A 288,358-nucleotide genomic window follows, 5' to 3' on the forward strand; every position below is an offset into this window, starting at 1 on the left:
ACACACACAGAATGCGCAAGGAGAAGCTCACTCAAGAGACAAGAAGAGAGATGGAGGCCAAAATGTTTTCTTGCTGATTTCTTTTTCTTCTTCCACACTCTTTACAATGTACCCAAAGTATAGATAAGATACAACATAAAAGGAAAGTGGCCTACTAAGTCAAACAATGCATAACCGACTACACTAGTCGACTGGCGCTATAACTATGCCAGCTGTAAATAGGTGTAACAACCTGAATATAATAAGTAATGAGTCAGTGGCCATGTGAGAGTCATAATGACCACTGACGTGCTAAGTGTAGATGTGTGGACCCATCTAACCAGGCGGTCCATCATCAATGTTCGCATGTGTTGAGCTTGTCATCTCAACAATGGCTACCAAAATCAGTAGCACTCCAAATTGGGATTTCAACATAGAATTTCAATGTCTCTATAAGAGCTGGATTTTAGAGCCGATTTCGAGCCATATTTGAAGCATTTGAGGCCACTTTTGGAGCACAAAGTGCTTGGAAAGCACCAAAGACCAAATTTTCATGAAAAATCAAATAGTAGCGAATGGCCGAGTTGGAGTTTTCTTAGATGCATTTTGACATCAGGAATCCAACACAAGTCTTAGTTTGTCGATCGTTGACCCCCCATTTAATCCTCACAAGGTTTGGCATCATAAAGAAACTACTAGATCCGGGAGCTAAAAAGTGTGCAACGGAGGCCAAGATGATGGATTTCGATGCTACGAAGCCGCCTATCTAGACGGATCTTGATTCTGAGTCCATTCACCCACCCAAAATCAAAGTATCCACTTGCGATGTAGTGTGAACATGTCAAGCATGAACCATATATTTTAATGATTTAAGCCTTAAGCTCTATTTAAAAGAGCTTAAGCTAAAAAAATTTGACGAGATAGGGGGCGCAATTTTTTTTGTGCCCTGTCAAATTGGATCATGATACCTCTTTGATGCACAACCCTCTAGAGAAAGAGAGAGAGAGATTGCAGATCTACGTAGAGAGAGGAAGATGATGACTGCGATCTTGTCAAATTTCATGAAGGAATGAGAAATCTGATTTTTAGTCTTTCTATCTCCTCTTTCCTCTTGTTGTTTGTTCGTATGCATGAATTCAAAAGAGAAGGGGGTGGGTGTGATGAAGAATTTGGAGCAAATGATGATGTTGGAGCTGTAGAGATCATAGATCGGGCCAAGAGAATGCGTTAGTAGAGTAAAGAAGAAGAGTCAACAGCTTCCCAACCATGACATACGAGCCTCAAACCTGCGGGTTTCTATGCATAAGTGATCAGTTCTTTTGTTTTATGGAAAATGATTGATGAAAGTGCTTTGTTTACTACAACACCAGCAATAGGAAAAAAGCGGAAAAATAGAAAAATTTGAGAAGCAGGAAAAGGCGTAGGGTAGGCATGGAGAAGGCGGCCAGAAGAATAATAAGTCCGAAAAAAATCCAAAAGCATGGGAACAACCGCCAAAATTCCAAGGCGCAGCCGCTAGAGTTTGGAGGAGTTAAAAGCAAGAAAGCGCACCTTTAAATGCAAAGGCGATCTCAAATCATTGTAAAAGAGTGCTAGGCTCCCTCCTGTGCAAATTGTAAACTTAGAAGGGTGGTAGGACTAGCTAGGAAGTGAAAGAATGGAGAAAAATGGCTTAGGCCATGGCCGGCCATGTAAAAATTGAGGATGACTGCCCGTGGGAAGTAGGGCATGTATATAAACTTGAAAAGTGAATGAGAAGCTCATTCTTGTGGGTGGCAAAAAGCTTATTCTTCTTCTTATGTTCTTCTTGCCTTCTTGCTTGTGCTTGAGAGAGGGAGTGAGTGAGTGTGAGGGAGTGAGTGTGTGAGAGTGAGGGATCGAGTAGAAGAAGCTCCCCATCTCCTCTCTTCATCTTCTTCTCTTCTCTACTCTTCTCTTATCTCTCGTGGCTATGGAGGATGGAGCTTGTTGGAGAGGGATTGAGGTTGCTTGAGCTTGCCTCAAGGATTGCGGAGCTACCGGCGTGCACGGGAGAGGAGGGTACTCAATCGGGCATCAAGGTAAGCTCACTACACCCCATAGGTAGGGAGGGCACGTCGGCTATGTGAGAGGTAGCCATGGCCGCTCGGCTTGAAATGCTTGACCAATAAGTAGTTTGCAGGTCTCAGGGGTTGAGCTTGTAGCTCCCTTCATTTTGGTTCCATTGTCGGGACTGACGGAATCGATCCTTGAGTGCCTCGCGCTTCGAATCGAGCGTAGAGGTAGGGTTTTCAGCCCGAATCGGTGCTTGAGATAGATAGGAGATTTAGATGGTTTGATCTTCCAAACAAGTAAGTATTTTGGTTTGTTGTTGAGTAGACAAGTAGGTAAATCAACCTCAACCAACTGTTTTTGACTTTTGGTGTGCTTGGATAGGATTAGGACCAAGGAAATAGGGAAAACAAAAGGGTTTTTTGCTGCTGAAAATAGGCTAAAAACTGGGAGAAAGGGGCTTTAAATCTAAATCTTGAGTAGATGGATGCAAGTGGGGCAACCATAAGGTTGAAGGAGACTTGAGTAGGGCAATAAGAGGCTCAAAAGGTCAGGGGAGGCCTCATTTTGCAGTCAGACATCGAGAGAGAGAGAGAGAGAGAGCTTGAGAGAGACTGTGTGAGTGCAGGTACATAAGGGGTTTGATTCGGTCGTTTTGTTGTCGCCCATCCATTCCAGGTATTCCTTGACCTTCTCTGAGTTGTGCTTGTTTGATCTGGAAAGTTGGAGCTTGTACCAAGACCCCCACACGTAGCATTCATCACTCGTGTCCTCACAACTACATCGTGGCAAACGCAATCAGACTAGCTGTAGATGTTTGACTCCCAGAATCAGACACTTGGACTGTTTGACTCTCGGAGTCGGATCATCTAACTCTACCAGCCCCACCTATGGTCTGATTGGACCACTCCTTTGATCGGATGCACCACCTTAGACTCAAACCATCTAGTCCGATCAGACCAATTACGTGATCGGACCGTTTGACTTTGCCAGTCGGACCCTACCACGTGGCAGTAGGACCCATTTTTTGACTCGGACCCACTCGTCCGATCGGACCACCGTCCGGATAGTCGGACCAAGACTAGGATCGAACCACCCGATCCGATCGGATAGTTCGACTTGTAGAGTTGAACCACCTAGAATCGGATGGTTCGATTCTAGGAATTGGACCACCAGGGTAGAAAATTTTAAATTGGTAAGTGAGCCACCTCCTCATGCGAAGGCCACTCTGAACACATCCCCAAACATCCCTGAGTACCTGACCTAGCTCTCAGAAGCCAGAAATTGGAGAAACCACACCTAGGCAGCCTAGAGTCAACCTCTAGTAGCAGGCCATAGAACGGACAAGACTTAGAGCCGAAACTGACCCTCAGATTCCAATCCGGCCTTAACGGGGTGTAGAGTGTGTAGCATAGACCCTAGACAATATGAGAGGATAGCCAGGAAATGCACTTAGAGCCATATTAGGCTACAAACAAAAGGGAAAAAAGTGGGAACTGCATTGTTCATTTTGCATTAATACCCCACGTTGATTTCATCATTTAAAGTGTATTAAAAGGGAGAAATCCTGATTTGGCACTATGCACTAGAAAGCACTAAGCACAAGTGTGAATAAAATTGACAGTTGCTTTCAATAACAAGGAACTCACATAGAATCATAATAATTCAAAGAACCCACCAGTAGGAGCAGACCTGAGATGTAGCTGGGTGCCATAGAGCCCTGTTAATAGGACCCTGAAGACCCTGAAGAGTTCGAAGATGACAAGATTGAGGGCAAGTCGCTACCTGAGCTGATTGGACTGATCGACAACTTAGTGGAGCGAGTGGCTGCAGAAATATTAGGAGCATACGCGGATTGAGAGGATGACTAGCTAGACTTGGGCAAGTTCCCAATCGAATTGTAGCGTATGGTCGACCAATACGACCAGCTAACAAGGACCGTGATCCACGGCAGATCAATTGAGGAAGTAGTTATGAGCCTTGAGGAAGAGAGGAAGGCAGCTAGGAAAGCGTTGTAGAACATCACGACGTATAACCGTGAGCAAAGGACAAGGAAATTGCAGCAAGACTTAGAGGTGCATGAGACACAATGCATTCTAGCCTTAGCTTGTAAAAGGCCACGACAGGGCTGAACACAGAGAGGGAGAGGGAGCTAGAGGCAGACCTGACACTGAGTGACCAAGCGGCTCATAGACAATACAGCTGCAGAACAAAGTGCGACTGCGCTAGCCACCTCTTTGCTCACAAGATTAGAAGTCACACAGGGGGCGAAGAGCCACAACAAGATCCTTGTAGTGGCCAAGCAGCTGGACAAGTACCAGCCCAGCAGCGACCCCTATAGCTTCGTGGAGCAGTTCCCTTGTTACAAAGAGGACATTAGAGACTACATCACTCATGCACATAGCCTGTTTAAGAGAATCCCTACCAACGAATGACCAAACAAGAGAGAGGTCTCTACCGTTTTTATAAACGGAATCAGCAGTGAGGAACTTTACAAGGCACTGGCAAGCAACTCGACTTTGCAGAGAGATGTGCTCGCTAGGGTTTTCGATGAGGCAATAAGGGTAGATGACCAGCTTAGGGAGAGAAGCGCTAGCAGCTCGAATTGAGATGGATCTAGCCAAAGAACCAAGAGAAAGCCACAACCTATAGCAAGAGATCAGCCCCTGACATGTAGGATAAGGGCAAGAGCATGGCACAAGACTAAGTGTTAGCCGAAGTCAGGATGGAGCTAGCACAGTTGCAAGAGTTGGTAAAGACTCACTAGACCACATGTCTAGTGTGTGTACTGTGGAGGCAACCACATCCCTGCCGAGTGCCAGGATCCAAGATCTAGGCCTTGTGCAAATTGTGGAAGGTTTGGCCACGACGCAATGCATTGTCGATTGCCAAGAAGGTTTCCTTACGCACAGTAGTACAACTCACCATACTACGGGAATAGGCCACCTAACTTCTTCGGAAGAGGAGACCCATTGGCCCTTCCAGCACCTAATGACGCAAACCCAACCATTCCTAGATTAGAGATCAATCCCACAGGCATACCCAGACTACATAGACCCTTCATGACACATCCACCGAGTGACACTCCCATCCACTACGTGGAAGAGCCCAATGACAAGGAGTCATATGTGAACCCTTACATATCATATGATGAAGAGGGTAATCCGGTCCTCATGGACTATTGACCAGTGTTGGTGATGGCGTTAGGAAGGGGAAGAGGTAGAGGTTTTTCAGGGCCAACCCAAGACCTAGTCATGTGTTGGACTTATCGTCACCCTGGTCACATATCGACATGATATGAGCAAGCTAATAGGGAGAGAGCTGATCTCAGGTATGCCGAGTGTGGCATCACCCATCTCTTTAGGGAATGCCCTAGAAAAAAGGCATCCTCAAGCTTAGGCAATGTACCATCAATACCTTTGGGGCTGTTTGGCGTTGAGACATTCGACAGCCAGGATACACACATCCTGCTGCATGTCATGACACGTGCACAAATGTGGCAGGCTGACATATCACTGCCTGGGCCTAGCAACCTAGATGTTGCCTCAATAGGAAAGAAGAGTAGTAGGTGGAGAAAGAAGAAAATCGACGCTAAGATCACTCTCAAAACTGACAGACAGAGAGACAACGCTAGTGAGTGGCCGGAAGGTAACTGATGCTGAGACTAAAACCACATCTTCTTCGAAAACAACAGACAAAGGGAGTGCTAAGGTAGAGGAGCACCCTCGCCCGAAGCGCCAATTAGAAGCGATTGAAAAGATCAAGGAGTGGGTAAAGGAAGCCCAAGAGAACCTGAAGGATGCTAAGGCCATCATAGAAGATGGAACTGAGGACTTCTCTAGTGTGAGCACCCCAGTCTCACCCTCTTGACCAAGGTCAAGAGATGTGCCTTTGCCACGGACATCACCACCCAGGAGAAGCTTAGGAGCCAGGGGCCAGCAAAACACCCAAGGCCAATGGCCTAGAGGTGTGGGAATGGAGGAGAGACAAATGACGAGTAACCTCCTCACGACATTGGTAACCACCCCAGTAACCGTGAGCCTAGGAGACCTGCTTAGGCAGCATTTGATGCTTTGGTTGGAACTGAAGCACTGGGTGGAGGAACCAACTGAGCAGATTGCTACTGACCTACATGAGCATGATGCAGTCACACAGATACCAAGCTTGATGCTGCACTTAGTGCCTAGATCTCTGCATGTAAATGTTTTTTGGGGGGGCACCGAGATGCATGCTGTGCTACCTATCTTGGCCCTAGGAGACATGACATGGAAAGGAATCATAGACACGGGCACAGGAGTTAGTGTCTTAAGCCACATAGTCTTGCAGGCCTAGGGAAACCCTCCGATCGCGAGATTGCTAGGTTCAATGTCACACTAGGAAATGGAATGAAGGTAAGGCCTTTCGGAGTTTCAAAGAATTGACCAGTGAAGATTGTAGGTGTCTAGTTCTCTGTACACTTCATTGTTATGAAGGGAGTGGACTACGATATCTTTCTAGGCCGACCCTGGATGAGGAATGCACAAGTCATCGAGGACTAGGGCAACGGTCTAATCTTCCTAGGGAATCGGAAGGAAGCAGTAAGGGTGGAGATGGATACCTGGAAGGCAACATTTGTTGATCTAGATGCCATCTCAGCCACATTGAGGGGTGACACGCAAACAACCACATTGTATGGGCTGTTGACCAAGTATATCCCTTGCCTTCAGGATGAGCGTGATTGGATGCAGGTCCTTGCAACCATCGATCTCCCATTCTCAGACGATGAGGAGGAGTATAAGCAAGTTACACAAGCCATGTGCATGCCAGATGAGGAACACTCAGTACCACTCTGCATGACGGCAAGGAGTGCATGTGGTTGGCCCAAACCTGTCACTTTCCATGTCTCAAATAATAAGCTAGAACTCCAAGAGACCCCAGAGTATTTGACAGGCAGCTTGGAGGAAAATCCTTCCGTTAATCTCTTGCCCCTTAGAGACCTCTTGGGTGATCTCAAGTGAAAATGGACCAAAGTTCACGACCTAAACTTGCTATACAATTGGGCTCTAGTCACCAACGAGAAAGAGGCTAGAAAAGGAGGACCCACCATGACTAATAGTCAGGGAGTGATGGTTCTTACAATGAATATGAGGATTGTTCCTCCATCAGCGAGGAGAGCAAGGAGGAAATGGATACCATAGGGTACGATACTGATGGAAGGGTGATAGAGTAGATAAGAGCAGACTCCAAGCCCCAAGAAAGGAATGCATATGAGATCAACAGAGAAGTTATGAGATTGGATTGCGATTGCTCTTGGTTGGAACACATAGGGGCAGTGGATTATGAGCAAGCTGGAATTGCCCAACCACTAGTGGTACCCGTGTTTAGGACAGACGCACCTATTGAACTATGACCACCCGGGGAGACTCCTTCCTCCAGTGAGGGTTGTGAGTTCAACTCAGAGACTGAAGTCAGTATGGAGAGTGACCCTAAAATACCCAGGCCATCCAAAACCAAACGCACCAAGGAGGACTTGCTAGTCCACCTAAGGAAAAATCGGTGAAAGGAGGAAAGAAAGAAACGAAAAAAAGAGTCAGACGACGCAGAATGACAGAAGAAACCGCAGGACCTACCCAAATGCTTCACTAAGTTTAAGAAGGGTGACAGAGTGGTGGTCCTACTAGGAGCAAAGAGGCAGGGCCAGACCAGCGAGCCTATTGAAGGACCCGCCAAGGTCAAGGAAGTCAACCTCGCAGGGGAAGTTGAGAAGCCTCGACCTGTATTCATAGCAAACGATCTGACCAAGGATAGGGAGGCTAGCCTTATTGCTCCCTACGAGAGTATGTGGACGTGTTTGCCTGGTCTCTGGATGAACTTAAGGGAGTCGACCCTAGGGTTGTGACCCACAACATCCCTATGGTCCCTGACGCTGTCCTTGTAAAACAATGCCCTTATCCCATGAATCCAAAGCATGCCCATGCGGTAAAAGAGGAGATTGATAAACTCATGAGAGTAGGATTCATCTACGAAATAGAGCACATGGAATGGGTATCACCAATAGTGATCGTTATGAAGAAAAATGGAAAGATCCGAGTGTGCGTCAACTACAAGAAAGTCAATGCCATTAGGAAGAGAGATAACTATCCATTGCCATACACCAAGCACATGCTTGAGAGGGTGGTAGATAAAGAAGCCTATAGTTTTTTGGATGGCTTCTTGGGTTACAATCAAGTGCGAGTACACCCCGACGACAGGCACAAGACTGCCTTCACTACAGAGTGGGAGGTATTTGCCTACATCGTTATGCCCTTTGGGCTAATGAATATGCCCGCAACCTTCCAATGCCTAATGTGCATGATCTTCAAAGACATGCTCAGACATGAGCTAGAGGTGTTTGTCGATGATCTGTGCTTACACTCTAGCTGGGCGGAACACTTAGAGAAACTATGACAGTCTTTGAGCGATGCCGACTTTATAATCTCTTGTTGAACCCCCTGAAGTGCCAATTTTGGGTGAAACACAGATGCATCCTAGGGTACATGGTGTCCAAGAATGGCATCGCCACTGATTTCTCGAAGATCAAGGTTATTGTCGACTTGCCACAACCCAACAATTATAAGGGTGTTCACTGCTTCTTAGGTCACACAGGGTACTATCAACGTTTTATATTGAATTATGCACTAATCGCAAGACCATTGTACAAGCTGCTAATTGCATTTGAGTGGACCAAAGAATGCCAACATGCTTACAAAGAATTGAAAAATGCTCTTACCACCACACCCATTGTACGAGCCCCAGATTGGACGAGAACATTCCATGTGCATATAGATGCATCTAAGTTTTCCATTGGAACTGTTCTATGCCAACCTGGCAAACACAACCTTGATTACCCAGTGAGCTTTGCTAGTAGGAAGCTCACTGACACGGAGATGAACTACTCTGCTACGAAAAGGGAGGGGCTGGACATGGTGTTTGCCATTAAGAAATTTAGACATTATCTTTTGGCCACACCCTTCACCTTTCTTGTTGACCATCAAGCATTGCTCTATCTTTTGCGCTACAGGACGCATTGCACAATGGTTATTGCTTCTTCTAGAGTTTGACTTCTATGTGGTTGTACGCAAAGGGAAACATCATTACATGGTAGATCACATGTCTCGTATACCCACAGGTGAAGCCGCTGGACAAGGCATAACGGACGAACTTCTAGATGTGCATCTCTTTGGCCTGTCGAGTTTGACAAGGAATTATTCAAGGCTGATTTAATACCATACTAGGCTGATGATATCATCGACGTGCTCAAATACTGTCTACCCAAGAGACCTATCAAGAATGCCAAGCTTAGGAGGCTTATTGTGAAGATACAACCCTATCAGCTGATTGTCGGCCAACTCTATAGGTTAGGGCAAGACAGGTTGCTACGCTGGTGTGTGTGCAAACATGAGATGCACAATACATTGAGAGAGGCACACACCGAAATCGCTGGGGGGCATTTCAATGGAGACATGACAGCCCGCAAGGTGCTGCAGTCTCAACTGTGGTGGCCCACGCTATTCCATGACGCAGTTAGATTTGTCAAGCATTGTGATGAGTGCCAAAGAACCAAGGTCCCCGCATGGAAGGAAAAAATGCAATTGACCCCTATAATAGCACGACAACCTTTTGAGAAATGGGGCATTGACTTCATTGGATCCGTTAGTCATGTCTGTTAGTCACGTGGCCCAGTATTCACATGCTCGATATATCATCATAGCAATTGACTATTTGACAAAATGGGATGAAGCAAGAGCCACAAGGAAGAACAACGCAAGGACCACAATGAAGTTCTTATGGGAGTAGGTCATCTTGAGATTTGGTTGCCCTATTGAGATAGTGAGCAACCATGCCACCCACTTCATCAATGAGGTGATTGCCCACCTACTCTCAACCTTCTTGATCATCCATAGGAAGTCTTCACTGTACTATCCCCAAGCCAATGGCCAAGAAGAATCAACGAATAAGATCCTGGTCAATGTGCTCACAAAGGTGGTTTCCACTTCTCAGAGCGACTGGGATAACAAGCTCATGGCAGCTTTATGGGCCTATCGAACAGCCTATAAAATGGATGTGGGACAAACGCCCTTCAGGCAGACATACAGAACCAAGGCTATCCTGCCTTTAGAAATTTTTGTCCCTATCTTGAGGATAGTGGTGCAGGAGCGTTGGGAAGGGAAAGAGGCTTGGACTAACTGTCTCATCGAGTTGGAATGCCTCACTGAAACTAGACTCATCGCCACCCATGCTCTAATTTGTGAAAAGGTGCAAAGAAAGATGTGGTTTGATAAGCATGTCAAACAACATGATTTTGACCAGGGAGACCTTGTGTTGTTGTACTCTGTGAAGGGCCATAAGCAAAAAATGAAGTTCCGAGGGTTAGGACCTTTTAGAGTGCGTGCCATCAGTAGGACGGGCAATGTCAAACTTGAAACACTAAAAAGCGAGGGCATAGGCTTCTTCAATGGCACTCACATGAAGAAATACTACCCTCCCACAAATCCTTTACATGAGTCCCTATGATAGAGGCCCCTATCAATGTCTGCATCACAACCATCATTGAGATAGAGGATGATGAGGAAGCTGTTGCTCCAGCTTATTTACGAATCACGGCCACAGCCCAAAAGACACATTCTTTTGATGCTTTGATTGATGAGGAAGCTGACATCAATATCCTAACCTATGCTCATTGGACCCTCATTGGTCAACCCCAATTGCAGCCAATTAACACTAAACTTAGCCCATTTGGGGGTAAATCCTATGCACTCCTTGAGAAGTGCAAAGTCGTCGTCTCTATTGAGTCTGAAAGTTTGCTAATCATCTTCTATGTGTTGCCCAACACACGAAGGAGTCAGTCATGGCGTCGCTGCTAGGGCGCACTTTCAAAAAACAAACCCATTGTTACATCGATTAGGACTTGCAGAGTATCCACCTCGCCATATGAAATGTGCGCATTGTGATAACTTTCAACAAGGGTAGTGCGGGTCTCTCCAAGACTGCCACTCCACCAATAGAGAAGACCATGCCTAAGGCCAAGGAGGGGGGTCATGATGTGTCACACCCCACTCAGCCCACAAAACACCACCCCACCAAACCCACTCCTAAGGTTAAGCAACCTACATTTCAATGGGTACCTAAACATCAAGGAAAGCCTTCCCACAATAAGCAAACGTGACCTTGCATACCTAGGAACTCTCATGCAAAGCCTAGAAAGCATCCTAGATGCCAAAGCCGTAAACTCACCCTTAAGCCACGATGGGTCCCCATAACCCTATTACGTGCTCAAGGATACTACGAGGGCAATAACTGGATCTAGGTGCCCAAGACATCAATCCTTAAGAACAAACCCCTTACACAGCTTGCGGCCACACTTGCTTCAAGTAGCATGTTCACTAAACAACCAGCCATACCTAAGACCCAAGCTGTCAAATCTATGACAACCACAAAGGCCGAAGCCCCAAAACCTAAGCCCATCTATCGGCCAAAGCCGCAACCCACTGGCTCTAAACCAACTACTACTGATGCCAGAGCAAAGTCTCTAGAGACTCGACCAATCACTCCCATGCAGCCTGAACCCACTATGTCTCTCGAGATCTCACAAGCCTATCAACTTATGCAGTAGCTAGATGTCCTGCAATCATCTAATGTGACCGACTCTTGCATGCTCAAAGCAGTTCATGATGAAGGTTGCACATCTTCCAAGCCGCAGGACACACAACTAACCTTCCAAGCGAATGCTCATCCCAAGGAGCAATCTAGTGGAACGTCATTGCTAATGCATCCATCTAGTTCTGTTCCACCGTAGCCACTAGCAAGTCTTAGACCTTCATATCAGTGACGCTCATTTCTTGCTATGGCCAAGGACCTTGCTGCCAATTCAGGTGATGACTTGGTTACTTGCATTAAAATGCTGGACATCACATTCACGACCTTCGCTCGAAGTTATGAGCAGCTAGACCTTGGCCTTCTTGATGAGCCACTTGCTTCTGAAGTCCGTGCTTTACCATGCACCTGGGAAGAGTACAAGCTCATGACCATCAAATTCCCCAAGGTTACAACTGAGCTTATCGCTAGCGGTGAAGTCTCAAAGCACCAAGCAATCATTGGAAGGATGCTGACCTCATACCAAAAGCCTACCAACTCTGCACCACTCCAAGAGCTTGAAGAGCTCGTGATTCTTGCAAACTCTACCTCTTCATTCTCACAGCAATGGTATGCATTACGCCTCCAATGGGAGCGAAAAGGTTGCCAAATTATGATGAATGCTGAGCAGAGACACGCAATCAAGGCTGTGAAATATGACCCCACGTATGTAGCTCCTACTTCTTTTAGGGTTATGGCCATCCTGTGTAATAAACAACCATCAATTGACCCATCCTTACATCGACCAAGTCCTTACATAAGAAGAGATACACATTGCTAGCCACCTCAAATCTGACGATGTGCTACACGATGTCCTAATGTATATCACACAAGCATCCATTAGACCGCATGAACTTGATTGTCATGCCCTAGAATACAACCCAAATTTCTACCAGTGGCTATTGTCAAATTAAACACACCATGCTGTGCTTTAATGCCCTTGCCTTGCCCTATTCAATCCTAGGAAGGATTTTCATCTTTCCATGAGGGGGAGGGGTGTAAGGTGGTCAAGAAAACATAACACAAAGGAAACACATAATGAAGAGTTGAACCACGCATAAAAACTTAAGAGCAAAGCGCACTTGGAAAATTCATGTCTTTTCTTTCAGTTTGTTATTTCTCAAATTTCACATTCTCATGCAACTTTTCTAATTGTTCAATTCTTTCATAATGCCATAATTCAGTTTTTCCTACCCCATCAATACTAATTATGGGTACTATGGGGAAATACACACAAGGGTGGAGGCTAAAAACAGTTTTCCTCTTCTTAGTTGTGTAAGCCAAAAGAACTAAAGTACATAGAAATAGAAGAACCCTATATATGGGTCTCAAACCAAACTCAACTAACTAAGGTGGCATACTAACTGAGCCACGAACTAGAGTAGATAAGGATAGCTATCATCTAGCTATTATTCATGGGTGGTGTACCAACCGCATCTGCAACAACTGACAAGTCGGTGACATAAATGTACAATGGTCACCCTGGCATATCACGAGTGGAGCTCGATATCTCAACACATAGCAGCATTCATAGTAGGAATTCTAGCATCCAGAGTAAACATACGTCCAACTCTACTTCCCTTTGCTACAAACCTGCACTTGTCATTGAAGTCTTCTATAAAGCAGCCCTTTGCATTAAATCTGACTTGCAGCCCTTGCTCTACCATTTGACTGACTGACACCAAGTTCTTTGTAATAGATGGCACATGTAATACATCTGAAAGACTCTTTGTCTTACCATCATGCAAGGACAAGGGAACTTTTCCAATGTGTGAAATTGGGTGGGATGAGTCATCATCCGTCTGCACATAACCTGCACTCTGCAAATCCTGCATCTCTCCAAACCATTCTGCATGGCTGGTCATATGATTGGATGCACCTGAATCAACATACCAAACATCTTCATGTGTTCCCTTTCCTGTAACAGCATTCAGCATATGCTGCATAACGAACAAATGTTCATTTTTATCTTCATTCTGTCATGAAGACGATGCATAGTTTCCTTGCTACAACTTACCACTGCGGATATCATCTTTCTTAGCATAACATTAGGCTGCAATATGACTTGTTTTGCCACAATAGTGGCACATAATACCAGAGTTATTAGAACATCTGTTCTGCCATCCACCTCTTCCTCTAAAGCTCCCCCTGCCTCTAAAGTTACCACGACCTCTTGAAACCTGTATATCGCCAAATTGCTGATTCAATCTGTTTTGCTGGTTGTCACTACCACGCCATGTACCATGGCCTCTTGAAGAGAACCTGCCACGTCCCCCTTCCTGAACTGGAGTAGAAAGCCTGGACCTATTCACCACTTCTTTCAGATGTCTCACTCTGCATGTTGATTTCTTCAGTGATCATTAGAGAGACCAACTCATCGAAATCTGGGAATGGCTTTCTAACATATACGGAAGTTACAAAAGACTTCCAAGCCTTTTTCATTGTTAAGTCCACCCAAGGTTGACGACACTAAATCATCATCATCGAGCATTGCATCAATCGCTGCCAATGCATCTGCAATGCTCCTTACCTTCAATGCATACTCATTGATAAACATCTTCCCTTTCTTCAATGTATTCAACTCTTGCTTGAGTTGAATCTTTCGTGCCTTTGTATTTACAGAAAACATACTTTCAAGTATGGTCCAAGCTGCATATGCATTCTTTGCATTTCTAATGTGTCCCAGCATATTATTGTCAATTACTGCAGACAACCAATACATGACCTTCTTGTCTTTTGCATTCCATTCCTTTCGTGCCTTTGTCTCTTCTGCAGTTGGAGGATCACTCACCTCCGACTCCTTTTCTTCACCTGAAACAAACTCGTAGAGGTCTTTTCCAATAAGGAAGTTCGTGACACAAAACTTCCATGATGGGTAGTTGTTCTTGTCGAGCTTCTCAATGATGGGGCTTCCACCGTTCTCTGCCATTATCACAAAATTAATACCAACAGCAAGCAAATCTTCTGCAACTCTCGACCTGTAGTGCACAGCAATACACCAGATAACCTTTTTCATTGTCTGCTCAACAATACATGCAATCTGCAACTTGTTTGCAGATAAACCTTGTGTTTACTCACTGGTAAATACCTTTGAACTTATAGATCTGAAATCTGTAACCTGCGTACCCACGTTCGATCAATACAGTCGACGTCACAGTGTACCCTGAAACTGTTGTCCGCAACCTTGCGGCTCTAAAACGGGCCCTGAAACGGCCTGAGATACCCAAAATAACTGCGGGAAAGCCCTAAAGGGCATATTTGCAGAATACACAACGCTCTTTGCGCACAACAAATCTCACTGCAATCTGAGATTTTTGTTTTGCCCTGCTTCCGATGCCTCCACAGGCACTATCCAAGAGGAGTGGAAGAATGGGAGAGCTTCTTACCCGTGGCTTGCTTTCTCGAACCTTGCTTCTTCTCCTTCACTTCAACCTTCGAAATCAGCCTCTCTCAGTGGCACGGCTCTGATACCATGTCAAGAATCACGTGGTGGGGGGAGTTGCTCAAGATGCTGCCCCGAACACACACAGAATGCACAAGGAGAAGCTCACTCAAGAGACAAGAAGAGAGATGGAGGCCAAAACTTTTTCTTGCTGGTTTCTTCTTCTTCTTTCACACTCTTTATAATATACACAAAGTATAGATAAGATGCAACATAAAGGAAAGTGACCTACTAAGTCAAACAATGCATAATCGACTACATTAGTCAACTGGCACTATAACTATGCCAGCTGTAAATAGGTGTAACAACCTAAATATAATAAGTAATGAGTCAGTGGCCATGTGTGAGTCATAATGACCACCGACGTGCTAAGTGTAGATGTGTGGACCTATCTAACCAGGCGGTCCATCATCAATGTCCGCATATGTTGAGCTTCTCATCTCAACAGTTAAAAGATTTGGTTTTGAAGGTTATGCAACTCACCATTATGCTTATATGGTGAAACTAGTTGAGGATGTTGAGCCCACTTGTTTTGAGGATGCTGTTGGTCATGCTCATTGGGATGTAGCAATGGCTACAATAGAAGCTAATAAGACTTGGGATTTGGTACCCTTACCTAAGGTAAGAAAGCTATTGGTTGTAAGTGGGTTTACAAAGTCAAGCATAATGCAAATGGCTTAGTTAGCAGGTATAAGGCTAGGCTGGTTGTTGCAAAAGGCTATGCTCAAACATATGACATAGATTATGAAGAGACAGTTAGTCCAGTTGCTAGGATGGCAACTGTTAGGTGTGTGATTGCCTTGGCAGTAGCCAAAGGTTGGAGTTTGCAGCAAATGGATGTTAATAATGCCTTCTTGCATGGTGAATTGCAAGAAGAAGTGAATATGGAGCAGCCAGTAGGTTATGAGCATTTAGAGCATCCCACATATGTGTGCAAGTTAAAGAAGACACTCTATGGGCTGAAGCAAGCACCTAGAGCATGGTCAGGCAAGATTGGAGAGTATCTTGTCAATATTGAATTTTGTATTTTTGTGCTGATCACTCACTTTATGTGAGAAAGGGAGATGCATGTTTGGTCATCATAGTCATCTATGTGGATGACTTGATTATTATAGATGACAGTGACGATGGGATTGCTGAAGTTAAGGACTTCTTGAAGAAGAAGTTTGAGATGAAAGATTTGGGTGAGCTGAGATACTTTCTTAGTATTGAGGTGATCAAATGTGATGATGGTATATTGCTATCCCAAAGGCAGTATGGCTTGGATATGTTATCCAAGTATGGTGCGATAGCATTAAGCCTCTTTCAGTACCATTGGAGCAAAATGTGAAGTTGAGTGCTGACATTGGGGATGAGATAGAAGACCCTATTATGTTCAAGAGGATAGTCGGGAGTTTGATTTACATGACTATCACAAGGCCACTTGAGCTATGCTATTGACATTGTCAGTCAGTTTATGCAGATGTCTAGAAAGCCTCATTTGGATGTAGCTAGACGTATATTGAGGTATGTGAAGTCCACTTTACATTATGGATTTTTTTATGAGGCAGGTAAGGACGTACAATTCTTTGGATACACAGATGCAGATTGCGCTGGTAGCATGTCAGACAGAAGATCTACGAGTGGATTCATGTTTTTCCTTGGTAGTGCAGTAGTTACATAGAGCAGTAAAAAACAACATACAATTGCTTTATCGAATATAGAGTCTGAGTATAGAGGTGATGCTATGCCAGCATGTGCGATGGTATGGCTGCAAAATTTATTAGGGGATTTGGACATGCAGGGAGATGGTCCAGTTGTCATTCATTGTGACAACATGAGCAGCATACAGCTAGTTAGGAATCCAGTGTTCCATGCTAGGAAAAAACACATTGAGGTGCACTACCACTTTGTGAGAGAGAAGGTACTTGCAGGAGAGATTGAGTTGGTATATGTCAGCACACAAGATCATATAGCTGATATTTTCACAAAGGCGTTGGGTGTAGAGAAGCTTCAAAAGTTCCGAAGCTTACTTGGAGTTGCAGAGATAGAATTGAGCTTGAGGGGAGTGTTGAGATGGCAAGCTCAATACTTGGAGTTGCAGAGATAGAATTGAGCTTGAGGGGTAGTGTTGAGATGGTAAGCTCAATACTGTGGACATTGATGATGGACCGCCTGGCTAGATGAGTCCGCACGTCTACACTTAGCACATTGGTAGTCATTATGATACTCACATGGCCACTGAATTATCACTTATTATATTTAGTTAGTTACACCTACCTACAGCTAGCAAAGATATAACGCCAGTCGATTATGTATTGTCTGACTCAGAAGGCCACTTTCCTTTATGTTGTATCTTATCTATACTTTGTCTACATTGTATAGTGCGTGGAAGAAGAAGAAACAACTAGAAAGAAAACGTTTTGGCCTCCATCTCTCTTCTTGTGTTCTTGAGTGAGCTTCCTCTTGTGTATACAATGTGTGTTTGGTGTAGCAGCTCAAGTGCATCCCCCCATCACGCGATTCTTGACAAAACCTACTTGCTAAGGAGTTTAAATACCTCTTCAAACTCCCTTGCTTCCTATCTATCTACCTCAAGCATCGGTTCAGGGAAAACCCTACTTCAATACTTGATTCAAAGTGCACAAGTACTCAAGTCTTGAATCCATTGGTCCTAGTAAAGGAACCAAAATGTAGATGCGAGCACAAGCTCAACCGCCAAGACCCACAGAATGCTTATTGTTTCAAGCATTCCAAGCCGAGCACTAATGGCTACCTCTCACATAGTCGACGCACTATCTATCTCTATGAGTGTAGTGAGCTTATCTTCATGCTTGATTGAGTTGCCTCCTCTCCCGAGCATGCCGATAGCTCCACGATCCAAGTGCAAGCTTCAAGCAAGCTCCATCCTCAAGCTCCACACTCCAAGCTCCATTTCCGTGAGCAAGAGAAGAGAAGAGAAGAGAAGAAAATAAAAAAAAAGAAAGAAAAGAAAAGAAAAGAAAAGAAGAGAGGAGAGGATGGAGAGCTTCTCTACCATGGTCCCTCACCCTCACACACTCACTCCCTCACACTCTCACGCTCACTCTCTCAAGAACAAGCTCAAGCAAGCAAGCAAGAAGAAGAAGAAGAGGGTTACTTTTGGCCACACACAAGAATGAGCTTCACATTCACTTTTCAACTTTATATACAAAACCCTAAATCCCTCTTGGGTAGGCATCCCCTTATCCCCTTTTTAACATGGCTGGCCGTGGCCTAGGCCCTTTTTCCCATTGTTCTCCTATCTTCCTAGCTTCCTTCCTACTACCCATCTACCTTTACAATTTGCACGGGTGAGAGCCTGGTGCTCTTAAAATAAATCATGGTGTGTCTCGTGCTCTTTTACAAAATTATTGAATTGTGCTTTTTCTTGTGCACCTTTCTCCTTGATTTAGAACTTTTTTACACTTCTTGTGTTTCCAGATTCTTCTTTGGTGCACCTTCATCTTCCGTTTCACTTTTGCCTTAGCCTTGTCTTCTGCTTTAGATTTTTTGAATTTTCCACCTTGTTCATTTGAGGGTTAACAGCCTTGTAGGGGATATGATTACAAAAGAAGCGCCACATGGCTTAGCCTAGTTATATTCCTCTTTTGATTGCCAAAATACAACGAGGTTTCTCTAGAGTTTACCTTTCATCATTTCTAGAGGCATCATCAATAATAGAGCTTTCCAATGGCTTTGTTGTAGAGATCGACACAGTTACTGGGGAGTCTTTTGAGAAAGCTGAGTGAAATGAATATCCAGCTCAGTGGCTACTTTTGGATTTGACTAATTACACAATGATTGAGAGAAACCTGATCTCTATTGTCATGGTGGGATTAAGTGATCCTCCTCCTGAAGTAATCTTCAGAGTAATCTAGCTGCAAGGAGTTTTACATATTTGGAAAATTGGACCACAAGGAAACAAATATTGAAGATTGAGGCGTGAACCTTTCTTTTTTATAGCTTAAGCTATGTAGGCTAATTGCCTCACAAAGTAATTGGAAACTTTATTGCCTTGTTGGAGCAGAATAGAAACCAAGGAAAATATGTGAAGGGAGGCACTAGCATGCCCACCTTCCCTATGTTAAGAATCGCGTGGTGGGGGGACTTGCTCAAGATGCTGCGCCGAACACATATAGAATGCACAAGGAGAAGCTCACTCCAGAGACAAGAAGAGAGATGGAGGCCAAAACATTTTCTTGCTAGTTTCTTCTTCTTCTTCCATACACTTTTCAATGTACACAAAGTATAGATAGTACAACATAAAGGAAAGTGGCCTACTAAGTCAAACAATGCATAATCGACTACACTAGTCGACTGGTGCTATAACTATGCCAGATGTAAATGCCAATATTGACAAGATACTCTCTGATCTTGTTAGACCAAGCTCTAGGTGCTTGCTTGAGCCCATAGAGCACCTTCTTCAACCTGCACACATACGTGGGATGCTTTAAATCTTCATAACCTGCTGGCTGATTCATATACACTTCTTCCTGCAAATCACCATGCAAGAAGGCATTCTTCACATCCATTTGCTGCAATCTCCAATCTTTGGCTGTTGCCAAAGCAATCACACATCTAACAGTTTCCATCCTAGCAACTGGACTGAAGGTTTTTTCATAATCTATGCCATATGTTTGGGCATAGCCTTTTGTAACCAGCCTAGCTTTGTACCTACTAATAGAACCATCTGCATTGTGCTTAATCTTATAAACCCACTTACATCCAATAGCTTTCTTTCCCTTTGGCAATGATACTAGATCCCAAGTCTGATTGGCCTCTATTGCAGCCATCTCCTCATCCATTGCTGCATCCCAATGAGCATGACCAACAGCATCCTCAAAACATGTGGGCTCAACATCCTCAATCACTTTCACCATATAAGAATAATGGTGAGTTGCATAACCTTCAAAACTAAATCTGTTAACAGGGTATCTCACCCTGCTAGAACTGCGTACCACTGGATCACTCAATGGAGTCTTTGCATTGACGCGTGCTCTCTGCACACCTGGAGTCCTCACTGAAGGAATGCCAAGCTCATCATCCAAGCTCTTTGAGCCACTGGAGTCTCCATCAAGAATTGCATCAATGCCACCTGACACTTTATTCTTTCCTTTGTCTTTACCTGTAGTGCTACTAGATGCACCTGAAGATGTAGAGCTACTCCTTAGTCTCCCAGACCAAGGACTACCAGATGATGTCTTTGGTCCACTAAGAGTTCGTGATTCTTGCTTTTTAGCCTGCACATGAGTGTCATGATCATCATCATCATCCAGTGCATCACCACTAGATGCATACCAACTACTCATTTCATCAAACACGACATCCCTGCTCACTCTAAACTTACATGTGACAGGGTTATAACAACGATACCCTTTCTGCTCTAAAGAGTATCGAATAAAAACACATTTTTTTGCCTTTGGATCAAGCTTCTTCTGTAGCTCATATGGCACATGAACGTATGTAACACAGCCAAATAACTTCAAGTGCGATACATCAGGCTTCTTTCCAGTAAAGCATTCTTCAGGAGTCATACCATGAACTGCAGCTGTGGGAGTTCTGTTCATAATATAAATAGTAGTATGAATAGCCTCAGACCAAAAATGCTTAGGCATATTCTTTTCAGCCCATCAAGGTGCATGCAACTTCTGCAATATGCCTGGTTTTCCTTTCTTCAACCCCATTTTGCTGTGGGGTATACCTGCATGTGAATTGTCTCTTTATCCCATGAGACCTCAGAAAATCATTGAACTCATTCGAGAGGTACTCTCCCCCTCCATCTGACCTCAAGCACTTTACTTTCAAGTCTGTTTCTCTTTTAACTGTAGCCTTGAAAGTTCTAAAGTGCTCAAACGCTTCACTCTTTTCCTTCATAAAATATACCCACAGCTTTCTAGAACAATCATCAATGAATGTGACAAAGTATGAACTGCCTCCAAGAGATACATTTTGTGTAGGCCCCCAAATATCTGTATGCACAACATCAAGGATATTTCTGCTTACATCTCTGTCATGTGAAAAGAGTTGTCTTGCCTGCTTACCAAACTGACATGCTTCGTATACCTTATGAAATTCTACAATTCTAAATGTAGGCAAACCTGTAACCAACCCCCTTTGGACTACATTAATTTCAGCCTTTGTACATTTGCATGTCCAATGCGTTTGTGCCAAATTTCAATATCTGCAACAACACATTTTCCTTTAGCATACATAGCAGCATTCATAGTAGGAATTCCACCATCTAGAGTAAATATACGTCCAACTCTACTTCCCTTTGCAACGAACCTGCACTTGTCATTGAAGTCTTCTACAAAGCAGCCCTTTGCATTAAATCTGACTTGTAGCCCTTGCTCTACCATTTGACCGACTGACACAAAGTTCTTTGTAATAGATGGCACATGTAGTACATCTGAAAGACTCTTTGTATTACCATCATGCAAGGACAAGGAAACTTTTCCAATGTGTGAAATTGGGTGGAGAATCATCACCCGTCTGCACATAACCGTTTTATTTGTAAATCCTGCATTTTTTCAAACCATTCTGCATGGTTGGTCATATGATTGGATGCACCTGAATCAACATACCAAACATCATCATGTGTTCCCTTTCCTGTAACAACATTCAACAATGCTGCATAACAAACATATGTTCATTTTTATTTTCATTCTGTCGTGAAGGCGATGCATAGTTTCCTTGCTGCAACTTACCACTACGAATATCATCTTTCTTAGCATAACATTGGGCTGCAATATGACCTGTTTTGCCACAGTAGTGATACACAATACTAGAGTTGTTAAACCTCTGTTCTGCTATCCACCTCTTCCTCTAAAGCTCCCCCTACCTCTAAAGTTACCACGACCTCCTAAAACTTGCATATCGCCAAGTTGCTGATTCAATTTGTTTTGCTGGTTGTCACTACCACGTCTTGTACCACAGCCTCTTGAAGAGGATCTGCCATGTCCCCTTCCTGAACTTGAGTAAAATGCTTAGACTTGTTTACCATTTCTTTCAGACGAATCACTTTGCATATTGATCTCTTCAGTAATCATGAGAGAGATCAGCTCATCAAAATCTGGAAATGGCTTCCGTACATATACTGAAGTAACAAATGATTTCCATGCTTTGTAATTGTTAAGGCCACTCAGAGTGGATGAAACCAAATCATCATCATCCGGCATTACATTAATCGCTGATAAAGCATTTGCAATGCTCCTCACCTTCAACACATACTCATTGACATACATTTTCCCTTTCTTCAAGGCATTCAACTCTTGCTTGAGTTGAATCTTTCGTGCCTTTGTGTTTACTGAAAACATACTCTCAAAAATTGTCCAAGCTGCATGTGAAGTTTCTGCATTCCTGATATGTCCCAGCATAGTATTATCAATGACTGCAGATAGCAAGTACATCACCTTTTTGTCTTTCGCATTCCACTCTTTCCATGCTTTTAACTCATCTACAGTCGGAGGGATACCCAACTCTGGCTCCTTTTCTTCACCTAAGACAAACTCATAAAGGCCCTTTCCAATGAGGAAGTTCATCACACGGAACTTCCATGAAGGGTAGTTATTCTTGTCGAGCTTCTCAATAATGGGATTTCCACTATTCTTTGCCATTATCACAAACAAGGATATAGCATAGCAAGCTAGTCTTCTACAATCTTCCACAACACGTGCATAGTAATACACCAAGCAACCTTTTTCACTGATTGCTCAACAATACATGTAATTTGCAACCTGTTTACAGATAAACCTTATGTTTGCTTCCTGCAAACACCTCAAAAATTACAAATTCGCAATCTATAACAAATGCACCCACTTTCGGTCAATACAGTCGAAATCACAGTATACCCTGAAATTGCTATTCGCAACCTTGCGACTCTAAATCGGGGCTTGAAATGGCCTCAAATGCCCAAAATCTCACAACAATCTGAGATTTTTTGGTCGACCCTGCTTTTGGTGCCTTCACAGGCACTATCCAAGAGAGAGAGTGGAAGGATGGGAGAGCTTCTTACCCGTGGCTTGCTTGCTCGAACCTTGCTTCTTCTCCTTCACTTCAGCCTTCAAATTCAGCCTCTCTCAGTGGTGCAGCTCTGATACCATGTCAAGAATCGCGTGGTGGGGGGACTTGCTCAAGATGCTGCGCCGAACACACACAGAATGCACAAGGAGAAGCTCACTCAAGAGGCAAGAAGAGAGATGGAGGCCAAAACGTTTTCTTGCTGGTTTCTTCTTCTTCTTCCACACACTTTTCAATATACACAAAGTATAGATAATACAACATAAAGGAAAGTGGCCTACTAAGTCAAACAGTGTATAACCAACTACACTAGTCGACTGGCACTATAACTATGCCAGCTGTAAATAGGTGTAACTACCTGAATATAATAAGTAATGAGTCAGTGGCCATGTGAGAGTCATAATGACCACCGACGTGCTAAGTGTAGACGTGTGAACCCATCTAACCAGGCGGTCCATCATTAATGTCTGCATGTGTTGAGCTTGTCATCTCAACACCCTAGCATAAGCTTGATTCATAGATCAAAGTGCCAACAAGGAAGTAGTGAGAAGCGTGGAGTTGATTTTTGATTTGATTTGCTATCTCGATCAGGCACAGAAGCCCCTGAAACCGCACATGGCTATTCATTTCAATTTTTGTAGAGAGGCTTATGATACTGCAGGTTACATTGGCCTTGCTGCAAGTTTCGGTGCTAATGGCAACATGAGGTTTATTTAAAGAATCCTTGTAATTATACAAGCCATCCTTCAACCTCCATTTGGAGCTGCTAGTAATACCCAATCTTGTGCATTTAGATGCTCCTTGCTCAACAATTTCGGTTGTAATGTGCCTCTTCCTAAGCTCCACATAGCCATCAAATTTCTGGTAGATTGGTTCGCCCTTCACCCCCCGCAGCTAGTCTCTGGCTCTGCTCACATGCCAATTGTAGCAGGCCAAAACTCGGAGGCATGAATTTCAAAGGTGTTCTGCTTGTGGGATTGTAAGGGCTTGATTGGAAAGGGTCCTTCTTTTCTACGATTTCCTCCTGGGGGCCTTTTTGAGCTCCCTCCCTCCAAGTTTATATAGTTATGCAAGCTGCTCAAGAAGTTTTGGATGGCAAGCTTGATGCCTAGTTCCCTTTACTTGTCTGGAAAACTGACATTGTCATATAGGGTCCAATAATGTGGCCATCTCCACAACATTTTCATGCTCCCCACCTACCCCCCTTTTCACCGTGGGACTCTCCCATGATAACCATTGTATCTGACTGGAGCCAACATAAATCTCTTTGAGGATGTCTTCCACATGGATGAACTGAGTCATCTCATGAGGGTGCTTGAATGATAGAGCAAAGCATAATGAAGCTTTCCCTCAAGATTTTGTAGATCTTTTGGAGCAAGGAAGAAGAGATATAATGAAAAGAGAGACCATGGCATCCTAAAGCAAGCTTGAGGGAAGAAGAGGAGAAGGTCTTTCTTGAAAAGTGGTAGTAGTTTTATTATTCTCTAACTCCTTTGAGCCAACTTCAACCAAGAATCCCAAAATTTTTACCTCAAATTTGTGATGAGCTACTAAAGTTTCCTTTTGTGCCTCCAGCTTGGCCAAAGCTTTGTGAGATCTCCAAGAAAGGCTGCCCATCCCATGTGGTACTCCATCACTGCTTCTTATAGCTCCTGTCCCTACTCTCCTTGTTTGACTAGTTTTTGTTGTAAAACATAACTAGATATGAGGAAAGAGAAAGAAGAAAGGACCAAATACCTATGCTCTGATACCAACTATAATGAAGGAGACCTAGGAGAGAGAAGGAGAGAAGGGATAGACTACAAAGAGGGGAGAGAAATAGGAAGAAGATGAGAGAAGAAGAGAGAGAAAGACTAGCATAAAAGAGAGAAAGAGAAGGGAAGCCATGAAACTTGGAAGGAAGGGTACAAGAGACTTGATTATTGATAATTGATGCCCTAATGGGATCTTTCAATACCTTGAATACCCCGTCAGTATAACTAGGTATTCCCGTGCTACTAACCCATGTCCTATGCATCTATCCCCACTCTTTTACAAAGAGCTTGATGTGGATATTCACCCAACTTGGTCTTAACAGAAGGCAAAGAGCATGGATAGAAGAGCTTCGAGACATCTATTTTGAAATGAAATAATTTCTCAAGAAATGATAATGTGATGGGAGATTTGCTAACTTGTAAGAAATTTTTAAATTCCATATTTGCATAGAAACCTTCCAATCAAATTTATATCTATGCTAAGCAATTGTATCCTTGAACTCAAAGACAATCCCTAAGGATTCAATAGATGTGAAATTCAAGCAAGCTATTCAAGGAAATGATAAAAATCCTAAGTTGTAGCTCTGGTATAAGGATTACCATCAAGAAGGTGAGCAATTGTATTTTCACAATAGGTTGTGTATTCTAAAAGATTTGGTACATTGGGAGAAACACCTTTGAGAAGCTCATGACACTACCATAGTTAGGCATCAAGGCTATATGGAAAGACCGTAAATCTAATAAGATGAATTTACTTTTGTCCTAGTACATCATATATGTCAATTAATGCCCAATTGCCAATGGTCCATTAGGGGAAATATGGACTCTAAAAGGGCCGTTTAGATTAGAATTTAAACTCCTAGTAGAAGCATGAAAGATTTGGGATGGAGCAATGAGAGAGCGCAGAAGTCATACGCATTTTATCCATTTCCCTTTCCACTTTGGCTCTCAAGGATGGTTTCTATTAAATTTTGAGTGGTTTTGTAGAATTTCTCTATTGGAAATGTATATTTTCTTCCCAAGGAGGAGGCCTCATGTTTTCAACACCTGTAAAGGGGGATGGAGGGATTTTCAATTCTGATATTCAAATCAATTTCTTTAGCATTTTAAAAATGATTTTTAAAACCTCTCAAAATGTGGCCTAAAATTATGCATGCATCACATGGAAAGAGTCCCCACAACAAGTAATAAAATTTAATGGTTTATGAGAAAGAAGAGGTGGGTGGGCCCACACGACCATTAAAGGCTTCATTGCATAGATCACATGTGGAAATGGAAGCCATGACCTCCCATTTATAGGTCCAATCCTTACCGATCCCACTAGGGTAAACAAAAAATCTAAAATGCATGCTTCTTTTTGATATTGTACATAGAAAAACACCTCTTTTTGTGGAGAAAACCACCTTTACTTTGATCATAGCATCCACACATTGACTAATTAGAAAAACTAATCCTCCCCTAATCTCTTCCTTAGGAGTTCCTTTTGGAGTCCATATTTCCCCTAACGAAAGTAGCAAGTGTTAAAATGCCATGCGAATTACAATCCCTTGATATCCTTCACATGAAATGGAAATTTATGACCATTGATTTTGTAGTAGGACTTTCCATCATTCAAGGGGGCTATTATTCTATTTTTCTCATAGTAGACATGCTCATAAGATTTTCCTACATTTTCTCATTATAAAAAAATTTCAAAGCCTCTAATATTACTAGGCTCTTTGTGAAGAAAACATTTTGTCTTCATGGCCTTCCTAAGAGGATAGTGAGTGACATGAACTATCTATTCACCTCCCCGGGAAGGTTAGTCATAAATATATGTATGTATCACATGGGTTCAACATAATGGATTTTTAAAATACCATTTTCACACATTTTTTACATATAGAAGGAAGGGTCCCATATAAAGGGGTTACTTATAGATTGAATAGAAAAGGGTTATGTTTTATTAAGAAAAAATTCACAGATAAGGATATTTATAAATAGGCCTTAAACGCATGTGATATAGAGGGTATATATATAGTGAATTACCGAGGTTCACCTCAAAGGTTTGGATTGACGCTCTTTCAAGCCTTTGGAACTCAATCATTCTTTAGCATGACATATCATCCTCAAAAAAATGTCAAAAACTAAATGTGTCAATCAAGTGATTGAAGGTATACTTATACCTTACTATAATAGAGAAACAAATAAGTGGATTGAACATCTACCTCTAGTGGAATTTGAATAAAACACCTCCTCCTATCATCAAAGCATTAGGATTATGCCCTTAAAAGAACACTAAGAGTAATATTGCCTACTTCTTAGGTCCTACACTCAAAGTGGAAGCATCCAAAAGCATTCTAGAAGAGATGAGTAGTTTGAGGTAATTAGACATGACATTAAGATCACCTAAGGTTGCCAAAAGACATACAAAAATCCAAAGAGGTCCTAGTATATTTTGAAGGAAGGAAGCATGGTCTTCTTGAAAGTTTAGCCAAACAAGACTTCACTATTACTAGGGAAACTCAAGAAGCTTGACCAAGTTATTATGGCCCATACAAGATCATCAAGTACCTAGACAAACATGCCTACAAGTTGCAACTCCCACCTTAGATCAAAGTTTATAATGATTTTCATGTTGGTCCCTCAAAGCCTAGATTCCAAACCTTGAATGTATTGGAAAATGGTTATAAAGTCATAAAAAGAGAAGGTTGGGATGATTAACCATCACTTGTAAGAGATATAACTAATAAACCTTGGTAACGTAATCGGTGTCCAAGCAAAGCCACCACATAAATAATGAAGATACTCAACGGAGCTAACACAGACAGACACTAATATCACCTTTGACATATAATGCCTAGGTTGGAGAGTGAGACATAATCATTGCATAGAGATCAATCATAAAGTACACTCAAACTCAATCCAAAATGTATTACTAAAGTAGAGACGAGTACATCAATTGAGGACCAAATAGTCGTAACACAATACAAGGGACTAAACAATTGTAGGATACAATGGCTAGGGTAGTACTATTGTCAAACACAAGGACGGGAAATAATACAAAATAAGCCCTACTGTGAGAGCCCCCAAGATGCCAGTCAAAGAAGCCTTGGCAGAAAGACTCAGGTAGGATATGGCTTGGGGCAAGAGGACTCCTTGCTACTTGGCCTCTAAGACTATGAGTATGCTTGAACAACAATTGATTGCCATGATTCACTCCCCACAGTTATAAACACCATATTGGGGAATATGGGAATTTCCCATAAGTTTGGGACATGTGGTCAAATCTTTGGATTTGTCTTAACTTGAATACCATAACTCTGAGTCGAGTGCTCTATAGCTCAATAGATTCCATTTTTCACGCACTTTCCAATGATAGGTCACATCATATGGTTTTGAGAAACTTATGGGCATGTTATCTAGGTGCCACCTTTTTAGTATTCAAAAAATGGGAATTGGGAGATTCCCAAACTCATTAATATTGTGTTTATATAGGCTCTTGCATGCAATGGGAAATTCTCTCTACCCATGTGCCATGTTAGGTAGCATGACATTTTCTCTACCCCTGTGTTGTGTTTAATACCCTTTACTACATTTTCACGTATTGACTCCTTAATGTGCCACTCACAACTCTAGCTTAAATGATTGACTGCCACTGCCTTTAATAGTAAAAAGGGGAGATATTAAGAGAATAAGGAAGAAAAAGGATAAGTGAGACAACAGTAATATATATAATCCATAGATTGCAAATATTTTATAAGAAGCCTTAAGAGTTTGAAAAGTTAATATGAAGAGAAAAAGATGGGAGCACATCATGTTTTTGTTGATGGCACCATCATGAGGAAGCCCCTACACCTCATAAAATTTTTTGGAGCAAAAAGACAAAAGAAAATTGAGTTAAAAAATCCCATAAATAAGGGTCTACTACCACAATATTCCAAAAACAAGAAAGGTAGAAATTACATTTGTTTCAACCCCTAATAGTGTGGATTCACTCTATCCATACTCTATCCAATTTAACTTGCATTGTCCCCATACTTTGAGCTCATTCACCCTTTGTTTTACCCACATTTATAGCCCTCATATTGGCTAGAATCACCCCTATTTCAGCACATAATCATTGAGCTCACCCTACTCAATGTCTTCCAAAATCAGCCCACACTTTCCCCATACTTTCCCTCTATTCACCATAAATTTTACCCACTATTGAGAGGGGAATAATTGTATTTTAAGAAGGATTTAGAGTAAGGAGAAGCCAAAGATTATTCCCTACTCGATCCAAGAAGTTCACAAGAGTGTAAGATACATGTACTCTTGACAAATCATGAGCTTCGAAGATTCTTAAATCTTTGGATGCAAAAGAGTTGATTACAAGGGAGGTTTAGGAGAGATGGCTCAACAAGCCACACAACTAGAGTAGAGTAGGCTATGGTAGCCATGAGCACAACACTATCTTCTCATAAGGATATCTAGGTGTCTCTCTTTTATTTTTGTATCAAGAATAATTTCAAGTATTAAAATTTTTAAATAAGATAATTAAGAATAAATTATAATGTAGAGGATCCCATGCTCATAGGTTCCTTTCTATACAGAGTAATGAGGCCAACATCATTGCAATACACCTATGAAAAATAGTTGCAATCATGAAATCTCTCCATATATACAACCATGGGGCCTCACTAATTAGGAAAGGAATCTATAAAGAATACTATTTACACAATTTAATAGAAGAGGCATAACCTAGAAGTTTAAGTTCCTAAGATAAATGTAGCAAGGAAACACTAATTAAATGTATTTTTTGCCTTAAATAATATCACCTAAGTCAATAAAAAATAAGTAAATTGTTCTAAAATTAAGTGTGCTTACTACAAAATATAGCTTCCCTTTTTCAATAGGCCTAATGACCCCACTTTGTTGGGGGTCCAACCCTTTTACAAATCCCATATTGTTCTCAAGAGGATGTGGATTAGTAGCTTTGTTGAGTCAATTCACTTTCAAGTTCATCTAATAATTGCATTTCCCTCAAGAAACAAACTATTCTTCTTGTAAAAGAAAACTTTCAAATGAATAGTTACGACCCTATGGTTTATAGGACCATAAACCCCTAAAATTAAATTATGATTAACAACTCTAGGAAAGAAGGAAAGAAACCATTCGAAATTGACTTTGGGACTCAAAAAAATTATCTCAAGGTTCCTCATAGACAACTAAAGGGACATCAAGTTGTTTTGACTAAAATCAAAATACTAGTTGATCTAGTTTGTGTAACTATAAACATCAACTACCTTAAGTAATAAATGCTTATTATATGTAGCTTTAGGAAAATAATTTATTGAGAATGAATTATTTTCACATTTCCTTAGATAAAGTATATTTAAGTTAAGTCTTACACTTTGTTTGAATCTTTGTTTCTAGCAAGAGATATGGTGTAGTTAGTTCCATATACATGGTACCAAGGGTGGGAATGGGTATCTACAAGTCTCCCAACAAGTTTCTCCACTAAGAGAACTAGTTGCTATCACGAGTGCTTAGACCGGCCCTGTGATAAGATGTCTCTCCATAGTCGCGAATTTTTTCTTGTAACTTATGGTGACTATCATGACTTTGGGGATAAAAACCATGATATTGAAAAAGGGATAGGCGTCATGTAAGCCCCATAGACTTTGGAAGACCATCAAGCTAGCTAAGGGTAGTGGAAATTTGCTTGGAGTAGGGCATGATCAATCCAATTAAAGGTGGTGACGACCTTAGGGTGAAACTAAATTGTATTATTATTTACTCAAATAAAAGATTAGTTGTAAAATATTGATACGATTATTTTTGTATGTGTACCTAATTTATGTGAATACACATAGTGCTAGCGGATGTAATTAATGAATTTTCTTGTATATGTCTCGACTAATTAGAAGCTAAGGAATACCTCAAGTATGTGTGTAAGAAGCGGGTGGACAACATCCTCAACAAAGCTATCTTATGAAAGGGTGAGCCCAACAAGTTGGGTGCTTCTTAAGTAGGAACCAAGTTAATAAAGACAAGGTATTGATCTACATATGGTTTGTATCTTAGAATCTACATAGCACTATTTTAGGGGGATGAGGAGAGATTATACCTTATGGATAGAGGGGTTGACTCTCTAATTCCCATCATTTCTTACTCTCATTGAACTGCTATGTGGCATGCACAAAGCCCCTCCCACACTCCCCTATCCAAGCTACCATGTAACCAACGATGAATGCATCTTCACCTGCCCTCCTTTGAGTGCATCTCTTGCCATCCCAGGCTCTAGTGTTTACCTACCCATTAGCTCCTGCACATTGACCTATGCATATTTCACTACTTGCCATTCAATTTGTGGCCTTGACTTGTGTGCCCACCCACTACCTCAACCCTTCTAGGTATGCAAACCTATGCACAAGTTTCCTTGATCAGCAACCCTCACGCCATCTCTCAAGTCTTGATCAAACATACATGCACTACCGCCTGCTATATAGGTAGTAAGATCAACATAAAACATTGTTTGTTGCAAGAGCCCTATGAGTACATCTCTTGGTCTCTCTCTCTCTCTCTCTCTCTCTCTCTCTCTCTCTGCATAACATACCATAAGAGTTTCTCTCTCTCTCTCTCTCTCTATGACATTTTGAGTGTGTCTCTCCCCCTCTCTCAATCTTTGTTGTTTTGAGAGTTTCTCTTTTTTTTTTTCATAATGAGAGTCTCTCTCTCTCTCTCTCTCAAAGTATAGGTGGCATTATTAATGTTACATATGAGCTCCTCTACAACTCCAACATGAGAGAGAAAGAGGAGGTGACCTTTGGATATGGAGCTGAAATGAATTGGCTTTCATGTGGGTCTTAGGCAAGGCCATCTCGGTAACACAAGGAGATGGTGTGGGATTACAAACACAAGTCTATTTTGGTGTGAGGAGGTGAGGAAGATAGCAATAGACACGCGCGCGCGCATGCACACACACACACACACACACACACACACACACACACACACACACACACACAAAAATCTCTCTCTCTCTCTCTCTCTCTCTCTCTCTCTCTCTCTCTCTCTCTCAGTGATTGGGAGGAAGTTGTGGCTGAAGGCAGGCAAGGCGAATGGTGTTGTAGCGCGTAGGGTTGAAGGTCACCACAGGGGTTTGACAAGAGAAGAATGTATGGGGGTTCAAGAGCTTAGACTCTAGAGATGGTAGAGATAAGAGAAGGGTTAAAGGTTTCAAGCCAAGTTCTTGAAGATAAGTGACACCAAGGTGAAGGTAGATTCAAGGAGAGGAGTAGACGAAAGAGAAGGGGTTCGAAGAGATTGAGGATGTAGAAGAATACTTCAAAAAATAATTAGAAAATATTAAAGAATACTAACAGAGATGAAGCATGTCAGTTTCTTTCAGCATTATGAGAAAATATAACTCTAATAGACAAAAACGTGTACAAAATAATACCTTCCTCTATGCTGCTCAGATCACCAATTTGATGATCCTTCCAATGGCTCCAAAAGGGGGGGTTAAATACTAGGACACTTGGCCAGAATCCTACCAGATCACTCCTTCTTCATCTCCCACTTTCGAAGTGCTGTTCACTGCCTCAAAACATCAATCACGCACCACACGATTTCTCTAATCTCTCTTTTTACAAAATCCTCTCAAATTAGCTGAAAGCTACATGCTTTCTTTCATATGTCATCCTAATCTAGAAGTTGTCTATAGTTTTGTAGATTTTTTTTACAAGAGATAATATCTGGAATATTAAAATTTGACTAAAATCTAAAATTTTTGAACCATGGACACTAACACTAATGTCCAAAATGGCATTGGATCTCTAAATCTAAAAGGAAGCCACACTCTAGATTTTTTACATGTGTGCGTGTAGCAGCACAACATCCACCCCCTCCTAACCTGCACATCCTTTGGCGCATGTGCCAAAGTCTTACGGATTTGTAGTGTCAGAAGAAGTACCTTTTGCCATGTCAATGTCTTCATCTTCTGCCTCTTCTTCTTCCTCTATGTCTTCATGCTCTTGAATTATATTCAAGTCTTCTAGCTCATATGTTGAATATTCTCTTCATTTGAAGAGCTTGATTCTTTTTCTAGCTATAGGTATCTTCATGCTTGTTCCATCCAATTCAGCCAATGAATATGTGGCATTGTCATGAACGACCTTTACCACATATGGGCCAAACCAACACTTCACCATATTCCTAGAAACATTGTATTGATTGTCTAAGCTACTTTCATAAACAAGCACCCAGTCATTTTCTTGAATTGTTCTTGGACGAAGTCGAAGTCGCTTATCAAATCTTCTTTTGTCCTTTAGTCTTGCTATCTTTAGCTTCTCAATAGTTGCTTGAACATCTTCAAGCCTTCTTTCTAGTTGCCATATGCACAAAGTCAGCAACTCTTCTCTACTGATGCCTTCCTCCCAAGGTAGAAGACTCCATGTGAGAATAGATTTTTCAATTGGCATAATTGGTTGTTATCCATGCATAAGTTCAGCTGGCATATAGCCAGTCCTTGGATTGTGAGTAGTCCGGTCAGCCCATAATGCAAAAGGTAGCATTTTAGGCCATTCTTTAATCTTTTCTCTACAAGACTTTGCTAGAGCTTTGAGAATAGGTTGATGACCTCTCTCACTCTTTCCATTGCCTTCAGGGTTGTAGCCTGATGTTAAAGCCAACTTAATACCCAATTGAGCAAAGAAGTTGCGTGCCTCATCAGCATCCAACTCTCCTCTATTTGTAGTTACTTTACCCACACAACCATATCTACAAAACGCTTATTCAAGCAAAAAATGACAAATAGCTTGAGTGGATTTGGTTGTTAAGGCTTTGCCTTCAACTTGATTGGTTAGATCCTCTCTTGCAAGCACTAAATACCGCATATTCCATATTCCTATAGGTATGGTTACAAGATCAATAACCCATCTATAATGTATAGACAAGGGATAAGTTGATTGTAACCCATCTCGATGCTTAACCATAGAATACATTTGACATACATAACAGGTTTCAACAAAATGTGCTATGTCTCGATACATGTTTTGCCACCAATATTTTTCTTTAACTTTACTAAAGGTTCCCCATATGCCTCTATGGCCAGCCCTGTAAGAAGCTGGGAATAGTTAGAATGCTAATAATATGCCATGTCACATTGACACTGGTATATAAGGAGAGAAGTTGTAAATTTTCACATCTTTTGACAAATCAATACATTTACAATCTTTCTCTCCCTTCTTGCTCTAAGCTTCCATGGCTTCTTCATCTTTCCTGTCTTTCTCTCTCCAATTCTAGTCTTTCTCTCTCCTCATCACTCTATTTCTCTCTCTTCCTGCAGTCTCTCTCTCTCTCCTCTGCAGTCTTTCTCTCTCTTCTTTCTCTCTCCCTAGTTCTCTCTCTGACAAGTGGTATCAGAGCTTCAGTCTTTGATCCATTATCTTCTTCCATTTTCACTCCCATTTTCCTATTTCAAAACCAATTTCAGACAAAAATGGTACAAGACAGTGACTAGTGGAGTGCTGCAGGACAACTACAGTTAGCAATGACTACATCTGGAGATATTCAAGGTCAGATATGGTGGGTAAAGGCTTAAATGGCTGGACGTCATCAAATTTTATGCAAAAATGGAGGTAACTAGGGTAAAGGATGGTTAACCGGGCTTAGTTTGAGAACAAACTGTGGTTACTTTGAAAAGAGGGGTTTCTCTTTCCCCTTTCCTGGAGTTTCCTGCAGGTTTCATGGAAGTTCAGCCCTGAAGATCAGCTCATATCTCTCTTATCCCTGAGTTTCTTGGTCAAGTACCACATGGAATAGTTCCCTTAGATCAAGACCTTCAGAATGAGCACAAGGTTACTCAGTTTTGCATCAGCCATGGAGCAGGAAACAGCCCCGAAAATTGCGGCGCAATTTTTGGGCTGATTCCAGCCCTGCCTTCTGCTCAGCTTGCTTCCCCTCAGCCTTGGCTTTGTTCCTGGTCCATTTCAATCATAATCCTCAGCAAGATTAAGGCTCTCAGCTCTATTCAAGGATTCTTCAGCTCTTCCTAAACCCTACATGAACAGTCCATGGGCAGCCATGAAAGCTTCAGCCCAAGCTTCCATTTCTTGACAATTTCTTGAAGATTCTTCATTCTTTTGGCCCGTGGAATCATTTCAGCAAGGATTCTTCAACAAATTGCAAGGATTAAGCACGGGATGGATAAAGATTGAAGATCAAGAGCTTCTAAGGAGCAAAAATTTGGGAGAAACGGGTTTAATGCTTCAATTTCAAGCATTTGAAGCTTCAAGATTGGTCTCAACCATCAGATAAGCAAGCCTTATGAATTATTTTGCTAACATTGGACAATCGGGAGCCCTATCAAGCATTTGGCAAGTTATTTTCAGCCATGTCAAGGTATTTCTCTTCAATTTTTAATCTCTCTCATTAATCCAATTGCTGAGCTTAAGCCATTTGACTGAGAGATTAAAGAATTGAACATTTTCATCAAATTCTCAGCCAACCTTTGCTTGAATTCATCTATTCATGAATGCAATGCTTGCCTAATGCATATTAGCTTCAATCAGTGAATTAAAGGCCTCAATTTGAGATTTCAGTATAGCATTTGAATCTTATTGACTGAATACATTGATTGATTCCTTTGTTTACTCTAATCCAATTGATTGGTTGATTCTCTTTTGCCTAAATTGAAAAATTGTAAAAGGGTAAGTACTAGCAATCAGTGAGTCACTGAATTGCATAGGTAAAACCCTTCTCCCATCTCAAGTTTTCTTATCTCAATCAATTGCATCTCATGAAAGGCTGAATGGATATTTTTTCAATTGCATATCATGCTGATTGCTTAGCACACTAGCCTCTGCCATGTTGATATTCCCACCGAGGAAAAAGGTGGATGCCGGGGGAGATAGTGGGACAAAAGAGAGGTGACCCTCCCTCACTATCGAAGGGGTGCAACCAACCGACCCGGGGGGAACTTTGCCCACCTCCCGGTGATTCGGAGCCCGTGTAGGGAGCCCTCCTACCGTTTTATCCCTCACACAGGTACAACGAGTGGAGAATTGAAGATTGAAGACTTTCCAACGACTCAAGTACCTACTGGATTATAACAAGGCATTTTCAGGTTACCAACAGGGTATTTACAGGTGGATACAGGTACACCCTTTGATACTGAAGCACAGGTGCAGATACTACAGGGTACCCACAGGTCCTATATACCCCTTTGCAGGGTTTGATAGCCATTTGAGGTTACTTTCTTGCATTACAGGGTCAAAACAGGGCACTTACAGGTCTAAACAGGGTGCAGGACTAGACAGTTCAGACTCTGAAATTTAGTTACAGAATTTTCTGTCCTAAACCTGTTATAGCGTGCTATAGCTCATCTCGAAGAGGGCATTGTTAGCTTCGATTCGCACAAAAAATTTTTGCAATCGGAGTTTTCTAGCCAAAGTTATAGCCGTTTTACTGACAGGGGGTACTACAGGACTGCACTAATATGGCAGGACATAAAGGCAAAAATAAGGTCCAGGAGGATTATGCACAACAAATCAGGGATTCCATGATGGAAAGCACACTTCAAGAGAACCCTGAAGAACCTCAACAAGGAGAGATTAGTATTATCAATGACGCTTTGTGTGCCCATGAACTAAGACATAAGGAACGTCATGAGGCTATTTTGTCAGCAATGGAGCATATGATTTTATCATTTGGTCAAACGAAGTCTACAATGGAGCAAATGATTTTATCTCATGGAAAAACGAAGTCTACCGTTGCTAAGTTGATGGAATCAACTACCCAAACCAAGGCTTCCATTGATAAATTAGTAGAATCCAATGCTCAACTTATGGCAAAATTTTCTCAATTAATGCCGTCGCAAACGGGATCAAAAGAAGCCAATGAGAAGGCTTGTTCAAACAGTGACCCTTCAGTCCCACTTCAGCCATCCAACCAAAATGGTTATGGAGATGGAATCATTGGAAGAAGAGGTATTCCAAATAGTCAGTATGAAGTAGGAGAAGCTTCACAAAGGCATGATGACTATTTGGGCAGTTTGAACGGAGGCAATACTCAAGCTTTTGGACTACATACTCAATATTCTAGGGGTGCCTTACCAACAGGAAGATTACATGGTAATTCTCAGCACTTGTTGGAAGATTTCAGTCTTAATTTGGGGGTTCTGTACTTAGAAATCCTGATTAGCCAGTTTTGGGATAGCAACCCTTTCATGATAGAGAATTCAAGGACAAAATTGTTTTATCCAAATTCAATGGCCAGTCTTCTTCACCATCAGAATTAGAGGAATGGACCTCTAAGATGGAGCCCTATTTTGACATATTTCCTAAAACTGATGATATGAAGATACACTTTGCCTCCTTGCACTTAGAAGGATTTGCCCACACTTGGTGGAGGTATATCAAGAAAGAGAATGTACTTATTGAGAATTGGGAAGCTTTCAAGGCACTTATGGCTGAAGTCTTTGTTTCACCTCTTGAAAAAGAGAAGTTAGAACGAAGATGGTATGGTTTGGAACAAAGGGGCCTAAGTGTAAGAGAATATACAAACCAATTCCTCAACTTGACCATGTATGTGGAAAACATCAGTGATGAGGCCAAGTTACACAAGTTTATGTATGGTTTAGGACCATCCTTGTCAGCTGATGTTATGGCGCAGAATCCTACTTCACTTTTCAAGGCTATTAAGCTTACAGAGCGCTATGGAAGGAAGTATAAGAAAGAGTCTTCATTTCAGCCAAGTTATGGACAGCCAATGACTGTTTTAAAGCAAGGGCAAGTTGGTAACAATTATGGCAGTAATCATATGCCTAGTGGGAGCTTACGGATACCAACTTATCCTCCATTTAATGCTTCTAGGCTTCAAAGCAATTTCAGGACAGCAAACAGTCCAAAGGTTGAATTTAAACAAGGTGACAATAAGCCTAAGTCTACTTCAGCCAATACAAATTCCAGAAATATTCCCATGGATCTTTACTAGGAAAGAAAGGACAGAGGCTTATACTTCAAGTGTGGAGAAAAGTATACTCCTGACATGCTTCAAAGTGTGTATACAAAAATGCCAAGCCAAAAATTCAGAGTATGCTAGTTCTTGAGGACTTTGAAAATAACATAGATGAAGTTAATGCAGTCACAATCAATGCTGAAAATGAAGATTTCGAGGATGATGGTGGACAGGAGTACTTCTATGATCCATCTGACTCTTTTTCTTTTGATCCAGGTGGTGATATCCCATTTGATCCTAGTGGATTTTGTAATGAGTTTCCTGCTGCCACTAATTGTTCTATCTCTATGGATGCTTGGACGGGATCTAAGAGCCCCAATACACTTCGTATGAAGGGAAGAATATGTGAAAAGCCAGTGTTCATCTTGATAGATAGTGGTAGTACTCACAGTTTTGTAAATAAATCTATTATGTACAAGTTGAATTGTGTTCCCACCGACTTACAACAGCCTATTCGAGTACAAGTGGCTAATGGTGAAGAGGAAACCAGTACGCAGATTTGCTCACAGGTTTCTTTGCAGATGGCTGAAAATTTTGAAGTCAAAGTAAACTTGATCACTTTGGAAATGGGGCCCATAGATATTGTACTTGGTTGTGATTGGTTGATGACCTTAGGCAGGATTACTATGGATTTCTCACAGTTATATATGGAGTTTTTCTCCAATGGACAGCTCATTCGTTTACAGGGGATCCCTAGTAGATCTGATTTTCAGCTTATCACCATTCAACAACTAAAGAAAGAGTACAAAAAGCGCTCACAGATATTTGTATTGCATTTGAACAAAGAAACACAGGATCAGCCCAATAATTCAGCAAACCATCCAGCCTTGATAGCTCTTCTTGAGGAGTATAGAGATTTATTTGAAGTACCTACTTCATTGCCTCCTAAGAGAGCGGTGGATCACCCCATTGATTTGGAACCCAACTCAAAGACAATCAATAAGCCACCTTATAGACTATCAAAATGTGAATGAGAGGAAGTAGCCAAGCAAATCAAAGAGCTTCTTGAAATGGGATTTATTGAACCCAGTTCTTCACCGTATGCATCCCCAGTCCTGTTAGTCAAAAAGAAAGATGGATCTTTCAGAATGTGCATTGACTATAGGGATCTCAATAAGATAACAGTGAAGAACATGTATCCTATACCCAGGATAGATGATTTGCTTGATGAGCTTAAGGGGGCTCGATTCTTCACGAAGATTGATTTGAGATCAGGGTATCATCAGATTCGCATGAGAGAGGGTGATGAGGTTAAGACTGCTTTTAGGACTGATCGTGGGCTCTACCATTTCTTGGTGATGCCATTCGGCCTTACAAGCTACCTTTCAAAGCCTGATGAATAAGATTCTCCAACCTTTCCTCTTTCAGTTTGTCTTGGTGTTCTTCGACGACATTTTGATCTACAGCAAGACTTTTCAGGATCATTTGTTGCATATGAGGAAGGTTTTTGATGTGTTGAGACATCATAGGCTTTTTGCTAAGGAGAAGAAGTGTTCTTTCATGCAGACTGAAGTGGAATACTTAGGACATATAGTCAGTGAAAAAGGAATACAGGCTGATCCCAAGAAGGTGCAATGCATAAAAGATTGGCCAACGCCTACTACTACTACCTTTCTTAGAGGATTTCTTAGTCTATCTTCATTCTATCGCAGATTTATAAAGCATTATGCGGCAATTGCAGCCCCTTTAACTGACAGGTTGAAGAAAGAGGCTTTCTTTTGGGATGCTCTTGCAGATAACAGCTTCAACCAGTTAAAGGAATTACTTACCTCTGCTCCTATTCTTGTATGCCCGGATTTCTCTAAAGAGTTTACTATACAGTGTGATGCTAGTGGCCGTGGCATTGGGGCTGTTTTGCTTTAGGAGCATGGAGTAATTGCATTTGAAAGCCGTAAGCTTACTGATAAGGAGATGGCCATGAATGTTTATGACCAGGAAATGTTGGCTATTCTGCATGCAATCAAGAAATGGCACCATTACTTATATGGCAGCCGATTCAGAGTACATAGTGATCATCGGGTACTTAAGTATTTCCTTACTCAGTCAAATCTTACTCCAAAGCAACGACGATGGGTAGTAACATTACAAAATTATGACTTTGACATCACTCATACAAGGGGCAAAGATAACATAGTGGCTGATTCTCTCTCTCGTATGTGGGCCTGCAAAGTATCAGCCATGACAGAATTACATAGTGATTAGATTGAAGAGCTACAAGAGGCATATCTCTTAGATGAGGAATTCAGCCAAATCTTTCAGAAATTACAGCAAGGTCTTATGGAAGAAAACTCACATTACTAGCTTAAAAATGGTCTTATTTGGTGGAAGGGCAAGATTGTTATTCCCTCTACTTCTTCTTTCAAGTGAAAAATTATGGAGGAGTTGCATTCTTCGCCTTTAGCTGGATACTTGGGAGTTTTCAAGACTTATGACAGGATCAGCAAGAGCTTTTATTGGAAAGGAAAGTGGAAAGATGTCAAGGACTTCGTTATGAAGTGTATGCCTTGTCAGCAAAATAAGGATAGCACCCATAAGCCAGCAGGTTTGTTGCAGCCATTGCCTATTCCTACAAGTAAATGGACTCATATTACTATGGACTTTATCACTGGCTTACCTACTACCAAGAAGGGGTGGAATAGTATTTATGTGGTGGTTGACAGACTCACCAAAGCAGCTCATTTTATCCCAACAAAAATTCAGTTTACTGCTTCTCAGGTGGCCAACTAGTTTATGGAGCATATTTTCAGATTACATGGATTACCGCAGGTGATTGTCCATGATAGGGACTCAAAGTTTATGAGTAACTTTTGGCAAGCGGTATTTACATCTATGGGTACCAAGTTGGCTCCATCTACGGCTTATCATCCCCAAACTGATGGACAGACAGAGAGAGTTAATAAATGGTTGGAGACTTATCTTCGCCATTTTTGCTATGATGTCCAAACCTCATCGGATTCTTGGTTACACTTGGCTGAGTTTGATTATAATAATTCCACTCATGCGAGCATAGGAGTTTCACCCTTTGAGGCTTTGTATGGTTACAAGGTGCCCTTATCCACAGTCATTTTTAATGAAAAGATCAACCCTCATGGGAAGGAAGAGTTGGAAAGAATGCAAACCCTTCTTCAGCAATGCAAGGTGAATCTAAGGAAGGCTCAAGATCAGATGAAGATGTATGCTGATGAGAAGAGGAGGCCTTTAGAGTTCGAGGAAGGAGAGCTGGTTTTGTTGAAGGTGCCCAAATCCAAGTGCTCTACATTGAAAGATGGATCCAGTAATAAGCTTGCCCACAGATTTTATGGCCCTTACAGGATCCTTAAGCGGATTGGAGATTTGGCATACAGACTAGAGCTTCCCTCTTCTACAAAGATTCATAACGTCTTCCATGTTAGTCAGCTCAAGCCCTATTATGGTGATCCAGTGGATTTAGTTGATGAGCTGCTACCTATTGATGAAGATGGTATTGTTCAGTACATCCCAGAGGCTGTTATAGGTCAGCATGAAAAGAAGCTTCAATCACGTTCTATTGTGGAATATTTGATTAAATGGAGAGGTTTACCCTCTGAAGAGGCTTCTTGGAGACCTGATTCAATATTGGATGAGTATCCATACTTGAAGGATACATTGGTGGCTGAAGACTATTGCTTATGGAGCTAGTATTGGTGCAGACTGGTTCAGGACAGCACGCTGTTTTAGAACAGTTTTTGTCGTACTTCATTTTCAGAATTGAGCTATCTACATGAGCTTAAAGTACTCTTCAAGAGCTTTATTTTGATATGTGGTACATCTCATTTGGACACTTCTATCAAAAGTTATGGCAGATTTGGTCCAGCAGGGACTGTTATTTCAGCAAGCTGTCTACTTTCTTCTGGAACTATTTGTTGAAGATTCTATGGCTCCAATGGCTTCTAAAGTTCTTCAAATTATGTATATAGCGGGGTCCTCTTTCTGTTCTTCAAATTCAGCCCTTGTAATGATAATTCTTCACTCATTCCCCATTTGTAAAGGTGTAAAACAGAGTAGTACTCTGTTCTATCCATCTCTTCTTTAGTTCTTTTTAGGTTTGTTTTTGAGGACAAAAACTTTTGGGAAGGGATGGATTGTAAGAAGCTGGGAATAGTTAGAATGCTAATAATATGCCATGTCACATTGACACTGGTATATAAGGAGAGAAGTTGTAATTTTTCACATCTTTTGACAAATCAATACATTTACAATCTTTCTCTCCCTTCTTGCTCTAAGCTTCCATGGCTTCTTCATCTTTCCTGTCTTTCTCTCTCCAATTCTAGTCTTTCTCTCTCCTCGTCACTCTATTTCTCTCTCTTTCTGCAGTCTTTCTCTCTCCTCTTTCTCTCTCCCTAGTTCTCTCTCTGACAAGCCCACAGGCTTTCATGAAATTCCTTCATTACATGTTGCAATCTTTTGTTACCTAAAACTTAGATAGACACTCCTTTCTTCTTCTTTGCGTGCTTCCATAGATGTCCTTCTTTAAGAAAAAACCCATAAGCTTTCCTCTTGATATGCTTGAACTCCTCATCAGTCCAAGTCTCCTTCTTCTTCATTGTGCTCAAATATTGGCCGTCTTCTTCAAGGAAATGAACTAGAACTTGAGCAATGCAATGAACATGCTGGCTTCTAGTTGACCATCTTGTTGTTTTCAGCTTTGGACCAGTATATGCAATAACTGAAAATGTATTTTTAGTAGCAATGGAATGAAATTCAGCAAGTATAGATTCTTCAGCTTCATCTTCTTCCATAAGCTCTTCTTCATTGTCATATCTTGCACGTGATAGCATGCCAGCAATTGGATTCACCTTAGCAATTGGATTCACCTTTCCTGTAATATGCTTTGATTTGGGGTTGAGAGATTTAATATATGTAATCCATCTTAGCATAGCAATGTCGGGTGTAGAGCAGTTGGCAATCATGCCCAAGAGTGGAAGAAAATCAGTTTCTACCACTACGGAAGCACCTATAAAGTATTCACGATCACACTTTAATGCTGTTACAACTCCCCACAATTCCCTTTTTACTTGTGCATACCTTCTTTGATGTTCATTGAGAACTTTTGCTCCAAAATGAATTGCATACCTATTACCTTCAAGATCCTCTTGGCCAACAGCCCATCCTATCCCAATGGGATTTGTATCCATAGTAAGGATGATGGGTTGACCATTTGAATAATCAGCCCTTTTGAGAGTGGGGGCTGAAATTAACAGCTTCTTTAATTTATGCATAGTGAGAGTATGCTCATTACCCCAAGAGAATCTTTGGCCTTTTGTTAATAATTGATAAAGATTGACAGCTACATGAGAAAAATGTGGTATCCATATGAGATAAAATACACATGCACCCAGAAAATTTCTCATCTCTGAAACATTTGTACATTTTTCTTGCATTCGGCTGATGGCATCTATCTTGATTGGAGAAGGTTTGCATCCATAGGGACCACATAGATGACATTGATAAAGATTTTCAACTACATGAGAAAAATGTGGTATCCATATGAGATAGAATACACATGCGCCAAGAAAATTTCTCACCTCTAAAACATTTATGCATTTTTCTTGCATTCCGCTGATGGCATCTATCTTGATTGGAGAAGGTTTGCATCCATAGGAGCCACATAGATGACTGACCACTAGGACTTCTTCTACTCCAAAAATTGACTTAGCTCCAAAAAGGGTAGGATGTACCTCTTCTAGCCTTGTCAAAATTCTGTCATAATCATGAATATGGTTAGCTACAAATGTCATGCAACCATCTTCGTCAAGCTCCTCATTCTTTTCATTGACTTCACATCCCTTGATAGGTACATCATCAAGAAATGGAAGAGTAAGTTGTGGAATAAAGTCCCTTAAGACTTTGTGCATGGCATTCATCATATGGGCTATGGAGTTTGTTACACCTTGTGGTAGAGTGCACACGCGGACCAATCCAAGAGGTGTCTTCATTGTGGTAATGTCTTGGCCTTCTAATGAAAGCTGAAACTGGTCATATCCTGAATATAGGTCACCCATAGAATAAATTTCTCTACCTGCAAAACCTTCAGCAAACTCATCAACAATTGGACCCGAATCAACATTTCGGATTATGACACGATTAATAAGTTGTAGATCTTGAATGAATCGTAAAAGATCCATTTTTCTTGGGCACGATAAACCATCAGTTTGAGTAGGGCGCTGAAGAAGGTTCTAAAATCTTCATTCTGATCTTTTCATTTAGAAGTTCTAGTAATTTGGGCAAATGCGCCCTTGGAACATGAATATGCTTGAGGTTCCAAGGCACATGTGGGACCGTAAAAATGACCATAGGAGCCACAATATTTGGATCCACATAGCCTATTTCACTTGGTTGAAATGCAAAAGCTTTTCTATGTTTCATTAGCATTTGCATAAAAGAGTGTTTTTCAGTCCAGCGAAAGGAAATAATTTTCACCTATTTTGAGCTCTTTTATACTTTTAGATGTGAACTTGTGACCAATGTTGAAAGGATCACGAAGACTTGGCTGATTTGCTACCCTATCAGCTAGCTCTTCACTTTCAGGAGGCAGTGGGACTGCCACAGGTTTGACTTTCTTATCCACCGTCTTGTATTTTGTCTCCACTTGCGCTTGAACCTTGTTGAGTGAACCAATGTCTTCCTACTCAACAAATTCTTGAATTGTTTGATAAAAATCCAATGTACATACTTCTATGGACTGATTTTCTACATGAGCAGCTGCATATATTTCAACCAATGTGTCAGTAGTAATCAATCCAAAAAAAATGCCCGAAATATCTTCATTTTCAGCCATCATGTAATAAGTTTTCATCTCCCTTTTACATGAGATATATATTTTCTTTCAGCCTTAGTCATGGCTGGAAGAGACTTATAACAGCCCATACTATTGGCTGTACATACATACAAATTTGCTAGAGACACAGTTTTTGTAACATAAGGAGATTCAATCTTTTTATATGATGCACTACCATGGTCTCCTTTTATAGTAGTGCAGCCCGAAAACCCTTGAAATCTCGAGCATTAGGAGGCACAGCATAATTATGTAGTCGATCTTTGTTTCGATGATGGTTAATACATATAGTAAGAAATTAGATAGCTCGTTCATTATCCTTGCTTCAGATTCGAGCATAGGAAGAACCATCATCAAGAGATTTTGTTTCCAAGCAGGCTTCAGAAATGTAAGGTTGCCCAAGAATGATAGGGTAACTACAAGAGACTTGAACAAAAAAGTGAAAATTATCTTTTATGTCTCCATTGCACATTAGGGCATGCAACATATAACTCTCCAGAAGAGTTGTTTGCAGCTCTCATTCGCCATCTTGGATCAATATCTATGGGCTATCTGCCACTTTCATAGAGACTCCTTGCCATGACGTTGATCTCCAAGCCATGGTCTAAGAGTGCAATACATGGTGTTTCTTTTTCTCCAATTTTGACGACTATCTCCATTGTTGCTCTTGCCCAATGCGTACAGGAGTAGTGACTACTTAGAATGAATTGAGCCTCTTCCTCCTCATGCATGTGCTGTAGATGGCCTTCTTTTTGAGAGGTGGGCTACCCAACTGGTTTGGACCAGCCGATCATTACATTTTCAGCTTTCACTTCTTTACTTTTTGCATTCATGTTTTCTTTATTTTCAGCTTTAATTGCTGCAATTAATTCTTTAACTGCTTCAAGATGAATTCCTTATGAAGTCAGCTTATATTCATCTTGCATAAAGACTCGAAGAGCTTGCAAAAAAGCATGCACTATTTCTTCAAATTCATCACCAACATATTGTCTTTTCCTTTTGATTACATTAATAATTACATCATGGAATTCACATTTGGCAATTCCAAGCTTTTGGAGGGCCAGAAGAGGAAGGCCCTGCTTCATCTTCTCTTCTTCTCTTTTCTTCAATCAAGACTTCTTTATGATTGACGTCAGCCAAATGTGCAAAGGCGAAAAAAGAATCTACCACTTCTTTCCAACCAGTTATTCCTCGAATGCACTGACTGGCATTAGCCAAATCTTCTTTGGCTGCTTTACCATGTTCCATTTGATCTAATACTTGCATCCATACTTTAGATTGCACATTACCTTTACATGCTTTCAAACTTGATTTAGTTGGCTCAATTTGCAGCCCATAGGTAGCTGCATCAATTGCTGCATAGGCATTCTTTACAACTAAATCTTCTAATCTTTTCTTCATTCCACCATTGCCAAATTTTGGCTCCAGTGGAAGACCAGTTTTAGCTACATGGATTTTTCTGTCTTTCCAAAAGACGAGCTTTTGTGCTTCAACCTCACGGAAGGCAGAACACTCCCTCTTGTCATATTGTTAGCTGTCGCACCAAATACAACGCCTCTTAAAGCCTTCTCTCATGGGTCTTTGAGTTGATGATCGTCCTCGTTCTTCAACTTTGACATCCAACTTCTCTACTTTGGAACTAATTTATGTAAGATACAATGCCTCTTAAAGCCTTCTCTCATGGGTCTTTGAGTTGATGATCGTCCTTGTTCTTCAACTTTGACATCCAACTTCTCTTCTTTGGAACTAATTTATGTAAGATTCAAATGAAGGTCACACATGCTTTTAATAAGTTCATCCATGAAATCATTTTTAGAAGGAACAGAAGAAGAAAGAGTTGGTTGATTAGTCAAAGGAATAGGGGATTTTGAAGGTGGAACAAGCTCCATCAATGGAGTTGTTGAAGTTGAAGTAGAGCCCAATCTTAGTCGCATCCGCTCTCTTCGAGCAATCATGTTAACTGCATCAGTAACATCTGTCCATGCAGTCTTGACTCCTAATTCAGAGGTAGCATCTTCTAGGTGATCAATAAGCTTTTCTTGCAGAATGGGATCTGCAACCTTAAGGAATAATTCAATCTTTTGACCTTCCATACTTTGTTGTCTTTAGCATCAAGTTGTCCAAATTTACTTTCAAATTCATGGTATAGAGCTGTTGCAGCTAAACCTTTGTTGGATTTTTCAACCCATTCAGTGAAACTTTTCTTCATCATAAGGCCATAGTATTCTAAGAAGAATTTCGCATAGGGCTTTTTTGAATGCAGCCCAATCTGCATCTTGTTGGAAAAGACCATGGATTCTTTCTTGAAGAGCATGCTTGGCTAGTCTGGCAAAATAACGGCTCCATGCATGTTGCAATACACCAAAGAAGAGCATTTTCTCAACATACAAACGAATGAAAATAGAGACATTTTTACCATTAAATTATTTTAATTCATGCCCAACTTCTTCTAGGGCCTTGATAGCTGTGGAATCAATCTTCTCTTCTTCTTGCCTTTGTTGTTGTTATTGTAAAATTTGGATTTGTTGTTATTGAGTCTGCTGCAGTATGCACACCAATTGTTGTAGAGTATCTCCTGAATAATCCCCCCTTCACGTCGGGTTCACCAATATCGCAGTGTGCAGGGTAATATCGCAATGTGCAGGGTTGAAGGTCACCACAAGGGTTTGGCAAGAGAAGAATGTATAGGGGTTCAAGAGCTTAGACTCCAGAGATGGTAGATATAAGAGAAGGGTTGAAGGTTTCAAGCCAAGTTCTTGAAGATAAGTGACCGCAGAGGGTGAAGGTAGATTTAAGGAGAGGAGTAGACGAAAGAGAAGGGGTTCAAAGAGATTGAAGATGTAGAAGAACACTTCAAAAAATAATTACAAAATATAGAAAAATACTAATAGAGATGAAGCCTGTCAGTTTCTTTCAGCAAAATGAGAAAATATAACTCTAATAGACAAAAACGTGTACATAATAATACCTTCCTCTATGCTACTCAGATCGCCAATCTGATCCTTCCAATGTCTCTAAAAGGGGGGTTAAATGCCAAGACACCTACCAGAATCCTGCGAGATCACTCCTTCTTCATCTCCCACTTTCGGACTGCTGTTCACTGCCTCAAAACAACGATTGTGCATCATGCGATTTCGCTAATCTCTCTTTTTACATAAAATCCTCTCAAATTAGCTGAAAGCTACATGATTTCTTTTACATCTCATATTAATATAGAAGTTGTCTATAGTTTTGTAGATTTTTTTACAAGATATAATATCTAGATTATTAAAAATTGACTAAAATCTAATATTTTTGAACCATGGACACTAACACTAATGTCTAAAATGGCATTGACTCTCTAAATCTAAAAGGAAGGCACACTCTAGATTTCTTTACACGGTGTGTGCATAGCAGCACGACAATGGGAGGCATCACACACACACACACACACACACACACACACACACACACACACACACACACACACACACACACACACACACACACACACACACACACACACAGAGTGATTGGGAGCAAGTTATGACCGAAGGCAAGCGAGGCGAATGAGAGGCATCTCTCTCTCTCTCTCTCTCTCTCTCTCTCTCTCTCTCTCTCTCTCTCTCTCTCTCTCTCTCTCTCTCTCTCTCTCTCTCTCTCTCTCTAGGCAGCCAAGAGGCCTAGAGTAGGGAGGTGGCAGTTGGCTAGAGGCATAGAACAAGGGGTGCTAGGTGAGGGCAGGGCACCAACAAGCAGTCACAAGTAAGCAAGGGTGATAGGGATAGATGGGAGCGAGAAAGAGGGGGAAATAGATATAAGTGGGGCATCATATAGTAAGCAAGGATGGCCGGTGTCAAGCAGAAGTGGGATAAACTTGGTGCTTAGAGGACCTTGGTGGGAGGTGGTAGCTACGGTTGGGTGAGAGTGGAGCCATATAGAATATATGTTTTTAATGCTTTTCTTCAAAGTTTTACTTCAACATATTATTATTAGTAGCAGTAGTATATAATATGTGTATAATATTAATAAACCTTAATGCATAATACATATTCAATGTTGATTATTACTATAATACTAAAATTTAGACACCTAAAGATGAGACAATATTTGTAAAAGTAATAACTATGACAGATACAAAACTAAGTTAGTACTTGAGCCACTTGGTTAAGTTACAAATGAAAAAATGTCGATCTATAGAAATGTTCATTATAACAATAAAGTGTTTACTATTACAATAATACTAAAATATAGTAAGTGAAATTTTCTACGTTAATGTATTAAAATCTCTAAAACATCAATAAAATATTTTATCATAATATTAAATATTTTTTAAATATAGTATTGTCACAACTATACACATGTATGTTTTGAGAAATAAAAAAATTATATTATGCTTATGATAAAATAAGAAAATCTCTCTCCTCTTCAAAGGTGAACTCTCATATCATCTCTCTCTCTCTCTCTCTCTCTCTCTCTCTCTCTCTCTCTCTCTCTCTCTCTCTCTCTCTCTCTCTCTCTCTCTCTCTCTCTCTCTCTCTCTCTCTTATTTTGGATAGCTGGACCTCATCAGTTGTATCACAGTTTGTCTCATAGGCCAGTTTTGGTCTTTAGAAGACGTTAATATAACTTTCTTTCTTTCTTTCTCTCTCAATTTCTTTTCCTAGCTTGAATAAGACCACTCACACTTTCTCCTCCCCTTTGTGCCACTTGTGAATGTTAAAAACCTTTGCAATATTAAAATTTTTGTATTTAAGACTTTTATACTAAAAAAATGTTACACTTTCTCTTTGGCATTGCAAAAAATTGATGCTCAAGATTTTTAGTTAGATAATGTATAGATTGTTAAGATTTTCCTACGTGCACCAGTTTACATGCTTAATCAAAACATTGATAACTTTTAATGTAGTGAAATGCTAATATATATCAAACCATGGTTTTTGGATTTAAAACATGGTTTCGAGAGAGCTCAACTAGGTAACTGAGACTCACTTTTTTTGGGTACGTAGTACTATAACCTTAATTGGTAAATGGTGTGTAGTCTCACCAATTGTGTGGCTTTAATATGTGTTTACATTATTGTGGAAGAGGGATGTTAAAAGATTGTGGAAGTATTTTTTCTATTTTCTTCCAAGATGTTACCTTCTCTTAAATTATAACATTGCACTTTAAATTAGTTGAGATGGAGAAAATTCTAGAAGTTAACAATATTCTCAAATCACATCAATGTTAATGCACACTTTGTTGTGTTGGGATCATTCAATTATGCTATCTAGCATGAAGTCATAAGATTCAAACCAATAGATCCATATTGGTTGTGATTCAAGCTTTTTTATTTCATAATGACTCTGTGTGTGTGTGTGTGTGCGCGCGCGCGCGCGTGCGCGCGTGTGTGTGTGTGCATGTACTTGGGTCTTAAGACAAGCCAACCCTTAGGATATGCTACTATCCTAAGTGGTGAAAAGGCAACATCCAGGTGCTAAATAGTATATTTTTTGTGTTTTCGTTTTGATGAAGCTATTAATGTTAGGGTGATGTCTTAATAAGAAGCAACATATTTAAATGTGACAAGGCTATAAAATAAATATCTATTTTTCCAAGAACAGTTTTTCCTTGGACATTTTGGTCAATGTGTAACCAATACACACATGTTAGTTGGATAGATGAGAATTGTGTGGGCATCCTCTCTCCTTTGAGCTTTAGTGCAAACCACAGAGACAACAATAGGATGAAGCGTTAGGAGGAAACCAGGTGCTTTTCATTGGGTCTAGTTTGAGTGGCTTATCACTTATGTTGTTTCTATTTCTCTTGTAAATTTTATCATGAAGATAGATACTTGAAGTATGTAAAAGGAAAAGGGATCTTATTTTTATTGTCTATTAGAGGATTATAGATACATATTCATTGTGGTCACAATGTTTTAGTGTGACTTTTTGACTTTAATATATGAAGAGAATATAATAACACATAACAAGTTGTGGTAAATGAAGAAAACCTTGAAAAAAATGAAAAGATATTGAAATCTTTTCTATAGATATCACGTTTAAAGATATTTGAACTTTTTTCTATAAATATCACACTATATATGTTTAAAGATACTTCTTGTAAATTTTTAGTAATGTATACAAAAACAGCTCAAGAATTGAGCACCTAAAAAACCTGTTGTGGGTCTTCTATAAATGCTTCCAAGCTTTCACATCACATTTATGGTTACTATTACACTTTTGAAACTTTGCACATATGTACATTTCATTTATACTATATCATATCTATAGTGATGTTGTGTTGACATGAAAGAAAATAAAGTAAAACCAAAGGATTTGCAATGTACAGTATGTATATATAAGTCCAATGCATACTATTGTGAATAAATTCACTTTTAAAAAATTTTGGCATCTAAGGTATGCTAGGTCATGCTTTTGAAAGGAACTTGTGTCCTATCTCAATAACATTATACATGTGATCTCTCAATCCTAGTAAGATTATTCAAGGTTTCAATATCTCATGGATGAAGTAATAAAATTCAATTATTTCTATCAAAGGAAGTGTAGTGCTTTAGCATTCTACGACTATAATTGTGATGCAGCATCACATCATTTTTGATATAGTAGTTTTCCATTTAATCCACTTTGTATCTTGAATCTTTAGTTTTACTTGATGCTTTGGACTTGGTGAAAAGTATTAGTCATTTTTAATTAAAAAACCACTAGTACATATAAATATGCATTCGTTAGTTTAAGTTAAACACTTGGATGAAATTTTTTCTTACCAGTGATAGTATTCACATTTTTTAATAAGAAAAAAAAAAGTAATTCATAATGTCACTCAAAGGTTTAGATCTACACATTTTTTAAATTGACATGAATTGTAAGAGAGCATTATGAAGACATATTCTTGTTTGTTTGGATATTCTATACAGCTTGTTCTTGGCTATGATAATATTGTTGAATAATGTTTTGAATTTACACACACACACACACACAAAATATTTATCTAATGTTTCCTTTTATTAGATGGGCCACATTTGTCTCTTAGAACTAATTGTTTCACAAGGTGCTTTCCTCTTAAGTCTTGATATATGAAAGAGTTTGCCTTCCATGATTTTTACTCTATGGTTTCTTTATGAGTTTGTGCATTAATTGAATGCACATACAATACTTCATAAGTTGCTTTCCCTTTGTCAACTTAAAGACCCTTATGTGTAACCAAATTAAAGAAAGAACCTCCTAGAATGAATTCACAAAAGTTATAAAAGAGAAAAACTATTTTTCATTCTTAGATAGATTATGTAAAGAAGTGGAAAAGACATTGTTATTTTAGGAAATAAGTGGGAAATACTCTAGCCACATTGGCATGAGTATATAAGATGCAAGAGGATTATTTTTTTCACCATTTTGAGCAATAAAGAGTACTCTTTCATCTTCAACCTCCTTCTTCATAGATTTGATGGCTTCCCCTCTTTCTCTCCCTTCTTCTTATCTTTCTCTCACCTGGCCTCAGTCCCACATGACATTGTGCGAGCAAAGCTTGCCACATCGCCCATGCTAGTCGAGGCATTATTTCAGACAGTCTACTTCTTACACAGATTTCAGGATATGGATAGAGATCGCATTGCATACCATTAGGGCCAAAAACGTTTCAAAAATGGCACTTGTAAGAAAATGATTAAGTTACTAATTAGTTGAGGTTTTAAAATAATGAACCCTCCAAATTTGGCCATTCAGAGGTGATTAATGAGAGAATTTATTATTCATTTAAGAGGTTAGCCATTAAATGCCTAAGGACGTTAACTCATGTCAAAGGTCACTTTTCAGCCATTATTCTTTCATTTTGAATATTTTACTATCACGTTTCCCACCAAAATCATGCTTCTTTTTTCACCTGCATTCATTTGAATCATCGTTCTCTCCTCTTCACTTTGTTTCTTAGTTCTTAAAGTAGATTTTACTTTGTCGTAAAATTTCTCACCAAAATCACGTCCGGTTCTTACTAGCAGCGTGCATTGGTCTCCCTTCGTCTCCTTTCACAAAATCTTGAGAAGGTGATCAACAATCAAAAGAGTCTCTACACAGAGGATCAATACCACTTACTTGCCGATTGAGCTATAGAGATATGGTCCTCCATGGACCTGAGACGAGATCATCTTGTTAGTTTTCAACAGACCCAACAAGGTTGGGACATTCAAGCCGCATCTTTACTTCAACCCCTAAGATATCCATTCTGTAAGATTTTGTTTCAACTAAATCCAAGCTTTTTCTTCAATCTCTTCAATTTGATTCATAAGAAAATGGGTAAAAGAGTCCCATGGTGTTGATGCAAATTGGTAGGGATAGATATACTAAGGATAATCCTTAAGCTAATAGAATAGAAAGTGAAAATTTTCACTTTGATCTTGACACTTGAAAATAGAATATCTTCATTATACAGTGTTGTAATATCAACTTTTTAGCAAGGACTAATTGATAAGACAAGGATAATATATTATAATTAGAAGAAAGGAAGTACTTTGATTTCTGGGAGATAAAAATATTTACCTAGTAATAGATTAAAAATATTTATTATTCAATTTTGTCTCTTAAAATATAAAAAATTTAAATAAGTAATAGATAGAAGTATTAGTGATATTGTGTATCATATCAACTTTAGGACTAAGATGATTTTAGGTGTGCAGGATGCTTCGAAGAATATGAAGGATACAACTTCTTACTTAATATTAGCTCTTGGGAGTATTTTTCTCATCATACCCTCAACTATGATTAGCACTATGGGGTTTCAAGTTTCAATATCTTCAATTGTGATTCTTATTAGCACTATCAGATTTCAATACCTAAATGGTAGCTTGATGTCATGGGATGATACTACTCATGATATCATATCCTAGCAAATCTCTTAAGATCTATTCCCTTGATTTGTAAGAAGAAATAGAAAGGACTTGAATCTATTTCTTTCTCTCAGAACTCTGATTCTAAAGCAGACTGATTTTATAATTGAAAGCATCACTATATTATTGATGCTTTATCCTTGTATATCTTTTTTCAAATGTAATATATCTCAATTTCACAAAAAAAAGACCATCAAAATAATCAGTCTCCATTTCACAAAAAAAAAAAACATAACTTTATTAGGCTCTGAAAAAATTTTAGAAAATTTTTAAGCTTTTTTTGAGCTCATTTGCTATTTTAAAAATATTTTTAAGCAAAAAAGGCCTAAAAGAGACCCAAAAAATCACAAAAAAACCACCCAAAAATAGCATTGCCGATACAACGCGAATATGGGTATCCGAGCATATTTGCGTTGTATCGGCAATGCTAGCTTTTCCAAAGAAGCTAACTCGCTACTACTCAAAAAATAAGCTGCCCTTATGCTTAAGTAGTCCCTGTGCTTACATAGTTCATGTTATTTTTGCATATGTAACAACATTTTCTTGTTGATTATTCCTTTTTAAGCTTCCTTAAGCTAAACTTTAATTCACAAAGTACTCCCTTTCATACTTCGCTTCAATGAACTAGATTTATTAAACCCTCTCGCACTTCACAAGTCATTGAACTAGTTGGAAAAATATCCGTTGTTGGAAAAGCAAAAGGCTTGGTCAAGCAATGAAACGGGATGCTTGCTTTAATCTCTAATCGATGAAGAAGAGAGATTGAAATCTTTGTGTAAGAGCTTGAAGTTCTTAATCAAATGAAAGAGCAAAGTACATTTTTCGCTCAATTTAAAGGTATAGCATTGCCGATACAACGCGAATATGGGTATCCGAGACGCTCGGATACCCATATTCGCGTTGTATCGGCAATGCTATTTTTGGGTGGTTTTTTTGTGATTTTTTGGGTCTCTTTTAGGCCTTTTTTGCTTAAAAATATTTTTAAAATAGCAAAATAGCTCAAAAATTTTCAAAATACAACGCGAATATGGGTATCCTTGGATACCCATATCGCGGATACCCATATTTGCATTGTATCGGCAATGCTAGTTTTGGGTGGTTTTTTTGTGATTTTTTGGGTCTTTTTAGGCCTTTTTTGCTTAAAAATATTTTTTAAAATAGCAAATGAGCTTTAAAAAAATCTAAAAAAATTTTCAAAGCCTAATAAACTCATGGAAATTTTTTTGAATTTTTTTGATAGGTTTAAGATCTCACAAAAAATAAGTTATTAGAAGGGGGTGTACTTTGCACGCGCATGTTTACTCCTTCACGATACTGAGGGAGGAGGATCCCTACGGAGATTTTGTTGTGCCATTCTTGCACCATATCAAGTCATCCATGATATGCAATGAAAAGTATAGTACCAAACATTATGCTTTTTGCCACGCTCGCGCCGTATGAACTGCTCCACGATACGGTGCGAATATGACCCTGCGAAAATTTGGCTTTGCTGCTCTCGCATCATATCAACTTATCCTCACATGGTTGACTTTATGAATTTATGAATTATCCTTACATTGTTGCTGCTCATGCTCATAAGATCACCCTAATGAATAAATATTTTAATATGATTAGCAGAATAAGGTACCGAGGATGATGCTTGCAAGAGAAAAATCGATGTACTTGGACCTGTTAATTATAAGAGAATGGGTGAGGTGTATGGGCAAATGGTTATTAATGTTTCTTGCACTTTTGAGGAAGAGGACTATCTTAGCATATCTCATGAGGACAAGTCCATGCTAGTTGTAAAAAGGATATTTAATTGTTAGATTCTGTAGTTTATTATTGCATAAGGTAAGGCATTTTGACTCTTAAAAATTTTAGTATATAGAATAATTGTGCTATTGATTGCAAATAACACTCCTTTATTTTTGCTATTAGCTTTAGGACATTGATTGCATCTCTTAGCCAATAAATCTCTAAAATTATGTGTATTGTTGATCCACTGTTATCAATGGAATTTTTTTTGAGATTTGGTTCAAATATAACAATGTCTTTCAAAGCTTTTGATTCCATCACAACTACCATAAATTTTTTTATTACATCGAATACACTCACCAGAGAAATTATCCTCATGAACTCTCTAAGTGGTATCCATGGCCAAGGAAGAATGTGGGTTGAATGGAATACTACTTGCTTTTTGGTTAATTATTTATTTTATTTGATTATCTATTTTAGTTACATGTTTCCATTTGCAGTGCTGGCAGGCTCCTGACTACCTTCTTGGACACCACATATAAGGATATTGTTGATCCTAGAAAACCATATAACTCTCTCTAACAAGAAGTACCATTGCAAAGTCACAAAGTCATACATATACTTATGGAAAAAGAGTGCTTTTCAAATGTCTGCAGGACAATAGATTCAAAGATACTCAAGATAGATGGAGTGAATGTAAGTCTCTTTCATATCGTTGGTTTTTTTAGGGACCCCTTTTTACCAACTTGTTACATTTTTTCTCGCAGTGCTGGCAGGCTCCTCTTCCGAAAAGTTTCTACTTAGCCAGGATACCTTCGTTCTTTGTAAATTTGCTGTTTTGAAGCAAGCCACGAAGATATGGAGGGGTACAAACCATGATAAACGTATTCTTCTTGAGATCCTTCCAGCTGTCATGGACTTTTTAATATCCTGAGATATTTTGAATTTGAAACTCTGCACCGTTACCTTGTCAGGAATCTCCCAGTTTAGAGATGAAAGACTTGGCAATGGCAAATCTTCGATATTTTCATACCTATCCGCTTTAGAGAGAACCACATACTGTGCATAATATATAAAAACCTTGCATTCACTAAAAAAAGACACAGTTTGATCGGCATAAATAATGTCTGCCAATACCTTATGAATGGCATGGAAAGTCCCACTTAGGCTTTCCACAGGTTGCCATTCAATACTTGTTGACGGAAAGATATCTATAATGATGAACCGTTTGTTAGAACTTGCATAAATGGAAAAGAATTATATACGTTATTTAACTAATAACTTACAATGTGTTTGTTGGGGAACACATTCGTTTGGAGGCAAGTGCATATCCTTGGCCATGTAAACATGTTGCACCTTGACAAACCAACCTTCGGGCATAATTTTGAAGGCAATGATACGCCCCTTCCAGTGATGTTTTATATCATCTCGTTTTCTTCTTTTCACCTTATGAGAGCCCTTGCAAGATGGCAGCATGGTAACCCAATCGTTTACAGCAAAGGTTTTGGGCTCAAAATTTCCATCTGCTCCCTGGCTATAGACTGTGCAAGAGTGTATTAAACAAGAAGGGCGCCTGGAGGAAGCCATGAAAAGAATGAAAGCGCAGAGAAAGAAGCTCAAAGAGGGGTGAATGAACTAAAAAGTAGCGCCAAGAATACAAATGAGTATGTATTGGGCGCCAAAAACAATATTGAAAGATCTCCCGACTTTCAAAAAACTCATTATTAATTTCATCACATCTCTGTCACGTATTTTGTCAGATTTGTAAGTAAATAACGTCTTTGGGACTCCAAAACATGTCAGACTTTAGGGGTTTTGGCTAAAAAAGAACGTGGCGAACTCTCTTTGGCCCTTTCCTTAATCCCATGATTAACAAAAGTGCATTTTTTGAAGCGTTTTTGGCCCTAATGCAGAGCATATATGGCATCTCAGGAGATGGCTCGAGCGGGGGATACCACATCATGGTATGCACAGACTAGAGCTTGGTTTGACAGACATGGGCTGGACATTGATAGACTCCCACCTCTTCTATATGATACTCAGGCTCCTACTTACACCCTCTCTCTCTCTGAGAGGAACAGAGTCATCAGATAGGAGATATGGCATATTTATATACAGAGGACATGGGTCAGCCCTGGACAGCCACTACCATCGAAGATGGCACATTATTATACACAGTTCTTAAGCATATTAAAGCAGGGATTCATAGAGATTCTGAGATATATGCAGATCTATATGCCACATCGATTGAGAGTTCTTATTGGACAGCTCAGGGTATCATCACATCAGCTTATGATTGAGAGTGGCAGAGCCAGTGGCATCCCATGGGAGGAGAGGATATGCCCCCTTTGCAGATCAGAGGTGGAGAGTGAGGAGCATTTTGTTCTCAGATGCCTGGCATACTCAGAGTTGAGATCTAGATACACATTGAGTAGCTCACTTTAGGGATGTATGACTGATATGGATCAGAGATCATTTGGCTGTTTTCTAGGAGAGGCATGGCACATCAGAGAGCAGAGCACACAGCGGGTCCCAGTCAGAGAGGGGCCCACCCAGACGACTATTACACAGTTCTTTCAGACAGACAGAGTGAGAGCTACTGTACCAGCCTCCAGCCAGACCTCTGGGCTCACACTACAGTAGGCTGAGGACCAGCGTACCCGACGCCGCACGAGGATCCGTGGGTTTCGAACCCCACAGCCACAGCGACAGGAGATCCGGAGGATTCTTGATCTACATCGACAGCAGACTGAGATCCGACGACACTCAACACATTGGATCTCAAATCTCCAGTTTGCTCTTTCTCCACCGCCGATGTACCACATCCTGCATCCAGGAGGGATCACCCGCTATTAGCGACTTCGACAACTGCTACTACATCCCAGGATAGTATATCTCCCTGCATCTCTTACATATACATATCGCACCACTTTATCACAGCCGACAGTTGTTCCCCTATCACAGCCGACATTTGTTCCCCTTTTGTAGCCATTATCTGGAGTACCAGAGCTACATACGCACATACACATACACGACACTTATCACACTCACAGCACCGTATTTTCAGTTTCCAGTTTTTAGCTTTTCATTCAGCACTTTTATTTTGGATAGCTAGACCTCATCAGTTGTATCACAGTTTGTCTCATAGGCTAGTTTTGGTCTTTAGAAGACGTTAATATAACTTTCTTTCTTTCTCTCTCTCTCTCTCTCTCTCTCTCTCTCTCTCTCTCTCTCTCTCTCTCTCTCTCTCTCTCTCTCTCTCTCTCTCTCTCTCTCTCTCTCTCTCTCTCTCTCTCTCTCTCCTCCTATTGTACTCTCAGAGCCTCATGGCCCAGTTTCTACTTTTTTGAGAGGAAAGAGGTCTCCATTTAAAGGGGGGGAGCAAAGGGGGAAAGGATGACATGAGAAGGGGGGTGAGGAGGTGGTAGACATGATGGCCTCCAATGATGGGGGGATGCCTTTTTATTTCTCTTCATAATCTTCTTGTTTCTAAGGTTTTCTTTAAATCTTTTTTTTTTCCCTTTCCTTTTTCCTATTCACACATGGCTTTTCAAGCATTACCCCTCATTCTTAATTAGATGCAATGTGTGAAGCCAATGCAAAGCTAAATAAGTTTTGTGCAAAGTTTGAGAAGAGCTTTGATCAGCCTGGAGTATTTTGCATGGCTAGAGGGGGGGAAATTTTTTTGTTAAGTCAAGAGATTACGGGGGTTACATGAAGAAAAAGAAATAGATATATAGGGGTTTAATGGGGATATTACACTTGAAGAAAATAGAATCACATTTTTAAACTATAGTCATCAACAAGTAGCAGAAAATAGAAAGATCCTATGAAATCTTGAGGATTCATCTTATTATAGAGATCAACATGAACCAACTTAAGAGGAGTCTTCACCTAATACCTACTATGTTTTTGAAAGCAACCTCTTTATTGCTTGCCCATCAAACAACTTCACATATTTACTGTACTTTAGCAAAGTCAGGTAAGTGTATAGCCATCCCAATCTTCTACATTTCATTGAGCATAACAAAGCCAACGTGGCAAAATTGCTCATGCCAAAGCTTACTAGTACCTTTTCCAATGGTGGCTATAAGAGTTCTAAATGGCATATAAGTTTTCTCTTCTCATTTCTTTGCCAAGAACATTACCAACACCATCAAGAATCTCCACTCCTATATTATTGAAGACAAATTTGAGGCCGCGATCTAGAATTGAGACTATGAATAGCGAGTTCTTCTTGATTTGAGGCACATAAAATGCATGTAAAAGTTTCCTTGATGCTTCGTTTAATGTTAAAAATGAAGTAGTACACGTTCCTTCAATTGAGCTTTTTGAATAGTTTTCAACTGTTACAATGATGGGTTCTCTTAGACACCTTAGAGAACTATATCTTTATTTATTCCTAGTCATGTAGTGAGATGCTCCACTATCAAGCACCCAATACTCATTTTCCTTTGAAATCTGAGCTAAGGAGCAAACCTCCTCAATCACTATGAGAAAATCCAACTTAGCTTTAGTAGTACTCATAGATTCTTTCCCTTTGGAAGTGTTAAGGGTGGTGATAATAAGCAACGTTTTATTGAGATATGCAAGCTTAGTCAATCTACCTACTACCTATCGACATGAAAACTGGGTGTGTGTAGCCGTCTAACATGTGTGTGCCATCAATAAGTCAATACTTGACTTAACCGTAGTTAATTAGAGATTAGTTCTTTTGGTCACTAAGACCTAGTTTATGTATTGAGTTAGTTAGTTAGTATGTGTCATGAATAATATGAAGAATCTCATTGAGAGTTGTCTACTCTTTGTTGCCCCTATCTCTGTCTCATTCTTCTAACATGGTATTAGAGCCATGAACCCCCATGAAACTATGAAGTGTGTGAAGCCCGAAAGCTTGGCATTAGAGTTGCATGAGTTGGAATGAAGTGACTTGTGAGTGGTCTACAAGAGTAAAGAGCTGTCTTAGAATGTTGGCAGCCGTAGCTCAAGATCTAGATATGTTTTTGTGGTTCACCTACCAAATATGATTAGAGCCTATTGAGGCTTTTTTGCAAGGGTTTATTGATAAGCATTGGAGCTCTTGACAATGAACATTGATCTCAACAAGTGCCGCACATAAAAAAACGTGGGCAAGATAGTTTGCACATGTTTTTGGATAGATAAGAAGAGGATATCATAAATTTAATTGGTTTGTGTCGCTCATTGGGAGCTATATTGAACTCCACTATTGTCTATTGATTCTTGGAAATGTATATGCCTTTACTCTCATGCATTTGGGGATGGCCTTGAAGAGCTTAAAACTCAAATTTTGAAGGCAAGAGTAGGCTAAAATCTATGTGTGAATGTATGATAGATTATGCTCCACAGTTGAAGCACTATCAAACATTTGAAAAAGAAGATCTTTTTGGGGCCTTTGACATGGGCAACTACACCAAAGATGGGTTCTTCAATCACATAGAAGAACTAAATGTATGGATTGTAGGTTACAGTCACAAGCTTTTATTGGGCTATCTTGAAAATTTATGTGGATTTATGATGTTTTAGTTTATCACTTGTTTCTATGGTTAAGGTTGAGATTGAAGCTACACCTAAAGTTGGGAGAACTGTTGATTTCTAGAGACCCTTATCTCCACAATTCTTGATATTTACTTTTCTTGCACAAAGAGTGTGTGGGAGCTCATGCTCAACCGCCAAGACCCACGGACCGCTTATTGTTTCAAGCATTCCAAGTGAGCTCTCATGGCTATCTCTCACCTAGCCAACACGTTGTCGATCCTCTCAGGGTGTAGTGAGCTTACCTTGATGCCGAAATGAGTCACCTCCTCCCTCACACATGCCGACAGCTCCATGATTCTAGATGCTAGTTCAAGCCTCCTCCATCTCCAAGCTCCATCCACCATAGGCGTGCACGCGAGAGAAGAGAAGAGAAGAGAAGAGAGAAGAAGATAGAAGAGGATATGGTGAAGAGCTTCACCCTCTTGATCCCTCACTCCCACACACACACTCACTCCCTCGCACTCTCACACTCCCTCTCTCAAGAGCACACACACAAGCAAGGTGAAGAGAAGAAGAGAGGACTCTTGTTAGCCACACACCAAAGAATGAGCTCTCATTCACTTTTTGAACTTTATATACAAAACCCTAAATTCCCATGGGCGCCCATCCCTTTTTACATGACCGGCCATTGTGGCAAGGTCCCTTTTTCTACTTCCCTATTCTTACTTTCATGCCCTCAACCTATACCTGTCTATTCTTTTACAAATGGCACAGGAGAGAGCCTGGATCTCTTTTACAAGAGTTTTTAGAGTTTTTTGAGGCACCTTTTATTTAAAATTGTGCTTTACCCTAGCTTAGCTTTAGGGGCTGCCTCTATGCCTTGGCTCTTTTTCCATCCTTTTTTTGCTTTTTCCTTCATTTTTTCACCATCTCAAATTGAAAAATTGGGGTTAACATTACCCTCCTCCGAGATGGGTGCCGGTCTCATGGCACTTCTAGTTGTTTGTTGGGGATGGGTAGGCAGTTGGAAAATTGTTGGGCAGGTGATGGTACAACCACATGTAGGCTAAGATGCTTTGGAAGCTTTGGCAATGATGGTTGACGGAGAGCCAATCAGATGTCACATGGATGATGGGGCCTCTGAAGTTGGTAGTTCATTCCATTTTGTAGTATCTAAAAAGAGAAGGTGCAGTGCCCTACCTAGGGGGAGTGTCTACCTTACTGTGTGGTGCATTGTACTCATGCTTGTGGAACAGGGAGCTGGTTTTACCATAGGCAAGCCTGGGCGTTGTTCTACACTTGAGGACCCATTCGTGCAGTAGGGAGGTGCAATGTGTGTAGCGTAGGGTGACCTACAACCTGATTATGCCTCAAGCCCAACCTCACCTTCACCCTTAAAACCTGTAGACATTTCCATGACTCACTTACTGATCCATTTTTCCTCTTGCCCCATCTGAGCCTTCATAACCACCTATAACTACCTTAGGCTTCTTAAACTCTTACTTAAGCAGTACCCTACCCCACAAGAACGTAGCCTCCCACCCCTCTTTTTTCTCCTATGCCATTGATAGTTGCACCATGACATGCTTGATGATGAGAGCTACCTTTTACCTTCATTTTGCCTAGCTCTTCTTGAAGATATGAATGATAGCCAGTTCACCCCATGTAAACCATCCCTTCCTCTCCACCACTTTACTCCATGTTTGCATGTATCCCTTGAGATTCATGCAAACATGGAGTAAAGTGGTGGAGAGGAAGGGATGGTTACATCGGGTGAACTGGCTATCATTCATATCTTCAAGAAGAGCTAGGCAAAATGAAGGTAAAAGGTAGCTCTCATCATCAAGCATGTCATGGTGCAACTATCAATGGCATTAGGATAAAAAAAGAGGGGTGGGAGGCTACGTTCTTGTGGGGTAGGGTACTGCTTAAGTAAGAGTTTAAGAAGCCTAAGGTAGTTATAGGTGGTTATGAAGGCTGGATCGGGGCAAGAGGAAAAATCGATGAGTAAGCGAGTCATGGAAATGTCTAGGTTTTCAAGGGTGAAGGTGAGGGTTGGGCTAAAGTGGTGGTACAGGGGTTATATATTACAGGGAAGTCGTAATGGCCATGGGCGTTTGCATCAAAGTCTACTCCTATTTGTCGAGGGTACGCCATGTAGGTGGTTGTTCCTCTTCAAAGGGAGAGTGTTATAGAAGGCCATCCATGCAAATACGTTATCATCGTAGATGCACCTTCACCACAATGGTTGGCACTTGTACTCGGGCACAGATCGAGGCACTTCAAAAACTTTATTCTGCCAGTATTCTGCATCCTCGGTGCCCTAGAGGGTGGGATTCTTCTCTTTTTCCTTCAGCCTAGCTTAGCCGACTTCCGACATTGATCACTTCGTTCACTATTTTGGTGGGAAGGACTCTGCGCAAGGCATTGGGGATGAGGAAGCTGAAGGTGAAGGGTTGCTTCTCCTTTTCTTGTCTCTCCCAGATCATGAGCTCTGCATGAAAATAGGGAGGCATGTCATTTAGGCATGGCGGGAGGGGTACAGATGGCTCGGCCATGGGTTTTAGCCCTTAATCTTTGTCTGGCTTCTTCTACCAATTTCCTCCTCTTCTCCCTCAAGGTGGCTTTCCTCTCCACGGATGCGTTAGCTGGTTGCCCCTGCCCTTCAAGATGGGGTAAAGGGGGTTGTGGAACCACTTCTTCTTCGAATCCACCTAGGTCAATGTGCAGTTCTACCTCACTCCCTGGGCACTCTTGTTGTTGTACCTCTTCTGCGAACCCCAGAGCATCAATCTCCTAGGGGGTTAGGCCAACTGATAGCAAATACCTATGTTGTTCCTCCGGGCTTAGCCCAACTACAATGGGTTGGGAGGGCAAGTGTAGCCCTACTTATAGGGCTCTGTGCACTATGCTCAGTTTCTTTTTTACCGCCTCCAATAACTCCCCTTCCTCTGCACGAGTGGCGTCCATCAAGGTATTCAAGAAGATTTGTTGTTGAGTACTGAAGGCCACTTGGGCTGCCTCTACTCTGTTTTTTGCTAGAATTTTCTCTTTCTCCACAAGAGCTAGGCAACACGCCAAGGTCTTCACTCTTTGCTCATTTTGGCCTACCCACTCTTCAGCTTGCTTTTTCATTTCCTCCATGCCTTCCCCCTGTCTTTGCACCAAGGCCATGAGCCTCTGCTCCTGATCTTCCAGTTCCCTGCTCATTCTCTCCTGCTCCTCTCTTTCAAGGCTCAAAATTTCAGTCATGGTTTCCATTCCTAGGTGGTGTCGCGCCTCTTCTCGCTTCCTTCCTTCCTCCCTTGCGGTAAACTCCTTCATGCCCTATTCGATCTGACCTATTTTTGTTGCTAGATCCTCGTGTTGCATGATCAGAAGCTTATATTCTCCTTGCATCTTCTCGAGCTCTTGATTTTTAGTTATGAGCTGACGCCGCCAGCTTTGCTCCTTTTCTTCTTTGGTTTTTAGTTCCCGTTTCAGGTCGAGAATTTCCTTTTGTTGTGTAGCCATTTGCCTTGCCTTTTCAAGCTGGAAGGTCGCTATCGCTTTCCTTTCTGCTTCCAACTCGGTCACTGCTATCCTCCTTTCCTCCCTTGTCCTCTCTAACTATGATAGCAATTTATCAGCATACTTGTCATGATTTGTGGGTGGCGTCAGGGTGGTGGGGATTGGGGTGGTCGAGGCTTCCATTCTTTGGCATTTCGGCTCTTGCCTACTAGACTCAGCATCTGTAGTTGGCCTTTTGTGCCCGGTGGCTGTGGTCTCCCTGCTCTCTTTCCTTGTGCTAGTTCCTTATTGATAAAGTATTATATCCATGCCACAAAACTATTCACATCGGTGCTGGCCGGGATGCTTGGGGTGACATTGGTTGCTTTGCTAGCGGGCACCTAGAGGGGCGGGATGGAATGGATAGGGGTCTTACCCTTGCCTTCGATGACCATGGACAGCATGGCTTCAGGTACTTGAGCGCTTGAGTCTGGTCTATCTTCCCTAGGCGTATTTAAACCTCTAGGCCATTGAGTCGGATCTGTTGCTCTATGGACCGGCGAATTGCCTTGGCCATGTCATCCTCCTCTAGTCTCCTCAACTCTAACTCCTCTTCCATAGCTCTTCTTTCTCTCGCTTCTTCTATTTTCCTTGCTTCCTTGGCCAACTTTTTGGCCTCTTCCTTCTCCTTCTTTTTCCACTCTGCCGCCTCTCTCAGAGATTCCTTTTTTGCTCTTTCCAGATCTTCCTCTTCCTTTTTCATTCCTGCCTTCTGTTTCCTTTTCTGAGTTGCCTTCCGAGTGGATTCCTTTGTTTTTCTTCGTCTTCATTGAGCCTCCCACTCCTCCTTCTTTGTCTCGGTTTCTGTCTTGTCACTTGATTGCTCATCCTTTTGATGGGTTAGCGACCTGCCTAGGGTCTCATATGCTCCTTTGTTTCCTTGTTGGGCCTCTTCCACAGCCTCATGGATGATAGCCGTCAGTATGCTTCCATACTCGATGAAGGAGGCTTTCGAGGAAGGTTTCTTCCTCTCTGTATTCTTAGATGCAGGGGATTCTCTACATGCCTGTCTACTGCCCAGTGCTAGCACTTTGGTTGCTTGGTCTATTGTCTTGCACACATTGCCATTCCAATCCACCTCATCTAGGGTGCGAGCTGCCACATTCTCCAGCACAGGCACACTGATATGGTGCATGAGGGAATTGTAGCATTGGCTGGAGAACAATGCGTGCACCAGTTTTGCCTGCATGGGAGCTTCAAAATCAGGGATATCCTGGATACTGATGCCGCCATTGGTCAATACATCTTCCTTCTTCATCTTGAGCATGGCATAGATGTCTCTTTTTTGCTTCTTCTCCACCTTAGCCTCTAACCCCAGTGCCTTCTCCACTAAGGCTGGGTTCAAGGGTACCTGTACCTATTTGGCCTTCTCCCCCCTTCCCACTATTATAGTTCCACATTCCTAGTCCGGGTTGTAAGTTCTGAGAAATTCCACACACTTTGTGTGGTCGGACTTTTGTGCGAATTTCTCGAGGTACTTCACGAGGTTGCATTGCTCTACGACCCTCTTGCTTGCTTCCTCCTTGGCCATTACTTCTTCGATGTTATGGATGGTTCAAAATTTTAGTTGGTTGTAGGCACAACTTTCCAAGGAGATGCCGTATTGGGTCCTCTCCTCTTCCATGAAGGGAAGTCAGTGAGAGCACAGTCTTGTTGCAACATCTTTTGTTCTTTTTATGAACCATAATTCCCATTAGTGCTTTTAAAAATAATAATTTTCCGAAAAGAAAGGCTTTATGTTTGTTGAATGAAAGCATTAAGATCCAACATAGATTATTTGCTTCAGACTTTTTGCCTTTATTTCAAAGCTTTTGTGGCATTCCTCCTAGATTACCAGTTTCTTTTGTGTTTATGCGTTTGCTTGATCTTGAACTTTGATTCACCTTACCCTCACCTTATCCCCTCCCCTTCCAGATTGAGAAGAATCCTTCCCAGGATTGAAGGTTAGGAGGGCAAGGGCATTCAACATGCAGATATAAGGGTTACTTGCTCATGAGCCAAGTTTAGAATTATGGGTTATACTCCAATTGAGCCTTGCGGTCCAGATCGAAGGGTTGGGTACTTACATGTGTGATGTAAGTGAGGACATCCATTAGGAAATCACTAGAATTGACATGGCTAGCGATGTGTAGCTCTTCTTCAGTTAGGAGATGGTCAAGATATGGGTGTCCTTTGACATGCTAGCGACATGAACATGGCATCTAAGTATCTAAGACAAGTAATAACGTCATCCCTTGTGTCTTTGGCTAGGTTTGCGGCCAGAGTTAAGAATGATTTCCGCTCTTAGAAGGGTTTAAGGCCCATAGGTGGTTGGGGTTTGATGGGGCTAGAAGGCTTGGCGACGGATGATGGCAGCTGCCCATGAAGCGGTGGTTGAGCTTGATGGGTGAGCATCAGATTAGCAGCTGCTACTGGTGGGCAGCTATACTCGGATTGGGTTTGGCAAGTCTTATAAGCACTAGGTGGGATTGAAGGGGGTAACGGTATTTGTGGTTTGGGCCGATAGGCTTGCTCAACTCTTCTAGGCTTATGCGTGGGTGAATTGGTAGGAGGTGGGTCTGGGAAGTGCTGCAGCTTCTAGTTTTGAGGTGCTATGGGGCTCAAGGTGATCAAGCTTGAGGGCCGCATGTGAGTAATGCCTTGGGCCATTCGGGCCTTAGAGATCCATATCCAAGCATTTCCCTCATAGTAGCCTTGCACGTGCAAGAGGGCTTTAGGAACCCATCTTGGCTTAATCATGCTTTGATTTCTGTAACTGCATCTCGGCTTCCTACGTTTAGAGTTTCTTGTGTTACGAGGATGCAAGTGTTTGCGGTTGTTTAGGCCTCCATTGAAACTTAGGCTGTTGGGCCTTCACTTTTGCTGCTATGAGTGACGGCTCATGGGATTCGGTGGATGGTGGCCGAGCATTACCCCCCTCCGTAGACTTGGTTGTGAGTATTTCTACTGGTGGCCTTGTGGACTTTGATGAGGTCGTGCAATCCTTGGGTTGTTGAAGGTTGTAGAAATGCGGACGTTGCCTATGGTGAGGTGGATACTCCGCGACTCATAATCGACGTTGCAGTGAGTTTACTTTTTGAAGGTTCTCCCTAGTAGCGACTCCTTGCCTGCGTCTTTAGTGGTTGGCAACACGTAAAAGATCATTGGGACAATCTCAAACAGCAGTGCACTTGCCGAGAAGTATGCATGAGCGACCCCCATATGGGTTTAATTTGGCACTTGCCGGGAAGGATCCTTCGTAAGTGCTTTGGTGAAGATATCTGCTCCATTCTCCTCTGTTGGACAGTAGACCAATTCCACTATCCCATCCTCCATCAAATCACGCACATACTGATACTGGATCTCTATATGTTTGGTGCGTGCATGAAACACTGGATTTTTGGCAATGGCGATGCAACTCTGATTGTCACATCTCAGCACAGTTGGTTCTTCATCCTGCACTCCCATATGCCATAGAATCCTTCTCAACCATACGGCCTCACATGCAGCAAAACAAGCTGCCTTGTACTCTGCTTCGGTAGAAGACAATGCCACTGTTGGTTGCTTCTTACTAATCCAAGAGAAAATTCCTGAACCCAAAGAGAAACAATAACCAAAAACTGACTTCCTGGAATCAATGTCTCCTGCCCAATCTGAGTCACAGTTCCCCACAAGAGAAGTTCCGAAACTGTATGTGATACCATAGTCAAGAGTTTTCTTCAAGTATCTGAGCACCCGCATCCCAGCCTTCCAATGACTCTCATGAGGTTTGTTTGAGAACCTGCTCAAAACACCAACAGCAAAACTGATATCTGGTCTGGTGTTACACAAGTAGATCAGACTGCCGACCAACCTCCTATACCTCCCAATGTCTGTTAATGCTGATGTATCCTCGACGGATAACTTTGCATTCACCTCCATAGGTGTAGCTATCTCCTTGCACTCGGTCATGCCAAATGCCTTCAAGATCTCCCATGCATACTTCTTCTGAGAGATGAAGATCTTTCCTGGCTCTTGCCAGACTTCAATCCCCAAACAATAGTGCAGCAAGCCTAAGTCTGTCATTTCAAACTCAGAGCTCAAAGCCTTTCGAGTTTGGTTGATCATATCTTCATAGTCACCTGTAATAAGAAGGTCGTCCACATATAGGACAATCACTACATACTTTTTACCATCCCTGTAAACATACAAGTTAGCATCTGAGGCACATCTTTTGAAGTTTAGGTTTAAAAAGAACCTATCTATCTGCTAGTACCATGCTCTGGGGGCTTGTTTTAGCCCATACAATGCCTTCTTCAGTTTACACACTTTGTTCTCAGAATGGGGGGCCTCAAACCCTGGTGGCTGAGCCACGTACACCTCCTCCTTGAGGTCACCATTTAAGAACGCTAACTTAACATCCATTTGGTACACTGGCCACTTCTTGTGGGCAGCCACTGCAAGTACCGTGCGAATAGTGGTCATTCCGGCAGTTGGGGCAAATGACTCTTGAAAATCAAACCCTTCAACTTGTGAAAATCCTTGGGCAACCAGTCTAGCTTTGTACTTTTCTAAGGTACCATCAGCCTTGTAATTTACCTTCCAGATCCACTTGGTGCCAATAACCTTCCGCTTTGCTGGTCGATCCACTAGCTCCCAAGTGTCATTCTTCATTATGCTGTCATACTCCGCCTGCATACCATCCTTCCATGATGGATCTGCAAGTGCTTCTTCTAAGTCAGTTGGCTCCTTTACTTCTCTCATAATCTCAACCATCAAGGCCATATTGACTATGTGAGCAGAAGCCCTCCTTTGCTCCTCTATTCTCTGAGACCTCCTTGGTCCGTCTGCCTTCTCCTCAATAGATGCAGGCATAGGATTATTGTGGTCATAGAGCTGCTTCACCCAGCGTGGCAATGGCTTTTCCGGTGGGGTGATGTCAGGTTGGTGAACTTTTTCCTCATCATCTGAAGATGATGCTTCCTCCTCCTTAAGGATAGGGATAGCTCTCGGGACAGGTTCATAGTGGACTACTTCTTCGCTTGATGATAAAGTGGAAGAACTTGCCTTCTCCTCCTCCACTGTATGCGGCTCCTCCTTGAACACCACATCACGGCTCGCGATGATCTTCTTTGCCTCTTGGTCATATAATTTGTAAGCCTTCTGCTCATCACTATAACCCAAGAAGATACATTTTCTGCTTTTTGGTTGTAACTTGTTTCTCTTCTCATCTGGAACATGTGCATAACATTCACATCCAAAAATTTTGAAATGTGAGACAGATGGTTTCTTACCAGTGTAAGCCTCATGAGGTGTTTTTCCCTTGAGAGCCTTTGTATAGCTCCGATTTAGAATGTAGACTGCAGTATTAACAGCTTCAGCCCAAAAATGGTTAGGCAATCCCTTGCCCTTTAGCATGCATCTTGCCATCTCCACAATGGTACGATTCCTGCGTTCCACAACACCATTCTGCTGAGGTGTGTGAGGCGTCATCAATTGACGCTTGATCCCTTTGCTCTTGCAAAAGCCTTCAAACTCCTTTGAGTTGAACTCACCACCACCATCTGTTCTAAATTTCTTCACACTTTTCCCTGTTTCATTCTCAACAAGTATTAGCCATTCTTTAAATTTACCAAAAGCTTGAGCCTTATCACGAAGGAAGTACACCCACATCTTCCTACTGTAGTCGTCGACAATCAACATGAAATAAGAAGATCCCCCCAAGGCCTGTGTAGGCATCTTACCACACAAGTCAGCATGCACCAACTCTAGAGGAGCCTGTGCTCTATTCTTGCTTTCTTGTGGAAATGCCTTTCTCTATTGCTTGCCCATCATACAAGCTTCACATGGTTCCTTCAATTCAGTTATTGTAGGTAGATGAGCAACCATACCTTGCTTTTGCATCTCCTTTAATACTGCAAATCCGATGTGTCCAAACCTTTCATGCCAAAGCTTACTTGTGCCCACTCCAGCGGTGGCTGTAAGAGCACTTAGCTCATACAGGTTGTTCCTTCTTTCTCCTTTGCCAACAATTGTGCCAGCACTATCAATAATTTCTGCACCTGTCTTCTTGAACCTCACTTCATGACCAAGATCAGTTATGGCAGCAACTGATAAGAGATTTCTCCTAATTTCGGGAACATACAACACATTTGAAAGCTTTTTTACTTCACCATTTGCAGCAACAAAAGAAATAGTACTTGTGCCCACAGCAGGGCATTTAGCATCATTTCCAACCGTCACAGTGATGGATTCTTGTAGAGGCTGCATAGAACTGTATAGACCTTTCTTGTTGGTCATGTGACGGGAGGCCCCACTATCCAACACCCAAGAGTCAGTGGTAGATTCTTCTTGCACCGAGGAGCACACTTCCTCAATGGTCGCCATGAATAATTCCAACTCTGCTTCAGCCGTATTGGTTGTCTCTTTCCCTTTACTTTTAAGGGTACCATTCTTTTCATCTGCCTTCTTGACACGACAATCTGCAATTGCATGTCCTTTCTTCTTACAGTAGAAGCACTCTCCTTGAAACTTCTTCTTGCCGCCCTTCTTCTTTTTGTCACCATCATTTTTGGTGGAGGAAACACCTTTGCCTTTTGCATTGGCAGAGAATGCAGCATCTCCATTGTTGCTTCCTTCTCGGGCTTTCAGCCTCAACTCCTCCTCCATTAATAATGCACAAAACTCCTCAAAAGTCAAAGCTTGAGGTCTCACCTGAGTATTAAGGGCAGTTACTAGTCCATCAAACTTTTGTGGACAAATCCGAAGACACCTCCGAGCTAGCTCTTCGCTAGTCTTTTGTATCCCAGCGCCAGCCATCTGGTCGCGCAGATTCTTAATCCGAGTGATGAATGCTTCAACCGTCTCTCCTTCAGCAAACTTCTCCGCTGCTAATTGATTCTCCAAGTTTTGAATCCTTGTTTGGTTTCGCGTTTCGTACTGACTCCTTAGTACATTCCAAGCCTCTGATGCTTTGGTTGTATGCTGAATCAGAGTCAAAACACTGTCAGAACAGCTTGTAACTAAGGCACACAATGCATCTGCATTCCTTCGTTTCCAAGCTCGTAGAAGATTTGCATTCGGAGGAATCATCACACTAGGATTTGATGGGTCGGGGGTAGGCTGTGGTTCTGCGTCAGTCCCCAGCACAGTCTCCAGAAGCTCATAAGAATCAAGGATAGTTGTAATTTTGAACTTCCACAAGGTGTAGTTTGTACCATCTAACTTGCCTTCGCTGAAGGTTGGTGGACGAATCCTCAGTGTTTCAATAGCCGGTACAGCAGCACCACCTCCTGCACCGCTTCCTGATGCGCCAAAACCGCTTCCCAGAGTCGACATCGTTTCTCTTTGCTGTTGAAGCCTTTGCCTCTTGTACGCTCTTTGATCTCTAGAGCCCCCTGGGCTCTGATACCATGTAAAATATTACACAACGCAGCGAACAGAATCTGAGAAAGAGATCGAGAGTACACAACAGATAAGAGGAGAATCAGTAAAATTCTTTAACTCCAAACAACTGATACAAAGATGGCTCTGTCCACCCATGCGCTTCCACTGTATGAAGCTTAGATGGCGATCTAGACAGAAGATAGGTGAAGAGCTTAAGCCTAGCTAGAACAACAACTCTGACTGGGTGAAAGATGAGTGAGAGATGGATGCGAAGGGGTTTAGCTTTTATAGCCCGCGAAGGTCGTTAGGTCGGCCTGCTGACCGACCTACCATATGAGCCTCCACTAGTCGGACAGGGAATATTCCAGGGAATATTCCCTTTACCATCGGGCCGGGGGCGCTGCCCCCGGACCCCCGCCAGGGGGGCCGCTGGCCCCCCTGGGACCCCCCAGCCAGGGGCCGCTTCCACGGTCCCCGGACCCCACAATAAGGGCCCCTTTTAACTCCCTTACCACGCAACTCAATGCAATGTGCCTCGAGTTGCTACCAGCTTAACCACTCCGTCTAACCCAAAGATTAGACCCACAACAGTCACCTTTTTGCCATCCGGTCACATAGACCTCATCTGATATACAAGTCAGGACTCAACCAATGTCCGGGCTCACATTTGGCTTCTCCTCATAATGAGGGCCTTACAACTTTGAGCACCATGGATCATTGGTAGCACCTAATGAGGGTGGGGCATTGATCATATCTAACACGACTGCCATTGAAGAAGCCAATGCCCTCACTGTCTAGAGTCTCGACCTCAATGTTTCCAGTTCGACTGATTGCACGAACTTTGAAAGGCCCAAGACCTCTAAACTTCATTTTTTTATTGTGTCCTTTAACTGACCATAGGAGCAGTAAGTTGCCCTATTCAAAGTCGTGCTACTTGGTGTGCTTGTCAAACCAGCTCTTGCGTCGTGTCTTCTCGCATATGAGCGCATGAGTGGCTAGAAGGCGAGTCTTTGAGAGGCGTTCAAGTTTGACTAGGTGTTGCATCCATGCCTCCTTCCCCTCCCATAATTCTTGAAGAGCTATTCTTAGGCTAGGAACGAAGAACTCTACTCGTAGAATTGCCTCAGTCCCATAGGTCAACCTAAAGGGAGTCTGGTCAACATCTATTTTATAAGCTGTACGGTAAGCCCACAAGGCTGCTATCATCTTGTTATCCCAATCGCTGCACGAAGCAGAGACTACTTTGGTCAGGACATTCACAAGGATCTTATTTGTGGATTCTGCCTTTCCATTTGCTTGAGGGTAGTATGGAGAGGATTTTCAATGGATAATTAGAAAGGTGGACAGAAGATACACTATCACTTCATTAATGAAGTGCGTGCCCTAGTCACTAACCAGTTTGATGGGATAGTCAAATTGTGAGATCACTTGCTCCCATAAGAACTTGGTAGTTGTTCTAGTATCATTCTTTCACATCACTCTCGCTTCTGCCCATTTTCTTAGGTAGTTTGTGGCCACAATGATATATTTGGCCTGCGAATAGTGTGCCGCAGGACTAATGGCTTCCATGAAGTTGATCCCCCATTTTTCGAAGGGTTGTTGTGCAATGATTGGGGTCAACTCCATTTCATCCTTGTGAGTTAGGACCTTGGTCCACTAACACTCGCCACAATGCTTGACGAATCGTATTGCGTCACAAAAAAGCGTGGGCCACCACAATTGAGATTGTAGCACCTTGCGGGCCGTCGTTTCTCCACTAAAGTGCCCTTCAGCAATCTCGTTGTGTGCCTCTGCGAGCACATCATGCATCTCATGCTCACATACACATCTATGCAACAACCCGTCTTGTCCTAATCTATATAGTTGACCAGCTATCAACTGATAGGATTGGATTTTGAGGATAAGTTGCCTAAGTTGGGCTTTTTCTATCGGTTGGTTAGGCAGTTCGTGCTCTAGCACTTGGACAATGTCATCTGCCCAATATGGCATTAGATCATCCTTGAATAAATCTCTCTCACTGGAAATGTTAAATAGATGGGCGTCTAGAAATTCATCAGCCTTGAATAAATATCTCTCGTTGGAAAGGTTAAACAGATGGGCGTCTGGCAATTCATCAACAATGCCTTGTCCAGCGGCCTCTCCCGTGGGGATGCGTGACATGTGATCAGCCATGTAGTGTTGTTTTCCCTTTTGTACAATCATGTAGAAGTCGAACTCTAAAAGAATAAGGAGCCATCGAGCTATGCGTCCTGTAGCACAAGTTTGTTTACTAGATATAGCAAGGCTTGATGGTCCACAAAGAAAGTAAAAGGCGTAGCCAATAGATAATGCCGAAACTTCTTTACAGCAAATACCATGGCTAAACCCTCTCTCTCAATTGTCGAGTAATTCATTTCAGTCTCAATGAGTTTTCTGCTAGCAAAGCTCACTGGATAATCGAGGTTGTGTTCACCAGGTTGGCACAACACTGCCCCCACGGTGAATTTCGAAGCATCAATATATACGTGGCAGGTAATGGTCCAATCTGGGGCTCTTAGAATCAGTGCAATAGTAAGAGCCTTTTTCAATTCCTCATAAGCTTGTTGGCATGCTTCAGTCTACTTGAAGATAATTAGCAACTTTACAAAGGTCTGGCAATCAATGCATAGTTTAGCACAAATCGTTGATAGTATCCCGTATGGCCTAAGAAGCATTGAACTCCCTTATAGTTTATTGGGGGCGGTAGATCTACAATGACCCTAACATTCAAGAAGTCAGTGGTGATGCCATTATTTGACACCATGTGCCTAGGATGCATCCATGTTTCACCTAGAACTGGCACTTTAAGGGGTTCAGGGAGAGACGATACAGACGACACCGCTCAAAGACTACTCGGGCATGTCTAAGTGTTCTCTCTAGGTAGAGTGAACACACAAGTCATCCACGAAGACTTCCAATTCCTTACGAAGCATGTCTTTAAATATGGTGCACATGAGGTGTTGAAAGGTGGATGGGGCATTAGTCAACCCAAAGTGCATGACTATGTAAGCAAAGACACCCCACTCAGTGGCGAAGGCAGTTTTATGCCTGTCGGTAGGATGCAGTCGCACCTGATTGTATCCAAAGAAGCCGTCCAAAAAGTTGTAGGCCTCCTTTCCCACCACTCTTTCAAGCATGTGCTCGGTGTACGGCAATGGGTAGTTGTCTCAATTAGTGGCAGCGTTTACCTTCTTGTAATTGACGCACACTCTAGTCTTTCCATTTTTCTTCATCACTATGACTATTGGCGATACCCAATCTGTGTGCTCAATTTCGTAAATGAATCTTGCTCTCATCAGCTTGTCAATCTCCTGTTTGACTACATGAGTGTGTTTTGAATTCATTGGGTACGGTTGCTACTTGATCGGCGTTGCGTCTAGTGTCATGGGTATGCTATGAGTCACTACACTTGGATCTACCCCTTTAAGCTCTTCTAAGGACCAAGCGAACACATCTATATACTCTCGCAAGAGAGAAACAAGACTCGTCTCCTATTCTTTAGTCAAGTCATTGGCGATAAAGACCATTCGAGGTGTCTCCCCTTCATGTGCTAGGTTTGCCTCCTTGACCTTGGCTGGTCCCTCGATGGGTTCGCTTGTTTGCCCTTGGTGTTTGGCACCCAATAAGATTACTACCATGTCACCCTTCTTGAATTTCGTAAATCTCTTCGGGAGATCCTACGGCTTTCTTTGCTCTTTCATTTGCGCATCTCCAGGCTGTTTTGCCCTTTCTTCCTTCAACCATCTACACCTCAAGTCGACAAGTAGGTCCCCCTTGGTGCGTCTGCTCTTGGATGGTCTAGGTATTTCTGGGTCACTATCTGAGCTTACTTCTGACTCAGAATCAAACTCATTGTTTTTGCTAGAAGAGGTGGTTTCTCCTTGCAGTCGTAGCTCAGAGGGTGACTCTATTCTAAGCACTGGTGTCATACTTGGTTGGGTTAATCCTGCTTGTTCAAAATCTATGGCTCCTGTGTGTTCCAACCAAGCGCAGTCACTATCCATGCGCATGACCCCTCACCCTATCTTAAAGAAACCCTTTTTCTATGGCTTGGAGTCTGCTCATATGTGTTCTATTTCTCATCCCTCAGTGTCGTATTCCACCGTGTCTATCTCACCCTCACTTTCATCACTGAAAGAGTGACAATATTCGTACTCATCATTGGAGTCGTCCTCATCCGACTGCTCATTGTCTCCTAGGCTTTTGTATATCTCTTGTTTTTGAGTGGGGACTAGGGCCCAATTGTACATGAGGTTTAAATCATGCACCTTGGTCTATTGCCACCTTGGTTCATCTAACAGATCTTGGAGTGGCTTGAAGTTTGCCACTGGATTGCCAGCTAGCTTGCCAATCAAGTACTCCAGAATCTCTTGGAGTTCCATCTTGTTATTTGGCACTTGAAATGTGATAGGTTTGTTGAGATATCGAGCTCCACTCGTGATATGCCAGGGTGACTGTTGTGCATTTATGTCACCGACTTGTCAGTTGTAGATGCGGTTGGTACACCGCCCATGAATAATAGCTACATGATAGCTATCCTTATCTACTCTAGTTCGTGGGCTCAGTTAGTATGCCACCTTAGTTAGTTGAGTTTGGTTTGAGACCCATATATAGGGTTCTTCTATTTCTTTGTATGAGACTTCTTTTTGGCTTACACAACTAAGAAGAGGAAAATTGTTTTCAGCCTCCATCTTTGTGTGTATTCCCCCATTATGCAAGCAAGAAAGCTACAAGTGAGTCTCCTTCCTTCTCTCCCACAATCTTGACATGGTATCAGAGCCTTGTTTGTGGTAAGGAGCTCAAGAAAGCAAGCCAAGCTCGCGGTGTTCTGGTAAGAGGAGCAGTGTTGCTTTCATTTTCTGTTTTGGGAGCAGATCTCTGCAGGTAGCACAGCCGAAAATTGCAAGAGTGCACTGTCTCAGGTTGAGACGTCCTTCGTGGTGAAGCAAGAGTGCAGTATATGCTACGGGCAAGGGCTTTAGCCCTTGGCGACCCTGTTTTTTTATTTGAGGCCATTTCGGGGCCTGTTTTGGAGGCGGAAGTTTTCTGCACACACTCAGGAAAAGACCCTATTTTATGCTGTGTGACCACTGTTCTACAGGTCGATGAAAAGTTACTGTAGAAATTGCATCGTATGCTTGTGCGCAGAGACATTGGGAGTTTCAGAATCATCCTTGGTTCTTGTTTATGCAAAATCGTCACTAGGAAGTGACTGTGTGGTCAAATACCACTTTCGCTAGTTTTGCAGATTTGCCCTTGTGAGGGTGAAGCTGTGTTCTTTGCAGTGACATAATTTTTTACAGTGTTCTGTAATGGCGTCTGATTCTCTCTCACAAATTGTCACTGGAAAGCTTGACAAGAACAACTTCCAAGCATGGAAGTTTAGAATGACGAATTTCCTTATGGGAAAAGGATATTGGGAATTTGTTGCAGGAAATGAAGAAGAACCAATTCTTCCTGATGTTCCCAATCAACAGCAAATGCAGACATTTAAAGCATGGCATGAGAGAGCCAGGAAAGTTATGTATTGGCTGTCTATCAGCATTTCAGACTCTATGATTGTGCATATTCAAGATGCAAGTACGCCAAAGGAGGCATGGGATACTTTGTCAAAAATATATAGCACAAATACGCAAGCCAGGAAAATGCAACTCAAGCAAGAGTTGCACAATGTGCAAAGAGAAAGTATGAGCATCAATGACTACCACATGAAGGTGAAGAAGATTGCAGATGCACTTGCTTCCATTGGGTCGCCAGTGGAAGATGATGATTTAGTCTCAGTGACCTTGAATGGTCTAGGAAAGGATTATGCACAGTTCCGAACATCCATTTCCGTCCGTGAAAGATTTCCTGATTTTGAGGAGTTGATTGCTCTTCTAATTTCTGAGAAGCAGAGAAATGGTGGTGCATCTTCGTCAGGAGGAACTTCAAAAGAAGCTGTCTTCTACTCAAATGCTGGAAGAGGTAGAGGCAGAGGTAGAGGAGGCCGATTTGGAGGCTGTGGTAGAAATCAGAATATGCAGCAAACTCAAGAAAACCAGTCCTATGGAGGAGGACGTGGTAACTCTAGAGGCAGGGGGAGCCAAAGAGGTCGTGGTGGATGGCAAAGAGGCCAAAATGCAAACAGCAATGTTGAATGCTACTACTATGGTAAAATGGGTCATATGGCTAAAGACTGCTATAAAAAGCAGAATGACATCATGAATGGGAAATTGCAACAAGGGAATTATGCATCTTCTAGTAGACAGGGTGATGATGACAGAAATGAGCATTTGTTTATGGTGCATCACATGAACAATTCTGTGACAAGTGCAGAAGAAAGCAACAATGTGTGGTATGTTGACTCAGGTGCATCAAACCACATGACAGGTCATGCAAAATGGATGGAGGATGCAAGGAAAATGGAAAAACCAGGATTTGTGGAGACTGGTGATGATACTGCACATCCTATTGTGCAGATTGGAAAATTTCCTTTGTCTATGCAGGATGGAAAAAGAAATACCTGCCCGATGTATTTCATGTCCCGAATATCACCAAGAATCTAGTTTCTGTTGGTCAAATGGTTGAGCAGGGCTTGCAAGTCAGATTTAATCCTCATGGATGCTTTGTTGAGGATATGAAAAATAGAGGTCGCTTGATAGCAAAAGGAAAGAAGAAGGGCAGAATGTTTACGTTGGATGCAAACATGTCTGAATTGAGTGCAGCAATGTTTGCACATGGGACCGGTGTAGTTGCAAATATTGATATCTGGCATAAATGCATTGGTCATGTTAATATACAGTGACTTAAATCAATGCAGGCCCAAAATATTGTTGCAGGATTGCCAAAATTCAAGGTTGCAGAAATGCATAAGGTATGTGAAGCCTGTCAGTTTGAAAATAGGAAAGGAAACCATTTCCTAGACATGTTCAAGAGAGTGAGAAGCCATTGGAATTAATCCACTCTGATGTGTGGACTACTAAAGCTGCATCTCTTGGAGGCTGTCATTATTTTGTCACTTTTATTGATGACTATAGCAGAAAAATTTGGGTGTATTTTATGAAAAAGAAAAGTGAAGTTTTTGGGCATTTCAAAACTCTTAAAGCTATGGTTGAAAAAGAAACAGGCCTGCAAATAAAATGCCTAAGGTCAGATGGAGGGGGAGAGTACCTCTCAAATGAGTTTGCAAGGTTCTTGCAGGAGCATGGCATAAAGCAGCAATATTCATGCAGTCATACCCCACAACAAAATGGAATTGCAGAAAGGAAAAACAGGCATATTGGAGAGGTATCTTGTGCCATGCTCAATGAAAAAGACCTACCAGATTTTTACTGGGCTGAAGCAGTTGCTACAGCAATCTATATAATGAATAGGACTCCCACTGCAGCAATACATGGAATGACTCCAGAGGAGAGGTATACTAGTAGGAAACCAGATATTTCTCATTTGAAAATTTTTTGTTGCATTGCCTATGTACATGTGCCAAATGAGTTGAGATCCAAGTTGGATCCAAAAGCTGAGAAGTGCATCTTTATTGGTTACTCTCTGCAGCAAAAAGGGTATAGATGCTATAATCCTTCTACTCGTAAGTTTATAGTGAGTAGAGATGTTGTTTTTGATGAAATGAGTAGCTAGTATAAACCAGTAAATGTGATTGATGATGTAGATGCACAAAATGGTAATGCTGCACAGAATTCACAGCAGCAGTCACAAAATATTAGTGGACCTGGAGTGTCCTCTAGCAGTGGTTCATATTCTTCACCATGGACAGGCAGATTGAGATCAAGAGAATCTCCTCAAAACAATGCAGATAGTGGTATGCAGGTTTCATGAAAAGGAAAAGAGAAGGTAGATCAGCCCACGTTTGATGTGAATGTAGGTCACTCTTATGTGGATGGTGAATCCAGTGGCTCAGAACAGAGCATTGATGATGAGTTGGGTATTCCTTCTATTGTTACATCTGGAGTAAGGAAGACCAGGGATGTTTTGAGAGCACCTGGGAGTGAACCTACTTTGCGCAGGTCTATGAGAGCTAGGTATCCTGTGGATAGGCTGAAATATGATGGATTTATAGCCATTCACTATGCATATATGGTCAAAGTGATACAGGAACCAGAACCCACTTCTTTTGAGCAAGCCATGGGAAAAGAAAAATGGGAGAAAGCCATGGATGAAGAAATGGATGCCTTGGAAGCAAATGCTACATGGGAATTGGTACCTTTGCCTAAAGGTAAGAATGCAATTGGCTGTAAGTGGGTTTATAAGGTGAAGCACAATGCAGATGGTTCAGTGAACAGATACAAGGCAAGATTAGTAGTCAAGGGGTATGCACAAACATATGGCATTGACTATGAAGAAACATTCAGTCTGGTTGCAAGGATGGCAACTGTAAGAGCAGTCATTGCTATGGCTGCATCAAAGGGATGGTCTTTACATCAGATGGATGTAAAGAATGCTTTCTTGCATGGTGATTTGCAAGAAGAGGTCTATATGGAGCAGCCACCAGGTTATGTGCACGCTGTTCATCCTGAGTTTGTTTGCAGGTTGAAGAAAGCCTTGTATGGCTTGAAGCAAGCACCTAGAGCATGGTCTGACAAGATAGGACAGTATCTTGTCACTATTGGCTTTCAGATTTCCAAGGAAAATTTCACACTTTATGTGAGAAAAACAGAGAAATGTATTATGCTACTTGTCATTTATGTTGATGATTTGATTATGACAGGTGACAGTGATGAAGATATCATTCATGTGAAAATGCTATTGAAGCAAAAGTTTGAGATGAAGGATCTGGGAGAGCTGCGTTATTTCTTGGGCATTGAGGTGATTAGATCACCAAGTGGGATACAGCTCTTGCAGAGACAGTATGGATTGGACATGCTTTCCAAATATGGGATGACAGACTGTAAGCCTATTTCAGTTCCTTTGGAGAAGAATGTGAAGCTGAGCACAGGTGTAGGTGAGCTTCTAGAAGACCCTACTATGTACAGACGCATAGTAGGAAGTTTGATTTATATGACTATTACCAGGCCAAATTTGAGATATGCTGTTGGATTGGTAAGTCAGTTTATGCAAGCTCCAAGGAAACCACATTTGGATGCGGCTAGACACATACTCAGGTATGTGAAGTCCACATTGCAGTATGGACTATTTTATGAGACTGGGGTTCAGATACAGTTGCATGGATATACTGATGCTGATTGGGCTGGTAGCATTTCTGATAGATGATCTACCAGTGGATATGTGTTCTCTTTTGGGAGTGTTGTAGTCACTTGGAGCAGCAAGAAACAGCCTACAGTTGCCTTATCGAGCAGAGAGGCTGAGTACAGGGGCGCAGCAATGGCTGCATGTTAGGTAGCTTGGTTGCATAAGCTACTTTATGATATGCATCAGCCTACAGATGGGCCAGTTGTCATTTATTGTGACAACATGAGTAGTATACACTTGGCAAATAACCCAGTCTACCATGCTAGAACAAAGCACATTGAGGTGCATTATCACTATGTGCGGGAGAGGGTTTTACTAGGTCTTATTGATCTAGTTTATGTCAGCACAGAGGATCAGATAGCTGACATATTCACAAAGGCATTGGGCGCAGAGAAGCTGCACAAGTTCAGAGACCTGCTTGGTGTGCAGGAATTGGGATTGAGCTCGAGGGGGAGTGTTGAGATATCGAGCTCCACTTGTGATATGCCAGGGTGACCGTTGTGCATTTATGTCACTGACTTGTCAGTTGTAGATGCAGTTGGTACACCGCCCATGAATAATAGCTACATGATAGCTATCCTTATCTACTCTAGTTCGTGGCTCAGTTAGTATGCCACCTTAGTTAGTTGAGTTTGGTTTGAGACCCATATATAGGGTTCTTCTATTTCTTTGTATGAGACTTCTTTTTGGCTTACACAACTAAGAAGAGGAAAACTATTTTCAGCCTCCATCTTTGTGTGTATTCTCCCATTGTGCAAGCAAGAAAGCTACAAGTGAGACTCCTTCCTTCTCTCCCACAATCTTGACAAGGTTTAGGTCGCCCCGAGTTCCTGCCATCATGCAAAATGGTACGAAGGGTGTGTCTTTTGACTTTCCAACTATCATGATGGCTTGCTCGTATGCCTCATGATCCGAGAATGGCAAGTCGATCGTAGCAAGGACATGCATCCAGTCTCACTCATCCTCTGGGCATGGGATATACTTGGTTAAGGGCCCATAGGACTTCCTGACTTGAGCGTTAACTTTAAGCATAGTAGAGATGGCATCCAAGTCAACTGGTGAGGTCTCTCACGTGTCCATCTCTACCCTCACAGCTTCCATTCTATTGCCAAGGAAGATTAAGCTGTTACCCCAATCTTCGATGACTCTGGCATTGCGCATCCATGGTCGGCCTAATAGGATGTCATAGTCTACTCCCTTCATGACTATAAAGTCAACCGAGAACTGGACACCTACAATTTTCACTGGCAAGTTTTTAAGTAATCCGAATGGTTTCACTCTCATACCATTTGCTAGTGTGACATTGAACCTAGCAGTCTTGATAGGTGGGTTTTCCCAAGTCTGAAGCACTGTGTGGCTTAGTACACTAACCCTCGCTCCTGTGTCTACAATCCCCTTTCTTGTTGTGTTGCCTAGGGCTAAGACAAGTAAGACCACATGCATCTCAGTGCCTTCCTAGAAAGCATTAACGTGCAAGGAATTAGGTACAGAGTGCACCGTCAGACTCAGTATTTGTGTCTATGTATCATGGTCGTGCAAGTCTGCAGTAGCTTGCTCTCGTGATCCTTCAATGCACTGCTTCAAGTCTTGCCATAGGGTGGGATGCTGCCTAAGCAAGTCTCCCAGGCTCAGCGTCACAGGGGTGGTCACTAGCGTGGTAAGGAGGTTGTTGGCTGCTCATCCATCTCCTATTCTAGATTGTCTTAGCCAATGACCATGACTGATTTGTTGGCCTGTAGTGTCAAGGCTTTGTCTAAGCAGTACCACTTGCGGTGCAGCCACATCTCTCAATTTTGGTCGAGGGGGTGAGACTGGCATGCTCATGCTAGAGATATCTTTAATCTCGTCCTCTAGGATGGACTCAACATCTTTTAGGTGCTCCTGGGCCTCTTTTACCCATTCCTTCACTTTCTCAATAGTCTCTATTTGGCGCTGTGGATGCGGGTATTCCCCTACCTTCTCACTTCCCTTTTTGGCCGTCTTAGGAGCTGAGGTTTCTACCTTTGTGTCAGTGACCTTCTTTCCAGCAAGCAGACTTGTGGCACTCTCAGTCTTCAGCGTGATCTTAGCTTCGGGTTTCTTCTTTCTTCGTCTATAGCTCTTTTTCCCAATTGAGGCTACATCGAGGTTGCTAGGGCCTGGCAATGATATATCGGCCTGCTTCGTCTATGCTCAAGTCATGACACCAATGGGATAGGTGTGGCCTCCCCATCGAGGTTCTCCCAATGGGATGGATGGCACGTTGGCTGAATAATTTGAGGATGGTTTTCACTTGGGACAATCAATCAAGAGATAAGAAATTCCGCACTCAGGGCACCTTAGGTCTGCCTTGTCTCTATTTGATTACTCCCTTTCAGGACAACGTGATGAGACGTGCCTTGGATGACCGCAAGTCCAACACATGATTGGTTCTTGCGTCTGCCCTCCTAGGCCTCTACCTCGGCCTCTTCCTAACACCATCACCAGTACTGGTCAATAGTCCATAAGGACTGTGTTGCCCTTGTCGTCATGCGAGACGTATGGGTACACCTAAGTCTCTTCCTCATTTGGCTCCTCCACATAGTGAACTGGAGTGTCACTCGGTGGATGGGTCATGTAGGGACCAAGTGGTCTAGGTATGCCCATAGAGTTTATGTCCATTCTAGGAACAACTGGCTTAACACCATTAGGTGCATGAAGGGCTAATGGGGCTCCTCTTCCAAAGAATTGTTGGGGTCTATTTGCTAGATATGGCTGGCCATATGGCTGTGCGTAAGGAAGTCTTCTCGGTAATCTGCAATGTGTGATGTCATGACCGAATCTACTGCAATTAGTGCAAGGTTGTGACCTAGGGTCTTGACACTCGGCCAACAAGTGGTTTCTGCCATAGTAATGCATTGGACGTGTGGGCGTGTTGGTCGTCTCAATATATCCTGTAGTTTGGCTATCTCCATTTTTACCTATGCCAAGTCTTGGTTTGCCTCAATGGCTTTCCCTTTGTCTTAGGCCGTTGGACCTGATCATTCACTAGAAACTGGCTCTCTCTCTGAACTCCACGAGTTAGTCTCGTCTGAATTTGAGCTCCTAGAGTTTTGCTCTTTCAGCTGGTCATCTACTTGAATGGCCTCTTCAAACACCCTAGCTAATGAGTCTCACTGCAAGCTCGAGTTGCCTGCCAAGGCCTTATATAGCTCCTCACTCTGTATTCCACTGATAAACACAGTGTACACCGCTCTTTTGGTAGGTTGTTCGCCCATGGGGATTCTCTTGAAGAGGCTCCTCACGCGGATGTCCTCTTTCTCTTTTTGCTTGAAATTCATCAATCTTACTACCATATTTTCAAAGTATCCGAGCTCAGAGAATCTCTTGATAAAGAGGTTTTTGAGGCCGTTAAAGTCTGCTCATTCTCCGGCATCTAGACTCATGTACCAAGTCCTACCCTTGTCACCTAAGTAGAGCTCAAACGCTTGAGAGCATTGAGTCAAGTCGATGAGGCCATTTTCCTGGCAAACTTGCTCGAATTGCTCTACAAAGTTGTATGGATTGTCATGGGTTTGGTACTTGTCGAGTTGCTTTGCAACAAGTGGGATTTTAAACTGGCCCTTAGAGCCTTGATTTGCTCCTAATCCTGCTAGTAATGATATTGCCAGTGCTCCAACACTCTGCTCCGTTGCTGTGTTGTCAAGCAGTCGCTTCATGAGAAGCTCACTCAATGTCAAGTCTCCTTCCAGGGCTCTCTCCTGATTGATTTGATTTCCTCCTGCTAGGTTCAGCACTCATTGTACCTGAGCTCCTAGCACGCTGGTCTTGGTTGTATTTCATTATGCCTTGCAGCACCTTGTGGGATAGCTTCCGTTCCTCCTCCAAGCCTATTATGATGGCCTCTGCCGTTCTGCTGCAGTGCTCATACCGAGTGTGCGCATAAGTCAAGTTCCTTGTTCAGCCTATGGTCTCTGTCCTCTGTCATGACCACATTCTTGTACTCCATTAGGTTGAGCAAGTTGGTCAGACCCACTTCTCTGGTGCCGCTTGCTTGGTCCTACTCTATGCTTTGGTCGTCCATCTATGTCTTGGGATCTTCTCTCCTAGTGGTGGGTTCCTTGACTTATTGCATCCAATCCTCAATTTATCTCTACTCAGTATGTGTGTGTTCCTTCCCATGCACTTATGCTCAATCAGGCTTTCAATTGTCCTTAAGTGTACTTCAAGTGTGGAAATTCAAGGTGAGTGCAGAAAACAAGTACCTAAGTGGCTTACCCACTCTCGCTTTGTTCTAGGCCTGATAGGCTTGTTGACTCACTTCTGGCCGTCTTGTCAGGTTTTAGGGTTTCTCGCTGCATCATCTTACCCGTTTTAGGTTTGCTCAGGGTCTTTGACTCAATTGGCTGTCGCTAGGACTCTGGGTCTCGCAACAGCCTACTAGAGCTGCTAAGTGACTGTGTCTTACGAATTTGTCCAGTCCCTGCACCAAAATTGAGCTTCGTGCATCGGGAAGAATCATGAAGATTTAAGCAGTCGAGCTCAAGCAGGGTCCAATCTAATTTCCTCAAAATTTGAAAAAATCTTGACTCAGCCCAACTTGTCCGAATTGCAAGGGCCAAGTGTGTCACTCGGATGGGGCCGAGTGGCCGAATGGGAAGCTTGGGCAAGGTGACTCAAGCAAGTCGAGGAGAGTTACTCGGACGGGTGGGCTGAGGCACGAGGACTGAGGGCAAAGAGTAAGTGGGCCGAATGTGTCGCTCGGATGGGCTGAGTACACCTGGCCGACGAGTGGTGATTTGGTCGAAGGCCGAATGGTAACTTTTCCGAGTGGGTTGGCCAAGAGCTCACTGTCCGAGTGGGCCGAATGGCCAAGTGTTCCGAAGGCCGATTCTGGGACTCGATCCAAACTCGATCCACTCGGACAAGTCGAGTCGCGCGTGACGACGACCGCGTAAGGGATGATTTCGTTGAACCTAATTGATCCACCCAACCACCATGCACGCCGCCTTCTAGATCACAACAAATACATAGTAGGGAGGTTCTGATGTACCTAGATCGTGTGAAGAACTCCCCAATGGCAAGGTCAAATTGAATCAATGCTAGAACCGCGTTCTCTCTCTCTCTCTCTCAATGTCAGTGTGTGAAATGAGCTCTTCGTTGACCTCTTGGCTCTTAAACCCCTTCCAAGATAAGGTTTTGACATCCCCAATCACTCACTCGTCGACATTAAACATCCCAAGCACTCTTTTTTCTCGTTTTGCATGATTTGTGCCCTGTTTTGCCCTATTTTACAACAGCAAACCCTACGCTTTATCTATCTGATTCCCTAATCCTAACCTACTCTAGATGCAACAAAGATCGAAGGCACAAAAGTGAAATAATTTCTCCATCTTTTCCAATCATCAAACCAACAAAATAACCCAAAATACTTACTTGTTTCAAAGATCAAAAATCCCAAACTTCCTACCTATCTCAAGCTCTGGTTCGAGGATGAATCCCTTACTTCGATGCTCGATATGAGGCATGCAAGTGCTCAAACTTGAATCCATTGGTCCCGGCAAGGGAACCAAAATGTGGGAGCTCACACTCAACTGCCAAGACCCACAGACCACTTATTCTTTCAAGCACTCCAAGCGAGCTCTCATGGTTATCTCTCACCTAGCCGATGTGCCATCGATCCTCTCGGGGTGTAGTGAGCTTACCTTGATGTCGAAATGAGTCGCCTCCTCCCTTGCACACACCAATAGCTCCACGATCCTAGATGCTAGCTCAAACATCCTCAAGCCTCCTCCATCTCCAAGCTCCATCCACCATAGCCGCGCACACAAGAAAAGAGAAGAGAAGAGAAGATAGAAGAAGAGGGAAGAGGAGATGGTGAAGAGCCTCACCCTCTTGATCCCTCACTCCCTCACACTCTCACACACTCTCTCTCAAGAGCACACACACAAGCAAGGTGAAGAGAAGAAGAGAGGACTCTTGTTAGCCACACACCAAAGAATGAGCTCTCATTCACTTTTTGAACTTTATATATAAAACCCTAAATTTCCATGGGCGCCATCCCTTTTTACATGACCAGCCCACTGTGGAAAGGTCCCTTTTTCTACTTCCCTCTTCTTGCTTCATGCCCTCAACCTATACATGTCTATTCTTTTACAAATGGCATAGGAGGGAGCCTAGCACTCTTTTACAAGAGTTTTAGAGTTTTTTTATGCATTTTTATTTAAAATTGTGTTTTTTGCTCTAGCTTAGCTTTAGGGGTCACCTCTATGCCTTAGCTGGCCATCCCTCCACAAAGATACCTATGATTACTATAAGCATTTTGATTCTGCCAACAAATGGGAAAGCCTATAAAAACCAATGCCATGCTGCTAAAGCATGTCCTTTCCTTAAAGCAATTTGAGAAATGAGGCATCAATTTTGTGGAGGCAATTGACCCTCCCACCAAAAGAAAGAAGAACAAATACATACTGGTCTATACAAAATACGTGATGAAGTTGTGTAAAGCCAAAGCTCTCAAGTAAGATGATGGCAATAGCATGGCCCTTCTCCTATACAAGAATATTATCACTTGCTTTAGCAATCCCCTATAAATTGTAAGTAATAGAGGCACTCACTTTCTAAATATGATCATGGAAGAGTTAACGAAGATCTACAAGGTCCACCATCATAAGTCCACTTCCTACTAATCCAGAGACAATGGCCAAGTCAAAGTCACAAATCACATCCTCTATTCAATCGTCACAAGAACAATTGTTGCACATCAATGTGATTGGGATGATCAACTTACAGAAGCCCTCTAGGTATACAGAACTTCCCATAAGGCCACAATAGGACAGACACCTTTCCAATTGGTCTATGGTACAAAAGCCATATTTCCTATTGAGCTAGAATTTTCCTCTTTGAGAATGTCTATCACAAAATTATTAGGAGATGTAGAGTCCCTATAGCGATGTCTTCTACACTTAGAATGATTGGATGAGACTTGAAAGATGGCCATACAGTGCATGGAAGCCTTATAGGCTCAACGCAAAGTTTATCATGATAGCTTCATCAAATAGAAGAAATCCAAAGAAGATAATCTCATCGTAGTATATGATTCTCACGTTAGTAAGTTTCCTACAAAGCTTCAACAGTGTTGGATGGGCCCTTCCAAGGTACTTGTAGTCAACCCTAACGACTCTATACATATACAAGTCATAGATGCCTCTAATGATCCCTTCATGATCAATGGCTACTGCTGCTTGAAGAATATTTCCCTCCTTAGGGATCTTGAAAATCATAACGAATAACTCTTATTCCTCTTTAGCGCCGCTCCTTAATTCTTATCATGCTACTTTTGATAGTCATTATCATGTGGATTTTGGTGATAAAGCGGATGATTTCTATTGTATCCTCTATTCTTGCTTCTACCCATATTATATTCTCCTTCCTTCCAATCCAAAAAATGTGGCATGAATGGTTTTGAATACTAGTATTCTTGCATTTGAGTATATATATATATATATATATATATATATATATATATATATATATATATATATATATATATATATATATATATGCTATGGGAGAAAAGGACTCCACTGGTCCCTACCATTCCAACCTACTCTTCAAGAAAATGTGGAAGCACCCTCGAAAGTAGGGAGAAAAACAAAAAAATATAAAATTAATCAACTGTTATGGGAGAACATGAAAAAATTCATTGTTATAATAGGGCTTGCTCCAAGAAAATGTACCAAACACCCTTGATTGCGAAGCTAGAAATGGAAAAGGTGGTGACACCCTATAATCTGCATACATTACATCTCTTAATGTTCTCTCTAGGATACATTTCCAAAGGCACCTACCTTGGTGCATTGTGTCCTTGTTACTAACTCCTACAATAGACCAAAGATCTTCATTCAACCCATGTTTCTAATTTATTGGCTACATCCCTGGGTATGCCTCTTTTTCAGTAGATGTTTGATATCATCAACAAGGTGAAATTGATCTTCATTGACAACCATTGAGAGTGATGTGAGCTTTCATCCTAACATGATGGGGATGTGAGTATAGGTTACCCTCTATATTTATCCACAAAATATGTGATAGAAAATGGTGTGAGTGACCAGTCTTTTTTCCCTCGATTTAAATAATACGTGAGTTATGTAAATGGATTATTGCATGCACGTGTTGGGCCTCTCAATGCACAAAGCACAATCTGTTTTGTGTATGGCACTATAAGACTCCCTGGCCTTCCTTCTTGCATCGTATATTGGCATAGGGCCAGATCCAGGATTGTATCATCAATTGCACACAAGGCATAAAATCTTTGCACAAGTGATAGTAAGGATTATATTAATGGGTATCAGGAATCAGGTTGCCCTCCTGTATCTATCAACAAAGCATGAGACAGAGGAGGGGCAGAGTGTGACTGACCACCTATTTCCACCAATAGAGAAGTAAAAATTAAGGAACATTACACCAACTAGCAATCAGGTACTTTTTGGTTTTCCTATGCACACCTAGACAAGCCTCTGCAACCACAACATGACACATCACTCTATTCTATGCATTGCACTATAAGTCTCCCTAACCTTCCTTCTCACACCTATGCTAGACAGGGTGGGATACATTGATGCACTATCAATTATGTGCATTGGCATACTCCCTCTAAGCCCCTCAATCTTGTCTATTTCTCAACTGGGTGTATGTTATGGGTTTTTCAACTTCTTTTTGAGTGACGGGAGCCATGGGGTGAGAGACTGATCTATCATTCCAACATGAGTCACTATTGAGCAAAGTGTTATATTCTTCATGCATGACAAGCTGATGGTCTTCATTGACAATGCTACCTTCTTGGGTGTTATTGCATGGTCCTTGTGAGGATTGGAGCCTATGATATAAAAATAATAATCCATTTTTCAAAAAATGATGCTTTCATCTATTTTCGGATGATTTTTATAATTATGTTTGTGTTAACTTGTAGACTAGGTGCATTTCGTTTGATTTGAGTACCCAAATGACCATATTCAAAGTTGTATGATGAAAATTTTACAAAGTAAAGAAGTTGCAACTAGTCTCAAAACAAGACAATTGTCTTGAGGATTTTGATTATATTCCATGGGGATGTCTCCTTATGCATCCATCTTGTATATACCCATGCACACATTCTTTTCTAAACCTTGTTGGGTTCCCTACCCCATCCATCCATGATGCATCCGAGGTTTTTTCCCTTTTTTTGGCCCTTTTCTTATTTTACACATTTCTCATGTGAACATACCCTAGGTTTACCAAAACTGAAGTCTGATATCAGGATCATATTTTTCCCTTCAACTTGACTTGTTTTTATTTTTACAGTCCTCTATTCCGAGCAATGGTTCATAAGTTATTAATTTTTGAAGGATTTTATGCAAATTGGACATAGTTCCATATGAACATGCTCTTTTTGCATCAAAATGGAGATTAACCCAACCTCCCCCTTTCCTTGGACATTTTTCCTTTTAACGGCCTATCATTCAAATGCACAGATTGATCGTTCTTAATTTTTGCATATTTATGAAAATTTTTCTCATGTTTTTTGCTTTTTTCCCATCTGAACTTTCTCTCTTCTCCTCAAAACTGTGTTTTGACTTGATAGCCTTCTATCACTCATGAAACTAGACCTTTTTCATTTTTCCTACCCCTCATTCTAACACACAGATTTCTTGTTCAGATTAATTTTTTATTGTGTTTTCTTACACATTTTTATTATTTTTCCATGTGAATGTGTCCCTCGACCATCTGCCACATTTGGACTCAACAACCTTGTCACCCACTTCCACCCCCAACATTTTCTCTTTTCATTACACTCTATTTCGACTCATGGATTCCCTCGAATTAATTTCAAATTCCTTTTACATGTGTGTTTTTTTATGTTTTTCATGTGAACACACCCTTTTCATTGATCGACCTATGTTTTGACTTGATAGCCCATGTGTGTCTCATTACCTTAGCTATTTTCCCTTTTTCTTACACTTTGTTATGGGTGGACAAATGTTCTTGTATTAATTTTTGTGCACTCATGTATGTGCCTTCTTCGTATATTTTCTATGTGAATGCCCCTTTTTTATGCCAAATACCTCGTTCGGCTCGTCAATCTTGTTCTTACTATCACCTTGTCCACTTTTCTTTTTTTTGTGTCTCAATCCGATAGGGGGATTTTTCAGAATTAATTTTTTCATGCTTTTGCGTGATTCGGTCTCTTCGTGTGTCTACGTGAAAGCCGCTTTTTGCCTCATGCCACACGCCATGATGTCCAAATGCATTGTGTTTACTTGTCCATGCTCCCATGCTCCATTTTTCTTTCCTTAATGCAAATTTTTTCATCTCACTTCGCCTACATATTTGCGATGTGGGGAGTACACATACACTTTTCTCCTTTTTTTAATTAATTAATTAATTATTATTATTATTCTTTATCTTCTTTTTTCATCTCCCCTTCCTCCATCTTTTATTTCTCTTTTTTAAATAATAAAAATAATTATTAATTTAAAAAATTATCTCACCAATCCCTCTCTCTCTCTCTCTCTCTCTCTCTCTCTCTCTCTCTCTCTCTCTCTCTCTCTCTCTCTCTCTCTCTCCCCCCCTTGTGTACTCGACTCCCCACCACCATCTCCTCCCCTCTCCTCCTCCTTTTCATCTTCTCCTCCTCTTGCCCTCCTTCTCTTCTCCTCCTCTTGTTCTTGTTCTCCTTCTTCTTCAGCCCCCTCTTCTCCTCCCTTTCTTCCTTCTTCTCCCTTTCCCTCACCATTTGCCGCCGATGTTGGACTAACATGCCACCCGCCTTCTTAGAAGCGCATTAGTGCTGCCCGTGTTGTCTACCTACACCATCGCTTGAAACACCCCCACTGGGCAATTCCTCCTCCTCCCCTGCCACTCCCTCCTCCTCCACATACTCCTCCTACTCTCCTCCTCCCCCTTCCCACCACCTCCTCCACTTCCTTCTTCTCCCACCACCTTCTCTTCCTCTTCCACCCTTCCCTCCCACCACCATCAGCTTTTCCCACCCCTCCTCCCCGTCCATAAGCCCCACTTCCTACCCTCTACCTCCCAATCCGTAAACACCCCCCCATTAGCCCCTCTTCCCTCATTTTAGCCTCCCACCCACCCCAAACCCATAGCCCCCATCTAAGCCCCCCTTTCCCACCCTTCTCTACCACACCCCGCACTCTATGAGTCCTCCCACATGCCCTTGTTTCTTTGCACCTCTCCTTTTTGCCGACCTACCCCCTGCGTCTCCATCACCCTCCCTCTTGGCAACCCTTCTACATCCCTCGTGTTGATTCATCTTTGCGTATTTGTGGTGGTTGCTATAGATTCATTTATATGTGTTCTTGTATCATGATGGTAGTTTGAATGCGGGTTTCTTGATGTATGCAGATGGATTTTTTCTTATGGCCATTCATGCACAAGGACGTGAGTCTCATTTTGTCAGTGTTGTGGAACTCAAAGTTGATGTTCACAAGTAGTCATGCGAGTTCCCACCTTTTTCTTTCCAATACCCAATTTAAAAAATACACACTTTTTTAATTTCATAATAAAAATTTGAAAACACATAAAGCCTTTAAAAATTCAAAACACCTCTTAAAAACTCTAAATTTTTTTTTCAAAAAATAGACTAATGATCAACTCTTTTTTTCTCAATTTTTGAAACCTGAAAAGTACATTTAGAAATTAGAAAATTTGTGAAAACCAAAATAAAAAGCTTAGAAAATGTCATAAAATCATTAAAATTTAAATATAAATCCTAAAAATACCAAATAAATTCCAAAAAATATTTTAAAAATATTTTTATTTATTTTTATTGAAAAATAATAAAAAATAATGTTTCATTAAAAAATAAAATTTCATTTAAAAAATCAAAACAAACTCAATAAAATCAAACATAAAAACTCACCTACACAGATTCTACATGTGTGTCTATATCACTTTTTGTTTTGGTCATTGTAATTAGTCAAGTTTTTTTTAAATCTTATTTGGAGGTTGACTAGCTTCTAGTCATTGATTTGCTTGTTTCTTTCATGGATTTTTGGCCATCATGAGAGTTGAGGAGTCATGTCCTTATTGCTATTTTCTTATCAAACCTTGGAGATGCCCCACATAGCACCAAGTTCTTTTCTATTTTTCTTCTCCATGTGTACCATCAAACACAATTAAATTGTAATTAAAATCAATGCGACGTTGCACCACAAAATGAACAGATTACATCCCCTAAATTATAAATAAAATCAACCCGACCATTAATTATAAAAGGAACCCCCTTCATTGCAAGAGCAAACTACAATCTAACCCCACTTAATTTTTCAAAATTAAAATGAATGCTCTATAGTAATATGTGCATGTGCATATACACTATAGACACATTACCTTCTAATAAAATAGACCCCGATTGTCAATCCATGCATCTACTTTGCACTAAAAATCATCTAATTGTAAAAAAGAATTTCATTTTTAGAGACCCCTATCGAGTCAAGTCAAACTAGGGTTAGGTTGTGAAACTCGATTCACCTTGCATTAATGGGCTTAATTTAAATTAACTACTACATAAATTTGTAACTTATAAAAGGAATATGAATAGCAATCACCTACTCATGTCACCATATCGTAGGTTGATGGAATACATTTATGGGGATGGGATTATTAGTCACATGTGGTCTTATCAGTCCCTATCTTTCCTGTTTGTCAGTGTGTGGTCATCTTATGAGTCTATTGTCCTTTGTATTTGGTCTCTGGTCAATGTCAAAATTTGCAGTATGCTTGATCTTTAATTTTCTTTTGTGTACATGGCTATGAGATTTCAGGGTGCCTATATGTTGCATATCATGAGGTGATCAGTCGCACGTATGCTTGATCTTTGATTTTCTTTTGTGGATTGTTTGGGGGTTGGTCTAGTCTAGTCATGTTGGTCTGTGTTATTCCATGATTTTCTCTTAGTGTTGGTCTCTATGTTGGTTTTGCAGGAATTCTCTTTCTTGTTTCTTGGTTTGTGTGGGTGGTATATCCTGTGTAGCCTGAATGGCACCCCCACTGATAGTAGTTTAGCATGTCCCATTATTGGTTCATGACTACTTGTTGCTAGAAACACAAATTGTGTTCGTTGAGTTGGTCTCCATCATTTTGTTGCCATCACATTCCCACCTATGGATGCTAAACTTTGTTATTCCTTTTACAATCTAATAGAAGGCATTTAGGCTTGGTGTATGGTTGTAGCTTATGTTTATCTTTTGCCAATATCAATGAAGCTTTATTTTTCTCCCTTTCTACCTCTCAGGTTCCTAGTGGCAACCATCTATTATCAAGCTAGGAGGTTTTTGCTCTTCTCTAAAAGGAGACTTCCACCCCCTTGATGTCCAACAAAGTTATTGCTAGTTCAAGGGTATCAGTGGTTAGTATCTCCTCTCCTACATTGAAGCAATTATTGCAAATCCTACATGATCACTTCGTGCCTAGCAAGCTTGTGCCAAAATGCCTATCTAAGGAGCTTTTTACTACTTCTATCAAGATCTTTGAGGGCATGAAGTTTAATTTGGCACATTTCCTTTTGAAAAAGATGGATCAACATTTTCAACGAGTTCAAAAAGGATAGCTTAGTAATGTTTCTTATGGAGCCTTTCTCTTGCAGGTAATTACTTTTAAGTCTTCCCCTAGTGGCATTCTTGTTCCTGATTCTGTCAAGAATCGCGTGGTGGAGGGACTTGCTCAAGATGCTTCGTCGAACACACACATAATGCACAAGGAGAAGCTCACTCAAGAGACAAGAAGAGAGATGGAGGCCAAAACGTTTTCTTCAATGTTTCTTCTTCTTCTTCCACACTCTTTACAATGTACACAAAGTATAGATAAGATACAACATAAAGGAAAGTGACCTACTAAGTCAAACAATACATAACCGACTACACCAGTCGACTGGCGCTATAACTATGCTAGTTGTAAATAGGTGTAACAACCTGAATATAATAAGTAATGAGTCAGTGGCCATGTGAGAGTCATAATGACCACCAACATGCTAAGTGTAGATGTGTGGACCCATCTAACCAAGCAGTCCATCATTAATATATGCATGTGTTGAGCTTGTCATCTCAACACTCCCCCTCAAGCTCAACTGCATCTCTGCAACTCCAAGTAAGCTTCGATCTCGTGTGCTGACATACACCAAGTCAATCTCGCCTGCTAGCACCTTCTCTCTCACAAAGTGGTAGTGTACCACAATATGTTTTGTCCTGGCATGGAACACAGGGTTCCTAGCCAACTGTATATTGCTCATGTTGTCACAATAAATGACAACTGGACCTTCCACCTGCACATCTAAATCATCCAATAACTTTTGCAGCCATACTACCTCACATGCTGCAACAGCAGCACCTCTATACTCAGCCTCTGTACTCAACAAAGCAATTGTAGATTGCTTTTTGCTGCTCCAAGGAACTACTACACTACCAAGAGAGAACATGTATCCACTAGTAGATCTTTATCAGACATACTACCAGCCCAATCTGCATCTATGTATCCAAACACATGTACATCTGTACCTGCCTCATAGAAAAGTCCATAATGTAATGTGGACTTCACATATCTCAATATGCGTCTGACTGCATCCAAATGTGGCTTTCTAGGTACTTGCATAAACTGACTCACAAGACCAACAGCGTAGCTCAAGTCTAACCTTGTAATGGTCATCTAGATCAAACTCCCCACTATCCTCATGAACATAGTAGGATCTTCTATCTCATACCCAACATTAGCACTCAACTTTACATTCTGCTCCAACGGGACTGAAAGTGGTTTGCATGCTATCATACCATACTTGGACAACATATCCAAGCCATATTGTCTTTGGGACAGCCATATACCATCATCACATCTGATCACCTCAATGCCAAGGAAGTACCTTAGCTCACCTAAATCCTTCATCTCAAACTTCTTCTTCAAAAAGTCCTTGACTTCAGCAATCCCTCACTATCACCTATAATAATCAAGTCATCCACATAGATGACTATGATGACCAAACCTGCATCTCCCTTTCTCACATAAAGTGAGTGATCAGCATCAGAAACATAAAAACCAATATTGACAAGATACTCTCTGATCTTGTCAGATCATGCTCTAGGTGCTTGCTTGAGCCCATAGAGTGCCTTCTTCAACCTGCACACATACGTGGGATGCTCTAAATCTTCATAACCTGCTGGCTGATCCATATACACTTCTTCCTGCAAATCACCATGCAAGAAGGCATTCTTCACATCCATTTTCTGCAACCTCCAACCTTTGGCTACTGCCAAAGCAATCACATATCTGACAGTTGCATCCTAGCAATTGGACTGAAGGTTTCTTCATAATCTATGCCATATGTCTGGGCATAGCCTTTTGCAACCAGCCTAGCTTTGTACCTACTAATAGAACCATCTGCATTGTGCTTAATCTTATAAACCCACTTATATCCAATAGCTTTCTTGCCCTTCGGCAATGATACTAGATTCCAAGTCTTATTGTCCTCTAATGCAGCCATCTCCTCATGCATTGTTGCATCCCAATGAGTATGACCAACAATATCCTCAAAACAAGTGGGTTCAATATCCTCAACTAGTTTCACCATATAAGCATAATGGTGAGTTGCATAACCTTCAAAACCAAATCTTTTAATAGGTTATCTGACCTTGCTAGATCTGTGTACCACCAGATCACTCAATGGAGCCTTTACATTACTATGAGCTCTCTGTATACCTGGTGTCCTGACAGAAGGAATACCAAGCTCATCATCCAAGCTCTCTGAGCCACTAGAGTCTCCATCAAGAACTGCATCAATGCCATCTGACACTTTATTCTTTCCTTTGTCTTTACATGTAGTGCTACTAGATGCACCTGAAGATGTAGAGCTACTCCTTAGTCTCCCAGACCAAGGACTACCAGATGATGTCTCTGGTCCACTAAGAGTTTGTGATTCTTGCTTTTCAGCCTGCACACATGAGTGTCATGATCATCATCATCATCCAATGCATCACCACTAGATGCATACCAACTGCTCATTTCATCAAAGATGACATCCCTACTCACTCTGAACTTACATGTGACAGGGTTATAACAGTGATACCCTTTCTGCTCTAAAGAGTATCCAATAAAGACACATTTTTCTACCTTTGGATCAAGCTTCTTCCGTAGCTCATCTGGCACATGAACATATGCAACACAACCAAATACCTTCAAAAGCAATACATCAAGCTTCTTGCCTGTAAAACATTCTTCGGGGGTCATATCATGAACTGTAGCTATGGGAATTCTGTTCATAATATAAACAGCAGTATGAATAGCCTCAGACCAAAAATGCTTAGGCATATTCTTTTCAACCATCAAGGCACGTGCAACTTCTGCAATATGCATGTTTTTCCTTTCTGCAACCCCATTTTGTTGTGGGATATACCTGCATGTGAACTGTCTCTTTATCAAATGAGACCTCAGAAAATCATTGAACTTATTCAAGAGGTACTCTCCCCCTCCATCTGACTTCAAGAACTTTACTTTCAAGCATGCTTCTCTTTCGATTGCATCCTTGAAAGTTCTAAAGTCCTCAAACGCTTCACTCTTTTCCTTCATAAAATATACCCACAGCTTTCTAGAACAATCATCAATGAATGTGACAAAGTATGAACTGCCTCCAAGAGATACATTTTGTGTAGGCCCCCAAATATCTGTATGCACAACATCAAGGATATTTCTGCTTACATCTCTGTCATGTGAAAAGGGTTATCTTGCCTGCTTACCAAACTGACATGCTTCGCATACCTTATGAAATTCTGCAACTCTAAATGTAGGCAAACCAACCCTTTGGACTATATTAATTTTAGCCTTTGTACATTTGCATGTCCAATGCATTTGTGCCAAATTTCAATATCTACAACAACACCTTTTCCTTTAGCATACATAGCAGCATTCATAGTAGGAATTCAAACATCCAGAGTAAACATGCATCCAACTCTACTTCCCTTTGCAACCAACCTGCACTTGTCATTGAAGTCTTTTACAAAGCAGCCCTTTGCATTAAATGTGACTTGCAACCCTTGCTCTACGATCTGATCGACTGACACCAAGTTCTTTGTAATAGATGGCACATGTAATACATCTGAAAGACTCTTTATCTTACCATCATGCAAGGATAAGGGAACTTTTTCAATATGTGAAATTGGGTAGCATGAATCATCGCCCGTCTACACATAACCTATATTTTGCAAATCCTACATCTCTCCAAACCATTCTGCATGGCTTAGCTGGTCATATGATTGGATGCATTCTCCAAACCATCTCTTCAGTGATCATAAGGGAGACCAACTCATCAAAATCTGGAAATGGCTTTCTGACATATACGGAAGTTACAAAATACTTCCAAGCCTTTTCATTGTTAAGTCCACCCAAGATAGACAACACCAAATCATCATCATCGGGCATTGCATCAATCGCTGCCAAGGCATCTGCAATGCTCCTTATCTTCAATGCATACTCATTGATAAAAATCTTCCCTTTCTTCAATGTATTCAACTCTTGCTTGAGTTGAATCTTTCGTGCCTTTGTATTTACAGAAAACATACTTTCAAGTATGGTCCAAGCTGCATATGAATTCTCTACATTTCTAATATGTCCCAGCATATTATTGTCAATTACTACAGATAGCCAATACATGACCTTTTTGTCTTTTTCATTCCATTCCTTCCGTACCTTTGTCTCTTCTGTAGTTGGAGGATCACTCACCTCTGACTCCTTTTCTTCACCTGAAACAAACTCGTAGAGGCCTTTTCCAATAAGGAAGTTCGTGACATGGAACTTCCATGAAGGGTAGTTATTCTTGTCGAGCTTCTCAATGATGGGGTTTCCATTGTTTTCTGCCATTATCACAAAACTAATATCAAACAGCAAGCAAATCTTCTGCAACCCTCGACCTGTAGTGCACAGCAATACACCAGACAGCCTTTTTCACTATCTGCTCAACAATACATGCAATCTACAATCAGTTTGCAGATAAACCTTGTGTTTACTTCTTGCAAACACCTCAAAAATTATAGATTCGCAATCTGTAACCTACACACCCACTTTCGGTCAATATAGTCGAGATGCAATGTACCCTGAAACTGCTGTTCGCAACCTTGCGGCTCTAAAACGTGGCCTGAAATGACCTCGAATGGCCAAAATAGTAGTGGGAAAGCCCTAAAGGACCAATCTGCAAAATACACAGCACTCTTTGTGCACACCAAATCTCACTGCAATCTGAGATTTTTTGCTCGGCCCTGCTTCAGGTGCCTCCACAGGCACTGTCCAAGAGAAAGAGTGGAAGAATGGGAGAGCTTCTTACCCGTGGCTTGCTTGCTCGAACCTTGCTTCTTCTCCTTCACTCTAGCCTTCAAAATGACCCTCTCTCAGTGGCGCGGCTCTAATACCATGTCAAGAATCGCGTGGTGGGAGGACTTGCTCAAGACGCTATGCTGAACACAACAGAATGCACAAGGAGAAGCTCACTCAAGAGACAAGAATAGAGATGGAGGCCAAAAAATTTTCTTGCATGTTTCTTCTTCTTCTTCCACACTCTTTACAATGTACACAAAGTATAGATAAGATACAACATAAAGGAAAGTGACCTACTAAGTCAAACAATACATAACCGACTACACTAGTTGATTGTTGGCGCTATAACTATGCCAGCTGTAAATAGGTGTAACAACCTGAATATAATAAGTAATGAGTCAGTGGCCATGTGAGAGTCATAATGACCACCGACGTGCTAAGTGTAGACATGTGGACCCATGTAACCAGGCGGTCCATCATTAATATCTGCATGTGTTGAGCTTGTCATCTCAACAGATTCTGATACTACCGCTTTGCAACATCCTCCTACAATTCCTTTCCCTCCTCCAATGCAAGAAAATTCTAATAAGGAAGATCAACCTCTTACCAAGGTGATATGCAAAAAATACTCTCACCTATAGACTCCTTCCTATTCTATCCATGTTCTTGATCCTTCACGTGTACATGCTCCTATCCCTATTATTTCTACTAGTTCCCTTCCTATTGTCCCAATCTATTTATAGAGCAAAGGGATGGGAAATTTATTCCTCAGATACCATCATTTTTCAAAACAATATTGGCTAGGCCCATGCTTTCACAGATAGTCTCCAATGTGCAAGCAACACTAGAAACAACAATAACTTCTTCTTGTCAGGCTGTGTATATAGGAGTTTGTACCTCTTTGCAAGAAAATGTGGATTCCTTAACTAGTCAATTGAGTAAATCTTGGGAGAATTTAGCATCAGAAGAAAGAGTTGCTCCGAGTGAATATTCACAAAGAGATGACCAAAGCTACAAATCTATTGGGTAGCCAAAACAAATTATTGTTGTGATGATGTTAGCTACTTCCAAAGGTTTTCAAGCTTCCTTAACATAGGAGCGTGATTCTACCCTCTCTAAGATGGTGGTTTTAGCTTCTAAGCTAGGTACTTATGAGAGTGAGCTATAGCATTCCAAAGAAACTGTTGCAACACAATAGAAGATAATTGAGGAGTTGAAATGTAAATTATTTGCTTTGACAAATTTATTGTCTCTTATTATTACACGTTGAACTTTCTATTCCTCCCCCTCCTCCTATAGTCTCTTTTGTTCAATCTTTCACAAAGGAGCTAGAAATCCTTAAGCAAAAAGCCAAATCAAGTTATGCTCTTTTTGCTAAAGTGGACCATATTTAGTAGCATATTGATTATTTGCATCAAGACTTCCTTTGCTTTGCTAATCTTGTATCACTTCCCCCTACCTTTTGGTTTAAATATCAACATTAAAATTTTACCCTATATATGTCTCTTAGGACTATTAACTTGGAAGCACCAGAAGAGGGGTGGCATAACCTTTGGTCTACTGATTTACTAAAATCGATGTTTGATCATGCTCTTGATGATCTATTTTGTCATGAGATAGAGTTATTTTCATTCATGTATATCATAAGAGACTTATAGATTCGTGATGAGGAGGACATCAATCTTTATGTGGGGGATGTTATTCTACAAGCAGCCATGTATGTTCATTCGATGGTGCTTAGCCTTTCAGATGGATTGCAAACATATGTCTAGAAGACTTCATGGTGAAAAGAGTATGTTTGGCATCTATCTTTAGAGGAGAATATGATGGTTTACCATTGATGACAAAGTACATTTTTAAATTTTGATAGCCAATCGTTACGTTCATAAGTCCTTTCTTACATTGTAGAACATCCTTATTCACATATTTTTTCTTTCAAGCCTTTAGTTATCAATATTATGTTTATCTGATTGATCCTATTGATCTTCTTTCTTATCAGAAGATTCCTCAATACCTTCTTGTTTATAACTCCTTAATACCAATCCTAATTCCATTCCTATGCTTACTTTTTACCCTTCATTATCTCCTCATATCCCTATATGTATCCCTTGCCCATTTATCAATGGACCTACTATTACACATGTTTCTCCTGATCCTCTTGTTGTTAAAGCCTATTCCATCTACTTTTTCTATCGAATCTCTTCAAATTTTTTTGTTTTCTTTCCCTCCTTTTCTAGTATCATTATCTGTTAATATTTCCACTTTCTATGATTTATCATATCCCCTCTCCATTATTCATCTGTGATTTTCTTATCTCAATCTTCTGATTATATAAACCTTCCTCCACCACTATCAATCATGGATACCAGTGGATTTGATAGTAATATACTCTATCCTCGGCAATGGACTTTATACAATCCTTTGAACGGACCAATTTTTGATTGGCATGTTATTTCATGATCATGGGAGACTTTGTTTGCATGTTCACATTCCTATCTTCAATTTTCTTGGAATATGCTCACTCAAAATATGTTTTTGTGAGGCTGATTGCTCACTTTTATTGGTATTTAGCTTTTTATGCATCAATAATCGCACCTAAATACAAGGAATTCTATCCCTTCTCTTCTTATCAACCCTAATGAGAATTCATTAGGAGCTTAGATGGATGTGATGTACTATTTTTCTCAAGCTTTTTCTACTAGCTTTGTTGTCCTGATGGAAAGGATGTATTGTCTCTAGTTCCTTAGAATGTTCCTATCTATATTATGGATGAGAGCACATCATTGGAGAGACGAAGCTTAGTATGTAGGTTTAAAAAGAAATATATCCATCCTCACAAGTAAGTGGATTAGCTTTCTAATGTATCCTGATTTTTGAATGAACAACCTTCTTTTTGTTCTCTAGAATTTTTGGGAAGGTTATGCCATTCAGACTACACTGTCTAGAGAATGTGAATTCAATGTTTTGTGGATGTTTGGTCTCTGTGAACTGTGTATGTGTATGTGAGTTATCCTTATCACCATGATGAGAAGAAGTTGAAGTTGAAGATTATCAAAGGTGGATGATGATTGAAGATAAAGCTATGGATTTAGTGCATATGATAAAGATAATCTATTATATCCTTTAATAGTTTGTTCGATTATTTTTACTCAGTTAAAGGATTGGTTAATATTGGTTTATGGTTCTCCTTTTATATATTTATTCATACTCATGTTATATTTTGGCCTGGATGGAATTAGATCTAATGGATTGAAGCTAATGATTGGAGTGATTGGTTGTTTAAAGCTTTTATTATTCTCTTTCTAAGGTCATAAGGATGCTCCCTTAGCTAAGTGTAGGAATATGTTGAGTGCTAAAATGACTATATTTGTAGCTATTTTTTGTTAGATCTTGGGTGATTTTTAATTGATTTGAGGTATACTTGATTGGTTTTTTGGATGGTTTGGAAGTTTTTTGGAGTGTTTCAGAATGGGTTAAGTAGGTTTGAGAAGCTCATGATGGTTTTTGATTGAGTTATGATGTGTTTTTTGGTTTTGTGATGTATTTGTTTGGTTCTAATGGATCTATTTTACTTTTTTTTAAATCTATTTTCTTTCTATTTGAGAGGTTGAGATAATAGATGAGTAGTTTGAAGAAATATTGAGAGTGGGTTGGATGGTTTTCGGTGGATTTGTTTTAGTTTAAAATGAATGGTTTTGTGTACTTTCTATTGAGCTTTTGTGGATCTTTTGTTGTCTTCTGTATGCTTCTGTGAGTGTTCTACTTGATGGATGTTTATCTTGGGAGAGTTTTCTAATCTTGGTAATGGAATAATGTTAGCTCAATAAAGTTCAAAGAAGTAGAATAAGTAGTTGATAAAGACTTGAAGCAAAGACTCAAGTGATAGTGACAATAGTGAACCTTGAGAGGTCGCTATAATGGCTCTTGTAACCCTTCATATCAGATATACCTCTTGGGCGGTGTATCCAACCAAGAGGATTATTGAGTGTGATTCTTTTTATTTTCATATACTATAGAGAGAGAGCACATGTGAGAGAGATAGTATATGAGAGATAGCCAATTATTATGAAGAAACATTTTATCTACATGTGAGAGACTGAGAAAAAGCTATGAAGGCTATAAAATATGAATACTATGTGATGATACCATTCAAAGTTGAGCATTATTTTGTACTTCTTTGATTCTTTTGTGATTTCTAATAAGAATATGTTGCAATTTTGTTGTGATAAATTCATAGAAGATTCATCATATGATGCTACATACAAAGTTTATTTGAAGCTAGTGTTGTTTTTCCTTCCTATAGTTTCTAGAGCATAAAGAACAAGCTTGTTGGTGTGATAATATAAATTTTCTTACAATAGTTTCCCCATTTTCTTGGTTTCTTCTTGTGGCTTCAATAGCTAAGCAAACATCATCTAAATAACTATAACAAAGTTGTAAAACTCCCAGCTTTGGGCTTGCAAATGCATTCAAATGATATCACTACACCTCCCAAATATGGAAAAGACATCAACCAATACTATGCATTGTTGTAAATATAAAGATATAGAAGAATTACCCCCTTTAGGAAGCTTTTAGCATTGGTTTTTTGGAGATTTCTAACTTAACATCCTCAAACGCTCCCTTACATGGTTCAGTCCACTCAAAAACTTGGATGTGCGACAAGAGGTTCATCAAGGGTAGTGAATGCTCAGCAAATGCATTAGTAAACCTACAATAATAGCCGATAGATGAAACAAAGCTATGCACCTCCCTAGGGTGGTGGATGGGCTCATGGAAACAATGGTAGCTACCTTTTCACAATCAGTAGCAATTCTAGCTGCACTCACCACATTAGCCAACAGCAAACCATAAGGAATCCGGAATACACACTTCTAAGGATAACACTATACAATACTCATGGAAACACTCAAAACATGTATATAGAACAATGATTTGTCTATTGTGGATTGTGGCCCCTAAACCATCTATAAAAACCTTAAGCTCTTCAAGGGAGATATCAGTACTTGTGAAAACACTCAAAAAACTTTATAGAACAATGAGTTGTCTATTGTGGATTGTGGTAGCCCCTAAATAATCTATAAAAACCTTAAGCTCTTCAATGGAGATATCAATTAACATCTTGTCATTCATCCTTTACCAAGACCCAAGAGTATTACATAAACCAAAATCCATAACATGGTATGTGAAAGTACCAAAGACTGTAATAAATGTCATTTTTAGCTTATCATCTTCAATTGTGGCCATTTGGTTATAACCCACAAAACAGTCCATGAAGGAATACATCTCTTCCCCTGCCAATTGATTTAGAATCTGGTAGATAAAGGGAGGAGGATAGTAGTCCTTCACCGTTTGCTTATTCAACTCCTTAAAATCCACACGAAGGTGGATTTGATTATTATTCTTCTTTCTGATCATAACCGACCAGTACCATTCAACGTATTCAATGGGAAAGATCAATCATGCCTTTCTTAGGCATATCAAGTCCTCAAAAAAGAGACTTTCTCAAATCAAAAGGCATCCTTTCCTTACAAGCTTGATGTCCTCTTTCAATAGGATCATACAGCAATTTAGGGAAAATCCCCTTCAATTCATCATAGCCCCATGAAAATATGGCCCTAAACTCATGTAAGAGTTCCACGTAATCCTTACTCTCATCATCAGATAGTATAGATCCTAGTTTAATTAGGCGAGGATCATTAAGAGTCCAAATATTTAACTCTCTAATATCAACATCACAAATCCTATATTTTTTCCCTATGGGCTCATTCAAATACACTTGATGATAGACTTCCTCCATCTTGGAACCCTCATTAGAGTCACTCGAGCTCAAAGTTCCAGCTGCAAGGTTCCCTTAAGTGCCTCCCATTCAGTAGGGGAGATAATTCCCTTTCATTCAAAGAGTGTTTCAGCTAAGAAACCAAAATTATCATTTTACCCCATGCCCAAAGATTATCCAACTGGCTGGGATGTCCACACCAGACAATCAAAGCATAAGATGTAGAATTGTCCAAGCAACAATCAATAGCTCAGACTCCCAGCAAATTCAATAACACAAAATTCAAGAATGCACTCGATGTGGGATATTGTCCCATAAACCTGAGATACCATTTCTTCTAGTTGCCTTAGATTGTCATCAACTATTTTTTGAGTAGTCATAACATCCTTTTCAATAGGCAAAACTGACCTCTCTAAGAAATCCATTTTCATAATTTTTACATATGAGCCTGGGTCTACCACTGCATTTTCAATCAAAATGCCATCCACATACGCCTACACCCTAGGGCAGTGTGTCCCCACATGCTCCTACCATTCATTGTCCACACGATTGACACTAACAGACTACAACATAATCTATTCATGGGATTTTCTTGAACTCCTTGTGAACATTTGGTGACAATCGAATTAATTATAAAAAATTCACATTTGGCTTGAATTCATATAGAGAATTTGCAAAATCTAACTCTCGAAAGTTTGCTACTACTTTCTTTTCTTTCCATACCATCCTCTCTTTTGGTTTCCTAATGGCCTCGGTTTTTGAGTTGTGCTTGCTCTTAACCACATGCTCCTCTGAGGCACCATCATGTTTAAGAGGACCCACCTTGGTATTGGCATCCATGACCTTCTTGTCAATGACACTAGGCTTAGGGGTTAGCATTGCTCATAATAGGGTCATCCTTCTTATCCTCTTTCATTTTTTGACCCCTAGTAACCACTCTAACATTGTTATATGTTGCATTCTTAGTAATTAGAAGCACCTCTACTAAGCTGAACCCACCGGGCATTTCCTCCAGGGTGGCCTTTCCCCTTTGCAAAATCTACTTAGGGCCCTTCCCTTGGGTATTACCATCATTTTCACAATGATTCATCAGCCCAAGTTGTTGACTACCTTGCTAGAGTGAGCTGATTCTACTCCAGCATGTATTAGCCATATGTCCCAACTTCCCACATATATCATGCTTTACTTATGGATGATTTTGTGTGATGTGTTAACCACCACACCATTTGCAACTAAACCTTGATGGACATACATCATCAGGCTTTCTAGTGCCCATCAAATTTTGTTGTCAATTTAAGAAATTGACATCCATTACGATCTCATGGTAATGTTCCACGATCATGTCAATATAATGTTTCATTATGTCTTTTACTTCTTCTATGACATTTGACGTAGCAAACTCATAGCCAATAGCCTCAAGAGCTGGCCCCACACTACGTTTTATAATTTGCAAAGGGGATGCTACCTATATTGACCCTTGGTTTCATAATTGAATGTGTTATCCAAACAATGAAAAACTTAGTGTATCTTTTGGGTATATGCTTTCACACTCTCATTGAATTCCTATCGAGTCTTATTTAGGAAACGCAACCAATATTGGATCCCCTTTTCAAAAGAGAAATCCCTACAAAACTGTAAAGGGAGCTCTTGCTCAACAGCCAAGCCCCATGGACCACTTATTCCTTCAGGTGTTTCAAGCGAGCACTGATGACTACCTCTCACATAGCCAATGTGTTATCCCTCTCTACGAGTGTAGTGAGCTTACCTTGACTCCCGATTGAGTTGCTTCCTCTCTCAAGCACTCCAATAGCTCCACGATTTATGATGCAAGCTCAAGCAACCGCAAGCCTCTTCCTCCATAGCCACGTGCGAGACAAGAGAAGAGAAGATAAGAAGAAGAGAGGAGATGGTGGAGGGATTCACCTCCAAGATCCCTCACCCTCACACACTCACTCCCTCCCTCAATCACCACAAGAAGAGAAGGAGAGAAGAAGAAGAGTCCACTTTGCCACACACCAAAGAATGAGCTCTCATTCACTTTTTGAACTTTATATACATGCCCTAACATCCCTTGGACACCCTCCCTTTTTACATGACCGGCCATTGTGGCAATCCTCTTTTTCATTCCCTTCTACTTGGCCTATTTCTTTAGCCTATGCCCATCTATCATTTTACAATTTGCACAAGAGGGAGCCTAGCACTCTTTTATAAAAGTTTTGGGACGCCTTTAATTTAAAAATGTGATTTTTCCTTTAACTTGATTTTAGAGGCTACCCTTGTGCATTTTCTTATTCTCCATTCTGCTTCTTCCATTGCATCCGCATTTTACTTATTTTTCTTTCATTTTGAGCTGGGGTTAACATTACCCCCTCCTAGAGGAGTGCTAGTCCCATGCCACTTGTTGAGCTTCGTTGATGAGGGTTTGGTGCTTTGGAGGGTGGTTGCCTAAGTGGAGGATGGGGCCTTGTGTGGGTTGGTAGTGGTTGAGAAGCTTGGCAATGATTCCATTGTTAGAGACCAAGAGTATATTCAGTGGATGGTGGGGCCTCCGATGTTGGTGGTTGCAACATCCGTGATTACCTGAAAAGAGAATAAATGCCCTACCTAGGGTGAGTATCTACCTCACTGTATAGTGCATCATGTTGCTTGTGCTTATGGAAAGTGGAGCTGGGTCTAGGTGATGTCCCATACTTGAGGACCCCATTCGTGTGGAAGGGAGATGCGGTGGGTGCAGCTTAGGGAGACAAGGTGAGGCGAGCTCCCTAGGTGCGATGGGTGCAACTTAGGGAGACAGGTGCGAGGCGAGCTCCCTAGGTATGTCCTGCCCTTGATGTGCCCTAAGCGTGATGTGGGGAATCAAAATGGACTAGAGGGTTAGGGATAGAGCTGGTCGACCGAAGTCGGAGAGCTAGGGGGTTAGGGATAGAGCTAGCTGACTAAAGCCCCGAGGCACACCTAACTTGAGAACCCTTAAGTGCAATGATTGTGACCTATGTGAAGTGTTTTTCCTGTGTTTGCTTCTCTTTCATCCAGATTTGTTTCTTCCTTTTCTTTCTCTCTCTTTTTCTTTTATTTTCCTTTATTTTCTTTATTTTCTTTTCTTTTCTCCTTTTTTTTAATTCTTTCTTTGTTTTGGAGTTACATAGTTATGACGACAGCTAAGCTTCATCCTCAAAGTCAAGATGAGGTGGAGGGGGTTTAAGAGATTTATTGAGGAACATGCGACCTTGAATATATCCCTTCACATCGAGGCGGACTTGGAGAGTGGTGATGGGGAGGAATGGATGATTGCATTGGGTGAACTGGCTATCATTCATGTCCTCCAAGAGAGCTAAGAAAAATGAAGGAAGTAGTGTAGCTCACATCATTAGTCAAGCCATTGCGCAGCTATCTATAGCATTAGGGTCAAAATAGAGGGTCAAAAGGCTATGCTCTTGTGGGATGGGGGCTTGCCTAAGTAGTATTCTAAGTAATCTAATAGGTGGTAATAAAGGCAGGGTCAGGGCATGAAGAGAATTATTTGTGGAAGCATACTAAGGAATCATAGACGTCTTCTGAGGTGAAGACAAGGGTGTCTTTAGGCTTAGTGATATGTGCATTGTAGATTACAAGGAAGTCATACCGACCATGGACATTGGGGTCAAAATACACTCCTATCCTTCAAGGGTATGGCATGAATGTAGGATTATTTCACTTGTAGGGCATGATATTACAAAAATCCATCCAAGTTTCCATATTTACATCACAGATGCGCCTCCTCCATGTAGGCTGGCACTCATAGCCTAGCACTGATATGGGGGCTTCAAAAACCTTGTTTTGCCAAAAGTCTACATCCTCAGTGCTCGAGAGGGTGGGGTTTTTCTCTCTCTCCTTTAGCCATCTATCTCCTAACCTGCTTCCAATGGCAATCACCTCTTTCACCACCTTAATGGGCAACACTCGTGGTGGGGAAGTGGAAACTAAGATTAAAGGGCTTCCGTGCATTCTCCTATTTCTTACAGGCGATGAGATCTGCGTGGAAGCTTGTTGGGAGTTCATCTGAGGTTGGTGGAACTGGTGCGGTTGGCCCTATTATTGGTCTAGCATTCAATCTTCTCTTGGCTTCCTCCACCATCTGTTTCCTCTTTTGTTTCATTGCTGCTCTCCTCTTGGTGGAGGTGTCTGTTGGTTGCTAGTCTTTTGGGAGTGGAGAAGGAGGTGGTGGGACTAATTCCTCTTCATGAGGTCCCATCTCGAAGTTTAGTCCCTAGCCTCTTTCTCTTGCTAAGCTTCTTGTTGTCCCCCTTTGTAAAACCCTAATGCCTCCACCTCTTGTGGGGTCATGCCTGCTTGCAACAGATACTTTCTTTGTTCTTTGGAGCTTAGGCAGACTCCCACTAGTTGTGTCGGCATCTGTAGGCCCACTTTTAGGGCCCTACATGCAATCCCAAGCTTCTTCTTGATTGTTTCAATGGCCTCCCTTTCCTTTGTCTAAGTGACATCAAGAAGTGTATTGAGGAAGGTGCATTGTTGGGCCTTAAAACTCATGTGGATAGCCGTTGCTTTGCTTTCAGCCAATACTTTGTCTTTCTCCACCTGAGCTACATGGTGCACCAAGGTTTTAACTCTTCTTTCGTGCTAATTGGACCATTCTTCCACTCTCTTCTTTATGCCTTTGAGGCTTTCCCCTGCCTTTGGGCCAACATTGTGAGCCTTTGCTCCTAATTCTCCATTTCTCTTTTTAACCTCTGTTGCTCCTTCTACTCCAAGGCTACTTCTTTTTTCAATGTCTCCACCTCTTCTTCATATATGCGTGCTAATTCCTCTCACAACTTCTAGTTCTTCTGAGGCTTTTTGAAGCTTTTTTGCTTGTGCTTGTAGGTCTTCATAGAACCCTACAAGCTCATCATTACAACTTCGAAGGCTCACTAAGGCTTCTGTTTCTTCGTCTAATCTTGCCTACTATCTAGCTTCCGTCTCCTCTTTAGCCTGTAGATGCTCTTTCAGCTCATTAATTTCCCTTTGGCCCATGGCTATTTGGCATGTTTTCTTCGATTTGAATGCAGCCATGGCCTCCTTTTTAGCTTCAAGCTCTACTGCTGCTATTTTATTTTCTTCCCTGGCTTTTTCCAACAGTGACAGTAGTTGTTTTAGATATTCATCATACTCCCTAGTTGGTAGCTCTATCGTGGGTACAAAGGTGGTAGAGGCTTCCACCTTTTGCCTCTTTGGATCTTGCCTAGACTCAACATCAACTGTAGTCGATCTCTTGGTCCCTATCACTAGAGTACCCTCTTCGGTCCCTTGGGTCATCTTCTTATCTACAAGGTATTACACCTAGGCTAAGACATTGCTAGAGTCTACTTTTGGTGTGGAGCCCTGGGTGGTTGTGACCTGGGCATGGTTGGCACTAGGAGAGTAGGAATGGGCACAATTGGTTCCTTGCCCTTGCCTTCTTTTGGAGGAGGTGATATGATTTCCGGCACATGGGTGCTCAATCGCCTAGCCCTTCCTCTCTTGGTAGGCTCATGGTATCTAGCTCATCTCTCCTACTCTACTGCTCTATTGATCGGTGCATAGCTAAAGCCATATCCTCATCCTCCTTTCTTTTCAACTCTGCATCTTCTTTGGTTGCCTTCCTTTTTCTCACCTCCTCAAACCTTCTTTGATTCTTCCCTCAACCTTTCTACCTCTTCTTCTTCTTTCTTCTTCCTTTCTTCTTCAGTATTTTTAGACTCCTTACAAGCCCTCTACAAATCTGCTTTTTCTTTTTTCCTCCTTTCTTCTTCAGTCGTTCCATGTGAAGCTTTCCCCCTTTACTCCCTGCGACTCTATCGGCTAGTCTGCAGCTCTCCTTCCCCTTCATCATCAGTCTCCATCTCTTCATTTGTTTGTGTCTGCTGCTTTTGTTGAGGAGGTGATCTTAATGGTGTCTCTCCAACTCCTTCTTCTTCTCCTTCTCGTTACCCTTGCCCCAAGGCTTCTCTAATAATGGTCATAAGGACCCCATCAAATCCAATGGTTGAGGCCTTAAAAGATAAGGCTTTCCTTTTGGCCTTGGTAGCTGGGGGCTCCTCCTATTGGACCTCCTCCTACTGTCAGGGCCTTAGCCGAGGTCTTGATGGTCTTTCTTAAAAAATCATTGAGATTCACCTAATCCCATTGATCATGCTATGATGCTCTCTAGCAAAGGGACATTAATACACGACTCATGATGGTGTTGTACCCCTGACTAGAGAACAACGTGTGCACCATTTTTGCTTGGAGTTGAATCTCACGGTCAGGGATATCTGCCATGTTGATGCCATCGTTGGTATGGACCTTCACCTTGTCCACTCCCAACATGGCATACACATCTCTCTTTGACTTCTATTCCACCTTATTGGCCAATCCCAAGGCCCTTTCTACCAGGTTTCAGGTTAGCTCAATCTATATTTGGTGAGTATCTTCCCCCTCTTGCAAGGTGATGATGTCACGGTACGTGTTAAAAGTTCTTAGAAATTCTACACAGTGGGTATAATCAACTCCTTGGCTCACTACTTCCATGTATTTTTGAAAATGGCATTGGTCTATGATCTACCTCACAGCGTGTTCCTCGATGGCCACGTCTTTTAGGTTGAAGACATGTTGGAACTTAAACTGGTTAGAGGCCCATGTTTCCATCGAAAGGCCATATTTTGCATGCTCTTCTTCTAAAAAATGAAATTTTCCAGCCTTTTCTTGGCCTGCCAAGATGGATGCCTATCATAAAGCCATATTCACCATTAGTGCTTTTCAAAATAATTACAAGCAGAACGAAATGACTACATACTTGCTAAACTGAATTGCTTGAGTGCAAAAGTAGATTTTTCCTTTAAGTAGTCTATTGATTTCAAATTTTACTAACATTTTCCTCAATCACAAGTTGTTTCATCCTTCCATTTTTGTTTTTAGGCATTGATTGAGGTTTCTAACGTGTGCTTTTCCTTTATTGTTTTCCTTATGTGTTTGGTTTGATTCACTTTACCCCCTCCTCCCTCTGAAATGAGAAGAATCCTTCCTAGGATTAAAGGGATAGAGGATGAAGGGCCTTTAGCACATAATCTTAGTGTTTTACTTTTGCATAAGCCAAGTATAGAAATTCGGATTATATTCTAATTTAGCATAGCTATCCATGTCAAAAGGATGAATGCCTACATGCATAATGTAAGTGAGGACATCAAGCAAGAAGTCATCGGGGTCCACTCTACTAGCAATGTGTAATTCCTCCTCGGTGAGGATGTGATCTAAATAGGGATGTCCCCTAATGTGTTCTTCTAGGGGTTGATTATGGATGGTAATCAACACCTTATAGGAACTTGGAGCTACATAGGTTGGGTCATATTCCGATGCCTTGATTGTGCATCATTGCTCGACATTGGTCATTATTTGGCATCCCTCTAGCTCCCATTGCAATCGAAGAGCATACAATTTCCGCGGGAAATAGAAGTTGTTGTCAACAAGTTGTTTCAACTCCTCGATTTCTTGGTCTATGGCCATGATCATGTTCTTGTTATACGACGTAATGAGACGTTGTTTGATGCTTGTTCTCTAGATATCTCGGTGGCAATTAACTGCTCAGCTACATCGGAAGTCTTAACGAATACAAATTCTGACTCCTCCCAAGAGCAAGGGAGTGTATACACTTCCTTTGCTATATGCTCTTCCAAAAGACCTAAGTCTAGTCAATCGTAGCTTTTAGCTAGTGTCATGAAAGTAGCATCCAAGCATCTAAAGCAAGAAACCAAGTCATCCCCCGTATTTTTAGCTAAGTCTGCAGCCAAGGTTAGAATTTATTGCCGCACATAAGAGGGTCTAAGGCCGGTAGGTGATTGAGGTTTGACAAAACTAGAGAGTTCGGCTGCTAGTGGTTGCTACTTGGTTTGCTCTTAAGGTTGTGGCTTGGCCTCATGTTCGATGGCTTTGGTTGGAGCTACGGGTGTTGCACTTCTAAGGTCTAAGGGGCACTAGCTAGATTTAGGTGGTTTGTTAGTAGCAAGCTGCAGTTTTGGGCGATAGATTGGTTGGGCCCTGTTGGTCTAGGCTTTGGAGGTTCTATGGACTTAGCAGCCTAATTCTCTTGTGGCTTGAGTGACTGACTTGTCTAGATGTTTCGTGTGGTCAAGTTTGAGGGTGGCTTTTGAGAGGAGTGCCTTTGGCTGTGTTGGCTTTAGGTACCTAGATATGGGTGTTACCCTCATAGTAGCCTTGCGCTTGAAATTAGGTCTGTGGGACCCATCGCGGCTTGACCATTCATTGATATTGGTAGCTTCTTCTATGCCTCCGAGGTTTCGAGTGTGAGTCCTTAGCCTTACAATGACATGGGTGTCTACTCCTAGGCAGCAGTCCTTGATGTTTAGGTATGCTGGCATTGAGGCTTGGTGGGTTATGACAAGTCATGACCCCCCTCCTTAGACTTGATGGTGGGTTACTCTACCAGTGGCTTTTCGGACTTTGATGGAGTTACGTAGCCCTTGCTGAAAGCTATAACAATACGTACATTGCCTGTCGTGAGGTGAATTCGTTGGGACTCATAGTCAACATTGCAATGAGTTTACTTTTTAAACGTGTGTCCTAACAATGATTTTGTACATGCATCTTTAGTGTTTGGCAACACATAGAAGATCATTGGCATGCTTTCAAACTCAATAGAGACCGCAACCTTGCACTTCCCCAAGAGTACATATGATTGGCTCCCATACGGGCTGAGTTTGGCATTAGTGGACTGTAGTTGTGGTTTGTCGATTTGAAGCCAATGATCATGAGTCGTGACATTAAAGTTGGCTCCCTCATCAATCAATGTATTGATGGTATGTGTTTGCTTGGCAGTGACCTTTATGCTTTGGTAAGCTGGTTCTATGGCTTCCTCATCCTCATCGTCTATCTCAGTGATAGTGGCCACTCATACATTGGCAGGGGACTTTATCATTGAAGGCTCATATAGCAAGTGTGTGGGAGGGTAGTACCTCTTTATCACAGGAGATTCACTAGTAGTAATAAGGAGATGTCACCTACATGAAAGAAATATATGAAAATACCCCTTATCTACCCCCTATTTATAGGACCTTACCTTATAAAATGTACATTCCTTCCCTTAAATAACCCCCCTCCCTTACACTCACGTGGTACCATACAGTAAACCCTAGTGGACCCCCCGGGCTCTTTATGCAACTACCATTGAATAAGCCTATGTCCTCTCCTCCTAGGGTTTTGAGTTCTATGTTGCCAGTTTGACTAATGGTGAGAACTCCGAAAGGTCTTGACCCCCGAAATTTCATTTTATGTTTATGTCCATTGACTGAGTAAAGTAGTACTAAGTCGCCATATTCAAAGTCTCGTTGCTTGACATGCTTGACGTGCTTGTCAAACCAACTTTTGTGTCTTGCCTTCTCGCATATTAGCACATGGGTGGCTAGAAGTTGAGTCTCCAATAGACATTCCATCTCGACTAAGCACTCTGTCCATGCCTCCTTTCCATCCCATCTCTCTTGAAGAGCAATTCTCAGGCTAGGAACGAAGAGCTCTATAGGTAGAATTGTCTCAATTCCATAGGTCAGCGTGAAGGGAGTCTGACCGACTACCATTTTATAAGTCGTAGAAGGCAACCATGAGTTTGTTATCCCAATCACTATGCAAAGAAGAGACCACCTTGGTCATGACATTTACTAGGATTTTATTCGTAGACTTAGCCTGGCCATTCACTTGAGGGTAGTATGGTGAGGGTTTTTTATGGATGCTTAGAAAGGCGGATAGGAGATGAGCTATCACTTCATTGATGAAGTGTGTACCTTGGTCGCTAACAAGTTCAATGGGTAGCCGAACTAGCCGAATTGTGAGACCACCTGCTCCCATAAGAAATAATTAGTAGTCCTAGCGTCATTCTTTCTCGTAGCTCATACTTTCATCCACTTCCTGAGATAGTCTGTGGGGCCACGATGATGTAAACATATGAATATTATGTCACTAGGCTTGATGGTCAACAAAGAAGGTAAAAAGCGTAGCCAAAAGATAATGCCACCAAACACCATGGCTAACCCCTCTCTCTCCGTTATTGAATAATTCATTTCTGTATCCATAAGTTGTCTACTAGCAAAGCTTATTGGAAAGAAGGGTATACCACATACCACTGATGAGATTGGCAATACTTTCTTTAGGATTGATAAGCCTATTTTGAGTATTCATAATCCTCCTCCATGAGCTAGAAGCCATCCGCCTATTCCTCCAAGAAGTTTTCAAACCAATTATCATAGGAGTGCCTCTAAACTTTCAAACCCCATTGGTAGTTACATGGATATGCAGCCCCAAGTAACCAATGGAGAGTAAGGCTTTGTTGAGAGGGAACTCCATGATAATATTGTGCTGACCAAATATAGTGGCCATTCATCATCACTAGTTGATTTGGAGGAGTGAAGATTTTTATGTTTGGGGAATGACTAGGCATTGCAGATAGTTGGTATTGGTGATATCCAGCTACCATTTGGTTCAGGCATTATGTTTACTTTGCATAATATTAGACATGTATACCAGCTCTCATGAAGAGTCTTATCTCTCAGTGGCAAAGATAGTCTTGTGCCTATCGTCAGGGTGCACTTGTATCTAGTTTTACCCCAAGAAGCCATCCAGGATGTTGTAGGCCTCTTTACCAGTTACACTTTTGAGCATGTGCTTGGTTTACAGCAATGGGTAATTATCTCTCTTCATAGGAGCATTTACCATCTTGTAGTTGATGCACACTCTAATCTTCCCATTCTTCTTTAGCATGATGTCTATGGGTGAAACCCATTCCATGTGCTTAATCTCATAGATGAATCCTATTCTCATTAGCTTATCAATTTCTTCCTTGACAGCATGGGCATGCTTTGGATTCATAGGATACGGTTGCTACTTGACCGGTGTTGCATTAGGTTTCATGGGTATGTTGTGAGTTACTACACTCAGATCTACCCCCTTGAGTTCCTTGAGAGACCAAGCAAAAGATGTCTATATACTCTTGCAAGAGAGCAATGAGACTTGCTTCCTCTTCCTCAATCAAGTCATCGGTGATAAAGCAAGTCGAGGGGCTTCCCCTTCCTTAGCTAAATTGGCCTCCAAGACCTTGGCAAGTTCTTCGATTGATTCGCTTGCTTGCCTCTAGCTTTAGCTCCTAGCAAGATCGCTATCCTATCACCTTCTTTTAACTTAGCGAACCTATTTGGTAGTATTACAGTTTTCTTTGATCTTCTGCCTTAGTGTCCCTAGGTCATTTCCTCCTTTTCTCCTTTAATCTTCAACACCTCAAGTAAACAGGTAGGTCCCCTTTGGTGCGTCTAGTCTTAGTAGGTCGAGGTATCTCGGGATCACTGTTTGAGCTCACTGCTGACTTGGAATCAAACTCTTCGTCTTCGCTAGAAGAGGGAGTCTCTCTCTAATGAACGGGGATCACGGGAGCATGGCATGGGAACATACCAGTCACACTGACGGTATATAAGGTGTAAGAGGGTATTTTGAGGCATCAAAGAAATTATCAAGAAACTCTCTTTTCACTTTCTTAAGCTTCCATGGCTTCTTCTTCTTCTTCCTCTCTCCCTCTTTCTCTCTCTTCTTCTTGCCTTTCTCTCTCCTCTCCCCCTTCTTCTGCAGTCCTCTCTCTCCTTCCCCTTAGTTAGGACAATTAGGTCTCTTTCATTACAAGTGGTATCAGAGCTTTGTCCTTGATCCTTCTCTTTCCCCATAGATTTAGGGCTCTCACAGTTTCCCACAGTTAGAAAACTCCAATTACATCTCTTTCATAGGTACACAGGAATACTCAAGCAGCTGTCACCTCTCTTGAAGACTGTGGCAGCCTTTCTTGGAGCTTTCCCAAGAACCATGGACAAATCTGGAGGCGGGCAGACAAATTTGACAGGCCGTCACTAATTTTCACGCAAGTTTTTTAGGGTTTTGGGCAAAAAGGAGGGTAGTATAGTTAGAGAAGGCCAAAAACTCAGTTACTTTTCAAGAAGACCTTCTCTCTCCTCTTTTCCCCAAGCTTCCATGGAAGCTCCAACCCAAGAACCTCAAAAATCTTGCTTCCCCCCCCCTTCCTGAGCAAGAATGGCTTGTCCCAAGGCTTTCCCCTCAGTTGGAGCATCACATTGAGCAACAGCAACCTTGATCTACCCTGCGTGTAGCCCCCAGGAGCAGCCCCGAAATTTGCGGGGCAAAAACGGGCTGCTTCCTAGCCTGCTGGATAGCCCCCCCAGCCCTCCTCTCCTTCCTGGCCTCACTCTTGGCTCTTGACAACCTTCTTGGGCAGCATTAGAGGCATCTTCCTCAGCCCTTGGACTCCCCTTTTCACTTCAAGAAACCCTAGTCTGGTGCAGTCTATGGCAGCCATGCAACCTTAGCATCAAGCTCAGAAATCTTGAAGATTTTGGTCTCTTCTTGGTCCCTGGGAGTCCCTCTTCAATGTAGCTCAAGATTTCAGCCATCAAGAAGCATAGAAAGAAGATTACAAGCAAGATTTGAAGGCATGCACTTGTGGGCACCCATGGCTATGGAGTAGAACTTCAATTTCAGCAAGAACTCCATGGGAAGGTCCTGAGCCATCCTGCCCCAAGCTTGACGTCACCCTTTCTTGACGGAGCACAACCATTTTGGAGCTATGGAGCATGCGGGATCAAAGTGGAGCTCTCATGAAGCATTGAGGTGGCATTAGTGGCTGCCTTCTTCTCCAAAAGACTCAAGGTAACCGATTCTTGGCTCTCATTCTCTCTGTTTAAGCCTCTTGTTGAATCCCATCCACTTGTTTGAGAGAATGTATGAGTCCAAGTAGATAATAGGAATCCCAGACATTGAATGCATGCTGAGTATTAATCCCAATCATTTCCCTTTGATCTTATAGTACTGAAATGGATTTTACTCATGTTGAAGCTTCATTGTGATTATATTTTTGCTTACCCATAACCCGTTTGGATTCTTGTGAATTGGCTTAGCCAAGAAGTGATTTAAAAAAATTCATTGTATAAGGGTGAGTAGGCAATGAGTCACTGCCGATAAGCTCTCTATCCCTATTCCCCATTCCAATTCCATGCACTTCATGAAAAGCCCAAAATTTTGATTCCTGAAATGCATCTCATGCTAGGTGTTTAATTAATAAATATCTGCCCCATCTATATTCTAGGTGAGGAAAAGCCCGATGCCATGCGAGGTGGCAAGACAAAAGAGGGGTGACCCCCCTTTCCATCAAAGACCCTGAAGAGGTGTATAACCCGACCCGAGGGGAACTTTGCCCACCTCTCGGTGATCCGGAGCCCAAAGAATTATTGCAGGTGCAGGTACATTTGATGGAATAGCCCCAACCCTAATCACTTGAGCCTACAAGCCCCTACATGCATTGGTAAGGTCACAAACCACTTGGTAATGTATAGTGGATGCAATGCAAGAAGGGCAGGGTATGCAGTTATGGAATTGGTCTCAGCAATGAACTATGGATGCAAAGGATGTATGGCTTTATGGGGCATTGAGAGCCACCGTTGAGGCCCTGGATGTCTGGGATAAGACCCTCACCATTGGGATAAAGTATGCTCCTTGAGGGAGTCTTTGCAGGGTATTGCAAACAGCCAGTCCTACACAGTTAGCCCAAAAAAGTTGATTACAGCAAAGCCTTATTGTGTGATTGAGTGTAGGCTCTATAGCTTGATTTGAAGAGGGCATCTTCCCCTTCATTTTGAACTAAAAATCTCCCCATTCCGCCCTACGGTTTGGGAGATACACTCAGTTTTGTGCACAGAGGTACTGTGGGACAGGCAGCATTCTTATACAGTCAGCCCACAAAAAGTGATTACAAAAAAGCCCTGATCATTTACTGTCAGAGATATTTTTACATAGCCTTGTAGAGGGGATTGAGGGCTTTCATTTGAATCAGAAAGTTTGGCAATCAGAGTTCCCTATCTCAAGTTATCATCATTTCTGTAACAAGGGATCTGGTGGACTCTACACTTGGGATGGCAGGCCACAAGGGTAAAGCAAAGGCCCAGGAGGAATTTCAGCGTGAAATAAGGGACTCCCGTGCCTCAATGAATGATCCTAGCTTAGCCCAGGAGGATCGTGAAGACATGTTTGAAGAGGATGCCCCCGAGATAGACCGCTTATCTCTGCTCAACCAAACCTTATGCCAACATGAGACCCGTCATGTTGAACGACATCAAGAGATGGAGCAATGCCATAGGGAGATGGAAACCCACCAAGATCACCGTCATTCCGAGATGATGGCCAAGATGGACTTACTCATAGAGCGCATGGGCGCCCTCATCCCCGCCATTGCCCCCCCTCAGATCGACCCAAGGAGTATGTCCCTCCCCGTGAGGCCAACCGCCCTCCCCCCTTGGAGACTGGGCGTAGCCCACAAGGTCTCGGTGGTACCCATGGCATTTCCCATAGCACTTATGAGACGGGTGAGCCCTCCACTTGATATGATGAGCCCCTCCTTCCCTCCCCTGTTACAAATCCTTCAAGCCCATCATTGGCACCCCAACTCCTCCGTAAATGGAAGCTACTTACACACTCAAGGGAATGGCTCCAATGCAAATCTTGGGCAGCATGGAATGCACGGAGTGCCTGGGCAGCATGCATATGGCAATGGGCAGCATGCACATGGCAATGGGCAGCATGCAAATGGCAATGGGCAGCATACATATGGTAATGGGCAGCATGGACATTTTGGACAACAAGGTCCTAATGGGCAATTTGATCTTCATGTAATGCATGGGAAGCATGGCCCCCATGGGAATTTTGGACAGCAAGGCATGTATGGGCAGCATGTAGCACATGGCATTCATGGGCAGCCAGGCCCAAATGAGTTGCGTGACAAGATTGTGTTTACTAAATTCAATGGGCAGTCCTCATCCCCAGCTGAACTAGAGGAATGGACCTCTAAATTGGAAGCCTATTTTCTCATCTACCCCTATACCGATGAGGCAAAGATCATTTTTTCCTCCCTTCATTTAGAAGGCTTTGCCCACACATGGTGGAGATTCATTCAAAGAGAAAATCAATAGTTTCGTGATTGGGAAGAGTTCAAGATGCATATGATCCAAGTTTTTGTCTCCCTGGTGGAAAAAGAATGCTTGGCTAGGCAATGGTATCAGTTTGATCAGCAAAATCTCACTGTGCGGGAGTACACCAACCAATTTATGAACCTATCCATGTATGTTGAGGCAGTCAGTGATGAGGCCAAATTGCATAAATACATTTATGGGCTAGATGCGCATCTCTCAGCTGATGTAACAGCTCAAAAGCCAACCACCCTGTTTGCAGCCATAGAATTGGCCGAACTCTATGGTCGAAAATACCGCCACAATGAGGGCATGCAGCCCATTGCAGGACAGCAAATGTACCCTATCAAGCAACCCCCATATGCTAATAATTATCGCAGCAACAATGCAGGGAATGGTAGTCCCAAAATTCCAACTTACCCCACTTTTAATGCTAAAAGGAAATATGGCAGTTTTGGGACAACACCACCCTCCAAAAGTGACCCAAAGTATATTAAATATAAGACAAGGAATGGCTTCAGTCCTAACGGTCAAAAATTCATTCCTCCTGAAGTTGTCAAGGATAGAAAAGCCAAAGGCTTGTGCTTTAAATGCAGGGATAAGTACATGATTGATCATGCATCCAAATGTCCCTTTAAGAATGCCACTGTCAAGTTTAATAGCATATACGTGCTGGAAGATAGTGACAAGCTGAAAGAGGACATGCATGACAACTCTCCAATAATGACACTTGCTGAAAATACTAAATATGAGGAGGATATTGATATCGATCACTTTTATGACTCACGGGACGGGTTCCCTTTTGACCCCGGTGCCTGCCCCATTGATGACATGCTTGGGAATGACCCTTGGTAGCCCTCATTTACCACTATATCAGCCTGCTCGATCTCCATGGATGCATGGACCGGCTCTAGGAGCCCGAACACCCTACGAGTGCATGGTAACATTAATGGCAAGAGTGTATACATCCTCATAAATAGTGGCAACATGCACAGTTTTGTGAATAAATCAACTCTTGATCGTTTGACATGTGTTCCCACTAAATTACAACAACCTCTTCGGGTTCAAGTGGCCAATGGAAATGAGGAAGTGAGCTCCCATGTATGCACACAAGTGTCTCTTACGCTAGCTGAAAATTACACAGCAAAGGTGGACTTAATTACCCTTGATATGGGCCCCATGGATGTTGTTTTGGAATGTGATTGGCTTCAGCAGTTGGAAAAAATCTCTATGGACTTCTCTCATCTGTATGTGGAGTTTGTAATGCATGGGCAGCTTGTACACTTGGAGGGAATCAAAGAAAATGCAGATTTTCAGCTTATAACAGCAAGAAACTCAAAAAAGAATTCAAGAAATGCTCCCAAATCTTTGTCTTGCATTTGCATAAGGATAATGATGACCAACACACCTTGGGGAAGCAAAATATAGCACTAAAAGCGCTTTTGGCTGAATATGAGGACCTATTTCAGCCCCCCACTACCCTTCCCCCTCAGAGATCGGTGGATCACCCGATTGACTTGGAGCCCCATGCCAAGCCCGTTAATAAACCCCCATATCGACTCTCTAAATGTAAGAGAGAGGAAGTAGAAAAGCAAGTAAAGTAACTCACTGAGATGGGATTCATAGAGCCTAGCTCTTCCCCTTATGCCTCCCCGGTTCTATTGGTTAAGAAAAAGGACGGATCTTTCCGGTTGTGCATTGACTACTGTGATCTCAATAAGATCACCGTCAAAAATAGATACCCCATCCCTCAAATTGATGACTTGCTTGATGAACTCAAGGGAGCACGCTACTTCACCAAGATTGATTTGCGATCCAGTTACCATCAAATCAGAATGAGGGTGGGTCATGAAGTCAAAACAACCTTTCAGACTAACCGTGGCTTGTACCATTTCCTTGTCATGCCATTTGGGCTCACTAATGCACCCACCACATTTCAGAGCTTAATGAACAAGATATTGCAGCCATGGCTTTTCTAGTTTGTGTTGGTATTCTTTGATGATATACTCATTTATAGCAAGTCACTGCATGAGCATCTGAAGCATGTCAGGCAAATTTTTTATATACTGAGAGAGCACAGGCTATTTTCCAAAGAAAGCAAGTGTGTCTTCATGCAAACAGAGGTTGAGTACTTAGGACACATCGTTAGTGAAAAAGGCATCCAAGCTGATCCTAAGAAAGTGCAATGTGTCCGGGAGTGGCCCACCCCCACTACCACTACCTCCTTGCGTAGTTTTCTTGGCCTTTCCTCTTTTTATCGGAGATTTATTTGCCATTATGCCACAATTGCAGCCCCGTTAACAGACAAGCTAAAAAAAGAGGCTTTCTTATGGGATGAATTGGTTGACCGCAGTTTTCAGCAGCTGAAAGACTTGCTCACTTCAGCCCCCATCCTCATATGCCCCGACTTTTCAAAGGATTTTACCATCTAATGTGACGCTAGTGGACGGGGTATTGGTGCAGTCTTGCTGCAGGAACACGGGGTAATAGCATTTGAGAGCCGAAATTTGGATGATAAGAGAGAGTTACATGTCTATGATCAGGAGATATTGGCAGTCATTCATGCTATCAAAAAGTTGCATCACTACTTGTATGGCAGTAGATTTAAGGTGAATAGTGACCATTGTGTACTCAAATACTTCTTGACTCAGCCCAACCTCACTCCCAAACAATGTAGATGGGTGGCTACCCTACAAAACTATGATTTTGAGATTACCCACACCCGTGGCAAGGACAATGTAGTGGCTGATGCACTCTCTCGCATGTGGGCATGCAAGGTTTCATCCATCATTGAACTCCACCATGATTGGATTGAAGAGCTCCAAGAGGCATACTTGCTTGATGCTGAATTCAACCCTCTTTTTCTGAAATTACAGCAAGGTGTCATGGATGACAATTTCCAATATCAGCTCCACAATGGTCTCATTTGGATCCATGGCCGTATTGTGATTCCCCACGCCTCTCCCTTCACCCAAAGGATCCTTGGAGAGAAATGCATTCTTCACTGATTGTTGCTAGCCACTTAGGGGTCTTCAAAACATATGACCGAGTTTCAAAAAGCTTCCATTGGAAAGGCCTATGGTGGGATGTTAAAGACTTTGTGTCTAGATGTGTGCCTTGCCAACAAAATAAAGTTAGCACTCTTAAACCGGGTGGATTGTTGCAGCCTTTACCTATCCCCGAAGGAAAATGGACCCACATTACCATGGATTTCATCACTGGTTTACCTACAACCAAGAAGGGTTGGGATAGCATATATGTGGTAGTTGACCGACTCACTAAAGCAGCCCATTTCATCCCTACAAAATCCCAGTTTACAGCATCCCAAGTTGCCACTTAGTTTATGGAGCATGTTTTTAAGTTGCATGGCTTACCCCAAGTCATAGTACATGATTGGGACACCAAATTTATGAGTCAGTTTTGGCAGACAATTTTTAGCTCCATGGGGACCAAATTGGCTCCGTCCATAGCCTATCATCCCCAAATGGATGCGTAGACCGAGAGAGTCAATAAGTGGCTTGAAACTTATTTGCGACATTTTTGTCATGATGTGCAGAATTCTTGGGACGTATGGTTGCACTTAGCTGAATTTTCTTACAACAACTCCACTCATTCGAGCATTGGAGTCTCTCCCTTCGAAGCATTGTATGGTTATTGGGTGCCCCTTCCTACCGTGATCTTCAATGAAAAGCTCAACCCCCTTGGAAAAGAAGAGTTGGACCGCATGCAAGCTCTACTTCAACAATGCAAGATAAACCTCAAAAGGGCTCAAGAGTACATGAAGCTCCATACTGATGCAGAAAGAAGACCCCTTGACTTTCAAGAGGGTGAATTGGTACTCCTCAAGGTCCCCAAGTCCGTTATGCCACACTAAAGGATGGTTCTTGCAACAAGTTGGCACACCGTTACTATGGGCCCTACAAGATCATTAAGAAGGTCGGGGACTTGGCTTACCATCTCCAACTCCCTCCCACTACTAAGATCCATGATGTCTTCCATGTGAGCCAATTGAAACCTTTCATTGGCACTCCCAAAGATCATGTAGAGGAGCTACCACCCATAGATGAGGAGGGCCTTATTCAGTAAATTCCTGAAGTGGTCATTGGGCAACATGAAAAGCAACTCCGCACCCATTCCATACATGAATACCTGATCAAATGGCAAGGCCTACCAATAGAGGAAGCCTCTTGGCACCCAGCATCTATATTGGATGAATTTCCACACCTCAAGGAGGCCTTATTGGCTGGAACTTAACCATGACACCTGTTTTGGGCTGCAGTCTGCATAATCTGGACAGCCACCTGTTTTGTACCAGATTTGGTCCTGGTCCATTTTCAGCCCCATCCTCCATACATGGGCTGAAATTACACCTCAAGGGATCTGTGCCAACACCTTACTTACCCCAATCGGAGTTCCCTAGTGGAAGTTATGGCTATTTTTCTCCAACCATACCATCTGGGACAGCACACTAATAATTCCTGGACAGCCCTTTATTTTGTACTAGTTTTGGTCCTAACCTGATTGCAGCCCTGCCCCACCCACATGGGATGAAAGTACATCTCATGGGCTATGTAAGACACTTCAACTGTCCCATTCGGAGTTTCCCACACAAAGTTATGGCTGATTTTCTACAGCACACCCTTATAGTCCATGACTACATTCCTTGTTTTTTAGGACAAAAACTTTATGAGACGGGATGGTTTGTAATGAACGGGGATCATAGGAGCATGGCATGGGAACATACCAGTCACACTGATGGTATATAAGGTGTAAGAGGGTATTTTGAGGCATCACAGAAATTATCAAGAAACTCTCTTTTCACCTTCTCAAGCTTCCATGGCTTCTTCTTCTTCTTCCTCTCTCCCTCTTTCTCTCTCTTCTTCTTGCCTTTCTCTCTCCTCTCCCCCTTCTTCTACAGTCCTCTCTCTCCTTCCCCTTAGTTAGGACAGTTAGGTCTCTTTCATTACACTCTTCTGATGGTTGTAGCTCGGAAGGTGAATCCGTCCTATATATGGATGCAGCACTTGGTTGGACTAGTCCTGTTTGCTCATAGTCTACTGCACCTATGTGCTCTAACCAAGTGCAATCGCAATCCATGTGCATGACTCCTTTTTTTATTCTAAAGGAATTTCCTTATGCGATTTGGATCTAAGGCCTAATTGTACATCAAGTTTAAGTCATGCACTTTGGTCCATCTCCACTTAGGTTTGTTCAAGATATCTTTGAGTGGTTTAAGATTTACTGATGAGTTATCAGCTAAATTGTTGGCCAGGTGCTCTAAGATCACATGGAGCTCTCACTTATTGTTCGGTACTTGGAATGTGACAAGATTGGGCTTTCTATGTGAGCTTCCATCCATCATACAAATCGGCACTGAGGGTGCGTCGTTGGCCTTGCCAATTGCCTTGATGGCTTGTTCGTACTCCTCATTGTCTAAGAACAACATGTCAATTGTAGCAAGGACATGTATCTAGTCTCGCTCATCCTCAGGACAAGGGATATACTTAGTCAATGGCCCATAAGATTTTCTATTCGGGCTATCACCCTTTAGCATAGTGGAGATGGTATCTAGGTCAGCTAGCATGGCCTTCCACATGTCCATCTCTATTCTTACATCTTCCATTTGATTGCCTAGGAAGATTAGACCATTGCCCCAGTCTTCTATGACTCTAGCATTGTGCATCCAAGGTCGGCCTAGTAGGATATCATTGTCTACTCCCTTCATGACTATAAAATCAACCAAGAATTGGACTCCTGTGATTTTTACCAGCCAATTCTTTAACATGCCGAATGGTTTCACTTTTGTTCCATTAGCCATAGTGACATTAAACCTAGATGTCTCGATTGGTGGGTTGCCCCAGGTCTGGAGCACTACATGGCTCAGCACACTGACTCCCACTCCCGTGTCCACAATCCCTTTCATTATGGTGTTGCCTAGGGGCAAGATAGCATGTGTTTCAATGCCCCCCAAAAAGCATTGACGTGTAAGGATTTTGGCACTGAGTGCAGCATTAGACTCGGTATCTATGTTTTTGCATCGTGTTTGTTCAAGTCAACAGCACCTTGCCCCATTCATCCTTCAACCCACTGTTTCAACTCCTTCCATGGCAGTCGATGTTGCCTAAGCAAATGTCCTAGGCTTAGCATCACAGGGGTGGTTACCAGTGAGGTGAGGAGATTACTAGCTGCTTGCCATACTCTTGTCTCTACAGATTATGGCTAATGGCCTTGGTAAGATTCGCTGGCCCATAGCATTTAGTCTTTGTTTATGCGGCATTGTTTGTGGTGCAGCCGCATCTCTCGATTTTGGTTGTGGAGGTGACACTGGTATACTTATGCTTGAGAGATCATCGATCTCATCCTCCAATATGGACTTGTCATCTTTTAGGTGTTCCTGGGCTTCCTTCACCCAGTCCTTCACCTTTTTGATGGCTTCGAGTTGGTGCTTTGGGTTGGGGTACTCCCCGATCCTCGCGCTTCCTTTCTCAGCCGCCTTTGAAGTTGACATTTCTGCCTTTGCATCGGTCACTCTCATTCTAGTAGGCAGTGTCATGGCACTCTTAGTTTTCAGTGTGACCTTCATATCTGGTCTCTTCTTTCTTCATCTTCGGCTCTTTTTCCCTATTGAGGCTACATCTAAGTTGCTAGGCCCTGGCAACGATATGCTAGTCTACGCTCAGGTCATGACATGCAATGGGATAGGTGTTGCCTCCGTTGACACTAAACAGCCCCAATGGAACTGATGGCTTGTTTGTCAAACTAGAAGATGGCTTCCATCTAGGGCAATCAACAAAGAGATGAGTGATTCCGCACTCTCCCTTTCGAGGTAGCCCAAATAAACATGCCCTGGGTGACCGCAAGATTGGTTCTTGGGTCTGCCCCCCTATGCCTCTACCTAATGCCATCACCGGTACTAGTCAATAGTCCATAAGGACTGCATTGTCTTCTTCATCATACAATACGTAAGGGTACACATAGGGCTCTTTATCGTTCAGCTCCTCCACATAATGGACTGGAGTATCACTATATGGATGGGTCATGTAGGGTCCAAGTGGTCTAAGGATGCCCGTAGGGTTTATTTCCATCCTAGGAATGACTGGTTTGGCATCATTGGGTGCCAGGAGAGCCAATGGGACTCCCCTTCTAAAGAAGTTTGGTGGCCCATTCACTAGATAAGCCTGATTGTACGGTTTCGAGTATGGGAGTCTCCTCGGTAGTCTACGATGCATGGCATCATGGCCAAACCTACCACAATTTGCACAAGGTCGAGACCTAGGGTTCTGACACTCAGCTAGCAAGTGGTTTCTGCCACAATACACACACTGGATGTGAGGATGTATTGGTCGTCTCATCATCTCTTGTAATCTGGCTAGTTCCATCTTCATCTCCGAGCCTAGCTCTTGGCTTGAGTCCATGCCCTTTCCTTTATCTTGAGTACTCGGGCCTAATCTCTCACTGAATGTTGAAGCTCTTTCTAAAGTTCTAGCATTAGGCTCATCTCGATTCAAGCTCCTAGAGCTTCGTTCCTTAAGCTGGTCATCCACTCTGATTGCCTCTTCAAAGACCCTAGTTAGCACATCTCGTTGTAAGCTCGAGTTGCATGCCAAGGCCTTCTGGAGCTCTTTGCTTCATATCCCATTAATGAATACCATGGATACCGCTCTTTCAGTTGGTCTCACCAGTTGAGATTCTCTTGAAGAGACTCCTCACGTGGGTCACATAATCATGGATATCTTCCTTCTCTCTCTGTTTAACATTCATGAGTCGCACTAGCAGGTTGTTAGAGTATCCTGGCTTAAAAAATATCTTAATGAAGAGATTCTTGAGGTTGTTAAAGTCAACTTGCTCGGTAGCATCTAAACTGTTGTTAAAGTCAACTTGCTCGGTAGCATCTAAACTCATGTACCAAGTCCTATCCTTATCTCCTGAGCATAGACCAAAATCTTGCGAGCAGAAAGTAAGATCGGCGAGGCCCTTGGCCTCACAGACTTGATCAAATTTCTCCATGAAGCTATATGGGTCATCGTTAGGCTGGTACTTGCCTAGCTACTTTGCAACTATCGGGATTTTAGACTGGCTCTTGGAGCCTTGAGTAACTCCTAATCCTGAAAGCAATGAGGTTGCCATTGCAGTGGCACTTTGCTCAGCGGAAGCATTGTCTAACAGTTGCTTCATGAGAAGCTCACTCAACGTAAGATCTCCCTCTAGCGCTCTTTCTCTCTTGGCATCAGGGCCCGTCCTATTTATGCTTGCTAGTGCTAGCACCCACTGAATTTCATGCACTTTCATGTTCTGTTGCAAGCTCTCATGGCTTGCTATTCCGAATTGTAGGTCACGAATAGGTCACTAGGCTTCGCAAAGCTTTGTGCGCTAGTCTCCTATCCTCTCCTAGGTCTACTATGACATCCTCGGATGTCCTATCATGGTGGTCTATCCAGGCCTATAGGACATAATTGATGACTAGCCGCTGGATTTCAGTAGGGAAACCTCCTAGGTCAAGCTCCTCATGGTTAATGCTTGTCTCTACCATGTCCGCAATCTCGTGCTCCACCAAGTTATCGATGAGATTGATTAGGTCGGGTAGATCCACTGCTCGGATGGGGTCTGTCCTTACTGTGCCTAGCTTCTCTATTGTGTTTTCAGCTGGATCCTACGCTTGGGGTTTCAATCACCCAGCCAAGTCTCAGGGTCTTCTCCTTACTGGTGGGTTTTTTCAGGTTATTGTGTTTGAGTGTGTTCCTTGTTACTTACAAGAAATTCTTAATTTATAGTCACTGTGTGTGTGTGTGTGTGTGTGTGTGTGTGTGTGTGTGTGTGTGTGTGTGTGTGTGTGTGTGTGTGTGTGTGTGTGTGTGTGTGTGTGTGTGTGTGTGTGTGTGTGTGTGTGTGTGTGTGTGTGTGTGTGTGTGTGTGTGTGTGTGTGTGTGTGTGTGTGTGTGTGTGTGTGTGTGTGTGTGTGTGTGTGCTCGTTTTCGTGCACTATGTGCAATTAGGCTTTCAGCTCTTATCAAGTGTACTTCAGGTGCTGGAAAACAATATGAGTGCAAAGATAAGATGACTATTTACCTTCTGCACTTCCGCTTGTGCTCCTAGCCTGATGGGACTCTAAGCTCGGTTCTTGTCCTTCCTTTACGCTTGTTAGGGTCTACGATATGTCGTTCATCTTGTTTAGGGTCAATTTGGGGTCTTACAATCAGCCTACAACACTAAGCGTGTAAATTTTGCTAAAATGTGCATCAACATGGTTCTTGTCGATTCGACTATGATTTCTAGGTCTCTAACTTATAAGGCATTTAGTGAGTTCTCCTGATGTGGATCACGCTCTTCATTGGTTGGGTTTGTCAAATTTCTAGATTTTGCCTCTCAAGCTATGTCTAATTTACCAAAGTTCGATTCTGAGAATCGGACGTCCGATTTACCAATGTCTAATTTAGGATGTATTTGATTCTAGGAATCGGAGAGGGTCATGTCCAATTGTCATGATCAGACAGGGTATGTCCGATATCGGACAGCGTGGGGTGGTCCAATTGGGATATGTCCAATTTTAGGAATTGGACAAGGGCACTTTGTCCACGTGTCTGATTGGATAGGTCACTAGGTCTGATTTTATGGTCCGATTGTCACGATCAGACAGGTCAAGAGTGTCCAATCAGATGAGGTGGTGTGTCTGATTCGTGGTAGGTCCAATCCTAAGTGTCCAATTTTGAAAATCGCACAGGTGGTTCGAGTGTCCGATTCTCAAAATTGGACACTATTACAACCGTTTGATTTCGGCGGGCTAGCACTCTAGATTTTCCAAAATATAGCTAGGATGTAGAGGAAGGGTGTCATATACTTGGATGTCACGAAAACCTTCGATCTAGCTCGATCTATCAATTGCTAAGTATGGGCCTCCAAGCTCTCTCTCTCTCTCTCTCTCTCTCTCTCTCTCTCTCTCTCTCTCTCTCTCTCTCTCTCTCTCTCTCTCTCTCTCTCTCTCTCTCTCTCTCTCTCTCTCTCTCTCTCTCTCTCTCTCTCTCTCTCTCTCTCTCTCTCTCTCTCTCTCTCTCTCTCTCTCTCTCTCTCTCTCTCTCTCTCTCTCTCTATGTCAGGTCACAAATGAGGCTTTCCCTTGCCTCCCGGGGTCTTAAACCCTTAATCTCACCGATCACTCCCCTTGCTATTCCAACACATTAATCACTCATTTTTCCCATTTTTCCCTTGTTTGGGCATGTTTTACAGCAACAAACCCTAAGTTTTCCGCTTCGATTTCTCCATCCTAACCTTCTCTAAATGCAATTAAAAATCAAAAGTAAAGTAATGAAATGATTTCTCGTATTCAATTAATCATCAAAAACCAAAAATACTTACTTGTAGCACAAATTAAAAACCTAAAATCTCCTATGATCTATCTCAAGCTTTGATTTAAGGATGAAACCCTTACTTTGATGCTCGATTTGAGGCGCACAAGTGATCAAGCTTGAATCCATTTGTCCCAACAATGGAACCAAAATGTAAAGGGAGATCTTACTCAACCGCCAAGACCCATAGACCACTTATTCCTTCAAGCGTTTCAAGCGAGTGCTAATGGCTACCTCTCACATAGTCGATGCGCTATCCCTCTCTATGAGTGTGGTGAGCTTACCTTGATGCCCGATTGAGTTTCTTCCTCTCTCAAGCACTCCAATAGCTCCACGATTCGTGATGCAAGCTCAAGCATCCTCAAGCCTCTTTCTCCAAGGTCCATCCTCCATAGTCACACGCAAGACGAGAGAAGAGAAGAAGAAGAAAGGAGATGGTGGAGGGCTTCACCTCCAAGATCCCTCACCCTCACACACTCACTCCCTCACTCACTCACACTCCCTCCCTCAAGCACTCACAAGCAAGCAAGCAAAAGAAGAGAAGGAGAGAAGAAGAAGAGTTCACTTTGCCACACACCAAAGAATGATCTCTCATTCACTTTTTGAACTTTATATGCATACCCTAAAATCCCTTAGGCACCCCTTCCTTTTTACATGACTGGCCATTCTGGCAAGGTCCTCTTTTCCATTCCCTTCTACTTGGCCTATTTCTTTAGCCTATGCATGTCTATCCTTTTACAATTATCACAAGAGGGAGCCTAGCGCTCTTTTACAAAGTTTTGGGGTACCTTTCATTTAAAAATGTGCTTTTGGCTTTAACTTGATTTTAGAGGCCACCCTTGTGCCTTTGCTTGTTCTCCGTCCTGCTTCTTCCATTGCATCCGCATTTTACCTCTTTTTGTTCCGTTTTGAGTTGGGGTTAACAAAAACATAGTGTAAAACCCTTGCAAGTCAACAATAGAATTTGTCATGAATTGGCAATACCACTGTGCTGCATTTCCCTTCAACGTCATGCTGAAGAATATCAAGTGATGCATACCCTAATTGACTTGATAATTGAACGTAAGTTTTTGGAAGTCTTTGATACTTTGTGAATGGCACGGGGACTACTCCGATGCTACCAAAACACCTTATTTAGACACAAAGATGCTTGTTTTTATGGATTTTGAATTCATATTTGAAACATATTTTTTAAGTTTTTTAATGTATTTATAATATTTCAAGATTTATTAATTTTTATTTATCTCTAATTTTTATTTTTCTTTATTTTTAGTTATATATTTAATAGAAATTCAATAAAATAAAAAATAACAAATGTAAAGTACTAAAAATTAAGTATTAATATCCCTTTATCTCCTTCTAAAATATGTTTTTAATCATATTCCATTTGCTATGAAAATTATTAAACTTGCCTAAAAAATCACTTATATGTCATGGTGCGATTGTCACCCCATGTGTACACCAATGCTTCTGATGCCTCCAATGGCCCCACAAACACACTTGATAGGACTCCATAATACTCCAACGCTCCCTCACGATCATCCTTCATCGCATCACTTTCATCTCTCACCCTCACACTCCCCTTCCCCCTTCTCTCATAAGAATTGACATTGTGTGTGGGAAGGGAGGAGAGAGAAAGACTAAATTTTCTAATTTCTCATTTCTTCAAAATAAGCCGCATAAATGGTATCATCCTGAAGAGAGAGCAGAGTAGGTTCCAAATGTATGATCAAAAATGTCAAATAATGATGAAGATTCGAGAGAAGAAGATCATCATAAGAAGCCCATGAAGACGTTTTTCACCTTCTATATATTTTTTTCTTTCTTTCTCTCTTTGTAACAAGAAGACACATTTAAAAAAGAAGCCCTTTGAACCCTACCACAAGTGCCCCTTCAAATTGGGTATGTCCTCATGATTTTGGGGCCTTTTTTGGCCAAAAACGTGTCCCTCTTCCGTGTTCCCACATAAATTAAGGTCTTGAAGCATGAAATGGCACCTCAAATGAGTGGAAATGATGACCAAATGATGGCTAGACTCTTCTACACTGCTTGTAGACTTGACTTAGGGCTCCACTACACCTGTAACTTTAAAATGTGCCATGTCTTGTGCATTAAACACTTTGCATGAATGGCCACTTTGAAGCTTTAAATCTTCAATTTTCACTGAAAACGCCTTACAGTCTACCGAAAATGCTCTGAAATCTTGTAGAAAGCACCTCTAAATTGGCCTCTAATACACAAACATATTCATTGGACACCCCTTGCCATCTATGTGGAGGGTTAGCCAATACTTTGATGCATCCAGTGTAAGGGCATGAATGGCCCATCCCTTGGTCTAGGAGCTGCATATTAGGAGAGTTTTGCAGGGATCAAGGGAATCTTCTTAGTGACATGTTGTCTAGATATATTTCATTAGGCCAAGAGGGACATTTCATTTCCTTCCTTGGCATGGGTGCTTTTAACATGTGGATTGTTGGCTAGTGTCATTTTGCAAAGTTGGTCCATTCACAATTAAGGAGGGTTTTACGAGCTACAATGTGGATAGTTTTTAGCACTAGGTGTCTCTATCACCTTGTTATTTGTTTGTCTATTGTTTTCTTTTAAGCCAAGGGGGTAGGAGCTATGTGAGATGTGTTACATGGATCAATGGCTAGCACATACGCTAGAAATTGAGTGCACTTCCAAAGGGGAAGGCTTCTATTACTTCTCCTTTCTTCAAGGTGCTAGTAAGTTGAACATGAGTCTCTCATCTCAACTAACTTGGTAGCCAATAGGGTGTCACCTTCCTTTAGTATGATAGCTAGCTGAGGTGGGAGTTCATAGCCAATCCTCTATCATGATAAAGTCCCCTAGTGGGTAAGTGGCTACATTTTCAATGTGGCCTATGGGCTTTAATGAATTAAGAGTCCCATCATGAAGAAAATGAAATTATAAGTTTTAAAAGATACTTGTCACCTTACAAGGACTTGGTAGGTTCCTAGGTTTGAGTCAGCCAACCAATGCCCTATCCTCCTTGGGATGAGACCTAGCCATGGGGTTGGAAAGAAAATAAAGGAAAAAAAGAAAAACATCTATGTCACATTGCGAGGTTCTGGTAGGCTTTTGGGTTCAAGATAGCCAATGGCTTCTTGGTCTCCTTGGGACATGGTAGAATTAGAAATGGCCGACGAGCCATCCCCACTGGGAAAAAGAAAGGAGAAAATGCATATGATGATGGAATGACAAAGAAAAATAAAAATTATAATCAATGGGCTTAGTGCTTTATCTTTTTTACTAGTGGGTCTTATGTCATAGGGATTTGGCCTTTCTCCTAGGGTTAGTGAGCCTTATGTGAAGATGGGTTGTATCCTAGGTGCCTATCTCGATAGTCTAGGATGTCCTCTAGGTCAACTTAGGTTCACCTAAGGGTGAGGATAGTTATGTAGTGCTATCCTTCTTGAGGGAACTCTTGTTTTTTGTCTCAATCTTGACTACTATTAGATCCATGTTTGTGAAGCTAAGTGTTTGATTTTTTTCATTGCTTATAGTTGTTTCTTTTCTTATCAATATACTTTTACTTTTTTTTTTGTTTTGATAGGCTATGGTCATGGATTCGATGGGCTGGGCACATATCTCATGCTCATGAATAAGAGATGATTTTAAATGCAAGATCCAAGCTATTTTATGGGATGAGGGAGCAATTTATGAGCATTTAATTCCCGAAAATGAAGGATCAAGGGGGGAAGGGGGGGCCATCAATTTGGCCAAAAAAGGTCCCAAATGCAAGTGGAAATTGTCAAGTTTGAAGGGGCATTGGGGCTAAGATGAAAAAGGGTGCATTCTTGAATGTAACAAATCATGGAGAATGAAAAGATGAAGAAGAAACAAATAGAAAAACCATGCCATCATGCACCCTCTCATCTTGATGTTTCCTTGCTTGATCTTCACCAAATGTCACATCTGAAGGAATATTTATGGCCTATTCATCAAGCTCTTCAAGATGATACCACTCTTGTGCGATGAATCAAAGGCTTTAAAAATCTGAAATTTTAGTCTCTCTCTCTCTCTCTCATCCAATTTTTAGTCTTTCTTTCTTGCCTCCCTCTCTATAAACATTAAGCTAGTTTCCATGAGAGAAGGGAGATGGGAGATTGAGTGTGAGAGATGAATCATATGTGAATTTTGAGTGTTGAATCACATTTTGAAGCATTGTAGAGGTCTTTTAAGCATATTAATGGCTTTGGATAGCATCAGCATCCTCGAGGCATTTAAATAGTGTTTCAATCTTATCAGGTTTTAAAGTACTCAAAATTGATGGATTTTTTAAACATAAAATGAAAAAAAATAGTGAAAAGTAAATGCAAGTGAATCCTAATTTTTTGTCATGTTTTCTTATCTATTCTAATTTTTATAATTTTTTATTCAATTAAATAGATGAAATTAAAAATGGTCAAAAATACCAATAACAAAAAAAATTCAAAGACACATGTTGAATCTTAAAAACATCAACTTAACACATTGTGAAAAACATCATTCTACATCATTAAATGATATTTCGGTAGCATAAGGGTAGTCTCACTACCATTCATTGCCTTTGAGTTAAGAAGGAACACTTGAAATCATTTCTTGCATCCTAAAATGGTCTATTTTATGATATGTTATCATGGTTGGGATGGATTTGTATTTCATGATTGCTCTAAGGTAACACAAGGCTAGAGAACTCAGTGCCTTAAGGGTGTATAGCACCACTACAGCATTGTGTAGTTTGCATACATATAAAAGTGAAAGGGTTGTTTGCTACACTTAAATTTTATTTTCCCTTAAATTTTTCTTGTGCAAAAATTATACAACATATGAACTTAAAGCATTTTCTTGTATACACCATTACATAGCACATGCATTCATGATGATTGAGCAAGTACTATGTTCGAGGAATTATTAGGATAAAGATGACTTCGAGTGAAGATAAAGTGATACATTCTATTATATAGATGAGGGTCGAAGGGTCAAATTCCTATAGTTGGTTAAGGATTGCTCATTCTAAGAGGCCATTACATTCAGTTGGAGATGCCTAAATGACATTTATGTGATGTATTAAATGTCATTATGCGAGAAAATCTCTTGGTTGGAGTTTGGAACCAGGAAATTAGTGATTGGACTACAATGCAATGTTTTAGATTAGTGAGATGGTTTTCTAGCCATTCTTCTACTTGCTCATTGGCTGCAAGGCCATGGAGGGCTGGCACTTGAGATCCAATTTTGTGCTTGAGTGTATGTGAGTTGCAATCAAGTCCATTTTAGGTCTCAACAATCTATTGAATGCAATGTAGAAAAAAGTCTCTTGTGCTTAATAAAATGCACCCTGCCCTAGACAATAAATGTTTGTCTTGAAATGAGAGGGGAACAAGCTATCTAAATTGAAATGCAAGGAAGGATCTCTTAAAATGTCTGAAATAAAGAGATTGATGGACACATATGACAAGTATCAATATAGACATGCAATAGAAGGGAGATAGGCATAAGATGTGGACGCTCAATCAACCTTTTTCATTATTCTTTTTCTTCCATTCTCTTTTTTTGCATACAATGAGTACCTTAAAAGTGTGGATAAATACTCTTTGACCTTTAGTCACTTTACACATAGTCTTACTTTATTTCATACACACATAGGATGTAGACTTAACCTATGACATATTTCTCAATACTCACCCTCAAGCTCAGAATGAGCTTGTAGACATAATACTCCAAGTGGACTTCTAAAATACTCAAAGTTATCTTTATCTAATGCTTCAATAAAGATATATGTGACTTGGTTATTGTACTAAGTCTATCTCTCCATCCATGACTTTCTCTCTAATAAAATGGTAGTGCACTTCAATGTGTTTTGTTTTTTTCATGATAGACAAGGTCCCTTGCAAGCATAATCTACTGATTTTATCACAATACATGATAACTCCACCATCTATCTCAAATCCCATGACATATAGAAGTAGTCTCAACTATCTTTGCTCGTAAGCTACTAATGATATTCCTCTATACTTTGCTTCCATGATTGATAATGCTACTATAGATTGTTTTTTGCTACTCCAACTCACCATGGATGATCCAAATGAAAAGGCATACCAACTGGTAGATTTTCTATCCATAAGACTTCCTATCTAGTCTGCATCTATATATCCAAACAAGTTAGGTTTGATTTCTTTCTCATAGAACAACCTATAACTCACTATCTTCTTCACATATCTCAACACCCTTCTTATTGCATCTAAGTGTGATTTGCATGGATTTTGCATAAACTAGCTTATCACTCCAATTGCATAACTCAAATCTAGTCTTATAAAGGTCCAATAGATCAAACTAACAGTCATCTTCCTAAACATAGTAATATCTTCAACATACTGCCAATAATCAACCATCTTCACATTTTGGTCCGATGGTGTATCAACCAGCTTGCATGTAGTCACCCCATACTTTTTCAACATCTCCAAGGAGTGTTTTCTTTGCATCAACCAAATTCCATTTGGCATATCTATCACTTCTATACCCAAGACGTATAGTAGTAGTCTAAAGTCCTTAATATCAAATTCCTTGGATAAGCCATGCTTCACTTCTACAATTTCTTTCCAAATACCATCCTAAGAATGTCCAACATAAAGATATTAATTATTCATACTCTACTAAAAACCCATGTTGCATAGAAACTTTCTATTGCTTTCACACCAAGGTCTAGGTGCTTGCTTTAACCCATACAAAGCCTTCTTTAGCTTACATACATAATCTGGATCCTTTGGGTGTGTCTAACCTTCTGGTTGCTCTATGTACACCACATCTTCCAATATACCATTCAAGAATGCATTCTTAACATACATTTGATATGGATTCCATATATAAATTAGATCTAGGATAATAATTGGCCTAGCTATAATCATTTCCATGTCATCCAATCCATACATCTAAGTGTACCCTTGTGTAACTTGCAGCGGAAATGGAGGGGGAAATCAATAGATGATATTGAACTTGCAACCTATCTTTGCCTTCTCTGATGATGAACAGGGTCTTTGTTTCTCTGAGCTCTTGTGCTTTGATACCATGTAAAAAATAATAGGTGTGCTCTAATACCATGTAAAAATAAATGACAATGCAAAGAGACAATAGGGTTTGCAGGGAGTAACTCAAAGTGTCTTTATATCTTTCAAGTGATCCATCTGATTTGACCTTGTATACCCACTTCTAGTCAATAGCTTTCTTTCCATAAGATAGCTCAACTAAATTCCAAGTCTTATTTTTGTTCAACGCATCCATGTATTCATCCATTGCCTCTCTCCAATCTTTACTTTCAATTGCTTTATCAAAGAATTTGGGCTCTAAGTGATGCACATAAGAGATTATATATGCATAATACATTTTCACGTAACCATTGTATGTCAATCTATCAACTAGATACCTGATTACTCTTTTAGACCTCCTCAATTGAGGCCCACTAACAATGTCTCAAGTACTCTTACATGCAAGAATAGATATTTCCCTACACTTCTTGTACTTGGAGTTTTAACATGAGGTATCCCAAACTCATCATCCAATGACTCATCTTCTAAACTTTCAATGACAAATTTCTTCCCTTTTTCTATTTCAGCCCAAATTTACATGTTCCTCAATCTACCACTCCAAGGGCTAACGCTTCCACTACTTTTTGCATTACCTTGTAGCCCAGATACATCCTCAATGTGTTGACTCCCATAATTATTGTTTGCTAAAATTTTCTTCACATAAACATCCTCATTGATGATCTCATAAGCAATCATGTCAACTACTGCCTTAGATTTATACCATGACTTACCCAAACTCATCATCCAATGACTCATCTTCTGAACTTTCAATGACGGGTTTCTTCTCTTTTCCAATTTTAACCCTCATTTGTGTGTTTCTCAATCTCTACTCCAAGGGCTAAGACTACCACCACTTTTCACATTATCTTGTGGCCTAGATACATCCTCATAGGTTGACTTCCATCATTATTGTTTCCAAAAAATTTCTTCACATAAGCATCCTCATCATTGCTCTCATAAGAAATCATGTCAACTCCCTTAGGTTTATACCATGACTTATACTCTCACTAAATCACAAATCATTGTTTATGTAAACCTCTCTAATAACAAGATCATAGCACTTATATCCTTAATTTTCATGTGGATAACCAATGAAAAATACATTTAACTACCTTTGGTTCCATATTTCTTCTCAATTCCTTGGGAACATGCACATAACATGTACAAGCAATACAAGATCTACAATCCTCAGCTAGCTTGGCAATTATTTAACCATTCAAACCCCATCTAAGAGCAAGAAAGACCGCATCCTCATCCATGGCTATATCAATCCTCACCATCGCTAACACTCTTTACTCCTACAATCTTATAACTCGAGTCTCAACATTCCATGTCTACAATACAAGCCCAATCACACAACCTTTGAGACGAAGAGTGTCAAGGGACTAGCACTTGTCTAGGAGGGAAATTTTGTAACAACTAAAAATAGCATGTGATGATTAGCACTAGTAAATAGCAAGAAGAGATCAATGTGGGGCCTAGAAAAATAACATAATAATTTATGGAGATATATGAGGCCTCAACCTCTCTTAAACCCCTATTCATTTTTAATGTTTCTAACTAGTGCAACATATTTTGGAGTCAAATGTGAAACATTTGTGGCATGGGAGAATAGTCATTTTATAAATTCCAAGAATCGAACTCACTCCTATGGAAATTGTACATATCTATAAGTAGAACCAAAATTTCTAACACATCTATGAGCACTAAATACCTTGTGTTAAACAAGAAAATCACATGCATGCATTTTGATATTCCCCTAGCAAGCCACAAAGGTCTAGTCTAAATGACTAGACATTGTAAGTTGATAAGAGAGAAGGTCTAGTCACAAGTGGAAAAGGGTAGAGGGTACCAAACTCTAAAGTGAAACCCTAACCCTAGTTTATATAATGTGTAAAAATGGATAAACAACTTATTCTTGTGCATGCAAACTATTAAGATCCTCTTCCTTTCTTCCTTCTCTAACTTTTTAGTTACTTTACCAAAGCTTAAGAGTGAGCAAGCGAGAGTGAGAGAGTGTAAGATAGCTAGTGAGGGACTCAAGGAAGAGAAGCTACTCATCATTCTTCTTCTTCTTCATGTTCTTCCTATCTTGCTATCAAAACAATGAGAAGGTGAGAGCATGAGAGTGAAGGATTGAGTGAGGAAGAGAGTGAGAAATATTGAGAGTGAGGAACTAGTTTGGAGAAGCTCCATTCTTCATCCTCTTCTACTTTCTCTTCTTCTTCTCCTCCTCTTAGAGCTAGAGTTGCAATGGTAGACAAATTGGAGGGAACAATAGCAGATCGAGAGGATCCATGCTTGAATCATGGAGCTTATTAGAAGATTGTGCAGCAAATCAAACTATAATAATTGTGAAGAGCTACGATAATGCTCATTTCATCTATAATAGTTTAGCTTCTTTCTTTTCATGGGATGGAGAGGAGAGAATAAGTTGGTGCAGGGAGTAAGAGTATAAGGTGGCTAGGTGTGTGTGTGTGTGTGTGTGTGTGTGTGTGTGTGTGTGTGTGTGTGTGTGTGTGTGTGTGTGTGTGTGTGTGTGTGTGTGTGTGTGTGTGTGTGTGTGTGTGTGTGTGTGTGTGTGTGTGTGTGTGTGTGTGTGTGTGTGTGTGTGTGTGTGTGTGTGTGTGTGTGTGTGTGTGTGTGTGTGTGTGTGTGTGTGTGTGTGTGTGTGTGTGTGTGTGTGTGTGTGTGTGTGTGTGTGTGTGTGTGTGTGTGTGTGGAAACACAAGAGATAATATCTATCCATCCATGTCCTATTTTTGAGCTCCTTGTAAATTCTAACAAGTGTTCTCTTGAAGAAGCTTTGGATATTGGTCGTGTAGTCCCTAATGCATTCATTCACCCTTTATATGAGCTTAACTATGACAACTATATACAAAGCAATTTCAGATAATTGTTTAACAAACAAGTCCATAAGGATGGAGAATCCCACTTTCTCAATCGATTCACAATTGGTGAACCAAGTCTTCACTTTCTCTCCTAGGCAAAATCCAAAATCTTATTCTTTCTTATCATCCAAGATTAGGATGTTGGCTTGATCAACTTATTTGAGATCCTATCCTACCCTCTAGTCTCCTACATGTAATTATTGACTATAGGGATTCCTTGGCTTCTCTTGCCCTATACTTGTCACTTACTTGGCCACTATGAGGATTCCAAATTGTCCCTTAGTTGTGTTATTCACTAGACTAATAACTAGCCTAATGATACCTTACTTAGTTAAGATGTCATCAACAAGTTGTATTTGCATATGTTTAAATATAGTATCTATGGAAGTGCTTTCCACTAAGTTTCTTAAAAGTCTATGAACTCCTTTTAACTCTTCCTTTACTTCCAAATGACTTCCTTGTCGAATTTCAATATGCTATAGTTCTTAAGGTAAGTTCTTTGAATGTCTCTAATCACTCTTAGGCAATGGGTGTAAGTTTACTAGGTATGCATTTTTTTTCCCCTTCTTGGAAGGATGTTAAATCCTACTTAGTCTCCTCATGTAGGTCGTCACTAATGTGTTCCATGAAGGTTTCCATCTACACTTTCAAAAGATTCAATTGATTCTCTTGTTCTCAAGGTCAACTTATTCGAGTTCTTTTCCGTCAATTTGAACTTTTCTAGCAAGCTTAGAGTGTATAATCTATCAACTTGGGATCTTGATCAATTTGAGACTACCTATTTTGCTCTTGCAGCACCTACTCCAAGGCAAGTTCTTTAAGGTTTAATATTTTCTAAGGCCTCTCTTTATACTTGGGCTAGAGTTTATAATATTGTAATTGAGCTCATCCATTGAATTTTAGATTTTAAATGCATTGGGATACAAAAGCAACATCGATGATGACCCCTTATCTCTCAAACCTCAACAAGTACAATGCTTGTAGGCTATGCAACTTTGCCCATGGGATTTCTAATTCTAGTGCATGATTGTCAATGGCCTCTGAACATTTACTTGTGGTTTTAGGAAAAGTATAGAATATAAGTTTATACTTAGGATGATGGTTTTTACACGATGATAATTACAATCTACATAAGCAAAAGCTTGACACTCAAATTTGCATAAAATGGCCTTCAAGTGCTATGAGATTTACAAATTTGTGTCTAAATTTTATACGAATTGGAATTTAACTCTAAGCTATAGTTTTTTATAGCTAGAGCCTAAAATAACTTTGAAATTTAACCCGATAGTTTTCAGCTCCTGCTTTGGGCTTCCATGGCTATTATTGGCCTTCCAATCCCAACTTGCTACTCATAAGACTTTATTTTTAGCAACTACTATTTTGAAAAGCTACAATTTTTAGTAATTTGCTCTGTTGATCTTTTGACTACTACTTTGCCTTTTGACCTTTGAGTATGTCCCTTTGACCCTTTTGTTTATTCACTTCACAATTTTGAATTTTGACCTCCTTATTGTATAAACCTTTTTGACTATTCACTTATAAATTGTAGATTTTGACCCCCTTGTTATTGTAAAAGTCCTTAACATTTACCAAACTCATCTACCTTGGAGAAGAAATTTTCTAGCTTTGGTCTCTTCTAATTAATTCTTTTACGCACATTTCCACTCAATTCTAATCCCTTTTGATCTATCTTAGTTATTATCTATTTTTTCTGTAATCCAATGTCTAATAGAACTCTATCCATGTTCTTGCAAATGGCAATGACTTTCACCCCTAGTTACACCATATATGCTAAGAAAAAATGTTCATATACTATTTTTGTCACAACTTAAACAGAGTCATGCAAGGAGCATATAACATACTGCAAATGTATAATGAAGGTAGGATTCCACATTGGATCTTCTTTATCAATAGTGGATGTGGAAAGTGTTTCATTTCTACATAAGTTTTGCCATATTTCATTACCATATGTTTCTTTCATCCTCTCAATCAAGCCATATAAACATGGAAATCTTGCACTTGCACCAATGAAAATATCACATATGCGTTTTAGAATCTTCAAACCACCTACAAGACACTATTCAACTATATGTTCATCCTCCTCTCAACTAAGAGAATCTCACCCCTCTTAACAATTAATACTTAGAACACTTGTATGCATGAAGAATAGTTTTAGCACCTCAAATGTTTCTTTTAGACCTTCAAATGCAACAAACCACTAGATATAGTGCCCTAATTGGACTTTGAATTCATTGGATTGTGTTTATTGTACATACAACTCTCTTTATTGAGAAATATTAACCCTTCCAAGTTCTCTTTGACAACCGCACTTTTACTTAATTGTGGCAAATTATAGTTCACCACCACATTCTTTCTCAATCATATTGTAGTACTTGTAGACCTTGCATAGATTCAAAAAGCACCTGTAAACTTTTATGAACATGACTTCCATGCACATAACACACATAGGATCTATTAACTCCAAAATCTTTGTGTTGAGTATCTTTCATACTTTAATTTATTTTGATGGTCTAGGAAAAGGCACAGTTCAAAACCTTTTTTATATGCAATCCAATCCATCTTTATTCCTTTGAGCAATGTAGCGCAAGTCATCCTCTAATCTCAAACCTATCTGCATTTTCAATTTGATACATCAAATTGCACCCAACAACCTTACCTTTTAGCGATGTGACAAGAATTAAGTCGATGTTAGCATGTATCAAAGTAGATATAGAAATATGTTAAGAAGTGGAGTTAAGCCCTAACAAAAAATCTTTCTTTGAATAACTTCTAAATACAAAATGGATGCCATCCACTTGTTGAAATCCATTTAGGATAAAGAAGAAAAAGTGCTGACCCTTCGTGTTGAGAAAATAGTGTCAACTCAAAGGCTCCAAAGCAAAAGCGAGGTGGGCCTTGTGCTTCCGACTTGAAAATGCCTGATACATCATGAGTTGATCAATTGCTTGTACAAATATAGCTCTCATGATAGCTTAGAATACTCTTTACAAGAGTGTTGACTTTGATGCCAAATGAGGATAGTCGATGGATTGCAGAGAAACATAGTGTACAAACACAACTACATAAGCATGAACCCAAACAAAAATGTAAATGAAAAAGAGAACGGATAAACAATGCTTAAGGAACCTTAATGGGCAAGTCGAGTAGACAAGGTGATATGCAGATGATGATCAATGGTAGCCGGGTGACAGCAAGAGATCAAGGCAAGAGTGAAACATAGCAAGGGATGATGCCATAACATACAAACACTATCTAACCCAGCTACAGCTCTAAGAAGCTAGCAATGACACGAGAGAGAGAGAGAGAGAGAGAGAGAGAGAGAGAGAGAGACCATTGGAACTGAACGTGGAATAATATGACTGAAGGTGGCAATGACCTATCAAAGCTCTAGAAATTCGTTTTTACTATAATTTGATCAAGGAATTTATTGTGGGTGTAAAAAGAGGCAAATAAATTTAACCAAAAAATTAAGTTCGTCTTCTAGGCTAACTTTCAGTAGCTTACAGTTGTCTCCATTCTATAAGAATATAAGGAGATGATGTTAGCTTGGATTAAATTCTCTACCAGATGCAACAACATGATACACTATAGTTCTGTGTGTATGTAGGTTTACTCGACAGGTTGAATGCTCCTGGCTTTACAGCGTCATCCCTTTCAAACTTGCATCCTTGGATCTACACCACAAGACCATAGAAGCATCCCAAACCTCCACAACCCTAAGTATGAAGAACTAGATGTATACAGATCACATGAAGAATTCACCTTGCAGATAACCCCTTCTCAAAACTGTCAAGGACACCCCCAGAGCAATAGTGTAAGTCCCTTTTTGCATCAGCATTTTCCCAGATCTTCTGGAGGGGTACATGGAAAGAGGTCACAGGCATGGGGATTGACTCAGTTATCTCCATTGAACCCTCCAGCATTTTCACAACATCATTCATGCTAGGCCGCAAAAGAGGATCACTTTGAATGCACAAAAGGGAGACCCTGATGAACATGGCAGCCTGAGTGCCATCTACGTCCCCATTCAACCTTGGGTCCAGGATGGCCTTGAAGTCATGCTCCTGTGCTGCTTTAATGGCCCAATCTGATAAAAGGTACTGGCTGGTGGAAAGAGCAGCTACATCAGCATTCTTTCTGCCCCCAAGTATTTCTAGAAGCACTAACCCAAAGCTATACACATCACTTTTCTCTGTTATGGCTGAAATTCCTTTGAACCATTCTGGTGCAATGTAGCCTGGGGTTCCTTTGATTGCTGAGCTTTGTATTGTATGATTTTGTTCTGATCTTTCTGTGAGTTTTGCAAGTCCAAAGTCTGCAACCTTTGCATTGAAATTTTCATCAAGAAGAATATTTGCTGGCTTAATGTCACAGTGTATAATGCATTTTCTGGAGCCCTCATGCAGATAAGCAATCCCATGGGCAGCCCCCAAAGCAATTTCAATGCGCTTCTTCCAATCAAGTACATTAACATCTGCCTTCGGATTAAAGAGGAATCTGTCCAGAGAGCCATTGGACATGTATTCATATACAAGGAGTCTCTCTGACTTGTCAGAGCAGTAGCCAATAAGTTTCACCAGATTGCAGTGATTGATGCTGCCCAGTGTGGAAACCTCAGTGCGGAAGACTTTTGAAACCTGCCTTGATGCTGCAAGTTTCTTGACCGCAACAATGCTACCATCTATCAGGGTCCCCTTGTAAACTGATGCAAACCCCCCACTTCCTAGCTTCTCACTAAAATTATTAGTAGCTTCTGTCAGTTCCTTTAGGGTGAACTCAATTGGAGAATCAGACATGCCTCGTAATGGTTGAAGAAATCTGTGGGCAGGCAAGGATCTCCACCAACAACACAACATGACCAGAAAACAGATGGCCACAATGGCTGCAATTGACCCTCCTGAAGATGCAAGAATAGATAACCATATGCAATCAAACTCTTGCTTGAGGACAGGCTCACACACACACACACACACACACACACACAGAGAGAGAGAGTGTGTGTGTACCAATGATAGCAATGATTGAGTTATGCTTTGGACATCCTCCACTGCAACCTGTCACAAATCCTGGTCCTGAGTTTGTTTTGTGACTCTTTACCATACACGACGCATCAATGACCCATTTGCCAGACAATGAGAAGAGGTCTAACATACCTGTAGAACTACAATCTGTTGTCGAATTGCTTCCATCACATATGCAAATGAAAGGATGACTTTCATTGTAACCACAGACACCCTGACTTATGATGCACTGATTGCACTCCAAAGCTTGTGAATTGTACTGCTGATACTGAAGCTGGAAGCCAAATGACCATTGTGCTGGATTAGTGGATACAGCATTGTAGACACTGGTAAAGCCATAATCCGGGAGAATATCACCCAAATGAATACTATCAAAGGGTTCTGCAACATGTTCACAACAGGTTGTTATGTTAAAGAATACAGCCCCTGAACAGCCACTAGGATAGTGATGACAGAGAGCGCTGTTGTTAATACAGGAGTACATTGAATAAATGGTAGTGTTAGAAGAGGAGCTGTAAAACAAGAAATGTGTGCTGTTGCTGAGTTGCAAGGGCCCTGATACATTGAGCACAAAGCTCTGCAATGGAGAATGTACACTGACACAAGTTGACAAGTAGGTGTCTCCAATGTGAATAATTTGATTCGTGTAATCGAGATCAAGCACCTGGTATTTGCCTGAAGGGATGGTCAGCTGTAACTGAGAAGCAGAGCTGCCATCATCAATGCAGTCAAGAAGTCCTTGGAATGAGGGGTGTCCGCAGCCATACTTGACCCCTAATGGATACTCTATGCTTTGAAGGCCACATCTTGCCAGGCAGGTTGTCTGCTGCTGCTGTGCTGAGGTGATGTTGCTAATAAGAGCACAAAGCATTATCTGCAGTATGATACCAAATTGCTGGAGAGAGCTCCTTCTTCTGCCCATCAATGAATCTGATGGCACAAACAATGCGCAAGAACGAATCAAAATTGAAAGAGCCAGAGAAGGTGAAATTGCCACTTGATACTGAGTTGCTGGAAAGAGCTCATTCTTCCTTCCATCAGTGATGTGTGGTTGGCACACACAATGAACAAGAACAAATTGAAATTGAAGGGGGGGATCTAGTGAAAGTGAGTTTGCCGGGTCACTTCATACAACAAATGTCATCTAGCCATTTGCCTTCATATGCTGGACATCTGCAATGTTCGGGCCAAGATTGAAGAGGGATCCAGTGACGGTGAAATTGCCACTTTGCAGGATCCTCAGGCCAGATCATACAACGAATGCCACATGGCCGATTGCCTTCATATCCTGAACATCTGCAACAAAGACTTAACCTGCACGGCCGTGTTGAACTCCAATGTCTATATTTGTCTGCATCTCTTGCCTGCATCCTGGATATCTTTCCACAAGTGTCTTACAACTCCATAGCATGTCTATTTATGTCTGCGTCACTTGCCTGCATCCTCGATATCTTTCCACAAGTGCCTTAAAACTCCATAGCATGGAGCTTTTGTGGCCTGCAAGTCCTGCACATGTGCATCAAACTCTGCTGTTATTTTTCGCCGATGCTCCCTCCGAAGTCTCCAATTCCATGCGCAAAAGCAGAGACAAGTAAGAGCTTAAGCTTCCCAAGAATGGAGTCTCATAGTGTGCTCCGGCGAGCCCCCCGATGGAGTTTGAAGCGCGCTCTCCCTCTCTTCCTCTCCCTGCCCTGAGTCCTGCCTGCCCCAGCCCCCGCCGGGCCGCCCCGAGTGGCTGCTTCAATGACTTTCGACAAGTGGTTACCTGCACCCAAAACCAGCATAGAGTAAGGGGGCTGCTTGACCTACCTAATTGATTGTAACTAGTTGACCCCTCTTGCTAATTAAGTAATTCATTTGCACACCTATTCAATTAATTGTAAATAACTCAAAAGTAATTAATAATATTAGTTAGCTTCTAATTGATCGATTAGTTTGTCTAATACATACCTAATTAAATATTAACTAATTAACCACTCCCATTGATTAACTAATTGTTTCACACCCAATCAATTAATTACTAATTTACTAATTAGTTTACCTAATACATATTGAATTAACTAGTAACTAATTAACCACTCTCTCTAATTAGCTAATTGTCCACCAGCCATGGTAGTAACACCTGTGACGAACTCTTAGGTGGTCTGAGCGAGTGTCATAACAAATTTGTTCTTGCTAATTCTTCTAGATCTATCTCATGCATGGAGCAATGGTTAGGATTCATCATCCCTCAACCTTATGTAGTAATGTTTCACATTGTTTTGTTCCTTCTCTTTTTTTTTCCTTGGTTACATTGGTTAAAATGCACAAAGGGTACCCTTTCTCACTAACTCACATGCAATATTTGAGGATATTGCATTAATTTATCACAAGCTCATATGTGTTGTGGTAGCTTGCTAGCCATTTATAGTAGTTCTCGATCAACCTATCATTATTCTCAACATCTTCCCTACTCCATCACAAGCATTCTTTAGCCCTGAAATACTCATATATTTGAGTGGTATCGTGATCTATAAAGCTCAACTTCTTCGAAGAACTAATGCCTAAAGAGGCCCAATTCAATATATGGACCTTATTCTCTTCAGTGCCAAAAAAGAAGAGAGCTATATGAGATCGCCAATGGTGAATAAATGAGGCAAGTCCTAGCTATGGATTAGGATGAAAAGTTTATGTATCAAGTCTAATTTTGAGATCTTGTTATGATCATGTAAGCTTTTGCTATTATTATTGTAAAGTTCATAGTATTAAGATATAATTTGATGTTGTATTTAAAAAAGGTTCGATAACTATATCATAAGTCTACATTTTGTGAGCCTTGATTCCCCTTCTTATCTCACTAGAAGGTATAAATTTCAGAAGTTTTCACTTGTCAATCACAAGTCTACATGTAGTGAGCCTCACTTTCTCTCTCTTAGTTCATTGGAAGGTACAAGTCTCATGAGTTTCTCTCCCCTCAATTAGTCTTCTCATGGGGTATGAGCTTTTATTTGTTCAGTGTTTATTGATCCAAGTGGAATGGCTAAATTTGGCTAAAATTGAGTACACATTGGAAAAGCAATAAGCACATTCATTGAGTACATTGGGTAAGGCCATGGGGAAGGCAATTCCACTTAGTTTTTGAACCTCAAGCTATTATGACAATCAAATAGTGTTTCAATCATATATGCCTTTGCAGAGGTATTGTATACGAACTCACCTCATTAGGACACTCAAAGCTTCAATCTCTCCTCTCTTACCTCTCACTCGACTCGTAGAAGTTGGAATCTCTCATTGGGCTCCCCTCTCTCTTGCTCGACTCTCGATCTACTCTCCTCTCTCATCTCTCACTCAATTCTCAAAGCATTAGAAACTTTGAACTTAACTCTAATGCATGCACATACATAAAAGACAACAACTGGTCTTGCAAATGGTGGATCTATTTTGCTTCTTGATCGATGAGAGTATGTTTGCTTAATTTAGTCAAAGGATCTTTTTTTTAAAAGATTATTTGCCAACAAAAAGGAGAAAAAAGAAGTTTTTTGCATACAAAGAGAAAAAATATTTTAAAAAGGCTATCATTAGCTAAACATGTAAAAATTAATAAAATAAAATTTAGACTCATTCAATTCCTCTTGATATCCCCTAGGTGGGTAGGTAGAGAATACCTAGGGGTACAAGACAACTTTCTTTAAGGAACTTTGGGAAATTGCCCCATAACTTCGAGATAGGAATTCTGCATGCAAGTAAAGGTCATTTCAATGGTGGGCAATACTGGCTTGGACAGTATCACGCTAGAGATTAGTTTTTGCTTGTTCAAGTCTATGTTTTGTCTCTTGGCATCTTTTGTTTGAGTGTTAAATTTCCTAATCAACTGCATGTCAAGGAGCTTGCATATGTCTCTTTCTTATTTCATAATTATAGGGGAAAGGGTCACTCCATAGTCTTTCAAGAAAGTATGCACGTTTCTTTACTTTCCTTTAATGTCCATTATGACGAAAAGATTCTAACATTGTTAAAGATTGTATGTATGGAGATTGCAATTGCCTTTGCTAAACTAAAGCATGTAATGATGAGACACAATTGAATGAGCAAATTATATTAATTATAAGTATAATCATTATTAGTTTGTATATATTATAAATATTATTGCCAGTAATTCAAACTATATTATAAATTGTGCATTATTACACACATTAACTTTATTTGTTAACTAACCATAGTATTTTTTTTTCTAAACATGTTACTTGTTGATAGTATTTAACATATTAATTTCATATATTAATAACTTGTTCAATTACTTTACACACACACATATAATGTCAAAATTAATTATTAAATGTGACAATTGTAACCATACTCTTTAAACTCGTTAAATGCATTAACTTTATTTTGTTAACTTTGGTTTTACAACGTATAGCCTATGCTATAACCTATTATTATTAATTATAACTTAGTTATATTAACTACAGTTTTGTATGTGTATGTGTGTCTCTACCTTGTCCTATGAGCCTTTGTGTGTGTGTGTGTGTGTGTGTGTGTGTGTGTGTGTGTGTGTGTGTGTGTGTGTGTGTGTGTGTGTGTGTGTGTGTGTGTGTGTGTGTGTGTGTGTGTGTGTGTGTGTGTGTGTGTGTGTGTGTGTGTGTGTGTGTGTGTGTGTGTGTGTGTGTGTGTGTGTGTGTGTGTGTGTGTGTGTGTGTGTGTGTGTGTGTGTGTGTGTGTGTGTGTGTGTGTGTGTGTGTGTGTGTGTGTGTGTGTGTGTGTGTGTGTGTGTGTGTGTGTGTGTGTGTGTGTGTGTGTGTGTGTGTGTGTGTGTGTGTGTGTGTGTGTGTGTGTGTGTGTGTGTGTGTGTGTGTGTGTGTGTGTGTGTGTGTGTGTGTGTGTGTGTGTGTGTGTGTGTGTGTGTGTGTGTGTGTGTGTGTGTGTGTGTGTGTGTGTGTGTGTGTGTGTGTGTGTGTGTGTGTGTGTGTGTGTGTGTGTGTGTGTGTGTGTGTGTGTGTGTGTGTGTGTGTGTGTGTGTGTGTGTGTGTGTGTGTGTGTGTGTGTGTTGCCACCATAATCTATTGAGCTACTACCTGCCTAACAAATAGTAGCCTCATTGCAGATTTTGGAGCTACTAGATGAGTTGTCCTCCTACTTCATGATTTGACGTCGCCTCCTCATGTTGCTCCCTTCTTTAACAACCCCTTGGTGACACCACGAGATGCCACTAACATCAATTGTTCTAGAATCACCATTTTTTATTTGCAAGATTGAAGACCTTCATTGAACATCCCTTGCCTTACTCGTAGTTCTAGTATACCTCCAATGTGTCACTTGGAGAGCTATTGTGTTGCCAGCCTCCATCTCCTCTATGGCTCCTCTTACCTTAATGCCACCACCTCCACTTCCACAAGGCCATGACCATGTGGGTGTTCCTCTACTTGCAATTGTGGAAGAGCTACACAAAAACAACATGTGTTTGGATGGTGTCATAGTGGTAGCAATTGAGGTCCACATTATAGGGAAAGAGAATTCAGTTGGCAAACATATTATCCAAAGCTACATACGAGGATGAAGAGACTTTGTTAGCATATGATTATGCGGCTGAAATTTCGGCCACTTTAGTTGATTATGAGTGTCATGTATCTTCAATGGAGTCCTCTGTAAAAAGAACTATATGAAGGTGAATTGTTACAAATTGGACAATAGTTTAAAACTTTGGCTAAAAGAGATGATTGAACAGATGCATAATTTAAAAGAATCAAAAGGAAAATGTATGGTTGCTTCTTAAAGAATGGCTTTTTGTGGAAGCGTTTCAAGAAGAAGAGAGGTTCCTCATTGTGGGTAGTTTGCGATAGGGCTATGCAACTATAGGTTATGAAGGACTTTCATGAAAGCTTATGGGCTAGTCACACGGACGTAAGGGAAACTTTTGGGAAGATCAAGGAGCATTATCGGTGGAAGGCTATATAAAGGATGTATCTCAATGTGTGGAGCCTTGTGTTATGTGCTAGATGTACTCTTCAATGAGGCACATAGAAAGGTTTGTATCCTACATATCATCTTTCCATGCATTATAAGTGGATTGTTGATCTTGTGACTATGGTTGTAGGTTTCTAGTAGATGAGATACATGGTGGTTGCATGAGAGGACCTAACTAAATGTGTTGAAGGTTGAGCTTTGAGAACAAAAGCCACCAGTGCAGTTTGAAGGTTTCTTTTGGAGGATGTATTTTGTAGGTATGGATGTGTTGGGAGAGTCATTTTGCAAATAGAGGAGAGCTTGATATTGAAGAAGTTAGACACTTATTCTCTAAATTGGAGATTAAATCAACATTGACATCAACAAAGAATCCAAAAGAAAATGGTAAAAGTAAAAGAGGGCATCCTCCCATTATCAAAGTTGTGGCAAAGGCATGCAAAGACAAAGTACAAGAGTGGCTGTGTTTGCTTCCTTATACTTGATGGGCTAATCAAACTACACATAATGCTACTATAAGATACATGCTAGCAGAGCTTAAGTATGGAGAAAAGTTGATTATGCCTACAGAGATAGTGGCTACGACATGAAGTGTTTTGCCCCATGGGAGAAAGGAATGAGCAGGGAAGGGCTCTTAACCCATAGAATCCACCAATTAGAAAGAAGACCTAATGACGTAGAGATTGCAATCTAGAGATTGAAAGAGGCTAGACTTCACAACAAAGAGAGGTTAGATAGAAGCCACATGTTGAGACCAAGAGCCATTGACAGACATGCCTAGTTCAGATGTGCATATTGTCACCTTTGCAATAGAATGGTATACGTGCAATTCTTGAAGATGGTTTGCCTCCTTAGCTAGCACAAATGACGATGAGCATATCAAGGTGGCAAACAATCATAGCATGGTAGCTCATGTTTCAACAATCACAGTAGGGCAATGGACAATCATAGCTAGCATTGATAAGCAAAAAGGAGGGTAGGATTAATCCAACTCCAAGTGAATGCAAATAGCACATTTTTAAAATACTAATCACTTAATTACTTAGCACTAATATTAAGAACAAAGCGTGAATGTGATTAAGCCCTTATTTCTATCTAGAACCCTCTCTCTCCCTCACCAAACTTGGAGGATTCTATCTCTCTTTCCTTCTCTTACATATTTTATCTATTTTCCTTTCTAAGGAATGGACCTCCCATTTTATAAGGGTGCTTATTGCATATCATGAAACTCAAGATAGTCTTTGATGCATTCTCTCCCTTCCTTTTCTATTTGCAATCAAGTGTTCAAATGCATCCATCTATTTCTTCTAATGTCTCAACACAAGTGATTAAATAGCCTTTTCTACATCTTATCACTTTATTATGAATTATACAACCAATATTATTTTAAAAAAGTAAACAAAAATCACAAACTAACTTTTTGTACATGTTTTGGACTTGGTAGATATGCACCCCTCTTAATCTAGAATGAAAAAGTATGTGTAAGTGACTTTGCGAATTGATGTATCATTTGTTCTAGCAACTAGAACCAAAGTGTTATGCTCCACAAGCTCAATGTCAGACCATTGGACACACCCTTATTATCTTAAGGGGCTCGATACACAAAGCCTATGAATACCTTTCACCTAGTCTACTCATATGCATAAGCACAATGAATGAACCTACCAAACAATAGATCAATTCGAGGTAAATGTATCAAGCACACTTATCAATACTCACCACGTGATGTGTTGACAAGTGTCACTCCACAATCCACATACATAGCCCTTCGCTCATGATCTTGCTTGTTGCCAAATAAGAGAGGAGAAGGTGATGATGAATTTGAGGAGATGAAGAGAATGAGAGAGCTTTACATTGCCACGTCCCTCACTCCCTTGCACTCTCAACTTCACATACTCAACTCACGTAAGAGATTTCTAGCACCATATTTGTCACTCCACACCCTCTCACATACTCCTCTCCTTCACTCTCATACATATGTAATTAAGTAGCAATAAAATATTAAGTGATTTTTTTTTCACATTAATAGCTTGTTCCATTCTTTTTCATTCTTTATATACAAGTTTTTAAGTTTAGTATTTCTACCTTCCCATTTGGGTATGAAGCCTACTTTTGTGGCTATACGACCAGACTTCCCTCATGTGCAAGCACTTAAGCCTCGTTCCTAATGTGAGAATTAATTTGTGCCCATTCTAACCCTATGAAAACAATAAAAAAGACATACAATTTACATGGGAGGGAGCTTGACTCTCAATTATTTTAACATAAAATATCCAAGATGGTTAGTACCCTAATTTCAAAATTTATTTCCTAAAAATTTGTGGAGGCATGTTGCACATTGTAGTTAACAACATGATCGATGGAAAAAAAATATCTAAAGAGGGAAAAATGCCCTAATGGTCTTAAGTGTGTTCACACACATCACTTTTGAAAAATTTAAACAAATCTCCCTTGGGAGTGATGCGATGCATTAGAGATGGCACTCATATAGAGGGAAGTCCCAAGCCAAGTGGACTAGATTGGTCTAGAAAGGGGACTAAGTCCGAAGCTTTGTGGAAAGTTTCAAACATCTCACAAGAAAAAGCCCATGACCAAGGGAGAAGTAATCCCTATCCCCCGAATTCCCAAAAAAAATGTAAATTTACCTCTAGTAGTATAGTAATTTGCCCTTCAAACATAGATACTATACATTAGGAGAAATATGGACTTGAAAAGGGCCTTGTAAGAACTTTCAAAGTGATTGGAGACCCATTACTTGCTCAATGTTAGCATATAAGATCTTCCCCAAAGATTTGGCTAGAAGAATATTGGATAATCTAGATCAATGGATTAGGAAGGAGCCAAAGGGATTTCATCAAAGGGAGATTCATTCTTGTTGCAATCATAGGTCTTAGGGAAGGGCTGGAACATGGTAATGATATGAAACAAGACATTGTCTTTTGCAAAATTGATTTCACCAAAGCATATGACCGGTTGGAATGGGACTTCATTTTTTGGTCCCTCCATGGCATGGGGTTTGATAAAAGGTTTATTTACCAATGACACAAATGGGACAATTCACAATGATAATACCTCTCTAAGAACATTTTGGTGCTATATAAAAGAATTCTATTTGGCCTCAAGGTTCATTATCAATCTAATGAAGACTAGGAATAAATCCACTATGAGGCCTCTATATGACTGGATAATTAATCAATGCTTCTCTATCATTTCTTATGGAAAAATCTTATGTAGCTTGGCATTCCAACAAGGTTTAAGGTCATCCAATACCAAAGATGGCAATGGGTTATGTCTAGGTTAAGAAAGAAACTTGATTATAGGAAAGGTTTCAGGGAAACCTAGGAGGATGCTCAGTGGTCCTTAAACACATTCTCATTGCATATGTTATCTACTACATCTCACCTTGGAGACCTCCCCAAAACTAACTCAAAGAAATGGAATCGATCCATAGAAATTCCCTCTAGGGTTCTTCAAAGAATAATAGGAAAATTCTTAAAGTTGCATGGAGTACATGTGTTCTTACCAAAAGCAAGGGTGGCATGGGCATTCTAGATTTAGAAAATTTAGCAAAAAGAAAAGCCTATAATTGGATTGCTAGGATTATTCAACAATCCTTTGAAGATGGCGCTATGCTCTTGAACTAAAGTGTAGTTGGGCTTTACCTCTAGGATTGTCCACAATGGAAGCACCTCCCCATCATCTCTACTGCCTTTGCCAACATCTCTATTATAGGAGATAAGGCCTCCCCCCTTGCCAAGAGCATATGGCTTGCCTAATTTAAATGCAAAGACAAACTACCTCGCTCTAAAAACAAACTTCACACTCCCATGGGATGCTTATGACTCTATCCAGTTAAGTCTCCTTTGTGGTACTACCTTAGAGAATCACTCAAGATAGGTTGGAGACTTTATAAAGAAGGGATTCAACTATGGGAATATTTATGGGACTTTTAAAATTGTTAGTGCTCTTAGGCTAAATACAAACTAAAAAGGGAAGAACTTAATGTTGTCTCTCAAAAAATAAGCATATGGAAGCCCAACCTTATAAAAACCATCCAAGTAAGAGGGAAATTTAATACATGGCCATCATATGGGATAATGAGCTCCTCCTTCTCCCCATTTCCCATTTCCCAACTCACAACACTAAACTAATCATCAAACTAAATGAAAAGTGGCATATAAATTGAGACATTAGTCCATGAGATTCAGGTATACCCATTCATGGTTGTCGACTATCCCAACCAAAGATGCCACCCTTCTATGGCTTAAAATCCATAAAGGCCTATGGAAAAGGGAAAGTGCACTCAAATTATAGGTAGGGGATGGTATTTGCCCTCATTGCAAATCTAATGTCTCATCTCTAACTCATCTCTTTATGCACTACAAGGATAATAAGGGTATCCTCGATTTCATGCATTGGATAATTAAGTCATTCAACCCCTTTACCTTGGAATGAGATCATATTGGGAGAGGCTAATGGCCTCCCCACATTGAAATATGAACATTTATTTGTGCCTTTTTCCTTTGGGCCTTTGGCTTTAGAGAAATGGTGCAACATTTAAATGTAAAATGGATTCATTTATACATGGACTAATTTCATTTTCTTTCACAAATTGATCAAATTGAGAAAAGGATCATTATTGACTTTGCTAGACATTCAACTATATCAAAGAAGAAGAAGAAGATGTAGGACTAGTAGACCAAAGAAAATCAATCGTGGGTCATTGTTGCTATCTCTTGCCCTTTATCCTTAACTTAATCAAGGATTCCCATTCCAACTCACTACTACTCTCTTATAAATGGCAATTCCTAGTAAACATGTATTATGGACACTTCTAACTATTATGCCACATTTTTCCCTCTAGCCTCTCATGTTTCTCACTTGTTACATATGTTACATGTAGTTTGTTAAGTTCGTGTGTTTTTACTCAATGCCAAAAACCATCCTAAAGCTCTTATGGGCCACCTCGTTTTGAACATGCTACACTAGCTCGTTCTAAAAGCCATTTGTTGCAATGACCAACCTATGTAAATACTCTTTTACATCTTAGTACAATACTTTACACCCTTCCCCCCCATAAAACGAGAAGTCTTTCAAAGCTGAGTCATAAATAGTTTAAAGTGACTAAAACGAGTTGGCTAAGTGAAAGTTAAGTGTGCGTGGCCATGGCACAACTTGCACCCAAAAAAAAGGGAATTTGGGTGTGGTTCACGAAGTAGCTCTAATTGGTGACACTTCATGTACTCAAAGAAGTTAATATAGCATGGCGTTTGTTTATATGATACAATCTTCCCTCTCATAAAGAGAGAGATGAGCTTCTCTCTCCTCCTTTTCTTATGTTCGACTCATTCTCTCACATTTGTGGCTAAAGGGTCCAATAATTCTTTCACATACATGGGGATGCATAGCTAGAAAGTAGTTGAATCTATCATTGACGTCTCTTTAGAGTGGATCCATGCTTAGATTGATTCGACCTGCATAAGTCCAAGAAATCAAGTTCAGGCGAGTGTGGCCATGGTGCTTGATTTGACACCTGAAAAATATGGGAACTATCTCAAAGAAGAAGAAGAAGATGTAGGACTAGTAGACTAAAGAAACTCAAGTGTGGATTGTTGTTGCTATCTCTTGCCCTTTATCCTTAACTTAATCAAGGATTCCCATTCCAAATCACTACTACTCTCTTATAAATGGCAATTCCTAGTAAACATGTATTATGGACACTTCTAACTATTATGCCACATTTTTCCCTCTAGCCTCTCATGTTTCTCACTTGTTACATATGTTACATGTAGTTTGTTAAGTTCGTGTGTTTTTACTCAATGCCAAAAACCATCCTAAAGCTCTTATGGGCCACCTCGTTTTGAACATGCTACACTAGCTCGTTCTAAAAGCCATTTGTTGCAATGACCAACCTATGTAAATACTCTTTTACATCTTAGTACGATACTTTACACCCTTCCCCCCCATAAAACGAGAAGTCTTTCAAAGCTGAGTCATAAATAGTTTAAAGTGACTAAAACGAGTTGGCTAAGTGAAAGTTAAGTGTGCGTGGCCATGGCACTTAACTTGCACCCAAAAAAAAGGGAATTTGGGTGTGGTTCATGAAGTAGCTCTAATTGGTGACACTTCATGTACTCAAAGAACTTAATATAACATGGCGTTTGTTTATATGATACAATATTCCCTCTCATAAAGGGAGAGATGAGCTTCTCTCTCCTCCTTTTCTTATGTTCGACTCATTCTCTCACATTTGTGGCTAAAGGGTCCAATAATTCTTTCACGTACATGGGGATGTGTAGCTAGAAAGTAGTTGAATCTATCATTGAAGTCTCTTTAGAGTGGATCCATGCTTAGATTGATTCGACCTGCACAAGTCCAAGAAATCAAGTTCAAGCGAGTGTGGCCATGGTGCTTGATTTGACACCTGAAAAATATGGGAACTATCTCAAAGAAGAAGAAGAAGATGTAGGACTAGTAGACCAAAGAAACTCAAGTGTGGGTTGTTGTTGCTATCTCTTGCCCTTTATCCTTAACTTAATCAAGGATGCCCATTCCAACTCACTACTACTCTCTTATAAATGGCTATTCCCAATAAACATGTATTATGGCCACTTCTAACTATTATGCCGCATATTTCCCTCTAGTCTCTCATGTCTCTCACTTGTTACATATGTTACATGTAGTTTGTTGAGTCTTTGTGTTTTGACTCAATGCCAAAAACCATGAACATGCTACACTACCTGGTTCTAAAAGCCATTTGTTCGAATGATCAACCTATCTAAATACTCTTTAATATCTTAGTACAATACTTTACAACCTTCCCCCCAAAAAAGGAGAAGTCCTTCAAAGCTGAGTCATAAATAGTTTAAAGTGACTAAAATGAGTCAAATAGTTTAAAGTGACTAAAACGAGTTGGCTAAGTGAAAGTTAAGTGTGCGTGGCCATGACACATAACTTGCACCCAAAAAAAGGGAATTTGGGTGTGGTTCACGAAGTAGCTCGAATTGGTGACACTTCATGTACTCAAAGAAGTTAATATAACATGGCGTTTGTTTATATGATATAAGCTTCCCTCTCATAGAGAGAGATGAGCTTCTCTCCCCTCCTTTTGTTATGTTTGACTCATTCTCTCACATTTGTGGCTAAAGGGTCCAATAATTCTTTCACATACATGGGGATGTGTAGCTAGAAAGTAGATGAATCTATCATTGAAGTTTCTTTAGAGTGGATCCATGGTTAGATTGATTCGACCTGCACAAGTCCAAGAAATCAAGTTCAAGCGAGTGTGGCCATGTTGCTTGATTTGATGTCCGAAAAATATTGGACTCTAGTGGCGATTGAAACTAGTCTCACTAAAATTAGTGAGTGAGACTTCGAAGATTGAATCAAGTTTAATGACGTTGTAGCTAAATTACTCTCTCTCTCTCTCTCTCTCTCACCCCTATTTTGATAAAGTGTTCTTCATTGTTCGATGATGTGCATGGTCTACACAAGTTGTCACTTATATGTGGATGCAATGCTTTTCTGCCACCACCCCTCCACCCTAAGTACATGAACTTAGTTGATGGTGGGGCTCTTAGACCCAACAATGCAAGTTAAGGGCAAGTAGTTCATAATTTATCCAATTCATGAGTCTTATGGTGTTAAATATGGTTCTAATAATTGAAAAAAGTCAAATATACTCACTAAAAAGCAAGCACTATTTAATTGCCTACTTTTGGCATTTTTAGACTCAAAAATTTATTTCAATATATTATTTGTCCGACTTAGTTCAACTCGTTCCTGTTCAAAGAGCCAGACCCTTGCAGTGTTATAAAATCTTGAATTGTTTGCACAAAAGTCCCCCATGGGTCTTCCTTCCCATTTTCATAATTTTCTTTCAATGCTACAATTACACCTTCAATCATATATTGAGAATCGACTTGATTAACGTGGCGAGCATTCACAAGCAAGTTCTTGTGTTGCCCTACTAATTTATCAATCTAAAATGAGTGGATGTGCAACATGATTGGGAGATGATTCGATAACAAACATGTGTGGTCCACTTTTGTTTCCACTATTGTGGGAAGCCAGTTGCCTTCCTTCGAGATGTACCATCTATTGAGTCTTGCCCAATACAATCTAGACACGAATGATTTGAAGTTGCCACAAAGAGCTCAGTTAGTAAAAGCAATAGCAAGACTCCATGAGCTTGAAAAAATCATATTGCAATTTGGTAGAAGGCTCATATTAGTCCCCAACTTCCCTAGAGTTCATACAAAGCTTAAAAAGGAAGAAATAAGTTTTCCTACCTCAAAATAGGATAACAAATTACCAAATAAAGAATAAAGAGAGTGCCCATAAGCCATGGTCTAATTGACAATGTGCTGAGTGCCATTTTGGTGTTGGGATAAAGGGCAGTGCCCGTGTCTGCCCGTAAGGGCTAGGTTGTACATAGTACATATACTTATCTAAAATCATTATCGAGGTACACTCTTCAATACCACAAATTGTGTGTCTTTGTCTCTTCTCTCTCTCAACCTGCATCTCTACACAAAAGCTCCATTGTAGCTAACTCAACAAAGTGATATTAGAGCTTGGTTCAAGCAATCAGGAGCTTGGCATTTCTTTAGGTGCAAGAGCTTGAAGTTGAAGAAGATTTCACTTTGAAGAGTTTATAGGCAGGGCATCAAGGTTTGAAGCTTCTTCTTGAAGCTTGAAGCTTCCCTCTTCATTTGAGCTTGTTGGTAGCCATCATTGGCCACTTGGAGACCCTCCCTATCATCTCCAACACTTAGGCCAGCATTCCAATCTCTTCAGGGCTAAAGGCACCATCAGCGTGGGTATGCAGATCTAGTATTTAGCATGCTCAGGACCTACAACAACTACTCCTCTTCATTTATCATCATGGTTGTGCTCCAGACTTTGTATCTAATGCTTAGCATTGAGCATTGAATTGTAGCATTACACTTGGGGCTGATCTACATTCAGCTTTAGGTATGAAATACACATTATTCAGATTTGTAATAAATAGGGCAGCATCTGCTCTCTTGAGATTGATGCTCATATGATAGCTATTTGGATGTATCTTGATGCTGGATGCTTTGGGAACCATGTGGCATTGTCTTGAGGCCATTTTGAGCTAATCTTGGTGAGGATTTGGCTCATTTTGCAAACATATTTGGCTACTAGAATAATAGGTCTGAATGACATTTTGACTATGTATGCATTATATATTGCTTCTAGACTTGGCCTTTGGCATTCTAAACCATGTATTCATGCTTATGGTTGATGTTACATTCTTGTATTTGATTCCGGAATGCATTTGAGCAATGATTAAAGCTCATTTTTGGATCAGCTTTACCTACATATCTATTGTTGTACATTTAGGACAGTTTCTTGCATATTCAAGGCAACATACGTCACAATCAGGAAATTTTATACGTTTCTATGCTAGAATATTATGGTGATGTTTTGAGCAGCTTTGCATGATCTTTGGAGCTTAATCTTAGTCAGTCTGAAAGGTTATTTCAGTTTTGAATTTTCACGACAAATTTTTCTTGAACGTCAGGATTGCACTTCTGAATTGTAGGATAGCCACCTGTATTGTTAGGAATTTCAGGACTGCACTCTGTTTTTGTTAGGAAATTGATATGTTTACTATCATTGAATTATTTTGAGGAATTTTGGGCAATGAACTGATGTATATTCTTGTTGCTACATACTTGGGGATATTCCTAACATATTACTAAGTGGATCTTGGAGCTTCTTGTAATGTCCCCATTACTTAGTTTGTTTTAATGTGCGTATACATTCCAAAGAAAATTGATTTATGTTGCACATTTAAAAAAAATTAGCTCTAATTATAAAACCGACTCTTGTTATGAAGATAATTATTATTATTAATGAGGTATTATATGCCACTTCATAGGAGAAAGACTTGGGAGACCCTCCCAAGACTAGCTTATTAAAACTATGTTTGTAGTATAGAACAACAAAAAGAACTAGCCTAGTGGATCGTCACTTGGTAGTTAAGTGCACTTGGGTGACGACATTGTTGGGATGGGTGACGTCTCGTGAAGATTTTCCTACAAGCTAGTGGGAGCTTCTCGCGTGCCAACGATGCCAACGAAGCCTTTGTAACTTGTTGGCAAGTATGCCAAGACCAAGATGCCAAGGTCTATGCCTTGGTGTGACGGCCCCCCAATGATGCGCCACACGGTGCTCACCCATAGATTCATAAATTTTTATCTTCACGCTACAAAAATGGAGCTCCCTCTCTGACATCATCAATGATGTCATCAGAAACGCTAAAAAAAACATTCTCTCTTTGTCATTAATGATGTCATCGAAAAACGCTAAAAAGCAAGCGTCCTCTCTTTTACCCCCTTGTAAAACTATAAATTGAGGGCTTGGGGATGACCAGGAAGTGGGACAAGAGCAATCTTGATGAGGACGAGATGCTGATCAGGAAGGAGGAGACTCTATTCCATGAGATGAGGATATATCATTCCATTCAACCCAAGGAGCGGATACGCTGAAGGTCTCTCATCCTTTTCTACTCTAATTTGAGGGGAGGAGACACTGAAGAACTCTGTCCTATTCTATCAATCCAGCTAGAAGTCATACCTCTACTCTCATTTCTATTCCGTCTACTAGAGAAAAAGAGATCATACCTATTCTCTCGCTTTTGCTCTATACTAGAGAAAGAGCTACTCTTGTTCTTAACCTTACTTGCTAAGGTGAGAGAGAGAGAAGTATTGCTCTCCCCACGAGGCAAGAAGAACCATCCATGAGGTCTACATCATTGAATCCTGCAATAACCATCATCATCATCGAGACTCTTACACCCTTGCTAACTGTTATTACTGTCGTGTTCTTCTTCTTCTAGGAATCATATTTCCGTCATAGCCCCTAAGAAAAAAAAATCAAAACTGGAAATCATGAATGACCCTACTAATTGTTGAGAATAGCAAATGATGCTTGACATGAATGCCCGTAGAGGCTAGATGTGTGCCCAAAAGAGGATGCCCATAAGTGGCTTTGTTTGAGAGAGAGACAATGATGTATGCTCTAGGAAGAGATGTCTAAAATCCCATAAGCATAGAGAGGAAAAGTGGTGCTACCCAAAAGCTATATAAGCATGTACTTGACACTCATTTCAATGCAATGGCACTATCAATTTGAGTCACTCAAGATTTTGTTTATGATTCCAAGCTAATCTATCCCGGAGCCTAATTCACTTGAGTTACAATTCCTCATTCTGACAATGTATCGTGTGTTTGACTTACGTCCACCATAGTCAATCTAGTTCTAGGTCCGTGCTTATCAACATGGTATCAGAGCCATGGCTGAGCTAGATAGCTAGTGGATGCATCTTACTTCTTCCTTGCACACTTTAAATCCTTCCTATTTTGATCTTAGTAGAGTCATTCTTTAGCCTTGTTGTACTTATGAATGGATAGTAGGAGTTGAACCTATCTTAAGGCCCTCTGCCATATCTTAGTCGTATTCTTCATCTCATATTCTTCTCTTTACTTAAATTCCACCCAAAGGAATCACACCATCAGGGACCCAAACCAAGCCGGTAGTAGCAGAGGTGGAGCTGCTTCGACTATCACTTGGAAGGACAAACCAAAGGAATATGCACAAGCTTGTATGCTTGCAGTCTCTCAACATATGGTGTTGCTTACTTTGGATGAACCAATTCTAAGGTAGGAAGCATCTAGTGCAACTGAGGAGCTGTTTAAAGTGCATCTTGAGGAGCTTCCAGAAAGGAATGCACATCTAATTGGAGATAAGTTTGCAACCTGTGATTGCCATGGTTAGAAGCAACAAGGAGCTTGTAATATTTCCACCCAATAAAAGTTAGTTGGTTAGTTCGAAAGTTAGTTAGTCAATTAATAAGGTTACTAACTAAAGACTAACTAAGGTAAAAACTGACTAGCATTAATAGCTAATAATTTTCATTCAATTAAAAATATATTTAAAAAAAATCGAGTCATAAATCTGATATTTTTTTCAGATTGATAAGGACCGTAGCCACCCTTCACGAAAAGTACAATGTGAATGGGACTTATGAGCCATATTAATCACTAGTATTAATGTGTATAGTTTGAATGATCCAAAAATATTAGATTCTTGGGGGGGAAAAAAACTATTATATTTTAGATATTATCCTAAAAAGATAGAACTAAAAGTCATTTAAAAGAAAAGACAAGTGATGTTTTAGTTAGTTTTGGAGATTTTATAAAAAGAGAAATAAAGAAAAGTGACTGGCAAAATCGCGCGCCCCGCGATCGCAGTTTATAGGCAGTAGATAGCACTTCGAATAGAGAAAAGAAGAAGGAGTGAACTAAGAGCTTTCTAATCAAGTGTCTTGGGGTTTTACCCCCCTTTTGGAGCCAATGCAACCATCAGATTTATGATCTGAGCATCAAATCACTGAGTCTTCTAAGAGCCCCTCCACTCTTGTTCTCAGACTTATCCCCTCCTCTCTAATTCATTATAAATATGAGGCATGGGGAGGAACAAGAGAGCATAAAGAGACCCCGAAAGACTGCAAGAGAGAGGGAGAGAGAGAGTATACCTCTACAAGAGATTGAGAGAGAGAGAGAGAGAGAGAGAGAGAAGAGTTACCCCGAGAGGCTGCATAGTTTCCCTCTATCTTGATCCTCGATTTAACCATCTTCTCTTTCACTCTCCCATCTCGAATATATTCCATCTTCTTAATCTCTTGAGTGTACTTGTGGACGATGGCCTCCAAGCGAAGAATGTCGCATGTGGATGACAATTCTACAACCATCAACAGAGCTTTGGGCGAAGGCATCACTATTAATCCAATTGCGGTACCGGTCGTAAGTAATGTATTTTCAAATTGATAGATGCTTGTTTTAATGCTCAAAAGAGATGCATTAGGCTTTGTACCTTGTGGTGCTAGAATAGGTCATTGAAAAGGATAAATCGCATCTCAAATATTCAAAGATGAAGTTTATGAAGTGCTTGTATCAAAGGAAGTTAAATTGCACCTAGTTGCTATGCGATGAATCCATGCATAGCACAAGCAACATATGGGACACTAAAGTATTGAGCATCGATGAGTCTTTGATTAATCTTTACCAAGGATAATATTGTTTAAAGTTTGCAAATGCATATACACGGTACATACATGGGAGAGATTATGCAAACTTTACATCGATGACATGCGACTCCTTGCCTTAGGGGAAAGGAAGATAAAGCCAAGAAAAAAATGTTGCATAGTAGGAAAATGCTAAAAGATAATTGTCACTTAGAGAAGAGGCATAAATGCTCTTGCTAGATTGATTAATTTGCATTGGAATGATAGGACTTACGTCATGTATAGTATTGAAACCTTTAACATATGCCTTAGGCTAAAGGAGGGAATATTAAGTAAATTCTACTCTTTGGCCCCAAGGGGGAGAGTGAATGTGCGATGTAATTATTGTCGCGTCTATTATTGTATTGTTTGGGAAAAATACAATTAGTTTTGTTGGTTGATTGAACAACACCCTAAATGTTTTCTTTCAATCAAGGGATTGTTGCATTCTGATTTGGATAAATATTCCAAGGCTTGTGTTGATGGCAAATGAATGGCAGGGGTCTGTAATGACAAGTTGCCATGGGAATAAAGGAATGTTTTTCTAGAAGATGATATTAGGACTGATTGCTTTGATTGTGCTTGAATTTTAATTGGATTAATTAAGGAAGGATATTTTGCACGCGTGGATCATCTCCAAGATCACATCGCGGATTATCTCGAGAGGGCATTGCTCGATTCATAGGCCAATGGTCGAGTGGTAAAAAGGCCAACCACGGAAATGGCATCTCACTCCTAGACCGCTTGTGGGTCAGGTGGAGCTCTGGACACCCCTTGCCTGTCCAGAATGGAGTTCGAGATCCCCGTGAGCCCAATGTCTGGGACGTTGGAAGATCCTATTCTAGATAAAGGATGGAAATTTTGGTGCCATGTGATTTGGACTGGGTACTTCTGTTGGATAGAAGGGATACATAATTCTCCTGTATGGGCAGGAGACAAAGATTAACTTAAAGATAAGTTAAGGAACTTGTTTGATAAAAGGACTACTTGTTTTGTTTTTGTGCATGTGTTGTAAATTACGTGAACGAACTCTGTGCCCTAAAAGGCTTAATTAATGAAGCTGATTTTAAATGTTGCACATAAATGTGGTAGGACCTAATTAGACAACTAAAGCTATCAAGGGAAGCGGGTGGACGGAATCGCCCGGCGGGTCCGTTCTATGGCTGGGTGGTCCCAAAGAATTGGGAGGCTTCTCATAAGGATTTACCGTCGGATGACTTTAGGTATTGTTAAGTTAGAACCCGATTCATGCCGTTTTAGGGGGACCGAAATGGGACTATGCCCTACGGGCAGAGAGGCTGAGCGATGCATCCCTCTTGTTTCCTATTCTCTATGAACCAAAAGTGCAGCATAAATTTGCTTTGACTCTGTTGTTCCTACTCGGCCGGATACTTCCGCTTCGGGGCAGACTCGGAAAGACCTAGATCGCAAACCCTGTGACATTCCTTACGAGTGCCAGGTGGCGCTTTCTAGACTCCCCTCTCGATTGGACCCCCCGGCACTTGGCATTTGACCCCGGCACTTGGCATTTGACTTGGCATTGATTTGTGGGATGATTTGCTTCAGTCCAGGATTGTTCATAGACAGTTTACAGTAATGCTACATTAGCATTTTATGTTTGGGACACATTGGCATTGACATTGGTCGCCTGGTTGGTCCCGAATGCTCCCCGAATGATGTGGGAATGTATGCCTATCATGTGAGATGGTTTTGGAGCTAATCTTGCTCAGCCACTGATTGTTTTACATAGTCCACAGGCAGCCCAAAACAGGGAAATCCCCTATCATTACATTTTATGCTCCATGCTACATGGTCATTTGATGCCCGATTATGCTCGGTTCTTGCCTACACGTTTGGGAATGTATGCCTATGAGTTGGCACTTGATTTGAGCTTGGTTTGAGCATTATTTTACTCAATTTTGGACTATTATTTTTTGCTAGAAACTTCAGGGATGAAGCTATTTATGCTACAGTTGGGTTATGCCTATTGGTCACGGGGTGCTCTTGGCTACTCGATATGATGTCATGATGGATTTGGACTATGCCACATGTCTTGTTTTGCTCCGGAATGCTTTTGAGCTGAGATTAGATCTCGATTTGGGTTTGACTGTCACTTCTTTGTAGCTGGCATTTCATCTATGACGTGGTTTATGCCTAGGCTACCTAGTATGGGTTATGATATCTTGGTGAATGCTTTATGCTTTGGTTGTGGATGGCAGTTGTTTGAGCTCGTCTCGACATTCATTTGAGTATTCCCTTGAGCAGTCGAACATTGACTTGAATTTTTTTGTTACGACTTGGCTTTTTCCGTTATGACCTTGAATGCTATATGGGATTTGATGCTCTGATTATGGATCTTTACTTGGATGCACTTACATGTATTGAGCAGTGAATTGCTCCCTTGTTTTGGTAGTTGCCTATTGAGCTGTGATTGCTCGTTTGCATTTGATATGCGGGATACTTACTGATCAGTGGACTTGGATAGTGCTTGGGATTTACAGTTATGGTCATCCTGCTTCTCTGTTGTATGGCATCTATGCTATTTGGGTTGCTATTGCCTATCACAGGGGATTCACTAGTAGTAATAAGGAGACGTCACCTGAATGCAAGAAATATATGAAAATATCCCTTATCTACCCCCTATTTATGGGACCTTACCTTATAAAATGTACATTCCTTCCCTTAAATAACCCCCCTCCCTTACACTCACGTGGTACCATACAGTAAACCCTAGTGGACCCCCCGGGTTGCCCGTGTATGCTAGGGAGCAGTTGATCTTTATGGCCACTCGTGTATGCACATGGTCTGATGCTATGTATTTTACAAAGCCTCTTACCTAGATGCTTTTACACATATATTTGGGCTTTTATTGGAGCTTGATTCTTGCAGTTTATTTGCCACTTGTCGTTCTTGGCTGGACATGTATGTTAGTACATGGTATGAGACATTGCAAAGTTATGTATACTCCTATGTTTCAGGGATGCTTATGCATTTATGGCTCCGAGGCATGCTTATGCTTTTATGGTTGTGAGCTATAGTGGTTGGATATGTCATGCTTTTGTCTGCTAGGCTTGTCCGTGTGGGAGCTTTTGCATTCGTGGTTGATGCCTTTGTGTTCTCCCCTTCTAGTTTGGATGAGTCTCTTTTGCAGTATGCTATGACGACTTCCAGCTCTTCTAATCATGCCGACAGTCCTCTTGATGAGCACGTTCTCTCTGATGAGAGTTCCCCTGATTCTTTGAGCTCCTTGGATGTATTGGACAGCCCTACTCATGCTACAAAGCAGTTGTCCTCTTCTACATGTTTTACAAGTTCTGTTTGCTTTCATTGTGGAAAGACAGGGCATGTGAAGCGTAAATGCTTCAAGTGGATTCGAGAGCAGAAAAGATTGTGCCGCACTAGACATGAGAGCAGAGTCAGTGATACAATAGGTGAGACCACTGTTGATAGTGGTATGGTGCACGTAGTTACCCATGATGATGCAGCTGAGCCTAGACTCCTGGCATTGTGTTACCCTGCAGATTACTTGCTCAGTGATACGGCCTATACCTTTGATTGGCTTTTAGACAGTATGGCATCTTATCATGTTACTCCTCATAGAGCTTGGTTCTCTTCTTACAGGGAGATTGACGGATGTATTTCTTTGGGCCTTGAGTAGGATTGTCATGTTATTGGTACATGGGATATGTACTTGGCTTTGCCAAACGGGTCTTCTCTTATGCTCCATGATGTCTTGCATATACCTATGCTTAGTAAGAGCATGATCTCTGTCAGTCAGTTGCATGGTGCAACATATTGTCTCTCTGGGGGATACTTCATGGAAAATCCATCATGGTTGCTTGGTATTGACCAGAGGTGCTAGATATGGTAGTGATTATGTAGTGTATGTCTTTCATGTGGGAGATTCTATGGTTGTAGTTACGCAGATACCACATGCATTATTATGGCATTGTCGCCCAGGCCATGTACGACACATTGAGATGGATGCTTTATGTGATATGGGCTTATTGCCTGCTCTTCCCCATGCTACTTGCCCTCATTGTACTCATGGTCCGTGCAGAGCCTCCTTGGCTTATGGCGATCGTGTGAGGCATGCTCCTCTAAATCTAATCCGTGTTGCAGTATATGGACCTATGCCTTCCCAGTCACTTGGTGGAGCATCATATTTTGTGACCTTCATGGATCATCCTACCCACCGTGTTTGTGTTAGAATATTAAGCTCATTTAGTGTGTGTTGACCGACATGAGCTGGACATAGCTAGTCTAGCCATAGTAGTTAGATACATTAAATAAGTCGGTGCCTTTGGTGTGAATGGTCTTATGACCGTAGGTTGTATCTTTCACTATTGAGTGTGGTATAAAATATAGAGTGTGAGAGAGGAAGCTAGTTGCTTCACTCTGTCTGTCATCTATCTGCCTCTTTGAATCTGAACATGGTATCAGAGCTTCATCCATGAGGCTGTGGGAGAATGGGCATGACAACTTGCAGTGCAAAGGAGATGGAAGTAAGGAATCAGGAAAAATCGTGGACTGCCTCCTGAAACCTGTGTTTGAAAATCGTGGACTGCCTCCTGAAATCTGTGTCCTGAAATCGTGGACTGCAACCTGTGTCCTGAAATCGTGGACTGCAACTTGTGTCTGAAAATCGTGGACTGCCTCCTGAATGGACAGCAACCTGTATCTAAAAATCTGCGCCTGCTGATCTGAATGGATAGCAACCTGTATCTGAAAATCTGCGCTTGCTGATCTGAGTGAATAGCAACCTGTCAATCTTTAGTGGGGCACCTGGACAAGGTTCATAGAGCATGTATGCTCACTATTGAAGGTATTTGAAGTGTGCAAGGAGTAAATGCTTGTGTGGGAGCTCTGTTATGAGCTGGAGTGACAGACACAGACCTGTAATCATTTTTGAACTGCTATAAACATGAATGGACAGCATGCATTCAGTCATTACTGACACACAGGAGCCTTGTACTACACTCAGAAAGCATCTTTGGAGTACAAGAATGTGTCAAAGCATGTATACATTGGATCAAATGTCTTGGAGCTGAGATCTCTTGCTCAGAATACTCAGATCTGAAAATTTGAAAACTGTCATACACAGTCAATGACAGAATACTCAGATCTAAAAATCTGAAAACTGTCATACACAGTCAATGACAGAATACTCAGATCTGAAAATCTGAAAACTGTCATACACAGTCAATGACAGAATACTCAGATCTGAAAATCTGAAAACTGTCATACACAGTCAATGACAGAATACTCAGATCTGAAAATCAATGACAAGCTGAAAACTGTCATACACAGTCAATGACAAGTACTGTGCATTACTGAAGCAATACAGGTCATCTTGGGGGTTCCATCATCTATATGAACTGGCCTATACATGCTAATGCATGGAGAATTGAAGCAAGTAATGAGCATCATTGAAAACTGAATTTTGAAGCTGAAGTAAATGCAGTTACACTGTCCTGGCTAATTACAATTTTGGAGCTGCTTGGAGCTTGGTATGCTGAATTCTAGTTGACTGCAACCTGAAACTGAATTTGTTGACACACTCAGTTTTGGACTTGAAATTGCTGCTGGTTACTCACAGTTTACAGTTTTCAGACTGCATGTATGTACCCTGGCAGTGAGGTTACATAAGCTTAAGCTGAAGCAAACACATAGCTTATGTATTGACAGTTATATCTACAGTTGAGACCACTTGTTTGTGGGTTGTTTTGGGGTGTCAGTGGGCTGAAATACTCTAGTTTTTTTACTACAATTAATTGCAGAAAACTGTCATAAACAGTTCCGGGCTGAAGTTGAACTGTTAAGAAAATCTTGGTTTGCAGGTAGTCAGGCAAGGTCTGCAACATGGCAAATGCTGATAGAAATGATAATGTAACCCAGATTGTGGGAGAAAAGCTTGATAGCAACAACTATGCAATATGGAAGTTCCGCATGGAGAACTTTCTGATAGGCAAAGGATACTGGGACTTAGTGACAGGTGTTGAGGCTGAACCTGAAGTTCCAGATAGGAATCCTACAGCTGATCAAAGACGAGCACATCGAGCTTGGACGGAAAGAGCTCGCAGAGTTTTACATTGGCTGTCATTATGTATATCGGATGCTATGGTGATGCAGATCATGAACTGTAAATTCCCAGCAGATGCATGGAACATATTGGTCAGGTACTATGGCACAACTACAAGTGCCAGGAAGATACAACTGAAGCAAAAATTCAACAACATAGAGAGGAAGAACAGATCCATACAGGACTATGTCATGGAGATTAAAACCTTAGCAGATCAGCTCGCATCTGTTGGCTCACAGGTAGAAGATGAGGATATGGTTGCAGTGACCTTAAATGGCTTGGGTCCGGAGTATAAGTCTTTTGACACTTCAGTATCTGTGCGGGCTGAGATGCCTGATTTTAATGAGCTGGTTGCATTATTGATTCATGAAGAGGTGAAGCTTGGCTTAGCTACAGGGTCAAGCAGCTCTAAGAATAAAGATGCAGTTTTTTATTCGAATCAGCGTGGTCGTGGTAGCCGTGGTAGAGGCTATGGATCTGGCAGAGGAGGCCAGCAGAATGCATCCTATAGTAATAGCAATCAGCAGTCATCAAATGCAAGAGGTAGTGGCAGCTTTCGAGGTAGGGGGAGATCGAACTCCCATGGCAGAGGCTCATGGCAGCAGCAGCGTCAGTCAGACAATCCAAATAAGGACAAGGATTGTCACTACTGCGGAAAGTATGGGCATATTGCAAAGGATTGCTGGAAGAAGCAGGGAAATCAGAAGGGCAAGCAGCATGGACATTATGCTACGTCCAGTCAGGCAGATGACTCTGGTGATAGACTGTTTGCCATGCAATATGTCAAAGATAAGGCTGCTCAAAAATCATCTGATGATGTAGTGTGGTACATTGACTCGGGGGCGTCGAATCACATGACCCCTCATGGTGATTGGTTCACGGATATGGTGGCTGAAAAGCCGGGCTATGTATGCACAGGTGATGACACGCAACATAGCATTGAGCATAAAGGCAAAGTGCCTCTGGTTGTACATGATGGCAGGAAGAAGAATCTTCATGATGTTTTGCATGTTCCTTCGATTACGAAGAACCTATTGTCTGTGGGTCAAATGACAGAGCAGAACTTGCAGGTTCACTTCAATAAGCATGGCTGCTTTATTGAAGAGTTTGGCAATGGATGCAAGTTGATCGCGAAAGGCCACATAAATGGAAGAATGTTCACTCTTGATGCTACATTGCCAGAGCTGAATTCCGCTATGTTTGCTCAGGGTTCTGGCACTATCAGGGACTTAGAGATTTGGCACAAGAGAGTGGGGCATGTCAATTTGCAGAGGCTGCAGACCATGCAGAAGAAGCAGCTGGTAACAGGGCTACCTAGATTCCAATATTCAGATATTGGTCATGTCTGCGAGGCTTGCCAGTTTGGTAAGCAGTCACGATTGCCGTTTGTCAGGCATGTAAGACAGAGTACACGACCACTGCAGTTAGTGCACTCTGATGTTTGGGGACCAGCTCATAATGCATCTATGGGGGGTTCTAGATACTATGTATCCTTCATTGATGACTACAGTCGATATACCTGGCTTTACATATTGAAAACAAAAGATGAGGTCTTTGCTGTTTTTCAGAAATTTAAGGCACATGTTGAGAAGGAATTTGAGTGTTACATCTCTTGCTTGAGATCTGATAGCGGTGGGGAGTATGTCTCCAATGAATTTGCTGATTTTTTGGCTGAAAATGGCATTCGTAGGCAGCTAACCTGCAGCTACACTCCACAGCAAAACGGAGTAGCTGAAAGGAAGAACAGGGTTCTAATGGAAGCTGCCAGGGCCATGATGAATGAGAAGCATATGCCGCTTTACTATTGGGCAGAGGCTGTTGTGACAGCCGCATATATTCTGAACAGGACTCCCACTGCAGGCATTCATGACATGACACCGTTTGAGAGGCTCTATGGCTATAAGCCGGATGTAAGACACATGAAGGTCTTTGGCTGTCTTGCTTATGTGCACATTCCAGATGAGAAGAGGAAAAAGCTGGATCCCAAAGCGCATAAGAGTCTGTTCATTGGATACTCGCAGGAGAAGAAGGCATACAAATGTTATGATCCCTCTACCAGGGAGACTTTGGTAAGCAGGGATGTCATCTTTGATGAGCTGGGCTCTTGGTATGTCTCACCAGTTGCAGTGCTATCCGATCTGTCTTCCACTCATGTCTCTACAGTTGATATGTAGTAGAGCACTGCTATGACAGGCCCTATCAGTCAGATAGTATCCCCATGGACAGGGAGATTGAGGAGCTCACCGTCCACTGACACGGGTATGTCAGTAAGGGGGAGACATGATGTCTTGGACAGCAAAGGAAAAGAGAAAGTTAGTGAGGATGGTATGATGACACCTGGCAGAATGACTTCGGGCTATGAGTCTAGTGATACTTTAGACAGCGAACTTGGTATTCCGACTGTCTATACGCCTGGCACGAGGCAGAACAGGTACATTCCGCCTCATGAGAGAGGTGAATCGAGTAGTGCACCACAGCTTAGACGATCACAAAGGGTCAGATACCCTGTTGACAGGTTGACGTACTCTGGTTATTCTGCAAAGCATTATGCATACATGACAAAAGTGATGGAGATCAAAGAACCAGGTACTTATGCTGAAGCTGCAAAGGATGAAAACTGGTGCATGGCTATGGACGAAGAGATGAAAGCCTTGGCTGAAAATCAGACTTGGGATTTGGTACCACTGCCTGAAGGGAAAAAGCCTGTTGGCTGCAAATGGGTGTATAAAATCAAATGTAAGTCTGATGGCAGTGTAGAAAGGTACAAAGCAAGGCTGGTCGCTAAAGGATATGCTCAGCAGTATGGCTTGGATTATGATGAAACATTCAGCCCGGTTGCAAAAATGGCAACCATACGAACTGTTATTGCCTTGGCTGCTGCAAAAGGCTGGAAATTGCAGCAGATGGATGTTAAGAATGCATTCCTCAATGGTGATTTAACAGAGGATGTATACATGGTTCAGCCGGAAGGGTATGAGCACCCTGATTTTCAGCATTATGTGTGCAGGCTGAAAAAGGCACTGTATGGGGTGAAGCAGGCTCCGAGAGCCTGGCATGCTAGGATCAGCAGTTACTTGCAGAGTCTTGGATTTGTTGTTGGCAGGGCTGATCACAGCCTGTTTACAAAGAAGACTGACAGTGGCTTGGTAGTGCTGGTCATATATGTTGATGACTTGATAATCACTGGAAATGATGACATGGGAATTCAACATGCTATGAAGATGCTGAAATCTGAATTTGACATGAAAGATCTGGGAGATCTGAAGTATTTCTTGGGTATTGAGGTCGTACCAGCTGAAAATGGCTTATGGTTGATGCAGAAGCACTATGCCATGGAAATGCTTAAGAAGTATGGCATGACTGAATGCAAACCACTGGATACACCTCTGGACCAGAATGTAAAGCTAGACATGAACACTGGGGCTGAAGTAGAAGATGTGACTATGTACAGGCAGATGGTCGGCAGTCTGATTTACTTGACCATCACAAGGCCTGACTTGAGCTATGCAGTAGGGCTGATAAGCCAGTTTATGCAAAAGCCGAGAAAGCCGCACTTGGATGCAGTTAGACGCATCATGAGGTATGTTAAGTCCACTGTAGACTATGGGCTGTTCTATGTCAGAGATAAGCCCTTGATACTGATTGGATACACAGATGCAGATTGGGCAGGATGCTCAACTGACAGACGATCTACGAGTGGCTATGCCTTTGGCTTTGGTAGCGGCATGATCAGTTGGAGCAGCAAGAAGCAGCCTACGGTTGCTTTACCTAGTACTGAGGCAGAGTACAGGGGGGCTGCATTGGCAGCATGTGAGATTGCTTGGCTGCTCAAGCTTATGGCTGACTTGGATATTCAGGTTGATGCTCCAGTGAAACTGTTATGTGATAATCTGAGTAGTGTACTCCTGGCCATGAATCCAGTTTACCATGCTAGGACAAAACACATAGAGGTACACTACCACTTTATTCGTGAGATGGTCCTTGTAGGAAAGGTTGATCTTATGCATGTGAGGACTGATGAGCAGGTAGCAGATATCTTTACCAAGTCTCTGGGTAAAGATAAGTTCTGTGGTTTTAGACAGCTACTTGGAGTACATATGCTGTCTTGAGCTTGAGGGGGAGTGTTAGAATATCAAGCTCATTTAGTGTGTGTTGACCGACATGAGCTGGACACAGCTAGTCTAGCCATAGTAGTTAGATACATTAAATAAGTCGGTGCCTTTGGTGTGAATGGTCTTATGACCGTAGGTTGTATCTTTCACTATTGAGTGTGGTATAAAATATAGAGTGTGAGAGAGGAAGCTAGTTGCTTCACTCTGTCTGTCATCTATCTGCCTCTTTGAATCTGAACAGTTTGGGCTTACCCTTTGGTACGGATTGAGGATGCTATTACTATGCTTGACAGGTTTATGGATTCTACCTGGTAGCAGGCCTAGATGCTTGCAAATGGATTATGAGAGTCATGCTATCTCTCCCAGCTTACGGATCTCTTGTTAAAAATATGTCATTGATTTCTTATGCCCATAGTATTATGGGATTGCTCATGGCATGTGCCTGACTTTACAGGCAAAGGTTGCTTCTATGCTTACCATAGCTAGGTTGTCTTATGGCTTTTGGACCAAGGCCCTTATGACAGTAGTCTACTTGGTTAATCAGACGGCGTGTTTCTCTTTGGATGTTATTACTCTGCATGAGGCAGGGAGTGGCATGAGACCCTCCTATAATCACTTGAGGATGTTTGGCTGCCAGGCATCTATCAATATGCCACATGAGCCTATGTCACGTAGATGCATACTCCTTGGTTATGGAGATGGTGACTTTACGGCCTACAGGTTTTGGGATTTAGATGCCCAGCAGATTCTATGCAGTCATCATGCTGTCTTTTATGAGACGTAGACACCTCTTAGGCCTCTTGATGCGTGTTCAGTGCACTTTATGTGGCTGATTCTACAGCCGTATGTCAGTCTTCCACTTTGCTGAGGCCGCATATTGTCTTGAGACCCCGTTTTAGTTATGTCTAGGATGCTGGCCCTCTTTCGATGATTGACCTTGGAGAGTCTGTATGCTCTCCGCTGTCTTTTATGCGTTGCGTTGATGCTATGTGCCACTCTGATGCTTCACAGCTGTGCACTCATGAATTGTGTTGCTTGCTTCATGGGAAGCAGTCATGGATTGCTCTATTGTCTAGAGCTATGGGATTGCTTATCTCCTGGATGTCATGGACTCAGGGATGCTTGACTCTTCTTGTGAGGAGGTTCCCGCCACTTATTGCACAGCTCGCTTTTCGATTGGGCGTTGGGTGAGATGTCACGATTCCTCACCCTGTCTCTTTTCTTTTGTTTTGTTTTTTCACTCCCTGGCCCATTGGCCTTTTAGTGGGAGGTTGTTGGGGTAAAAGGCCCTTGGGCCTGCCCGTGTACAGTGACCGCCCATATTCTTTATTCATATATATATGAAAGTGCAATAAGACTATCATAATATTGTTGACATCACCTACATTGTGTGTGCTCTTCTCTCCTGCGTCTCCTGCATCCCTTTCAATTGGTCAAGGATATAGTTTAATCTAGAAGCTTTGATAGAAGATTTTAAGATCAGAAATATCTCTAAGTTGAAGAAACGGACTTAAGGCCAAGAAACTTGGTTATAAGAATGTCATTATAAACCTTAAACTGAGAGGTTAGAGACCCAAAATCTAGATATCCTAGGGGAAGAGTTCACTGCGTGAATTTCAAAGGTTGATTGCTACGAGATTAATCATCACTTGAAAGTTGCACAATTGTTTGAAGTCATAATTGCTTGAAGTCATCAATCTTGTTTGTGATTTTCAAGATTAGATCCTGATTGAATTAAGTATTGAAACAGATATAAATTGAGGAGCCTTATACATTCCCCAAGGATAGGTGTTGAATCCCCATACCAAGAGGGGATGTTTTTATTGCTGCGGAAGCATGGACCGACTCCGATGGTGAGAGGTCTCCCAGCACAGATCGTATTAAGTAGGAGGTGGATAGGGTGCCAGTAGGGGGGCTCTAGCTAGTAAATCCTTTATGCACCTAGGAACTACTTGGTCCCCTGTATGGCCTAAGTTCTACTTGGGACACCTAAAAACGCCAGCTATAGGTGGATTTGATCTTGGTGACATGCAGATGTGCCGGTTGAGGCAACACGTAAAATTGTAATTTTTTTCTTGTATGGACAGGAGAACACACATTATGGAATGTAATCAATGAATTTGTTTTATTCTGATTGTATGTCCATGAGTAAATTATGCAAATGAAAAATTGTACATAAAATGAATTTTTGAAAATTAATGAAGTTGTTTTTATATGTTTCATGTAATGTGGTAGGTAATTAGATAACTAAGAACTTCCATAGAGGAAAGCGGGTGGATGGATTCTCGATGAATCCAGTTCTATGGTAGGGTGGTCTCGGTTAGCTGAGAGGTTTCCCTAAAAACAAATGCTAGGAAGAAACTCTAGGAAGGGCCGATTCGCTAACTTACCTAGGCACTACAAGATATAGACCTTATACCGACGTTTAAAGCGACGAAAATACAAACAACAAAATTTGCCCCCGTCGTCGCAAAAAGCGTCGTTATTGACGACGCCATAGAATCGTCGCTATATGCATCGCTATTTGCGTCGCTATCTGCGTCGCATTTGCGACGCATATAGCGACGGTTACAGAGAGACACTCATAGCGACGTCAATAGCGACGCAAGCAGTAAATTTGCGACACAAATAGCGACGGTAACAGAGAAAATTTTTTTTTGTGGCAGGGCAGCAAGCTGCCTTGCCACATATAGCACTGTGTGTTGTATGAGAGCTATACAAAATAGTTTCTGCACTTCTTCATACAAAGCGCTTGCAAACAAAAAGAATGTATACTGAAATCATAAAACTGATACATGAAATAAATACATGATCGCATAAAATGTGATTGGTACAATCATGAAACGATATCACTAATACATAGAAAATGTCTACATAGATCAAGCAACTAAAAACTAAAGGTGTGTGAGCTCTAAGGATCCAAGGGCGAGCTACAAATCCTCGTCCCCCGAAAGCTCGTCCTGCCGCAAAGGAGCATCAAATGGATTCTGCAGAAAAAGAAACAACATATCAATCCACCATACAATAATGCATTCAAATATCTCATGGTAACTACGGACAAGAAAGATGAGTGACTTACAGGGCCGCTGCGTCTATACAATCGGTCGATCAATGCCCTGAGACCGTGCCTCTCTGCATATCGAGTCTCAAGGCCTTGCGGATCGCGATTTGTAATGGAGTGCTGCAAAGAAAACAAAATGCTAACTGTTAGAAACATGATTGTCAGTACAAAGAATATCTCAAAAAAACAAATAAGCAAAATAAAAGAGAAATTTATAAAGTCCTCCAAATATGTCATGTGGCCGCGACTCCCAAGATGATGCACCGATCCGGCCTCGATTCGTGCCCTCGCCGCCTCCCGCTGCTGACTCCAACGTCCTGGTGAATCTGTAGCCTCCTCCCTTAGTCGGCGCCAGTCGTCTGCATCTAACCACTCGGGCTTTGGAGCCCCACTCTCCCTCTCTTTCTCTTTCTCTTTCTCTTTCTCTCCCTCTCCCTCTCCCTCTCTTTCTCTTTCTCTCCCTCTCCCTCTCTTTCTCTTTCTCTCCCTCTCTATCTCTCTTTCTCTCTCATTTCCTAAACAAGCAAAAAATAAAGTGATTTAAACATTAAACAAACAAAAGGGAGAGGGAGAGAGACAATGCACTCTCCCTCTCTTTTTTTTAATCTCCCTCTCTCATTTCCTTCCCCTCCCTCTCCCTCTCCCTCTCCCTCTCTTTCTCTCCCTCTCTTTCTCTCTCATTTCCTCTCCTAAACAAGCAAAAAAGAAAGTGATTTAAACATTAAACAAGCAAAAGGGAGAGGGAGAGAGAGAATGCACACTCCCTCTCCCTCCCTCTCCCTCTCTTTCTCTTTCTCTCCCTCTCTCATTTCCTCCCCCTCCCTCTCCCTCTCCCTCTCTTTCTCTCTTACTCTCTCATTTCCTCTCCTAAACAAGCAAAAAAGAAAGTGATTTAAACATTAAACAAGCAAAAGGGAGAGGGAGAGAGAGAATGCACTCTCATTCTCATTCTCATTCTCTTCCTCTCCCTCTCCCTCTCCCTCTCCCTCTCTTTCTCTCCCTCTCCCTCTCCTTCTCTTTCATTTCCTCTCCTAAACAAGCAAAAGAGAGTGATTTAAACCTTGAACAAGCAAAAGAAAGAGAGAGGGAGACTCACCAATGAGATATGGCGAGCGTGGGGTGGCTTTTCTTTGCGATGAAGGCTCCTCCTCTCCTTCGCGAACAACGGCGGCGGCGGCGGCGGCGACAACAAGTCTTCTTCCTCTTCTTCTCTCACAAAGCCTTCGCTCTCTCCCTCGCTCTCGCTCTCAAAACTCGAAGCAAAAGAAATGAAAACCGTGCTCGGGTTTCAGCCGCGTTTTTTCCCTGCGGCGACGCCATTAGTGGCGCCAATAGCGATGCCGCTATCCACCGTCGCTAATCGGCGTCGCTAATGGCCCAAATCCTTATAGTGAGGGTTTGGTCTCAGAACCCAAACTGTAAATTATCTTAGGGGAAAGGTATGGCGGCTATGTATTAACCCCAACACGAAGAAAGCAAAAGGAAGTGGAAAAGACGCAGGGCAAAGGCGGAAAAAAGGTAGCCCGACTGAAGAAAGAAGAGGAGAAAAGGCCAAAAGCGCAAGGGCAACCTTAAAAGTCCAAGACAAAGGCAAAAGGGGAAAGGCACATTTTAAAATAAAAAGGCGCAACTTGAAATCTTGTAAAAGAGCGCCGGGCTCTCACCCGTGCAATTTGTAAATGTAGACGGGCGGTGGACAGGAAGCTAGGAAGATAGAAGGACAATGGGAAAAATGGCCTAGGCTATGGCCGGCCATGTAAAAAGGGAAAAAGGGGATGACTGCCCAAAAGGGATTTAGGGTTTTGTATATAAAGTTGAAAAGTGAATGAGAAGCTCATTCTTGTGTGTGGCCAAAAGTAGCTCTCTTCTTCTTCTTCTTGCTTGCTTGAGCTTGTGCTTGAGAGAGAGTGTGTGAGAGTGTGAGGGAGTGAGTGTGTGAGGGTGAGGGACCGAGGAGAAGAAGCTCTCCATATTCTCCTCTCTTATTCTCTTCTCTTCTATTCTCTTCTCTTGCTCATGGCAATGGAGCTTGGAGCGTGGAGCTTGAGGATGGAGCTTGCTTGAAGCTTGTACTTGGATCGTGGAGCTATCGGAGTGCGCGGGAGAGGAGGTAACTCGAACGGCATAGAGGTAAGCTCACTATACCCGTAGATATGGATGGCGCGTCGGTTATGTGAGAGGTAGCCATTAGTGCTCGGCTTGGAACGCTTGAAACAATAAGCGGTCCGAGGGTCTCGGCAGTTGAGTGAAAGCTCCCACATTTTGGTTCCGTTGCCGGGACAAACGGATTCAAGCCTTGAGCACTTGCGCGCTTCGAATCGAGCATTGGAGTAGGGTTTTCCCCGAACCGGTGCTTGAGGTAGATAGGTAGGAAGCGAGGGGGTTGAAGAGGGTATTCGATCTCCTTGGCAAGTAGGTTTTTTGCTTTCTTGAGATTTATGTTGTGGAATGGAGTAGTGTAGGTATTTATTTTGTGATTTGGATGCATTTAGGATGGGAAAAAACAAAGAAAAAACAAGCAAACAGTAGGGTTTTCTGTTGCTGTATAACAGGCTAAAACAGGGAAACAGGGGACTAGATTCAAGTTTCTGGGTGAGACAGGGACAGGGAACTAGCTGTAAGGTTCTGCAGCGCTGGGAAAGGACCTTAAGAGGCCTAGGAGGCCAGGACAGACCTCATTTCCTTGGTTGGCTTTGTGTGTGTGTGTGTGTGAGAGAGAGAGAGAGAGAGAGAGAGAGAGAGAGAGAGAGAGAGAGAGAGAGAGAGAGAGAGAGAGAGAGAGAGAGAGAGAGAGAGAGAGAGAGAGAGAGAGCTTCTGGTTCACAGGACGAGGAAATGCTATCCCGATTTCTAGGCGCTAGTGATTCGTGCTGCTCCAGGTGAGTCTGGTGTTTTCCAATAAGTGCTCTAATCAAATCTAGGAAGTCTGTGGTGATTGTGTGCAGCAGACAGTAAGGAGGGGTCAAATGCGCCGGAATCGCGGCTCAAACGCGTCGGAATCGCCCCCGCCGCCGACGTAGTCAGACCAACTCGCAGTGGTCCGATTCCCAGAATCGGACCACCCGAGTTTTGGAGTCGGACCGTCCGACTGAGAGTGAGTTGGCCCAGTCTGGTCTGATTCCCAGAATCGGACCAGCCTGATCGGACATGCCACGTGGCACTCGGACCACTCAGATTCGGATCCAACCCGTTCGACTCGGACACTCGGACCAACCAGAATCGGACCACTGGTCCGATCGGACCAACCCAAAATCGAACATCCGATTCTGATAATCGGACTCCTGAAAATTGGACATCTGAGAATTGGACAGAAAACTATCAAAATCGGACAGTTATCTAGAACACGAATTCTAGCGCATCTAAACCCCAAGATTGACCCCAAAGACCACATAGAGTTAAAGGCACATCATAGATCCTCACTGGGCTAAAATTTAGAGCATGTAGTTCAAAATTTGGCTATAAACGGTCCTCCAAATTGCATATGGCATCTACCGTAACGGCCATGCGGGCCGGGGGGGACCCCCCCCCGGACCCCCGCGCAGAGGGGGCTCCTCTGCACCTTCCCCAAGTAGGTTGGAGAGAAAACGCGCGCCGTGACAGGTCTTCCAAATTGGACCCTAGTGAAGTAATGGCTCTACACGAGCATGGATTCTCACTTGCAAAAGAGCAGCCAAAAGCCCATACCCGAATAGAGACAACCAGAGACCCTAGAACCTCAATGGGCCCATCTAGCCAACAAGGGCAAAAAGGCCACACTACAAAAACACATATGTGTTGCATTCGGACTGCATCTAGTCAAAGCGGAAAGCAACAACATCAAGCTACAATAGTGAGAATGACTAGATATGATAGTCCTGATGATAGATGCTCCTTGAATAGCACTACACTGACGATCCAAGGCATCAGTGGAGAATCCACATCTGGTCGTGCAGTTGAGAACTCAAGGGCATTTGTCAGAAGGCTTAAATTTACAAGCCAAGACCCGGAAGATGAAGACATAGTACCACCTGCTTATCTTAGGGTCAAACTCACCGCGAAAAGAGAGCATACTATTGATGCTCTAATTGATAAAGGAGCAGATTTTAATATCTTGACCTATGAATCATGGACCCTACTAGGCCAACCAGAGCTCACACTGACTAGTGCAACTCTTAGCCCTTATGGGGGACACCCACAAGCACTCATAGGGAAGTGCAAAATCCTTGCGACAATTGAAACGGAAAGCTTGCCTATCCTATTTCATGTTCCTCCAAATAGTGCTATAGCTGCGGGAAAGAAACCCTCCTAGGAAGGCCCTTCAAAAAGGCGACCAAGTGTGAGGCCGACTATGTAGCACAGAGGATACACCTAACACTACCGGGTGTGAGGATAGTCACGACCTTTAGCAAGGGTGACCTCAGCAAACCTCGAGGGAAAGGCAAGGAAAGTGCTGACGTAACAGTCAAGCCCATTAACGAGAGCAAGGACTTGTTGGAAGAGTTAATACAAGCACAGGTCGAACAACAAGAGCCAGTGAGTGAGGCCATGCTTGAACCAAGAAGGTCAAGAGACAATGCTAAGGACGGGCTTTGGACTTGCAAATATCGTAGAAGACCCCAAAAGAAGCCCAAGCCTTATAGACATAGGCATCGATGGAGGGTCAACACAACGCCGCGATGGATATCCAAAGCGTTGCTACATGCTCAAGGGTATTATGCAGGTAATCGATGGATTTGGGTACCAAAACCCCATGATAAACCGCCTCTATCAGCTGAAGGCCAGAGTGCATCAAAAGCAAAGAAGCATAGGAGGACATCTAAACAAAAAACCAAGGCTCAAGTCAAAAACAGTGGAGTGACCGAGCCCCTCATGGTCGAAATCAAGAAACCCAATGGGACCAATTGGAGGGTAGATCCTCAGCCTAGCTTGCTTGACAAGCAAACATCAGGTGTAATCATTGAGGATATGCAAAAGTCACTAGTGCCCAAGGAGCCTTTGATTCCCCAAGAGGATAGCAGGCATCATAGGCACAACATTGCTCATGGCAAGGGTAAATGCTCAACAGAGCAAATAGCAAAATCATCTAACAGCCACGAGTAAATCATTCAGCCAGTGCCAAGTCCACCCAAGAGCCCCCGATCTCCTACATCCTCTTTTTCCAAACGGACACAGGAAGCATAATAGCCGTCGTCAATGGCGACCGCTCAACTCCAATCTCTATCTCCATCTAAGCTTCCAAATGTCCAAGAGGTGGGACATGACACCATCTGTAGCTCTCGGCCCGAGGATATGCCTAAGCAACCTGATGTGACTAGATCAACTCATGCTCGATCTGCACAGATGAGTGCTCAAAGGGCAACAAAAGACATAGCCACTTCCGATCGCCTTAGGGACTCGACATCGCAATCCACCAAGGGTAGCCAGCCCATTAAACTAGCTACCACTACTTCCAATCAGAAATCACGACAGTCACAGCCCTTGGTCATGACCATGCCCCTTGTGGAATGTGTCCTTAGTGATTTACCTGTGAAGGAGGCATCACGACCAACTTCGTTGACAACTCCAGTACTTTCAAAGTGCCTAAAGCCTAGGCTGGAGGAGTTAAACACAAGGGAGTTGGCTAAAGGGCTAGACTCTCTGAAAAGGGAGGTAGTTGTGTTCTCACAACCTAGTGAGGCTATTCAGCAGGCCAAGGCCGTGTCCCGTAAAGACACATTAGAGAAAGAGAATGTTGAGGCCCAACCAAGCACATCAACAGTTGACCTAGTCCAGGGTCCTGAGTCGTTGAGAGATGCACCTTCACGGACCAAGAAAAAGAGGAGGAAACATCGAAAACAACAGCAGCTAGAGGTGGTTGTGGACCCCAAGGACGTTGAGACGAAGAGCGCTGGAGAGCCGATGAATAAAGCATCGAGTCCATCCACCAATGAACCCATTAATGTCTCTCCTAATAGTGGTGAAACCTCAGGCACATCTATGTGCTCTGAAAAATCAAAGCAGCCGTTGCCATCAACAGTGGCTTTCAACGCTCAATCCACTCACAATAGAACCCACATCGACCAATCAAGAGTGGATGCAACACGGTCACAACAAGGCGACGAACTCACACTAGTCACGTCCAAGAAGAACCATAACGCAACAACGAAGCCTCTAGAGAAACATGGAAACCCCAAGGGCATGAGCAATCCCAACGTTGACCAATCTTGCTCATCTAGGCCTAAGCCCCCAGCTATGCTAAAGCCCAGGCAAATTCCTAGAACCTTGCATGAGATGGCAACCGAGCAAGCCCTCGCTGAACATAGAAATGTCGCAGAATGCTTAACTGAGTTGGATGCTAAGCTCAAAGCGTTCGCACGTATCTACGTCCTTGCGGACATGGGCGCATTCCCTAAGGAGCAGCTCGAGGAATACTTACCATTCCCCTTATCTTGGGAAGAGCAAGAACATCTTGACGAGCACTATAACAAGCTCTTACATGAACGCATGCAACTCATCCCTAACGCGGAGGCTGATGAACTGCGCTTAACTGTCACATTCAATGAAGTGCTCTGCCAACCGAATCTCGTAGACCTAGAGCAACTAAAGTGACTGTTAGCAGGCCGAAGTCAATTTGAACAGTGTTGGTGTGAAAACCGCGTTGTAATGGCCGAACTAGGGGCTCAGATCATGACAGTCTCTGAGGAGCGATTGGCCAAATGGCGATCCCAAAGGGACCCAACATATGTGGCACCAATTTCCCTTCGAGTGTTGATTGACATTCGGGGTACGGACTTAGCTGGAACTAGCCTAGAGAGCCCTCTGCTTGATAAGGTTCTCACTGAGGAGGAGTTACATGTTGCCAGTAGACTTGGACAAGGGTCCATGCTGCTCGATGTGGCAAAATATCTATTGGTACTAAGTAAGCTGCCACGAGTGCTGGATGCGTGTGCCACGCTCCAGTACAACCCCGAGTTCTACAATTGGTTCTTATCCTCGTGAAGTGACATTATGTATATAAATAAACACTGATTCTTGTGTCACCTTGTATAAACAATATCAACACACACAAGTAATGATAGTCAAGTGCAAGGAGAATAGTTGGGTCTGACAGGCTAAGCTCCTCAAGCCCTCCTCTCATCACACATTTAAAAGCCGTGTGACCATCCCCACCTCCAAGTGAAGGGCATGCAACCCACATTACCGCCATAGGAAGCCTTGACCAACAACTCTGATGGTGTAGACAGGGTGTAGTCCCTTTCTATACACCTTCTTCCCTTTTTTGTCTACCCTTCCGAGGATGTGCCCTATCCCACTCCATGACAACCAGTCCACACAACTTAGCATAAGCCAATATCGGCTAATGGCTGGAGGCAAAACGAACATCATCATGGGGGCCATCCCTTTACGACAAAACACTGCATGCCTCACCCCTCCCCTTCTTGTCACATGTGCTTGATAAACCACAATAAAATCCCTTCCATGCGAACAGTTGTATCCTGTATCAAGGTCTAACCCTTGGATTGCATCTTGTAGGCTTCCAGACGGAACACATGGAGAACCATGGACATCTGACATGCAAAGACGCTCTTCACAGACGAGGGAGCACGTGGCACGCGCCCCTCCCTCGGAGTGCTATGTGCCCACCCTCAAGAGGTATGCCAAGAAGCGAGGCCCTAAGCGACACTGTCCTGAACGAAGGCGGAAGAACCCTCGAGTCAAGAAAGTCGAGACTCAAAGAAACGCGCAGCAGGTGGCAACGCCAGTTGCACAGACCCCCAACACACACTCGGGCACCAAGTGCTCATGAATTGACAAGGCGACCAGGGAAAGGGCAGAATTTGATAATTTGTTTAAAGACGTACTGGAAATGGTAGCAGCCCGGGACTACACCATTCATGTTCCGGCCAACATGTTCCTTGCCCAGCCTCACGAGAGCCCCGCACCAGCACCGCCCCGGTCGTCTAGCCAACCGGACTCACCCGGCCTCGTACCTATCGACTAAATCCCTATGATGTACAAGTGGCTCGACAAGTCACCATGCCAGAACATTTTGTTTTTTGATGAGTAAAGGGGCAAGACCCCCACTTGTACACGCTTCCTTCACCTACCGTTAATGTATGTGACCTTAACAAGTAATGGGATAGACATCATAGCATTCTGAAAAATTATGTTCTAGCATGATTGCATTGGTTCAGTGTACTTAATGCAAGCGAGCATATGCTCTCACGAAGTGACAAGTGGATGCAGAATGACACATGTCAATGTCTAGAAGCGTTTAATATCCAAGTCACCACAAAACCACCAACCCCACAAAGAACCATTATGGGGGAAGTGACAGGAATACCCAGAAACAAAATCCATGACAGAAACGCAACTGCATGAGAACCCAAGGACACCTCTGCAGAAAAAGCACATATTGCAACTAAGCATGGCCAAAGCATAATCATCGATCACCTCCTCCTTCTTGGCCAAACTCTATGTCCGGGCAGGAGCCACGCTCTTAACAAGGGCGAACGTCTCTTCATCATCCAGGATTCAATTCGCAAAATACTCTGCCCTTGTCCATGCACAGCTCACTCCAAGTGCTACCTCAATTGCTAGATGTCTCACATGTTACAAAGAGGTTTGCAAAATCTCAAGTGTATCTCTTCATCTCAACAATAGTTCCTCTAGCATCAAAGCTGGTGACACAATCATCTTTGTACTATCAATTCTTCATAGCCTTTGAATCCCAATATTTCTCAATGCACATGAAAGGCTAACAGTCTCAATGTATGGCATTGATTGCATTCACTTTTTCCAAAAAAAAAGGGGAAAAAAATAAAAGAAAAGAAAAAGAAAAAGAAAAAAAAGAGAAAGAAAAAAAAGGAAAAAAAAAGAGAGAGAAAAAAAAGAAAAAGAAAAATAGCACACACTCACAGCACTGCACCTAGGGGTCCTCAAATTAGGTACGCCCAGTGACCTTGGTCGGTTGGCTCCGTCCCTAATTCCCTAGCCCTTTGTACATCCCCCACAATTGTTCAGGGCACATCAAGGGTAGGACATACCGAGGGAGCTCGCCTCGCCTTTGGTTAGACCTGTCACCCTGAACCACTTGCCATTTCTTTTGCACTCCATCTCAATGCCATTACAATCAACAGTGGTAAGCAAGGCATGAAAGACACTGGAAAAGTACACTATACTTTTCAAGCACTACAAGTAGTCACTAGCTACCAAGAGCTAGACATCACGGAGCTCAATTATGCTACATGGCCTTGACAAGACCATAATGATATCTCAAACAATCTTCAAGTGTACTCCCCGTCTTCATCGACACAATTTTCCATCAACTTAGCCCCTTGCTTCACTGACCCATTGCTATACAAGGAACCAGGCCGACAGTCTTCTAACTACGTATATCTAAGTATGCACAAGCACTCATATAATACTTACACTGAAATATATACTCCGTTTGGGCCCTCAAGTGCAGGACTGTACTCTCAGCTTGCTTAGAGTTCGACCTGTCTCCCAAACTAATCAAATATGTATTGTGCACAATAGAGAAGACTAGCACTACCCTTAGGGAGAGACCACATGAGAGGTTTTCAATTGCAGGTGTTGAAGACTCCAACGGAAGTGTCATTCGTTCTTCATCAACACCCAACTTTGAATGCTTATCCCTCACCATCCGACAAGCCCGCAAAGAATAGTCCTGTGCAGAATCCCCAACAAACCAACACGTGTGCCGACCACCAATGCAAACCCCACACAGAATAGCCCTACCACCAACTCCAACAACCTTCCACCAGCCACCTTGACCACCAACAGCCCCCCGGACCTTCTGCCACACCACCCCAACACTCCTTCACGAAAACCACAGACGTCCTTGTCACCCACGTCTTTGGTGCATGCTACAGCCTGCTACCTACGACGGTGAGTGCCATGGGACTGGCACTCGTCTAGGAGGGGGGTAATGTTAACCCCAACATGAAGAAAGCAAAAGGAAGTGGAAAAGACGCAGGGCAAAGGCGGAAAAAAGGTAGCTCGAATGAAGAAAGAAGAGGAGAAAAGGCCAAAAGCGCAAGGGCAACCTTAAAAGTCCAAGGCAAAGGCATAAAGGCGCATTTTAAAATAAAAAGGCACACCCTGAAATCTTGTAAAAGAGCTCCGGGCTCTCACCCGTGCAATTTGTAAATGTGGACGGGCGATGGATAGGAAGCTAGGAAGATAGAAGGACAATGGGAAAAAGGGCCTAGGCTATGGCCGGCCATGTAAAAAGGGGAAAAGGGGATGACCGCCCAAAAGGGATTTAGGGTTTTGTATATAAAGTTGAAAAGTGAATGAGAAGCTCATTCTTGTGTGTGGCCAAAAGTAGCTCTCTTCTTCTTCTTCTTCTTCTTCTTCTTGCTTGCTTGAGCTTGTGCTTGAGAGAGGGAGTGTGAGAGTGTGAGGGAGTGAGTGTGTGAGGGTGAGGGACCGAGGAGAAGAAGCTCTCCATATTCTCCTCTCTTCTTCTCTTCTCTTCTCTTCTCTTCTCTTGCTCGCGGCAATGGAGCTTGGAGCGTGGAGCTTGAGGATGGAGCTTGCTTGAAGCTTGCACTTGGATCGTGGAGCTATCGGAGTGCGCGAGAGAGGAGGTAACTCGAACGGCATAGAGGTAAGCTCACTATACCTGTAGATATGGATGGTGCGTCGGTTATGTGAGAGGTAGCCATTAGTGCTCGGCTTGGAACGCTTGAAACAATAAGCGGTCCGAGGGTCTCGGCAGTTGAGTGAAAGCTCCCACACTATGCCAGAGCACTACGAGGATTTCATAAATCCTTAGTCTGCTATTGGAAAAAATCGTGTACTCCATGAACCAAGGGTAATAGTAGTCACTCCTTTTGGACAAGAAGCCTCTCGAAGAATACCTCCGGATGTGAGCTAGTTGTTGATAGGTGACTGTTAGGTCAATTAGGAACCTTCAGGTTGGTCCTCCATGGGTAACTTCAGGTAACTTCAGGATGCGGGTAGACCTAGGGTTAACTAGTTGGACAAAATCCGATCATTCTGGTTAGAGTATGAATGGCGACGGTTGGAAGGTAAACTTTGGAAAACTACTAAAATGTTACTCATCACATAATCAAGGCAGGTATATTACACTTCCATTGCTTGGCAGTAGCTGTCATTTACTGTCATACAGTTATTTGGCAGTGAATCATAGCTAGCAATAGTGACAATCATCTTATGAATATCAAGAAGCATTTACGAGATACCTCAAGGGCACAAAGGATTTGTGCATCTGCTTTGGTAAGCAGAAGGCATATGTTGTTGGCTTTATGGATGCAAACTATGCTGGACATGCGGAATATAGGAAGTCCACTACATGGTATGTGTTTAACTTCACAAGGGAATCTGTCTCTTGGATATCCAAGCTACAGAAGTGTGTTGCACAGTCTACTATAGAGGCAGAGTATGTGGCTTCCATTAAGACATGCAAAGAGGCCTTATGGCTATCACGTTTGGTTGCTGAGCTTGGGATTACTGAGATTCCTATCCTCCACCGTGATAGTCAGAGTGCTATCATGTTAGCACAGAACCCTGTCTTTCATGTAAAGACAAAACACATACATGTAAAGTATCTTTTCATCATAGAGGCACTTGACATCAAGAGCATTGAGTTGATCAAGGTGCACATTGATGATAACCCTACAGACCTTCTCATGAAGGGTCTTCCAGCTAGAGAGGTTTGCCCATTGCTGGCAAATGATGGGTATTGGATAGGTATAGTCTTTTCAACTTTGTACATACTTAGACTTAGCTGATTCTTTTCATCTACCTTTAGGCACATTGCCTTTAGGGGGGAGGTTGTTGGGATAAAAGGCAATGCTCGTGTCTGCTTGTAAGGGCCAAGTTGTACATAGTACATATACCTATCTAAAATCATTATTGAGGTACACTCTTCAGTACCACAAATCTGGTGTCTCTGTCTCTTCTCTCTCTCAACCTGTGTCTCTACACAGAAGCTCCATTGCAGCTAACTCAACATTTGGAAGTTGAAAGGGTAGACAAATATTGCCAAAAAGTTATCTTTCTATAGCAGCTAAATACTAAGAAGGCCTTTGACAAAGTGAATTGGGACTATCTTAGGAAGATTATGATACATATGGGTTTTGATAACAACATTGCAAACCTTCCCTTTGTGCTACATGAAGAGGCTTAGGCTAAAATCTCTATCAATGGCACACTGATTGAACTAGGGGCCATTTGACGAGGGGGTTAAGATAGGGTTGCCCTCTTAGTCCAATGCTTTTTGCATTAGCTATGCATCCCTTCTTCTACACACTAGATTCACTCGTAAAGGAAGGAGAGCTCCAGGGGCTTTTGTATGGTGATAAACAGCTCTTAGGCCAAGGCTATGCTGACAATCTACTTATGATTTTGAAAGCATCCAAAAACAATGTGGATAGAGCTTTGCAAATATTGAGTTGGTATGAGAAAGCAACTAGTTCAAAATGATCAAGTCATCCTTAATCAATGTCATAGAGGACTCTCTTGTTGAGTTGGGCTAGCAGGACAAGTAATCAATATAGGCAAAATCTTTAGGCATCTTGGATTTCGATTGGCATTGGATAACTGAACCCTACATGTATAATTGGAAGTTGGAGAAAATAAGAAAGAAAATGAGCAATTGGAGCACCATAGCCTAGCCATTACACGTCAAATAAAAAATCTTAAAGCTTTTCATTTTTCCTATTGTTAGGCTCTATCTTCCTCTACTTGCATGGAACAAAAGTCTACAGAAAACTTGGGACAATATAATGAGTGGTTTTTTATGGAGGAAAAGCAACACAAGGAAGTTTATGTCTCCTATCGCTATGTCATGTATTAAGAAGGAGGAAAATAAGAGAGCTCTTCACATGTTAGATATAGTTACAAAGTCAAAGAGAGCCAATACAAAGTTGCTAGTAAAATGCTAGGAACAACAACCTTAGATGATCATGTTAATAGAGTTGCTTAAGGAGGAAATTAAGAATTTATGTAGTGATTGGCAACTCTCTGCACAATCGACCTCCTAAGTACACAAGTGATGAAGATGGTGAAATCTCATGGATTGATCCAAGACCTGGTAAAAAAATTGGATAGAGTTCTTGGAGAATGTGTGTTAAGCATTGGGTCAACATGGTTATGAGATGCATGAGAATGTGTTTTGGTCATGGAATTTCATTCCTCCACCCGCTCTTATATTGGGTAGGAGAGGGAAGACTCTTGCAAAGAAAGAGATATTAAAGTTTGTCATTGGTTCACGTTAGATGGTAGCCTACTACCATGTAAAGATGTAACCAAGTATAGCATTACTTTGGCTACCAAGCTTGCATTGGAATTTATCACACTACAGTTGGTGGGCGTAGCACTGCAGAGTAGCATTGTTCTTTGGAAGACATTTGCAAAGAAGAAACTTTACATAAACTCATAGCTTCTTGAATCTCAGTTAGCAAGAGTTCTTAAATACTGGAGGGTCAACATCAATGACGAAATGTTTAGAGAGGTTCTCTAAAACCTCTGGGCCTTGAAGATCCCTCTCAAATACAAAGTCTTGGTATAGAATTATGATGGGGGCATTGTTCTCTCCCTAGAAATTGAGAACAAGAGGCATCATAGACGGCACGTGTGTGTGTGTGGAGCTAAGGAAACACTTAGGCATATCTTTTGGGATGGTTGTAAAGCTTCTAGAGTCTGGCAACACCTGTGGCAAATATTGCAATTATTAGGGGAGGATGTTTGTAATCGTTGGCCATCATCACATAGCACAAGGTGTGGTCCTCTTTTGCATGCAAGTGGTTCATCTTTTCACTTTACAAAAAATATGGGAAGCTAGGAATAATAAGGTATTTAAAAATGTAGGCCTTGAAGTCAAATGTGAGAACATTCTACCCAAAGTGAAATGGTTTCCCACTTTATCGTGAACTTGGGGAAAAATGAGTAAAGAAGAACTGGCAATCGTGCTTAGGCACCTTGCCTAAAGTTCCCATTTTGTATACCAGAATTATTTCTCAATCTAATAAATCATCTTTTCGCGTCTAATGAGTCATGATCTACTTTTGAAGTCTGGATATGTATTGATGTAATTACACGAAGTTCCAACGTCGAACCTTCCTCGAACCTGTACTATAATTTTGAAGTCTGATTGATTGTACGTGTATACGTTGCATTGAGAAAGAAGTAAGACATAGGTGCTATCGGCTGGGCCGCGTGGAGAGAGAGAGAGGCGACTTGAGTCTCGGTCCCTGTAGGACTTTGAGGCTTGACTTGAGAGTGGTGCTTTGCTGACCCATCCATGCAAACGAGAGACAGAGACACAGAGAGAGAGAGAGAGAGAGAGAGAGAGCGCGCGAGAGGGAGGAGGAGAGCGCGCGCGTCTTCCATTCGTTACTTCTTCCCTGTGCTGCCGGCAGCTAGAAATGGAGGTCCTGCAGCTGCAATTCCTTCTGCTGCTGATGATGATGGTGGTCACGATCGCGGGGAACACGGCATCATCATCATCATCAAACTCCGCCGGCGCAGCGGCGATCACCATGGCCGCAACGTCGAACGCTTCTAATTCGACGCCCTGCGGGACGAGCGACTGCGGCGCGGGGGTACGCGTCGGGTACCCCTTCGGGATCGGCAGCGGCTGCGGCCATCCGGACTTCGAGGGTCTGCTGCGCTGCAACCCCCGCGACGGGACCCTCAACCTCACCACGCCCTCGGGCCCCTTCCCGGTCCACAGCATCTTCTACCCGAACCGCACCCTCCTCCTCAGCATCGGCTCCTCGCCCTCAGTCCCCGTCGTCCCATCGGGACCTAATTCCTCTACCCCTGGAAATAGTGTCGACTCTGGCGTAGCCTCCTGCTACTCTTTCCTACAGTCCCGCTTCTCCCTCCCCCCATCCGGTCCCTTGTCTGCCCTCGACACCACCTTCCTCGTCTTCAATTGCCCCCCCAACTCCTCCACCCTCGCCTCCCCCGCCCACTTCTGTAATTTCACAGATCAGGCCCTCTACTCCGCCTGGCGCGACTGCGCTCCTGTCTACACTGGCCCCGTCCTCTCAATGTCCTCTGCCTGCGTCCATCATTCCAATCCCTCGGTCAACGAGGTCCTCGACCCTGCTTATCTGCCCGAGTGCCCTGAGCTCATGTTTACCAGCATGTATAGCCTCAATGGCTCGCCCGACGAGGCTTCTTTCTGGAGCTATGGCATCCAGCTCCAGTGGAAGGATCCTCTGAACTCCTCTCTGTGTACACAGTGCGAGGCAAGTGGTGGTACCTGCGGCTACAACCTTGATTCTGGGAGATCCTTTGCTTGCATATGTGCCCACGGAAATACCAGTACCAGCTGCAATCAAGGTAAATCCTGCACACCCCACAACCCCAATTCAATTAGCTGTGTTATCACCATCAAAATTGTGGATGCAGATGACCTACAAGGAAAGATGCTCTGGACTATGCAAATGCATTCCCTGTTTGTGGATTACAAAAATGGTTTAGAAACGCGCATGCACTGGATTATGGAAATGCATTCTAAATGATGCCAATGCACTTCTCCCTTCTTGTGACTGTTTATCGTTTTTGTATGTATTTTTAGCATTTGTGTGCGCTAATGGTTCACCGTCTGAATGGCAGCACTAGTCCCCACAGCTAGTGCCTCACAGAAGAAAGCAAGTCCATCTCTGATTCTTGGTAAAGGTCCTTCTACTAATGCCTTCTATTTTTCAAAAGAGACAAGCAAAAGATGAAGAATTCGGACTGATATATGTAGGCGAGTTTGCTTTGGTGTTACATGCAGAGATTGCTCTTCCAGCAACTCTATGTTTGAGTGTTGCATTGCTATGCTTGGCGATCTGGTCATACAGAAAGTTTAGGCACCGGAACATTGGTGAGAAAGGTGATGGTCTAGGTGCAGCTGGTGATTCTATCTTAGATGATGGGATCGTTCAGAGGTTCTCTTACAAGCAGCTGGTGACAGCCACATCAAACTTCAAAATCGAGCTTGGAAGAGGAGGATATGGAGTTGTCTACCGAGGGATTCTACATGCAACTGGAGAGGAGGTTGCTGTCAAAGTTCTGGATGAATCTCAACAAGCTGAAGAGACCTTCCAATCAGAAGTTACAATATTAGGCAGCATCAATCATGTCAACCTTGTCAAGTTGTATGGTTACTGCTTAGAGGGCAACAAAAGGATCCTGGTATATGAGTACATGTGCAATCTCTCTCTGGAAAAGTACATTTCTGCAGGGGTCAACAAACCCAATCTTGATTTGGAGACACGGTACTCCATAGTATTACAAGCAGCACGGGCACTGGAGTATCTGCATGAAGGCTGTAGGCGACACATTGTGCATTGTGATATCAAACCTGGGAACATTCTGCTGGATGCAAAATGGAGGGCAAAAGTGGCGGATTTCGGTATGGCAAAGCTGATGGGTGGGGAGGAGAGCCTTTTTCAAACCTCCCGAGTGAGAGGAACTCATGGTTACATGGCCCCAGAATGGTCGCAAGGTGGTGCCATCACAAAGAAGGCTGATGTATACAGTTTTGGAATAGTTCTTCTGCAAGTAGTCAGCGGACAACAGCCCAATGCTGACAGTTACTCTTTTGTGGAATGGACGAGACAGAAGTTGCAACAACAACAACAACAACATTGTGTTTTGGCACTGCTTGACCAGAGGCTAAGTTCAAGTGACAACATTAATAAGATAAATGAAGATCAGGTACTGGAGTGCAGACCATACATATAAAATCTGTCCATGTTGGTTTGTTTGTAGCAGCAGCCTTCTGCCTTTGTTTGTACCAAAAAAATCTCGTGTGTTGCTTTGTTTATGTCAGCAGCATTTTAACTGGATGAAGATGCCATTACAGGTGAAGGTACTGGTTGAAGTTGCATTGTGGTGCATTCAAGAGCTTCCGTCTCAGAGACCCAGCATGACCCATGTGGTGAAGATGATGGAAGGCACGATGCAGGTACCCTCCATTCGGATTCAAGATTGATATCAATGCATGGAAACGAGAAGTTGGGTCTTTCAAAGGAACCTCCCCACAGGTAAAATGTTAGTGCAGATTTGAGCGGTAAGATGGAAGGATATTTTCCAAAAGGAAAGCCCAAGAAGACGCGTTCCAAAAGGGCTTTCTATTGGAATGGCAGCTGCGCTGTTGGGATTGTCGTTGGTCGCCCCTCCCCTGCTTGTGACTGCACATCCACCCCAAATCTGGCATCTAGAATGCCGTAAAGTCTTCTGTCCAAGGTTTTTTGGGAAGCCACCAGCAATTCGCTTAGTTTGGTCCATCGATCCGTATGTGTTTTAGCCTGATCAAAACCGCCATGCCCCAATCTCGTATCTTCTTGTATTTTGGAAGATGGGTTTCGCACTTATCTCGACATTGCAAGGGAAATTTTTCTACCTTTCCAGCCTTGCACCATGTCCAGACCTTGCACTTTCTTGCAACTGATTTTTCCTCTGTCCTTTTGTCATCTCCTTGTCAAGACGAAGTTCGGCATCAACACCTTGAATTCGTCGATGGTCTAATGATCTCTGAATGCAGAGGACTCACCATCAGCAAGTTCTGTCCGCGTGATTTGGCATTGCTTTTTTTACTTTGTGGGCGGCTCTGGAGCACAGTGGAAAATTGGACGGAATTAGAAGAAAATGAGGTCATTGGACTTCGGGTGGTAAGCAGGTTCTGAGGGATTGGGGCTGAACAAATAACAATTCTCAAGGGATTGCTAATAGTGTGGGCGTATAGAGGGCACACGAGAGAGAATTCGACTAATGGCACGAGACACAAAAGATGATGGAAATGATATTCTTTCTCCAACCATTTTCTCCACCACACCGTTCTTCCTCAACATGACACTACTATCTCTTCTATCACACGACCTAACCCTCAACCTTACCACCATTAGCTCCACCTCCATTTTTCTCTCCTCCGCAATATCTTCTTCTATTCTTTACCCATCATCTACTTTGGCTAGTGACACATTCCTAGACTTGTACCAATTTGTGACTTTATAATATCATTATGGTATTGTACAATATCAAGTAGAGGAACAAAATGGCTCTACTATATTATATTTCATAGTACAATACAAAAATGTTTCTATAAAGTTCCAAATTGGTAAATACAATACCAAATGGGTCGACTACTCTAGTACATTCTTTGGTATAGTACCAAAAGGTACTAAGTATTGAATGCTTTTGTAAAGTATCCAATTAGAGCTATACAAGTAGTACTCTTTCATATTTCCTAGCACAGTACCAAATGCTTTTGTAAAGTATCAAATTGTGACAACATAATACCAAAAGGATCTAGTACTCTAGTATATTCCCTAGTAATAATATGAAAAGGGTACCATAAAGTTTTAAGTTGGTAATGTATATGCACAAACGGGGGTACCAAATGGCTATAGCACTCTTTTATATATCCTGTAACAACACAAAATGCTTTTATAAAGTTCCAAACTAGTATAGTATAGTACCAAATGGCTCAAATACTCTGTTATAGTACCAAATGCTCAAGTACTTGTAAAGCTCTAGATTGGTACTATATATACCAAATCTCTTAAGTACTTTGTTAATACTATCAAATAGTCAAGTAATTATATAAAGTTTCAAATTGGTTCTATGTAGTATCAAATGATTCAAGTACTCTTATATTCCATAGCACAATACCAAAATTTGTCAATAAAACACCAAATTGGGTTTGTATAGTACCAAATTGAGTCTATGTAATACTAAAAGGAGTACCACATGGGTCAAGTACTCTGTTATTTTTCCTAGCATAGTATCAAAATGCTTTTGCAAAGTACTCAATTGGTTTTGTATAGTATCAAACCGGGGTTTGGATAGAACTAAAAGGAGTTATCAAAGGAGTCAAGTACTCTATTATATTTTCTAGCACAATACCAAATATTTTCTATAAAATCTCAAATTGGTGCTATAAAATATCAAATTGGAATTGTAGAATCCTATATTTATACAAAATAGTACTAAATTAAGGTGCCAAAATATTCTAACATAGTCCTAATGATTATTTTAAATAAAAGCCCACCCCTATGAGTTTCAATACTTAATGTCATAGGTTGAATTGTATTAAAGATTCAAATGGGTGCATCTAGAAGTAAAAATATATCTTAGATATTTTGAGGAATTAAAGCCTTACTTTGATCATACATTGAAGAAGTGCTATACATATTGATATATATCATGTTTAAATGATGCATTTTAAAGTTGCATTTAATCTGATGCAATAAGCAAGTTTGGGCATCATGGAAATGATCACATTTGTACATTTTTTGTTCATTGCAAAAATGATGATCCAGGTCAGTGTATAGTAAATTGATTAGTACATCATAGCATCACTAATATGTAGGAACTTAACTCCTATGTCCAAAGCCTTGTGATTCAAAATACCATGCAAAATAGTGCTTGTTTGGATATTGTGATAGATGTGGCATTAACACGTGGATAATGTGTCTGGATGAGACTTTAGTAGATAGTAGGGACATGATTGTGAAGATTTTCATAAATGTTTTAATAAGGTAAGTGGATGCATTTGGGACTAAGAAGAAAAGAAATGACTCGGTAGTGCAAAAAATGAGAATCTCTACTTTTATTGACCTACTCTTCTCTCATCTTAGGAGCTTCATCAAGTACAACTTTATTTTTTGATGGTAGGCACAATGAAATAAAGAGTGATTGATGAAGTTTTCATTTGATTTCAGTTATTGACTTTGCATCACTCATTTGAGATGCAGAACAACATATAATCCATGCATTGATGGTCTTTATCAAGTTATAGTACTTATTCATATAACTTATGTCAGAAATACAATAGATGCTATGGAAAAGACCCTCCATTTTTTAAATATCTAATGATAAGTTGCATGATACTCTGTTTGTATAACATTGTTTGTTTCTCTATGATAAGTGGTCTTAGTTCAAAGCTCCAAGACCTTTCTATTTTTTGGCTAGGTACTGTTACTTGATGCATTTACAGATTATGTATAACTTTTTGGCATCAAGACATGAAGAGAGGAGTATGGAGTTGGGGCAGCCATAAAGAGAAACCTCTCTCATGAGGAGTTGAAACAAGATGATTGGGAAATGAAGTGTGTAGTCAACTATCTAAGTAAGACATTTTAGCTTGGAGATAAGGTGCATAGATGTAGTTCACAGAGTTCTTTGGCTAGTTTCCAAGGATGATGTATAATGTGGTGACCAATGTTATTGTGAGCATATTGCAAGCTCACACTTCTTTCATTGCATTGATGGATATTCAAAGGATAATCCATTCACTTTATGTTATCAAACACTCATATTTTTGTGATTTATATATATTTGGTATTGGAGAAGAATCAAGAACTGGCAACATGTAGAAGAATGGAAATATCTCACCACCCAATCCATTCCAAAATCAAAGAATACTTTTAGGGATGAAGATGAAGATGCTAGAAACATTGATAATTTTGGTTTTAATTTGTTAGTGCAAATGCCTCTAACCTGCCCATCTATGAAGGGAACCCTAATCTTTTTTGTGACCTAGTATCCATTGGAGATAACTTTACAATATCAAGGCATTAGAGAAAGCTGAAGATTTTTGGATCAAATGTCTTAGAACTATGTATTAGACAATGAAGACACAAAAGTATGCATGGCAAAACAAAATTATCAGGGGGGTAAAGTAGTTGAAGGCTTGTACTGTGGCCAAGTTGAAGGTAGGATTGTGGACATCCTTCTAGATCACAGTTCTTCGGTTATGAACTACTTACGCCTTGTAAGAGCAAAAAGGTTTTTCATGGAGCCTATTCTTAGATGTCCAAATAGATTCAAATTATCCACCAAGGTCTATGAAAGCATATGCAATAGTATGTCATATGCTGATTATGATGATGATCAAGATGCAACAATCTTGTAATAGATAATACCAAATTGTGGTAGAAAGTACCGATATATTTTGTGATAGCTTCTTTCAACACAAAAAATCCAATCATTTAGTTCTTTTGATTAATGATGATTTTTTTTGTCTCTCTCTTGAGTTTCTTTTATTTTTACAACAACCTAATGTCACAGAATATGAAATCTGCAACTAAATGCATATCTATTGTCTCACAGTGCCAAATTTGGTACTGCATAGTATCGAATTTTGTGCTATCCATAGTGCCAAATTTAGAACTCTAGAATACCAAAATTTGATACTTCAAAGTACCAAGCTTGGCATTGTACAACTAATATTAGCGCCAAAGGTACCATAATTACCACCGATAGTTTTGAAAGCCCTAAGAGTACCACCTAGAACATCATAATTAACTAGATCCTAATGACTCCAATAGTAGCAAAAAGTACCAAAGAAAACAAAACATTTAAAACATGCCAAAAAATCTAGATTAGAAATGGTTGGAAGTACCAAATAGTGAAAGGAAAGGTTTTGTTATTGACAATTTGATACAAAAAACTAGTGCATAGTATGGAGGTAGGAGTGGCTGTGAGTAGCGAGACTATCATACAACTTCTAAACATTGCAAGTGGGGATGAGTTACACATTTCATAGAATGTCACATGCAACAACCAAGATAAATCATACTCCATATGTCAGATTTGAGGGTGTATACTATGCGAGAAGTTCTCTAGAGGTTTAAAGTAAGGCTAAAAAGGACTTGAATGAACTCACATACTTAGTCATGATGAGAAACTCTCAATGGTTTTGTGTTTTTTCAAAACAGGTAGGATCAAGATGGATTTGAAGGAATTGGATTCATAAGGTGGTCTGAGGAGATATCCTTCATGACTCACATGCTTTGAGCCTTTATGAGGTCTCTAATGATACCAAAGAATATTGGGCATTCCTAATAGTTATATTGTATTCAAGAAGTGAAAGGTATTTCACATCAATCTCGAAATATGCTTCGTATATCTACGAGACATGAGGAGAAAGTTATGTGCAATAGTATATGCATATGGGCATGACTTATTCGTATAAGGATTTTGTGCAAATATTTTCTCTTTTTGATCATGATATTGGTGCAACATTATAGCTATGAAGTTGACAAAAAGCAAGGAGGGGATGATATCATTTGGATGATGAAAAATGTTGCCATAATCATGCCTAATTGTGGAGCATATGAGCTACAAGAAGAATGCCCTGCTTTGGAGGGTATGGAGATCATGTGTAGGCTAATATTAGCCGTGAGAGAGATCATGATGATTAGTGTGACAATTGGATAGGAGATTATGAGTCATTGTTTTTTATGGGTAGTGAGCCTGTTATGGAGCTTGCGTAGGGGTTGCTATGAGAAGATATATAAGGCATATGGAGGTGCATATTCAGAGGGAGGATGATATTGTTTTTGAGAGGGTGATAGAGGAGTTATTGTAGGAGAGGAGTGAATGATTTTGCAGGGCATATCGAGGAGAAGGTAGTTTGTTTTGGGTTGCTTAGGGAGAGAGGGAGAATACACTCTTTCAAGTTGAAAGAGTCACAATTTTGGAAGAGGAAAGAGGTATCATCATAGGCACTATTTTGGGGCTATTAATAAGAGAAGAAGATATTGTTAAACCTATTGCATGAGTGCTTGAGCCAATTAACATCAAAATACATGAAAAATTTTGAGAATGGTTATGCTTTTGGAACTCATTTGAGCTTGAAATAACTCATATTTCACCATCTTTCCAATGCTGTAATAACAAGGCAGCAAGTATTTATCAGTGAAAAGCTTATGCCTAATGCGCATTGATGCTTTATGAGATACTTAGTGGATGTACTACTACTTCGGTTGTTATGTATACTTCTTGATATGCTATAGTATGCTTTTAAGCGACCTTAGCGGAGCTCTGGACCTCCATCATCCACTCCCTCCGCGGCCGATGGGACCAACTGCAAGGCGAGTCTAGGGCAGAGCTCGGTTGTCATTTTATGTGCACTTGGGGCGGCCAGGACCTATTCTTCGTGATGCAAGCAGGCAGCCCCAGTTGGCGATACATCCCCCCTCCCATGGCTTCTTGCCCCCATCCCCCCCAAACCGCCTAGAGAGGCTTGTATACATGATGAGGGTGCTACTATCCAAGAGATTGTATTTGTGTTTGAAAGTTGAAGATCCTACGTTACAAGTAGAATATAAGTTCATGCCTTGAAGGTTGGATATAACTACAAGTGTGGAGTTGGTGAGTCTCCTCACATGCGAGTGTTCCCTAGTGAGTAAATGCTCATGTACTTTGGTTGTGGTGAGTCTTGCTTGTCTTCTAAGGATATTGATGTTGCTTGTATGTAAGCCATAGGCATACAAATGCGTCTTTATAAATGAAGATTATGACTATGAGGGGGCATCATGTCCTCAAATGTGATGGTCTCACATTTTTCATGAGCTATAAGAGGTGTATTTGTCTTTTTATGGATTCATGTGCAAATGATTATTCCTACCTTTGCTCATGCTTGTTGAGGTGCCTATTGTATGTTGTATTGCTCTTTGCTTTTTTGTTTGATAGAGTGGCATAATGCTTGCTTGGATTTCTCTCTTTTCTACATTTCAAGCCTAATTTTCATGGTGATGAAAATGTTTACACATGGCAATTATCATGCCTCTATTCACTACACTCTCTTTAAATCCTATTTATCTCTCTTGTTTGTAATTCTCTCTCTAAGTTTAATGGTTGAATTCTTCGTATTTGTGCTTATTAATCAAAAGTGCTCCATGTATTCTTGCTAAAACCCTATTTATCATTTTCTTTCAATCATCAAATATGGCTCATGCATGTTGCAACACTTAGGAAAAGCTTAAAGCCCTTGACTATTGAGCTTGGAGTAAAGTGACTAAGGTATACTAGTTTGTGTAGAAGAACCTATGATATGTTGTTCCAAGATATGCCTTTCATCACTAAAAACCTCTCATCTTCCATCTAATATGGACAAAGACAATTATGAGGAAGAAATCCTAAATTAGAATAACAACAATACTGGAGCATATTCAACACTTCTTCCATACATATCATGAGAAGAAAGAAATGGTGGGAGGTGAGGTAGAAGCTATGAAGTGCAAAAGGGTTGTGAGAAAGAGAAGAATACAAGAGAGTTATGTGGGTACAATAAAATTTTTAACAAACCCTCAACCTCATCTACAAATTTAGTTGAAGTAGAAACAAGAAGGCAAGAGAATGAAGTTAGGTCTAAATTTATACCCCGTAGGGTGACCTTTAAGGCTGACCCCATGATTGGTGTGGTGACTAGAGCACAAAAGCAGTAATGAGAGGAGCAAGGTCTGGAGGAAGAAATTTTACAATTAAAGGAAGCAGCGAAGGATAAATCTAAGGATATAGATCCTAATGTGGAGCTACCTGAGTCAGATTCTCCACAACATTCCTCTGACCATCCATTATTACCTGTGCCTTTAGCAAATCCTAAGATTCTAGTGGGGGTAGCTCCTTTTCTCGAAAGACTGATACCTCCTAAGGAAGGAAATAAAGAGCAAGCAGAAGCAGTAAATAAGACTTATGATCTTTGGGCTGCATTAGAACAAGTATCTTTGACCATTAACCTTCAACAATTGCTAGAAATAGCGCCTACATGTCGAAAGCAACTTTATCATAAATTAGTTCGGCGCCGAAGAAAGAAGATTGAAATTAACATTCCTAAAGTAATCTTAAATTCTTCCAAAAGAAAAGCAATTAAGGACATAAAAATAGTAGATTTATTTGTGGATCCAAGAGCTCCAGTTATAGATACTACTATTAATGGCCACTTGTTAAATGAAGTGCAGTTAGATGGTGGCTCAACAATCAATTTGATGATAGAACAAACAATGCACGATTTAGGGTTGAAGAATCTAGAACCTACCAATATCGTTTTACGTGTGGCTGATCAAAGAAAAGTGATTCCTTTGGGGTTACTTCGTAATGTGAAATCTGTAATTGCTGGCTTAGAATTTCATGTGAATTACTTAGTAGTTCACTCATTGTCAAATATTTCTTCATATTCTATGTTGTTGGATCTTGACCTTGGTTATAGCAAGCAAGGTGCACTCGGGATTGGTATAAAGGTTCAATTGTGATTGGCCCTCGAAATGATCAGGTTAAAATCCAAGTTATTTCAAAATGATTTTTGAAAGAGTTAGGAGATGAGATGGTTAGTGAAAGGGATGAGAAATCCAACAGTGAGTTTTATGATTCAGAAATGGAGAGGACTGATAATGAAGGACCTTATGCTTGGTTATTTAGAACACAACACCCAACAAAAGCAGAAAAAGCGGAGGTGAATACAGTACATCAAACTCATAAGGTAGAACAGATGGGTATTGGTGAATATGCTGTAACATTTTCATTAAACAATGATTCGGATAGTGAGATTTCTCACTGGTTGTCTACATTTGAAGATACCACTACAACAAAAAGGCTCCATAGACGCGCTTGTAGATGCAATATTTGAATTGTGAAAAAAAATGTCGGGCGCGTTTATTACCGCGTCTATTTCTACATCTACCGTATCGCGTCTAAAAGCACGTTTATAGTTAGAGTTACACGCCCACATAGACGCGCATATAGACGCGCGTATTGATGTGCTACATAAATATGTAATCATATTTATAAAAAAGTGGATATATTCATATTGTGTGTCTATACACGCGTGTATCTACGCGTCTAAAAACGCGTTTACTCTGCAAGTTTTTGACGAGAATAGACGCGCATTTATCCTGCAATTTAGACGCCTTGATAGACGCGCAAAACATAGGTATGAAAAAAAAACCAGAGAGCATGTGTTGCAAGCCACATGCTCTCTGGTTTTTTTCCCCCCATAAACATCAAATTGTATGCTTAGGGAAAACAAAGAAAGATTATTTCGAAGATTGGATACTGAAAACAAAACAATGTATGTAGAACACAAAATTTCATATATATAGATGAAACGTTTTTACATTATGAGTTCTAGTGCTTGTGACGTCATGGTCGCAAGCACTAGCTGAAAGTAATACATATCAAAAATGAAAATTACAAGCCAAGGGGAGGCATGCATGCATGGGGCTCCTCTATATCTCCTCAGAAGAGACATCATCATCGCTACCACCACCGCTGCTTGTGCCGCTGCCGTTGCCGCCACCGCTACTGCTAGTCCCCCCCTTCGCTATCCTCAACTGCATCAGGGTTCGCCTACACAAAGGATTAAAGGTATATAAATACCATTACAAACAATTAATTAGAGTTATCTATACTTTTCATGTAAAAAATAAAACATACCTCTTCTGGTGGTGGAATCCTCATGGTGCGATTATATTGCTCCTCTGTGATGAGTCCCTCCTCGTAGAAATGCTACCAAGTGGACGCCCGGTTATGACCTCGATGGTAGCCTACCTCTCTAGGAGTAGGCATCCTACCAACGATATGATACTATAAAACAATTTGAACATACAACGTATTAAGACACTACATAATGAAGTGAAACAAATTACAAAATTTAATTTAAAAAAAGAAATCAAATAATACTTACAAACTTAGCCTTCCATGACTCCCTGCCACCCGATCCATAATGCGACGATCCCATGGTTGCCATCTGGATACGTCGCACCTCTGCATGCTGGCGACTTGTCATTTTCTCCACTGCTCTCTTCTTGGCCTCTTTCCACTCCTTGCGGTGGCAATTGGGTGGTTGGCCATATCTAGGGCGCCCCTGCTCTTGTCTCCACAATGACTCCTTGGCGCGCATCATAAGGTGAGACCTCTTGTTATGAAGCGCGTCTCTCACCTTTGACCGTCCCCAATCATCTGAGAATCGTGAATTCTCGGGATTAGGGTACCTTTTATGTACTGCCCGCAGCACCTCTTGCCACAAATCATTTTTTTGGTGCTTGAAGGGAATCATGCAATCTTTGTATGTGGCATGCACGACACTCCTCAAGTAGGCTATCACTTCCCTCCCCTCAAAGTCATGCAAGATACCACCAACATCAGTGGACAGAGTAGTACATTTGTGGAGGCTCACCTCTCTCATTTTCTGGTGAGGGTGATCGAGAGCCACCACCTAGGCAACACCCACAAAGCCCTCGACCTCCTCGTCCTCCCGCGCAACTCTCCCTCCTCCCTCGACGTGCACTATCCTCTACCTCACTCGATATACGTGCTTCTGCAGATGCACGTGCTTCGTCCGATCCATGTACCTCAGCTAATCCCTGTCTAGGCAAAGATGTCATAGGCGTCCCAGATATCACACTGAAAACCTCCTCTGCAGTGGGAGGGCGACCAAGATAATTGGTCATCTCCCCCATGAATTGCTCCTTGTTGAATGGGGTGCTAGAGGATCCAGGATTCCACATCTACACAAGAAAAATCATATTACCCTGTGCAGATAAAACATATTACATGCAGCGTCTATACCTGCGTCTCTATGCGCGTCTATATCTACGTCTCTGTGGGTGTCTGTCAGTGTGTCTATTTCCGCGTCTATATCTGCGTCTACACTGTCATCTGGACGTGCTGACAGACGCGCACAGTCGGAAAATTTCTTTTCAAACTTGTTTAAAAAATGTGCAAAAAAACCTCCATAGATGACAAGATCCAACATGTGAAGAGAGAGACAAACAAACAGAGAAAGCAAACAAGATTGAGAGAGAGAAGAAGAACTCACCTTCTTTGCTTGTTCCAACGGGTGGCGGCTAGGTTGCAAGCTCCTTGTCCTCCTTCTCCCTTCCCTTGGTAAGTTGCTTGAATCTTCTTCTCTTCCTTACTGTTTGGCTCTTGTTCTTTACTCTTTGGCTTTTCTTTTCTCCTGTCCTCTTTTTACTCTTATTGCCTTGCCTCATTGTCTTCATGAAGTGATAGATAGACACGAGTAGTGATGTCGAGCTCGAACTACAGAAAACGCGCAAAAAACGCAGGAAAGCACAGGTTTGAAAAGAAAGCCACAACTTTTTTAAATTTTTCTATACCTGCGTGGCGCGTCTGTAAGCGCGTGTAATTGCGCATGTATATGCGCAGATAATGCCTATTACACGCGCTTACAGACGCGCAAGAACAATTTAGGGAATCAATGCATGCATTTAGGGAATCAATTGACCTATGTGGTGACATATATAACAAAGCTCGAGGATAAGAGATAACACATTGGCAAGTCAATTGGCACATATGTAGTGACTTACTAGACCATCCCACTTACAATTGCATGCAAGTATCAATAGGTGGATAAAGCACGAATGGTTTTTAGCTAGAGAGAGATAATACAATGAAGGTGTATACGAAAGAGATAGAGAAAGGCATATTATCCATCAATCAATCAAAGATATGTACATGAAGTGACTTGATATAGTAATTAAAGTATCGTCATTTTTAGGATGCTCCATTGACTTCTGTAAGTTCCTATAACCTTGAAGTACAATATAGCCAACCACACTGTCCATGGAAGGAAAACTTGGCCTCATCAAATTAACCAAGTTAATTTACTTATACATTTCATAGATAAGAGATTTGTAGTTGGCTTGTTGGTATTAGTCACCAACAACTAGATACACTGGCTAAAGATGATGAAAAGAGGACATATGCACATTGGCTACATGTGGTCCACCTTATCCAAAATTATATGTGAGCTATAAGTGCACCTTGACATGATTGGAATAGCTTGCACATGCACAAGCCAACTGATTTACATCAATCTACTCATGCTATGAATTGGCATGCATGGCTAGGTTAAGTGCACAACAAATGAGACATGTGAGTGTATTGATTAGTTCTCTCTCTCTTTATATATATATATATATATATATATATATATATATTGCAAATGCACAAGTCAACCTTTGATCTATATATACATCCAATCATCATGCCCTATCCAATCACATTTGTATAGGGCATGATTGGATGTATATAGGGCATGAAATCACATATATATAATTAGCTTTGAATGATTGGATGTATATTTGTAATACTCAGAAAGAAGTAAAGTTGGTAATGTATATCATGTCCTATGCATGTATATGCCCTATACATATATATCATGTCATATATACATGTATATCATGTCCGTATGATCCTATACATGTATATCATGTCCTAGCGTATGATCCAGGTGTAATTATGTCATATATACATCCAATCATGCCCTATTCGAACAAATACTAGCTGTTAAGAGGTTTGGTCATATTCAGGGACTTTATGAGAAATGAAAAATATGTGCGTTTATTTTCGCATCTATAAGCGCGTTTATCAGCGCGGATATATAGACGCGTTTTTTATACTAGCGTGAATAGGGGCGTTGATACACACGCTTATAAACATGCCCGCTTTTTCGCATGTACAGTGCGCATCTATAGGGCCTTTCTCTTGTAATGTACAACCTTAGATTGCTTAATGCTCTCTACAGGGGAAAGTGGAATACTTTGATGATTCGCTTAAAACATATTCCCAATCATCCATGGATCAGGAAGGAAATGATAAAAAAGATGCATTTTTTACATATAGCAAGGTAGAAGCGGCTTCTATGAATGAATTAGAAGAGGAAGAGATGCCTGAGTCAGTGACATTTAATGTAGATGACATCTCAACAACCTCTTTGGAGGATGTGGATGAATTTGACGTTAATAAGAATAATAATGGCATGCCTGACAGTAGAATTTTTACTATGTCCCCTTATGAGGAAAATCCTCTACCCTTTGGATTTGAACAATTGCCAGATATAGCTAAAAGAACTTATTAGTACCAATTAGAAAGAAAGAAAAGAGAATGGAGGAGTAGGAATAGGTGCAAACCATTACAAAGACCAATATTGCATGATGATGAGGATGACTTAGCTTTGGGCTTGCATAGGTTTGCACAAACATCTAGTGAACATCATGGTAATTATGATAGGATCATTAGAGAATTAAATGAGACTGTGAGGCAGCAATGACTATTGTAAATGAATCAATGAAGAAAATTACTGAGTTACAAAAGGAAAATGCAGAATTTCAGTTTAGAGAAAGGTAATATCTAGATGAAATTCATTACAACGATATCAGGCCATAGCGATGCCGATTAGCGATGATAAATAGCAGCGTCGCTATTAGCGTCGCAAATGCGACACAAATAGCGACGCTCCACATAGAAAAAAAACGCGGGCCGAAACCTGAGCACGTTTCATTTCGCACATTCACGAAAGTTTTCGAGAGGGAGAGCGAGAGAGAGAGAGCAACCGTTTTGCTTAGAGGGAGAGAAAGAAGGCTTCTCATTGCCGCCGCCGCCACCATCGCCACTGCTGTTGTTTGCGAAGAAGAGGAGGAGGTGTATGGAGAGCGAAGAGGAGCCGCCAAACCCTTCTTTGAATCTTTACGGTGAGTCCATTCTCTCTCTCTTTTACTTGTTTAGAGTTTAATTTGTGTATATTGAGAGAGGGAGAGGAAATGAGAGAGAAAGAGAGGGAGAGGGAGAGGGAGGGGGAGGAAATGAGAGAGGGAGAGGGAGGGAGAGAAAGAGAAAGAGAGGGAGAGAGAGGAAATGGGAGAGGGAGAGGGAGGGGGAGGAAATGAGAGAGGGAGAGGGAGAGGGAGGGAGAGAGAGAGAAAGAGAGGGAGAGGGAGGGGGATGAAATGAGAGAGGGAGAGGGAGGAAGAGTGCATTCTCTCTCTCTTTTACTTTTTTTTTTTGTATAATTTGTGTATATTGAGAGAGGGAGAGGAAATGAGAGAGGGAGAGGGAGGGAGAGTGCATTCTCTCTCTCTTTTACTTTTTTTTGTATAATTTGTGTATATTGAGAGAGGGGAAGGAAATGAGAGAGGGAGAGGGAGGGAGAGAGAGGGAAAGAGAGGAAGAGGGAGAGGGAGAGGGGGAGGAAATGGAAAAGGAAGAGGGAGGGAGAGAGAAAGAGAGGGGGAGAGAGAGGGAGGGAGAGGAAATGAGAGAGAAAGAGGGAGAGGGAGAGGGAGAGAGGAAGGGAGACATTAAACATAATAGGAAAATGAGAGAGAGGGAGAGGGAGAGGGAGAGGGAGAGAGAGAGAGAGAAAGAGAGGGAGAGGGAGAGGGGGAGGAAATGGGAAAGAAAGAGGAAGGGAGAGGGAGAGGGAGGGAGACATTAAACATAATAGGGAAATGAGAGAGGGAGAGGGAGGAAGAAGAAATGAGAGAGGGAGAGGAGAGAGAAAAAATGAGAGGAGAGAGAAAAGATGTTAAACATAATAGGAAAAGAGAGAAAGACAGGGTGAGGGTGAGGGTGAGGGAGGGAGAGGAAATGAGAGAGGGAGAGGAAGAGAGAAAAGGAAATGAGAGAGAGAGAGGAGAGAGAAAAAGAGAGAAAAATCATTAAACCTAATAGGGAAAGAGAGAAAGAGAGAGTCATGGTGAGGGAGGGAGAGGAAATGAGAGAGGGAGAGAAAGAGAGAAAAGGAAATGAGAGAGGGAGAGGAGAGAGAAAAAATGAGAGAGAGAGAGGAGAAAGAAAAAGAGAAAAATCATTAAACCTAATAAGGAAAGAGAGAAAGAGAGAGTGAGGGTGAGGGAGGGAGAGGAAATGAGAGAGGGAGAGAAAGAGAGAAAAGTAAATACGACCTTACAATAAGCTCATCCTAGGCTCATAGGGGTTAGGCCGATCCTCAACAAACCTAAGGGATATATGGCTAGAGAGCCCTAGCATATTTGTGCCTCCTAGCATAATGTTCTTCCTGCAAAGAGACCTCTCATACATGGGGCTTGTCCTAGCTTCCACCACGCAAGTATACAACGAAGGCAATCAGTCTATCAGTATGAAAAACATTCATTTTTCATAACGTAAATCCAAAAATAACTTTGGATATTCCATAAAAATCAATCTCTTCTTAAAAAGACAAATACAAAAAACTAAAACAGCATCATTCATATGCTTCGCAAACCTAAAACAACATCACCACAAGATCTCTTAGGAAACTCATCCTCAACTATCAATTTTAATTAATAAATATAATATAAAATCACTTGTAAGGAAGGACACTCTTTTATCATTAACCCTCTTTCTTCCTTAGAATAGTCTTAGGAATAAATTTCTGCTCTAACAAGCATATATTTGAGCATAAGAACTATTTTAAGGTTTATTCCACAAGTAGTAGTAGTATATATGCAACCATCAAGCTAGAGATCGTGCTTTGGTATCTGTGGAGATCCCAATCTCATGCCCTCATAGAGATTGTAGTGTGCAATAGTGTGGAGAGAAGATGGGTGAGTTGTAAATGGTAAAGGAGAATTCTATTGATGATGGAGAGAAGATGAGGTGAATCACCAATTCTATTCTTAGTGAGTGCAACCTACCCATAGTATGGCATCCATGACCGATTGAAATCAATAAGACTTTGAAATCCTACCTCGAGTATTATAACTATGTGTTGTGGTGGATTTTCTTGCCATAATTCAATGTCAATTTGTGCTTGTGTTTTCCACGGTCTATTGACTATGGGTGTCAAATGCTCTAGTCGGATCTCTCTATCTTTCTCCTCCCTTTTCTCTCAACTCTTGTCTCTCTCTTCATCTCTATATAAGTAGTCGTAGTCGTAGTCGTAGTCGTAGTCGTGGTCGTGGTCGTGGTCGTGGTCGTAGTCGTGGTCCGTGGTCGTAGTCGTGGTCGTGGTTATGGTCGTAGTCGTGGTCATGGTCATCGTAGTCGTGGTCGTGGTCGTCGTAGTCGTGGTCGTGGTCGTGGTCGTGGTCGTGGTCGTGGTCGTGGTCGTGGTCGTGGTCGTAGTCGTAGTTGTATTAGTAGTCATAGTTGTGGTCATGGTGGTCGTAGTCGTAGTTGTATTAGTAGTCATAGTTGTGGTCATGGTGGTCGTGGTCATGGTCATAGTCGTGGTCGTGGTTGTCGTAGTCGTGGTCATGGTCATGGGTCGTGGTCATGGTCGTGGTCGTCGTAGTCGTAGTCATAGTCCTAGTCGTAGTCGTGGTCATGGTCGTGGTCGTAGTCGTAGTCCTAGTCGTGGTCGTGGTCGTAGTCGTAGTCGTGGTCATCGTGGTTGTCGTAGTCATAGTCGTGGTCATGGTCATAGTCGTGGTCGTGGTCATCGTAGTCGTGGTTGTGGTCGTGGGTCATGGTTGTGGTCGTGGTCATGGTCGTCATAGTCGTAGTCATAGTCCTAGTCATAGTCGTGGTCATGGTCATGGTCGTAGTCGTAGTCTTGGTCGTGGTCGTAGTCGTAGTCGTAGTCGTGGTCGTGGTCGTGGTCGTGGTCGTGGTCATGGTCATAGTCATCGTAGTCGTAGTCGTAGTTGTGATCGTGGTCGTGGTCGTAATCATAGTTGTAGTCGTGGTTGTGGTCGTGGTCGTAGTCTTAGTCATAGTGGTAGTTATGGTCGTGGTCGTGGTCGTGGTCGTGGTGGTCGTGGTCGTGGTCGTGGTCGTGGTCATGGTCGTAGTCGTCGTAGTCGTAGTTGTGGTCGTGGTCGTGGTGGTAGTTGTAGTCGCAGTCGTGGTCCTGGTCGTCGTGGTCATGGTCGTGGTCGTGGTCGTGGTCATAGCCGTAGTCGTGGTCGTGGTCGTGGTCGTAGTCGTAACGTAGAAAAAGAGAGAGAGATGGAAGGAGAGGATAACAATTTAAGAAAGAAAAAAAAAGAGAGATGGAAGGAGAGGAGAACAATTTAAGAAATAAAAAAAGAATGATAACAAAAAAAAAATTGTTTGTCCTAACATAGACAAAATGGAAAACGATGAAGGTCCTGTTGTTCAAGATCGCGAGGTATATCTTAATCAGCATGTCCCATGTCCTTGCTCTCAATGCAAGCTGGAAATTAGACAAAAACGTCGATTGTCTATAGAACACGTACGACGATTTGGCGAGTTTCAATCTGAGATCATTGATCAGGCGATTGCGGATTTTCAGCAAATGGTAAGAAAAGTTAATATCAATCATGCATTGTACTCGCAAGCTAATTGAATACCATATACAATAAGATTGGGTCTGGCTGGCAAATTTTCTATCCAGGGAGGTGATGTCTCGTCCCAAGGAGGAGTGCACCATTTGCGGCCAATTAGAAGAGTTCGTGGGCGTGTAATGGATGGAGTGCATGAGCCAATCCACCACTTGCAAGGCCAATCTATATCGTCAATGCCAGAGGAGACAGGCAGCCTTCCAAACCTACCTACAATCTTGGAGCCTGAGATGGAGGCAATGATGGATGCATTGATTCCCATGGATCTCGAGACTTCTGATCCGCTTAGTGAGGAAGCATCCATACCATTATATGATGGGTGCCGAGTATCTCGCCTGAAGACACTGCTTGCACTCTTAAGTGTGCAAGCAAAATACGAGTGGAGCGATGTGAGTGTGACCGAGTTGTTCAAGTACCTTGTACATACGCTTCGTTGATTTTTTTTCGGCACTATTATTAAAAACATTTGTGCTTTTTCAAGATATTTTATGATTTTTTTCAGGTTATTGAAATATCATATATTACCACCTGCAAATACCATGCCTGAGTCTCGTAATGATGCACGACATGTTTTACGAAATCTTGGCATGGACTACAACAATGTCCATGCATTTATCAACGATTGCATACTATTTCGAGGAGAATATGAGACTATGGGGACATGTCCAAAGTGTGGTGCTCACAAGTATCGACAGGACTTGCAAAGGCAAACCATCCCTCAAAAAGTTCTCAGGCACTTTTCGCTTATCCCCCGCATAAACCACATGTTTCGTACGTCCGGCATGGAAAACTTGACAATGTGGCATGCGCAGAATAGGTCCACGGATGGAGTTCAACAAATATCAGCGGATTCACGCGCATGAAGCCACATTGACTCTACCTTCTCAGGCTTTGCCCGAGAGCCAAGGAATCTTTGGCTCGTTCTTGCAATGGATGGTGTGAACCCATTCGGTCTGTGCTCAACTTCTTACAGTGTGTGGCCTATAGTCCTTGTCAACTACAATATCCCTCCATGGCTTTCTACGAAGAAAGGACATCTCATCCTTAGCTTACTCATCCCCGGCCGCTACAAAGTCAGCTACAAAGTCAAAAATATGGACGTGTATCTTCGTCCATTAGTCGATGAGCTTAAGATTTTGTGGGAGGAGGGGGTCACCGTGCAAGATATGAGCAAGCACGATGGTTGGCGGTCTGCCAATATTCGAGCCATTCTCATGTGGACGATGCATGACTTTCCGGGATTCGGAGAGTGCTCAGGTAAATAGGCTTCCATTCTTATTGGTAATATCTATATTTTATCTCGTTCAAGCTTGTATTCTCTGGATCGTGGTGTTGGAATAGGTTTGGTTACCTCAGGTTATCATGCATGTTCATTGTGCGGGCCACAGTTAGACTCTCGAAGGTCACGAACCATGAAGAAGATGGTATATCAAGGACACGCCGCTTTCTCGCCAGAGGATCATGAACTTAGGGAAGGTTTTCTTGGACAACCTCCAACACGTATGAATGCCGGAAGTTGGTACGAGCTTAAAATGGTCCACGCAGAGTCACATCCAAACGGAATGTGACGGTTGACCACATCACAGGAAAGAGAGACACTATAGGGGCACGAATGGATTTGAAGGAGGTAGGTAAGATGGAGGCGCTTTGGCCATAGTCGAGTGCTGATGGTCGCGTGCAGCTACCTCGCACTCCTTGGGTTTTGTCCACTAAAGAAGAGCGCATTGTGAAGCAAGTAGTCAAGTCTATCCGCACTCGAACGGGTATGATGCATTCTCTCAGGTCTGCATTTTCTAAAGACAACCAATTATCAGGGCTAAAATCCCATGACTGGCATAAGATATGTCAGGCTTGTATTACGAATGGATTGTAATTGATGTGCGCATTTTGCTATTTGGAGTATAGCCATTGTTCATAATGCTTTCTCATTTGTGGCAGTTTGTACTACCGATCGTGATTGCAGGATGTCTTACTCTAGAAATACGCGAGACCATTTACAGGTTGTCGACTTTGGTGCAATGGATCTCACAGAAGAAATTTAAGACGTCCTCTATTGAATCCATGAGGCAGGGAGCAGTGGAGATAGTCTATCTCTTTGAGAAATACCTGCCTACCACCCAGCATGCTCACAATACAAATCCACCTTCTTGTGCATCTTGTAGATGAAGTGGAGATTGCTGGACTTGTCCATACACGATGGATGTTCTTCTTGGAGCGCTTCATGAAAACCCTGAAAGGCTTTGTACGACAACGAGCTCGGCCAGAAGGTAGCATGGCTGAAGGTTGGTTGGTGTCTGAGGCGCTAGTGCATATTTCACAATGGCTACCAACGGTGGATCTAGACAACAAAATGCTATGGTCACTGAAGGATGATGATAGACTGACCGGAGATGTGGTGGTTGGAAATGGGGTACAAAAAACAATGGATGGTATAATGGAGGAGAAGGTGAATCGCTTTTGTATGTTGCACCATGCCTCTATGGAGACGTGGCTCGCCAAGTACCAAATCGCTAGGCAAGATTGAGAGAAAGCGCGATCTAAATTTTGACGTAGTATGCATCATTAACCAATTCGATATCCCGAGGGCATGGAGGAGATGCCGCGGTTCATGTCAATGTGAGGGTTGCATGGAGCTTTGACCGCAATGTCTCGCGAAGGGGTAGAGGTCTCAATGGAGGAGTGGAAATTCTCGAGGGGATGTAGTCCAAAGGTGATGAGGTGTTTAGGATTTGTTATATCTATATTTTATATGTGACATCTAATTTGAGTGTTTCAATGTACAGTACAAAATATATAGCGCAGCTTGGTCGCGCGGACGGCATTTTCGTGTAGAGCGTATTGACAAAATGCGCTCCACAATGGACTGTGGTATCATGGCAAGGTTCGAGCAGGAGAGCCGGCGACGAGCAACGGATCCAAACACGGTTATAGATGAGATGGAGTATTTTGGGAACTTGCAAAGTATTGTTCCATCAACAGTATTGAATGGCTACCTGTGGGAGAGTTTGAGTGGAACTTTCAATGCGATTCATAAGGCATTTGCAGACATTATATATGCTGATGAGACCATCGATTCTTTTAGTGACATAATAATTTTATATATTATGCACAATATGTGGTTTTGTCTAAAGAGGGTACATATGGACATATCAAGGATTTGTCATTGCCAAGTCTCTCATCTCTTATTTGGGAGGTTCCTGATAAGGCAACCATGCATAGTTTTAAATTCAAAATATGTCAAGATATTCAAAAGTCCATGACAACTGAAAGGATCTCAGGAAGAATACGCCTGTCATGGTTTATCCCCTTACATATCTTTGTGCGCTGCTTCAAAATAGCAAACTTACAGAGAACAAAAGTATCTTGGCTAAGTAGAAATTTGCAGAAACGGAACTAGATAACATTATGGGAAAGCTTTGGAAATCTAGAGAGGTTGACCATAAGTGCAACACCATGAGGTGTATTGTATGCCCCCAATCCTTGTCTCTGTGTTATAATATAGCATGACAAACTCTTGCTTTGGGTTTTGATTATAGGAGATACAAACTTAAACTAGGCATCTAGATTCCCTTGGATTCTAATATAGATTGCATGCCCTTCAATCTTAAGGTGCAAGTTATAGAAAAGGAGGTAAATATCACTTCCAATTGGAATCTTAAAGATGTAAGGGATACCTTGGAGATGCTAGACTGTACATCCCCAGAATATAAGTTCAAAGTAAATGGTAAAATAGTTTGGAAAAGAGTTGAAAGGACTTTCTCTTGTATGAGTTGCTTGCCTCCCACAATTGTAAGCTTCGAGCCATAAATATGAAAACATTGATGACATTTACATTTGACAAAAAGCTTTTCATTAAATGAAGAGTTACAAAATTGAAGTGTAGATATACAAGGAACTTGTTTCATTTGAATCTATTTGTCTTCTTTCAGCTTTGTAACTTCTTCATCACTTTTTGAAAAGATATCTAATCTCCTTGCACTGGCTTTTTTCTTTGGTTGGTTGAAGAATTTGACTTGGACACAGGGCCTCTTCTCTTCAGGTGGCTGATGAGGAGATGGATGAGAAAGTGTTGGTATTTCTGTCTTTTTGGAGCTTACCTTACTTGTCTTTCCAGATGAATTGCCTTTTTCCTTACTCTTAGTTAAGGATTTAAGTGGAGGAGAGTTGGGGTCGACAAGTGTGATTGCCCTGTCCAAAATTAACTCAATACATCTCTCTCTTATCCACCATGTGTATGAATTTGGGTAATCTTGGCACTACAAGGAAGAAATGGAATGACCATAAAAATTTTGATGATAATGTAGCATTTGTGAAAACTGAAAGACGTGTTGCTCAAAAAAGAATGTGAAAGATAATTACATTAACCCCATCTATCTTGAGAATCTTTGAACCTATTGTCCTATAAACATTTGAAGTCACTCTCCATCCACAAGAATATGCATCATTTTGCAAGGGCACTTCTTGTAAGAGAAAGCTATATGGTTTTTGAGGATCAGCAAGATCCTCATATGTGGTGTCCAAAAAGGTAACTACCAACCTGCCAGCATTGTAAATGGAAACATGTTACAAAAAAAAACAAATAAAATAAACAATAAACCAAAAAGTGAGGATTATTGTATTCAGCGCACATTTTTGCTTGGTTGTGGATACCAATAAGAGAGTTCATAAGGATCATTTCTCTAGTGAGAATATCAATATATATTAAGCTCCAATGTCCTTTGCAAAGTAAAATGTTAGTAGGGAATGCATACTACTAAAAAGAAGTATGCATTAAGCCCTTTGCAAAATTGCATACCTTTTGACGTAAGGAAAAAAAATATTATAGTTTGTGATTGGATCGAACGTTCTGAAAAATAATTCTATGTTTGAACGAGATCTTGAAAACAATTCCACTGATAATAGTGGATCAACGATAAATATAGTTTTAGAGATTTCATGGCTCAGAGAAGCAATCAATGCCCTAAAACCAGTATCAAAAACAAAGGAATGTCAATTGCAGTGAACAACACTATCATTCCATTAAAAAAAGAGAGTAAAAAAGCCTTATCTTATGTAACAAAAGACTTTCCTCAGAGGAAATACTAAGATAGTCTTCTTCTGAAGAAGTGCAAGAGACATTCACAACCATTAGCCCGTATACCTTCCCCATTCTCTTCAGATTGACAGGACCAAGGACTGTGATTTTCCTCTTGCAAACTTCATCCTCTGACTCTAAAATCTCTTGTGGTCATTCTTGATGGGTAGACACTTGTTCGGGGGCGGTCTTTGGAGGGTATAAATGTGTTACCTCCTCAATCATTGGCCATTTTGCTCTCCTAGACAATTTTGGAGGAATGTTAAGGATCTCAAATGCTTTTTGATCAGTAGTGGACAAGGGTCTCAATACCTTGTCGAACCTATACTTGATTCTACTGAACATACTAAAGTCTTTGTTCATCAAAGTCACTCTATGAGCGTGGGCAACAACGATGTAAGCATCGTTCATAAAATCAATAACTTCAGTCTCTCGACACCCTTGATAATCTATAAGAAATACCTTTGATAACTCTTATAAATGTTGTCTTTGGAATCACATGTTGTGTAGTTGTGCCTTCCTTATCTCACTAAAACATTTATGAACATAATAAAATCTAGACTTTCTCTTTCTCTTGGACTTGGAAGGGTCTTCTTCTACATGGGCATAAGAGGGTCCATGTTGCTCTGTCTGTTGAATAGGGGCTCTAAGGGAGGTTGGAAACTTGGCAGTTGTAGGGGAGGAATGTACATGATGAAGCTTGCTATGGGCAGGAGAAGACACTATCTTTGCACTAGATTGTTTAGATTCCGTGGCAAGCGACTGAGGGCAACTAGGGGTAGGTGGGATCTTAGGAGGGAAAGATTGAGGAGATGATGGTTTTGTCTCTTCCTTACTCTCTTTGCTATCTAAATACACCTTACTTACAGTCTGCTTTGTCCTAGCTAGAAAATGAGACAAGATCAAGTTAGAACATTTTAAAACTATATTAAAGAAACCTTAAACCCTAAATAGAAATAACAAATACGACATAATAGGAGTGAAGTGCGCGTTTGAACTCAAGCTACTGGCATTGTATTTACAGCTGATCGATATGGCGTGAGAGGAGTGAAGCGCCCAATTGGAATCAAGCTACTCATGTCATATTTGCAGATGACTGATACGGCACAAGAGTGAAGCACACGTTTGAAATCAAGCTGCTTGCGCCATATTTTCAGAGGACATACGGATGATGATATGGTGAGATAGGAGAAAAGATAAGGTTAAATATGAAGGAAGTTTCTCATGCTATATTTGCGGAATACCGATACGGTGCAATGAGAGAAAAGCACTGGTTGGAATGAAAGCTCCTCGCATCATATTTGTGGATTACCGATATGGTGCGAATGCAGTCGAGCGTAGGATTAAAAATCACCTTTTCACGCCGTATTTGCAGATGGCCGGTATAGGGCGATGCAATAATTGTTGATCTCGACGCTCGTAGATTCGAAAAGTGAGCCACGTAAGTTAGCATTGATCTTTTATACATGCGGGATTGGTGACATGTGGCACTGTTTAATTGGTTAGGGTTTGCACAAGCCATCCACGTGACTATCTACGTGGCTTTCCATATTGTATATATTTGTCGATCTATATAAACAAGTAATTAGGATATTATGATTTTTTTTGCAAATTATCAAGCCTAGCTAGAATTGAGGTCCACTTTCATGTAGTGTCCCTTGATACGAAGCGAGGAGATATTGTTCTTGAGGTCGCTTGCCCAATTTTGCACTGTATCTTAGAATTACAAATATGAAGCAAGGAGCCATTTTTCATGAGGTCGGGTGCACACTTTCGTGCCATATCGTGCTTTCACTCATGTCTGAATCTAAGGATGTTGCACGCTCCCAAGAGTAGGTAACCCCCAATAAGAAAAGGAGAAGAGGGTCAAGAAGGAGTTCTGGTTGTGATGCCTTATCTCTTGAAATTCCCACAGCTTCTTCCCCTTATTCAATAGTAAGTGTGGGAATGCCCAGGAAGTCTCTAGCCAAAGGCAAGTCACCATTGAGGGTTTCTTGATTGTCTCAGATTACAAAGGTTTCTCCATCACAAAGGCTCCTAGACTTTCTTCTTCAGAATGGCATGGAGTTATCTTACTATGGAACTCCAAAGGATTTTTCAATTCTGACTGGGATTTAGACCATGTATTGAACTCATACAAGAAGTTTTTCCTGGAGGAGTTTGCTGAGTTTGAAATTCTTGCATTTTCGATAGTTGAAAAGGATGCAAAGGAATATGTTCACATAGGTATTGGGAGCTCACCTTCAGAGAAGGCTTTATTTTTAAGAAAGTGTACATCTCATTCGATTGACCTGTTTTGTACCTCAGATTTGTTTTGCTCTACTCATTCTAGGAAATGCAAGCTAATGTCCAAAATAGATGCATTCATTGCGTATAATCTTGTTAATATCCTATTAAATTTGATGAATAATAATTAGAGCGTCCAAGATTTTGCCTTTTGCACAAGGTAGCAAATGACAAGGATGCAGAGGAATGTTTGGACCCTGAGCAAGAAGCATATATTGCTGGCAAACTAGATGTTGTCCAATTCAAAGCTGAGACCATTATTGAAGAAAACCATGCAAATGCAGATATTCTATGTGAATCTTCTTTTTATACAGTTGCTTCACTTCAAACTTTCCCTATTAAGGATAAGGAATGAAAGGTGAGAAGGATCGAAGCTTGCACTCGAGAGCTATGGCGGGAGAGCAAGAGCAAGAAAGAGAGAGACAAGAAATGGGAACTCCAACAGTCACAATGTGTGACCGGGCCTTTCTTTATTCAAACTGTCACTAAAAGAATAAAGAATAAAGTGACGGTGATGGGCGCTCGCCACCTACAGTGTGCAATGGCGCTGACTATCAGTGTAGTAATACACGGGCGGCTAGGCGGAGGTGCGTTTACCCCCAACAACCTCCCACTTAAAGGCAAATCTGCCCTAGTGAGAAGTGAAAAGAAAAAAAGAAAAAAGACAATACAACATGTACACAGTACAACAGGATGAGAAAAGACGTCATCTCATTCCACACCCATCAACCTCTTGAGGAAGGCAAAGCGCTCTGTAGAGAGGCTTTTCGTGAGCAGATCTGCAGGATTCTCGTCAATTGAGATCTTGACAAGGTCAACAGACTTGTCCTCAATGACCCCACGTATGAAGTGATACCTCACCTCAATGTGTTTCGTCTTCGCATGGAAGACCGGATTCTTGGCTAACTGAATAGCACTCATAGAATCTGAATGCAGTGTAGGGATAGCATCAATACCAAGGTCAGCAACCAAACGACCCAACCAAATGGCCTCCTTGCAAGCCTCAGTGGCTGCAACATACTCGACCTCTGTAGTAGAAAGGTCCGTGCATTTCTGCACCCTGGACATCCAAGAAAGAGCACCTCCAGCATAGGTGAATACATAGCCGGAAGTGGACTTCCTACTATCTGCATGTCCTGCATAATCGGAGTCAGTGTATCCCATGACTCTTGTATCCTAGCTGCCATAGCATACGCACATATCTGCACTACCCTTCAGGTACCTCATGATACCCTTCACGGCATCCCAATGCTTCTTTCCAGGTGTAGCCATATAGCGTGCCACAACACCAACTGCAAAGGCAATATCTGGATGAGTGGCTATCATGGCCTACATAAGACTTCCCACTGCGGATGCATAGGGAATCTTGGCCATCTCGGCTGTCTGCTCATCTGTCTACGGACAATCAGCCTGTGAGACCTTCACATAAGAAGGCAATGGACAACCAATAGGCTTTACGTCTTGCATGCGGAAGTGCTCAAGGACTTTATGAATGTACTCCCTCTGTGACAAATAGAGGAGTCCATGATGCCTGCCGCATCTAATACACATACCAAGTATGTGAGAGGCATGTCCCAGATCTTTCATCTCAAAGCTCTTCTTGAGCTGAGCCTTAAAAGCATCTAGCTCATCATGAGCTTTCCCTGCTATCAGCATATCATCCACATAGAGTACCAAAATCAATAAAGAACCATCATGGGCTTTCTTCGTGTAAGACACAGATCCATAGCACTCCTGTTGTAGCCCTGTGACTACATAAAGACATCAAACTTATGATACCACTCCCTAGGTGCCTGCTTCGAGCCATAAAGGCTTTTCTTCAATTTGCACACTAGGTGCTCCCTGCCAGGTTCTGCAAAGCCCTTAGGTTGCTCTATATAAATCTCATAATGCAAGCCCCCATGTAAGGAAGTTGTCTTGATATCCATCTGGTATAAATCCAAGTCAAGCTGAGAAACCAAAGCCAAGACTAAGTGCAGGGTGGTCATCTTAACCACAGGAGAAAAGACCTCATCAAAGTCCACACCATGCTCCTGCTTAAAACCCTTTGCTACCAATCTAGCCTTGTATGCCGGCTTGAGGTATCCAGGGGTACTTTTCAGCTTGTACACCCACTTGCATGGCAAAGCCTTCTTGCCCATAGGCAAGGAAACCAAATCCCAAGTGTCATTCTTATGCAAGGAGTCTATCTCAGACTGCATAGCCCTCTCCCAGGAGTGACTGTCACCCCTGCGTATAGCCTCATCATAAGTGAAAGGCTCTCATGCATCTGTAACCAAGATATAATGCATCGAGGGCTAAAATCTATCAGGTGGACGTCTGTCTCTAGTAGACCGTCTCTACTACCTGCCCAGCTGCCTATCTTATACCCTGACCATGAGTATCTGCTGCAGGTGTAGGCTGTTCAACTGGTTGTGCGGGAGCTCTCAGCTCCTCCTGAAATATGACATTGTGGATCTCAACAACTCTCTTAGGCTGTCGATGCATCTTGTCTTCATGGAAGACTACATTATGACTGCGGATGACTTTCCGCACCTGCGGATCCCAGAGACGGTAACCCATCTCGCCTGCATCCCCATAACCAAGGAAAATGCATTTGACACTCTTAGGATCTAGCTTACTTCTCTTGTCCTTGGGCATATAGCAAAATGCCTCACATCCAAAGACACGGAGATGCCCATAAGAGGGAGGTTTTCTAGTCCATACCTCCTCTGCAACCTGGAAATCCAAACCACTAGAAGGTGATCTGTTTATGACATGCACAGCTGTACTAACTGCCTCAGCCCAAAATCTTTGTGGTAGGCCTGCATGGCTAAGCATACTGCGTACACGCTCCTGCATGGTTGTATTCATCCGCTCAACCAAACCATTCGGGGGGGTGTAGGTGGCGGTCAACTGACGCTTAATACCCCTCTCATCACATAACTGCTCAAAAGCACATGAGACATACTCACCCCCATTATTTGTTCTTAGACATTTTAGTCTATACATAGACTGGTTCTCAACTAATGCAAGACATCTCAGAAACACAGCCAAGACATCAGATTTCAGCTTAATAGGATAAGCCCAAACTCTCCGTGAAAAATCATCTATGAATGTAACAAAATAATTTGCACCACCCATAGACTGACAAGGCATGGGCCCACAGACATCCGAATGTACCAATGCCAAGGGCTCACTCATGCGTGGCCTACCAAACTTCTTATGCGTAGACCTAGTCTGCCTACCATAAAGACAATGCTCACATGAATCAAAACATGCATAATCAAGGGGCAGTAAGTACTGCAAACCAGAAAACATTTTCATTCCCTTCAAAGACATATGGCCCAAACAAGCATGCCAAAGAGATACATGTGGGATAGAGCCCATAGACAAAATATGATCAAGGAAAGAAGCGGATACAATCAAGGGATAGAGGCTACCAGCCTTGGCACCTCTCGCAATCACAAGTCTGCCATGAGTGATCTTCCATGCAGAGTCTCCAAAAGATACATGATAACCTGCGTCATCAAGCTGTCCAGCTGACATGAGACTGCATGTCAAAGCAAGTACATGACGTAAATCCTGCATAGTGAAACTATTGCCAGAAGGAAATTGCAGCCTAATATCATCAATGTCCACAATATCAAGAGAGCTGTCATCACCCAAGCGCACAAAACCTGAAACAGTACGATATGAATGAAACCACTCTCGGCAAGGTGTCACATGAAAGGACGTACCTGAGTCCAAAAGCCAACAGTATGCATACATAGAGTGTATCTCTATCATTTGCGAAGCACTAGCAGAAGCTGCAAGGATATAATCATCATCATCAACATCCTCAGGCTGCATAACATTGATCTCTTCAATTTTAACTCTAGACTTTGCAGGCACTATGCTGCGATCAGAAGACTTATCCTGCACTTTGTCTTTCCCCTTATCTTTACGCCTTTCATTGCGCAGTTCATGGCATTGTGGCCTAATATGGCCCTTTTTCCCACAATGGTGACAAGTAACATCTGCATTCCTGCCACGGGATTTGCTACGTGACTTCCCACCACGAGACTTGGACCGAGATTTTTGAGAATCCTGTCCACGGCCACTGCCACTGCCATGCTTTTCATATCCATCACTCCTGCCTCTAACTGTCATAGCACATGTAACACACGAGAGGCATCCAAATTCTTACGGTTAACCTCTTCCTGTAGAAGAGCACTCTCAACATCAGATAATTTCAAGGTAGCAGCAGAGGCACATAATGCAGTGCAAAATACATCCCATGACTCATTAAGAATACCAAGCAAGAAAAGAGGAGTGACATCCTCTGCAAAAGTGATGTCCTGCGAAGTCAAGTTCTTGAGTATAGCATGGAACTGGCTCAAGTGAGTAGACATGGTCACATTCTCCTTCATGCGCAGATCTATAAGCTGCTTTAGCCAATACATCTGACTCGCTGGACTTTTCTTGTCATAGAGATTCTTGATTTTATCCCACAACTGCCATGCACTCTATTCTTCCTCAAATACATTGTAATGAACCTATTCTGTGAGAGATAATACAATAGTGGACTTGCATAACTCATCAAGCTCAAGCCATTTCTCATCTGGCATAGTTGCAGGCGGATGCCCACTCAACCTCAATGGTTTGATCTGCGATTTTTGCACCAATACCTACCAAATCTGGCTCTTTCAATAAGAGTAATTCGTACCATCAAGCTTAGTGATGTTGAAAATAGCATGATCAGTGTGGACGAACTTGCCATAATGCAGGCAGGAAGACTGTAGAAAGTTCAAAAGTGATTGCTGTTTACTGTAGAAAATGACCAAAAATCACCAAAATCAAGAGAAAATGGTGAGAAAAGTGTAACCAAAGCTGCTGCCCACCAAGTACTAGTGAAAGTACATCATTTTAGAATATTTCAGCATGAGAAATCCATGTCAGTCAGGAGTTATATGCTTGCTGTAATAAATGACAGCAGGATACTGTGAGAGGCAATTGTTGACTAAATCACTGCACCAAGTCAATAAATGATAGCCAAGACATGACCAGCCATAAATGGGCATAAATCAGCACCAAACAGTCATCAAGACCCTGAGCAAACACCCAAACATGTCACCAAAGCATCTGTCAGTGAGTAGACATATCCTTTGGACAATAGGGAAAAGTATACATAACACTGGTAAAACCTGACACCAGTAGATGTATGCTCACAAGAGTGCAAAGCTGAAGCTCATGTCAAAAGCAACTCCAAGATATCAGTGCATGAACCATGCAACATGTAAATGCAAGAGATCCCAAAGTCTCAAGTATCTGCAAAATGCTCAAATAGCATAAACCTCCTACTCAATGTTGGTCAAGCATACAAGATGCTCCCAGTGGCACAAAAGGTGGATAAACGAGCTCAACAGCTCAATCAAACTAAGCCAAAGTACCAAAGATATGTAACCAAGACAATGCCTCAATAGCATCCCAAGAGCATGACGGCTACAGAGCGATTATAGGTAGCATCCATGAGCAAGACATACATCCCAATAAAGATCTCTGACGACCAAAGTGACATCCAATACAAAATTCTAGAATAGCAAATGAGAATCCAAGCCACGACTTTAGAGATCACTAAATCTCAATAGGTACATGGTACACTGTGCCAAGACAAACGCATCAAGCCATAGGCGCCGAGTAAGCATGTATCCAAAGAGCATATAACTGTCAAAGCATTGACCACTGTCAAGCATAGACCGATGTCAATAAGTGCAGGCTGAAATAAGCTCAAGCGTCCAAAAGCATCCGGATCCAATGACAAGCTCGAAGTTGTCCCTCGATGATCAATACATCATAGCATAACCCAAGACATACACTCGGAACCAATAGACATATGTCAAAGCATGAAAGATAGCTTCAGTCCAAGAGTATTCAGCATGCATTTACTATTATGAATTGTGTATTTCCAATCCCACAATTAGGCCAAAATCATAGCATTACATGTAGCTTCAATCCCCCAATCAATCGCGATGCAATAGGCATCAAACCGATTATGTAGTCATGCCCAAACAAGCATAGGCATACAAATACATGTTGTCTCAGACCTGAAATTTGGTAAATCCGACATCACCATCGCGTCCGGAGCATGCCAAAACCCCAACTTAGACTCTTACCTTGCCTGAATCAGGTTCCGAATGCCCGAGATATGACAAAAAGAGTGATTTTTGGGCTAGATTTTGAAACAGGCGTAAAAAAATGTGAGTTGGCTAGGGGGTCTGCTATCCCATGTGTCAACAATGGATTCGAAAGGGGGCACAAATGGGGGCCAAAGAGAAGGCCTACACCAAGCCTTAGCAAGCCTTGATAGGCTGGAAGCAAGATCCAGGTGAAGGAAGCTCCAAGAGGTGTGAGCTATGGCTTCCCACAACCTGTGAAAACCCTGTTTGCATAGACCTGTGGACTAAGATAAATCTCTAAAATAATGAAGCAATACCTCAATGTCAATGCCCTAATGGTGCCTTAATAGGCCAAGAAGAAGCTCGGGAAGCCGAGGAGTGATGAGAGCTCAAGAGAATGAGCTATGGCTGTCGGGAAAGAGACACAATGCGAGTGGGGAGTTGATGGGAAGCTGAGAATGCCACGAGCCAAGCTCAATAGTCAAGAAGCCGTGCTTTGATACCAATTGAAAGTTGAGAAGGATCAAAGCTTGCACTCGAGAGCTATGGTGGGAGAGCAAGAGCAAGAAAGAGAAACAAGAAATGGGAACTCCAACAATCACAATGTGTGACTGGGCCTTCCTTTATTCAAACTTTCACTAAACGAATAAAGAATAAAGTGATGGTGATGGGCGCCCACCACCTGCAGTATGCAGTGGCGATGACTGTCAGTGTAGTAATACACTGATGGCTAGGCGGAGGCGCCTTTACCCCCAACAAAGGAATACATACTACTTAGCAGACATCCAAAGGCTCTTCAATCTTAGGGAGGATTATTGTCTAGCCATCATTGCATAGGCTTTTGATGCTGCAAATGCCATTGTTGATGTCGAAAATGAATCGAAAGAAGAGTTACTTAAACTTGACACCGAAATTACAGACGACAAGTTTATTGAAGCAGGGGATGCCCTTCTCTTTGTTTTCGTAAGGCAAAGAATGCTGAGAAAGAGTATGGGATTACTGAAGAGGAATTCCATGACCTTCACTGACTTGGAATTTCCCATTTTGGAAGAGAAGAGTGGCAGTATGTTAAAGAATTGGAAGATACCAATGAGGCATAATCATCAATTAACATATGGAATCTAACTAAGCTAGAGAATGATGAAAATCAATTGGTACTATTATCTCGATTTTTGTATGATATACATTAATATGTTTGATTTCAATATTCATTTGACATTTATCTTTTTTTACAGTTGGAGATTGAAGATTTCGAGAACTTCTTAGGACAGGATAAAGGGACAAGAGTTGGTATTAGTTTACTGAAAGATGTTGCACTTGGCCATTACTTAGGAAGGATTGATCCGCATGTTTTCTTGGTATTTCATAACATCTTCTCAGAGGAAGCAACATGGCCTATACTATTAATCAAGGCAATTACAAGGCTACTTGGTTTTTCTGGTTACAGTACAATGCACACAAGGTGATGTTTTTGGAGAAGACTATGGCAATTAGGATTTTTGGTTATGGTCATGGTTTCTCTGCTTCTAAAGTAGGCTACTTTCTGGCCCTCTCATCTTATGCTTTGGTAGCAAACCGAACTGATATAAAATCAATAGTTGGCTACAAGAGAAGAAAATTTCTGTTATTTAGAGGAAATATACCGAAGGGGGAGGATGATGTAAAGGCTTAGAACTAGCTTTGTACTTTTCTTTCTTGAAAAACACTATGAATTCTCAAGTTGAAGTATTCATTCTTTGAAGCTGTCATCGAAAAAATCAATTGTAACTTCTCCTCTATGTCTTGTGCTTCGAAAAAAACTTGTATGTGCTTGACAGTGAGATTTTTCCATGCCTTGGCTGCTATAAGTTGCTAGGGGGCCTTGCTCCTCCACAAAGTAAGGCCCATGGATATAAAGGATATGCTGCAAATTCATAAGAGTAATGATCATTTTATGCCAATAGAAATTTTATTGAAGAAAGCTTGGATTAGATATTCTCTCTTACCAAATAAAATGTGATATCTTTTTCTCCCAATGCCTCCTTTATTACTTGAAAAAGATTTGTAATGGAACATTTGAACTCTTCTGAATATGTATAGGTTTTTGTTTGTTGCTTGAAAAGCTTTAGGAAGACATCGAGGTGTCTCCAAACCTCCATCCTTAGAAATGCAAGTCGTGGTGTGGTTGCAACGTTTATCGTTATCCCATACAGCTCTCTCCAATGCTCCCAAGTAATGCTCACTTGTTTTCCTATATGGTTACCTAAAAAACATCTAGCTTTTGAGCCTCCCATTGTGACATCAACCAAGATATCTCTTGTTTTCCCTGAAAGTGTTGGATCTTTTCTTAAGTGAACTTGACCTCCATGAAAACCCATTTTGGAGAGTAATGCCTCACATTTGTCAATACACTCATCCGATAAAGACAAAGGCTAAATTGAGTATGCGTAGTCGAGATGCAACCTGAGAAGTTTATCAATAATTCTAATCTCATTTGTAAGAGGAATTGAAAGAATAGGATCCCATATATCTTCCTTGTTTTTTTTAAAACTTAGATCTATAGAGTCTCTAGTTGGGGCTCTTCTTACACGGCGCAAGTTGCTCCAATCTTTAGACCCAACACTTTCCATGCAATAAATACAAGGATATTTTGCATTTGCCCCATTACATATTCGAAGCATACATTTGACTGTCTTCAAGTCGGCGCTCATGTGCCATTCCACATTAAAATTACCAACCCCATCAACAACAAACATTTCTCCTTCATTTTGAGACTTAATAGAGTTTGGAATACCTGTATGAGTAAACAACCATTTCAATGTTTGATGATTCTCAATTGGTACTTGAGCTGCACCAACCCACCAAATCTCCATCTTAAACTGGAACTTATGCACTAGTGCTTGACCCCCACCATTGTTATATTCCAATACCCTTTTCATGATGCAAATGCTAACTCTTTCCATATTTTGTCCTTTTTGAATCTGTGCTTCATCTAACTTCAAGGCAAACTTCAAAACATCGTGACATTCCTCTAATGTGAGTCTATACATCTGAACCATTGCAATCTGCACTCTTCTTAGATCAAACCATATATTGTTAAACACATTGTATTCAAAACTAGATTTTCTTTTTGACTTTTCATATGGCATAGATGCTTCAATATGAATGTATTCCCCAAAAACTTGTGGAATCTTACGATTCATGGCAGTCCTTGCAACCGATACTCTTAGGGATCTAGGTAACCTAAATGCAGTAATTCTATTACATTTTAGATTTTTAAACCATAATCTTGAGATAGCCCGATGACATTTCGACTAATGCCCACAATATCACATGTCTCTACAATTTCATTTGGTTTTACTGTGTCCTTCAAGTCCTTGACCAATTCTTTGAGAGTTGGGCCTCTCAAATCCATATTTTGAGGTGACCTAAGACTCCTCAAAATATCATTCTTATTCATAGTCTATTTTAAAAAACTGATTCTCTCTTCACTCTCTCGAATATTAATACTTGACATGTTAGAGACATATTTCTTTGCAACATTCAATCTTCTTTTCTTTACTCTCTCACACAAGCTAGTTATATTTTTTAATGGTCTCTTTCTCTCTCTAAATCCTATTGGAGTTTTCAAGCGTGCTAGCTTTTCTTGTAATGACTTCTTAGCATTTTCCAAAACGTCAAACTTATTTGTTAGCTTGAAAATGCTTGTCTGTGCAATAAATAATGCTTTTTTCATTTCATTCATATGAGCCATGTATGTGTAAGATGTAGAGTATAACCTTTTACATTAGCCAAGCAACCCATTATAACCTTCCCCGACATATCTCACATAGTCGTGAATATTAAAAAAATTAGGAGCTTTACTTGTTGAAGGATCCTTCAAATAAATATTTCCATCCACCCACAAATCTATATGTTTCTTTCCTTGAGTTTGCGATCTGTTGGCCTCCATATCATCTATTAGTACTCGATGATGTATACTTCTCCAAGATGAATAAATTGGATCTAGTTGGATGGTAAGTTTGTACTTGCATGTGCTCACATTTGTATTACTTGCAGAGGTATTGCTAAACATTTTAGCAGATCAATGATCACAGTGATAAGAAAGTGAGCACAAAGAAGAGAATGGTGAAAGAGCATGAAGAAAGAGCGTGTGAAAAGAAGAAGTGGGAGTAGACAAACCACGATATAGGTGGACATTTCTTGAAAATACAAATTCTCCCAAGTTCCAAGACAAAAAATCTCTGAAAAGGTGACCCTAACATAAATTAAAGACGAGGGACAATTAATGACTGAGCTTCTTAATGAATTCAATATTCTCTCATTAATCACATCTGAGCAACCAAATTTGGCATTTTCATTCTTTCAAAATCTCAACTAATTAGCAACTTAATCATTTTCTTACAAGTGCCTTTTTTGAAGCATTTTTGGCCCTAATGTGATGCAACAATGTGGCTATCCACTTGTCAATTTTTATTGTTTCATGGTAGGCGAGGCAAGGGAAAACTAGTTGGCTATTAGGATAGTATTCAATGGAGGCATGGATAGTGATGGATGGGAGAGAGAGAGAGAGATTATGCTTGTTTCATTGGAAGCAAAGTGTCAGCCATGTCTTGAAACATTATATTTATGCTTAGCATGGTTCAATACCTTAGTATTTAGTATTTTTATATGTGAGTAGACTTTAGGTGCCAAATGAAGTTATAGCTATGTATGTTGTTCAAGTGTGGCGGCTTGAAAGGGTGAGATTCATGTCTTATTTGCTATCCACAAACTAATGTATGACCTTATAATGCAAATCTATCCTAATCAAATCATGTCATGTTTCTACTTTATTTTTGTGTTAACTATAATAATATTCTCTCTCTTTTGTCTCCATGATGGTATCATAGGTGCTTTGTGGTATTTTCTCAAGGTTTAATGGTATCGTATCTGTTTTTTTTGCTCGTTTCCTAAAGCAAAAAAGTTGTTTTAACAACAATGATGATGAACATTCCTCAGTAGGTTCAAATTTGGATACGGGATCAAGTGACTCAGATAATGAGCGAGAGAAGAGGATGCAAAGATGCAAGAAAAAGAAGTCCAGGAAAGAGAAGCAAGATGAGCACCTTTCTATCTATAAGAGCAATGAAGGCTACACAAAAAAAAAGCCAATGCCACATTGCAAATGTGGAAAATCAGAGTTTGCAGCAAGAAGAATGTACACAAGAGGGAGAAGAGAGCTCAAAGTACAAGAATAAAATCTTGCTTACTAAGTTGCTTAGAGTACAACTTGGGTACACTCTCACACTTGATAGTGACCCATAGGCTGTTTATATAGCCTCTGCCAAGCTAGGGTTAGGGTTTCCCTTGCCCCTTAAGACCATTCACATACATCTACCCTCATAGACCCTTGCTTAGGGTGGATTCCCATGTCTATATTCTAACACTCCCCCTCAATGCCAGGGTGGTATTGCATCACAAGACATGTTAAAGTTCCCCCCCCCCTCCCCCCAATCAAAATGGGATGCCTTTATAAATTAGGCTACAAGGATATTCATAGGTAGGGGATGTTACAAGACTCAAACGAGTCGGTCATCTGTGGATTGGGAGGCAAAGTTGGCCTCCGATTCCTTAGTTGCTTCTGGAACACTAGGACACTTACTGGTGATATGCCTGATCTATTTGCATTTATTGCACTTCATTTTGTTGGGATATTTTTTCCAACAATTGCTTACAATATGCCCTTTTTTGTGATAGAAGGAGCACTTAGTAGAAGCGGTATGGACTAACACTTGCTCACAGGAAGTAAATGCTAAAGTCCCTTCAATATGGTTTCTCTTCTCTTCATCCAGGAAAGATTGGATGGTACTTGCCAAGGTTGGGTTCGGGATATTAGTTAGGGTAGTCACTAGAGTTGGAAAAACCTTATTTACAGACTTCAAAAGTATGGCAATGGCATCTTCATCATGAATGGGTGCTTGAATGGAGGCAAGCTATGCCATAAGCCCCTTCATATGTGAAATAAACTTGCGTAGATCTTCTCCATGTTTGTACTCCAAGCTCAAAAAACTCAATCTTTAGAAGGATCTTGGAGTTCTTCCCTGTAGCACTGTAGAGCATTTCAAGTTCATCCCACTTCTCCTTGTTGGCAGTGGAGAGTTGGTCAATATGACGAATTAAAGATTCATCTAAACGAAGCATGATGATGGCCTGAGCTCTTTCATCATCTTCTATATCAAGGGGATTGGATGGGTCAATAACTTTGGTCCCTTTTATGAAGGGCCAGTAGCCTCTTTCCATCATTTTGTATTTTACTAGGACTTGCCAAGGATGGAAATATTTTCCATTGAACTTGCGAATTTGAGGCCTTACATCTGCATAGGCCATGGCCATTATAGGAAGGTCTTACCTATCGCCTTGAGCAATGGCAGTGTCTAATCCTTTACAGGTGGCCAAGTACAGACCAAATAGCAAAACTGATAGCCTTACAAACTATAACCAACTTTTAAAGTTGTAGAGTTGAAAACAGTTGGAAATCATGCATATGCAATATCTCAAGATAGGATTTAGGAGGTCCTGTTCTTTGAAAAACCCTTGATTTAAGCTTTACTATTTTCCTAGGTTTTAACGAGGTGAGCTTTGATTGGACTTCAGGCTTTTCCCCTCCTTGTGGTTTAGTATTCGAGCATTTGGTTGAGCAAGGTCAAGTAATGACCTCGACACTTGATGAAGAGTCCAAGGAGAATTCAATCACATCAGTATCCATAGGGCAGTAGTATTGATGTCATTAAATGCCTTTTCAATGCTTAGAAGCACTCATCTCAAGATTAAGATGTTTAGGTATTACCTTATCAAGCTTGGTGAGACACTTGACTTATTTCTGGTATTGAAGTCATGCTTCTCGGTGAACTTATGATGTCCCTCGAGTGTTGGACCTACTCACAGACCAAGAATACACTTTAGAGCATATGCTTCAATGATTAGAATCACTGTTAATGCTTAGAAATTGAAAATTTTGAAAAATGAAAAAGCTTGAAGCTTTTTGGCTATGGTTTCCAAAGACCCATAGTTAGGGTTTGGCTCATAGCAGACAATAGAGGGAGAATTTCTTCAAACCCTCTTAGAGGGAGATGGCCCACTAGGGGGGCTATGAAAGTTCTATGGTGGCTGGGAGGATTGCTTCGTCTACAAGTCACGCACTGAGCTCTGGGAGATGTCACCTATAGATCTATGCTGTTTTCGCGATTTGTGCAATGCTGCCCTCCACGATGCCTTATATTGCCCTTTGATGTGCCATGCTAGGTCACCTTGAGCTGAAGAAGAGTTCCTTAGAATAACTCTTGAGCTAAAACCTCCGCCTTTGTTCTCCCCAAGCCCTTCAAGGTCAGGGGGTCAAGGTTTGGCTATGGAGATAAGAGGGAAAAGATGAAGATGATGAATACTCATGTGCACTTAGTGAAGCTGAGGATAAAGGAAGCTAAAAGGATCAGAGGAGGCTCTGATACCATGTGGAAAATTAGAGTTTGCAGCAGGAAGAATGTGCACAAGAGGGAGAAGAGAGCTCAAAGTACAAGAATAAAATCTTGCTTACTAAGTTGCTTAGAGTACAACTTGGGTACACTCTCTCACACTTGATAGTGATCCATAGGCTATTTATATAGCCTCTGCCAAGCTAGGGTTAGGGTTTTCCTTGCCCCTTAAGACATTCACATGCATCTACCCTCATAGACCCTTGCTTCGGGTGGATTCCCATGCCTATATTCTAACAATAAACAATTTCCATAAGAAAGTGGTACCAAATAAGGGAACATGCAGGAGAATAGCATCCCATCCATGGATTCATGGCTTAGATGGTGGGATAGTAGAATTTCTCATTGTGGAAACCTCATGTGTGTTGTTGTAGGATCCCTCATTGCATGTCATCAAGCTCTTTCTAATTATTAGACTAATGCAATGCTTGATTTGTCACAATCCTTCGTGCCTGCAAGTTTCAAGAAGTGACATCGAGGTTGCATAGACACCAAGTTCAAAGCTCTCAGAGAGCATGCATGGTTAGTGGCTTGTTGGGAAGAGATTCAAAAACAATATTTCACTTTATGATGCATGTTTATGGGATATGGCGAATGTAGTGCTTTAGAGCACAAGGCAGCATGTGCACACCCTTAGCAAGCATCTTGGTGATGGCTTGGGTATGGATAAAATTTTATAGCACATAGCAACAAAGAGTATCCCATCCCCACCACAAGTTGCATGCATGGCGCATGGGGTAGTGGTAGGGACACCCATGTTTGAGGAGCCATCAAGTCTACAAGGGGACAAGGAAATTGTTCAACACAAGAGGAGAAAATCCACAGACGTAGTGGGAACTTGTTTGCACAAGCCTGAATTTGCCATGGAAACCAAGGAGCAATGACAAAAAGTCACCGTTGAAAGATCTCATTTGATGGGATGACAGAAAATAACATGGGTCTAGTGGGGAATTTTACATATGGAGACTCTAAGGGTGAAGAAACATTGCACTTGCAACAATGAAACAAGATGTCTCAAACCCATCAGTGAAGCAGGCTTTGTGGGCAAGACGCATGACTCCCCTACGTTGTAGAGTGAAATGAATGGGAGTGATTAGAGGAAGGACAAAATGTGGCAAGGTATTGCATAATTGCTCAGAGGGTGTAGTGGCTCCAAGTTTCTTCTCAAAGAGGCATCATCCAAGCGAGGGTGACCCCAAGGCACAAATGATGTGGTTTTGTGCATACAGTATTATGCATCCATGCTATGTGGATAAAAATATTGTGTAGGTCAGGTAGCCACTAGTACTAGATGGTTATCATGACTACTTCTACCATGAGTGTAATACCTCGTCCTCTTCACGTAGGAAACCCTCCCCCCTTTTTATTAAAGTTAATTGATTCTTTTTTAAACATTTCCCCCCTGTCGTCAATCATTGAATAGGTGGTGGGGGGGAAAAGGAAGAGGATGATGTCAATTGGGGGGGAAAGAAGGTGATGATGATGATGTGGATGGAGCGGGTGACGACATCGAGGAAGAAGGAGGAGTTGACAAAGATCGCAATGATGATGAAGGAGAGGATGATGTCAATGAATTCGATGGGGGGGAGGGGCACACATGTGCCACCTCTTTCCCCCCCTATTATCTCTTTTCTTCCCCCATGTAGACTACATGATGGCAGCCAAACTAGCTGCCTAGACTACTGGAGGAGAGGGCCTCTACCACGCCCCCCAATAATACCCCACCCTTCCACTATAACCCCCCCCCCCCCCCCCAATGGGAAAAAAAAAAGAAGGCCTTGAATGGCATGCTACAAGGAGAGAGAGAGAGATAGAGAGAGAGAGAGAGAGAGAGAGAGAGAGGGAGGGAGAGAGAGAGTGTGTGTGACAGGGAGAAAGAGGGAGATAAAGGGTGAGAGAGAGAGAAGGAATATTCCAAGGTCCTTCTCTTCCCCACCTTAGAAGGTGGCCACCCGCACTTTTCTTTTTCTTATTTTTTCTCGAGTGTATTTCCCTATCCTGCAAGCTAACTTCTCCCAATCGCCCCCCTCTCTCGAGCAAGAGACTGTTGAAAACCCTACAAAGGTTGAGCCTAGGAACGAGGAAGATTGGAAATGGCCCCGAAGCAAAGAATGTCGAGTACAGGAGAAAATTCCACAATCTGCAACGAAGCCTTGGGCGAGCACATCACTGCCAATCCAACTGCGGTACCAGTCGTAAGTAATGTATTTGCAAATTAATAGATGGTTGCTTGGATTCCCGCATGCTACAAGGAGAGAGAGAGAGAGAGAGAGAGAGAGAGAGAGAGAGAGAGAGAGAGAGAGAGAGAGAGAGAGAGAGAGAGAGAGGGAGGGAGAGAGAGAGAGTGTGTGTGACAGGGAGAAAGAGGGAGATAAAGGGTGAGAGAGAGAGAAGGAATATTCCAAGGTCCTTCTCTTCCCCACCTTAGAAGGTGGCCACCCGCACTTTTCTTTTTCTTATTTTTTCTCGAGTGTATTTCCCTATCCTGCAAGCTAACTTCTCCCAATCGCCCCCCTCTCTCGAGCAAGAGACTGTTGAAAACCCTACAAAGGTTGAGCCTAGGAACGAGGAAGATTGGAAATGGCCCCGAAGCAAAGAATGTCGAGTACAGGAGAAAATTCCACAATCTGCAACGAAGCCTTGGGCGAGCACATCACTGCCAATCCAACTGCGGTACCAGTCGTAAGTAATGTATTTGCAAATTAATAGATGGTTGCTTGGATTCCCGCATGCTACAAGGAGAGAGAGAGAGAGAGAGAGAGAGAGAGAGAGAGAGAGAGAGAGGGAGGGAGAGAGAGAGAGTGTGTGTGACAGGGAGAAAGAGGGAGATAAAGGGTGAGAGAGAGAGAAGGAATATTCCAAGGTCCTTCTCTTCCCCACCTTAGAAGGTGGCCACCCGCACTTTTCTTTTTCTTATTTTTTCTCGAGTGTATTTCCCTATCCTGCAAGCTAACTTCTCCCAATCGCCCCCCTCTCTCGAGCAAGAGACTGTTGAAAACCCTACAAAGGTTGAGCCTAGGAACGAGGAAGATTGGAAATGGCCCCGAAGCAAAGAATGTCGAGTACAGGAGAAAATTCCACAATCTGCAACGAAGCCTTGGGTGAGCACATCACTGCCAATCCAACTGCGGTACCAGTCGTAAGTAATGTATTTGCAAATTAATAGATGGTTGCTTGGATTTCCGCATGGGATGCATTAGACCCGAACTATACCACGTGAGAATAGTTCGTTCAAAAAGATAAACTTCATCTCAATTATTTGAAGAATTGAGTTCTCAAATTCATGTATCAAGAGAACTTAATTGCATTTAGATGCCATGCAATAAACTCATAAACATCATATAAGGCTTCAAGCATTGCCGTCTTCCTGTCCTCGCAATTGTAGGTGTGTTTTCATCACTTTGAAGGTATATGTTGCAACATGCACGCCTAGTGAATTGCATGGCAAGTGGCTTAGTCTAAAAGAAATTCATTCTCGAAACTCTAAGATCTTTGCCCAAGCTCTTGCTAATAGCATGAACTGATAACTCATATTTAATAGATTGGGATCTTGAGGATGTGCGTAGTTAGCACAAGCAACGATCATAAGGATTAAAACTAAGATGCCTTGAGATCCATCCGATAGCGTTTATGTTTATCAATCCTATTCAGGGTTGAGCTAGACAGAAACAACTACTCCAGGCCTCAAAGGCAAGTGGAGAGCTCAAGGATTAGGAAACTCCAAGACAAAGTAAAGACCGATACTTTTATGCTTGTTGGAAAGAAGGTTGGATTATCAATCAATGTAAATGATCAATAGGACTTACATTTTGCACAGTTGTATGAAACCTTAACATATTCCTTAGTCGAAGAAAGGAAGTGTTAACTAAATTTTACATAGAATCGCTCTTTGTTCCCAAGGGGGAGAGCAGATATGCAATGGGAATATTATCACATGCATTCTTGCATTGTTTGGAAAGAATACAATTGGTTTTGTTGGTTGATCGAACAACACCCTAAATGCTTTTACATTCAATTGGTTGTTGGTTTGTTGCTTGGATGATTATTCGAAATGCTTGTGATTGATAGTAAATGCATAGCAGGGGTCTATGATGACAAGTTGTCATGGGAATAAAGGAATGTTTTCTGAAAGATGATATTAAGCCTGAATGCCTTGTTTGTGCTTGATTCTTAAATAATTTAATTAAGGAAACGATATTTTGCACGGGTGGATCATCTCTAAGATCACATTGTGAATTAACTCGAAAAGGGCATTGCTCGATTCATGGTCGAAGGTCAAGTGGTGAAAAGGCCAACCATGGAAATGGTGTTTCACTTTTAGGAAGCTTGTAGGTGAGGTGGAACTCTGAACACCCCTTGTGGCTGCATCTGGAACGGAGTTGAAGACGGCCGTGGCCCCAACGTCTATGGCATTGGAAGATCCTATTATAGATAAATGATGGAAATTATGATGCCATGTGATTTGGACCGGGTACTTCTGCATGGAAAAAGGGAAATATAATTTCTCTTGTATGGGTAGGAGATAAAGATTAACTTGAAGATAAGTTAAGGAACTTGTTTATCAAAAGAACTACGTGCTCTATTTTTGTGTCAGTGCCATAAGTTACGCGAATGAACCACGTTCCCTAAAAGGCTTAATTAAGGAAGCTGATTTTAAATGTCATACATAAATGTGATAGGACCTAATTAGATAACTAAATAATACCTATTGAGGGAAGCGAGTGGGTGGAACCCCGGATGGGTTTGTCCCACGGTAGGTTGGTCCTAGAGAACTAGGAGGCTTCTCACAAGGTTCCGACCCTTAGGAATTGTTAGGTTGGAACCCCGATTCATGCCATTTCAGGGGACCGGAATGGGACTATGCCCTACGGGCAGAGAGGTTGAGTGGCGCATTCCTCTTATTTCCCATACTCTTTGAACCAAGTGCAGCACGGGTCTGCTTTAACTTGGGTATCTTTGTGTAAAGTAAGATGTCAAAGACCCGATGCTAGAATGATCAGGAAACCTTGACCACTAGGGACTTAAGTTTCACGTCAATCCTAGGGGTTCGACTGCGAACGTTCCATTGCAAGGTGGACTCAAGAAACCCTAGGTGACAAACCCCGTAACATTCCATGGGAGTGCCGGGTGGCGTCACTTAGATTCATCTCTCGATGGACCGCTAAAAACGTGCTTGGACAGCCGATAGGCAGGCATGTTACAATGAGTGGCTCAGTTATCATGCCTACTTCTACCACGAGTGGCTCAATCCCTCCAACCTCGGCATCAGTAAGATCCCAAAGTGGAGGTATGGGATTCCAAGAGAGTCCACCAAAAGGATTGCAAGTGCACAAGCCATGGCTGCAAGCCTTGACAGTGAGAAAACCATTGAGGACCTCAAACATGTTATTTTTCATGTAGCCAAAATGATAGCGACAAGTTGTACGAGAGGTGCACATAAAAGAGTAGACTTCCTCTATATGCCCTAATTTTGAGAAAAGGACAGTGTTGATAAACCTTACCTAGCCTGTAAGTATATTTACTTCATAGTCATTAGGGTTTTGGACTTGCATGAGAAAGAGGAAATGCTCATATACCAGCCAAAGCTTTCTAGTAAGAATGTGTTGACCATTCTTCATTGACCCAAATTGCCTACATCCTAGGCCAAATCTTTAGGACTCTCTTTCTTTATCTTGGAAGCCTCTTTCTTTGTCTTAGGCACATGCTGTGTTGGGGTTTTGTGCTATCTCCCTTGCAATTTTTATACCACCAACAAGCAATTTTATAACCCTACTTCTCGTTAACTTAGAGATGTAAAGCTTTGCAAGTTGCAAATTGTGGGTATGAGGTGAAAGTTGTGGATAATTAAATGTGATATCATTGACGTAAACCTCTGCAAGGAAGCTTGCTATTTTATCCTCCATCAAGAAAAGCACATCTATACAAGCTTGCTAAAAAAAATTTCCCAATAAGTGGTAATGGGAATTTTTGTGGTGATATGTTGGTTTTGGGCTATGACATGTCACTAATTGCAAAGTGAAATGGCTTCTAATGTTGTCTCCAAAGCATTTGGGTTCCAAGTGAGGCTCTCTAGTAAGGCTAAGAGATTTGATCAAGGCACACAAGTTCTTCTTTGCAATCTCACTTGCCAAATAGTTCTTGTTTGCATGATGGATGTATGAGTTTATGCCCTTAAGTGCAAGTACAATTGTTGTTGAAGCATTGGAATGAAGCTCCTATTGGAGGTTGTAATGGTGTCTCGCTTTGCATTTTAGGATGCAAGAGAAACGACTACTCCCTTTCTAGTACTTGACTTAAATGAAAACCAAGTATCCCCACTTGGTTCCCAATAACAAGGTGGTTTTAGTTCAAAGCATTGGTTGTGGGCCTTTCTTTGTTTAATAATCTTAGAATGGTACAAGTAAGTTTACTATCGATGCTCTCGTTAATTCTCTATAGATTCCCATTATCACTATTGACGAACTCCATGTACATCAATTTCAGTGCTCTAAGAACCACTGCTTGGAGATCCTTCCCATGAATTTTTTGTTATGATAGAACTGTTCTAGAATTGATTATTTTAGTGCACCCAAGGGAGCAAGAGCCTACTGTGTATGTGACGTGTTGTGCCCTACGTGATTGCATGTTTATGTACTGGAGTGTGTATTAGCTACTCTTGTCGAGTATAATGAATCCTAGATGACAAGGATTAATGTGGTTCTAACCTAACACCTAGATGGTGAGGTGTAGAGACGAGTAATCCCCCTATGGCTCCTCCCCTTATCTGCTTAAGCATGTGAGATGAGTCTCTCCTATATGTGACTCCCAACAAGGTTCCTTCTAATCGATACCTTGATGTGTCCTTTCTAATTCTTGGATTTCAATGTTGATGCTTGAATTCAGACTTTGATTGCTTCTCCTCTTTACCAAGCTTGGCAGAATATGCATCTAGATGATCATTGGGAGCTTCATGTGTTGAGGTCGAAGATACCTCATGATCATTAGGAGGGGCACCTTGTTAACCTCATCATGGACCTCTAAGTCCTAGTAGAGACTAGCGTGGGAAGCTTTGCAGGGCATAGTGGCCTACAATCAGGAACAATAAGCCAGAAGCTTACGACATAATATAGTTCCCAATGTAGACAACAAGGGCGATACAAGGTTTATGCTATGTGCGTGTGTGTGGATCAATTAATTATGAACGATGCGGCTAATGAGTGTTGTACATATTAACTAATGTATCTAATGTGTGATTTGTGTCATGTGTGTGCGTGTGATGTGTCATAATATGAGTGAGAGAGAGAGAGAGAGAGAGAGTCTGTGTGTGTGTGTGTGTGTGTGTGTGAAGAGGTAACGAACGTGACTAACCAATGATGTGACTACTCATGTAACTACCCATATAACTAACTGGGTGGTCAAATAGAAGGCGAGGGGGGGGGGGGGGGGGGGCTTAGTTGGTGGCATGAGAAGGAGATGGAACTGGGTTGCTCGTGCAGCAGGCGACCAATTCGAATGAGGGTGAAGGGTGAATTCGAGATGGTGGCCCCTTCGGCCTGGTTGACGACTAATTGAAGCGACTGAATAAGATGCAGAAGCGGCTGAATGAAATGATAATGGCCCGATGTTCGAGAGGCAACTCGACTATCGGCCTACATCATGAAGAGACAACTCAACCAACCAAGGTTCCTTAGCCTATACGCCACCTGAGATAGGGTCCAGGGAGGCGGCTCAAAGCCCCGTGCATCCCCTATGTCAAAAGAGAGCTGGGGAGTCAATGGCTATCATATCGATAACAACCGTCTACATCCTTCTCGTTGCTACTTGCGCCCTAGTCATAGCAGTCGTCAATATCATTGTCTCCAAGTAATTGCTATTTGCAACAAGAGCCACACCATCTAAAGCAAAGCACAATTCTTTCAGAACAACCGGGCAGATTTCACAACACCATTAACAATTGTCGACACTATTAACATTTGTCAATGCCATTGTTTCCATACAATTGCCATGTGCAACAAGAGCCACACCATCCGAAGTAGGCACAATTCTTCCAACAACAATGGGGCCCATTCCACAACCACAATAGCAAGCACATCATTGTGCTACCCACAGCAAGTAATCCAATCCCAACACTAGCCCAATTAGTTTTCGACAAGCCAAACATCATGGATAGCAAGTAAAATTAACCCAGCAGTATGAGATTCAACATGAGTAACAAACACCACAACAAACAAGGATAATTGTTCTTTTAAGTTCCCTTTGCAACTACAAAAGGATAAATGTCAAATGTCTTCTTGTTCAAAAAGGCTTGCAACCATGAAAAAAAAACTCTTCTTCCTCACCCTACTTCTCCACTTACTTACCACCATATCCTTCTTACATACCTCTCTTACTCATATCTCTTGCACACCTACCAATCTCTCCTTATTCCATCTCTCTCCCCCCTACACCTAATTGTTGAGATAGCAAACTCAATATGTGGATACATTGATTATGGAACACCTAGTTAGGTGGGTCTACACCTCTACACTTAGCACATAGATGGCTATTATGATCCTCGCATGACCAGTGACTTATCACTTGTTATATTTGGCTAGTTACATCTACCTATAACTAGCATGTTATAGCATAATTCGATTAGTATAGTCATTTATGCATTGTCTGACGTAGAAGGTCAATTTTCTTCATATTGCCTCTTATCTTTACTTTGTGTACATTACATTGTGTGGAAAAAAAAAAGTAAAAAAATATTTTGGCCTCCAACTCTCTTCTTGTGTTATTTTGGAGTAAGCTTCCTCTTGTATGTATTATGTATTTAGTACAATAGCTTAAGTAAGTCTCTCCACCACGCAATTCGTAACATGGTATCAGAGCAATACCATTGAGAGACCTTGGTTTCAAAGGCTGAATTGAAGGAGAAGGAGCAATGATTCAAATAAGTAAGCAATTGGTAAGAAGCTCTCCCATTTTTTCTATCTTTCCCTTGGATATAGTGCCTATGGAGATGCCCTAAGTAGGGTGAAGCAAAAATCTCATATTATTGTTAGTGAACAGATCCAAGCTTTTTACTCAAGTTCAAGAAGGAGACATGGCAAATCCTCTTTAAGAGGTTATGGTATGAATTGTGTTGGTGAAAAGCTAGTAAAATAGGCTAAATCAATAGTTTGGTGGCATACAAATTTCAATAAGCCATGGTAATTCTAGACAGCTCTAGAAAAAGAGGCTAATGGTAAAACAAATGTTTTATTAATTCTTGAATTGTTTGTCATTACTGTGAAAAAAGAGATCATATTATGTCCCATTGTTTTTATAAGAAGGATGGCATTCGCAATGGCAAGCTACAACAAGAAAATTATGCATAATCTTCAAGACAAAGCGATGATAAAAATGAGTATCTCTTTATTATGCAATATATAATTATTGTTATTATAAAAAAAAACATGTAATGACATATGTTATATTGATTCATGTGCATCTAATCATATGTCCAACCATGTTGAATGGTTTGAAGAGATGCAAGATTTACAAAGTCCAAGTTATGTAGAGACAGATGTCGAGCCGTGTCATCCAATTTCACATATAAAAAAAGTTACTTTATTCTTGAATAATGATTGGTGAAAAGCTAGTAAAATAGATTACATCAATAATATAGTGACATACAGATTTCAGTAAGCCATGGTAATTCTAAACAACTCTAGAAAAAGAGACTAATGATAAAACAAATGTTCTACTAATTTTTGAATTGTTTGCCATTACTATGAAAAGAGAGATCGTATTACATCACATTGTTTTTATAAGAAGGATGACATTCAGGACGGTAAGTACAACAAGGAAATTATGCATCATCTTTAAGACAAAGCGATGATAAAAATGAGTCTCTCTTTGTGCATCTAATCATATGACCAACCATGTTGAATAGTTTAAAGAGATGCAAGATTTACAAAGTCCAAGTTATATAGAGATAGATATCGATCCGTATCATCCAATTTCACATATAAAAAAAGTTACTTTATTTTTGCATGATGATTGGTCAAAAGCTATTAAAATAGGTTAAATCAATAATTTGGTGGTATACAAATTTCAGTAAGTCATGGTAATTCTAGACATCTCTAAAAAAAGAGACGGATGGTAAAACAAATGTTCTACTAATTCTTGAATTGTTTGCCAATACTGTGAAAAAAGAGATCATATTACATACCATTGTTTTTATAAGGATGGCATTCGTGACGACAAGTTACAAGGAAATCATGCATCATCTTCAAGACAAAGCAATGATAATAATGAGTATCTCTTTATCATGCAATATATAATTATTGTTATTATAAGAAAGGAAACATGTAATGACATTTGGTATGTTGATTCATGTGCATCTAATCATATAACCAACCATGTTGAATGGTTTGAAGAGGTGCAAGATTTACAAAGTCCAAGTTATATAAAGACAGATATCAATCCGAGTCATCCAATTCCACATATCAAAAAAGATACTTTATTATTGCATGATAAACAAACAAAGTGTTTATCAAATGTTTGACATGTACTATCCATCACAAAGAATTTAGTATCTCTTGGTCAAATGGTATAGCAAGGGTTGCAAGTCAGATTTCATATGAAATACTATTTAGAAGACTTTAATAATAAGTACAACTTAATTTGCAAAAAGGAGTAGAGTTAGTCTTAATAGTCTTATGCTGACCTTGGATCCTAGAATACCTGCTATAAGTACTATATATACTAGTCTTATGCTGACCTTGGATCCTAAAATACCTGCTATAAGTACTATATATACTAAAGGCTATAGCATAAACCTATTGGACATGCAAATCTGCAAAGGTTAAAATTAATGCAATCCAATGGATCCTAAAATTCATGCCTGACCTTAGATCTTAGAATTCATTCTATAAATATTGCTATATATACTAAATGCTATAGCATAAACCTATTGGACATGCAAATCTACAAAGGTTGAAATTAATGCAATCCAATGATTTGGTTACGACTTTGCATACATTCAAATTTGCAAAAAGCTACATGGCATGGAACTAGACGGGCATGGAAACACTATATTTACATGATTGTATTAGTTGATAACAAATTTTGCTTAATGAAATGTGATAATTTCAATAAAATACCCAAATATTTTCGGCATGTGAACCACAGTGTTACTTATTGTACATTTGAAATTATAGGAACAATGTAATTTCTGGTGGACCCTGTAGTCCTTTTGGAGCCCTTGCTAATCTTAGGAGGCTCATCTTTTTAGAAGTAAAAAGCTTGCCAAGGAAGAGCTAATCTTTCAGGCCTGCAGCTAAAGCACTCAGGTCCCCCTCGTCTAATGGCTTGGCCATGATTTTACCCATTGTGATAATGTAAATATTTACCACACAATATCACAGCGATTATTTACAAAATTGCAGCAAAGGGAGATCAAACTGACAGAATATATTAACTTGGAGTTAGCTGAGCTAGTTTTGGAAGAAGGATACAGAAGTTTCCAAGTGCAACTACAGGTCTTTCTGCCACCCGTCCATTTAACCTACTATGTTTGTGGACTAGTACATTGACTAAAAACTGCATGTACCAGCCAGAACTATCTAAAAGGAAGCCTTACCACAATACAAGGTTTCCACCACTGTGGTTGACCCACAAGTCCCAGTGAGAGAATGATAAGTTACATATGTGTGTGCAGATAATCTAGTAGATCTAGTAAATTGGCTACAGTTTTGAGGGTTGAAAGTTTGGGAACAGGAATGGTTTAACCTGGCATGACCCCTAATGCCTTGAGAGGTTGTGCTTGCCCTGGCTCATGAAGAGCTGAGCCAGATATGTCCACCTTTAGGTTTACCATGAGCTTTGTCAAGTACTGGTCTCAGGCATGGCCCTCCTCCCAATGATTCCCGAGTCTTCGTTCATGTCAGAGCAGTAGATCACCAGTGTGAATGTCGGACTCCCACAGAAAGACAGGACTGCTTCTGGGGCATCATCATATCACATGCCACTGTCTGCACCGCATGTACATGGAAAGCCTCACGAAGAGACCTCCAGATTAAGCATCCTCCTCAATTCCCAGGTTGCAGTTGCAGAATCCCACTGTACTTCAACGCTAGAGTCTTTGACGCAAGACATACTTGTGGGCACATTTATGCCGTGCTTCTGGGAAAACCTCGGAAGCGGCAACGAGTTCGGAGGTGGGGAGTTGACGTATGCAGGCCCTGCCCACTTCTCACCATGTTCTTTAGCAGCCTTCGCATTCGGACTCAGACTGTGGTCTATGAACATCTCCGACCTGCACGCAAGGCGTACCATTCCAGCCCCTTCAAGCAGGCCTCTCTCTATGTGTGGTTCAGTGGATGTTCTCCTGAGAAAACCAGGGCTCTTAGCTTTGTTTGCACTAGCAGCCCTAGCGCAAGGAGACCTCGTTATGTCAATTTTCTTCTTTGTTCGAGTCCCATCCACATGCTTTTCATTATTCACATTACAAAGCCCCCTTCTGTGCTTTTGGGATGGCCTGTATGAGGGAGACCCACAACCAACTCTCTCTGAAGGAGCATCTGTCACGGTGGTGCTTTGAAGGATGGTTAGTCCCTGTTTTGTAGCAGTCACAGAGACCTCCCTTGCAGTGTGCCTCGTTCTTCTGTTAAGGGGGACGCTTCTATTCTCTCTCTCCTCAAGGAATCGATGGGAGCGAGAGTGACCGTGCTGCAGATGCTGAAAAGGGCTAGTGTCAGGACGAAGCCCGGCGGGTTGGGAATCAGGGGAATTCCAGCATAAAGGGTGAAGGAGATCGCGATGGGGTACATTGACTGAGGGATGCGTCATGCTTGCAGGATGACGGCTGTGCCTGGGGTGCGGGGGTACGAAACAGTCTCTGGGGGATAGAAGCAGGGTACCCATTAACCAATCAGAGAGGCAAGCACAGAGGACGCTCGGCCTGTGAGACCGGAAGCGCGTATCAGCTCAGGGTATGTGAGGCGACGACAGGTAGCTAAGCTTTCTCTCACACTCTCTCTCGCTCTGCTAAAAAATGAAAGCAGGACGATGGTGATCTTAAGCAGAACAGGGGGTTTTCATAGGAAGAAGATGATGATGTTGATGTTGATGCAGAAGCAGAGAGGAAGGGAGGTAGAAGCACAGAGGAAGGCTGGTAGCCGGGGGGGGAAGGATGGGAGAGAGTTTGTGCGATGAGGAAGGACTTGGTCCCTACCTATTTATCGACCGTGCTAATGAAACGGCTTCTTGTCAGCGTCGGGTATCCCGCTGGCCCACCACCGACCCCAGCGCCTTTTGTTGACACGTCACAGATTTCTTCCGCCCACCCCCAAGTAGTTTATTGGGCCAACTGAGCTTTTAGTTCAGCGTGTCTATTTTTATCGATTTGTCAATCGCCACCAGATTTGACGCGGTCTGGAGTCTGGGCTCTCTCATGAACCCAAAAAGTGTTGGATTCCAATTTGCAGCCAGGGCTTGGTCTTCAACGACCCACACGCATGCGCAGGTAATTACACCACTTGTAAAGCAACATGCCCTATGTTTACTTTCACTCCTACGACCATAATGCTAATAAGTTGCTTGCAGATAACGCATATTTTGCCATTATACATGCAATGATGATGCAAGGCTCCTCCCTCTTAGAGAGTTTAAACACCAACAATCCCATCAATATTTTTCTCCAATGTCATGCTAGCCAAATCAAATTGTGGGGGGGAAAGAACTGCCCCTAAACAATAGGGACAACTCTGTCTCGTCCAAAATGTTTTGAATGAAACATGAAAAAGCCTTCTTAAGGAGAAACTTGCTAATATCAACAATCCTAGGAACACTTTCATATGCAACTTCATTGGTAAATGCCAAATACAATAATCCATCCAATGAATCTCAACAGCTCCAAAACACGTTATTGGAGTGTTTGGGGTCGAAAGTTTACCACAGGGTAAAAGACAGTAGGGTGAAGGGTGATTTAGGGAGAGGAGTAGACAAAAGAGAAGGGGTTTAAAGAAATAGAAAATGTATAGGGAAACTGATAGAGGTGAATCCCGTCAATTTATTTCAGCATCATGTCATACAAGGAAGACATCAACTCATAATCAAATACATTCAAATGAGGGTGGATCGAAGCCCAAGACAAACTGAGACAATAGCTCAACTCATACACAAATACTTAACATAAACCATGATCATAATCCATTATCCATGCTACTACCATCCATTGATTGCTTTAGGTGTCCACCTCAAAATGACATATAAACTTCAAACTAGTAGTGGTAGAAGCCACTACAACTAAGATATATAGCAAATACTTATGTCAAATCCTTGTCAAAGCTAAAGAAGCACCTCAACCCTATCAATAACAATGTATTCCACCCCTCAAACAATTAAAGCTCCAAAATGTATACAAATCCAATCATAAGCCACTCTAATGAATGCCCAAGGTTGCCCTGTTATTTAGGGACCGTATCCAATACATACATTTACTTAGATCACTTGCAAGCTCTCCCAAATTGAGTGGACTCCCTGTTTATGATAGTTTTGAACAATCCAAAACAACCCATAGACCAAGAAAAAAATCACTCCTTTGGCAGTCCCAAGTGGTACATGAAAGGTGAGAAGGATCGAAGCTTTACACTTGGAGAGCTATGGCGAGAGAGCAAGAGCAAGAAAGAGAGAGATGAGAAATGGGAACTCCAACAGTCACAATGTGTGATCGGGCCTTCCTTTATTCAAACTATCACTAAAAGAATAAAGAATAAAGTGACGGTGATAGGTGCCCGCCACTTGCAGTATGCAGTGGTGGGTATTGTTCGTGTAGTAATACACAAGCGACTAGGCGGAGTCACCTTTACCCCCAACAACCTCCCATTTAAAGGTGAATTTGCCCTAGTGAGAAGTGAAAAGAAAAAAGAAAAGACATTACAATATACACATGTACAACAATATGAGGAAAAATGTCATCTCATCCAACGCCCATCAATCTCCTAAGGAAGGCAAAGCGCTCAGTAGTGAGACTTTTCGTGAGCCAATCTGCACGATTTTCATTAGTGGAGATCTTAACAAGGTCAGCAGACTTATCCTCCCCGACCCCACGTATGAAGTGATACCTCACTTCAATGTGTTTCATCTTCACATGGAAGACCGGATTCTTAGCTAGCTGAATAGCACTTATAGAATCCGAATGCAATGTAGGTATAGTATCAATCCCAAGGTCATGAACCAAATGGCCTAACCATATGGCCTCCTTGCAGGCCTCGATGGCTACAACATACTCGGCCTTAGTGGTAAGGTACCTAAAGGGCACATCAGATATGTGTATTTGCTATGCCAGCAAGGATACAAAAGTTATGGGGTACACAACGTCCGATTATACAGGACATGCAGATAGTAGGAAGTCCACTTCTTTGGCTATGTATTCACCTATGCTAGAAGTGCTGTCTCTTGGATGCATCCAACTCATCATGAGCTTTCCCTATTATCAACATATCATCCACATAAAGTACCAAAATAAGCAATGAGCCATCAAGGGCTTTCTTCTTGTAAAGACATGGATCCATAGCACTCCTTCTATAGCTCTATGACTGCATAAAGGCATCAAACTTATGATACCACTCCCTAGGTGTCTGCTTCAAGCCATAAAGACTTTTCTTCAACTCACACACTAGGTGCTCCCTGCCAGGTTCAGCAAAGCCCTTAGGCTACTCCATGTAAATCTCATCATGCAAATATCAGTACAAGAATGTAGTCTTGACATTCATCTGGTATAAATCCAAGTCAAGCTGCATGACTAAGTCCAAAACCAAGCGTAGGGTGGTCATCTTGATCATAGGAGAAAAGACTTCATCAAAGTCAACTTCATGCTCTTGTTTAGAACTCTTAGCAACAAGTCTTGCCTTATAGGCTGGCTTGGGGTTTTCAGGGGTACTTTTCAGCTTGTACATCCATTTTACACGGCAAAGCCTTCTTGCCCTTAGGCAATGCAACCAAATCCCAAGTTATATTCTTATACAGGGAGTCCATAGACTACATAGCCCTCTCCCAGGAGGTGACTATCACCCTTGCGCATAGCCTCATAATTGGTGAGAGGCTCTTCTACATCTATAACCAAGACATAATGCATCGAGGGCTCAAATCTTTTAGGCGGACGTCTATCTCTAGTAGGTCGTCTCACTGCAGGCTCTGCTGCCTATCCAACTACACCCTGGCTATGTATACTAATTGTTACTGCAAGCTATCCAACTAGCTGTGCAGGCTATACTAGAGCACGTGGCTCCTCCTAGAATATAATCATGTGTATCTCTACCACCTTCTCAAGCTGACTATGTATCTTGTCTTTATGGAAGACTACATCATGGCTACGGATGACTTTCCGCACCTATGGATCCTAGAGGCAGTAACCCATCTCTTCTGCATCTCTATAGCCAAGGAAAATGCATTTAACGCTCTTAGGATCTAGCTTACTACACTTGTCCTTGGACACATGGCAGAATGCATCACATCCAAAGACACGTAGATGCGCATAAGACGGAAGTTCATACCTCCTTTGCAACTTGGAAATCCAAACCACTGGAAGGTGATCTACTTATGATATACATAGCTATACTGACTGCCTCAACCCAAAAGCTCTGGTAGGTCTACATGGCTAAGCATATTGCGTACGCGCTCCTAGATGGTTTTGTTCATCCACTCAGCCAAATCATTCTGGGGTGGGGTATAGGGGGCGGTCAATTGACGCTTAATACCCCTCTTATCACATAGCTGATCAAAGATACATGACACATATTCTCTCCCATTGTTAGTCCTAAGGCATTTCAGTCTATGCCCAGTCTGGTTCTCAACCAATGCAAACCATCTCTGAAACACAGCCAAGACATCGGATTTAAGCTTGTTGGAGGTAAAGGCGCCTCTGCCTAGCTGCCCGTGTATTACTACACCGACAATCACTGCCACTACACACTACAGGTGGCGGGCGCCTGTCACCGTCACTTTATTCTTTATTCTTTTAGTGACAGTTTGAATAAAAGCAGGCCCGGTCACACATTGTGACTGTTGAAGTTCCCATTTCTTGTCTCTCTTTTCCTTGCTCTTGCTCTCCCGCCATAGCTCTCGAGTGCAAGCTTCAATCCTTCTCACCTTTCAACTGGTATCACAGCATGGCTTCCGACTCTTGAGCTTGGCTCGTGGCATTCTCAACTTCCCATCGACTCCCCACTCCCATTGGGTCTCCTTCTCGGCACCCATAGCTCATTCTCTTGAGCTCTCGTCACTCCCCAGCTTTCCGAGCTTCTTCCCGGCCTATTGAGGCACCATTAGGGCATTGACATTGAGGTATTGCTTCATTATTTCAGAGATTTATCTCAGTCCACAGGTCTAGGTAAACAGGGTTTTCACAGGTTGTGGGCAGCCATAGCTCACACCTCTTGGAGCTTCCTTCACCTGGATCTTGCTTCCAGCCTATCAAGGCTTAGTGTAGGCCTTCTTTGGCCCCCATTTGTGCCCCCTTTGGGCCCCATTGTTGACACGTGGGACATCAGACCCCCCCAGCTAGCTCACTTTTTTTTGCGCCTGTTTCAAAATCTGGCCCAAAAATCACTCTTTTTGTCATATCTCGGGCATTCGGAACCCGATTCACGCAATTAAGAGTCTAAGTTGAGGTTTTGGCATGCTTTGGACACAATGGTGATGTCGGATTTGTCAAATTCTAATGAGAGAATATTTTGCAATAGATTTCAGGTCTGACACAATATGTATTTGTATGCCTATGGCTTATGTGATGCTTCTACTGATATCTATTGATACTAGATCACTTGTGGATGTTATGCCTCTTATGTGAGACACATTTGGAGCTGATTTAGCCTAGCCATTGATTGTTTTAAACAATCCCAGATCTGTCCAAAACAGGGCAGCCACCTGTTACTTCAATTTTATGCTTATAAGTCTTGGCATTTGATGCCCGATTATGCCCGGTTGGTGCCTATACATATGGAAATGTATGCATATAGTTTGCCTATGGATTTGAGCTTGGATTGAGCACTAATTTGCTAAGTTTATAGAGGTTATATGCTACTGAAAACTTCAAGGTTGAAGCTATTTATGCTACAGTTGGGTTATGCATATTGGTCACGGGGTGCTCCCGGCTACTCGGTATGATGTCATGATGTATTTGGACTATGCCACATGTCTTGTTTATGCTCTAGAATGCTTTTTAGTTGAGATTAGAGCTCGATTTGGGTTTGACTGTCACTTCTTTGCAGCTGGCATTTCATCTATGGCATGGTTTATGCCTAGGCTATCCAGTACGGGTTATGATGTCTTGGTGAATGCTTTATGCTTTGGCTGTGGATGGCAGTTGTTTGAGCTCGTCTCGATATTTATTTGAGTATTCCCTTGAGCAGTTAGACATTGACTTGGATTTTTCCGTTACGACTTGGCTTTTTTCATTACGACCTTGGATGCTATTGAGGCATTGTCTTGGTTACCTGTCTTTGGTACTCTGACTTGGTTTGATTGAGCTGTTGAGCTCGTTTATTCGTCTTTTGTGCCAGTGGGAGCATCTTGTATGCTTGACCGACATTGAGCATGAGGTTTAAGCTATTTTGAGCATTTTGCAAATACTTGAGATTTTGGGATCTCTTACACTTAAATGTTGCATGGTTCATGCACTGATATCTTGGAGTTGCTTTTGACATGAGCTTGGGCTTTGCACTCTTGTGAGCATACACCTACTGCTGGTGTCAGGTCTTGCCAGTGTTATGTATACTTTGCCCTATTGTCCAGGGGATATGCCTACTCATTGACAGATGCTTTGGTGACATGTTTGGGTGTTTGCTCAGGGTCTTACCAGTGTTATGTATACTTTGCCCTATTGTCCAGGGGGTATGCCTACTCACTGACAGATGCTTTGGTGACATGTTTGGGTGTTTGCTCAGGGTCTTGATGACTGTTTGGTGCTGATTTATGCCCGTTTATGGTTGGTCATGTCTTGGTTGTCATTTCTTGACTTGGTGCAGTGATTTGGTCAGCAATTGCATCTCACTGTACCCTGTTGTCATTTATTACAGCAAGCATATAACTCCAGATTGACATGGATTTTTCATGATAAAATATTATGAAATGATGTACTTTCACTAGTACTTGGTGGGTAGCAACTTTGGTTACACTTTTCTCGCCATTTTCTCTTGATTTTGGTGATTTTTTGGTCATTTTCTACAGTAAACAGCAAGCAGTTTTGAACTGTCTACAGTCTTCCAGCATTGCATTATGGCAAGTTCATCCACTAATTATGCTATTTTCAACATCATTAAGCTTGTGGTACGAACTACTCTTATTGGAAGAGCCAGATTTGGCAAGTGTTGGTGCAGAAATCGCAGATCAAACCATTGAGGTTGAGCGGGCATCCGCCTGCAACTATACCACATGAGGAATGGCTTGAGCTTGATGAGTTATGCAAGTCCACTATTGTATTATCTCTTACAAAACAAGTTCATTACAATGTATTTGAGAAAGTACAGAGTGCATGGCAGTTGTGGGATAAAATCAAGAATCTCTATGACAAGAAAAGTCCAACGAGTCAGATGTATGACTAAAGCAGCTTATGGATCTGCGCATGAAGGAGAATGTGACTATGTCTGCTCACTTGAGCCGATTCCATGTTATACTCAAGAACACCAATTCCATGCTATACTCAAGAACTTGACTTCGAACGACATCACTTTTGCAGAGGATGTTACTCCTCTTTTCTTGCTTGGTATTCTTAATGAGTCATGGGATGTATTCCGCACTGCATTATGTGCCTCTACTACTACCTTGAAATTATCTGATATTGAGAGTGCTCTTCTGCAGGAAGAGGTTAACCGTAAGAATTTGGATGCCTCTCATGTGTCGCATGCTATGACAATTAGAGGCAGGAATGATTGATATGGAAAGCATGGCAGTGGCAGTGGCCGTGGACGGGATTCTCAGAAATCTCGATCCAAGTCTTGTGGGAAGTCACGTAGCAAATCTCGTGGCAGGAATGCATATGTTACCTGTCACCATTGTGGGAAAACGGGCCATATTAGGCCACAATGCCATGAACTGCGCAATGAAAGACGCAAAGATAAGGGGAAAGACATCCACGCTCATCAACCTCCCGAGGAAGGCAAAGCGCTCTGTAGAGAGGCTTTTTGTGAGCAGATCTGCAGGATTCTAGTCAGTTGAGATCTTGACAAGTTCAACAGACTCATCCTCAACGACCCCACGTATAAAGTGATACCTCACCTCAATGTGTTTCATCTTCACATGGAAGACCGGATTCTTGGCTAACTGAATAGCACTCATAGAATCCGAATGCAATGTAGAGATAGCATCAATACCAAGGTCTGCAACCAAAAGACCCAATCAAATGGCCTCCTTGCAAGCCTTAGTGACTGCAACATACTCGGCCTCTGTAGTAGAAAGGGCCGTGCATTTCTGCACCCTGGACATCCAAGAAATAGCACCTCCAGCATAGGTGAATACATAGTCGGAAGTGGACTTCCTACTATCTGCATGTCCTATATAATCAGAGTCAGTGTACCCCACAACTCCTGTATCCTGGCTGCCATAGCATATGCACATATTTGGAGTGCCATTCAAGAACCTCATGATACCCTTCACAGCATCCCAATGCTTCTTGCTAGGTGTAGCCATATAACGTGCCACAACACCAACTGCAAAGGCAATATCTGGACGAGTGGCTATCATGGCATACATAAGACTGCCCACTGCGGATGCATAGGGAATCTTGGCCATCTCGGCCCTCTGCTCATCTGTCTGCGGACAATCAGCCTGTGATACCTTCACATAAGAAGGCAATGGACAGCCAATAGGCTTTACGTCCTGCATGCGGAAGTGCTCAAGGACTTTATGAATGTACTTCCTCTGTGGCAAGTAGAGTAGTCCCTGATGCCTATCATGTCTAATGTGCATACCAAGTATGTGAGAGGCCTATCCCATATCTTTCATCTCAAAGCTCTTCTTGAGCTGAACCTTAAGAGCATCTAGCTCATCATGAGCTTTCCCTGCTATTAGCATATCATCCACATAGAGTACCAAAATCAATAAAGAATCATCACAGGCTTTCTTCGTGTAAAGACGCAGATCCATAGCACTCCTGCTGCAGCCCTGTGACTGCATAAAGGCATCAAACTTATGATACCACTCCCTAGGTGCCTGCTTCAAGCTATAAAGACTTTTCTTCAATTTGCACACTAGGTGCTCCTTGCCAGGTTCTGCAAAGCCCTTAGGTTGCTCCATATAAATCTCATCATGCAAGTCCCCATGTAAGAAAGCCATCTGGTATAAATCCAAGTCAAGCTGAGCAACCAAAGCCAAGACTAAGCGCAGGGTGGTCATCTTAACCACAGGAGAAAAGACCTCATCAAAGTCCACACCATGCTCCTGCTTAAAACCCTTTGCTACCAATCTAGCCTTGTATGCCGGCTTGGGGTGTTCAGGGGTACTTTTTAGCTTATACACCCACTTGCATGGCAAAGTCTTCTTGCCCTTAGGCAAGGAAACCAAATCCCAAGTCTCATTCTTATGCAAGGAGTCTATCTCAGACTGCATAGCCCTCTCCCATGAGTGACTGTCACCCCTACGCATAGCCTCATCATAAGTGAAAGGCTCTCCTGCATTTGTAACCAAGACATAATGCATCGAGGGATGAAATATATCAGGTGGACGTCTATCTCTAGTAGACCATCTTACCGTAGGCTTTGCTATTGCTTGCCCAGCTGCCTGTCCAACACCCTGACCATGAGTATCTGCTATAGCTGTAGGCTATCCAACTGGCTGTGCGAGAGCTCTCAGCTTCTCCTGAAATATGACCCTGCAGATCTCAATAACTCTCTCAGGCTGTCTATGCATCTTGTCTTCATGGAAGACTACATCATGACTCCCGATGACTTTTTGCACCTGTGGATCCCAGAGACAGTTACCCATCTCACCTGCATCCCCATAACCAAGGAAAATGGATTTGACACTCTTAGGATCCAGCTTACTTCTCTTGTCCATGGGCACATGGCAAAATGCCTCACATCCAAAGACACGGAGATGCGCACAAGAGGGAGGTTTTCCAGTCCATACCTCCTCTGCAACCTGGAAATCCAAACCACTAGCATGTGATCTATTTATGACATGCACAGCTGTACTAACTGCCTCAGCCCAAAAGCTCTGTGGTAGGCCTACATGGCTAAGCATACTGCGTACACGCTCCTAGATGGTTCTATTCATCTGCTTAGCCAAACCATTCTAGGGGGGGTATAGGGGGCGGTCAACTAACGCTTAATACCCCTCTCATCACATAACTGCTCAAAAGCACATGAGGCATACTCACCCCCATTATCTGTCCTTAGGAATTTTAGCCTATACCCAGATTGGTTCTCAACCAATGCAAGCTATATCTGAAACACATCTAATATGTCGGATTTCAGCTTAATGGGATAAGCCCAAAATTTTCATGAAAAATCATCTATGAACGTAACAAAATACTTTGCACCACCCATAGACTGACAAGACATGGGCCCATAGACATCTGAATGTACCAATGCCAAGGGCTCACTCATGCATGGCCTACCAGACTTCTTATGTGTAGACCTAGTCCGCCTGCCATAAAGATAATGCTCACATGAATCAAAACATGCATAATCAAGGGGCGGTAAGTACTGCAAATCAGAAAGCATTTTCATTCCCTTCAAAGACATATGGCCCAAATGGGCATGCCAAAGAGATACATGTGGGATAGAACCCATAGACAAAACATGATCAAGGGAAGAAGCGGATACAATCAAGGGATAGAGGCTGCTAGCCTTGGCACCTCTCGCAATCACAAGTCTGCCACGAGTGATCTTCTATGCAAAGTCTCCAAAAGGTACATGATAACATGCATCATCAAGCTGTCCAGCTGACAGGAGACTGCGTGTCAAAGCAGGTACATGATGTACATCCTACATAACAAAATTGCTGCCAGAAGGAAAAACTGCAGCCTAACATCACCAGTGCCCACAATGTCAAGAGAGATGTCATCACCCAAGTGCACAAAACCAGAAACAGTACGGTATGAATGAAACCACTCTCGACAAGGTATCACATGAAAGGACGCACCTGAGTCCAAGAGCTAACACTGTGCATACATAGAGTGTATCTCTGTCATCTGCGAAACACTAGAAGAAGCTGCAAGGATATAATCATCATCAACATCCTCAGGCTACATAACACTGATCTCTTCAATTTTAACACTGGACTTTGCAGGCACTATGCTGCGATCAAAAGACTTATCCTGCACTGAGTTATACTGTGCAAGATCTTGGGTCTGCATTCAAGGAGAGGTACGATACAGATTCTTCTAAGAACCATCTCTATCACCTTGCCTTCAAGTTTTTTTGTCTTTAAGGTGAGAGGCAAGGATTTTTATGTGTTGTTACACATGGATTGGATGCCAAGCCTTGAAGCCATGATTGAGTGGTCCTCTTTGGAGGGATGGATATTGCTTTCCTTTTTTTGAAGGTATACATAAGGAAAAAAGGAATGTCCATCTAGCTAGCCCTAATAGGCAATAGGTGTCAACATTCTTTCAACAAGCTAGCTAGCTTAGGTATGGGTTTGGATCTAGTTTATTATCATGATAAAGTCCCATAGTGTAGTAAGGGATAAGGTTTTGTGACAAATGCATGTAGGATAAATGAACTAAATGTTTCATCAATTTAGTAAGGATAAAAAGTCAAGCTAGAACATACTTTTTACCTTGTGAAGGCTTAGTAGGTTCCTAGGTTCAAGTCACAGGCCATCCATGACCAATGCTTTGTGCTCCTTGGAATGAGACCTAATTGTGGAGAGACATTTAAAAAAGTTAAAAAAATCTTTATGTCACCTTGCGAGATCTTGGTAGGTCCTTGTGTGCAATACGTGCATGGAGCCAATGCATTGGTTTCCTTGGGGCATGATAGAAAATAAAAAGGTTGACAATCCATATCCACCAATTTATGTCAAAATGACTTTACTTCATGAGGGGAAGGGAAGTGGACACTTTAAATGTAGCAATTTTGGCCAAATTTGAAGGGGTATAGGCTAAACATGAAATGCTACCTTGATTAAAGGTGTATTTCTAACCAAGAAGTTGTAGAAAGAGAGGAAATGTAGAAAAGAAACGTGTGCAATATATCATGCTATCATATCACACCCTCATGCATTTCCACATGTTGATCTTCTGTTCCATATTTTGCACTAAATCCATTGTATAAATATATAAATTGTCCTACTTATCAAGAGTTTCAAAATGATACGATTTTGGAATTATGATTTAAGTATTTGGAATGTGGTTTTCCAATCTTTGTCTCTTCTCTCTATTTTAGTCTTTCTCTCTCCTCCTCTACACACATAATGATGTCTTTCCTCATCCTGTTGTACATGTTGTACTGTCTTTTTTCTTTTTCTTTTCCCTCCTCACTAGGGCAGATTTGCCTTTAAGTGGGAGGTTGTTGGGGGTAAAGGCGCCTCCGCCTAGCCGCCCGTGCATTACTACACTGACAGTCACCGCCACCACACACTGCAGGTGGCGGACGCCCGTCACCGTCACTTTATTCTTTATTCTTTTAGTGACAATTTGAATAAAGGAAGGCCCGGCCACACATTGTGACTGTTGGAGTTCCCATTTCTTGTCTCTCTCTTCCTTGCTCTTGCTCTCTTGCCATAGCTCTTGAGTGCAAGCTTCGATCCTTCTCACCTTTCAAAGCTTAACGGGATAAGCCTAGGTTTTCTGTGAAAAATTGTCAATGAATGTAACAAAATGGTTTGCACCACCCATAGACTCACATGGCATGGGCCTAGAGACATCCAAATGTACCAATGCCAAGGGCTCACTCATGCATGACCTACCAGGCTTCTTATGTGTATTCCTAGTCTATCTGCCATAAAGACAACGATCACATTAATCAAAACATGCACAGTCAAGGGGCGGTAAGTACTGCAAACCAGAAAGCATTTTCATTCCCTTCAAAGACATATGGGATAAACAAGCATGCCAAAGAGATACATGTGGGATAGAATCCACAGACAAAACATGGTCAACAGAGGATCCATCAACTACAAGAGGATAGAGGCTGCCAACCTTGGCACCTCAAGCAAGCACAAGTTTGCACGTGTGATCTTCCAGGCACAATCCCCAAATGAAATATGAAACCAAGCATCATCAAGCTGCCGTGCAGAAATAAGATGGCATGTAAGCGTAGGTACATGACGTACAAACAGAAAAGTATTGCCAGTAGAGAACTGCAGCCATATATCCCTAATGCCAACAATAGCAAGTGACCTGTCATCACCCAAGCAAACTGAACTAGAGACAATGCGGTAGGAGTGGAACCATTCACGGCATGGTGTAACATGAAATGAAGCACCAGAATCCAAAAGCCACCGCTGCACATACATAGAGTGAACCTCAGTCAATTGTGTAGCATCACAAGAACTAGCTACAAGTATATACTCCCCATCAGAGTCCTCAGTCTGCATGACATTTATCTCTTTGATTTTCACATTGGATTTCATAGGCACAATGTTGCGATCATAGGACTTTTCCTATACATTGTCTTTCCCCTTCTCTTTGCGCTTCTCATTGCACAACTCATGACACTGTGGGTATATATGACCCTTCTTGCCACAATGATGACATGTCACATTAGCATTTCTCCCAAGAGACTTGGTGCACGACTTATGACGTGACTTAGACCTAGACTTCTGCAAGTCTATGCCATGGTCATTCCCACTGTCATTCCTTTCATTACCATCTCTGCCTCTAATAGTCAAAGCATGCGACACATAAGAGGCATCCAAGTTCTTACAATTGATATCTTCTTGTAGAAGAGCACTCTCTACATCAGGCAATTTCAAAGTAGTAGCAGAAGCACATAAGGCAATGCAGAATACATCCCATGACTCACTCACTCAGAGTCCCAAGCAAAAAAATGGTGTAATCTCATCAGTAAAAGTAATGCCTTGTGAAGTTAAGTTCTTGAGAATAGCATGGAACTGGCTCAAATGAGCAAACATCATCACATTCTCCTTCATGCGCAGGTCCATAAGCTACTTCAATCAATACATATGACTTGCTAGACTTTTCTTATCATAGAGGTTTTTGATCTTTTTCCAAAGCTGCCATGCAGTCTGTGCCTCATCCGCAAGCTGTTGCCCGCTCAACCTCAATGGATTTACATGATTCTTTTGCACAAGTACCTACCAAATCTAGCTCTTCCAATAGTCATAATTAGTACCATCAAGTTTTGTGATGTTAAAGATAGCGTTATTTGTGGAAGAAGATGCCATAATGCAGGCTGTAACACTGCAAACAGTTCAAAACTACTTGCTATTTTTTGCAGAAAATGCCAAAAAAATCACAAAAAAATCAAGGCAAAATGGCATGGAATCGGTATGTAATGATGTTGCCCACCAAGTACTATCAGTAATACATCAAATCAGGATGATTCAGCATGAAAATTCCATGTCAGTCCATACATACATACATAAATGCTTGCTATAATAAATTTCAAAACTGTGAAAATGAGAGTTAACAGTGCCAAAAGCAGATCCCAAGTCAATCAAATACTACCAAGTCCAAAGCCGACATCATGCGAGCATAGCATAGGCATATGACAGTCAATAATCATGAACCAGCACCCAAGTATGTTATACAAACATCTGCCAGTGAGTCGATACACCCCCCAATCAACAAAGCAAAATGTACTTGCCATTTCCAAGACTTGACACAAGTAGGTGTGAGCTCAGAAAACGGACCCAAGTCAGCTCATAAGCAAGTACAATGGACCAAACAATAGAAGCCAAGCATCATCCAAAATGAAGATCCTAGTAGTCTCAAATATCCAAAGTGCTCAATAGTATAAGCCGCATGCTCAATGTCTATCGAGTATCCAAAGACGCTCCCACAACCACAAAAGCCATAAGTGTTAAGCACAAAAGCTAACAAAGGCATATGAAAGCACTACTGAACAGAAGATCCAAGATCAAGCATCAATAAGGCATCATGAGTATATAGGCTATCCATACATAGCATCCATAGAGATCAAATACATCCAAATTGTAAATTTAGCAAGCCAACAAATAGCCAAAGTAAGCTATGGGAAATCAAATGCCAAGCCCAAGTAAGCCGTTGTAGCAATCAACTCCAAGACAATGTAACTAGCATGTATAGAGATGGCATAAGCCAAGCATGTCAAGACCAGTCAGACATAAGCAAAGTACATGCCATAAGTACATCAAAGATGGAGATCCAAATGCTATGCGAAGCGAGCTCAAGCTCAACCAATGATCCGAGAGTAAATCCAAGCTCTATGTCAATCCCCAACAGTCACTACATCAAAGTATACATCCAAGACGTAGCCTGAAACCAATAGGCATATCCAAACATAAGCAAATGATCTTCAGCCCGCATGTGTACAACAATGATTCACTAGTGAAAACTATGATTTTTCAGCCCAAAGGTTAGGCTAAAATTGTGGCAAAGCATGTGCACAACATCCACCAAGCATAGGCACCAATGGCATAGCATACAAGCATGAAGTAGTGTATGTAGAGAGCTCCAATGTAGATGTAAATGTCAATTGCATACATAGACATCAGGTCTGTTGTACATATAATCAAGCTAGAGCTGAATATCATTGTCCCAAAGCCTCTACACAAGGCTCAAGACATACCAAGGATCAATCCAAGTAGTGCCACAATGCCCAAGAGTCCAAGCATGATCAACATGAGATAAACGATGAACTTCCCATGCTGCCTAGATATATTGCTTATCACGCTTTTGTTTATTGTTGTCCATGTTGCTACTGAATAAGGCAAGGGGGGACTTAAAGGGGTGCCAAAGAAGGCACATTTTCAGCCTAAGGTGCCAGACAAAGGGTTGTGGGAAGATATGAGGCAAGCAAGCTTCAATGGTGGTTTCCCCTTTTTTGACTACAGACCTGTAGACCTGTGAACAGCAAGAAAAAGAAGATGAATGAATATCTTTGTTGGAATGCATTGAGGGTGCCCAAAGAGGCCGGTAAGGTGCACAGGAAGCCAAGGAGTGATGGGAGCTCAAGGTCGGCTATGGCTACTGGGAAGGAGACCCAATGAGTGTAGGTAATCGATAGGAAGCTGAAGGAGTCACGAACCAAGATCGAGTAGTCATGAATCCAAGATTTTATACCAATTGAAAGGTGAGAAGGATCAAAGCTTGCATTTGGAGAGCTATGGTGGGAGAGCAAGAGCAAGAGCAAGAAAGAGAGAGACGAGAAATGGGAACTCCAATGGTCACAATGTATGATTGGGCCTTTCTTTATTCAAATTGTCTCTAAAAGAATAAGGAATAAAGTGATGGTGATGGGCACCTACCACTTGCAGTGTGTCAAGAATCGCGTGGTGGAGGACTTTGCTTGAGCTGTTGCACCAAACACACACTGTATACACAAGAGGAAGCTCACTCAAGGACACAAGAAGAGATATGGAGGCCAAAACATTTTCTTGCTAATTTTTTCTTCTTCTTCCACACACTATACAATATACACAAAGTATAGATAAGATCCAACATAAAGGAAAGTGGCCTTCTAAGTCAAACAATGCATAACTGACTAGACTAATCGACTGGCGTTATATCTTTGACCACCCATGTGCTAAGTGTAGACGTGTGCACTCATCTAGCCAGGTGGTCCATCATCAATGTTCGCACATGTTGAGCTTGCCATCTCAACATAGTGTGTAGTGGGGGGTACTGTCAGTGTATTAATACATAGGCGGCTAGGCAGAGGCTCCTTTACCCCCAATAGTACACTAGATCCTAGGGGCAAGATTCAAGCTTTGGGCATCAAGAAAAGCCATGAGAATGAAGATGAAGCAAGAAGAGACCTTGCTAGTTATGAATTCCATGTTTTTCTTTGTTCAGGACATCACCATAACTTAACTTCTCTCTCTCAAAATGCATACCATAGACACCCCTTACCTTCCCCTTCTTCCTCTTGCCCGTTTTTGAGTAAAACTCTAGTTGCATGCCCTTGGTAGCTCCACCTATGGTCCAACTATATCCTTGAAGCCCACACCCGTGATTTGCAATGCAAATCACATTGATCTCCCTATTCTATCCCACACAACTCAAAGTTTTCATACATACACACTTAAGTTACCTAAGTCACTAACATGGACTTATTCCATTGTCTCGTGCTCAAACCTAGGTGACTTGCTAAACTTAGTGACTTCCAAGCAAAAATGAACTTAAAGAGTCACTACATTCTATCCAGTGATCTATCTTGAAGCTCCTGTAGACTAAGTATGCAGACCTACATGATCCATAGCATCTCCATCTTTCACACTGTGTAAACATAAAATCTCATGACAATGTCAAAACTACATATCTAGGGAATATCATTGCACTAGAAGTTGGGACACTTTCAATACATGCACTTATAAGGTTAAAAAAACTGAGAAGCTTGATAGCTACATGATAAGAAAATAGAGTTTTTGTGAATAGGGACACATTGTGTTAAATGGAATGTTTGCAGATGATGTCCATCTTAGCATGTTATTTCAATGATAGCCATGTACTTCCACAAACGAGAGCTTAAAGAGTTGCTTAAGTGGGCCAAGAAGCACTAGATTGCAGGCTAATGTATGCAAGCTAGACCTGCACAAGGTGCGCGTGTATATCAATCCCTTGTGCATTTTCTTTCTACACTCATGCCCCTTATGTGCTACTAGGGGTCTAGTCTCCTCCAAGCACTACATGCCAACTTATGTTTGGCGCTTCGCCCCAAACTTTGAAGCACCACTGTTGTTCTCTTGGTGATTTGCACTGAAGCTCAAAGAATTTCTCTATAAATGTGGCAATGTATTTAAATATTTTTTCATTAGGAGTTTAGGGTGCATCTAAAATTAAACTAAGAATGTTGTTCAAATTCTTAGTTTTCAAGTAGGAAATTTTGGACTTTGCATATCACATCCCAAAGGAGAATATAACTGGAACAACAATCCAACTTTTATAGCATACCTTGTGGTTGTTGAAAAAATATAAACATATAATATTGCTATATGTATATTTGTAGTTCATTGTGAAAGATATAGGGTATATACTTATTCAGCATTGCACGATGTTAAAGATGATGTGGGTGATATGTACCATTAGTTCAAACTCATGAGTTTGGATAATGTTATTTGGGTGCATGTCTTGATGCACAATGCATCCTACTAATCTCAAGTGCTTGCATGTATGGATAGATGGTATACATTCATGAAGTATATTTTTATCTATGTGCACCTGCTTGCATATGTGTGGGCCTACATATGTATGCATTTTTCAAAGTAACACAAATCTAGCCTATGGCTCATGATTTTGTTATATTTATCATATGTCGTATATTATTTATATTGTCCTAATTTTGTAGGAAAAATGTGTAAAAGATGAAATATGAATTCCCCCTCCTAATAGAGAAGGCACATCTCAAAGTTATGCATTTAAGATGATGAGCTCACACCCCTCAAGCCCCAAATGTATAAGCTCATGTGTTTAGTATCATGAGTATATGGCCATATGATGAACTAACACCCCTTGGGCCAATACACCTTTAGGATCATGTGGATATGACTATACCTAGGATACATAGTAATAAGTTATTTCAACAACATATGCAACATGTGTAAACGATGAAATATTATTTTTTTCTTCTAATAGAAAAGGCATGTCCCTAAGTTATGTATATAAGATGATGAACTCACCCTCATGCATTTGTTGTAAGTAAAATTCCTTAGGCCAATACACCTTTAGTATCATCTCAGGTAAGTTACTATATATAAACTCTAGGCATCATGTGTGTTCAAGGCATGTTTTATATACCCCTATGTAACCTATTTTGTAATATTTTATTGACCCTTATGTGAGGTTTTAAAAATATTTATAAATCCTTTACTGTAAGTTTATTTTTTGAAGTAAAGAATTTATTAGATCCCTATGTAATAGATACAAGATACTACAGTATAGAATTGACCGTGCAGAGCAACTCCAAAGGGTTCTTAAAAATCTCTTAGTAGTCCTAGTGACTATGAAAATATCATTGTAATATATGACATCCAAATGTAGATTTAATTTTTTTTCAATAAAAGTAATTTTAAAATAATTTCTAAATATAGGCATTAGGTATATAACTAGTGCATACAATTCTTAACCTAGACCTAGTTAGTGAAGGGCATTCATGTTAGTATCTTTACTGCTAGCATTGCCTAAATCTATGACACATAATTACTAGGAAGCTAGACTAGGCCAGACTCAATCTTAGAGGTCTTTAATAAAAATATACCAAATATACCCCAAAAATATTTTGACCATCCTATTACTATCTTTGGGCTCACTTACATTGCAATATTGATCTTGATATTTGCACTATTATGGTGGTAGTAGGACTGTAGCAAGGTATATCATTATCCCATTGATGTCTTGTGTAAACACTTGATTATTCTTTTGTACTTACATTCTTGAAAAGGGCCCCACATCAATATATCATTTAGTGTAGCACCATTGAAAAAGGAAAAGATGAAAAATAGCAGCCTTCGATGCAAAATAATGTTGACAACCAATAAGTGGGTGAATAATTTGATGACCTATTCAAAGATCAATTGAGGATAGCAACTAACATGTTTGGAAAATTGGCAAAGGATCCTAGATTTACTCGGTTCTTTGAATTCTTCCAAGAAGGACAACAAGGATTAAAAGAGAAATTCTTCTTCGAGAGCCTTGCCTAGCATGGTATACTAAACGAAATGCCAAAATGGTCTCAAGATACTCCCAATGTGGTAAATAAGCAAAAGCAATTAGTACCAGTAGGGAAGGGAATGCTAATGCAAGGCCATCTTGGTAATGCCAATCCAATTGGTGTTAGACAACAAGGCATGCATACGAGTATGGGGCAGCCAAGATGCTTTGGTGATGGTACTATTTCTCATGCTATGGTGAGTTATGGACTACATATGGAAATGCATGGTACAACTCCATATGGTATGCAACAACCAATGTGTAGAATGCAAAACCCAATGTATTCAAGTATGGTTGGTGGAATGCACAACCCCATGTATGGTAGAATTAGCATAATACCTAGGGCACATTGTGGCATATACGGTACTGCATACCTTCTCAAATATATGGGGCTCAAGGGATGAATGCAAGTCATTTGCAAATGCTTCTAATGGTGTTGGTTATGATGCAAATGTAGTAGGTGTGATGCAACCTATTCGGGAGATAACTAAGATTCGAAAGGCAACCACTTTTTTGAAGGAAAATGCATTACAGTGATAGTCCACACTTTTAATACAAATGAGAGCGCGATCAACATGGGAACAAATTTAGCATATGTTTGCTTCTAATTGGCTTATGAGCACCTTTGAAAATGTTATGATTGTTTGGAATAAGTTGGATGCATCACAATGTTAAAATTTGGAGCATATAATCAGAAGTTTTAGGGTGCATTGCTATTTGTTACTTCTTATCATGCTATTCCCCTTCAAGAGCATGTCACAACTCATAGACATAGGAAATTATGGATTTTTGCATAAAGACCACCATTACCACCATGTCACAACTCATAGAGACAACAAGTAGAGCCGATGCTTTGCAGTGTGGAAAGGATCAAAGGTCGAAAAGAGGAGAAAAATTGAAAATAGGGCCTAGCACAAAAAAACTTGGATGACACTTGCACAATGCAAGGAGTTGATTGTTGCAAATACATGCTTTACATGTGAATAGGAGGGACACATGACAAGGGACTATCCCAATAGGCACCAAGTTGAAAGTAAGGAAGATTAGAGGTAAAGTTTCCAAGAGGTACTTAGTGAAATTTCAAAATTCACCAACTGATGCCAAATGGGATGGAAGAGGGTGACAAGGCAAACCCCTCTCAATTGTTGCAACTTTACCTACTTCCATACAACTTCCTTGGTTATATTGAACCAACACAAGCCTCCCCCTTCTAAAGTGATTCCCACCATAACCCTTATGGCCCTCACATATGTATGCTCCTACACTTGCAAACCATAACAAATCACCACTTGCAAAGAAATCTCTGCCCTAGATTGGGTTTGTTTCTTAGACTATAGAACAAGTCTCAAGATGGAAGGTGACACAAATTGCTTGTTATTCACTCACATTTGCACATGAATAGTATGTTGCTATTAAAGCTGTAATAACAACTTCACATAGGACTAGCTTTTTTAAAAACTTGTAGCTTTATATGATCCCATGACAAAAATGCCATTATTCATCTAGCATGAAAACAGTCACCTTACTAAAACAACAAAAAAAAAATGTAGGCATCGAGATGTTGCACCTTAGGAATAGATCTATTGAAGTATCTTTCTATCTTCTTCAAATTTTCTTCGTCTTTCTCATCATTTGATTGTGGATAATCTTTCTGACTAACCTTCACATGAGAAGGTAATGGGCAACCAATAAGCTTACCACTTTGCAAATGGAACTACTCAAGGACTTTATGAATGTACTCCTTCTATGATAAGTAAAGGAGTCCTTTAGAGTGGTAGCATGTAAGACTCATACTAAGTATGTAACATGCATGCTCCATGTCCTTCATCTCAAAGCTCTCCTTCAGTTGAGTCCTCAAGGAAAAATACTATAGCACCAAATTGATAAGGTTATCATCATGGGCCTTCTTCTATAAATACATAGATCCATATCATTATGGGAATGACCTTGTGAATGCATAAAGGCATCAAATTTGTGGTACCATTTCCTAGGTGCCTCTTAAGTCCATAGAGACTCTTTCTCAACTTGCATACTAGATGTAGGTCCTCATGTAAGTCCCCATGTAAGAAATCCATTTTTAAATCTATTTGCTAAAGCTCCAAATCCAAGTATATAACCAAGAGAAAAACCAAACATAGGCTAGTCATCTTGACCACATGGGAGAATATCTAATTAAACTTACTTTTCCTATTTAAAACCCTTTGCAAATAAATATGTCTTGTATGTTAGCTTATGGGGTGACCAAGGATGCTCTTCAACTTATATATCTACTTACATGGTAGTGCATGTTTACCATATGGCAAGAAAACCAAGTCCCACATATGATTTTTCTATAGCAAATCAAAATGTATAGCCTTCTCATAAGTAAAGGGCTCATTAGAATCTGTTACCAAGACATAATGCAAAGAGGACTCAAAATAATTGGGAGGATGTAAGTCTCTACCAAAGCATCTCAAAATTGGGTATGGGGCCTATATTGCATGTCCTCTTTATCTAACATCATGATCTAGCACTAGGTGCAAATCCTCGGTTACTATATCATTAGGAGTTGTGCAAGCTACCTAACTAGGATTGGCAATACTGTAACAGGAGGATCCTCTTTAAAGGTCACCATATGTATCTCAACTACTTGCTCTGGTCTCATCTGTATCTTATCCTCATGAAACACAACATCATGGCTATAGATAACCTTTCAAGTATGTAGATCCCAAGACAATAGCTAATCTCACCTACATCATGATATCCAAGAAACATGCATTTGATGGACTTTAGATCCAACTTGTTGTATTTGTCTTTGGTAATATGGCAAAAAGCCTCGTATCCAAAGACTTGCAAGTGTGCATAGGATAAATATTTACCATACCATATCTCCTCTACTACTGCACCACTAAGAGGAGTGCATGGAGATCTATAATCAAATGAATGGTAGTAATTACTATTTAGCCCAAAAGTACTATGATAAGCATGTTTGACTAATCATACTATGGGGACTCTTTCCTAAATAGTCCTATTTATGCACTTGCAATACCATTTTGGGGTAGAATGTACGCGGTGGTCATTTAACACTTAATATATCTCTCATCACAAAACTACTCAAATACCTTAATAGAGACATATTCATCCCCATTGACAAATCAAATATATTTCAACCTATGCCTAGATTGGTTCTCAACCATAGCTTAAAAGAGTTGACATGTAGCTAAGATATTTGATTTCTACTTTATGGGATAGACCCAAACCTTTTGAGAATAATCATCAATAAATTTGACAAGATACTTAGCACCACCTATTGACTCATAGGGCATGGACCTTAAACATCTAAATGCATAAGAGCCAACAATTCACTGATGCACATAGAGACAAACTTGTTATGAGAGTTAAGAGTTTGCCTACCATATAGCAATGATCACAAGAGTCAAAACGTGAGTAGTCAAGAGACATCAAATACTACAAATGAGTGAGCACTTTAATTTTGTTAAGGGACATATGGCTAAGATGACAATGCCAATGAGATACATAAGAAAGATCAATCATGATCAAATTATCATCAACAAATCTAGATAGGGCAAAGTAAGGGGTACATGCTTCTAACCTTAGTACCTCTAGCAAAAATGAGGTTTGCCACATATAATCCTCCATGCATAATCATCAAAAGAGACATGGTACTTGTCATCATCCAACTATCCAATGGAGATAAGGCTTTTAGTCAAAGCCAATATATGACATACATCATGAACTACAAATGGAGCACTGATACTAAACTGCAATCTCACATCACCTATGCCAACAATGTCATATGCATGGTCATCACCCACTCTAATTGAACTTGTAACAGTATGGTAGGTATAAAACAAATGACAATGGGGAGTAACATGGAAAGAAACCCCCAAATCAAGAAGCTAACATTGAGCATAAGAAGGTTGAACATTAAGTAACTAAGTAGCATCAAGTATGAAGCCACATGTATGTTATCATCTAAACTTTACTTCAAGGCATTTATCTCTTCTATCTTAACACTGGACTTAGAAAAAGTGCTAACATTGAGCATAAGAAGGTTGAACATTAAGTAATTGAGTAGCATCAAGTATGAAACAACATGTATGTAATCATCTAAACTTTACTTCAAGGAATTTATCTCTTCTATCTTAACACTGGACTTAGAAAAGTTTCTATGTTTATCAAAAGATCAAGCATTATTCTATGCTTTTACTTTATCTTTTTCATGCATATATCATTGCGCATCTTATGGCACTACAGGCTTATGTGACCCAAATTATTGAGTATAAGATGTCAAAATGAAGTCATAGGATCAAGGTAAAGGTTGCAAATGAATTCTAATCACATGGGTAAGTTTTTATATATATATACATATATCCTAGGACTTCATTTTGACATCTTGTACTCAATTTTTAGGTGTCAATGGCAAAAATCTTGTATGTATCCATAGTGGGCAACTTGATGTATGTCAAGACAACCATTAGACCTAGCATAGCATTTACAATAGGAGATGTGGCTCATTATAAGGTGGTGACACCTAGTAGATGATATTGGGACGATGTGAAGGGTATCATGAGATACCTTAAGGGCACTATAAGTATGTAAATTTATTATGGTGGCTAGGATATTGGAGCCATGGTCTACATAAACTCTGATTATGCATGACATGCAGATAGTAAGACTCTAGCCATGTATTCACTTTTGCTAGAGGTACTGTTTCTTAGATGTATAGGGTATAGAAATGCATGACCTTGTCTATTGTTGAGGCTGAGTATATTGTAGCCACCATTGAGCCTTGCAAGGAGTCCCTATGGTTAGGCCATTAGGTGGCAAACCTTGATATGATTATGAATCCTATATTGTAATTTGGACTCTATGAGTGCCATTTAGTTGGCATATAATCTATTTTTTTCTACAAAGATCAAGCACATTGAGGTCTGTTATCACTTCATGAGAGAGGTGGTTGAGTACAAGCAGATAGAGCTCATCAAAATCTCGATTGATGAGAATCTTATGGGTCTTCTCATTAAAATTCTCCCAGTGGAATGATATGCCTTCCTTAGGATGATGATGGGCATAAGATGAGATAAAATCTATTCCTCATCATGTTGTATGTATATATATACATTATACTTTGCCATTTTTTTATTGGTTTCTCCACACTTAGGCACATTTGCCTTTAATAGGAGATTGTTAGGGATTAAAGGCTATCTATGCCTAGATGCCTACATATACTTGTACTTATTTTCTACACATCTGTACAGTGGAGGTGGTGGCCACCTGTCACTATCACTTTATTCTTTATTCTTTACATGACAATAGAATAAGTGAAGGTATGTCACACATTGTAACTATTGGAGTTCCCACGCACCATCTTGCTCTCTCTTGCTTGAACCTTCATAGCTGTTGCTTCTCTCTTGGTTTTGCTCGTGCATCCACTCTTGCTCCACCTTCCACACTCACTCTCTCTTGCAAGGTAAGACGTAAGAATGGCTACAGAAAACATGAGGCTTCAACACCAAATCAATGTTGTGGGTTAGCCCTTATATAAGAGCAATATCATTAGGTTTTTTCTAGATGTAGCATTAGGTGCTAATATAATATAAATAATAGTGGAAAATGCAGCAACGACTAATGTAAATGAGGTGAGGTGGCAATAGCATGCAAGCATGGCTAGATTTCTTCCCATCCAATTTCATAAGCCTTGACTTAGGTCTCTCTCTCTTATCTCATAGTTCAAGGTCAACATTCTAATTCCCTTATTGAGCTACAATATATTTTTTACCTATTGGTCAATGGTGATGAACTCTAGGCACCTAAGGTACTCTCACCTTCAATATTGGCTAGATCTAATATTGCTCACCTCTTAGCAACATAGACCTCACAAACTTGACCAATATGCAAAATCTAAAAACATAGGAAGAGTATGGAAAAACGTGCAAACTTAGCTTGTCTTTTTGCAAACTTTGGTTATAATTGGCTACCATATTTTTCATTTAAGTTTATGTTGAAATGAAACTTCTCTTTTACTTTTTTTTGGATTCAAGTTTTGCTGAGGCTTTCAATTTGTACAAAATATTTTAGCAAGCAAGATTTCAATATATTTATATGTAGGGTATGAACAAAGAAATGAAATACCATGGAACTTATCTCTTGAGGATGTGCATGTCTAAAAGCATATCAAATTTATAAATGCTCTAATGCCCAAGTGTCACTTAGAGCACCATCTTGCAAGCTCTTAAACACATGTGAGAAACAAAGAAGTGAAAATGAGAATGAATGGATAATATTGTCCTTTGAGATAAAATGATGCATATTTAAAATAGTTTAGAGTTCTTTAGGAAGATTTAGAACCCAAAAGGTGTGATTATTGGCTATTTCTTATTGGAAACTTTGTCACTTGCATAAATAGATCAAGCATCCAATTGCCTACGAATAGAGTGAGGCATCAATGGACTCATCAGCATCCTCAATAGAGACTTTGTTGTCATAAATATGAAATCACTAAAGGAAGTATCCAATGTGTATGGCCTTTTCATGAAAATGCACCACTTGACTTAAGCAAGTTGTATAGTGAGATATTAATGCAAGTGACTAGCATATCAAAATCTCTCTCTTTTTGAACACTTTCCCAAGTTAACAATATGGACATGGCTTAGAAGGGGTTCCACATAATAAATTTTATGGATTGTTTAAGATAAACTACACAAGAATTTTAGCATTGTGTCAAAACATGGTTGAGAAATAGTTACCATACATATTATAAACTTCAAGGTAATTATTTGTGAATAATTATTTCTTGAACTTGAGAGAGAGAGAGAGAGAGAGAGAGAGAGAGAGAGAGAGAGAGAGAGAGAGCTTAGTTGCATATAATTTTAGAGTTTTTTGCAAGGATTTGATGTATATGTTATTGTGCCATGTGTAGGGTCCACAAGATGTGTGTATAGTTGTGTTCTTAATGTACATCCAATATGCTAGCGAATTAAATAAATTTAAAAGTATGAGATTATTGTGCAAGCATATACTAATATCTTTTGGGTAAGGGATAGAGTGGGTCAAGTTTTATAATGTCTACATCATTTTACTAACTATTAATAGTTGTGTTTGATGACTAAAATGGTTGTGCTATTTGCAAAGGTTGTGGTGATAGTAAATAATATATTTCTATTTTGTTGTGTGTGTGTGCTTAATAGAAGGGGTTTGCATCTTTGTATCTATATATTCTTAGAATAGTAATACGTTGGACAATATCATAATACCTCCATCTTTAAAGCCACATATATATGCATATTCTCTATATATTAAGCAAAGGTTTGGTTTGGAAAAGCCACACACCTCCATTTTGTAGCCTGAACATAAAAGAAGGCTCACAATTTGATGTGTCTGAAAGTAAATTTTGAAAATAAAGAGGGAGAAAAAAACTTCTTGAACGAGACCTCCAAACTTGCAACTATTACAAAAAGGATGAATAATTTTAAGTTCAGTGACCAATTGCACCTTTTAGATCTATTTCACATAAGTTCTCTCTTTGCTTGACAAAGAACAAACCAAAGAGTTCCTTACCTCTCATGGTATGCCATCACAAGATAGTGTATGATATCCAAGTTACAATCTTTGTACCATGGGCACACATCCAAAATGGATGTTCTCTCCTAGATCACACCATAGATAGGAGAGAATCTATGATGAAAACCCTCTATTTTACATGAAAAGGAAGGTTTACAAGAATTAAGCTCCAAAAGCAAATAAATAGTAAGTTTCAAGCCCATTTGCTTATAAGAAAAGTATGTAAAATTTTTAAAGTTTATGATTTCACAATATACCTTAAGATGGCATTCATCACAATATCATTGACCTCCTTGTGAAGGTTTGCAAGGACAAGAGTATCCCTCTCACTAAATTGAAAGGCAGTGAGTTGCTTCTGTCTTCTATTGCTACTGGTGTGGCCTTTTAAGAGGCAGCACAACATGGAATCATGGGTTGAGCATCTTTAGTGCCTCCTTATGGTCCTCATCATGCATGCTAACATGCCTTTCTCTAATCTCCCAGGCCTCTATCTTCCCCACCTCAATCTCCCCCTCGCCTCTCTCTCACGTGTCCCCCTTTGGTCTTGGGTTACCCTCTGAGCATTTAGCCTTGTATTATGGGGATGTGAAGGTCCTATGCCATCAATCACCTTCACCTTTGTACTCTTTTTCAGAGGAGGGATCTCCAAAATTCCCTTCATTTTTCTATCATGATTGATTCCATCTAGGCTTAGCAATTTATTATATCAAACTCTCAAAAGGCTAAGGGATGTGAAGTCCCTTGGCATAATTGCAACCTTGTGTATGCTTGAGCTGCCAAAATGTCTGTGTCTTGGAAGAATTCAATCAACTTCATGTAGGAAATCTCATGACAAGGAATGCTAGCTGAAGTCCAGATTGCTCCTTTTTTGTACATATTTTATAACCCTAGTGAATGGAAGCTTGGCAATGGGGAAGGCTCATGGATATTTATAATCCTCCTTAGTTCCTTAAGGACACAAGCATGGTTCTAGTATTGCTTCATCGAGATCTGGCCTTCAATGCAATCATGGTCTTCCTAGTATTGGGGGTTCTTGCTATATGCGTGGTCCAATGGTCAATCATTGCTATGCAATGTGCAACTCTCTGGTAGATACATGCCTCATGGTCTAGTTTGTTCTAGCCATGTCTATGAAAATCTACAAAGACAATATAAGAACTCCAAAGACAATATAAGAACTCCAAATGGAGAAAATGATAAAGAGCTAGAAAAATTGAGTAAAAGAGGTCAAACCATCACAATACGAGGGGGAAGGGGGTTCCAAAATTAGGAAGCTCCCCCCTCCCCTATTGTTGTGTGGCTCTGACCCGAGGGGAGGGGGGACCACACAATGCAAGAAGTGGGGTTTCCAAAATTAGGAACCCCCCCCCCCCCCCCCCAATATTGTGTAACTCTAGCTGAGGAGAGGGGGCGCCAAACAATGTGATGGGGAAGTCTTCCAAAGGTTGGGGGGAGGGGAGGAAGGTGGAGCAGGGGGGCTCCCAAAGGCGACTACACAATGTGAGGGGAGGCTCCTAATTTTGGAAAACCCCCTCTCTTGGTGGGAGCCACACAATGCAAGGGGAGGGGGGGTTCCAAAATTAGGAAGACCCTCCTTGCATTGTGCATGTCTTCGCTAGGGGGGACTGCACAATGCGAGAAGGGGGGTTCCATGGGGGGGTCTTGAGATTTTGAAACTCCCCTACTTGCATTTTCCAAATCTTAGGGTATTCTTTCTGACATGAACAATGCAAGGGGGGAGGTCCAAAATGTAGAAATGTTCCCTTACATTGTGCAAGGCTTTGCTAGTGAAAGAGACACATTGTAAATTAGTGCCAAGAATGTCTGAGGTGATGCTGCTATGGAGGTCCAAGAGGCGTGCAATGTGTGAAATGAAATTTTGACTTTATTGTTCTAGATTGGGATAAGAATTTGCTTGTAAATTCAAATGTCAAGAAAATGGAGTACTACTCTGCAATAGAAACTTTGACCATAATATACAAGGATGCATTCCGATATGAGTCATCCCTTCCTTCTAAGGAAGAGTTCAAAGTAACACAAAAAAAAAAGTATCTCACTTGGGTATATCAAATGAGAAGTTTATCACTTTAGATGAAAATCAGAAGGTTAGCTTCATGGGCTATGTTCATTTGGACAGTATATTGATTTCCATAAGAATTTTGCAATAATTCACTAGGTATGTTTGTTATTTTTTAGCTTGTCATGTATAAGGATGGATTCATTGGTCATGCAGGTAGTAAACAAAATGGAGGTTTAGGCAAGGACTCTGCCTTGGGCCATTATATTAATGACCTCAACTTTCCAAAGTTTGTTGTTTTCCATCACAAGTTCTCAAGGGACAATGTAGAGTTTCTTCTTTTTACATTGAAGAACCTATCAAGATATATCTTGGAGGGTATCCTATTAGGGGAAATGCAAAGAAGATAATATTTTTGGAGAAATAGGAAGTCCTACGAATTTTTTTATCAAGGCCCTAGAATGCACATATGACATGGTAAGTACCACTTAGCATATGCATCATTTGGCCTAATGAGGGGATCAAGGATCCAAATGTTCTTGCAAAATATGGAAAAAGGTGCCCACTTAGAACTAGATTAATTCAAAAAATTAATCAACAATCTTTAAAAGACTAGAGCAACAATTACAAGATGAAGCTTGGCCATCTTCAAAGAGGCCACAAGTAGCAGAGTGAGCTTTGAGCATTGATTGTATTGTCACTTTACTAAAAAATAATAGTTTTCCAAAAAAAAAGATGTGTTTTTATTGCGTAAAAAGATCATTTCAAAAATTGATAAGTGTTCCTTTGTCTCAAGATTGTTGAGATATCGAGCTCCACTCGTGATACGCCAGGGTGACCGTTGTGTATTTATGTCACCGACTTGTCAGTTGCAGACGCGGTTGGTACACCGCCCATGAATAATAGCTACATGATAGCTATCCTTATCTACTCTAGTTCGTGGCTCAGTTAGTATGCCACCTTAGTTAGTTGAGTTTGGTTTGAGACCCATATCTAGGGTTCTTCTATTTCTTTGTACTTGAGTTCTTTTTGGCTTACACAACTAAGAAGAGAAAAACTATTTTCAGCCTCCACTCTTGTGTGTCTTCCCCCATTGTGCAAGCAAGAAAGCTTCAAGCGAGACTCCTTCCTTCTCTCCCACAATCTTAACATGGTATCAGAGCCTTGTTCGTGGTAAGGAGCTCAAGAAAGCAAGCCAAGCTCGCGGTGGTCTGGTAAGAGGAGCAGTGTTGCTTTCATTTTCTGTTTTGGGAGCAGATCTCTGCAGGTAGCACAGCCGGAAATTGCAGGAGTGCATTGTCTCAGGTTGAGACGCCCTTCGCGGTGAAGCAAGAGGGCAGTATATGCTGCGGGAAAGGGCTTTAGCCCTTGGCGACCTTGTTTTTTTGATTTGAGGCCATTTCGGGGCCTGTTTTGCAGACGGAAGTTTTCTGCACGCACTCAGGAAAAGGCTCAGTTTTATGCTGTGCAGCCACTGTTCTACAGGTCGGTGAAAAGTTACTGTAGAAATTGCATCGTATGCTTGTGCGCAGAGACATTGGGAGTTTCAGAATCATCCGTGGTTCCTGTTTATGCAAAATCGTCACTAGGAAGTGACTGTGTGGTCAAATACCACTTTCGCCAGTTTTGCAGATTTGCCCTTGTGAGGGTGAAGCTATGTTTTTTGCAGTGACAGAATTTCTTGCAGTATTCTGTAATGGCGTCTGATTCTCTTTCACAGATTGTCACTGAAAAGCTTGACAAGAACAACTTCCAGGCATGGAAGTTTAGAATGACGAATTTCCTTATGGGAAAAGGATATTGGGAATTTGTTGCAGGAAATGAAGAAGAACCAGTTCTTCCTGATGTTCCCAATCAACAACAAATGCAGGCATTTAAAACATGGCATGAGAGAGCCAGGAAAGTTATGTACTGGCTGTCTATCAGCATTTCAGACTCTATGATTGTGCATATTCAGGATGCAAGTACGCCAAAGGAGGCATGGGATACTTTGTCAAAAATGTATAGCACAAATACGCAAGCCAGAAAAATGCAGCTCAAGCAGGAGTTGCACAATATGCAAAGAGAAAATATGAGCATCAACGACTACCACATGAAGGTGAAGAAGATTGCAGATGCACTTGCTTCCATTGGGTCGCCAGTGGAAGATGATGATTTAGTTTCTGTGACCTTGAATGGTCTAGGAAAGGATTATGCACAGTTTCGGACATCCATTTCAGTTCGTGAAAGATTTCCTGATTTTGAGGAGTTGATTGCTCTTCTAATTTCTGAGGAACAGAGAAATGGTGGTGCATCTTCTTCAGGAGGAACTTCAAAAGAAGCTGTCTTCTACTCAAATGCTGGAAGAGGTAGAGGCAGAGGTAGAGGAGGCCGATTTGGAGGCCGTGGCAGAAATCAGAATATGCAGCAGACTCAAGAAAACCAGTCCTATGGAGGAGGACGTGGTAACTCTAGAGGCAGGGGGAGCCAAAGAGGTCGTGGTGGATGGCAAAGAGGCCAAAATGCAAACAGTAATGTTGAATGCTACTACTGTGGTAAAATGGGTCATATGGCTAAAGACTGCTATAAAAAGCAGAATGACATCATGAATGGAAAACTGCAACAAGGGAATTATGCATCTTCTAGTAGACAGGGTGATGACAGAAATGAGCACTTGTTTATGGTGCAGCACATGAACAATTCTATGACAAGTGCAGAAGAAAGCAATGATGTATGGTATGTTGACTCAGGTGCATCAAACCACATGACAGGTCATGCAGAATGGATGGAGGATGCAAGGAAAATGGAAAAACCAGGATTTGTGGAGACTGGTGATGATACTGCACATCCTATTGTGCAGATGGGAAAAATTCCCTTGTCTATGCAGGATGGGAAAAAGAAATACCTGTCCGATGTATTTCATGTCCCGAATATCACCAAGAATCTGGTTTCTGTTGGTCAAATGGTTGAACAGGGCTTGCAGGTCAGATTTAATCCTCATGGATGCTTTGTTGAGGATATGAAAAATAAAGGTCGCTTGATAGCAAAAGGAAAGAAGAAGGGCAGAATGTTTACATTGGATGCAGACATGTCTGAATTGAGTGCAGCAATGTTTGCACATGGAACCGGTGTAGTTGCAGATATTGATATCTGGCATAAACGCATTGGTCATGTTAATGTACAGCGACTTAAATCAATGCAGGCCCAAAATATTGTTGCAGGTTTGCCGAAATTCAAGGTTGCAGAAATGCATAAGGTATGTGAAGCCTGTCAGTTTGGAAAACAGGCAAGGAAACCATTTCCTAGACATGTTCAAGAGAGTGAGAAGCCATTGGAATTAATCCACTCTGATGTGTGGACTACTAAAGCTGCATCTCTTGGAGGCTGTCATTATTTTGTCACTTTTATTGATGACTATAGCAGAAAAGTTTGGGTGTATTTTATGAAAAAGAAAAGTGAAGTTTTTGGGCATTTCAAAACTCTTAAAGCTATGGCTGAAAAAGAAACAGGTTTGCAAATAAAATGCCTAAGGTCAGATGGAGGGGGAGAGTACCTCTCAAATGAGTTTGCAAAGTTCTTGCAGGAGCATGGCATAAAGCAGCAATATTCATGCAGTTATACCCCACAACAAAATGGAATTGCAGAAAGGAAAAACAGGCATATTGGAGAGGTATCTCGTGCCATGCTAAATGAAAAAGACTTGCCAGATTTTTATTGGGCTGAAGCAGTTGCCACAACAGTCTACATAATGAACAGGACTCCCACTGCAGCAATACATGGAATGACTCCAGAGGAGAGGTATACTGGTAGGAAACCAGATATTTCTCATTTGAAAATTTTTGGTTGCATTGCCTATGTACATGTGCCAGATGAGTTGAGATCCAAGTTGGATCCAAAAGCTGAAAAGTGCATCTTTATTGGTTACTCTCTGCAGCAAAAAGGGTATAGATGCTATAACCCTTCTACTCGTAAGTTTACAGTGAGCAGAGATGTTGTTTTTGATGAGATGAGTAGCTGGTATAAACCAGTAAATGTGATTGATGATGTAGATGCACAAAATGGTAATGCTGCACAGAATTCAAAGCAGCAGTCACAAAATATTAGTGGACCTGGAGCGTCCTCTAGCAGTGGTTCACATTCTTCGCCATGGACAGGCAGATTGAGATCAGGAGAATCTTCTGAAGGTAGCGCAAATAGTGGTATGCAGGTATCACGAAAAGGAAAAGAGAAGGTAGATCAGCCCATGTTTGATGTGAATGCAGGTCACTCTTATGTGGATGGTGAATCCAGTGGCTCAGAACAAAGCATTGATGATGAGTTGGGTATTCCTTCTATTGTTACACCTGGAGTAAGGAAGACCAGGGATGTTTTGAGAGCACCTGAGAGTGAACCCACTTTGCGCAGGTCTACCAGAGTTAGGTATCCTGTGGATAGGCTGAAATATGATGGATTTACAGCCATTCACTATGCATATATGGTCAAAGTGATACAGGAACCAGAACCCACTTCTTTTGAGCAAGCCATGGGAAAAGAAAAATGGGAGAAAGCCATGGATGAAGAAATGGATGCCTTGGAAGCAAATGCTGCATGGGAATTGGTACCTTTGCCTAAAGGTAAAAATGCAATTGGCTGTAAGTGGGTTTATAAGGTGAAGCACAATGCAGATGGTTCTGTGAACAGATACAAGGCAAGATTAGTAGTCAAGGGGTATGCACAAACATATGGCATTGACTATGAAGAAACATTCAGTCCGGTTGCAAGGATGGCAACCGTAAGAGCAGTCATTGCTATGGCTGCATCAAAGGGATGGTCTTTACATCAGATGGATGTAAAGAATGCCTTCTTGCATGGTGATTTGCAAGAAGAGGTCTATATGGAGCAGCCACCAGGTTATGTGCATGCTGTTCATCCTGAGTTTGTTTGCAGGTTGAAGAAAGCCTTGTATGGCTTGAAGCAAGCACCTAGAGCATGGTCTGACAAGATAGGACAGTATCTTGTCACTATTGGCTTTCAGATTTCCAAGGCAGATTTCTCACTTTATGTGAGAAAAACAGAGAAAGGTATTATGCTACTTGTCATTTATGTTGATGATTTGATTATGACAGGTGACAGTGATGAAGATATCCTTCATGTGAAAATGCTATTGAAGCAGAAGTTTGAGATGAAGGATTTGGGAGAGCTGCGCTATTTCTTGGGCATTGAGGTGATTAGATCACCAAGTGGGATACAGCTCTTGCAGAGGCAGTATGGATTGGACATGCTGTCCAAATATGGGATGACAGGCTGTAAGCCTATTTCAGTTCCTTTGGAGCAGAATGTGAAGCTGAGCACAGATGCAGGTGAGCTTCTGGAAGACCCTACTATGTACAGACGCATAGTAGGAAGCTTGATTTATATGACTATTACCAGGCCAGATTTGAGCTATGCTGTTGGATTGGTAAGTCAGTTTATGCAGGCTCCAAGGAAACCACATTTGGATGCGGCTAGACGCATACTCAGGTATGTGAAGTCCACATTGCAGTATGGACTATTTTATGAGACTGGGGTTCAGATACAGTTGCATGGATACACTGATGCTGATTGGGCTGGTAGTATTTCTGATAGACGATCTACCAGTGGATATGTATTCTCTTTTGGGAGTGCTGCAGTCACTTGGAGCAGCAAGAAACAGCCTACAGTTGCCTTGTCGAGCACAGAGGCTGAGTACAGGGGTGCAGCAATGGCTGCATGTGAGGTAGCTTGGTTGCATAAGCTACTTTATGATATGCATCAGTCTACAGATGGGCCAGTTGTCATTTATTGTGACAACATGAGTAGTATACACTTGGCAAATAACCCAGTCTATCATGCTAGAACAAAGCACATTGAGGTGCATTATCACTATGTGCGAGAGAGGGTTTTACTAGGTCTTATTGATCTAGTTTATGTCAGCACAGAGGATCAGGTAGCTGACATATTCACGAAGGCATTGGGCGCAGAGAAGCTGCGCAAGTTCAGAGACCTGCTTGGTGTGCAGGAATTGGGATTGAGCTCGAGGGGGAGTGTTGAGATATCGAGCTCCACTCGTGATACGCCAGGGTGACCGTTGTGTATTTATGTCACCGACTTGTCAGTTGCAGACGTGGTTGGTACACCGCCCATGAATAATAGCTACATGATAGCTATCCTTATCTACTCTAGTTCGTGGCTCAGTTAGTATGCCACCTTAGTTAGTTGAGTTTGGTTTGAGACCCATATCTAGGGTTCTTCTATTTCTTTGTACTTGAGTTCTTTTTGGCTTACACAACTAAGAAGAGAAAAACTGTTTTCAGCCTCCACTCTTGTGTGTCTTCCCCCATTGTGCAAGCAAGAAAGCTTCAAGCGAGACTCCTTCCTTCTCTCCCACAATCTTGACAAAGATTTCTCCAAAACTCCTCTTGTATTTATTTCATTGTGTATGGGCTTACGAGGAATAATTGTTTATAGGTATACAAACCTTTCCTTGTCTTTGTCTAGTTTGTCACCACCTAATATGTCTCATTGCTGCATTAGAATTCTCCCATGATTCCTTTCTTCTTTTCTCTCCAAATGTTACATTGCTTTGTTACTTTCAAATGTTCTTAGTGTTTCTTTTCTATTAGCTCTATGGACAAGCTTTCTATAGGTCCATCGATGAATTATTCTAAACTATTAACTTTCTCTACTCCTCCACCATTGTCATGTTGCTACACAGACACTGTGTGAAAAACTCTAAAGTGCATCGTCATATGGCTTTCTTATTGATCTAGTGAGTCAATACCATATTAGTCATTAGTGTCAGTGTCCATAGTATGGATGGTTTAAAAATACTAGATTTTTGAACAAGTTTAGCCTATTTTTGATATTTTGGATATAATTTCTTGTAAATATCCTTAAAAACTGTAGAAAATTTCTAGAATAGGGTGTCATGCAAAAAGCAAGTTGTTTTTTAGCCAGTTTTGGGAAATCTCATGCAAAAAGAAGGGCTTCCGAAATTGTGCAATGCGATCACAGTATCCTGGTGTTTTGGGAGAAGAAGAAGAAAGAGCGATTTGGGAGAATTCTGACCAAGTATCCTGGTGTTTTGCCTCCTTTTCAGAGCCAACAAAACTGAAGCTAATGTTTGGTGCACGTTTCTGTTCTATCATGGAGCTCCAAGAGATCTAATGCTTTGGAATTGCTTCCGAGCAGACAAGGATTTTGTTTATCGTCTCAAGTTCTATCAATACATAGTGCTTTGATTCATTGAGCTTTGTCTTTATCTCATGTACCTCTTGTCTATTCTTTTTTTATATTCTATCTCCCATTCTCTAATTCCTTCTCTCTTTAATCCCCAGTGGATATAACCTTTTGACTAAAACCCCTCTAACATTAGTAAACCCGACATGAAAGGTCATTAGAAGGAAAGATGGGATAGGAGACCCATTGAGCACAATTTTTGGTGATGTTTTGTAGTAGTTAAGCAAATACAACAACAACAGGTGATTTGTTAGAGGATCAGTTTATAGAGATAAGGCTTAAAATAGAGTGGAGGCATGTTAAGGAAGCTGTTACTGCATTGGTGAAAAAGCATAGAAGAAGAGAAAGATTGCATGTATCTAGCTTACCCACTGTTACGGGGAAAGCAATCGATGTATCTAGTAACCCACCCACTTTTGTGGCTAACCCTATGGCTACACATGTTGTTCCCACCATTGTTAGGGAAGATGTATTAGAGGAATTGGTCAAAGGCATATGGGATCTTCAATTGAAGATGGCAAAATTGGATGAGAAAGGACAAGAGGAAAGGGGATGTGTAGTCAAAGCCCCTAAACCAGGAAAAAGATGTATGTGGTGTGATAGTTTGCAGCATGAAAGGAAGGATTGTGTTGCTTATCAAGAGACCTTGGCACAACAACTCATCTTTTGGAAAGATGGAAAAATCCGTGCACAAGAAATGGGATTTCCTCTTGCTTTGAATTTTGAAAAGGGAGGTATGCAAAAGTTATTAGAAAACTTGACTTTCTGAAATGCTTATGCAGATGTATATGCTTCTACTCTTGGTCTATAGTTGGATAGAATTCCTGGTCAAGTGATGGTTGGTTGGAAGGTTGCAATATGGACACATGCTTTGCATACAGTTGAAAGGAGGAATGTTACTGATAGTGAAATGTCTCATGCAGGGCAAGACATTCATGATATAACTAGCTGGGAATCATTGGTAGATGCATATTCAGTGTATGCATATTTAGCAAAGGTGCAAAACACAAATATACTTGTAGAAGAGAAATGAAAGAGATATGAATATAATACAAGGATGTTGAGAGTGGAAAAAGACTGAATTTTTGATTGATTTTTGTTGATTTTGAGGTCTGAATGATTGATTTTTGATGGATTTACAGTGATTTATGGTTGTTAAAGGAAGTATTTGAGAGTGTTTTGGATGATATTGATTATGTGTTGGAAGTTGATTATGATTTTTAGTGGAGATATGAAGCTCTGTGATGTTCTGGTAGGTTCTGTTGAGCTTCTGATTGGTTCTATATACCTTATGTATAGCTTCTGTTTTGTTTTGATTGTCTTCTGTATGAAGCATGGATTGATGATTAATGAAGACTGAGATCTTTTGGAAGCTTATTGAATAGTTTTTTATAGTTTGTAATGGTTTGAGTATGAGTTATGAGGTTCTGATGACCTTCTGTAGAGCCTCTGTCTCTATACTGTAACTGTACTGTAGCTGCTCTGGTACTGTACTGTAACTGTTCTGTAGACCTTTTGTAAGTGTTCTGTAGAAAGTATGTGTGACTTTGGGTAAGTTTTCTAACCTTTGAAAAGGATGAATCTAAGTTCAAAAGAGCTAAAACAAGTGGAAGAAACAGCTACTACTGAAGACTGAAGAGAAGACTAAGTGACAGTGACAGTAGAAAGCTGTGAAAAGACACTGTAGTGGCTCTGGTGACTCTTCATATCAAACATAACTCTTGGGAGGTGCATCCACGACCTAAGAAGGATTATTGACAGTTATTATGAGGGAATTGTAGTGAGGAGATGATGTACTATTGATAGAGAGAGAGAGAGAGAGAGAGAGAGAGAGAGAGAGAGAGAGAGAGAGAGAGAGAGAGAATCAGAGATAGCCAATTCTATCAAAACAGTGTAATTGTATATGAGAGATTGAGAGAGAGAACTATGAAGACATTGAAGATGAATAATATGTGATTGATTTCCATTCAAAGATGGTGTATTCCTTTGTGTTATTTGTTATATTTATGGATTCTATGAAGATGTTGAAGATTATGGTTGATTCTATCAAATCCATGGAAGATATCTACTATGATGCTGTGTGAAGAATTGCTGTTTTCTTTGTTTTGGTTATCAAAAGAATGAAATAAAAGCTTGTTGATGTTACAAGATAGATTTTATTGCAGGAGAATTCCCTTTTCCTTGGTGTTCCTCTTGGGACTCCATGTTTTTGGTGCGCAGCCGGGGAAACTTGCCATCAACAAGCACTAGAAGAGGCTGAAAATGAAGGAAATGGCATTGCCAAGAAGAGGAGAATTCAATGGAAGTTTGCAAAGTTCCTGCTTCCACTGAAGAGTTGGAATTTCTCATAATCAAATCCACTTTCCACAAGAAGTTCATTCCACAATGGCGGAAACATATCACCATCATGATGCATGCTCTATGTGGTGGACTGTTTCCTCTTCCTGTTGAAGCAACAAAAACTTGCATCTTGGTAGCAAACTGTTTGGGAACAAACTGAAGAGCAAAAACAGAGAGAATGACCATCCATGGAAGATTTGGTATTCATTGAGAAGTTTCTAGGCATCATCAAGTGGGAGATTGTGAAGAAGCTTCAGGAGTCGTGGTCTGTGGAGGTTCACGAAAACAAGAAGGAAAAGAGATGGAATTTGTTTGTGGATGCTCAACAACAAGATACGTGGGATGCTTGGTGCACTGACAATCTTCTGTTTGTCCAATAGCAACCCACTGGAAATTGGTAGACAGAGTGTTTTTCACAACATACACTGTTGAAACCCTCAGAAGCTGGCATTATTATAATGACGCAACAACAATCTTAAGAAGAATGAGTTTTGATACTTTGAGAATAGAATATCTTCCCCTCTGTAGTGGTTTGAAAGCTGAATTCAGAGATGTTGAAAAGAAGAAAGTAGAGGAGAGGTTGGCCAGAGAATCCCTCAGAGATTGAAGCCTCCTCTGATACTAACCTGTTGAGTCCAAACCAACTGGTTTGAGCCAACCCCCTGATGAATGACACAATAAAGAGGCAAGCGTTGGAACGAGTCCAGAGGTACGTGAGAAGAGAGAAGGCAAAAATCAAAGCTGAGAACGAGCTTGTAGTAGCAGAAGCCTCATTTGACGCCCTAAAAGCACTCTTTACAGAAGTCCCCATGGCGACTCAAGGTCCCCTTCCTAGTTAGATTCGTCCTGGAAATATTGATGACAGGCTAGCAAATGTAGTCCCATTGCCAATCTTTAAGGGAGAGTACAATGAAGACTCTGATCTTCATGTAGCAGAGTTTATGGTAGCATGTGTGGCTAACAATGCTAGAACCCCTGAGCATTGGTTAGCAATATTCCTTGCCACTTTCAAGGGTGCAGTGTTTCAGTGGTACGAGAGACAAGCAGCAGGAACTTTTGGCACATGGGATGACCTGAAGTTGGCCTTCCTCACTAAATTCAGGCATGAAGGTTTTGAAGAGCAGATGTGAGAGGAGTTCATGAACCTAAGTCAGTCCTCTGGAGAAAGAGCAGAAGCTTATGTCTCGCGAATGGAATCTATCCTGAAGAGACGGACTAACCATCATTTGGATGAAGGAATCCAAAAAGGAGTGTTTCTCAGGGGCCTACAACCAAAAGTTCACAAGTTCATGGAATTGAGAAGACCAGTTAATCTACAAGCTACAGTGGAAGGTGCAAGATTGTATGATGAAGTTGAAGCAAGGCTGTCAATGACTCCAAGAAGAGGAGTCTTACCTCCTCCCATGCCTGGAATGGTATACCCACCAAATGCAGTCCCAGGGACAGTTCTCTACTCCTATCCCATGATGCAAACAGTGCCGCAGTATAATGCACCTAATCTAGTGTGGTCACCGCAGACGATAGTGCCTCAAATGATGGTTCAGCCACAACAACAATGGTCTCAAACAGTTCCTCCAATGGCGATTCAACAACAGTGGAACCCTACCAACTAGAATCAACAACCCCAAGTCTCAACAGGAGCTCTGAATCAGAGCCAAAACAGAGGACCTTCTAGATCGACCCAACCAGTTTATGCAGTAATTATAGACGCTTCCCAAAATCCCACTACAAGTACTTCAGGAGGTGAAAATCTGAAGGACTACTTATCCAACTCAGTTGCAAGTATCAAGAAAGAGCTTCTGGATGTGATTACAGAGCAGCTACAGACGCTGAAGGTGTATATTGCCAATATATCCACTCCTGTGGGAGCTGGAAGAGATGTGATGCGCTCTAATACATGGTGCGAGAAGTGTCATCAAGCGGGACATTTAGCCACTGAATGTACCCGAAAACCAACCATTCCTGGAGCCTTCTGTTCCTACTGTTTGCGAAAGAACCATACAGATGATATTTGCTCTCTGAAAGAGATGCATGAACGAAGACAAAAAGATGAAAATGCAAGATTCAACTTGCTAGAATCCAAAATGACAACACAAGATATTGGACCAAAACCTAGGAAGTCTGGTCCTAATTTTGGTCCAAGGAGGTTTCCCTCTCAAAGTTACAGAGGATGACAAGTTGGCGGTGGTCAGAGATCAGAGGTGGAATGTTATAGATGTGGAGAAAAGGGGCATATCTCCCCAAATTGTCCAAACCCTAGACGATCTGTGGATTACAAGCCCTTATGCAGCCGATGCAAAGGAGAAGGCCACACTGGAAAGGACTGTCCCAGTCCCTAGCCCCTGTAAAGACCACTGATAGCCAACAGAAGGTACAAGAGTCTGCCTCCAAATTGGTAGAGTTAGAAGTTGCCACTATTATGTGCACCAAGAAGAAGGAACCAGTTGTTCAAAATGAAAATGATTCTCCTCCTAAGACTGTGAAGTTCAACCTACCAACAGAGGGACAGAGCAGTACAGAACATAACAGTACAGTACAGAGCACTACATTGCCACAGAGAGTTACAGAGACAGTCCCAGAAATAGGAACAGAGCCCTAGGAGATGGATGATACAGAAGCACTTCCAGAGACAGAAGAAGTGCCGATGCTGTAATTATTAAAAGAAAAAGGAAAGATGAAAATGGGTGTAGCCCCATTCCCCAGCAGGCTAGAGAAGCCTGTAAAATCCTATCAAAGATTATGACTTGGTCAAAGACCTAGATACTTTTAAAACAAACTTAACATTCCGACAGTTTGTTGATGCTATCTCCCAACTGCCGAAAGAGATTCAAAAGCATCTTGACAAGAAGACGTGGACTAAGGATCGCTCCTTTAACAGCGACCAAGACCAAAAAGGCCCCCGAGCCTATAAAGGAAGTAGATGTGGCTAATGCCTTCCTAGATCCTGGAACCCCAAAGATTAGTGTATGGATAGAAGGATGCTTTATTTCAGATGCATTGATTGATGGAGGCTCATTAGTAAACATAATGACAGATGTCACAATGAAGGACTTAGGGTTGCAAGGAATTCAACCTACACAGTGGCTTATCAGATTGGCGGACCAAAGCAGAGTCAAACCGTTAGGCATCCTCCCATACGTAAAAACAACCCTTGCATGAAGAGATTATTGGTTGACATATTTGGTGGTCAAGCCAAATTCTTATGGGACCTCATACCCTCTGCTGTTGGAAAGACCTTGGCTTTTTTAAGCAAGAGCCAGGATGGATTGGTTCAAAGGAACCCTAACCTTAGGCAAATGACCCAATAAAGCGGTATTGAAGCTGTATGGATCGCAAAAAGGCAATGGATCCACATCCATTGAAGTCATAACCGACTCCTCTAGCGAGGTAACAGATGGTACATCAGGAGAGGAAGAGGCTGTTAAGCAGATCTTTCCTAAGAAAACAGAGGCATAATCCCTAATAGTGGGCACTATAAGCCAACTGCCAAGGGAAGTAAAATCCTTGTCCATGGGTGAATACCTCCCGCCTCAACTAGAATTAACTTCTGAAATCACCTCTGACAGTGAAATAGAAGCATGGATGTACTGTTTTCCCTGTTACATGATAGTCGCAGAGACAGAGCAGAGACAATACAAAGACAGTACAGCTACAGAGCAGAGACAGTACAGAGTAGATACAGAGCAGCTACAGAGCAGAGACAGGGCAGATACAAAGACAGTTACAGAGACAGTAACAGATACAGAGCCAGAGCCAGAGCTAGAGCCAGAAGCAGAGTCACAAGCTGTAGCATAAGCATAAGCAGATGCAGAGGCAGAAGATCTGTTCTTCTCCTACAGAGCCACTACAGAAGCAGAGACAGAGCCTCTAGAGGAAGAGAATGAAAATGATGAGGAAGAAAATGAAGTAGGTTATGAAAGTGCAGATGAAGAATTCCCTCTGATAGAGGATGATCTTGTTGATGTCCCTACAGAAACCTCAGAGGCCGAATATCTCAAGGTAGTGGATGGAATGACTATGCTTCCATTTGGGTTGATCAATGGACCACAAAGTATGCAGAATTTGTATAAGCAATGGATTAAAGGCATAAAAATTAAGTTTACCAGTGGCTCTTGTCACCCTGACCGTTTAGTCTAGAGAAAAGATGATGATGATGCCCCCTGCCAACAGAAGCCAAAGCCCTCTGAGCCCCGACCTCTAGAAGGTCCGTGCTATGTGACATTCCTGGATGCATCTTCTGAAGATGAATCCCTAAGTCCAGAAGAAATAACTACTAACACACAAGCAAACAAAGCTCTGATACCCTTCTAGCAACCTAAACAAACGAATGAGTCATCTGTTCAGAAGGAGGACACTGGTTCTAGTGGGATATCAAACGAGGATACTACTCTCTTGAAAGAGTCAGACCTCTACCCAGAAGCAATCCGTGGGACATTTGTCCATGAAGTGGAAGGTGAAAGACAAGTAACGTTCTTGGATACTGAAGGTATTGAACATCACCTGAAAGTAGGTCTTAATCTTCCAGAAGAAGAACTAATGATCCTACGAGACCTACTCAAGGAGAACTTAGATGTGTTTGCTTGGTCATATAAAGACCTGAAGGGGATTGATCCCACAGTATGCCAACATCACATTGACCTAAAGCCCGATGCCAAACCTATAAGGCAAAGACAAAGATGGATGAATCCTAATTATTCTGCTCTGGTGAAGGTCGAATTATTGAAACTTCTTGAAGCAGAGTTCATCTATCCCGTGGCTAACAGTGAATGGGTTTCACCCATTGTGGTAGTACCCAAGAAGAATGGGAAACTTCGAATATGTGTCGACTTCCGAAAGCTCAATTTGAAGACGAAGAAGGATGATTTCCCTATCCCTTTTACAGACCAATTGTTGGACACAGTGGCAAGCCATGAGCTGTATTCCCTCTTGGATGGATTCAGTGGATATAACCAAGTCCAAATTGCAGAAGAGGACCAATCCAAAACAACCTTCACCACATAATGGGGGACCTATGCCTACAGAGTGATCCCATTTGGGCTCTGTAATGCTCCTACCACCTTCCAACGATTAATGATGGCTGCCTTTCAGAATCATCTGCATGATT

General features: G+C 41.3%; 2 protein-coding genes across 4 annotated transcripts; one reads left to right on the forward strand and one right to left on the reverse strand.

Annotated features, from left to right (window-relative positions):
• Nucleotides 1-143,723: 143,723 nt before the first annotated feature.
• LOC148024464 (G-type lectin S-receptor-like serine/threonine-protein kinase At1g34300) lies at nt 143,724-147,079 on the reverse strand. 2 transcript variants are annotated; one of them, XM_087694094.1, is made up of 4 exons: nt 145,959-147,078; nt 145,427-145,568; nt 145,280-145,327; nt 143,724-145,170 (listed from the first exon to the last, which is right to left on the reverse strand). In XM_087694094.1, exons 1-4 carry the CDS (start codon nt 146,214-146,216, stop codon nt 144,032-144,034), a joined length of 1,587 nt encoding a protein of 528 aa, XP_087550220.1. In that variant the 5' UTR covers nt 146,217-147,078; the 3' UTR covers nt 143,724-144,031. The 2 variants fall into 2 exon arrangements, with proteins under 2 accessions (XP_087550220.1, XP_087550218.1); XM_087694092.1 differs by having other exon boundaries at nt 145,427-147,079.
• Nucleotides 147,080-191,729: 44,650 nt separating this feature from the next.
• LOC148024465 (LEAF RUST 10 DISEASE-RESISTANCE LOCUS RECEPTOR-LIKE PROTEIN KINASE-like 2.1) lies at nt 191,730-195,775 on the forward strand. Of its 2 annotated transcripts, none has more exons than XM_087694095.1 (4): nt 191,730-192,885; nt 193,162-193,218; nt 193,298-194,250; nt 194,399-195,775. In XM_087694095.1, the coding sequence occupies exons 1-4, from the start codon at nt 191,961-191,963 to the stop codon at nt 194,525-194,527; spliced, it is 2,064 nt and encodes a 687-aa protein (XP_087550221.1). In that variant the 5' UTR covers nt 191,730-191,960; the 3' UTR covers nt 194,528-195,775. The 2 variants fall into 2 exon arrangements, with proteins under 2 accessions (XP_087550221.1, XP_087550222.1); XM_087694096.1 differs by having other exon boundaries at nt 193,325-194,250.
• Nucleotides 195,776-288,358: the final 92,583 nt, after the last annotated feature.

Source organism: Lygodium microphyllum, chromosome 15, assembly GCF_053477565.2.
Source record: "Lygodium microphyllum isolate KBCC chromosome 15, Lygodium_microphyllum_v1.1.10, whole genome shotgun sequence".
NCBI classification, from domain to species: domain Eukaryota; kingdom Viridiplantae; phylum Streptophyta; class Polypodiopsida; order Schizaeales; family Lygodiaceae; genus Lygodium; species Lygodium microphyllum.

Excerpts from the sequence above, each read along its gene's own strand:
- LOC148024465 (XM_087694095.1), top strand. The coding sequence starts at position 191,961 with ATGGAGGTCCTGCAGCTGCAATTCCTTCTGCTGCTGATGATGATGGTG. Across the intron at positions 193,219-193,297 it reads AAGTCCATCTCTGATTCTTG|GCGAGTTTGCTTTGGTGTTA; the intron begins GTAAAGGTCCTT and ends TGATATATGTAG. Across the intron at positions 194,251-194,398 it reads ATAAGATAAATGAAGATCAG|GTGAAGGTACTGGTTGAAGT; the intron begins GTACTGGAGTGC and ends ATGCCATTACAG.
- LOC148024464 (XM_087694092.1), bottom strand. The coding sequence starts at position 146,216 with ATGGGCAGAAGAAGGAGCTCTCTCCAGCAATTTGGTATCATACTGCAG. Across the intron at positions 145,328-145,426 it reads AACAGATTGTAGTTCTACAG|GTTGCAGTGGAGGATGTCCA; the intron begins GTATGTTAGACC and ends GATTTGTGACAG. Across the intron at positions 145,171-145,279 it reads CTCAATCATTGCTATCATTG|GAGGGTCAATTGCAGCCATT; the intron begins GTACACACACAC and ends TTGCATCTTCAG.